At 44.0% G+C, this 288,358-nt stretch overlaps 3 protein-coding genes and 1 non-coding gene across 18 annotated transcripts; 2 read left to right on the top strand and 2 right to left on the bottom strand.

The window, feature by feature from the left end:
• The first annotated feature begins 8,047 nt into the window (after positions 1-8,047).
• On the top strand, positions 8,048-27,062 carry ADSL (adenylosuccinate lyase). Of its 2 annotated transcripts, XM_020876937.2 has the most exons (13): positions 8,048-8,261; positions 11,231-11,434; positions 13,217-13,261; positions 13,773-13,852; positions 16,759-16,930; positions 17,144-17,190; positions 18,015-18,105; positions 18,459-18,528; positions 18,684-18,831; positions 20,162-20,252; positions 20,873-20,962; positions 21,368-21,544; positions 23,439-27,062. In XM_020876937.2, exons 1-13 carry the CDS (start codon positions 8,094-8,096, stop codon positions 23,523-23,525), a joined length of 1,470 nt encoding a protein of 489 aa, XP_020732596.1. In that variant the 5' UTR covers positions 8,048-8,093; the 3' UTR covers positions 23,526-27,062. The 2 variants fall into 2 exon arrangements, with proteins under 2 accessions (XP_020732596.1, XP_020732597.1); XM_020876938.2 differs by lacking the exons at positions 16,759-16,930; positions 17,144-17,190.
• Positions 27,063-31,004: 3,942 nt separating this feature from the next.
• Positions 31,005-66,000, top strand: SGSM3 (small G protein signaling modulator 3). 8 transcript variants are annotated; one of them, XM_020876981.2, is made up of 22 exons: positions 31,021-31,109; positions 57,664-57,776; positions 58,261-58,346; positions 58,732-58,798; positions 60,052-60,248; positions 60,321-60,428; positions 60,955-61,098; positions 61,292-61,487; positions 61,749-61,894; positions 62,110-62,334; positions 62,802-62,856; positions 63,009-63,136; positions 63,232-63,387; positions 63,482-63,536; positions 63,713-63,762; positions 63,922-64,074; positions 64,186-64,256; positions 64,373-64,421; positions 64,497-64,582; positions 65,068-65,190; positions 65,285-65,345; positions 65,538-65,719. In XM_020876981.2, exons 2-22 carry the CDS (start codon positions 57,770-57,772, stop codon positions 65,616-65,618), a joined length of 2,244 nt encoding a protein of 747 aa, XP_020732640.2. In that variant the 5' UTR covers positions 31,021-31,109; positions 57,664-57,769; the 3' UTR covers positions 65,619-65,719. The 8 variants fall into 8 exon arrangements, with proteins under 8 accessions (XP_070309487.1, XP_070309488.1, XP_020732640.2 ...); XM_070453385.1 differs by having other exon boundaries at positions 65,075-65,190; positions 65,538-65,644; XM_070453380.1 differs by lacking the exon at positions 64,497-64,582 and having other exon boundaries at positions 65,538-66,000.
• A 105-nt stretch (positions 66,001-66,105) lies between these two features.
• MRTFA (myocardin related transcription factor A) lies at positions 66,106-197,524 on the bottom strand. 7 transcript variants are annotated; one of them, XM_070453373.1, is made up of 15 exons: positions 197,458-197,524; positions 188,006-188,267; positions 103,544-103,609; positions 84,296-84,351; positions 81,748-81,823; positions 80,915-81,076; positions 77,342-77,517; positions 76,725-76,856; positions 74,454-74,716; positions 73,989-74,160; positions 71,734-72,966; positions 71,255-71,350; positions 70,741-70,893; positions 70,420-70,480; positions 66,106-67,526 (listed from the first exon to the last, which is right to left on the bottom strand). In XM_070453373.1, the coding sequence occupies exons 1-15, from the start codon at positions 197,512-197,514 to the stop codon at positions 67,024-67,026; spliced, it is 3,468 nt and encodes a 1,155-aa protein (XP_070309474.1). In that variant the 5' UTR covers positions 197,515-197,524; the 3' UTR covers positions 66,106-67,023. The 7 variants fall into 7 exon arrangements, with proteins under 7 accessions (XP_070309474.1, XP_070309477.1, XP_020732639.2 ...); XM_070453376.1 differs by lacking the exon at positions 76,725-76,856; XM_020876980.2 differs by lacking the exon at positions 71,255-71,350.
• On the bottom strand, positions 83,151-83,222 carry TRNAW-CCA (transfer RNA tryptophan (anticodon CCA)). The gene has a single exon. It is a non-coding gene; the product is annotated as a tRNA-Trp (tRNA).
• Positions 197,525-288,358: the final 90,834 nt, after the last annotated feature.

Below are 288,358 nucleotides of genomic sequence, written 5' to 3' on the forward strand. Positions count from 1 at the left end.
TAATAAATGCACGTATATTCACCACCCACCTTCTGATTTGGGCGCTGTCGACCTGCGGATTTTGTTTTCTCTGTGTGATGGCCCCTTTTCTATCCGTTCCTTCTTCTGGTCCCTCCTGAGGTTTTCCTGCCCTTATGTCCCTAGGGGGCGCTCCCAAAGGGCTCTGCTGATCTCTGCACTTCTATGCTGGGACACATCCCCCGCCACCCTTTGCACACACACCAGTGACCAAAGTGTGTCCAGTGATCTCACAGAAGACATCAAAAATGGTGCATGCACCGTGAATGTGCTCACAGAGACACGTGCACAAGATTCTGCACCCTTGGCCTTAACCTCAGTATGACTTTAGGTGCAGGAACATTTTTAACAGGTTTTAAAACAAAAAACAACAAAAAAACCTTTCTGGGAGGAATAAAAAAAAAAGATGCAACAGTTCAACTGTGCCCACTCCTAAGTCTCCATCATTTGCTTAGGACTTACTCTGTGCCCACCCCACCCCCTCCCTGTTTCAAGTAACTAAAACCAGACAAAGAAAAGCGACCTGAGGAGAGGTTTCTGGACTATTTTATCTTTCTCCATGTGGATGGAGAGATATATGCTGCTTTTGGGTTCCATAATCCTAGGGGGCTATGTTTACATAGTAAAATACATCCTACCAAATCAGGAAACTGAAGAATGGGAATCTCTGCAGTGAGAGTTAGGTCACTGATGGTGAACAAGAGCAGTGAGGGCCTGGGGGTGGGGCAGAGGAGAGATTGGGAAGCACCCCCTGGTGAGGGGCGGTGTTGCCCCTCAGTCCTTCCCCCGCCCCCGCTTCTCTCCTTGCCCCCTTTCACAGACGTGCAGAGAAGGGCATCAGAAAGAGGCTGGATCTTTAAAAGGCAGCTTTCCAACTTTGCACACAAACAGGTAACAGGAAGGTACAGCAAAAACCCTCTCATCTGAAACACTGTCCACAGAAACAAAACCTGTAAACGTGACTAAATGGCTGCACAATTTTTATGCTCTCTGCAAGTTACCTAGAAGTGTTTTGTTTTTTTTCTTATACTTGAAATAGCTTTTACAATATTATTTTGATGGCTTTCTTTTCTCTCTTCTGGTGGGCGATAGAGAAAGTGGATGATGGGGTTTGAGGGGAGAAAAGGGAGGATATGGCATTGTCTTTTTTTTTTTTTTTCCTGAAACATAGAGGTTTAATCAGACTCCCATCTGTTGAAATTGCTCCTCATATGACTGGTTTTACATGGACACAGAAACTAGGCACTTTAGAGGTGCACTTGCATGGCAGGCTGGGCCCCCCTTTTCTATATTTTATTTTACCTTTTTAGTATAGTGGTACTTAAAATCACTGGTTCACTTAAAAAACAAACAATAAAATGTTAAACTCTACTAATGTACAAATAAGCTGAAAAGTTGCATTTTATGTGTATTTTTTGCCATAGCAGGTACTGTATTTCTCATGCTGGATTTCAAAAAAAAAGTCAAAAACAAAAAAAACTAAAGGGTGGTCTTTTATTGGATTGTGACAGGTTGAGTAATAAGGAATTAAGTCGTCGTCATTTCATTAAAACTGAGAGATGATGTAATGCATATATAAGAGTTTTCTGAAGGGTTTTTTTTTTTGGGCTTTTAAACAGCTTATTTTTGTTTTTGTTTAGTTTTTTATTTTATTTTATTTTGGAAAGATATGATTGTATTATGTGCAACTCAGTTGCTTACATTATAACTTACAAAATATTTTTGGGTTCCTGGAAAAAAAAAAAGAAAAAAGACTAATAAATGTGTTTGGCTGCTAAGCATTTATTGTGGTTTCTTGTTTCCTTCTGCCCATTTCCTTTGCTCACTTGTTGTGCATTTTTTCCTGCTCTTCTCCGTCACCCTGGTCCACACATGAAAGCTGACTGACGTTCGGCCTCTGAACAGGGCCTCCCCTTGGTCCGTCTGGCCTTGCTGTGGTTTGTGCTGCTGGGGCCTCTGGTTGACCAGTCAGTGGTGGGCTCGTGCTCCTTGCCACCTACGGCGCTCCTGGGTTTAGACAGTCTGAGAAATTCAGGTTCTCCTGCTGCCTTTTTGTCGCCTTGTTTTCGCCCCATGTGCATTTGGGAGGGGAGCTGAAGGAAGGACAATGCATGCTTGGGGCTCTGCCACAGCCTGGCCAGGTAACCATGTGCCACCTCTGAACAGGATGCCACCTTGCCCGTGCCTTTGCCCTGCTTTCCACGCTCACCACTGAGGAATGGGAGAGCCTTACGCTAAAGGCCAGCTTGTTCCCATCAGAACAGTCTCATTTATTGTTCACTGGGGGAGACTTGTTAGATGTGTGATCACGCAACACCGCTTAGAATAGTGAAGGGGAAGAATGGAAGGAAATGAATACACTGTCTCATTCCCAGGTCGTGTTGTGTCTTGACTGACCTCAGAATGCTGAGTGAAACAGATAGTACTATAGCAAAGTCTGTTTCATGAGGAAACGGCAACTCAGCAGAATTCAATCAGCTTGAACTAGGTAGCACTGACTGACTGCTTCCTATTAGCTGGGCACTGCCCTGAGGAGACCATGAGACTTGATCATTTAATTGAAACCTGTCTCAGTCACCATACTGGGAACCAAGGTTGGATTCCAAAATTACCACGCAAAAATGCCTCGGCTTCCAGACATCTGGAATTCTGAAAGAGTGGTCTTAAGCAAGTCTGCTTTACAAAGGGGCTAGGTCATATATCACTTACTCATTACCATAAAATACGTCAACACTCAGATATGTGAGGGGAGGAGAGGTGAACTAGATGTCAGAAACACCTTGCGGGCCTGCCTATGCCAAGTAAGTATTGTTTTTGTGGAACTGAGGTGGTCATTGCAAAACCTCTGAAGACCTCTATCACTAACACTTTATTTTAAATGTTAGTTATTTTTTAAATGCATAAATTGCTGAGTGTGGGGGGCAGGTTGTAGAATTGAAGATGGCTGTCAAGACTTTAGCCTCTAACTCAGCCCTCCTCGCTGCTCTGGGTTCTGCTGCCACCTTAGGTGACTTTGGCTTGGGAAATCCATCCTAATGGCCAGGTTTCTGCACTTCCCCAGTCACTCTGGCCACACGCTCTCCTTGTCGTTGTTTAGTCCATGAGTTGTGTCCGACTCTTGATGAACCCATGGACTGTAGCCCTCCAGGCTTCTCTGTCCGTGGCACTTCCCAGGCAAGAACACTGGAGTGGGTTGCCATGCCTTTCAAGGGGTCTTCCTCACTCAGGGACTGAACCCAGGCCTCCTGCATTGGCAGGTAGATTTTTTACTGCTGAGCCACCTGGGAAGCCCCCTCCTCATCCCCTAATTGCTCCCCTCCTGAATCCCTAATTTCAGCATCTTTGACTTTGACCTCCTGTCTTCCCAACTGATACCTGCTCCTCTTTGGCTTTGTTTGGTTTCATCAGTCATTCCAGGATGCTGGCCTGTTTACTTCCTTCAAGTCCATCAGCCCTTTCCTTTTCCCACATCCTTCCTAAACCAGTTTAAATATAATAGCCTATAATTTTAATAAAAATGGTTGCTAAAATTCCTACTTTGGAAAAACCTTATTTTGTTTTCTACCAGCAACCAAAAGCAGCATCTCTTGGGGGGTGGGCGGGAATCACTGCAGAGCAGATAAGGACTCCTGTCAACCTACCGTAGCCAGCCAGCAATGAGACCCTGATACTGCCAGCAAGCATCCTGTGTCCACTTGATACGTGGAGAAGATCAGAGGTATCAGAAGAATTTCTCACAAATTCCTGCTTCTAAACTCTAATCAGAGAGGTGCTCCCGTCAAGTGTTTCTTCCTCCAGTGCTTGAGATCCTTTCCCTTCCTCATCCCTACCTTGGCTTTTTCTTTTTTTTTAACCATTTTTTTTAAAACTTTTTGTTTGATATTGGAGTATAGCTGATTAACAATGTTGTGACAGTTTCAGGTGAACGGCGAAGGGACTTAGCCATACATACACATATACCCATTCTCCCCTTCCCACCCAGGCTGCCTCCTTGGCTACTTTTAACTCTGTATTCTCCGTTCTCTATTCACATGATCAGCTGTCACCCCCATCCCTACCCTAAGCTCCTTGATGCTGTTTTCTTCACAAAATTTAAACACTTTCTAAATGATCTTGTTTAGACTTTATTACACATCTCCTTCACTGGAATGTAAGCACCAAACCCCCCCCCCCAAAAAAAAAAGGCAGAGTTCTTTGTTGTGTTGTTCTTCAGCTTAAGCATCTAAAATGGCTTTAGTTACCATCTGTGTGCTGAAGACTGCTAAATTTCTATTTCCAACCCTTACCACTGGGGTCCAGACTAGTGTATATATAATTGTTCATCATTTTGAGACACCTGGGTATCTTAATGGCTTTGCAAACTTGGTAAACCCAAAAGAGAAGTCCACCTGCCTGCTTGGCCCTTCTCCCACCCCAGGGTAAATGGCACTGCTATCCTTTCAGCAATAAAACCTAGAAACCTAGGAGCATCACTGAGTCCACTCCCTTCCTTACTCCCCATAACTAACCCATCTCTTCCTTCATTTCCTCTGCTGATTACTTCCTGTGCCCAAGCTAGATCACCTACACCCCTAGGCCTTACCTAGTCCGCTACAATAGCCCAGACTGTTTCTCACGTGGCATTCACTCCAGGTCCCTGCCCCCAATCCACTCTACACATAACAGCTGAGATGATATTTTTCAACACATAAATCTAATGAAGTCATTCTCCAGCCTAAAACCTCTTAGTGGTTTTCCATTGCTGAGAAAATCCCAGATATCCTTCTTTCCTACAAGGTTCTGTGTTTGCCTTCCATCTACTCCTCTAAAGGTATCTCCCTCTTCTCTTTCCACTTTTGTCCTCTCCACTCAAACCTCCTTAGCTGACCATTGCATCCCAGTGCCTAGTACAATGCTTGGCGCATGCTAGGCACCGCTGAAATGAACAATCCTCATGAGTAACAGAATTTGTTTAAGAAACTAGGTTGTTGTTTGTTTGTTTTTTTTAAAAAAGAAACTAGGTATTTTAAAAGCCTGAAATAAAAGGATAGATGTAAAATTCCCGATTTTAGAGATGCTGCTTTAGATATAGTGACAACCAGCTGCAAGTGTCTAGGTGGCCTTTGAAGATTAAGAATCAAAACTCTGAAGAAATCTGTGGACTCAGAAGGTAAGACTTGCAGATGTGTGAACAGTTTCCAAGGGGAGGAAACGTGGGTGAAATCTTGAGGAAATTCCCACCACTTCCTTTTTCAGAAGTGAGAGAAGGTTGGATCATCAGAGAAAGAGCAGTCAGAAAGAGAGGAGAATCAGTACGTTTAGTTTTCAAAACAGGAGGGAGGGGTTGTCAAAAAGATTAAATATTTCAATCAGCCACAGGGGATGACTTAATACAGGAAAATGGGAAATGGACTCAGAAATCAAAATTATTTAAATATGTACACTGGGAAGCTTGTTCCCAGTTCTTAGGTGGCCTACCCTGTTCCATGCATGTCCACCCCCACCCCCACATCGACTTTATTAGTGATTTTCATGCAAAGAGGCAAACATATTATGGCAAAAGGCCTTTTGATTTCTTTATTAGAGAATAGACTGATGATCAATGAAGGCAGTTGAGAGGATATGAAGACAGCAGAAGCTGCATCAGTGCTAAGAAGTCAAGCAGGGAGGACAGTGTGTTTACAGGAGCCCCAGACACGAGCCAGGTAGGAAGTTGGCATCTGTGTTACCTGGCTTTGCTCCTCACTGTACACCTGGGGACCATGAGCATATTTTACAGGTAAGAAGACCCATGTGCCAAAAGATTATCACCCAAATCACAGAGCTAGTACCTGGGCAGTTCTGGAACAGTGGGTGAAGAGGCAGCCAGTAAGAGAGATTTTCATAAGAGAACACGTGAAGATGATTCTGTAGTGGAAGAGATCTGTGCATTTCACACACACACCAAAGGGAGGCAGAACTGGAGAGATTCAAGATAAAATAATTGAAAGAGCAAGATCCTCTCCTGAATGAAGAGAGAGCCTGGAAACAGAAACTCTTACAGGAGGAGGCAACAGCAGAGAGAAGCAGAGCCAGTGAGGTTGGACAACCGAGGAGACTGTGAGGTTGGCAGGAAGTACCGTGGAATGCGAGGGTAGTACACTCAGCACAGCCCGGCAGCGACAGTCCTGGAGCAGTCTGCAAAGAGTGCAGAGTTGTAGGGAGTGGCCTTCATCTTTCCAGAACTGCCCTCACCCCAAAAAACCAATCCTCTGCAGCTCCAGAGGGGAGGTAGGTGAGGAAAATGTGGGTGATAAGCCCAGGTAACTGATGGGCTTCTCTAATGGCCAAGGCCTTCCAGGATTGGTGCTGCAGTCCACTCTGACAATTCTGAAGCCCCGGTGGAGACATGAAGGATCTATGGCCTGAAGACACTGAAGGAATGTGAGAGACTAGGGGAAAGGGAAGGGCGATGTCAGGGTCTAACTTATATCGTGGTAACTGTGGGCCTTGTTTCCCTTTGTGGGCTAGGTGCCTCTGAACAGCATTCATTCACTCAGCAAACACTGAGCACCTATGCTATGAAGTCCTGTGCTGGATCCACCTGCCAGAGACACTGGGGACCGAGGCAGGCATGATCCCCACGCACACCAAGTTTGCCATCGATGGAAAAGGCCAACAGCACTGAACTCTGGTGAGAGTTACGAGAGAGGCCCTATATGAAATCTGAGGTGGGAATGGAGAACACTACAGGGGAGGTCCGTCTATTTTTTAGTAAATCATGAAAAAACAGCAGAAATGGAAAGGTGACAAAAAGTTATTTTCAAAGAAGAGATCTTGCAAATCTTGAGATCTAATCAGAACTTTTAATATCCCTTAAGTCTTACGGTTACTGGGAAAGGGGCCAGGGCCATTCACCTCAACCAACAAGCTGAGAATTAAAAATGGACGTCCCCTTATAGTGAGACACTCAAAAACAAGTAATTTCAAAGCAATATAGTAGCTGCTACTGTAGCACAAAGGAAAGAATACATTTGAATCTGGTAAGAACCAGGGGCCTGGAGCCTGTCCGCCTACACTTAACTCCTAGCTCTTGCCCTGACTCCTAGCTCATGCCCTTCTAGCCACGTGTGAGCTATCTCAAGACGGTCAACCCCCCCATGCCTTCGTCACCTGAAAAATGGGGATCAGAATAATGGCCGGCATTTGTTGAGAATTTACTCTGCACTGGAGAGTAATGTATTGTATTATTTAATAATACCTGAACAATTCAGAACCCTCACATGGATTTAATGTGTAAAGCACTCAGGACAGTGCCTGATACCTAGTGAGTGTTAAGTGTTAGTCCCCAGTACCCTCGTTAAATTAAGAGTTAAGTTAAAGATAAGAGTCCAGTACCCTCGGACTCTTTGCGACCCCATGGACTGTAGCCCACCAGGCTCCCTCTGTCCATGGAATTCTCCAGGCAAGTATACTGGAGTGGGGTAGCCATTTCCTTCTTCAGGGGATCTTCCCCACCAAGGGATCGAACCCAGGTCTCCTGCATCGCAAGCAGATTTTTTACCGTCTGAGCCACCAGTGAGACCACCATAAACGCTAGTGGTTTTATTATTAGTGGCCAAGGCAAGAGTGGGTTCATCAGGTGACATTTTCTGACCTGGACCTTGAGTAAGCTGTAGGGAGAAAGTGTTCCAGGGCGGGGAACTCAATGCCGACTTCCCTTGTCTTGTACTTGTCTCAGAACCGGGCGGTAGGAGTAGGGGAGGGGGAGAAGACAAAAATAATAGCCAAAAAAAAAAAAGCTTTCCAAATGTCTTGGACATCGATTTGATGTCCTCAGAGCAATCCTAAAGGCGGGTCTTAATGTATCTTTTTTCGGATGAGAAAACTGAGACGCAGAGCTGCAGAGGTTAACTTGTGAAGCACTGATCACGTTTCTCGTAAAAGGAAGAGAAACTCTTGAACCCTCAGTAGCGAAGAGCCTAAACCCAGCAGCCTTGAGGTCTCGGGTCTCCTGGAAACCCCGGGGGTGGAACCAAGTGGAGGAAGTCCCGCCCTCGGACTTCCGCTTCCGCCCTCGCTGACCCTGTCGGCTCTGGCAAGGTCCGGAGTCCGGCATGGCCGCGGGGGGAGACCGTGGCGGGCGGGAGGCCTGCGGGCACGACAGCTACCGCTCGCCGCTTGCCTCCCGTTATGCCAGCCCGGAGATGTGCTTCCTGTTTAGCGACAAGTACAAATTCCGGACCTGGCGGCAGCTCTGGCTGTGGCTGGCGGAGGCCGAGCAGGTAACGCACCTGGAGGCGGGCCCGGCCCTGCACGTGCCAGGCTGGGACTTCCAGCGCGGGCTGAGCCTCCCCCAGCAGCTGCCCCGCTATTTTCGGCCGGGTGTTCCCCTTCCGGAGGAACGGCCCCAGGAAGGCCAGGGCAGGAGGCCCAGCCGTCGCCACCTGTTACCTCACATGTTTTAATGGTGGAGGGTCGGATGGACGGTGGGCGGCGAGAAGTGCAGTTACCGTTTCCGGGAGTAAGTCTTGGCGGTTCCTGTAGGAGTGCACCGCAGAGTGCTCCTTCCGTGCGGTTGTGCTCGCTTCTGTACACGTCTTTACCCGGTTAACCCAGAAAGACTTTGCAAACTAGGGGGCGGTTTCCCACGTTGTAGGAGAGAAGACCAAGCCCCCATGACGTGCCAGTGAGATATTTGCTCCTAACCATCATGACAACCCACTCCAGTATTCTTGCCTAGAGAATCCGATGGAGAGAGGAGCCTGGCGGGCTATACAGTCCATGGAGTCGCCAACAGTCGGAAACGACGGAAGCGAGTTAGCACTCACTTATTAATAAAGGAACCCGGGTGTGAACCCATGACCTTGCAAGCCTGACTGAGCGCCCAGCCACCTCGCCCTCCACATGCCTCTGTGTAGTCAGAGACCTGTCACTGCAAAATACACATTTGCTGGGCCATTGTTTCCTCTTCACTAGACCGCCTTTTTTTTTGTCTCTGGGGAGAGAGAATCAGGGTAGGGGGTTATTAGATGCGAGTTATGGGTTCTGAGAGCTTCATGTAGAGGTATTCTGCCCAGCGGTTTCAGAAATAGCCCCAGAAGTATCTTCACAGAAGCGCTGAAGGAAGCTGAGAGTGATCCAAAGAGCTATAAAGTTTCCAAGAAAAATGGCACAACAAGCAAGATGGCAGTCCTCTCCGAAATGACATATAGTAACCTCAGAAACAATCTGAGTACCTGCCTAGGACCAAGGTATAGGGTCCCCGAACAGGAAACTTTCTTCCTAGATTTTACCCCTTTCCTATCACCTTGCTCAAGAAGTAAAGTAGTACATGACACTAGCAGACAATACTCTGTAATGGCTTATAAAAGAAAAGAATCTAAAAAACAGTGGATGGATATATGCTAACTGATTGACTTTGTTTTTCATCTGAAACTAACACATTGTTTTAAATCAACTATACTCCAATAAAAAAAATTTTTAAATGCTAGCAGATGTTTCTAGAGTGCCTGCTATGTGTGCTCAGCAGTTTGAAGACCTTAAAAATTAATTTACTAATTCTCAAAACAATTCTTTATAAGTATGTGATTCCTGTTTTACAGAGGATAAAATGAAGGCACAGATTTCATAAACAGCTCAGATAACAATAGATCAGGACATGCAGTGTGTTGTGGTTTGTTACCTACTAGCATGTATTCTGTTTTCTGTTTTACTTGGTACTCCGTGTAGATGAGGTTGGCGCCAGTCACCATAGCTTGTAAGAACTTCAAGCTGGAATGGAAATGTGGAGTCAGTATGTATCCTTTCCTCTGCCCAGTCTACACATTGCCTGAAATGCATCCCATTTTGATATCTCCTGAGTCTGTATTATCTATTAGCGAGGGTGTCAAAATGAACAGCATGAAGTACATAATAATTTAGTAGTTAAAAAAAAAACAAACTTGAGGAATGAGAGTTTCGGGCAAGTGCAGAAAATTCGTCCACCTTGGATTTTGAGAGGATGAGTTGCTTGGGGAGGAAGCAGTTTGTCCACACTGCCCCCTGCTGTTCTGTTTTGGGAGGAGCCCTACGATGTCTCCGCTCAGAGATCCAAGGCAGCTTGGCCAGATGTAGTGTGACCGAGGAATTGAATTTTTACTAGTTTAAATGTAAATAGCCACATCTGACTAGATAGGTCTTAAGATGTGAGCTCCTTCTCAGGACCAGGCCTTGGGACTTTGAAGTGAGGTTTGGGTAAAATTCACCAATGTACAGATTCAGCACTTGGCTCGAGGTTTCTGAGCTGCCTGTGGGCTGCCAGCTGTTTTTTGTCAGCCTGATTTTATTCAGTGATGGAGGAATGTAAGATGTTGATGTGTTTGTTTTCTCATTAATATCTCCTGGAATTGCTTTCAGTTGCACTGAATTCACTGCACATAATTTGTTGGCAGAGCTACTAACAGCGTTGCTAATTTTGGTTTCTCTGACTAAATCCATCTAGATCAGATATAAAGCTGTGGCCAGGATCCCACACTCTGGGCACTTAAGAGCTGAGCACTAAAGAGTCTAAGCAATAAATACCACAAAGCTCTCCTTTCAGGGAGTCTGTACACCCTAGAGAGGAGAGATAGGCTCAAAGATGTGTAAAAATGTCATATGGCAGTAAGTGCTCTAAATAAAACCAGGATAAAGGGATAGCGAGTGACACTGAAGAAGGGTGTTTTATGTTGACGTCAGGAAAGCCTCTCTGAGGAGATGGCGTTTGAGCCCAGAGACCAGAACCTGTGAGGGAATGAGCAGAGATGTCGGGGCAGAAGGAACAGAAATCAGGACCGCGTTGTGTATATTGGAGTTTGCTTAGAATATAACTTGCCATGATTCATTTAGAAAGTTTCCTGGGGACTTCCCTGGTGGTCCAGTGGGTAAGAATCCACCTTCCAATGCAGGGGATGCAGGTTCGATCCCTGATGAGGGAGGTAAGATCCCACAGGCAGCAGGGCAACTAAGCTTGAGCACTGCAACTACTGAGCCCGTGCCCTCAAAAAGAGCCCACGTGTCACAGCAAAGGCCCAGCGCAGCCAGAATTTTTAAAAAAGAGAGTTGTTTCTCCCTCCCCATGTCCTTTTAGTTTAGTTCCCCCAAATTTTAGTTTAAGAATTGGAAGGTAGGGCATAAACACTAACATGAATCAGTTTTCTTTTTTACTGTCATTTCCATTCAAATAATGTGACATAAGAAGCTATTTCATTTTTTTTTTTTGCCTGTTCTGCAGGCACTGGGTTTGCCTATCACAGACGAACAAATCCAGGAGATGAAATCAAACCTGGACAACATCGACTTCAAAATGGCAGCTGAGGAGGAGAAGCAGTTACGACATGATGTGATGGCCCACGTGCACACGTTTGCCCACTGCTGCCCCAAAGCTGCTGGCATTATCCATCTTGGCGCCACTTCCTGCTATGTGGGAGACAATACAGTAGGAGCCCATGCTGTTCTGTCCATTAGGACTCAGGCTTTATAATGCGTTTATACATTTTAATTGATTTTGTCCATTTTAGGAAGTGACTCTGTAGGTCTTAGGATCTCAGTGCTCAGGAATTCCCTTCTTTTGGTATCCTTCCAGTCTAAACTGTAAGCCCCTAGTGGCCTCCATAAAATGATGTACAGATACTGCCTATACATCAGTATGCTGGACATAGCTGAGAGCTTAGCATTTTAGTGGCCAAAGTAGTTTTCCAAAGGGATTTTCTTTCCAAAGTCCTTTATAACTCTTCGCTGTGACTTCTGAAAAGAAAAGGTAATTGCATTATAATTCTTAAATCCTTTAATTAGCGAAAGTGTCTCATAGTCAAACATGAAAAAGTAACAAGCAGGCATTTTTCCTAAGAGTTTACTAGGTGAGCACTTCATATGTATTCATTTTTTCATCACAACAGGCATAATAGATGCTGTTGTCTCCATTTTTAAATAACTTTATTAAGGTATAATTTAATACCATAAATTCACCCATTTTAGATGGATAGTTCAGTGAGCTTTAGTAAATTTATGCAACATTCAACCTCGCCACACTCTATAGAACACACGCCTCATCCCAAGACAGTCTCTCTTGCTTGTTTGCCATTAGTCCCCACTCCTGCTTCCAGTCCCAAACAACCGCTGAGACCTGCTTTTTGTGTCTATAGTTGTGTCTTTTCTCGAAATTTCATGTAAATGGTCTCAGAATATATAGCCTTTGGCTCTGGCTTTATAATCCCCACCTCCACAAATGAGGAAACTTAAGGAGGCTGAAGAACTTGCCCAACCTGGAAAGGATACAGACCTGGGTAGAATGACTCCAAACCTCTGCCCTCGTCACAGTGCACCCGTGGGACTAGAAGTTAGAATCCAGATACACTTCCAGTTCAGAAAGAAGCCAGTAGTTTTTAAGTTGCCCCCAAATAACTTTTTTTTGTCTAAAGTGGTACATAATTAAAGGCATCTGTGTATAGTTAGTGAGTCAGATAATGGGAAAAGAGCAGTCCTCTAACTTGGAGTATCCTTTTTAAAAGTACCTAGTGTGTAGTTGGGCTCAAGTTAACGTCTCAAGCATGTGTTGGAGTTGCTTGCAATGCTTACATCGTCTCACTCCCCCAAGAATGGCTTTAAATTTCCTAAACCTCGATCCTTTAGTTCATGCCTATTTTTGTTGTTAGCAATGACAGACATGAAAAAAAAGGGGGGAGGGGAGCAGAGACTAATGGAATGTGCCCTGTGGATTCTTAGAAACTCAAATGCTACTGTCCGGGAAGATATAAACCCTGTTGACCTGGACATCTTTGTCATATTCATGACAGGGCTGCCCCTTATCATTTTCTAGTTAAGTTAGATACCCCTTAAATAGGGCTTTTGGAGGAGGAAATGGCAACACACTCCAGTGTTCTTGCCTGGAGAATCCCAGGGATGGGGGAGCCTCGTAGGCTGCCGTCTATGGGGTCGCACAGAGTCTGACACGACTGAAGCGACTTAGCAGCAGCAGATAGGGCTTTATAAGCATAAAAGCTTTGTGCTTATAGATCCTAGCAGCACTGCTCTCTCAGTTGGTGGACTTTTAAGATAGTAATCAGAAGAGTTGTGTTAGCAGCTTCTGACTTGTACACTGTATTGCTGAAAGTGAGATAGGCAGCTAGCTAAGAAACCCAGATGTGACAGCCATAAAGTGTTAGGTCATAATGTTTGGGCAAAGCTGATTAATGTAAGACCACTGCATTTTCCCTTGCAGGACCTGATTATTCTCAGAAATGCATTTGACCTGCTTTTGCCAAAGGTAAGAAGTTGACAAATTTCCTGCCAGTCCTAAGATCCCTGTGACAGGAGATGGGCACCACCTTGAATAAATCAGCACAGTATAGATCTAAATAAGTTACTGTGTACTCACATGAATGATCCTAGATCTGATCTCTAGAACTAATTGTCTCTTCTTGAGTTAAAACACTGTATGAGTTAGCGGTTTTAAAGCATAGCCTTTTAAGTGAGGGAAGTGTAACCAGCAGCAAGGTGCTGGATTGTGTGGGTCAGATTATGATTTTGTCTGTTTTTCTTCATGAGCATGCCAGTGGTATTAAAACTGTGCAGAAATAACTTGTGGCATTTTAGGTCATCAACTCAGTTTTTGAATGTTGTTTGGTACTTTAAGATACAAAGAAGAAAAAATGTGGCCTCTGCCTTCTGTGAGCTGGAAGTGTAATTATAGATGAATTTGTCTCCAAGTTTAGTTCCTGTTTATGCAGTGCTCAGCCTGAATTCACTCTCTTTCTCCCACACCGTCTTCTTTGCAGCTTGCCAGGGTGATCTCTCGGCTGGCCGACTTTGCCAAGGAACGAGCCAATCTCCCCACCTTAGGTTTCACACATTTCCAGTAAGTGAGAGGGTTACCTCTTGGGAATTGGGCTTATTTATGGGCATCCAGCTTCCATTTATTCCTGCAGTTCTCCCTTCTCCATGGTAACCTTGAGGTTAAAAAAACTCAAAACATAAGCACTTGGGATGCCTATGAGGAATGAACCTTATACCTACCTTAAAAGCTGTATTGCTGAGAGAGTAGACCTAATGGTTCGCTTCATTGGAAACTATGTATACAGATACGTATACAGAAAGTATTCTCGTTTTGTTGTTGCTGTTTATAGGCTAACACTTCTGGTATCCCCTTTGCCTACAGGGAGATCTTTTAATGGTAGGGAGGAGGTTGGAAAACAGATCCTATTTGGGTCACAGGGCCTGATCCTTCCTTTCCCATTCCAGGAATCAGTGCTGGTTGGTAGAATCAGCCCAGATGGTTCTTCAGGTCAGGATAACAGACAGCTAGTTGGGGTAACTGAAGGGCCAGAGTTTAGGTGGGTACCTTCCTGTGGTGTGAGTGGGAAGGAGAGGGGCTCTCCCAGCCTTGTGCCCCAGAAAGGGGGCACTCTGACTGCTCCCTTAGATCTGTTTCCACTCTGCCTCTCAAGAAAGTGTTCTTGATTCAGTGATTCCATTCTTGAGTATTTAATGCAAGTAATCCAAATTATGGAAAAAGCTATATGTACAAAGATCATTGTTATAATACTATTTATGATGGTAGTGTTGGAAACAATCTATAAATGTCCAAGAATAAGAGAATAATTAAATAAGACTGTAGTATATACATAGGTTAGAATAATCACAGCCAGGAAAATGACACTTGTTAGATTAATAAGACATGGGAATGCTGGAGAAGGAAATGGCAACCCACTCCAGTATTCTTGCCTGGAGAATCCCATGGATGGAGGAGCCTGGTGGGCTACAGTCCACAGGGTCGCAAAGAGTCGGACACAACTGAGTGATTTAACTAACTATGCACGTAGGTCATTGTAGGGAAAAGACAGCATATAAATTGTACAAAGATTGGAAGAAGGTACACCAAGATGTAAATACTGATTACTCTGGTTTTTTTTAATGTGCAAGCATTTTTATGATTACCAAGTAAAGCCCTTTTTTAAAGCCGATGATGTCATATTTAGATTGCTAGTGGCAGGTTTCAAGTGATGATACTTGAGTCGTGGTGTATTGGCATTTGCCTTATATTTTGATGGGATAGGTATTGCTATGGCAACAAGGATATCATCTCCTGTAACTTAGGAAATCCTATTGAGTTGAATGTAACCTTCCTTAAAATTAGTGCCTCCATTGTTGGTTGCAGAAACCAGGATTTGTTCATGTGAGGGGACTGTTGCTCCGTGTGTGTGGCGGAGCCGTGACAAAGGTTGCCCTCTGCGCCGGCTCCCGCCACACCTGGCATCACCTGTGTTGCAGCCCTTCTCCGGCCTCTGCTAGAGAGTGTTCAGGGAATACAGCCATTCCAGTATTCCTCTGGGGATGGTGGGATGAGAGGTGTCTGCTGCCACAGTTAGCAGGCGTTAGGAACTCAGAAAATGGTATTGATGCATAGATCTCACCTCAGAATGGATCAGTCCCTGCAATTAGAAACGGCTTTATTGAGATACAACTAATGTAACATAAAATTCACCCATTTTTTGTATATTTACAGAGTTTATGCACTCATTACCAGTGTGTAATTTCAGAATATTTCCATCACCACCCCCCGCCAAATGACCTGTACCCTTTAGTAGTCCCTCCCATCTCCCCATTCCCTGTCTTCTGGCAACCACATATCTGTTTTCTGTTTGTGGATTTGTCTCTTGAACACTTCAATCAAGTAGAATCATGTAGTAGTTATCTCCTTCTGACTGGCTTCTTTTCACTTCACATAGCATTTTCAGTGTTCATCCATGTTGTAGCATGTGTCATTACTTAATGTCTTTTACAACCAAATAACATACCATTGTATGGATATGCTGCCTTTTATCTGTTCACCAGTTGCTGGACATTTGGGTTGCTTCCACTCTGTTGCTGTTATGGGTAAGGCTGCTATGAATAGGTCTGTGCAAATTTATTTTCTTTATTATACCAATAATCTATTTAAGGAAAACTACCTTAAGATTAATTTGGGATTATGTGTCTGCTTTGGACGTTCTTAGTGGGGTGCCTTCATGTCGCCGGTTGTCAGTATCATTTGCCTAATAGGAGAGAAGGCTAGGTAATCTATTAGAACTCTGGCTTTATTATAGTTTATTCATAATCATGTTTTATATTATAAACAGACCTGCGGTTGGCTGGCATTGATTTAGACTGAAGACAAAGCCATTAACTGTTCAGAGTCCTCTGATTGTGCGTGTTTCCAGGTTGTTCTCTGTGGCTCAGCTCGGTCTTCATCAGGTCTCGACTCTTTCCAAAGTCCTTTCTTTCCTGCCGGTCTAGAGTCACAGTCTCCAGTGTCTTCATTTTACTTTTTGATAGCACTTTAAAAATGAGCAGATATCTTGCTTGTTTGCTTTTTTACACTGCAGTATGAGCTCCACGGGACAGGGACTTGGTCTCTTTTGTTCTTTGTTGTATTTCCAATACCAGGAACACATTAGATGTTTGGCAAGTGTTTGTTATGTGTGTATCTCTTGCCAAGATCTGGGGACAAACAAAGCAGACATTGTCTCTGCCCTTAGAGTGCCTCTTGATGATGAAGCAAGAACTATGCTAGTGGCCCTTTAGTTTTATAACCTTTGAATATTTATAAATGACATTGAATCTGCTTAACTAGTATTTGCTTAAGCTTTTTAGCTCTTGTTTTGTTTTCATTTTAATTCTTTCCCTTCCCAGGGGTAACAGTGATTATTAGAAGAAGCAACAAAGGTTTTATGAAACAAGTCATTAGTTTGAGACTTCTGTGTGTTCTCTTTGGGTTGTGTTCAGGCCTGCTCAGCTGACCACAGTTGGGAAACGTTGCTGTCTCTGGATTCAGGATCTGTGCATGGATCTCCAAAACCTGGAGCGTGTCCGGGATGAACTGCGCTTCCGAGGCGTGAAGGGTACCACCGGCACCCAGGCCAGCTTCCTGCAGCTCTTCGAGGGAGATGACCAAAAGGTGTGCGTAGGGAGCGACCTGGGCGAGGCAGGCCCAACCGTGGGAGCGCCGGAAACAAAGCTAACCCCAGGATGGTGGGAGCGATGGATCTTGGGGTGGGTGCAGTCTCGACTGGAAGGGTACTGAAGGCATAAACCTGGGCAGGATGATGTGTCAAGATGTTTTCATACTAAACATGCCTGGATTTCTATGGGGATGTCTTTTCTTCCCAAGGTAGAACAGCTTGACAAGATGGTGACAGAAAAGGCAGGATTCAAGAGGTAGGTGAGTGGGGAAAGTGTCAGCCTCCCTCTTAGGTAATAAAAGGCAGTATCCCTCCAGATTTGGCCTTAGCTGTTGTGTTGTTTTTTTGGGTTTTTTTTTTTTCTTTTCTGTGTCTTTCCACCCATTTCCTTCTATCTCTAGTGTGATTTTGTTTTGTGGATTCTATTATATTCCTTACGATTTTTAAGGAAAAAGGGAGCTGTTTAGTTCTGAGTTCAGGAGAATAGCCTTAGCTGTGTTGTTTTGGTTTTGTTTGTACTGAAGGCCTCTGACAGGTTGGTCTCAGTCTGTCTATTTGCTTCAAGGGACCCAGGCTCCCCTGTGGTTCCTTGTTTTTGTTGTTGTTTTTGTGTAAAATATTTCTTTCTTTCTTTATTTGGCTGCAGTGGGTCTTACTTGAGTCATGTGAACTCTTAACTGTGGTATGTGGGATCTGGTTCCCTGACCAGGGATTGAACCTGGGCCCCCTGGATTGGGAGCACAGAGTCTTAGCCAGTGGACCACGAGGGAAGTCATCCCCCACCCCTCACTTCACCCCCCACGTTGGCTCCTTGTTTCAGGCACTTCACTGGGCTGCAGCAGGACAGAGGCTTGCTGGACTGTTTCCTCCTCGGGTCAGGGCGGCCACCCGGGTTTAGTAAAAAGTGGGCTGGGAAAGTGCAGTTTCTTCCTGGAGCCACTAATCTGCAGTCCTGGACTCAGTGCAACTTAACACCTCAGTGAGACCAAGCCTTTGCTCAGGGTCTGCATTTGCTCACTTGTCTGACACAGTTACATTTTGAAATATTTTCACTTAAAGGTCTTTTCTATTTATTTCTAGGGTTTTCATCATCACAGGGCAGACCTATACACGAAAAGTAGATATTGAGGTGCTCTCTGTGCTGGCTAGCTTAGGGGCATCGGTGCACAAGGTAAGTGGAGGCAGCGGTGGGTAGTTGGCACCACAGACTCACCCCCCAGCCTTAGGCTCCGACTTCATCGTGCTCTCAAGAGATGTCAGATAGCGCTGTTAGTAATTTGGGTCTGTCAGGGGAGCCTCTTAAGTGAAGGTGTGAAAAAGGATTGGTTCCAGCATTCTCCTTAAGTTCATCTTGCCATGGTCTGCCCATGATATCTTAAGCAGTGTTTCACCAGAACATTCCCTTGCTGACGGTCGGCTCAGTGGCAGCACCCAAAGAGCTCGCCTCCTCCATCAGTCTAGTCCCTGCCTGGGCCCCCCGAGTACTGAGAATGTGGGTGACGCCTGTGCCCCTGCTTCCCTCAGATTTGTACCGACATACGACTCCTGGCAAACCTCAAGGAGATGGAGGAGCCCTTTGAAAAACAGCAGATTGGTGAGTGTCGTGTGGAGACCTGGAAACACCACGAGATGTGGGGGAGGTGGGGGGGGGTTATGGGCGCGTGTGAGCAGTTCAGCCAGCAGCCTGCTCGGCCTCCCACTGTCCCCTGAGGTCTTCCTGCCTTTGCTTCTTGTCCTTTGCATGGGCAGGCTCAAGTGCAATGCCGTACAAGCGGAACCCTATGCGCTCAGAGCGGTGCTGCAGCCTGGCCCGGCACCTGATGGCGCTTGTCACGGACCCCCTGCAGACGGCATCTGTGCAGTGGTTTGAGCGCACGCTCGATGACAGTGCCAACCGGTCAGTGGACGGGGCATCACACAGCAAGCTGGGGGGGCACAGAGGGGCCTGGGAGAGACAGACTGCAGAGCATCCCTGTATTCCCTCCTGTCCGTAGGAGCCGGGAGTCTTAACAGGGGGGGCGGGAACACAGTACAACGTGACATGTGTTAGAATATGTACAGGGTATCCTTGTGAGGGCAAAGGCTGGGGGGGTGGAGGAGTCAAGGGAAGCTTCACAAGGAGGCGATGCTGTAGACTGAAGAAATCTAGCCATTTTAACATGTCAGACAAAGTTGGAAGCACATATAAAGCACAAAGGCGGGAGAAGGAACAGTTTGGAGAGTTAATTACTGGTAGTCAGGTAGCCCTGGAGAATGAAGTCTGCAGCAAAAAATGAGGTGGGAATGCTCGTGGAGAGTAGCCAGTTTATGAAGAGCCTTCTGGGCCCTAAAAAGGAGGGTAGATATTGTTCTGAAGGCAGGTGGTGTCAGCTGTGGTATCTTGGCACAGTGACCTGATCAGGTCCGAGATGGGTCAGAATTAATTAGTAGTTACTAATAAGGTACCAGCATGCATGTGACTTTCTACTTTATGTATATACTTATTTGAAAGCAGATTCACTCTCATTTGCTTGTATTCTGCTGGAATTTCTTGAGAGGAAATGATCAGTAGTTAAAGTCAACTCTCTGGATTGTGTTCATAATCCAGGATTTATGGAAATAAAACTCAGAACATGTGAACTCATTTGGAAGTCAGCCATCGACTGTATTTTAGCAAACTGTGACCTAGTCAGCTGCGCCCACTAAAACACCCTGCAACAGTTTGGAGAAGCAGTTATAAGACAGGATGCTAGTCAGAACAAGTTAGGAGGCTGCTTTAAAACCCCACGTCCACGCTGGCATGGCGGCGGTGTGACTGGAGAGGATGTGGATATAAATTGATGTCACGGGGACTGGCCTGGGCAGTTGGCTAAAGTGGGGGTTTAGATGGAGATGGGGTGCTGGTGCCATTTCCTGAGGCAGGAGCTACAGGAGAGGAAGAGTAGGGTGAGGAGCTGAGCAGGAGGCAGTGGAGAAGAGTCTACATTCAGTTCTGGGCTTGAGGAACCTACCGATGAGCCGGGTGGAACTCTCCAAATAGGTATATGGCCTGGCGCCTGGGCAGGTGGTCTAGGAAAGAGGTGATAGATTCAAGGGTCATCAGGATATTGAGGCTGTTGAAGGGAATTGTCCAAGTGGCACATCTGGCATGAGACGTCAGTAGGGCAGCTTCTTGGGACACACCCTGCATTTCACGGAAATTGTTATTTGTTTTAAGCGATAACTGAATTGGCTGTTTGTTTTTCTAGGCGAATCTGTTTGGCAGAGGCGTTTCTCACTGCAGATACTGTACTGAATACGTTGCAGAACATTTCTGAAGGATTGGTGGTATACCCCAAAGTAAGAGGCCTCGATGAAAAACACAGTATTCAGGAGGGGTGGGAGTGTGGCAGGGAGTGGGACCTTGTGCTCTGGAGTGAGCGTGTTGGGGGAACACTTCCCAGCCAGAGCTCACTCTCCACATTGTGACACGAGCTCTCGGGATCAAGTCTGTGGAATTCGTAAACCAGTTTATAGACCAGGGAAGAAGCAGTACTTTGAATTGGCTGAAAATTGTCTGCCAGCCTGAGTCATCAGCTCTACTGTGGCTGGAGGGGTGGACTGTTCACTGGCCCGTTTGTAGGTACCTGAGGCGGATGGGTTTGTTTCCATCCTGCTCTCAGTTCCTGAAGTCAGGCCCTGAACGGGAGCAAACTTGAGGTTTGAGGAATTTTTCTGATGAAGCAACTTTTACAAGTTTACTAAAGTCAGTATCCCTTTTTAAAATCAAAATAATACTCTGGAGTATGAGAAGACTTAAAAAATACAGTATAGTATAGAATAGAATTCTTCTACCTTCTTTCTTTGTGGTCATGGGAGGTCACGTCCCCACTGTGCACGTTTTTGGTTGTAGTTTACATGTTAACTGTGCGTATGACTTTGTAACCTGAGGCATCCTTCCTGGCGCTTCACTCTTACAGGTAATTGAGCGGCGCATTCGGCAGGAGCTGCCTTTCATGGCCACAGAGAACATCATTATGGCCATGGTGAAAGCCGGGGGTAACCGCCAGGTGGGTAGCCCCTTGTGCTCCTGCATAAATTGAAAGTACTGCACCTTTGGTCCTGCTTGCCTCCCTGAAGAAGGGTGGACGAAGGTGTTTCTGTCCTTCCATTCAGTCATGGTACTGGTGCAGAACAGTGACAACAGACTGCCATAGAACAGGCTTATCTTTGGAGGGTGATGGTGGTGAAATCAGTTAATTAAAAAGTGACTCGCTTAATCACTTGTAGAAAAGGTCTGCTTTCAGTGAAGAAATTAGGTCTTAGTTTCCTTGGGAAATGACAGGAAGTGGGCAGGACATAAGAGCAGATGGTTCATGAAGCTTTAGAGGAGGCCTTTGTAGCACCAGCTATAGACAGCATGGACGTTCAAATGCCTGTTACTAGTGAGCCACCAGTGCCTCCTGTATTCCCAGGATTGCCATGAGAAAATCAGAGTGCTCTCGCAGCAGGCAGCTGCCGTGGTCAAGCAGGAAGGGGGTGACAACGACCTCATCGAGCGCATCCAGGCTGATGCCTACTTCAGTCCAATCCACTCCCAGTTGGACCATTTGCTGGATCCTTCTTCTTTCACCGGCCGTGCATCCCAGCAGGTAACCATCAGAATGTTTCCATGGGGCTGCAGTCCTTCCCAAATGCACTCTGTTTACAGCACTGGGCTGCAGAGCCTGGAGTACAATCTATGTTTCTGCTTCAGAGGAGGTACGATGAGAATGGGGCTAGTTAGAATTCAGGGCAGGTTGCTGCCTGAAACTTAAAGTGAAAGTCGCTCATTTATGTCCGATTCTTTGCAACTCCATGGACGAAACAGTCCATGGAGTTCTTCAGGCCAAAATACTGGAGGGAGTAGCCTTTCCCTTCTCCAGGGGATCTTCCCAACCCAGGGACTGAACCCAGGTCTTCCCGCATTGCAGGTGGATTCTTTACCAGCCACAGGGCAATCTAAAACTTAAAAATTTGGTTATTTTGAGAATGCCTTAAGTTCATTTCTCCCTGAGGATTTCTCTGGAGTTCTGCTTTGGTCTGGAGCCTGTGGTGTAATGGACAGATTGGGTTTTATTGTCAGGTAGCTCTGGGTTCGGGCTTCCTGGGTAACTCAATTGGTAAAGAATTCACCTGCAATGCAGGAGACCTCGGTTGGATTCCTGGGTCAGGAAGATCCCCTGGAGAAGGGATAGGCTACCCACTCCAGGATTCTTGAGTTTCCCTGGTGGCTCAGACGGTAAAAAATCCACTTGCAGTGCAGGAGACCTGGGTTCCATCCCTGGGTTGGGACGATCCCCTGGAAGAGGGCATGGCAACCCACTCCAGTACTCTTGCCTGGAGAATCCCCCTGGACAGAGGAGCCTGGCGGGCTGCAGTCCATGGGGTCACAAGGAGTCGGACATGACTGAGCGACTAAGCGCAGCGCAGCAGCAGCTCTGGGTTCAGTCCTGACTTCCTGCGTTTACCGGCCGATGGGATAGAGATCTGTATCTCAGAGTGTGGGCTGAAAGGCCTAGCTTGGTGCATAGTTAAGTATTCAGTAAACATTTGTCACTTTTCCTCATGGCCTTTTGAAGATTACAAGGGCTAATTCAAAAACACTTATTGAGTGCAGACTAGGTGCTCAGATTGTGTTTGGGTGCTGTGTTTAATTATGGTGCTTTAAAGATGAATAGATAATCCTTATCTTCAGGGAACTCAAAACTTAATGGTAAAGGCTTGTAAATAGGTCAGTGTGATACCAAATACAGGCAAGAATTGAGGGAAGCACACCTTTTTTAGGATCACAAAAGAGACAACCCTAGGGTAGTGGAAGTTGGAAAAGACTTCTCAGAAGACATGGTGTCAGAGCTGAATCTTAAGGACAATTAGGAGTTACTTGTGGAGAACACCAGGATGAGAAGAGATGACAGATGGATAGCTGTCCAGCATGGGAGAGAGTAGCCAGATTGTCAGGTGCCCCCAAAGTAGCTAGGATTAATGTAGCAGACAGATGGGAACCTATCATTTATATTTGAGACACTCTGATGTACTGGATTTGAAGGACTTAAACTGGAGTTGAGAAGATCAATAAGGAGGCTGCTGCAACGGGTGAACGGTTGGTGACGAGGGCTTTGAGCCAAGGCTGGGGTAGGTAGATGCGCACAGGGCACAGATCCGAGGGCTGTTAAGGAAGTTAGTCACTTGGAAGCTGGTTGAAGGGGGAGGAAGGAAGAAGCATTATGATTTTAGCTTTGGCAATGGGTGGAGAATGGTGAGACCAACTAAAAGGATACAGCAGGCTGGTTGGGGTGGGGGGTGGGGGGCGGTGGGCAGCAGCCTGGTGGGGCAAGCTGCCTATGTTTAGGGAGAGATTTCTGCAGAGAGTTGAGAAAAATAGAAGCTCAGTGTTGGCATAAAAGTTTGTCCAAGTAAGTCTCTGTGTTATGAAGTGACATTGAAAAAAGGATTCTCAAATTTTAATGTTTTCTTCTGTCTTGCATTTGCTTTCCTCTTTGACAGGTACAGAGATTCTTAGAAGAGGAGGTGTGTCCCCTGTTAAAACCATATGAAAGTGTGATGAAGGTGAAGGCCGAATTATGTCTGTAGAGTTGGAAGAGAATTAAACAAAAACCATTGTTGGCTCTGTTAACTTTTATTGCCGAGTCATAAAAACTATTACTCTAATGCCATATTTTATTTCAGGAACTGTTAACCATAAATTAATACAGCACTTTTTTTTCTTTCCGTGGTGCTTTCACATTTCTCACGTTTGCAATGCAAAAATAAATTGCATTGTAGTTGGACTGTTTTTCACAGCAACACAAGTTTGCATAATAAATGTAGCTCATAGTTTGCACTCTACTCTTTCAAGGCACATTTTCCAGCTAGTCTAATACTTTTTACATGTTCACTTGATTGCGAGATAGTGAACAAATTCTTGGCCCTCTCTTCTGAAAGTGAGTTTTATCTAGGCCTTGCAAAATAATCTGGATTCAGTGATTCATTATGGCCACATATCTACATTTCAGTTGTATTTGATGAGAATAAGTAATGAAATTTAGAGCTGCGATAAATTGTTAAAGAAACTGATGTGATCTTCATGCTGACTCAGCTGAAGTTGTACTCAGCTTCATTTGCTCTTTGGATAGGGCTTGTCTGTCAAGGAGATGCTCACTGGATGTATTGATCTCGTCAAGGCATTTGACAGTCTCTGATCCTGACAGCTGACTGAACCAGCTGCTGCCAGAGGTGAGAGAGAGTGGATGATCACCCCCCTGGCAGGAAAGCACTATTGTTGTGCCACAGGCTTCTGTCCTGGGCCCTGCCTCATTCTGCATATTTTTCCAGCAGAAATGAAAAGGAAGAAAGCTTATTTCTCAGGTTTGCAGATGACACAAAACTAGGACAGTTAACCAGATGTTTATTTGGTAAGATAATTAAGATGTCATCCAAAGAAAATAGATTAATATGCTGTGGCCAAAATGAAGAAGATAAGGTAAAGGTAAGTAAGTCAACCTTCAACTCGGTATGAACCAGAAGTGGTTGCCAGTGAGATCAGAGTTTTAGGGTATGTTGATGGTAGCGTGGTGTTGGGCAAAGCCATCAGTCTCCATCTTCCGGGCTCATGCTGTTGTGTTCAATTTCAGACACCCCATCTGAGGAACAGAAATAAACACAAGAGCCAGCCTCCAAGGAACATATGAGGAGTGGTGAAGCAGTGTTAGGGCTCAGACCTTGTAAGAGAAAACTTGCTATTGCTTCAAATATTGTCATGAGGAGGAAGAGAGACGCAGTTGAGACCTGTCCATACCTGTGGTTGAGAGTCTAAAGCAGGTTTGGGCCCAGACGTCGGAACTGCTCTGAGTTAGTGCTTCTCCCCACACTTCCCCCTCAAATCACCTAGTAATCAGGAGTGGGAGTGTTGTGAGGGTGCAACAGCCGAATCCTCCCCAGGTGTATCAAATCAAAGGCAGCCCGAGATGAAGAGCTCGACTTGTTGGGAAGAGCAGGACGTGATCCTTAAAGTCAAATCTAAAATACAGTTTAGGGTGACTGGCAGGCATGGACCACCTGGAGCCACATGGCATTTCAGTTCTTCTAGAAACAATTTGATTTCTGTTGTTAGTCCTCTCTTGTGAGAGTCTGGGAGGTATGTTGGAAACTACTAGGTCTGTGACCCAAGGGATTAATCACAGAGTGCTGTTCAGACACATCATCTACTTCCTTCTCTAGTACAGGCTTCCAGAGAGGAAGCAGGTACTATCAGAGCGTAATCTGAGAGCTAGTACATACCACACACGGCGGGGGGAGGGGGGGGTATTGGACACCATGGGTTTTAGTTAATAAATTTCCTCATAGCAAATAAGGAAATAGAATGCCAGTCTTGTTCTGACAATTCTGATTGTTAGTGATCTGTGGTTTGGCTGGTTTTCCTTTCTGGGCTATTGGAGTGGGCGGATTTCCTTTTTTCATCCTCTTTTGGTTTTATGTTTATATACTTCTGATATACTCAAGTGCAATTTGCTATTTTAACATTTTTATTAAAGACATTTGGGTGGGTGGCAGGTTGTCTGAGGAGAGAACATGGCATCTCGAAGATTAGATTAAATTCAGTTAACCAGTGATGCAAGAAACCCCAGGATCTGAACCACCAGAAATTAGAATCTGAACCATCCAGAAATCAGGATCTGGGCAGGCTGTGGGGCCAGCTGCAGTCAGACACCTGGGCAGTCACCACCCTCTTTCCCTGGCTGATGGTAAATCTCATGATAGCCAGGAGAGCCTGGTGTCCTGCAGTGGAAGCACAGAGGTTAGGTGCCTCCAGAATAGTGATGTAAACCCAGGGTCTGACATGAAGAAAGTACTCAGAGAATGTCATTTTCCTTTCCAAGCCCAGGAGAGCTCACCAACCTTCCTCTCTTGGTAGTTAGTTGGGGAACAGGCTGAGACTTGATGCTGCTGTTGGTTTGGTGTGCTTACCAGGGGTGAGTGCATCCTAAACTTGAACCAACCAGAGAATGGAGGGCGTGTCAGCATAAAAAATGAATAGTAAAAGGTTTTTAAAAAGAAAAGACTAGAAAGCTACATAATGAAATAGTAAGTGTGGTTTCTTTAAGGGGATTTTTTTTCTTCCAGTTTCATTGAGGTATAATTGACAGACAGCACTGTATAATTTTAAGGTGTACAGCATGATGATCTCACAATAAGCTTAGTAAACCAATTTTTAATTAAAAATATTTTTCTTACGAGAACTCTTGGGATTTACTCTCCCAACAACTTTCATATGTAACATACAGCAGTGTTAATTATGGCCTGCCAGGTGGTGCAATGGTAAAGAACTCACCTGTTAGTGCAGGAGACGAAGTAAACTCATTTTTTATTCCTGCGTCAGAAAGATCCCTTGTAGAAGAAAATGGCAACCCACTCCAGTATTCTTGCCTGGGAAATCCCATGGACAGAGAAGAGCCTGGTGGGCCACAGTCTGTGGGGTTACAAAGAGTCAGACATGACTAAGTGCGCACATACACAGTGTTAATTATATTTATCATGTGCAATATACCCCTAGTTCTTTGTAAGTGGAAGTTTGTACATTTTTCGGGGAGCAGGGGCAGGGCTGAACTGGTTGGCATGCAGAACTTCCCAGACCAGGGGTTGAACCTGTGCCCCATGTAATGGAAGCACAGTCTTAACCACTGGACCACCAGGGAAGTCCAAAGACATACCTTTTGACTGCTTTCAACCAGTTCTCCTTGCTCCCACTCCTTACTTCTGGTAACCAAAAGTCATGTTTTTCCTATGAGTTTTTTTTTGAAATATAATTGTCCTACAACACTATGTTAGTTCTTGTTAATCAACATTGATTTGATATTTTTATGCATTTCAAAGTGATCGCCACAATGTCTAATTATAATTTATCACCATACAAGATATTACACATTTATTAACTATATTCCTCACACTGTACATTTCATACCCATGACTCATCTATTTTGCAAATGGAAGTTTGTACCTCTTAACTTCTGTCACTGACTTCTCTCTCCTCACCCCCTCCCTCCTGGCAACCGCCTGATTGTTCTCTGTGACTCTGTTTCTGTTATTATGTTTTTTTGTTTTTAGATTCCAAATATAAGTGAAACCATACAATATTTGTCTGCTGACTTACTTCACTCAGTATCAGTTCAGTTCAGTCGCTCAGTTGTGTCCGACTCTGCGACCCCATGAATCGCAGCACACCAGGCCTCCCTGTCCATCACCAGCTCCTGGAGTTTACTCAAACTCATGCCCATCGAGTCGGTGATGCCATCCAGCCATCTCATCCTCTGTCGTCCCCTTCTCCTCCTGCCCCCAATCCCTCCCAGCAACAGTGTCTTTTCCAATGAGTCACCTTTTCGCATGAGGTGGTCAAAGTACTGGTGTTTCAGCTTCAGCCCTTCCAATGATGTCCTTCCAAGGACATCGGTCCTTCCAATGAACACCCAGGACTGGTCTCCTTTAGGATGGACTGGTTGGATCTCCTTGCAGTCCAAGGGACTCTCAAGAGTCTTCAACACCACAATTCAAAAGCACCAATTTTTCGTATAGTAACCTCCAAAACCATCAATGTTGTTGCAAATGGCAAGATTTCATTCTGAGTAATATCCCATTGTGTCTACCAAATCATCATTACCCACCTACTGATGGGCACTTGGGTTGCTTCCATATGCCAAAATATGGCCAAAATAGCCAAATGTTATAAATAAAAATGTAATCAGCATAGGGCTGCATATCTTTTCTAGTTAGAGGTGGAATTGCTGGATCATATGGTAGTTCTATTTTTAATGTTTTAAGAAAACTCCATATTGTTTTCTGTAGTGACTGCCTCGATTTACATTCCGCATACACAGTGCACAAGGGTTCCCTTTTTTCCACATCCTCACCAGTACTCATTATTAATGCTTTTGCATGTAGCTATCCAGTTTTCCCAACACTATTGAAGAGGCTGTCTTTTCCCTATTTATATTCTTGCCTCCTTTGTCGTAGATTAATTGTCCATATGAGTGGACAACTTCTGGGCTCTCTGTTCTGTCTATTGACCTACAGCTCTGGTTTTGTGTCAGTACTATACTGTCTTGATGACTAGCTGTGCAGTATAGTTTGAAATTAGGGAGTATAATACCTCCAGTTTAGTTCTGTCCCAGGATTGTTTTGGCTCTTTGGGATCTTTTGTGTTTCCATGCAAATTTTTCTAGTTCTGTAAAAAATGTCACTGATATTTTGATAAGGATTGCATTGGATCTGTAAATTCCCTTGGGTATGGTCATTTTAACAATATTCTTCCAATCCATGAACATGGTATATCTTTCCATCTGTTTGTGTCATCTTCAGTTTCTTTCGGCAGAGTCATAGTTTTGCAAGAACAGGTCTTTTACCTCCTTATTCGGACTTATTCCTAGGTGTTTTATATTTTCTTTTTGCTTCTGTGCATTCTTTCAAGTTTTGAATGGAATTTTTATTTAAATTTTAGAAAAGTTTTAGATTTACAGGAAAACTGCTTATAGAGTTTCCATATATACTGATTGGTTTCCCTTAAAATTGTATGTACCATTTCACAGTTATTAACCAATTTTGATATATTAAAAATCCTTAATTTTTAGCTAATAACATTTTTCTGTTCCAGGACTCTGTCTGGAGCAGAAATTATATTTAGTCATGATACATTTTAAAAATACTGAAATTCATAATTCCCTCGTGGTCCACAGGTTAGGGCTCTGCAGTCTCACTGCTAAGGGTCCAGGTTCAGTTCCTGGTTGGGGAACTAAGATCCCACAAGTCACGTGGTGCCACCAAAGAAAAAAAGATTAAAAATACTGGAATTCATATACATTACTTACAAGGTATGTTCTTTATTAGAGATGTGGTCTAACGGACACAAAATTTAGCTATTTCTGAACGTGTGTATGTGCTAAGTCACTTCAGTTGTGTCCGATTCTGTGACACTATGGACTGTAGCCCACCAGGCTCCTCTGTCCATAAAATTCTCCAGGCATGAATACTGGAGTGGGTTGCTATTTCCTACTCCAGGGGATCTTCCCAACCCAGAGATTGATCCCTAATCTCTTATATCTCCTGCACTGGCAGGCAGGTTCTTTACCATGAGCACCACCATAACTAGAAGTAAAAGCAAAATTTGAATTTTCAGTTCTGGATCTGGTGTGACCTTATGCTTACCTCATTTAGTGCTGTGTATTGTACCGAAAGATTCTTAGAGGCCAAATTTTTGAAGAGGATTGCATGGGGGATGGTTTAAGTGATGAGTATGGGTGATCATTTGCCCTGGTGAAAAGTATAATCATGAAATGTACAAACTCAAGAAGGAACTGAGTTGGATTTCTGGCCCAGATTTCAACATAAGCACTTCAAAGGATGAGCTGATCTGTTGGTGACTATTGGACAAAAGGTCAAATGAGAACTTTGGGTGTCACGAAACAGGAGGCCCTCTATATCTTCTTGTGTAACAAGGTCCTCTGGCCTTAGAAAAGCCAGTTAGAGCTGCCCTTTCAGATTCTAATGCCTTATTTTGTGCTGAAAGTTCTCTTATATTGTGGTGGTAGTGGGCCTTCCTCTATAGTGAGCCAGAAGTTGTGGCCAGGTGAGTCCCAGCCCAAGCTGGTGTGGAAGGAGGGGCTCAAAGGAGTACTTGGAAGCTACTGCAGACCCCTCTTGTAAGTACAGGACTTTCCCCATGGGAGTTTCCTAGGAAATAAGTTCTTATCAAAGGAGACACAGATGAGGTTGAGAGGGAGCCTGGAGCCATGAATGCTTCAAAAGTCATTTCCATCCACAAATGATGTAGCCTTTCATTGATACAGCTCTAGGGCGCTGAGAGGTTTAAAACTATGGGAAAGTTACCCCTCAGACAGGACTTCATAAAGCTATAATGAGAACAGCGCCAGGGCCAAGGACAGTTGGCCCTTGAAGCACATGCGGCACTGACCTCTGTGGTTGAAAGTCCATATATAACTTTGAAGTTGACCCTCTGTTTCTGCAGTTCCTCAGCCACTTACCAGTTCTTATGATTTTGGCCAAGTTCTCTAAAATTTTAAGCATAAAATTTGCCCCGCTTTTACCACAGGAGTGTTGTGAATAACATAAAAGTGGTTTGTAAAGTGAGCATAATACCATGAGGTCATGACTGAGAATGCCTTGTGTTGTGTATACTTCATCTGTGGTTCCCATTAATTCACTGCATCATTCCCACCTTGGAATACCCTTAGAAATTTGAACTTAGTTTAATAAACAGCTCTAAAGCTAAATTGTCTTCCTCTTCCGAGTAGGGTGAAGTTTCTAGAGAAATATTTCTGTAATTCTGTTGTAGTTTTTGGTGACCTTTCTAAAACATGAGAAGTGCTTTATTTTTTTAAAACTAGAGCCTGATGTCAACTGGGACCTGGGTATCAAATGGAGTTGGGCCCAGCTACTGTCATGGACTGTTCAGTCACACTGTACTTTAACATTTTCTCAAATAACAATCAGTTCTCACAGCAACCATAGGTTCACGTTCTCATTTTATGGGTGAGCCAAATATTAACGTGGTTGATAAGACTGAAATTCAGACCTCTGACTACACCCTCACTGTATTATGCCCGAAAGACCTCAATCAATTTGTTACAATTTGTGACTCCTTCCAAGGCTTGTGAATTGTGTAAAGTGGGTCAGACTGGTCTAGGACTGGTTTGTACACCCATAAAGAAGGCGCTTAAGTATTTAGAAAATGAACATCAAGTAAGCCGCTCCTTCCCACAGCCCTGCAGCTTCTATCCCTCAGCCTGACCACAGACCTACCCCAATATTCCCCTAACTCCTCAGGCTGCAATGCAGAGGAGAGGCCAAGTGGGCCTCGCCAGGCCAAAACTGGGCTTCGAAGGTCACACCTCCCACCCCTGCGTCCTCTGGAAGACGCACAGTCGGTTTCGAAAAGAGCTTGGTATGCCGGGTCCAGAGGCTCGCAGACCCCGCCGCCCCTCCCGCCCAGCGGACCCAAAAGACTACAGCCCCCAGAACGCCCCGCGACCGTCGGCTCGGCCCGGCGCGCGTGCGTGGTGGCGCAGCCGAGCGCTGACAGGGGCCGAGCCGCGCGAGTCAGAGCAGGGTTGGCACCGTGGAGGCGACGGCGCCCGGCGGTGGGGCAGCTGGACATCCCCCGCGGGGCAGGTGAGTGCCGAGCGAGAGGCTGGTGGCGACCCGCTGGGTCTGCAGGGCCCGGCGCCCACACGTGCACCCCTGGTGGAGACGCGGGGGCTATGGAGAGACCGACTGACGCACGGACTGGCAGATGGACGAGCAGAGAAGCCGGGAGGCGCTGCCGCGCGGGCCGGCCGGGCCCTCGCTCGTCAGGCGCACAGGGTGGGGGTCTAGGCCGGCGGTCTCCAGTGGCTGGCTTGATGAGGTCGGGTGCGGGGCCATTCGAGGCGAGGACGGTGCTCGGGGCGGGGGTGGCCTCCCGGCGTCAGGAAACCCCCTGGCCGGCCCAGCGAGAAGTGGGGGTCCCCGGCGCCCGAGCTGAAGTGCTCTGGGGGCTGGACCCCCAATACAGCCCCTCCCGCCGCTGGGAGCAATTTACAGGAACCGCACCTCACGCCGGGACCCTTTTCTTTGAAGGAACGGCAGCCTCGGATACATTTACCGTAGCAAAGTCTTCCTCAGGTGTGACTTGTAACTTGACGTTGAAGATTCAGGTCTGGGGTCAGAACAAGCTTAGATTCTGGTCAGACTCAGAACTCACCGTATTATGCGTTTTCTAACACTGGAGACACTGAGGCGCGTATTATCCGGGATCAGCCTGTGTGGTTAGGATCGGAATTTTGAAAATTATTCTCATGGAATAATGATTCAAGATGCTTTTTATACGGGGGGAAAGGATGATTTGAAGTTTCTTTTCAGTGACGAATGACTGTTACCATGTTTCCAGTCTTGTGCTGCCTATGCGATTTGTGGTGGGTTTCTGGCTTTTTTTATTTTTATTTTTTTTGCTTTCTGGTGAGATGTTTTGAGCTGTCTGGAATATTCTTTACCCTTCTTTCTTATTCTTCCGTGGTAAACTCAAGTTCCTAATCAGACCCTGTTTCACAAAAACTGAATTTTCAGCCTCGACTTGGTTACTTGTAGCTTTTGTAATTGTTTGTGATTAAGTTTGTAGATAACAAATGTTCTTCCTGCTCCTTTTCCTCCTCATCTCTTTTCCATCTTCCAGTTGTCTTTGAACGCTAAATGATAGTTATATTTTTTGTTTTACACATTTATTTCTGTGGTCCTTGATTAGCTGGTAATTGATTCTAATAAAAGACATCTTTCCTGTATTTTGATAATCCCAGGTGCCTGTAGCGTTTTCATCATTACTTATTACATTAACCTAGGCTTTCACCCACTTCCATATACCTTGTTAAGCATGGGAATGTGAGATCTGGGAGAGAGGACTGAGGTAGGGTGTTTCTCTTGACCAGATATAGGTAACAGGTGAACACAACCCATGAGCATTAACTTTCTTTTTCTTTTTTTTGAGCATTAATTTTAAATGGCTGTAGGGATTTCTCTGGCAGTCCAGTGGTTAGGACTCCACTCTCTCACTGCTGAGGGCTGGGGTTCAATCCCTGGTGAAGGAACTAAAATCCCACAAACTGCATGGCACGACAAAATAAATAAATGACTGTGAACAAAAATTATTTAAATACTAATACTGATTTGGGGAACTTAAAATGAATCTGACATCAGAGTAAAATACTGAGAAAGGACCTCAGGGACCATGTTTTATCATGTTGCCTTCTTTCTGTGCCCAGAGTGGATGCTGGGGACACCTTGATGGCTTTGAGACTTAAACAGTGTTCTGTGTGTTTGTGTTTTTGGTTTCTCTCTTCCCAGTTCTCAATGAATGTTTTGGCAGGAGCTCAAAATCTGGTACATTTGATAATTTAAAGCCAGTGTCATCTGCTTATTCTGCAGTTTGTCTCTCTTCCTTAGCTGGTGACATCACTGATTTTCCACAGGAGCCCTTTAGGAACTCATGCAGTCTGTCGCGAGGAAGAGGAATAGCATGGAAGGTGGCACACACAGGTGAAATAAGGACCCTGTTTCTTTGCCATCGCATATTACATGTAGAGTGAGACAGAAACTCTGGACTAAAGCACAAACTATGTGGGAGGTTTAGAACCCCAGAGTCCAGGCGTCCACGTAGGTAACAATGATCAGTACCACTTACTGAATGTCCTCTGTTTGCTCATGCTGTAACTGCCACAGTGAGGTGCAGGTGTCCTCACTGTCATTTTATGTGGGTGTGAACTGAAGTACAGAGGTTAAGTGGTCTGTAGATGTAGCGACAGGGCCAGAATGCAAATTCAGGTCGCTAATGCTGACACCTCTGGTCTTTGTACTGTGCTGTACTACCCTACCAACACATACATTCAAATCTTTCTCATTTTTCTTAACAAACAAACAAAATAAGCCGCCTTTACTGTGGCCATGTTACTTCTTCACAGTGCTCTCTTTCTCCATCTGTTTCCTTTCTAGATTTGTTCATAAAAAAAAACTATGTCCTTCTCTTCCCTTTAGTCCTTAGTTCCTTTCAGGCTGGCCTCCACCATTGACTTTATTGAAATTGTTCTCATGAACTCCACTTGGCCCTTGATTGAATACCTACTGCATGTACCATCTTCTAGACTTAAAAAGAGGCTGAGGTATGGTTCTTGTTCTGAGAGAGTTTAGGACCTAATGAGGGAGAAAAAGAATTTCATATGTGTCAGTATATGTTAACTCTTGACCATGCAGTCTTTGCTTTTGGGAGTAGGGGAGGAACAGTTCCCTAAGAAGGGGACACTGGACAGACAACAGAGAGAAAGCCTAAGTTGTTGCAGACAGTGGTATCAGGACTGCATGGTCAGGTGTGGATTTTTAGGAGAAGGTGTATCTCACCAGTGTGAGATGATACAGTTGAAACATGTGGTATAGGCTTTAGAGTCTGACAGGCCTAGCAACTGAGCCTTTATTTCTTCCTTATACCTGTGTACAGTGTCAGCTCTGTGAAAGCAGGCCTTTGTGTTTTTCACCACCTCACTCCTCTCTTCTGAAACAGTGGTCATTAGATGTTTGTGGTGTGAATATCTCATAGGATGTTGTTCAGCACGTGGGAGTTAGTCATACTCCCAGCAGCACAGTGAGACTGAAGTAGTGAGTGGCCATCCATCCGTGTGGTTTAAGAACTGATTTTTGAAGACACCATTGTTTGAAATAGTACATGTGTGATCACCGCCCCTTTTTGAACATTTAGGCTTGTAATTTATGCTCACAATTTAGAACAGAGACATTCACCTCTTTTCCATAGGTACAGTTAGCTGATAACTGTTTTCGCTTTTAATATTATTCCTCTTTTCTAGTTATAAACACATCTCTGCTTTTTCTAATTGTGATGTAGGTTTTTTTTTTTCCTGCTAATATTGTGAATTGTTTTGGGAAGTTAATTTCTTTGGAATCATTACATACCTTTACCAGTAAGGGTAACATGAGAAATGAGATTGAAAGCTCCAACCCAGTTATCAGCAGGCTTATTCTTGGGCAAGGCCAGATTTCCAATTAGGACTAATAGATTTTTTTTTTCCTTAACAAAATCATACAACTGTTCTGGCCTTCCTTGATATCTAGTTAGCCTTTCAGCTAATATTCTAAAGACATGAAGCAAAAGATGATTTCCCTCTTCTTGGGTTTGAGTTTCATTTGTAAATATCCTTAATTTGTGTGACTTGAGTTTATAGGGTTAAAGTCCAAATACCACCTTTTGTTCCACTTTTGAAGTCAGTAGGATGTAGTAATTAGCACCTACAATAAAGTTCAAATTCTGGCTCTACCACTTTAAATTTTGAAAACTTAATACAAGTAATATAACTTCCCAATGTTTCATTTTGCTCGTCTCTAAAATTGGGGTAATTACTCCTACTACCACCACTCAATAATAGCTAGTGTTTATTGAGTGTTTACTATAGACTTGGCATAGTTGTAAGAATTTTATATATGTTAACTCAATTTTCACAACCATCCTGTATATTAGTATTATGCCCACTTAAGATGAGGAAGCGGTGACAAGATGGCTACCTGAGAGTTGTAATAAAGGTGTTTAATAATCTAATGGGTAGTTGTACTGAATGATCTGTAAAGTCCTCCTCAACTCTGAGACAATGATTGTCTGTTTGAAATCTAAGTCTCCAGACTCTGGGCCCTAGAGATTGTTCTAGAACAGATTGTTCTTGCCTTCCCCACAGTGCCAGCCTGGTTTCCTATTGTCTCCGCCCCACACCCCTGCTTCACCCAGCGCCTTACCTTCTTCACATCCTCTTCTCATTGAGCCTTCCCTGAAAACCTGCTTTAAAATAGCAACTTCTTGAAATTGCCTGGTCCTTTTCCTTATTCATTTTACTCTGCAGTGCTACTCATCACCAGGCATTCAATGTGGTTTCTTTTTTTTATTATTATTTATTTTTGGTTGCATTGGGTCTTGATTGCTGTGCAGGCTTTCTCTAGTTTAAGCGAGTGGGAACTATCTTCGTTGTGGTATGCGGGCTTCTCATTGCTGTGGCTTCTCTTGTTGGGGAACACAGGCTCTAGGGTGCAGGGGCTTAGTTGCTCTGAAGCTTGTAGAGTCTTCTTGGGCCAGAGATTGAACCCATGTCCGTTGCAGTGGCAGGCGAATTCCCAACCACTGTACCACCAGGGAAGTCCAATGGTTTCTTATTTTTTTAATTACCTGTTTCCCCTCTAGAATGCCATACCCTGGAAAAAAGAGACTTTTATCTGTTTTGATCATTGCTCATCACTTAGAACACTGCCTGGCACATAGTCGGCACTCAGTAAATGTATGTTGAATGAATGAATAGTTCTTCAACACAAAACATAAATGTTGAGAGAAAGGACTAGGGGAAGTTTCACAGGAGTGTCATTTAAGCTGAGCACTGAAAGACTGGTAGACTCTGGACATTTGGAAATGGGGGTGGCTTTCTAAGCAAAGGGAGCAATATGGATACAGAAGCATGTTGAGACAGCAGGGAGAATATGTGAAGGGAAAACAAGAGCCGACCCAACAGGTAGATTGGGAAACACTGAAGAAGATGAGGGGAGAACCAGGTAATTGGGGCTGTGCTTCAGGAAATATTAGTCTAGTGTTTGTTTAACATGAATGGATGGATGGAGAGTCCGGAGGTGCAGAAACCTGTTAGGAGACTTTTACGGTGGCCCTGAAAAGTGACCAGGTCTGGGTCATGGCAGTGGAAAGAGATACCTAGAAATATTTTAAAGGTAAAATCAATAAACTTTGCAACTTAGTCAGTGTTGGGAACAAAAGAAACATAGGAGCCAGAAATTACCCTAAAGTTAGAATATGAGTGTCCTGAAAAAAAGAGAGAAAATCAAAAGAATCATTTGGGATGGAATAAAAATAGATTTATGTGAGAAATACAAATTTGATGTTTTATGGGGTAAGTCAACTGAAGTCATCCAACAGCAGGAAGTTGGAGATAGCAGGACTGTCGTCATGACTACAGATAGAGATTTATAGCTTATCTGTATGGCAGTGAGAGCTGAATCCCCAATAGGGACAGAAATGGATTCCACAGTAGTAATCCATTAGGAGTGGATTAAAAAAGAGAAGACCAACTTGGGGAATGTTTTGAAGGAGTCTGGAGGAAGAAGAGGAGCCTGCCTAGAGGCAAGCAGAGAAGAAGAAGCCGTGTAGTCAGAGTCCTAGGAGAACAGCTTCAAGGAACCCATGCAATATCAGACTCAAGTACTGCCGGGGTTTAGGAAGGTGAGGCCAAAGGAAGAGGGTTCCATATGGTGACAAGGAAACCACTGGGAACCTTTAAAAAGTCTAGGTGGTAAGAGAAGCAGCTTCAAGTATGAGCTGGCTGGTGAGGCATGGGAGCAGAATTCTATTCTGCTTTTGAAACTATGGCAGTGAGGCAGGGGAAAAGAGACAGAGAAGTAGGAGACTTGAGCGGGTCCAGGGAGAGCGGCTTTGTTGTGGTTTGTTTTACTTAAGGATACGGGAGATCTGAGTACTGTGTGCACCAGACATGAAGCCAGTGGAGAGGGGGAAGAGATTGAAGATGCTGTCAGGGAGGTGGACTGAAAGGTCTTGTGGGTGGAGGAGTCAGCCTGGGAAGGGAGGGAGGCTACTTCTCCCCCAAGAGGAGAGGACGAGTGAGAGAGGAAAAGGTGAAAAGACTGAGCAGTGTTGCTGGGTGAAGGAGGACGTGGAGGAAGCTAAGCCTAGTGACCACGGCTTTGTGAAGGCTGGAAACCAGGCCATCAGCTGGGAATGCTGGCAACAGGGGAGCGGCGCTGGGCCTGAAGAAACACGGGAAAGGCTTGAAAGCACTGCAGAAGCATCCGTCAGGTCGGCGAAACAGGAATGAAGTTGCTGAGCAACAGTGAAGATAAGTAACTCCTCTACCTTATTTCCTGGTCAGGACAAGAACAGCGTGGGCAGAGCCTGAGGAGGACTGGTGTGGAGCTGGACAAGGCCAGCTGGTCAGTGTTGGTTTCAGTTTCAGTGTTGGTTCAACGTGGTCGGGTCATTTCCTGTGATGCAGGAATTGGTGTATGGACCTGGTTGTTGAAATCGGCAGTTATTAAGTATGAGATATAAAGAACTGCCAAAAATATTGCAGATTATTTAATGGAAGGCAGGCCATTAAAGGCAGGAAAGGTACGGTCTGCCTAACTGATGTTTTACAACAGCAGGATGACAGCTTCCTCTGACATCTTTCCCAGAATTTCCAGTGATGCTTGCTGCTGATCTGAGTGCCTATTTGCCTGTTCCCAAGTTGTTCCCAAGTTTTTGATTCAGTTTGAGGTGGGGTAGTGGAAATAGAACACTTAGCTTCTGGTCCAGCTGTCTCACTACTGTATGGCTTTAAATTAGTCTTTTGACCTCTTTGGCCTCAGTTTCTTTCTTTTGAAAAAAGTAAGAGGGAGATGAGCACAAAGGATTCTTCTAACTCCATCGTACATGACTCTTGTTATAAAAGTGTTTGTCCCACACCCAGTACTAAAGAAGCTAATGATCTCTAAATGTAAGTGCAGACTGTAGTATGGGGAGTCTCTCCTAATTTGTATTTAATTTGGAATTTTCATAAAAATTCCTGTTTCTCAGGGCTCCCCTGTGGTTCACTGATTAAGACTCCATGCTTCCACTGTAGGGGGTATGAATTCAATTCCTGGTCAGGGAGCTAGATCCCACAGGCCACATGGTGCAAACCAAAAAAAAGAAAAAAACTTTGAAAAAAGATATTTATGTCTCTTAGTACTGTTGCTGTGTCACGTTTTGACCCTACCTGGCTCCCCCCGGGCTCTATGCCCAAGTATAGGTGCATGTTCTTACACACACCCAAGGGGCTTCAAGGTCTTCCAGAACACTGTGCTGCGGGATTGACACTCAACTGTGCTGGTCAGCGTGGTAGAGAGGGACCACTTAGGAGTCTCTTCTGACCCACTGATGCTTGATGCAAGATGCTTTACCTCTCTGAGCCCCGGGTTCAAGTTTAAAATGAAGAGTGCTTAGCAAGTATGGATAAATGCTTAATAAATGTTATTTTTCTTTCTTTCGTTCTGTCTCCATCTGCTGACTGCCACAAAGTACATAGGACTGGATTACCATACTTTAGAGTTAGTAGGGAGGTGTTTTCATCTCTGCAAATGAAAAATTCCCAGTAATGATATAGGTGGTGTGGCCAAATAAGTGACTTTGTTTTTTTTACTTCTGTGGTTTAATTACATGAGGAATAGAGACTTAGGTAACTGTATTTATGATCCGTTTCTTTTAAGTGCCCTAAGCTTCTATTGTTAATATAAAGCTTTAAATTTTTTAATGTCCCCCTCTTTTTTTTTTTTTTTTTTGCCAGTCAGCCCTCAATGAGCTTTATTTTCCTCAAAAACTCTTGTCTACATTTTTCTAGAGCTGCCTGAATGTTGAGATAAGGTTAGCTACCCATTAATTTGCTTCATTTTACTTTTAAGGCGGGTGGTGGCTGCTCCCCAGCCTTGGTGGTGGGACTGACAAGATCCATGCACTGCCTTGCTTCTGTTTTCCTTGCCACAGTCCAGGTGTTTCCAGGCCGTAAATCTTAGGGGAATGATCCTGGGAGGTACCCAGGGAAGTGCCCAGATGACCCTGGATGGTTAGTTTACAGGAGGACCTGGAGAGAAAGCCTGGTGTGGAATCAGCACAGGAGAGCCTCATTGACCTGGTACTGCCATGCAGGAAAGGGAAGGTGTACCTGGGCTTGTGGAGTTCTGGAGGGAGGATCCTGCTTCCCTCTTCTGTTTTCAGTCTGATCTCTGTCTTGCGCAGTCAGGCCTAAATCTTGCCTAAAGGAACACTATCTGTGATCACAAAGAAAATATTGACTCAGGGATGAGGCCGTGGGAGTGGAGCGCAGAATGGGGTTGGTTCCTAGGTCGTTTTGCTCTTTTGCTAATGCCAGTTTGGGAGGAGGCAGCTGAGACTTTTGGATGTCTTTATTCACTAGGCAGATGAAGAATCAGTTCAGTTCAGTCGCTCAGTCGTGTCTGACTCTTTGCGACCCCATGAATCGCAGCACGCCAGGCCTGCCTGTCCATTACCAGCTCCCGGAGTTTACCCAAACTCATGTCCATCGAGTCAGTGATGTCATCCAGCCATCTCATCCTCTGTCATCCCCTTCTCCTCCTGCCCCCAGTCCCTCCCAGCATCAGGGTCTTTTCCAATGAGTCAGCTCTTCGCAAGAGGTGGCCAAAGTATTGGAGTTTCAGCTTCAGCATCAGTCCTTCCAATGAACACCCAGGACTGATCTCCTTTAGGATGGACTGGTTGGATCTCCTTGCAGTCCAAGGGACTCTCAAGAGTCTTCTCCAACACCACAGTTCAAAAGCATCAGTTCTTCAGTGCTCAGCTTTCTTCACAGTCCAACTCTCACATCCATAGATGACCACTGGAAAAACCATAGCCTTGACTAGACAGACCTTTGTTGGCAAAGTAATGTCTCTACTTTTTTAATATGCTGATTAGGTTGGCCATAACTTTCCTTCCAAGGAGTAAGTGTCTTTTAATTTCATGGCTGCAATCACCATCTGCAGTGATTTTGGAGCCCCCCCCCCCCCCAAATAAAGTGTGACACTGTTTCCAATAGTGTGAATAATAAACGTGTTTTCAACAAGCATGATTGGGGTGACTAGAAGGGGGGAGCCAGTTCTAGATTAGTGCCACTAGCCACTTTATCATGATGTTCAACTGGGCTCAAGTCTTGAGGCTTTCTTTCCATATTTTGATACTTGCTTCACTTAGCAGCCTGCCCTAGGAGAAAGTGGTGGGTTCCGAGGTCTGAAAGAAGGGTGCTACAGCCAGAGCATTACAGGAGTGTTGAAGGCTGAGACATGAGGCTGGAATGGTCAGCAGGGACTACTTGGTCATGCAGTCTCATAAGCCAAGTTAACAAATGTGGGCTTTTCCCCAGAATTCGAGGGGAGAAGGAAAATTATTGCATTTAAAAGGATTTCTGTGTAAGGTAGAGAGTAGATGGGGTGTGGAGGGCAGGGGGCAAGACTAGAGAGAGAGATTCTGTGGGAGTCTTACAGTAACTGTGACGGGGAGGAATGACCACAGCCCCAACTGAAAAGAAGCAGCAGGTTGAAGAGAAAAAGGAAGTTTCAGAAAACATTAGGAAAGGCCTAAAAGTTGGAGGGTGGAGGTAGGGAGACTGGGACTGCATTAACTTCAATGCCCAGGTCTAGCTGGAGAACGGAGTGGTGGCTATGCAGTGATGCCAGCTTCCTAAGGCAGGGTTTCCAAGGGAGCTGACAGCTTAGTTCTGGAGTGTAGTAAATTTGAAGGATGTGGAGGAGGGCCCCAGTGGGCAGCTGTACATGCCAGCCTAAGGTTCAGAGAGGTGTCCTGGAGATAGAAATTGGCGTCATAAAGTAAACGAGGGTGCAGAGAACCAGGGAGGGTCTAGGACCGACCATTAAGGCACCTTAAGAAGCAGCAGAGGAGGTGAAACTGGGAAAGGAGACTTAAGAAGGCGAGCCAGAAGGACCAGAGGAAGCCCTGAGGTTATGACGCTGAACCTGAAAAGTGAGTGCTTCAGGAAGAAGGAAGAGGTTACTGCAGGGCATGCTAGTGCTACTGAGAGATCATGTGTGGTAAGAACTGAAATGTCTTTGTGGATCTAATGCCCATCAGCAGTGTTGGGGTGACCCTTTAGTACACCAGGCCTGTGCTGAGCACTGATAAAGCAGAGACAAAACAGAGAAAATGGAAAGAACATGACACTGGGCATTTCATTTAATATAGCAAAGTCATCTTGGGAAAAATTGTAAGTATTGTTAAACTTCCTCATACTCATTTTTTATGTTGAATTAAATAGGGAGCACCCTAATCTTTTTTATTCTATGGCTGTCTGAAGGTCTTTTTTTTTTTTTATGTTTAGCCTTATTTGTTTAAATAGGTTCATTTAAACATTAAATAGGTTCACATTAAAATGGTTCAGAATTCAAAAGTACAAAAGGTTACTAAGTAAAAACATCTGCTACTTCATTCCTCTCATGTACAGCCTTGTATTTATGTGAAAATTTCCTCCCTTTTCCTGCACAAATATTTACCATTCCTCTCACTGTTTTTCTGCTTGATTTACTCATTTTGCAGTATATCTCAGAGATCACTCCCTATCATTGCACAGATAGCCAACCTATCCTTTTTCATAGCTGCACACTATTTCATTATAGAGATGTATTAATTTATTTAACTGGTCCCCTGCTGATGGAAATTTAGGTTTTCTAATATTTTACTACCTAAAATTTTGTTGCCACAAACCGTGCTGTAGGGAGTTACCTTGTATGAGTCTTGTTTCTTAAGTATAGGATAAATTCCCAGAAGTGGAAATTGCTGGACTGAAGAGCCTCTAAAGGTTTTAATCCAACCTTGCTTATTGGATTAGAAAACCTGCAGTGAATGGTGGCTATTATTAAGATAAATATGATATAGGTAGGTTATATTAGAGAAAAATAGGGGCATCTGACACAGACCAGAAGCAAGGTGGGTGGTGGGAGCTTTCTGGAGGAGGAAATGCCTGAGCAGAGCCTTGAGGAATGAAAAGTCAGGTGAAGTGGAGGCATTACAAGCAGCAGGAGCAGAAGGGGCCAAGCCCAAGAACTTAAAAAGGAGCTTGTTGTTTGTGGGGAATCTTCCAGGAGTTTAGTGTTGCCTCCATTCATCAAACAGTCCACTCCCTGCCACAGGTCAGGCACTGGGCTCTATCCTACATCAGATAGGTAGTACATCCAGAAATCACAATATAACTGCAGTATGAATTAAGAAACAGTAGGCTGCGGGCTTCCCAGGTGGCTCAATGGTGAAGAATCCGCCTGCCAGTGCAGGAGATGCAGGTTCAATCCCTACATGGGGAAGATCTCCTGGAGAAGGAAATGGGAACCCACTCCAGTATTCTTGCCTGGAAAATCCCATGGACAGAGGAGCCTGCTGGGCTATACAGTCCATGGGATCACAAAAAGAGTCCAGTTGGACTTAGCGACTGAAACAACAGCAGGAATATATACAGTGATTAATTCTGTCAGAGAAAGAAGGAAGGGGGCATGGAAGGTGGAAGCAAAGGCATTAGAGGAGGCACATCTGAACTAAAATTCAAAAAAACTGTAACAGGTGGACTTCAGTGATTCTCAAAGTGTATTTCCTGGACCAGCAGCATCAGTATCACCCAGCAACTTCTCAGGCCCTACCCAGATCTGCAGAATCAAAATTCTGGGAGTTGGCCTCAGCAACTTGGGTCGTAAAAAGCCCTCTGAAGTGATAGTCAGTTGTGTCCAACTCTTTGTGACCCCATGGACTGTAGCCCACCAGACTCTTCTGTCCATGGAATTCTCCAGGCAAGAATACTGGAATGGGTTGCCATGCCCTCCTCCAGGGGATCTTCCTAACCCAGGGATTGAACCTGGGTCTCCCACACTGCAAGAAGCCCTCTAGGTGATCCCAGTATACTCTGCAGTCTGAGAAGCACTGATGGCGCTCATTGAAGGTGAGGGAACAGTACTGTAGAGTCAGAGAACTAAACTCTGTAGTATTGCTGAAGTGTCGCTTGTGTTTTTACAGAAATAAAAGTTATATAATGAAGTCGCTTAGTCATGTCCGACTCTTTGCAACCCCATGGACTGTAGCCTACCAGGCTCCTCAGTCCATGGAATTTTCCAGGCAAGAGTACTGGAGTGGGTTGCTATTTCCTTCTCCAGGGGATCTTCGCAACCCAGGGATCAAACCTGGGTCTCCTGCATTGCAGGCAGAAGCTTTACCATCTGAGCCACCAGGGAAGCCCCATTATATATATATAAAAGTTATATAAAAGTAGTTATTTTATATGCCAAAGAAATAAGATAAGCTAATAAAACTTGCATTACAGTATCAGTCTAAATCACTTATCTTGAAGTGTCAATAAAATGGACATAAGTCCTGTATCCCTTGTTATGTGAGAAAGCCAGCACCCTTCACCAGGTTTTCATTATTGTCCCTACTTCCAGACCTTTCTTTGATTTTTTCCTCACAGTTAAGGATCTTATGAGTAGAGCAGGCTTTACTGAAGGTATGGAAGACAAAGGGACAATACCTTACAATTAAGAACCATAACTTAAATTGGATTTTGTATTGCCCCCTTTTTTTAAAATTATTTATTTGGCTGCATGCAGGATCTAGTGAAGTTATTCAGTCGTGTCCGATTCTTTGAGACCCCGTGGACTGTAGCCTACCAGGCTCCTCTGTCCATGGGATTTTCCAAGCAAGAATACTGGAGTGGGTTGCCATTTCCTTCTCCAGGAGCCCTTTTCTTAAGAGGCATTTGGTCCACCCCCAGGGCCTCCCTGCTTCAGACATGCAGCGTGATACTGTCTTGTGGGTTGCTCTGTCCTGAATGATGCAGCTCCTACCCATTCCTGGACTCTGTCCCTTCCCCTCCGTAACCCCTATTTTCTCTTCTCCCCTGCCTCCAAATTTCCATTAATTTCCTTTGCTAGGCAATTGATAGATCTCTCCTTTTCTAATCTTCATCTTCAGGGTTTACCTTCCACCTTTAAGGAGCTTATCAGAATATTTTCCCAAACAGAGGTAAACCTAGTCTCTGGGAAGCATTCTGGAGCCAACTTTAAAATAGTAATTTTCCACTGTGCTATTATTATTATATTATAAAATTTTAGGTTCACTTTAGGGGTCATTAGGTCAATTACCTTGCTTCAAGTGGCATTATATTAAACTCTAGCCAATAATTCTTAATCTAGTCCTTATTTCTGTTTTACAAAACTGACACTATAAAGTAGAAAAGACACATTTTTTAGGGCATGGCAACCCACTCCAGTATTCTTGCCTTGAGAATCCCCATGGACAGAGAAACCTGGAGTGCTACAGTCCATGGGATCACAGAGAGTTGGACAGGACTGAGTGACTAAGCACAACACATACATTTTATTTTTTTATTTTTATTTTTAATTGGAGGATAACATGCATTAACTCCATTTAAAAAAATCTTCAAAGGTCAAGTTCCTCACAAACTGTTCTTATTACAAAAATTGCTGTTGGGTGCCTAAATATTGTATCAAAAGATGACTATGTAGTTCTGTAGTAAATTACAGAACAAAGACTGCATAATTACTGGGGAAATGCCAATAATTTAATGTTCAGTAGAGAAAAATATTTCAAAATCTAAAATGTAAGAATTGTGTATGTGTGTAGAAAAAAAACAAAAGTGAGGAGAGCTAGGAAGAAAATGTGACTTATTGAATTGGCAGACTTGTGGCAGAATTTTTTTAAAATTTGATTTCTGTTAACGTCATTGTGTTAGTATAATTACGAAGCTCAGAGGAGAGTCCCAAACTTCCCTTCCCGCAATATAAACCAGTGACTGTGTTTATACTGCCGAGGTCGTCGTCTGACCTGCAGCTTACATTTGCCCCACTGCCAGTTAAGTCTGTCCTCTGTTCTCCGTGGAGAGGAGCCAGGTGCCGGAGTGCTGGGAAGAGGCACAGCTGAGCTGCTGGCTCTGACGGCCCGGGTCCTCCCTGGCCCCGCTCAGGTACAGCGGAGACTAAGTAAACGTCCGGGCTGGGGAGAAAACGCAGGGGACGGGGAGACGCTTCTGTACAAGTAGGTTCAGAAATAGCGTTTTTCCGCCTTAGAGCCTGTCTTGCAAATTGATATACTTTTCCGGTCTCCTGATTTATAAGCATCTCTTTTCCTTTAAATTGCTTTTAGTAGCTTTTCCTTTAGGGAAAGTATTTCACATCATTATACTGGAAAGCTACTACAGCCCCATGTGAAGACAGATACCTGGGGATTTTGTTTAGCCTTAAAAAAAAAGAAAAAAAGGGCTTGAAAATCTGATTTCTAAGTGTTGTCAGTTCTTTTTCCAATGATTACTTAGACCTTTGAGGGAAGTCTTTGTGACCTTTTAGCAGCTCAGGGAGTTCCTGACTTCACAGCTGCTGCTAAGAAGTCAGATTCATGCTGAGCAGTTTTAGTAAAATGTTAGTTATAAATGAGAAAGAGAGGGGTTCTTTTCACAGTTAGGATAAACTATCTCTAATAGTTCGCACCTTTTTTTCGTGTTTGCTTTCTTTGGTTTTGTTTGAACACTGAAGATGGATGCTTGAGGTGATAAGTAATATTGAGAGGGAAGGAGGAAGAGGAAGGCAAGATAGAAACTTCATAGCTGCTGTAAGTTCAGGCTTCATTTGTGGACCTCAGAAAACACAAGGAGAACACATTCTCCCCCCCCACCCCCACCCAATTATTTTTATTAGTTGGAGGTTGAGAACACGTTCTTATTCCTCAGTGTTCTGTACTTAAATTGTAGTCTTTTAAAATTGAGATATAATTCATGTACCATAAAAGTTACCCTTTTAAGGTATACAATTCAGAGGTTTTCAGAGTATTCACTTTTTTTTTTAATTTTTATTTTAACAATGTGTTTTTATTTAATGAACACAGTATTTGCCATTTGACAGCCATACACTCTGCAGGTTTACCATTCACTTTACAACAAAATTATCAATAGATAAAGGATATTTCTTCATGCACGTTGTAGGAGTATATACATTGAATAACAAACACTCCAGAAGTCAACATATATGTACATTATTTACATATTAACTATTTACTGTAAATAGAAATGTTTTCTAAGAAAAAATAAAACAAGAAATCACAATGTGTGGTTTCTGATCTACAACAGACCTAACTTGTCAGCAAAGCACATCTATGTAGATATATGCATTTTAGCTTGAAAAATATGCATTGCTTTATATGCAGCGTTAAATGCTGCTTCATCTATAAATAGCTCCTATTTGGACTTCGTTTGGTACCACATTAAACTGCTCAAGGATGTTCTGTGATCCTGAAGACACCTGCCTGTCTGGGCACAGGGTCATCCACTTAAACCCCACGTGTCAGTGGGGGCAAGTGGGGCTGTGGAAGCCATGCCTCCCACCCAGCGGACCTTCCCTGCCTCCTGCCCTCTTTCTCTGCAGGTTAAGCTCTTTGGCCAGAGTTGGGATAAGATGAGTAATTCAAGCACTGAGCGCAAACGGGAGGGTAGCAGGGGGGTGAACAGGATCACACTGAGGTCCAGGCCCGCCAGCCACAGACCTGTCCCCACACAGCCCTGACCCAGCGGGGCTTCTGGACCAGGCCATCTGAGGGCTTAGTGCGGGGAGGACACCTTAAACCTGTCAGGTTAATACTGTCACACAAAACCTGGAATTCCATGACTTCATGTAACACTCCTAGAGCAAGGGACAGATCCTGAGCACCATGGCCTTCTGCATCATCCCGGGCAAACAGCCGTCTGGTAAGGCTCCTTCACAAGTGGTCAGAGAAAGATTTTACAGAGTATTCACTTTTGTGTAACCATCACTGTCTAATTCCAGAATACTTTCATCACCCCAAAAGAAACTTCGTATCCACTAGCAGTAATTCCCCATTTCCCCCTCCCTCCAGCCCCTGGCAGTCACTAATCTACCTTCTGTCTCTCTGGATTTGCCTATTGCGAGCATTTTATATAAATAGAATTACATGTTGTGTGGTCTTTTGTGACTGACTTCTTTCACTGAGCATGTTTTCAAGGTTCAACTGTGTGGCACATGTGTAGATACTTGATTCGTTTTTAGGAAGAATAATATATTCCAAGGTATGGATATACCAGGGCTTCCCAGGTGGCTCAGTGGTAAAGAATCCGCCTACCAATGCAGGAAGACACAGGAGGCGCAGATTCAATCCCTGAATCAGAAAGAGTGCCTGGAGGAGGAAATGGCAACCCACTCCCATCCTCTTATCTTGAAAATCCCATGGACAGAGGAGCCTGGCGAGCTCCTCCATGTTGGCACATGTCAGTACTTGATTCCTTTTTATGGATGAATAATATTCCAGTGTATTGGTATACCACATTTTGTTTATCCATTCATCACTTGATGGGCATTTGAATTGTTTCTACTTCTGGACTATTATAAATAATGTTGTGAACATTTGTGTGCAAGTTTTAATGTGTAATTTTTTTTTGATGTGTAATTATTTTTAAACACAATACCTCTGTACTTTTTCAAAAAAGAGAACATTGAAAATCAAAATGAGTAAGTCCCATACTCCTAACACTTAACCCAAGCATGTTCTTTTTATATTACCTTCAACGTGTGTGTATTATATACATTTTAAATGGCTGAAATCACATCTTATCTTCATGATCTACTCCATTTTTCTTCTGTTTCTGGTTTGACTCACTACAGTTAGACTTCCACCCTCACCATTAAAAATTAAAGCTCTCTAATAAATTGTACCAATGTTTTGCATATATGGTTATCGTTACCATCTTTCTAAATTCCATATATATGCGTTAGTATACTGTATTGGTCTTTATCTTTCTGGCTTACTTCACTCTGTATAATGGGCTCCTGTTTCACCCATCTCTTTAGAACTGATTCAAATGAATTCTTTTTAATGGCTGAGTAATATTCCATGGTGTATATGTACCACAGCTTCCTTATCCATTCGTCTGCTGATGGTCATCTAGGTTGCTTCCAGCTGATTCATGTCAATGTATGACAAAAACCACTACAATATTGTAAAGTAATTAGCTTCCAACTAATAAAAATAAATTTAAAAAAAAGAAAAAAGATTGTACCAATGTTTTATTAGCTCCCGAGGCAAGAGAAATAAAAGTAAAAATGAACAAATGGGACCTAATGAAACTTATAAGCTTTTGCACTGCAAATGACACCCTAAATAAAATGAAAAGACAACCTACAGAATGGGAGAAAATGTTTGCAAATGATGTGACTTTTCAGGGCTTAATTTTTTCCAAAATATGCAAACAGCTCATACAACTCCATAACAACAACAAAAAAACCCAATCAAAAATGTGCAAAATATCTAAATAGATATTTCGCCAAAGAAGACAGACAGATGGTCAATAGGCACCTGAAAAGATGCTCAACATCACTAATGATTAGAGAAATGCAAATCAAAACTACAGTGAGGTATCACTTCACACCAGCCAGAATTGTTCAGCTGCTAAGTTGTGTCTGACTCTTTGCATCCCCATAAACTGCAGCACACCAGGCTTGCCTGTCCTTCACTATCTCCCGGAGTTTGCTCAAGCTCATGTCCATTGAGTCAGTGATGCCGCTGAACTGGAGCGGGTCCTTTCCCAGCACCTGCCCCAGGCTTCTGCTTCCAATGAAGCTGTTCAGTTCAGTTCAGTTCAGTTGCTCAGTCATGTCCTACTCTTTGTGACCCCATGGACTGCAGCATGCCAGGCTTACCTGTCCATCACCAGCTCCCAGAGTTTGCTCAGACTCCTGTCCATTGAGTCAGTGGTGCCATCCAACCATCTCATCCTCTGTCGTCCCCTTCTCCTCCTGCCGTCAGTCTTTCCCAGCATCAGGGTCTTTTCCAAAGAGTCAGTTCTTTGCATCAGGTGGCCAAAGTATTAAAGCTTCAGTTTCAACATCAGTCTTTCCAACGAATATTCAGGGTTGATTTCCCTAAAGGAAATCCTAAAGATTTCCCTAAAGTCCATCCTAAAGATGGACTGGTTTGATCTCCTTGCAGTCCAAGGGACTCTCAAGAGTCTTCTCCAGCACCACAGTTCAAAAGCATCAATTCTTCAGTGCTCAGCCTTCTTTATAGTACAACTCTCACATCTGTACATGACTACTGAAAAACCCAGGCAGCATGTTGACTGACACCTCGTGAAGGTTTACATCCTCAACAAGGACCAGCAGTGGGACCACCGGGGCACCAGGCATTTCATCTGGCTCCATGGAGTGGCTGAAGGATATGTCCCTTCTAGTCAGAGCCTGACAAAGCATGGTCCACTGCAGAAGGGAATGGCACACCACTTCAGTATTCTCGCCTTGAGAATCCCATGAATAAAATGAAGAGGAAAAAAGATATGACCAGTCATAATGGCCATCTTTAAAAAGGCTACAAGTAATAAATGCTGGAGAGGGTGTTGTGAAAAGGGAAACCTCCTACACTGTTGGTGGGAATGTAAGTTGGTACAGCCCCTATGGAAAAACAGTATTCCTTAAAAACAGAGGTTCCTTAAAAAACTAGTTACTTCATGATCTAGCAGTCCCACTCCTGAGGCATATACCTGGAGAAAACCTTAATTTGAAAAGATATGAGCATCCCAGTGTTCATAGCAGCACTATTTACAGTAGCCAAGACATAGAAGCAACCTAAATGTCCATTGAAAGATGAATGGATAAAGCTATGGTTTATATGTACAATGGAATACTCCTCAGCCATAAAAAAGAATGAAATAATGCCATTTGCAGCAACCTGGGTAGACCTGGAGATTACAATACTAAGTGAAGTAGGTCAGATGGAGAAAGAAAAATACATGATACTGCTTATGTGTAGAACCTTAAAAAAAAAATACAAATGAACTTATTTACAAAACAAACAGACTTGCAGATTTAGAGAATGAGGTAGACTGGAGGATAGGGATAGATTGGGAGTTTGGGATTAGTGGGTACACACTGCTATATTTAAATGAGGTAACCAACAAGGGCCTACTATAAAAATTAAAAAAAAAAAAAAAGAAAATTCATCTGTGTTGAGAGTTCAGTAGTATTTTATTTACATAGATGTGCCACAGTTCTTTATCCATCCATTCACCAGTTAAAGGATATTTGCGTTTTCAGATTCTGGCAGTTGCAGCTACCACAAACCTTTTCACACAGGTTTTTGTGTAAACAAAAGGTTCATTTCCCTTAATAAACATACCTAGAAATGGGTTGGTTGGGTTATATGGTAAGTATATGTCTAACTTTATAAGAAGCTGCCAAACGCTCTTCCAAAATTGTGGTACCATTTTGCATTCCCACCAGCAATAAGTGAGAATTTTAGTTGCTCTGAATCTTCATCAGCACTTGATATTGTCAGGTGGTGGTGGTGGTTTGTTTTTTAATTTAACTACTTAATGTGTGTGTGTGGTAATAATCTCATTGTGGTTTTAATTTGCCTTCCTTAATGACTCATGGTGGTGTGTATCTTTTTGGATGTTTGTCATCTATGTATCTTTGGTAATGCTTCTATTCAAATCCTTTGCCCATTTTCTTTTTTAATTCTTTTTTAATTGGATTGTTTGTTTCCAGCTTACTGAGTTTTGAAAATTCCTTATACTCTGGTTACACATTCTTTATCAAATGTGTGATGCAGACATATTTTCTACCATCTGTGGCTTCTGATAATCTAATCAAATGTTTTCTTTAAATATCATGCTTTTAGTGTAATAGCTAAGAAATCTTTGCATAACCAAGGTCACAAATATTTTCTCTTGTTTTCTTCTAGAAATTTTTTTTTTTTTAATTTTTGGCTGCACTGGGTCTTCGTAGCTGTGTGTGGACTTTCTGTAGTTGAGGCAGACAGGCGTCTCTTGTTGCGGACTGTGGGCTCTGGGTGCACAGGCTTCAGTAGCTGTGGCACACAGGATTAATTGCTCCCTGATATGTGGGGTCTTCTCTGACCAGGGGTTGAACCTGTGTCCCCTGCACTGGTAGGCGAACTCTCAACCACTGGACTGCTTATGGAAGTCCATTCTTTTAGAAGTTTTGTAGTGGTTTTTCTAGGCCCATTTGTTGACAAGACTGTCCTTTTTCCATTGAATTGCATTTGTATTTTTGTTGAAAATTAATTAATTTCCTAGGGCTGCCATAATAAAGTATCACAAACTGAGTGACTTAGAACAACAGTAATATTGTCTCTCAGTTTTGGAGGCCAGGAATCTGAAATCAAGGTGTCAGCAAGGCCATGCTCTCTCTGAAACCTGTAAGGGAGGATCCTTCCTTGCTTCTTCCAGCTTCTAGTAACCTCAGGCATTCTTTGGTTTATTATACCATAATTCCAGTCTGTGCACCACATGGTGTTCTTCCATCTCTTCATATCATCTCTCTCTTATATCTGTGTTCAAATTCCCCCTTTTTAAAAGGCATCAGATATAATGGATTAGGGCTCACCTTAATGAGGTCGCCTTAAGTTGGTTAAATCCGCAAAGACCCAGTCTCCAGATAAGGTCACATTCTGCGGTACTGAGGGATGGAACTTCAGCATACCTTTTTATGGGGGACACAAATCAATTCATAACTTTAATTGACCACGTGTGTGGGTCTGTTTCTGGATCACCTCTTCTGTTCCATTGAACTGTGTGTCCTTCCTTTTGCCAGTGTCACCCAGTAACTACATGTGTTGGGTTGGCCAAAAAGTTCATTCAGGTTTTTCCATAACATATTATGGACAAATTTGAATGAAGTTTTCAGTCAGCCCAGTAGCTTTATAGTAAGTATTGAAATCAGGTAGTGTGAATTCTCCAACTTTCTGCTTTTCCAAATTATTGATAATTTGAGTATTTTTATTCTTTTGCCTATCCATTTAACTTTTAAATTAGTTTGTCAGTTGTAGCAAAATATCCTACTGGGATTTTGATTGGAATTATGTTTGATCTTTTCTTTGTTCGCAATCTTAGGGAGACAGCATTCAGGCATTTATCATTAAGTATGATATTAACAGTAGGATTTTTGTAGATGCCCTTTATTAGGATAAGGAAGTTTCCTCTATTTCTAGATCGCTGATAGTTTTTATCATGAATGGATGTTGACTTCTGTCAAATGTTTCTTCTACATCTATTGAGATAATCATATAGTTTTTCTTCTTCAGTCTGTTGGTATACTTCATTACATTGATTTTAAACAACTTATCTTGCATTCCCAAGATAAACTCTACTTGGTCATGATGGTATTAATTTTATGTATTATAGAACTTATTGGCAGAAGTTCTTCAGAATATTCTCTTATTACCCTCTTAATGCCTACAGGGCCTGTAGTAGTGTATCTTCTTCCATTCCTGATAATCCTGGTAGTCTGCGTCGTCTTGTTTTCCTCTTCAGTCTGATCAGTTTGATTTTATTGATTTCAGAGGAACAGATTTTGGTTTCATTGATTTTTCTCTCTCTTTGGTTTTCTATTGTATTGATTTTTGTCGTTATCTTTATTGTTTGTTTTTTTCTTCTGCATACTTTGGACTCAATTTACCAATAAATTCAACAACTTGGATAATTGTCAAATTCCTTAAAAGTACACAAACTATCAAAACTCAATCTAGAAATAGATAATCAGAATAGCCTTATCTCTATTAAAAAATTGTAGTTGAAAATCTTTCCATGAAGGAAACTCTAGGCACCGGAGACTTGATTGGTGATTTTATTTCAACATTTGAGGAAGAAATAATGCCAGTTTCTACACAATCTTTTTCTTAAAATGGGGGAGGAGGGACTCCTTCCCAAATCATTCTGTAAAGCAGATACATCCTTATAGCAAACCCAAGAAAAGTGTTACTAGGAAAGAAAACTACAATCAAGCCTTCTTTATGAACATAGATGAAAAGTTCTTAAAATTTAAGTGAATTTCCTTCCACAATCTCTGAAAAGGAAAGTATAATCACGATGACTCAGTAGGGTGAGCTTCAGATATTATTCCTCACATTCCTTGCAGGTGGCTCTCTTCCCAGTCTTGGATAGCTTACACACACACACAGTATTCACATGAAGATTTGACAGTGCTGCCCACAGATTTCTGGAGTTCTCTCTGCAGGTCTCTGCTCTACATATTCAGGCTGCCGTGGTGGCTTTTAGCTCTCAGCCCTCCTGGGTGCCCAGTCCTGACTGCAGACTCTGTCCAGGTGGTAACAGGCAGTCACAGGGCTCAGCTCCATTGTTCTGTCTCTCCCCGGCTTCACTGTCCTGTGCGGCCTGTCATCCAGTGTTTGGAAGCCATAGTTTCATGTATCTTTCTGGCTTTTTAGTTGTTCGGGTTGGGAAAGTAAATCCAATTCCTTATAACTCCATCTTGGCCAGAAGCAGAAGTCTGTAACTGGAATATGAAATGATTATATCACATTTTACAGTGTCAGTATACCCAGATCTTATTAATTCCCATAATGTTTGACATATAAATTGTTCTCATGTTTTTGTTGTATGGATGATGGTGAAGTAGACCTTTTCATGCACATACTTTTTTGCTTCTATTGAGTTATTTCCTTAAGATAAGTTTCCAGGAGAATATTACTGGATCAAAAGGTAATTTTAAGAATTGCATTTACGTCTTTTAATCTGCTTCCAGTATATTCTTTGTTACTCAAAGGTTTCTGCCTCTTAGTACCCATGTGACAACAGCAGGGCCACCAGTGACCTGTCTGCTTCAGCCAGCTCCCAGATGGCTGCTTTCAGGAAGGTTTCCATAGCAACCGGAAGCTGGAAAAACCTGCCTGCCCAGATTAGTGATATCACTTCCAGCTCCTTTTGGAAACTCAAGGACTCGGGGGCAGTTGGTGAGAGAAATGGCCTATATATATATAATTTGCAGAGTCTTTAGAATATACCCAGAGTCTGACCTGTTCTCACTGTTCCCACAGTAGCAAAGCCAACATCATTCCTACCACGTCACCACCTCCTGCCCTGCAGTCTTCTCTGCACAGCAGCCAGAGAGAGCTTTTAAATCCTGAGTCAGATTGGGGTTCACTGCTGCTCAGAACCCTTAGGAGAATAAGATCCGGTTCTCTGTTGCACTGTAAGGCCCTCCTGAGCCGGCTGTCCCCTGCAGCTGCTTCCACCTGCCACATCCCTCCCTGCTGCTCCTGCTGCCTGGATCCTCCTTCCTTCAGGAGCCACAGGACTTGGTCTCCCACTTCCTTTTGTTTGGGTCTTTGCTTGGATATCACCTAATCCTCAGAGAACTTTTCCTGATCACGTTAGCTACATGGCCCGTTTCTCCTGACACTTCTGTACCTTTACCCTCAGAGGACTGCAGGTAGCACCGTCTAACAGCTGTTTCTGTGTTTGTTGTCTGATTCTCTGTTGTGATGTAATTGTGGGGACTTGTGTTTTTCAGTGTTTCATCTCAGCCCTGATAGCCGTGCTTGGCTCATGGCGACGCTCAGTAACTACTGAGTGACTGATCAAACAAGGGGCAAGCCAAGGTTGGGAAAGGGAGCTACATGCTAAGAACTGTCTTCCCAGCCTGCTCCATCCTCCACAGACAGGACCCTCTTCCTCCACATGTCCTCCACCCTTCTGGAGGAAACAGCCAGGTCACTACCTCTGAGGCGTTGGTGAGAAGTGTTTCTGATGATCTCAACTGGCATGTGTTACATTGAACCATAGGAAGTTGTTGTTTTCAGAGGCTGTAATGTACGGTTATCAGCAGATGCTGTATGGCCTTTAGTAACCTCAGTGTAGAGGGTCCAGTTAGTAACCTTCTGGAAGTTAGGAGGAGGACTGCTTATCGCCTGATGCTTCCTGAGCATTCACTGTGTGTCAAGGCAGTAGGGTTCTTTGTGTTCTCACGTCATCCTCATAACCACTTCGGGACATTGGTACTGTTATTCTATCCAGTCTGTGGAGGAGAAAACTGAGATTCAAATAAGTGATGTAAATGTGCCCAAGGTTATGATAAGCGGGGAGCCACAGAGCTGGGGTGTGAATCCACATCTGTCTGACCAGAGAGGTCTTCACTTGAACCGCAGCACTGTCTGGCCCTGCACGAAGGTGGCAGAGGATGAGCTGGAAAGCCACGCCGTCCTAAGGCTGATGCCACAGCAGCGTGCTCGCCCAGGGCTCCGGGCCAGCAGCGGTATGGCCGAGCTTGGGGATTCTTCCCCAGCACTGCTGAGCTGGTGGCCGACCGACATCCTCTCACCGGGTGCCGGCCGGGGACACGGTTATCAGGGTCCATTTGGGAGACTGTTCGTGGGTCTCCTCTTAGCTTGTTTCTCATGTGTGAGGAATGCGTGAAAATATGCTGTGAGGATTGAATGCTGACATGATTTTAAGAACTTCTAGCTTTAATGTAAAAATACTTGCTGTATCCATCACAGAATTCTGATTCAAAACAGGCCCCACATACCTGTTACTTTGAAGGAAGACATTACATCTTCCTCTCGCAAAGCAGACAGACAGGTCTAGGACGGCTGGCCCATGAAGGAAGTGGGTTCTGCCATCTGTTTCTCAGCAGGACTTGTCTGGAAGCAGGAGGGCTGTCTCCCAAGTGGGCCTTCATGATGGGCATTTAGCTCATACATGGCCCAGTTAGGGGCCCAGTTAGGTTGTGTCTGGGCAGGAGGAGGGGCTGGTGACCCAGCTGAACTGCCCTTGGGACAAGCTGACTAGTTTTGGCCCTAGATTGGCAAGTGTGTCTTGAGAGAGAACTAAGTTTTTTTCATGGGCCTAATTTTCAACATGTGCTAGAGTAAAGGGTCCACAGGCCGATGTTTTCTCACAGTGCCCTCGAAGTGGTTCTTTGACTTTCCTTTTTGTTTCTTTCTCATTCACCTGACCCTTCGAGTTTACTCAAAACTGTGCAGACAGCAGGGAGGAGATGAAGCCAACAGCTGTCACCTCCAAGCTCCTGTCACCTGAAAAATGACAGAAGGATGTTTAGGGCTAGGTGGATATGGTTCCAAAACCTAGAGGGCAACTTGTCCTAAAAGATTTCAACCACATCTCCATGGTTATCTTCTGTTTTTGTTAGCTTACTTTCATTTCATGGTTAGAAGTAAAAGGCTTCATTCAGAAAAAGACTGAGAAACTGCATTTCTGTTGAGGCTCGAGTAGGTGATGATAGGTTCTTTCTAGTTCTAAAAGGAACAGGGTAGAAAGTGAGAGGAAGCCCTGAGGGCTGATGCCTCGGTTGATTATTTATTGTTTTAAAATTGAGATACAAATCACATGCTACAAAGTTCACTACTTTTAAAGTGGATGATTCAGTGGTTTGAATATTTCATACTGTTGTGTGACTAATCACCACTCTCCAATTCCAGACCAGTTTTCACCTCCACAAATAGATACCCCACTGATGCACCCATCAGCAGTCACTCTGCCTTCCCCTCTTCTCCAGCCCCTGACAGTCACTAATCTACTTTCTATAACTGGGGATTTGCCTCTGCTGGGCATTTCTTTTAACTAGAATCATATCAATATTCATCCTCTTGTGACTGGCTTCTTTAACTGTTTTTAAGATTCACCTATGCTATGGTATAGCATTATTAGCACTTCATTCCTTTTTTCACCTGAATAATAATCCATTGTATGGATATTCTATGTATTTCATATATCCCTTCACCAGTTCTTAGACATATGGATTGTTTCTGCATTTTGGCTAGAATGAGTGATTTTCCTGTAAACACACCATGTACAGTTTTCTGTGTGGATACCTGTTTTAATCTCTTGTGGGTAAATAACTAGGAGTGGAATTCTGGGGTCATGTGGCAGCCCTACATTTCACCTTTTGAGGAGCGTCAGAGTGCTTTCCACAGCAGCTGCGCCATCTTACATTCCCACCAGCAGCATATGAGGCTTCCAGTTTTGCCACATCCTCACCAACACTAATCATTGCCTTTTTGATTATAGCCGTCCTCGTGGATGTGACATGGACTCTCTCTCTGGTTTTGATGTGCATTTTCCTGGTGACTAATGATGTTGAACATCTTTGTACATGCTTATTGGCTACTTAACATCTGTTCTTTGGAGAAATATCTGTTCAAATCTTAAGCCCGTTTTTAAAAATTGGGCTATTTTTCTCTTTAATGTTGAGTCATTTTTTAAAGAGGACAAAAAGAGGCAAGGGTTTAAACAATAACAGGAGATTTAGTTAGATTGCAACTTCATAGTTTTCCAGCTGTGAGGTGCTGAAAAGTATGGTGGATGAAGTGGAAACGCCGGAGTCAGGTGAGTGGAGGTATTGAGTCAGACGTGTTCTAAGTGATTCCTCAAAAATTCTGGCTTGGAGGAACCTATTCACGGAAGTTTCCACGGTGTCTGGTTTTTGTTTTCTGTTTTAAGGAACATTTGCATGAGCATAGAGCGTCAGGAAGTCTGTCTGTGTGATCCTCTCCATCCTTAGGAGTGAGGGGCCTGTCCTCTTGGCTCACAGAGCTGTTGAGAACCACAGTTTTATAGCTTCTTCACAGTATTTTCCTCTTGGATGAAATGTTGAGAACACTAGGCTTTTTCTTTCAAGTGAGACTTTTCCTTCCCTGTCAAACATTTACCTTGCCACCGCCCTGGACCAGCATATCTGAGTCTACATGTAGAAAGGACCCCCTGCAGAGGGGCTGCGGTAGATGACTTTCCCCTTTGCACTCCTGCCCAAGCAGATGTTTCTGGACCAGATGACGCTTGAGGAGCTTCCCAGCTCTGAGACACTAGGCTAGGAAACCCCAGTCTGGATCTGCAGAAGATTTCTCCTGTCCTCTTCGCACAATGTCAGGTGGGAGGCAGGGGCCTGGCTTGGAAATGGGGTGACAGGCCTTCCAGGGGGAAGGGAGTCAAAAGGACCCAAGAGGACCTCCCTGGTGGGAGGGAAGCAGGCTTGTTTCCCACGGACCTTCGAGGGTCATGTGGACCGTCCAGGTCAGAGGAAGTCTTCTGACAGGCCTCTGGGAGAGTTACTGCCACTGTCTCCTCAGTTTTCTCGAGTTCCTGCCCTCCGCCACCCTGAAGTCCTTATAACGCAGGTGGAAGAAGAGCCAGGGGAGGAGGTCTGGTTCCGTCTGGTAGCACACCACTGGTCTCCTGTAACTTCTCCCAAAAGTTGCAGGTTGCTAGCTTTCTGCCCTCCCCCGTCCATCCCACTGTGGATGGTCCAGTCCTTTAATGATGGGGGTGGGGGAGGGGGGTGTCTCAACTTGAATTTACCCCCTGAATACTCTGCATTATGTTTATCTCCCATTCCTGGTCTTCCCTGCTTTTAGGGAGTCACGTACCTTCTGCCAATGGCCCCTTCTCAGCCCTGACTCCGAGCATGTGGCCCCAGGAGATCCTGGCCCAGTACGCGCAGGTATAGCAGGCTCAGTGGCTCTGCTCCACGCTGGGGTGCCCGGGGGGCCACCAACTGCTGCAGGTATCCTGGGAGGGGAGCCGCTCCCCTGTATTCACATGGGCTCCCAAGTCAGAGACAGCTTCTTAGCTCTACATCCTCTGTGAATCAAGCATTAGGTTGGAGAAAAAGTATGACCTCCGATCTTGATATTATGGGGACACGAAAATGTATAAAATGTGTTTCTTGCCTTGACCTTATTATCTTTGACCTCTGAGGAAAACAAGGAAAATTCGGGGAGAATTCAAGAGGGTCGGGGGCCCAGTAGCTGAGAGATGACCACAGGAGGCTTCAGGGAAGGCTGGGAGAAGTGCAGTAGTGCTGACCTTCCCACCCCCGGCTCTAGAAGGAGGAGGCCGTGGAGCAGCCGGAGTTCTGCTATGATGAGTTCGGGTTCCGCATGGACAAGGAAGGTGAGACTGAGCCCCTCGGGGGTAACCTTGCCCCCATCCTTGTTGGGGAGCACCAGCTCTGTGACTGATGACATTGTGGTGGCCTTGGGTTCTGGATGTTTCACCCCAATGTTCTAGAATCATGGACAAAGCCATATCTGATGCTGATGCTATAGTGTACAGAGTCCTCCAGGGTATTTTTGGTTTTGGAGGGGGCAAGGTTCCCTTTTTCCTTTTCTTGTCACTCTGCACAGCTTGTGGAATCTTAGTTCCCCAACCAGGGATTGAACCTGGGCCCTCAGCAATGAAAGTGCTAAGTCCTAGCCACTGGACCTCTAGGAATTCCCTGTTTGTGTTTTTAAGATTAATTTTATTGATAGTAATGATAATAAAAGCAATAATGTTCATTATAAAGAATTTTAAAAATACATCAAAATATAAAGATTAAAACAAATTAACCCATAATCCTACAACCTGCAGATAACTGCTGACATTTCAGTGTATTTTTCTCCTGGCTTTGTGAGTATCTTTCATAACCAAGTATCTTTCATAACTATGTACCTTTCATAACTAAGATGGTATCAAATACATGTTTTTATATTGTTCTTATATCTCTTCACTTTATTCCATGAGCATTTTGTCTGTCAGTTAAGATATCCTTTAAAGACTACTTTCTGTGACTGTGTACTATCCCATTGTAATGGACTGGTCATCATGTATTTGTGACCAGTCTTCTGTAAGCGAACCCCAGGCCATGCCCACTGCTTGCTGCTGTCGGTCGCCACATGGGCGCTTGGGAGGCTGTCTGCCAGAACCCAGGGTGGCCTGTCACCAAGCAGATAACTGACTGATACCATCCATCTGCAGGCCACGCACATTTCCAGTTCTGACGCGTCTTCCTTGTTGTCTGGTTCGTAGGCAGGTGTTTGTGAGTCAAAAGCTGGGACTGAGAGGAACACAGGGAACTTTCTAGCATGACGGGAGTATTCTGTATCCTGACGGGGATGGTGTTCAGATGTTTGTTTATTGATCCTCCACAAAGACAAGGCCAACAGGATTTTCAGGGCAGGAGGGTGAACACCCAGGGAGCGGGGATGGCAGGCTCATGGGTCTGGTTTGGGGGAGACAGTGAAGAGCGCAGATTTGCTGTTCAGGGTGCCAGGGCTGGAAAGGGGGCCCTGGGTTTCGGTGGTGAGATCTGGGCAGTGGACCCCGAGCCCGGTCCTCTGCTCTCGGAGCACAGGCAGCGGGGTTGCTGTTCCCCCTCCCCACAGACACAGATGGCACCCCCTATTCCGGCCAGCTGCTGGAGGACCCCCCCCAGAGGCTGCGCTGGCAGGCCCACCTGGAGTTCACCCACAACCATGATGTGGGGGACCTCACCTGGGACAAGATTGCCGTCTCCCTGCCCCGCTCGGAGAAGCTCCGCTCCCTGGTGCTGGCCGGGGTCCCCCACAGCATGAGGCCACAGGTGAGGCGGGGGCCCGAGGAGGCCACGGGGATCGAGGCCCCACGGGGACTGAGTGCCGTGCCCCCTCCTCAGCTGTGGATGCGGCTGTCCGGGGCCCTGCAGAAGAAGAGGAACTCCGAGCTGTCCTACCGAGAGATCGTGAAGAACAGCTCCAATGATGAGACTATTGCCGCCAAGCAGGTGAGGCCCTGTGGGGGGCAGGGAGTAGGGGGAGGCCCCTCGGGGGTGGCCCAGGAGAGCTTGGCGGCCAGGAGGCAGCCCTGGGTAGTCCTTTCACCCCTACGCCTGTGCCTGGAGCCAGCTTCTCCCTTGGTTCCTCTAGGAGTTGGGATAGTCAGAAAGGTCACCATACCCAGTGCATATTAGGGTCCCCTGGAGACTTTAAATGCAGGTTTCCAGGCTTCTTTCCAGAGATTCTCATTCCTTAGCTCTGGCTCAAGCCCCAGGCTTCTGTAGTTTTGTTGAGAAGGTCCCAGTTAACCACGTGGCCTCAGCTGCACACCAGCTGGGCTCTGATCCCCAGGGGAGGAGGGTTAGCTTTGACCCAGAGCCTGAGGACCCCCCTTCCTGGAGAGAAGCCAACCTGAGGTTTGCCCCATGCAGGGGTCCCTGGCCGCCTCCCCGGGGGTCTCAGTGTCGGGGGTGCGGAGGCTGTGCCGCTGCAGCTGCGCCTCACGGGCTCTTGTTGTGGGCGGGCTGCCGGCAGATTGAGAAGGACCTGCTCCGTACCATGCCCAGCAACGCCTGCTTTGCCCACGTGAGCGGCGTCGGGGTGCCCCGCCTGCGCAGGGTGCTCCGGGCGCTGGCCTGGCTCTACCCGGAGATCGGCTACTGCCAGGGCACGGGCATGGTGAGCACAGCCCAGAGTGACCCATCTCATGGTCGGAGCGGGTGGCGGGGGCACCCGGGGGAGTGAGAGGGCCGCCAGGTGCCGGAGGCGGGCCCGTGGTCTGTGTGTGACCCCCACAGGGGCCGCCTCACTCTCATGGGCCCCGAGGGCATGGAGACCTGGGTAGATGCCCCTCGTGCCCCTGCCCTGCCAGGTGGCTGCCTGCCTCCTGCTCTTCCTGGAGGAGGACGACGCCTTCTGGATGATGTGCGCCATCGTCGAGGACCTGCTCCCCGCCTCCTACTTCAGCACCACCCTGCTGGGCGTGCAGACGGACCAGCGCGTCCTGCGGCACCTCATCGTCCAGTACCTGCCTCGCCTGGACAGGCTGCTCCAGGAGCACGACATTGGTGAGGGCCCGACCTGCCTCTGCTCTGGGTCCTGGGGTCCCAGCTCGGGCTTAGGTGCTGCGGGTCTGAGGCCTGGGACGTGGCCGTGGACGGGCCTGGCAGCTCAGGAGGGAGGAGGGGGCATGCCCACCGGCGCTGCTCTCTTGCTCTCTGACGCCCCCGCCTCCTCCATGGCTCACGGGCCTGGGGAATGCCCTCCTCTCTGGCGGTCCCGCGCCCACTGCCCCGGCCCCGCCTCAGGGCCCCTGCGTGTGTCTGCAGAGCTGTCGCTCATCACGCTGCACTGGTTCCTCACGGCCTTCGCCAGTGTGGTGCACATCCGCCTGCTGCTGCGCCTCTGGGACCTGTTTTTCTACGAGGGCTCTCTGGTGCTGTTCCAGGCCACGCTGGGCATGCTGCGCCTCAAGGTAACGGCCCAGCCCCGGCGTCAGAGGCGGCTCCCCAGCAGCCCTGCGGGGCCCGCCCTCCGCGGCCTCCTGCAGCCTGAGCACTGGCCCATCCTGGGGGGAGGCGGGTGTCTCTCAGGGGCAGGGCCTCCTTGTGCTCAGCTTGACCGTCCAGGGAAGTCACCCCAGTGGCTGGGGTCTGCCAGGCGGTGACGCCCACCCTTCACCCGGCCCAGGAGGAAGAGCTGATCCAGTCGGAGAACTCGGCCTCCATCTTCAACACGCTGTCGGACATCCCGTCACAGCTGGAGGACGCAGACCTGCTGTTGGCGGAGGCCATGCGGCTGGCAGGCTCGCTCACCGCCGTGGCCGTGGAGACCCAGCGCCGCAAGCACCTGGCCTACCTCCTGGCCGACCAGGGCCAGCTCCTGGGTGCCAATGCCACCGCCAGCCTCTCTCAGGTGGGCACAGGAGGAAGGAGGCCACGCTCACCTCCGCCCCTCGGCTCAGCTCCCAGGGCCCAGCCTGGCGGGACCACTGCTTTGGCCTTGGCACGTCCCTGCCAAGCGCTACCCTGTTTGGGCATAGGATAGACCCAGGCTTGAAACGACCCTCAGAGCTGGCCTCAGAGGCCACGTCAGAGAAGGCAGCACGAGTGAGATGCCGGCCGGGCCTCATGTGGGACGGCTCTGCTCGCTGCCCCCCTGTGGTGGGGCGCCCCCTGCTTGGCTGGGTGCCTGGCCCCGCTGACCTGACTTCATGCCCACAGGTGGTCTGGGTGCCAGATGCCCGGGCCCCACTGCCCTGACTTCATGCCCACAGGTGGTCTGGGTGCCAGATGCCCGGGCCCCGCTGACCTGACTTCATGCCCACAGGTGGTCTGGGTGCCAGCTGCCCGGGCCCCGCTGACCTGACTTCATGCCCACAGGTGGTCCGCCGCAGGACCCAGCGGAGGAAGTCCGGCATCACATCGCTGCTCTTTGGTGAGAGCTCTGTGCAGGCGGCCAGGCGCTAGGCTGGGCTCTGAAAGTGGGGCGATGGGGGCGATCAGACTCGCACCCCACGTGGACTCTGTGCTTCCTTGGAGTTGGGGTGGGGCGTGGCCACGGCTGCCATTGGTCTCTGGACCTTGCAGGGGAGGATGACCTCGAGGCAATGAAGGCCAAGAACATCAAGCAGACGGAGCTGGTGGCCGACCTTCGGGAAGCCATCCTGCGTGTGGCCCGCCACTTCCAGTGCACAGACCCCAAGAACTGCAACGTGGTGAGTCTCGGGGCCCCGCCCTGGGCACGGGGCGTGTCCGGGGCCCCACTCCCCTAGCCCTGTCCCGAGCAGTGGCCCTCCCACCGCCCCGGCAGGAGCTGACCCCGGACTACAGCATGGAGAGCCACCAGAGGGACCACGAGAACTACGTGGCCTGCTCACGCGGCCACCCGCGCCGGGCCAAGGCCCTGCTGGACTTCGAGCGCCATGACGACGACGAGCTGGGCTTCCGCAAGAACGACATCATCACGGTGCGTGGGGAGCGGTGCCTTCCCTTGGCAGCGGGTGGGGTGGCCACGCCCTCGCCGGCCGCTGGAGCGAGCTTCCCACGCTTTTCTTTGGCAGATCGTCTCCCAGAAGGACGAGCACTGCTGGGTGGGGGAGCTGAACGGCCTGAGAGGTGAGGCCTCCGTCTGGTCTGTGTCTCGCCGGGCCGGGGGAGGGCGGGCCAGGCCGTGAAGCTGCAGCGGCGCAGGGTTTGCTCGGCGTGTCTGTCGCCCTGTTTCCTTAGCCCTGTGGCGGGTGGCGCCTCAGGACGCAGAGCTGAATGCCTCACGGGCTCTGCTTCTCCCACAGGCTGGTTTCCAGCCAAGTTTGTGGAAGTCCTGGATGAGCGGAGCAAGGAGGTGAGTGCACACGCGAGGTGGGCCGGTCCGTGGGGGCCGCGCCCCTTCTGCCCCGAGGCTGGCGCCCTCCTGGCCCTGGGCTGTGTCCCCCGGGGTGTGGAGCGCTCGTGAGGATGGGGAGGGGCTGGCTGGGGCTTCAGACCCCATCCTCCCCCTCAGTACTCCATCGCGGGGGACGACGCTGTGACGGAGGGAGTCACAGACCTCGTGAGAGGGACCCTCTGCCCGGCCCTCAAGGCCCTGTTTGAACACGGACTGAAGAAGCCTTCGCTGCTCGGGGGCGCCTGCCACCCCTGGCTGTTTATCGAGGAGGTGAGTGTCCGGACCCTGTGGAGCTGGTGGGGAGGTGACCCGCTCAGCCGGACTCTGTGGCTCTGACCTGATATCCGCCCTCTGGTCCCTGACACTCACCTCACCCCCCAGGCAGCGGGCCGGGAGGTCGAGAGAGACTTCGACTCCGTGTACTCCCGCCTGGTGCTGTGCAAGACGTACAGGTAACCCAGCGCCTGCATCCTCCTGCAGGGTCGCCTGGCAGCCTGGGGCTGGGGGTGGAGGCGGGGCGTGGCCCGAGCCCTCCAGGGCGGTGCAGGCAGCTCTGGTCCCCCCTCAGGTTGGACGAAGATGGCAAAGTCCTGACCCCAGAGGAGCTGCTCTACCGGGTAAGCGGGGGCTGCGGGCGACCGGCCTCTAGGGTGGGCAGCTGGGGACACCTGGGTGACCACTGTGCCCCCCAGGCTGTGCAGTCTGTTAACGTGACCCACGATGCCGCACATGCACAAATGGACGTGAAGCTCCGCTCCCTTATCTGCGTGGGGCTCAAGTGAGTGTGTGCGCCCCTGTGAGCAGGGTGTGTGTGCGCGTGCCCTCACGGGGGATGGGGCTGAGCTGGGTGGACGGAGGTGGGTGGCGGCCAGGGTGGCTCCCAAAGGTCATCCTCCAGTGTGAGACGCCACCGCTTGGCAGGGAGGGGTGCTGGGCCTCGGGCAACACTGGTTACAGTGAGGTGTGCGGTCAGGGCTCACCGGGGACCTGGCTGCAGGCTGAGGGATGCCGGCCTTGAGGAGCCAGGCTGAGCATGGGGTTTCCTGACTTGCCACCAGGCAGAGGGGCGGCGTCCAGGCTGCGCTGACCTGGGGGCAGGGGTCCCCGAGATGAGCTCAGAGCACACTGTGGGCCTGCTGGCCAGTGAGCAGGGGGGTCACTAGCTGAGTGCCCGGCGGGAAGTGGTGATGGACCCTCAGCCGGAGGGGAGGGGAGGGGGCCGGGGGGCGCAGGCCTCTGAGCAGCCCCCCTCCCTGCCCCCAGCGAGCAGGTGCTGCACCTGTGGCTGGAGGTGCTCTGCTCCAGCCTGCCGACCGTGGAGAAGTGGTACCAGCCCTGGTCCTTCCTGCGCAGCCCTGGCTGGGTCCAGATCAAGTGCGAGCTGCGGTGAGGAGGCCCTGGGCTCCTGCAGCCCCAGCTGGGGGGCGGGCCGAGCCCCCTGCCAGCATCTGACAGCCCCCCCCACCCCTTCACCCTCCAGGGTCCTCTGCTGCTTCGCGTTCAGCCTCTCCCAGGACTGGGAGCTTCCTGCAAAGAGAGAGGTGGGTGGTGGGCCTGCCTCCCCAGGGACTGGCAGGTGGGGCAGGCTGGCATCAGTGCCAGGGGCTGCCTCCCCCAAGCATTTCCGGGTGGCCCTGAGTGCTGGCACCGCCTGTGAGGACCGCCCTGGCCTCTGCCACCTGGCTTCCTCGCCGTGTGCCCAGCAGCCGTGACAGGAGGGCTGTCTCGTGCAGGAGGAGAAGAAGCCCCTGAAGGAGGGCGTCCAGGACATGCTGGTGAAGCACCACCTCTTCAGCTGGGACATCGATGGGTGACGTGCTTCTCCAGGGGCCCTGTCTCACCCAGGTGCCCCCCTGCCCAGCAAGGAGAGAATGGCCCGGCCCAGGCCAGCCCGAAGCTGCAGGCTCAAGGGGAGGACACACTCCAGAGCTCTGGGCACCGTGGTGGGGGTGCAGAGGGTGGCAGGAACAGGAGGAGGTGCCCAGCTTTGCCGAGCCCCCCAGGACTGGGGGAGGGCCTTGTCCTGCAAGTGTCTTCACAGAGGCTCTGGCCCAGCTCCACGTGCCAACCAAGGACCTCGGGAGGAGGTGGGCACCAGCTCCGTGCGGTCACATTTTGCTCAGGAAGAGGGTGGGGGTGGCTGAAGGCTCCTGGGCCTCCTTGATTTATCAATAAACTCTTGTCTTTGAGAAAGCACCTCCCCGCCTCCCATCCAGCTAGGGCTGGGAAATGGTCACGGTGTGGACACCCAGGACTCAGCCCTACCACCCACGTCTCATCTAAGGTGGATTGAACAAGATGGACCAGCAAGAGGTGTTTGTTTTTATTTTAAAAAGTTCACACAGCTGTCCCACCTCTGGTTTTGGTGACTCCACCCCTCGTCCCCTGTGATGACCGTGACGGGCAGGAGTTGGCAGCCAGAGCCTGAGGGCTCCCCCGCCGTCCCCGGGCCGTGGCGGCTGCAGTGAGGCAGCAGACGGAATGTGGGCAGGAAGCACCCCGCCCTCGTGGCACTGATAAGGAGCAGGAAGCAGGAGGGTGGGGCACAGGCTGTGGAGGGGTGGCTACACGTCAAACACAAGTGATGGGCGGGACCGCGGTAAGCCGTGTCCAGCCCTGGGAGCGGTGGTCTTCAGGCCCTTCTGTGTGCAGAAGGCGGGGGTGGCCACATCCACTCCACCCACCCCCCCGGAGATATATGTGTATATATGTATGGCGATATAGAATAGAGGTATGTACACCTGTACAGAAAATGTTTGCCACCAACCACTACATGGCTGCACTGCACCAAGACACTAAGATGCAGGGAGCCCCCCCGGGGAAGCCTGGGACCCTGGTGTTGGCGTCGCGAGGATGGTGAGGTAGAGGCCCAGCCCGTCCCTCCCTCGGGGAAGGGGAGAGAGGAGGACACGCTGGCCCTGGCTCTGCCTCAGCCCCGGGCCTCGCCTCCTGAGCAGACTGCAGCCGGCAAGTGCACCCCGACCTCACAGAAGGAGGTCAAATAGAAGCCTGGCCCGTGCAGGTCTCCCCAAGCCCAGGGTGGGACCCGGCACCGCCTCCTGGGTGAGCCCGAGGCAGGCGTGGGAATGCCTGCTCTGGCCTCCACTGGGCAGAGCCTGTGATTGTCAGGACTTCCGGCCTCACAAAGGGGCGGGATGGGGCTGGAAAGTGCCGGCACCCTGGAGTTCTTGGGGCCTCTAGCCCTCCCACCCCCCGGAGCTACAAGCAGGAGTCCCAGTGCAGCTGCAAGTCATGGCCGTCGAGGAAGTCCGTGGAGAAGAGGCTGGGGGCCGTGGTGCTGAGCGGGGCCAGGCCGAGCACTGGCCCGCCTGATGACAGCTCCAGCCAGTCCATGCTGTCCAGGTGCCCGTCGGCCAAGTCCAGGCCCACGCCGCTGGGCTCAGGCGCAAAGTGCAATTCCGAGGTGTCCATGGGGGATGGGGGGTGGTCCAGGATGGCGGAGCTGCTCAGCATCTGGCTGTGGAGGTCGTCAATGAGGGAGAGGGGCTCCGGCCCCTCGTGCCCGCCAGTCAGCAGGGGCAGCCCTGTGCTGCTCTCCAGGAAGTCCTCCAGGCGCCCGGGCAGGGCCGGCGAGCCCGACGGCGGTGGGGCAGCCTGAGGGAGCTCGGCTGCAGGTGAGGGCTGGGCGGCCAGGGGCGAGCCACAGGCTGCTGTCGGGGGCGCCTTCTCTTTCCCTGGCTCCTTGAAATCCGCTGAGATCTCTGCCAATCAAGAAAGCAAAGGGGCGTCAGAAGCCAGCCTGAGTGTGACCTGCAACTAGAGCTTCCCCTTACAGCACGTACAAATATTAACTCAAAATGGGTCAAAGATCTAGATTTAGGAGCCAACACTATGAAAGAAAAGAAAAGGAAAGGGAACGTCTTCATGACACTGAAGTCAGTAGTGATTTCTTGGTCCTAACACCAAAGGCATAGGCAAAGAAAAACTGGCCTATATAAAAATTTAAAACTTCATATGTCAAAGATCACTATCAAGAGTGAAAAGACCATACAGCAACTATACTTGAAAAAAGTTAAAAGACAAGCCATGGAATGGGAGAAAATATTTGCAAACCATGTATCTGGGTAAGTGATTGATATCAAGAATAACTCCTAGAACTCAACAAAACCCAACTGGAAAATGAACAAAGAACTCAAGATATTTCTCCAGAAGAATATACACAGGCAGCCTGTAAGCACATGAAAAGATGCTCAACACTACTAGTCATCAGGGAAAGACAAAAATTTGAAAATAAGTGTTGGTAAGGATGTGGACCACCTGGAACCCTCGTGCATGGCTGATATGAATGAAAACAGTGCAGCTGTGTGGAAAACAGTCCTGCAGTTCCTCAAAACGTGAAACACAATGATTATGATCCGGCAGTTCCACTTCTAGGTACATACCCCAAAGAACGAAAACACAGACTCAGATACCAGTGCTCATGACAGCGTTGTTCACAACAGCCAAAAGGTAGGAACAGCCAAAAGTGGATGAAGGGATAAGAAAATGACCCACATGTCCCGTGGATGAAGGGATAAACACACTGGTACTGACACAATGGAACACTATTCAGCCCAAAAGAAATGCTGGTAAAAGCTACACCGTGGAAGAACCTTGAGGATATTATGCTAAGTGAAGCCAACCAGAAACAAAAGGAGAAAGAGTGTATGGCTGCACTCACACACGTTTACAAAAGTCAGTTCATAAAGACAGGAAGAAGAGGTGGGGTGGGGACCGGGAGTTAGTGTGTGAAGGTGACGGTGTCAGCATGGGACGATGCAAGCGTTCTAGAAACAGGTAGCAGTGATGGCTGCACAACAATCTAAATGAACTTAATGCTGCTGAGTTTGCACTTTTCAAAGATGATTATGATGGGAAACCATGTTACATCTATTTTACCACAATAAAAAAAAAAAATCATGCAGAAACCAGGCTTGCTCCCTGGCCCTCTCTAGGTCCTGTCCCAGCCGAGTGCCAGACGCCCAGCCCTGCTCCCCGCCTCCCTCAGCTCGCCTGCGCGCACTGCAGCCCCCCCACCTGCTGACGCCCTCCACCTCGCTCTGAGCCCCTGGGGGCAAACAGCCCCAGCTTCCTCCCCTGCCATCTCTTCCTCTAGGCTTCCCACAGCCCCTCTTCTGGCAGCCCTGCCCTCCCAGCCTCAGCACTACCCGCCTTTATTACAAACGCACCCCAGGGCCCCAGTGCAGATCCTGCAAGCTGGGGAGTCTCCCCGAGGTCAAAACCAGTGACCTCGATTTTTTCGTAATTGAGGTAAAATCCACCACTTTACACTTTAAAGTGTCCAAGCTCGTGAGCTCTTGCTCTCCCTACTAACGTAATTAAATCCCTCAGGAGAGAAGCTGCCTGTTCTCTGCCCACGCAGACACACCCTTGGGGTCGTCTTCACCGCTGGACCACCAGCTCATCCCACCAGCAAGCAAAGGTGCCACCTTTCCACACCCACCCCTTTGCGGGGGACCCCCTGCAGAGAGCGGTCTAGACTCGCTGCCTCCCACAACCCCAGCCTCTCCAACCGGCTTCAAGCAGGCTCTGGCCACCGTCCCGCTGTCTGGGCTGAGGTCACCACGACACAGCTGGGGCCAGGTCTCGGTCCTCACCTTTCCTAAGCGGCCCTCAGCAGCCCTGGGCCTTGATCCTCTCAAGGGTGCCGCTCCCCCTCCACCCCCTGGTCAGCCTCAGCAGCCCGAGCCCGCCCGCCCCACCACCACTTCCTCCTCTGCACACCCAGCCTCACCGCTCCAAGTGCCGTTGGGACACCAGCAACCCGACTCCTGCCTTCAGCCCAGGCCTCCCCCGGCCTGGCCTTGTGACCCCTCCCTTCAGTCTAGTGACTGAGGCACCCATGCACCCGGGCGCTCACGCTGCTGCTAACACCACGCCCCCGGCCGCCATGTCCCCTGGCCACACACCTAACTAAGCCACAGGAAACAACTGGCGCTCGGCAGACACTCCTGGACTCAGCCCTCTTGTGGCCCCCCTCACACCCCGCTCTCCTGGATCACCCTACCTCCCCATCTGCCCTTCCAGAGAAGCCGCCCTTCACGCGAAGCTGTGCTATGGCTCCCAGCGTCGCCCAGGGTCCGCGTGTCTCAGTCCGGCGACCCCCAGGCCTCCGGCCACCCACACCCGCACCCGCACCCGCACCCACTCCACTCCGCCCTGCAGCAGCTGCCCAGCAACCCTGACCCTGACCCCGACCCCCCCTCGCACCTGGGACCCTTGCCTCCCCTGCTTTTTTTGATGCTCCGATGTAAGACAGTTTATTTTACTCCTCCATCACCTCCCCACGATAGGCTGCAAGGCCCGCAGAGGTGGGCGTCTCTCTCGCTCACTGCCTCACCCTGGGCTGTGGGCACAGTGCAGGGCACGCAGCGCAGCGGCTCAGGATGAAACAAACGTGAGCTGAAGACGCACCCCCACAGGGGCCCCGCCAGCTTCTGGGATGCGTCTTACCCGCTGCCGCCTCCTAAGTACTCACCAGGCCCGCCAGGCATTGTGTCAAGAACCAAACCAAACCCAATCAACCAAGCCCAGGCTAGAGACACAGGGGCAGACAGGAGGGCGGGGGGAGGCAGCGTGGGGCCTGGACTTTACCTCCACTCTGAATCAGAATGTCAAACAGATCATCCATCTGCTGGCTTGAGGAACCATTTTCCTGTGGGGCAAGATCAGAAAAAGATGACCTGCAACAGGAGGCCCCAGCCTGGCTCAGGGCACAGACCCTCCCGGCTCTGAGCCAGCATTCAGGCCCCAGTGGGCTGCACCCAGGCTCCCACAGCACACCCTCTCTCCCGCCCTGACACCCCCTCTCCAAGGCCTCTCTGACCCAGAAGGCTGGCTCTGGCCAGCCCCTCCCGCCACGAGACCTGGGGACTGTGGCCACCCACCCCGTGAGCCCCTGGTCACCCTCTTTACCTGTGGCCTGGGCTGCTGGCTCAGGGCTTCCTCATAGCCAGGCGGCTCCTTCTTCGGCTGAGAAGCGGGGGTCCCAAAAAGGGGCTGGGGTGGGGGCTCCAGGTCCATGTGGGCTGGGGGGCCGGGAGCCGGAGACTCAGGCTGGGACAGGGGCTGAAGGAGAACAGAGAACCACGGCCGGCTGAGGGCTGCAGCCCGGGGCCTGCGCCAGGCAGGCGAGGCGGGAGCGTCCACCTCCGCCCAGGCCAGCGGTGCAGCTGCACGCGCTCTCGGGGAGCTTCGTGGACACCCCCGGGGAAGAAACCATACAGCACGGGGGCGGCCCTGACCTCTGACCCTGCCGAGGACAAGTGGGTCCCGGGGCACAGGCGGGGGGCTCTGAGCTGACCGGCCCTCCCCTCCCCGGAGCTCCTGCTCAGGGCCCAGGTCCCTTCCCGAGTCCCCGGGTCCTGTCACCGCCCCCACCCCCAAGCCCTACAGGGCTGAGGCCACACAAAGCCTAAAGCAGGCTCACCTTTGGACCAGGCTGAGTGGGGGGTCTGGGCTGTGAGGGCGGCAGCAGCAGGGAGCCAGCTGCCAGCGTCACCTTGGTGGGGGACGGCTGACCTCTCTGAGGGGGGGAGGGGCGGGGCTCCCGTCAGGCCCCGGCCCGGCCCCCCCATTCCCGGGCGCACCCCACCCTAGCAGCAGGGGCAGGAGTGGCCCGCCTGATGGGGCTGCTCCAGAGTGCCCCGCCAGACAGAGACAAGCTCTGATACTCAGGGCAGAGAGGGGGGCGGGCCCTCACAGCTCCACCTGCAAGGCTGGGGGTCTCACACAGGGACGCCAACCTCCCCAAGTCTCGGCCCTGCACGGGTGACCTCGGGTAGGGAGCCCTCCTTTGGGAGGGCCAAAGGGGGCGATCCAAGGACGAGAGCGCAACCTGCCACCCCCGGGGCGCCCGTGGACGGGGTGCTGTCACTGAACGCCCTCTTGCCCCCCTGCCCCAGGTACCTGCTGGGGGCTCCCGCCGGCCCGGCCAGGGCTGTCTGTGCTCTTCTTGGTCACGGTGAGGACAAGATGGGTCCCTGCGGAGTCAGTGAGGAGGGGGGGCGGTGTGACCCCCTTGACGAGGCTGGGGCCCGGTGGGCCCAGCAGCAGCTGGGGTGCCGGGGCCGGCTCGGGCTCAGGCGGCACGGCTTCCTGCTTCACCACCACGACCGGGGGCGCCAGGGCACACGCGTCTGTGTGGGGGGCGGCCGGGGCTGCAAGGCCGGGACTGAAGGGGAGCTCGGGGCCTGGGGGCGGCCGGCTCAGCTGACAGCTGGTAAAGCTGTTTTCCTGCTTCACTGAGGGGCCCAGAGTGACCAGGGCCGGGGCCGGCTCAGGCTCGGGCCCCACGGCCTCCTGCTTCACCACCACGGCTGGGGCCACCAGGGCGTGGGCATCTGCGTGGGGGGTGGCGGGGGCTGCGAGGCTGGGGCCGAAGGGGGGTTCGGGGCCCGGGGGCCGCCGGCTGAGCTGGCAGCGAGCCAGGCTGCTCTCCTGCTTCACCGCGGGGCCCAGGGCGAGCGGGGTGGGGGCGGGGGCCGGGGCCGGGGCGGGGGCCGGCTGCTGGGCCCGCTTCTCCTGCTCCAGCTGCAGCCTGAGCCACTCCACCAGCTGCTGCTTCTGCCGGAGCATGCGCGTCAGCTCCTCGATCTGCTTGTCCTTCTCCTGCAGCATCTGGTCCTTGTCCCGGCCCTCCAGCTCGGTCCGCCCCCCTGGGCTCCGGCAGCAGGTCCCGGGGCGGGGGCCCTCCTCCTTCACGAGAACCTGCAGCGGCGAGGCCTGCAGGGTGAGCTGGGTCACCGGGGACGTCACCATCTCGCCAAAGCTGTCCCCCGGTGTGGAGTTCTCGTCGCCTGTGCTGAGCAGCGACCGCTCTGAGGGGGTGGGAGACACAGGGGGCGTGGAGCCCGTGCTGCCGAACTTCACCACACCGTTGCTGGTCACCGTGGCCACCACCACCTCGGCCGGGGCCAGGCCCGCTGCCACCAGGGCGGGCCCCGTGCTGAGCCGGGCAGTGGGGAAGGCGACCACCACCTCACCCGCCTTGGGCAGGAGAGAGGCAGCGGGGGCCTTGGGCGCTCCAGGGCTGGCAGGGGTGACCTGCTCCTGGTAGGCACGCAGGCGTTCAATCAGGTCTGTCTTGGTGCCTGAGACGGGCAGTGACCGCAACTTCAGCTCCTGCTTCAGCTCTGCCACCTGCGAGGGCACAGGAGTCAGGGCCACCGGGGGGCGGAGAGCAAGACCAGCTTCCGTCCATTGGGCCTCATCTGTCTGGCCTACCGGCCACTGCAGACGCATCAAGCCCCGGCCCTCCCGCACCCTGGAGGGAAAGGCCTGCTTCGGCCGCCCCTCCTCCCAGTCCTCACCCCTTGGCTGGGCAGGACATGTCCGCAGTTGTCTCCAGCCCCAGCCTGTGCTCAACCAACACTTGAGTGAACTCACTGCATCTTACAGTTGAGAAAATTGAGCTCAGGACAGTGAAATGACTCCTTGGGGGTCACACTGGTGACGTGGTGGTGGGCAGAGCTAGGAGTGAGGGCCAGGTCTCGAGGACACCAAGGCCCGTGTTCAGCTCCCCACCCAAGAGTTGCATCTTGCTGGAACCCGGGTCATGACTAGGAGGGAGCAGACTGGTCCAGGGCACAAACTCTCGAGGGAGAATGTGATCCAGCCCCCTTCTGACCAGGGCAGAAAGCACAGGCCAGGCCCGGGCATTTCCCACCCCCAAGGCCCAGGACACAGCGGGGTCTGCACCCCAAGTGCGGCTGCTCTCTCCTAGGTGGACGCAGCACTCACAAAGCACGTTCAGCGAGGGGGCCGTGAGGAAAGGGCAGTACTGCAGAGGAGCCTGTGACCTTGGCAACATGTCCACCCCCTCCCCCACGCCTCGGCCTGCTCACCCTGAAGGCAGGGCGACACCCCCCCGTTCCTCACACTGCACTGGAGGCCGGGAAATCTGAGGCACGCAAGCGCTCGACGAGCCCACGGCCCAGGACGGACACCAGCTGGTGTCTTTAAAGTCGGCGACCAGGATGAGCAGAGCCAGGCGAGCTTCTAGGAAGGCTCCAGGTTCCTCCACTGCAGGAAACCAGAGTCCGGAGCCCCGCTCTGCCTTCCGTGGCCGTAGTCCCCAGCCGGCCACCTTTCCTGCCTGAAACCTGACGGCCAGAGAGGTCAGGCTGACAGCAGCGTGAGGCCATCGGGGTGCAACCACCTACCTTCATGTCGTCCAGGTTGGCGGGCAGGGCCCCCGGCTTGCCAGTCAGCGAGGTGCTGTTTTGTCGGACCAGCCCACTGGGCCCAGGGGCACCCGAGCCGGAGCTGCTGTTGGTAGTGGAAAGGCTGCGCGTCGGGGGGCCCCCAGCGCTGCCCAGAGCCTCCCCTGCCGGCCTGAGAAGAGAAAAGCGCAGGAATGAGCCCGCGCCAGGCATCACCCTTGGACTCTACTGGGCTGGCTGGAGAGGGGCACAGGGAAGGGCCCTGCCCCTGGACCGCTCTGATGGGACTGGGACCCAAGGGTCCCTGCCAGTCCAGGGTCACCCGCACATCACCTGTAACAGGGCCTGTGGGCACCTACTTGGGCGGGGCCGGTGGGTGGGCGGGGCCTGCCGGCAGCACCTACTTGGGCGGGGCCATGGGCGGGCGGGGCCGGTGAGTGGGCGGGGCCTGCCGGCAGCACCTACTTGGGCGGTGCGGGCAGGATGGTCTGGTAGTTGTAGTGCTGCTGCTGCTGCTGCTGCTGCTGGTTGAGGATCTGCAGCTGCAGGAAGAGCTGCTGCTGCTGCAGGATCTTGGCATAGGAGGAGTCCATAGGGGGCGCCCCCTTGTCCTGCTTTTGGTCCGGGGGGATGTACTGGTGGTACTTGAGCTTCTTCACCTTTGGCTTCAGCTCCTTGGCCTTCTTGCTGCGCTGCGACTTCTCACCGGCAGACTTGGGTTGGCTTTGCTGGGGGCGTGAAACAGAGGGCGCCGTTAGGGGCCTGAGCGGCTCCTGAGAGGGCTGTGCATCCACCCTGCCTTGCCAGATAGCACCCCTCCCAAAGCAGAGGCCTCCTTGGCACCCAGGAGTGTGCCCAGGAGGGGGTGAGGGCTGACGGGGGGCTGTGACCCGCCCTGCTCTTCCCAGAGCTTCCAGCCCAGATGCACAGGCAACTTCCTTGTGACCCCGAGCACATGTCAACGGGACAAGGGGTGAAAGAGCGGCTCTGGGAGCTCGTGTGTCCACTCCACATGGAGTACAGACCCCCGAGAACCCTGCCTCGCCAGGAGCCAGCGTGTCTACTAGAAGGTGAAGCAGTGGCTCAGGGCAGTCAGCTGCTCAAGGGCACACAGTGGCTGTGATCTAGCCCATGAAGGAGCCGAGATCCAAGCCCAGGACTCCAAAGCTCCTGTTCGTGCACCCACGGCCGGCACACAAGGCGGCCTCCCGCTGGGCCTCGAGGGTCCTCTGGGGTGAGCGCGGGTGGAGCTGAGTGGGGCACTGAGCAGGGAACGGGCCGGGCAGGACCAAGGGGGTCTCGCACAATCTGTGCAGAGACCGGCAGAGGGAAGGGTGGAGACTCCGTGCGGGGTCAGCGGGGGTCCGGTTAGGGGGCCGCGGGGACTGAGGATGAGGCAGGAGGTGACCAGCTAGGGGAAGTGGGGACAGCAGAGCTGCGCAGCGAGCGGTCACACAGTTCAGGGCTCTGAGCTCTGATGGCGGCCCCTCCATGGCGGCGGGGAAGAGGGTCGGGTGGCTGGGATGTGGAGAGAGGGGGAGAAACCGAGGGGCCGCTGGGGCCAGAGCGCACCGGAGAGGATGGACAGGGTCCCGCGGAGAGGCCTCAGGAAAGAGGCTGAGAATGGCCCAGGAGCACCCCACTAAAAGGGAGGAAGACAGGGAGCCCGGGGAAGCCACACGGGGAGGAGCGCGACCCAAGGGGTCAGAGGCAGCTGGGGCTCCTCCGGAGGAGGGTTCATAGCGGGGCTGTGGAGCCAGAGGCCGAGGCGCTTCCAGAAAAGAGGAAGTTAGAGAAAGACACACACACGGTTCTCACAGAGGGGAGGTGGGCAGAGGCAGGCACCAGACCTGTGACGAGGGGTAGGTTTAGGGGAGGAAATTTGGGGGAAAACCTCAGATGTCTGTGGCCAGTCAGGAACAGACCGCAGAGACAAGGAAGGTGCGGCTGGCTACCCAGGGAGCAGCCGGAAGCCACAGGGCACGCAAGCTCCGCGAGCAGGCAGGAGCAGGCCCGGGACAGGGCGCCACCCCAAAGGGACTGGGAGCACCTGGAGGCAGAGAGAGGGCTCAGCTAAGGCTGTGGGCAGCAGGAGGAACGTGGGCGGCCTGAGACGCTGGGCCAGGGCCCACGCGGAGGGACTGGAGCAGTCAGTCAAGCGCAGAAGCAAGTGGGGCTGGAAGGAATGGCCCCTGCCCAGCAGGCGCGAAGCCCAGGCTGGATGGGGCAGGCAGGGTCAAGGTCCCAGAGGCCAAGGCAGGAGGCTCGGCTGCGTGGGGAGGCCCAGATGCTGGCTCAGGGTGCTGCTGAACTCAACCTCAGGGCCCAGCACCAAGTCCCTACGCAAAGGCGCCCGTGGGTGTCTCATGGGCTGATGCTGACTGGGGGCCCTTCGGGCGTTTCAGGTCAGGACTTGGAGAGAGAAGGAAGACGAACTCCCAGCACGGCTGGTCGGTGACCGTGGGCCCACCGCCTCATGGCTCGACCCCCTTACGGTCTCACGAGGCCGTGGGTGGGGTGGGCGGGAGCGACAGCCCGCCCTGTGCTCAGTACACCGCGGCCGTGACGCGGCCAGCGTCCGCAGAGCGAGCGGGGAGGCCGCCTGTAGCCCTGTGGTGACCTCTGCTGGTCCCTGACGGGGAGGGGAGGGTGAGCACCCCCACTGCCAACACTGTGCCCACATGGGAGTTGGCGAGGCACGGGGGCGGGGGGCAGCAGTGGGCTGGGCATCTGCACCTTGATGAGGGTGGGGAGGGGCTTGGCAGCGGGGACCGCGGTTCCGTTGGTGAGGCTGGGAGGCAGAGGAGGCTGCTCTGCCAGGAAGAGTGTTTCTCCGGACTCCGGGCCCACGGGGAGCTGAGACACAACCTGGGAGAGAGGAGGGGACGTGAGGACACCCCAGAAGCTGCGCCACATCCAGGCTCCAGCTGGTGCTGCAGCCCTGCCCAGCCCACCAGGAGCTGGGGGGCCGTCACCCCCTCTGGTGGTCATCTCCCACTCTGATGGTCGTCACCCCCTCTGACAGTCGCTGTTGAGGGCCGACGAAGGAAGGCTGAGAAGAGCAGCCTCCAGGGTGGTGGTGGGGGAGGGGGGGACTAGGAAACGGGGAGCAGAGGGTGGAGAAAGCATCACGGACCTGCACACACTCAGGAAAGGCAGCTGTTCTGCACGAGGGGGCACAGGGCAGTGGGGAGGCCTCTGAATGTAACTCCGAGGGGCCCACTGCCGACAGCCCCACCCGAGCTACCGGGACAGCACCTCCCGGCTTCCCCGCCCCACTGGCCCCAGGGAGGGGCCTTGCTGGGGCTGCTCCAGCAGGTCTGGGCCCCTGGGGGGCAGAGGAGGAAGCGCACCTGAGCGGGGGGCACAGAGGTGGCGCCGGGCGGCGGCTCGCTGACTCGGGCTTCCAGGGGCGACGGTGCTGAGCCCTGGGACTCATGGCTGGCAGGCTGCTCGGGGGACAAGGCGTCGCTGCTGTCCTCGTCGAAGGAAGAGCTGTCTGCTACCTTCGGGTAGTTCACCTGGCCCACTGAAAGCCAAGGCGTGGGTGAGACCCCTTCGGCCGAGGGCCCTGCTCCCCAGCCAGAAGCTGTCCCCTCAGCCCGGGGGCAGTGGAAGGAGGCAACCGGCAGCCACCCTGCCTCTCGCATCCAAACGAGCTGGAGGAAAGCTCGTCTTCACGGCCCCAAAGCAAAGGCCGGGAGAGTCAGTCCTCCCAGCAGGAAAGGCCTGACTGCTGACCTGCTGGGCCCCCCTCCCTCGGCCCCTGGAGGCTGCTCTTCTCAGCCCTCGTGTCTTCGCCGATCCTCTGCCCTCTAAGACAAGACGCACCCGTGCTGTCTTCACGGTGAATGGCTGCCCTCCCTCCCAAGCCTGCCGCCGCCTCCACCTCCTATTTCCTGGCTGTTGCAGGCACTGTATTTCCACCCCGGGGACCCTGCGATGAGGGCTGTCTGGGCAACAGCTATGGGGGTGCAGCTCCTCCTCTGGGCTGCCTGACTCCCCGAAGACTAGGAGCAGACCACTCTTTAGCCTCCAGTGGTCGTGCAGGTGGAGGGGTGGGCAGGGCTGAGGAGGGGAGGAGAGCCGCCTGCTCACCCAGATGAAGCAGGGCCAGTGGCTCTCAAAGCCCCAGGGCCTGGGGGCAGCGAGGCCACTGCCCACCCTCCCGTGTGAGGGCCCAGCGGCCTGTGCTCCCGGGTTGGGGGGCCGAGCGTGGGAATCCCAGACGCAGAGGGAAGGGAAGAAGGGGATGGGGCAAGCAGGGTGTTTCAGGATTCCTGTCACGACCCCACGGCCAGCACGGTCAGGAGAGAAGCACAGCACTAGCCGCTGTCCACAGAGAGGAACGAGGCGCAGAGGTGAGCGGGGGCCACACCACAGACGAGGAAGAGGAACAATCTGGAGTGCTCCCCCTCCAGGGCCGTGATCTGAGGCCACGGGAACCTGGGCAGGACGCCCCTGAGCTTATGCCCCCCGCCCGCAACCCGCCAGGCTGCCCCTCCTGCCCCCCTCACCCGCTCTCAAGTGGAGCTCGGAGTGGGCACAGCCTCCTGACCACCACGTGCCTCCTGCCAGTCGCTCGAGGCCCAGATTCCTCCCCCGGCCTCTCACTCCCAGAAAGGGGACCAGCAGGACCAGGGAGTGGATGCAGGAGCCTCGGGTCCACCCCAGCTCAGTCCAGGGGTCACTGCAGGGTCCTGCCAGGCTGTGGGCTGCAGCCACTGCTCTGCTAGACGGAGGCCTGGATGCCGAGGGGGCCAGGCTTGGGGAAGATTTCTGGGGCTTTGACACAACTCTTCCAGGTCAACTGGAGGTGGGTGTGTGCGCGTTAAATGGCTGAGTATGTGGGGGAGTCTGTGGTGAGGCTCCTCCCGGGCCCCCACCCTCAGCAGGCTTTCCCCCGTCTGCCTCCTCCTCCCAGCCTCTCACCTCTGCAGCCTCCGCATGACGCATCCTCTCAGCCCTAAACCTGCCCACTTCTCAGCCTAAACATCCTTCCTGACCACCCCCCAACTCCTCCTGAACAACGGATGACATCTGCCCCCTGCCCACCCCTCCACCTCACGACCACTGCTGGAAAATACCCCTTTCTCTTCAGCCATCAGTGACAATCTCGCTGCCAAACGCAACCACTTCCCAGGCCCTCAGGCCACTGCCCACACTGCCCCTCTGCCTGGGATGGCCTTCGGTGCCTGCTCTACTTGGCACGGACTCAACCTCCAGGCTGACCCTAATCATGCCGCATCAGCCGTGCAGCCTCCCCGCCCCGCTGCCCTCCCCGTCCAGCTCAGACGAGCCCCCGCTGTCCCGGCCACCTGCCCGCTGTCCTGCGTCGTCCACGACAGCAGGGCCAGCTGCTCTGTCATGAACATCATTGCCAATGGCACAGCCCTTTCCCGAGCCTCCCCAGGCACGCAGGACTGAGCCGGGCGGAGCCTGCGAGCTCCGGGAAGGCAGGTGACTCGGCTCCCGCATCACAGGGCCTGGGCCTTTCTCACCAGGTGGCTCCACCTGTGCCCGGGAAGTCGCGGGAGTCACTGGTGCACACCGCAGCCTTCTCCCGGCAGGCCGAGCCAGCAGAGGGCGGCAGCGGTGTGTTCTGTGTCTGTGATGGCCAGGCTCACGCAGGCCTGGCGCCCAGCCGACTCTTGGCAAACATTTATCAGATCTGGGCTGGAGGGAGAGTCCAGACTGACCTTGGCCCAAACACTGGCCCATAACTAGGGGTTGTTGTAGAATGTGGTGGAGATTTGGGTGGGAGCACACTGACATGAGATGGTTGGATGGCATCACTGACTCAACGAACATGAGTTTGGGTAAACTTCAGGAGTTGATGATGGACAGGGAGGCCTGGCATGCTACAGTCCATGGGGTTGCAAAGAACTGGACTGAGCGACTGAACTGAATGCTGACACAAGGCAAGACGAACGCCTGGGCGAAGTGGGGAGTTCTAGGGAAGAGGGTATCTAGAGCCCCAGCTCAACCCACCTCTGCACTGGTACAGATGAGGCCCAGACCTGCCTCCACTGACCCAGGCCCCGGGCCCCACCCAGCCTGCCTTGAGCCAACCTGTGCCCCCTCTGCCCAGAGACCCAGCTCACACTTACGGTGAGAGCACTCCAGCTGCCTCCCAGGGCAGGTCTCAGGCCCACAGCAGCTACAGAAGCACGTCTGTCCCAACCTCACGGCAGTGAGGGGATCAGGGGTGCGTGCCTGGCCGTGGCCACGAGGCCCTGCAGAGCCCCCCGCCCCTCCTGTCCTGACACCCCCCTTCCAGGTCTACGTGCAGGTGTCCCTCCTCCCTCACAGATGCTTCAATTCCTGCTCGGCCTGCACCCCGACCTTGGCCTCACCTCCTCTGATGTCAACCCCACTGTCAGGGCCGGGCGGTGGCCCTCGGTCCACTGGGGCCTACTTCCCTACTTGGGTCTGCACTAGGGCTTGAGCTCCATGAGGACCAGGGGCGTGGTCCGCCTCGCAGGGCCGTGGCCTGAGCACCTAGCACACCGCTCGGGTCCGTCGGCCTTTGTAAGTGAACTATCTGAGCAAAGGGTCAGGCTCCAAGAGGGGACTTCACAAATGAAAAGGAACAGCAGGTATGGTTTCTAGCTTGCGGCATCTCCATGTGCTCACGCACACCAACCCTGACACCTACCCACCTTTTCTGCGAAAGAGGGGCGACCCCTGAGTTCAGAGATGGGGAGTGGACGGAGGCCTTGGTTATTGGCTGAGCTGTTCTGGCACGGCGCTGATCTGTGGGACCACGGGCACTGACCCAGGCTCGCACGACCCATTTGTCAGGCTCTGGTTCTCCACGCCTCAGCTCCTCCACCAGGCTAAGCAGGAAGTCAGGGAGCAAGCAGCCTGGCAGCCCTCCCCCTGCGCCGACTTGCGGGTCCACACAGGGCGGCCTAGCCCCTCACCAATGATGGCCTCCTTCAGGCTGGACTCCACGGGCAGGATATTCTTCTCCACCAGCTCCATGGGGCCAGGCCTCTGCGCAATCTTCTCGTTGAGGTCATCTGCCAGCCTGGCTCTCTTCAGCTTCAGTTGCTTGGCCTGGAGGGATGGCTCGGCCGAGGTCTCTGCGTGTGGGAAAGGGTGGAGAGAAGGAGGATTCAGGGGTGAGCAGGCTCTGCCCTGGAACCCCAGGGCACCTCCCCTTCCTGCCAGGGAAGGCGCAGAGACCAGCAGAACCAGGCAGAGCGGGGGGCCCGATGTGAAGTTTCACGAGGACCAAGGGAGGGGGCCCCACTGAGGACAGTGTGTGGTCACACCCAACCGCGGTCGCTAGGCACAGCAGACCCAAACGACGGGGCCTGCTATGGGGACAATCTGCCTCCCTGCTCTGGGCCTCGGTGTCTCCCCCTCAGTGGCCTCCTGCCACGTGTGGGGTTCAGACTAGGAAAGTCTTTTTCCAACTCCAAAGTGGGTTCTAAACCAAACAAAAAATGGACAGACTCAAGCCCAAACCTTTCCTTCCCTAGAATGAAGAAAGAAGTGTGTGGGTGGGGACAGGCAGAGTTTGTCTGGGATGACCACGCTTGTACTTCACAGGTGCTGGAGTAAATACTGAGTAAGTGAATGAGTGAATGGAAGTAAATGCATGCTAGAGACAGATCTGGGGGAGAGGACTGCATACCCCGTCTTTGTGAGGAATGGGGGCAACGAGAAAGCGTGAAGAAACGTGGGTGGTGCAGGGTGAAAACAGTGAGCAAGAGGGTCTGCATGAAGAAGCATTTCCGGTCTAACACACCTTCCAAAATGTGCATTCTGACCAGCTCCGATCTCTCCGGCCGGGAACGGATCTTCCGTTTCAGGTAGTCCTCTGTCTGCAGAAAAAACACATCACGCAGCTCTCAGATCCAGGTCACAAGCTTAAGGCCTAGACAAGACCAAAAGGCAGCCATGGCTTGAGTGGGTGACCTCGGCCGCCCCAGGAGCTCAGCATGGACACTGCTGGGTCCCGAGGCCTGGGGAGGGCGCATCCACATTCAATGCACCTGTTGAGGGATTCATCCACCTGTGAGGACCATCTGTCTCTCTGAGGCTGAACTACTAATATATGTTTTAATCTATCCCATTTATTATCATAAAAGTAATGTAAGTTCACTGAAGTAAATTTAGAAAATTAGAAAGTAGGACAACAATTTTAAAAAAACATCATGTAATTATCCGCCGTTAGTACTTAGGAATATTTGTTTCTAGTCATCCTTCCAAGCAGAAGATAGGTTTAATTTTGCAGACCTCTAATCATACTGAATATAACTTTGTATCTTATTTCAAAATCTTTGGCACTGCCTGACACCACAAGCATTTTCTGTTCACTCTGAACTAATTTTGATATGTGGTGTCATAGTTTTAGTTCCTTAAAGTCTAATGTCCTCATTTCTGCATTTATGAGGCTCCAGGCAAATTAAACCATTTCCCCGACAGTCCCAGAGCCAGCCCACTGCCCAGCGCTCCTGGTATAATGTGTATGTGACCCTGGATCGGTCTCACTCTAGAGCCTGTGTTCTTAAGCTTTGCACCAGAATTTTTCACACCATCAGTCAAGACCATCGGCTCTCCTACCCAGCACAGGAGAGGACAGGGCAGGATGAGACACAGCCGAGGCGGGCAGAGTAGCACAGGATGGAGAATGAAGTGTCAGAGCAGACGTCACGCCTGCAGCAAGGTCGAGACTTGCTCCTTGGCCTGGCCGTGGCCCTGGCCTTGGAGCTCTGACTGGACAGCTCTGTGCCAGCCCCGGGGTGGTGCTGAGCTCCCAGGAGACGGCTCATGGCGGCCGTGGACTCAGGGCCTGTCGCCGGTCTGTGGTGGGCAGGTGTGCTGCCCTGGCTGCTGGAGAAGGCAGAGCAGGTTCTGGCCAGAGCCGGTCTTCATGGACAGCAGGGGGAGGAGGCCCAGGTACTGAGGAAGAAACACCTGGAGTCCACAGACCGAGGTTTGACCCTGGCTCACCACTGATTAGCTGGACAAGTTAACTAACCTCTCTTAGCTGCATCTATTAAGGTGAAGATAAAGTGAAAGTGAAGTCGCTCAGTCGTGTCCGACTCCTTGCGACCCCGTGGACTGTAGCCTACCAGGCTCCTCTGTCCATAGGATTCTCCAGGCAAGAATACTGCAGTGGGTTACCATTTCCTTCTCCAGGGGATCTTCCCAACCCAGGGATTGAACCTGGGTCCCCCGCATTGGAGGCAGACGCTTTAACCTCTGAGCCACCAAGGAAGCCCAAGGTGAAGATAAAGACACCTAATTCATAAGAGCTGCAGTGAACCTAAACACGAAAAGGATAGAACTGCACTTGTAAACTAGCACCTGTTCTAATCAGGTCACATCTACTCCTTGCCTTGGAGAAGCAGGCCAGGAAGTGGCGCCAAGTCTTCAGGCTGGATGGAAGGCGTGGGCAAGGCCCTTGCTCATACTCCCTCATCCTCCAGCCGCTGCAACAGTGCAGCCAACCACTCCTTTCCTTCCCAGCACCCAGGACCTCACTCTTCTGCTCACTCTAAGAATTCATCATCATTTTCCTTAGAAATTGGTTAAAAACAAGATAAAAACAGAAGACCGTAAGCTGAGCCCTGGAGGTAAACCATTCAGAGTCTCTGACAGAGCTGTGGGTCCCGGGCAGCCTGCTAGCCTCCATCTGGGGAGGTTCTCCTCCCTTGTCTTTTACATAAAAGAAAAAGTGCCGGGCTGAGAGGGGGAAGCACACTCTGGCCACTTCCCTATCTCCACCCACGCCAGGCAGCAGACTACCCCCGAGGCCCCTGGGGGAACTGAAACCGCGGGGGACGGAGCAGCAAGCCAGGTGCGGCAGCGTGCCCCAGCACCCAGGGGCCCCGCTTCCACTTCCACGACCTCCAGTGGACCCTGGCTGCTCAGGGAACAGGGAGGTCTTCAGGCCCACCAGGAGACAAGTGAGCAGTGCGGCCACAGACACGGAGGGACCGCCACTCAGCAAGCCTTCCCGTGGCCGGTGTTCATGTCCTAACAGCTCCCAAAGGCCAAGTGGAATTCAAGATGGGAAAATACCAGCGGTCTCCAAACCCAGAGGAGGCTGGCACCCATGACACACCCTTGAATGTACTAGAGGAGGACCCTCATTCTTATCACGGTCCAAACCTTCACAGCAGCAGACGCTGTGGTGGGATAAGGCGGAAAGGCAGAGCTGTTTGTTTAGAACTGTGAGGCCGGGGCTGACCCTGGGGACCATGCCAGACCGGAGGGAAGATGGCAGCAGCACAATGGGCTCTGACAGGGCTCGTGGTGGGAGGCCCCTGGGAAGAAAGACGCCTTACCCTGGCCCGCTCCAAGCTCCTCCTCTGCTCATGAAATGCAGCTGGACTTTTCAAAGCTGTTGGGAGAAGAACCGTAAAATAATTACATCAGAGTGAAGCATCACGTCTATGTAAGCTACAGTTTACAGTGGAGAAGACATCTTGAATTCAATTTCACTTCAGCAGCACTATTAATATTGGCTGAGGGGAAGGAGAAAGTGGCACCTGAGTAAGCACGTATCTTTATGGTTCAGCTACCGCAACACTACAATCCTGGTGATTTTATCCTCATGGGGAATGGTCACTGCTAAGGTGGACCCACAGAACGTGACCCTAACATAACCCTTACGGAGTCGCCAACCCTGGAAGACACCTGCAAGTCAGGTGCCCCACTGTCCTCCTTCAACCTCATCAGGAATCACCACGCACCAGACGGTGTGACTGGGGCAGCTCAACCAAAGGGACACACGTCTACTGAGGTGCTGTTTCTTTCTTCAGTTCAGCTCGTGTTAACAGTGCTGCTAAAATTAACTCGCATTTCATCTTGAAGGACTAAAACCTTCACTGGGCTTGTATGACTGACTGTGGTACACACAGCCAGTGGCTGACCAGAAGGCCCCCCTGGAGTCCCATCAGAGACCCGGCTCTATTCTGGGGCAACCGCCCCACGGGTCACAGCTCGCCACTCGGCAGAGCATGCCTGGGGCGGGAGACCAGAGCCGGACCCTCTACAAATGCAGCACTGTGAGGCCAGTTCGGCAAATGATGAGTGGGGATACCCTGAGCTTGAAGAGGGAACGGCCTGGCCTGGCTCACTTCAAGAGATTCGCCAGACAGGGGGGTCAGTTTCAGTTCTGCCGCCCCACGGTTTCAGAGCAGCTGTGAGACGGTGTGTGAGGGGCTGCCGGCTGTGGTGGGAGAGCAGCACGAGGCGACGCTAAAAAGAGCCAGAGCACAGACTTGACCCCATCCTGCCGGGGCCCCTGCCCCTCACCCTACCCCACCCCCGGCTGGGCCGCAACAGCAGCCGAACCAGAAGGAAGCTCCAAACGTCCCGCAATAATTTTTTTTTTAAGTCTTTAAATCTTAGGATAAAAAAGAAACCATCATTTTTGAAAGGTCAGCTGAGAGCACCCCACCTCCTAAACAGCAGGGGGAGCTCTAGATTTAACAAATGATCTCTAAGGAAAACCAGAATACAGGCTCCCTCGACAAGCTCCCAGAGCCCACTCAGCTCTGGTCTGAAGGTCTGGGTATCTCTGTGGGCCAGCAGGCCAGCCTGCATCTGCTTCTGCTGAGTACAGCTGGCGCAAGTCCAGCATCAGCCTCCGAAAGCCCTGCTGGGCGCAGGGTGATGGACAGCAGGACACACACACACAGCCGTGCTCTCGCGGAGGACGGTAAGGACTCAGAAGCAGAGAGACTCAGTGTCCGCCGCCCTGCCCCCGGCTGCCCTTCTGCCTTTTCCTCCACAGCTCATCGCCGTCTGACACTCCAGAGAGACGCACCACGTATCTTTCAACTACCGCCAGCCAGCTCCCTCGGGCATGGCAGGGGGCTGTGTCCTCCTTTCCCCTCTGACAGTGACTGCAGCGCCGCCGAGGGCACCCAGCCCGTGACTCATTCAATGATCTACTGGCTGTTCCACGGGGAATGGATACACAGCTGTACCCTGGTGACAGAAAACCGGACTCTGCGAGCTTTGAACTTTCCCTTGAGCAGCCAGGATTAGGCTCTCATCTGGGCTCGGAACCTCACAGAGGTCCCCGACAGAAAACGACGTCTGTGTTCCTGTCGCTGATGGCTGACGGGGGAAGGCTGCTCTCTGCGGCTCGTCTTCCTCTGCAGAGTAGACTCCGCCCGCTTCTGAATTCCCGTGTGGAGACTGACAGCGCCCTGGGCCGGGGGCACCCTCACCGCCGCGTGCGGGGTGCTGCTGGCATCCTGCACGGTGACCTGGCTGAGCCTGGGCGAGGGTCGCTCAGGGGCCTGCGAGTTTCCGCACCAGCCCTGGGGCCGGCTGCGCCAGAGCCCACGCTGCTGTCCACGGGGGCGTGCGCACAGCCGGTGTGTGGAGCGCCGGCTCACACTGCAACGACTTTCTCGATGGAAAAGGGCTGTGCCACCCTCAGGTACACCAGCGTGTGACACCGGGTGCGGGGACACGTGTCAGGCGCACCTGACTGCCTGCTGCTGCAGCGGGCACCACTCTGGACACTTTGAAGTGCGGTCCAGTCGGATGTTCCTAGTGACTCCGTGGGGTGTGCAGTGTTCAGTTTTACAGCCGCGGGCAGGCTCGGAGACAAAAGGAAAGGCAACGAGTGGCAGAGGAAGGGTCTCAACCTCAACGTCTCTCACGCTCAGGTCGGCGTTCTTGCTCTCCTCTGGGCTAGTTTCTTAATTTCTTCAGAAGGTGGAGAAGAATGACCCCACTGGATGCGGAGGCAGGGAGGCCGAGAAGCAGGGCAGAGGGCAGGCGCTGTGGCGAGGCCGGCTCGACCACTGCGCTGAGCACAAGCCGGTGGGAGGGAGGCTCAGAGGAGGCATGCAGTGGCTGCAGGCCGCAGAGCCACGGTCAGAAAGGTGAGCTCACGTGAGGCCGAAGGCGCAGCCTCCAGCACTGATACCAGGAGATGAGCCAGGAGGGGAACGAGAAGACCAGAGCAGCTCATTATTTGCTCAGAGCTTGAGCAAAAGAACCAGAAATGAAGACCAAAAAAAAAAAAAATTCAACACAGTGATCACTGACCCCCAAAGACGGCTTCATTTTATAACATAATCTCACTGGATCTTCTTAATAACCATGGGGCAGGTACCACTCTTCCAATTCTACACGTGAGGAAACTAACACTGCAGTAACCCGTGAGGCCATTCACCGGGTAGTGGACCCCAGCCCAGGTGATGGGCGAGGCGGATTCTGTTGGCCCTTGAAGAGCCCACTCTGCGCTCCCCATGTCTAATTCTGCTCTGTGACAGCAAATTCAGCGAATCCGAGAGCCCCTTCCAAGAAGGGAGAGGAGGAGGGGGCGATGGCCCCCTCGTGTCCTAGAAGGCGCTTCTGAGGCCCGTTTGGGGACGCCTGGAGCTGGGCAGCCAGTGTTCTCGGGAGACTGGGGTGCGTGGTGGACAGGGCACCCCTGAACGTGTCTGGCCAGCTTTGCTAGAAGCCGTGCCTATGGAGGGTAGCCTAGCGAGGGGTAGGGGTGATAACGCTAAGCCCTGGGCTTTCTTGATATGGAAGCAGGTGGCAGTGTCAAGATCACCACATGCTTGTCCACAAAGGGAACGAGATACAAGGAAGCATAGCGACACAGAAAGTATATTATAAAGTTCAGGCCTCCACTAGTTGTGGAAAATCCCCAAAGACTCAAAGTTAATCCGTAAACGCGTGTCTGAGTCCGAGGGCAGTGTTAACCTTAGACTCATGTCTTCCTTAATGGCTTTGCCCGAGGAGCCCAGGCACTGCTTACTTGGAACTTTTATTTTCCCAGAAACTCCGAGAAGGCAGTGCCTGAAAGAGAAGTAGAGAAGTCCCTGCCCGCCCCCCCACCAACCAATGCAAACCCAAGAACTGTGCACGGCTGTCCACAAGAATATACATCTTTGGTGTCAGAGGACACTGAACCCTGATTATTTATTCCCACCTTCTCGAAACTGGTTTCCTGGAACACTTGCATGGCTTTGCGTGAACACAGGAAGGAGTGCAAACACTCACTGACAGGAAAAAGCAGCAAGGAAGTCAAACGGGCGCAAGTGGCTCAGAGGTGCGGTGCTCCTGATCCCAGTTTTGGTCCTAGCTGGGTACCCCGCCCCGGCTGGCTCTAACCACCAATCATATACTCTGTTCCTTCTCTTCAGCGCCCATCTTCTTTCTCCCTGAACAGATCTGCTGCCTTAACTGAGGTCATTTGTGACCTAAAAAGAGAAGAAACTGTTTCAATTTCCTTTCTCAAAGGAAAGGAAATTTCTGCTTCCCAGGGAGAGCTGGGTCCTGTGCTGGGCGCAGTTCTCAGGAACACGGACCGAGTGCACGGAAGCGTGAGCGAGAGGAGCCTTCAGAACCTACCCAGCAGGGAACACAGCGCTCTCCCACCACCAGCCCCAGATGCAGACAACGTAACACCTCCTGAGATCCACAGGGCACTTCTGGAAATGCTTTTCAGCAAGAACGACAGCAACGAACAACCAAGACTCATTTCCTCATCACTGTCATTAAGGAATATTTATTAGGTGCCTGGGTCTGAATGTCGCTTTATTAGGTGCTGACATAGTAAATACAAAAATGATCGCTCCCGTTCTCAGTAAGATACCATGCTAGAACTAAAGCTCACCACCGATTCTGTGTTCAGAGGAACTCAAAGGCTGTGAACACAGGACAGACAGATCAGTGAGGTCAACAGAGTGCGATGGGCCAGGCAAGACTGCGGGGTTCTCAGTCCACGGCAGAAGCCGCAGGCCTGAGCACAGTGTCAGTGGAGGCTGGTGTGTATGGTGGTGCGGTGAGGGGATGGGGAACAAACGTACTTAACAACTCGGGTGGGAAATGAGAACCATATCCATCCATCCATCCAACAAAGAATTCTTAAGCAGCTACTGCACTAGTTACTGAGGACAAGAATGGACAGGGTGGCATCCCAGCCCTCTAAGGCAGCTCACGATCTGGTCAGAAAAAGACAAATAATGACAACATAAGACAGAAGTATAGGTGCAGAGGTAACTGAAACGACTACATAAGACAGAAGAGGCAAAATTCTGCCTGAGGAAAGAAGTGTTTGAACGGTCCGGGTAGATTTACAGAGAAGACCCAAATGAAGGGAACAGAAATACCACAGGCAGACAAGGGAGGGAGCGGGAAGGCCAGCTGAGAGCACAGCAGCTTCCCGGGACGACACGTGGTCTGATGTGGCGGGTCGGGGGCGTTCATGTGGCGATCACAAGGCTTGGGGGGCAGGGGGCCGGGGGGGCCCAGCCCTGAAGAGCTCACAGGGCCTGCGTCAGGGGAGCCGAGAAGACACACTTTCCTGTATTCCTCCCACTGAGTACAAATGAACACTCCAGACCTTATTTGATAGGCTCTGAAGGGTGGAGAGAAGGGGACAGACTGGCCAGGGACTGTGGAACCCGAAGAATGACACAGTGGTGGGTCCCTCAAGTTTCCTTTTTGCCTCATACATCTTAGACTTGGAGCTGATGAAGCCGGCAACCTGGAAATGCTGATGGAAGTGGACAAAAAAGCCCCAACGAAACCTACCCCCGCTAGCCACAGGACCAGGAAAAGGGCATCTCAGCAAGAGAGAGCTTAGACAACAATCATCCTACTCGGGCCAGACACCACTGGGAAAGCCCCACCCTCGCCAGGAAAGCCCAAGCAGGAGTCTAGACCTCCAGCCCTCCACGGCTGATGAAGCACCCCAGGCCTCCTGCCAGGCGGTGTCGGAGAGGGGCAAGTAGGAAGCTGCCCCCAACCCAAGGAAAAAGTGCAGGCCACGTGGGGAGCCGGGACTTATATCTCCTCTAGCAGTAAGGAGACCCCCTCCCCGCTGAGGGGATTGTCAGGGGAGGACTGGTGAGGAGTCAGGACTTCCACCATTACAAGCTCACCTCCAACCCACAAAAATGTCTAACATCGTGTCATCCAAGCTTTGGAAGGAGAGGAAAAAGATGGATAGGAAAGGTACTTAAAGAAATGGCTGAAAACTTCCCAAATTTGGCAAGAGACACAAGCCTACAGATTCAAGAAGCTGAGTAAGCCCCCAAAAAGTTAAATCCAAAGAAATACATGCCAGGATACATCCTAACTAAACTTTCTAAAGCTAAAAACACAGGAGAAAACATGAAAACAGCCAAAGGAGAGAGAATCTGAATGAGAGCAGTTTTCTCCCTCATCAGAGACCATGGAGGCCAGAGGGCAGAGCGTGTGGCTATTCCATCAAACAGGTGAGTGGCATGACCACAAGTACACAGAGGGCTTGTGGAGTTGTTTCTAACTTGACATTTTGTGTCAAAAATTAAGTGAGGAGAAACATACCTGGTAACTGGTTATGTATTCAGTTCACTGAGCATGTCTGCACTCACAGGCTCCTTGCTCTTCCCTGCACTAGCCGATTTTAATTCTCAACTTTTTAAACCTACAGATCACTGAAAGGGCAACTGATAACCAACCCTACCACTCTGACCTAGACCCACCAGGTACCTTTCAGCCATATCTGTGTTCTCTCTCCTGTGCACACACGCGCGCACACACACAGTTTTGTTGGTTTGTTGATGCAATCACTTGAAAGCGAGCTGCAGATCAGTCGTTCCTTGACATCTGCAGGTGACTGGCTCCGGGATCCCCCATGGATGCTCAAGCTCCTTACACAAAATGCACATAACCTATGCACATTCCCCCATGTACTTTAAATCATCTCTACTTATGACCCCTAATACAAAGCAACTGCTATGTAAATAGTTTACAGTGTATGGCCAATTTAAGTTTTGGTTTTTGGAACTTTCTGGCATTCTTCCCCCCAAATATTTACAATCTGTGGTTGGCTGAATCCACCACCTATAGATAGAGTGATGACTGCCAATCATAATATTTTATCCCTAAATTCTACATATGCATTTCTTAAGAATAAAGACATTCTCCTTTGTAACTAAAATATTTTTAGCACACCTCAGAAAATTAACATTATTCAATCATATAGTCTAAAGTACAGTCTGTGTTTGAATTTCAACTGCCCCTCAAATGTCTTCTACAGCTGTTTGGATTTTCCCCCTTAATCTAAGATGCAATCAAGAATCATCCACTACATTTAACTGTTTTCTCCTCAGTCTCAATCTGAAATGGTACTCTTGCCTTTTTCACTTTCCCTGAGGCTGACTTAAGTGTGTCTAAACCAGCTGGCCCTGTGGAAAGAATGTCATATAATCTGAATTTGGCTGTTTCCCTGTGATTAGATTTAGGTTAAATATTTTTGGCAAGAAGAGCACAGAGCTGAGTGTACTTTTCAGCATCAGCAACACACGCAGCACTGTGCTGCCCAACTGACGGCAGTGCTGAGTGTGAAAGGTGACGCCAGATCTCTTCATTCTGAAGGCAGCATTTCCCCCTCTGTAATTAATACACAATCTGTGGGGTAATGCTTGGAGGCCTTGTGAAAATCCTGTTCCCTAAGCACTTCATGGTTTTAGCATCTATTGACAATACCTACCTAGAATCAGTTATTACACTGAGAACTGCAAAACAGTGAGAACTGCATTTTTACATTATCACTCTAGTAGAGATTAAGAAGCCATTTTTCAGAAGAAAACTACGGGGTGACCAAGTACATGGTCATGCCATCAATACTCCCAGAGAAAGGATACAGGAGGAATAAGCCTGGGGCATTACATAAGAGACTGTGCTTACTGGGGGACATGCTGGATGTGAGCTGATTGTGAGACATCCTCTCAAGAGATGTATAAGTGGTGTGTGTGTGCATGCACACATGTGTTTACATATGTGTGTGTGCATATGCATACAGCATCATCTAGGGATGATATGATATATGTCATGGAGAGATGGGAGAAAATACTTTCCAGGATGAATCTTAAGAGAATCTTGGAATTTAAGCAGAGGTGATAAAGAGACCCCAGCAAAAGAACCTGAGAAGACTCCCAGGTGTAGGAGAAAGCAATGCAAAGTGGATACAGAAACTAAGTTTCAAGAAAAAGATGTGGACAGCAGGCAGGTCAGACAAAACAAGTTTCCAGAGGATCATGATACTTAGGACATGGCCAGTGGTCTCAGAGCGATCCCAGTGAGGTGTGGGGGCAGAAACTCATTTCAACCGATGGAGGAGGAGGAGGAGGTGAGGACGTGGAGTTCAGAGGTGTTGTCCCCTGAGACGTCACGATGAGCTAACACTCCCAACGCATATTAACTGAGAGCCCGTGTGTTCAGCTGGTGCTGGGATGTCCATGTTCTCGTGGAGCTTACACTCCAGTGAAGAATGATGTGTCAGACATATAAGCACCTACCACAGGACGAAGCAATACAGGCTCTGAGGAATACAGAGCTGGGTATGGGTGACAGAGAGTGATGGGGCAGGATTTTATACACTGTGGTCAGGGAATGACTTCCTGGTGTGATGCTGCTGTGATGTCAGGGCTGAGACCCAGAGGAGGGGAATGAGCCCTGCAGGCAGAAGAGCAGCAAGCAGAGTGGCCCGGGGCATAACCCGCCAGAGTGGCCGGGCTGGCAGAGCAGAGTGGCCTGGGAAGAGTGGGAGGAGACACAGGAAGAGGGGAGCTGCACGGGGCCTTGGAGGACTCAGGGCTTTGCTCTCTTCTCCAGGGGTACTAGAGAAAACGAAACTGAGAGAAGAAATAAAGCAGGATTGTGCCCGTCAACCCTGCCATGGATAAAATGGCTCCCGGGAGTAAGGTAAATACAAAGATCTGCTGCAAACGGTTTCCGTGTGTTTTCCCTGAGGTTTTCAAGACAGAATGACCTGATGTGAGCTCCTGAGTAAGTGCTGTTTCCACACTTTATAAAGGACCACTGACTTGCGTGGGGTCACATCCTAATCGGCTACAGAACGAAGACCAGACTCTGGTTCTCCTGATGTCCAAATCCAGATCTTTTCATGTGTGTCTATTTCCACATAAGTGAGGTAGGAGGAGGGTGGGAGTGGGTCAGAGGAAAGATACTTCTCTGATTATTTTTTTTAAGTTACCAAAAAGTAACCACCAACAGAGATTTTAATCTGATCTTCTACATTTTGCCTTCCTGTCCTGGCTCTTCCTCTGGAGACAAAACACCACCTTGTCATTCGCTCGAATACTGGCAATGGGACAGAAAGGAGGACTTCAGACACGACCTCGGAAAATGTCAAGGGGCACACAGTTTCCCATCCCTTTTCCCATCAGCCCTGTCTCAGAGGGCCAACCGAGCAGAAGAAGGAGTCACTGTGTAATCAGATTCCCTCCAAAGTGAACTCTGCCATGTCCCATGGCCCCAGCACGGAAGTCTGTCACATGGATCTGGGCAGTGCAGGAACTGTGCCCATCTGACCACAGCTGCGGTGCAAGGCCACTCGGGCGGCAGCAAGGCGGGCTTTTCCCAGCACTGGAGACGAGGGGCTCCAGCTGCCTGCGCTCAGTCACACCGCAACCACCTCAACTGTCTTGGGATCCATCACTGACTCCTGACTCAGGTGGACGGGGCTACCCTCCACTCCAGGACTCCTGCAGAGAGGTGAACAACAGCATTCTATGCCCATCAAGGGGAGCGAGGCCAGCGACCCTTGTCCAGTGTTTCTCCAAGTGGGGTTCCAGAAGTCTTGAAGGGTACTTACTTAGGAAGTCTCAGGGGGTAAGAATCTAACACAGATTTCTGAGCGTCAAGAATTTCAATCTTTAGTAAAAGCTCTTCGAGGAGGCTGGTGCCAATAAAATGTGAAAACCCCTGTCTCCCTAGCCCAGAAGGCAGGGGAGAGGTGACACTACAGACAAGAAAAAAAGAATTTTACTGCTCATTCTCCACCCCCAGGATTACGTGACTAGACAGTATACCGGTAAGGTCTGCACAACTCTTCTGAACAGCTAAATCAGAACTGCGTCTCTGCTGGCCGTGCAGGCGCCCACAGGCGGGCGGAGGTGAATCTCCAGAGCCCCTTTCAGGGTCAGTATTTCAAGCTGCAAAGTACGGATTTCTGAGAGTCAATGGATCGGGGGCTGTTTGCCGTTTTCCTCACACCCTGACAAGGGCCTGCTTCGGCCAGGGTGGACTCTACATGCTGCCGCTGGGTCTGGCCTGGCCTGGCCATCCCACTCCATGGAAGGCAACTCTAGAAATGCAGCCCTTGCTCTAGGGTGAGTGGGTGGGGAGCTCGGAGGCTGCTGTGTCACTGGGGTGTGAGGGTTCACAACACCATTAGGGCAACATTAGTTTTCCCTGTGACTTCACACCCAGGCAGAGCAGGGGCTCTTAACCTGGGGCACGCTGTACTACCTTAGACCATCTATGAATCCCTGGAAATTGTGTGCTGAGTTCTGGGTTACTTACCTGGGAAACCGTCTAATGAGAAGACATGCAAGATTTCCCAAGGAGTATCAGTGGCACCATTAAAAAAAAAAAAAAAAATCCAGAACCTCTGATTTACTAAGAGTTGTTGAGACAGAGAAGAGATGCCCACGGCCTCCAAGCCAGCATTCAGGAGCAGCAACTTGGAAGCAATTTTAATAGATGGCTTAAAAATGATGGAGTTACTTTCACATACACCCTCCCCACTAACTTTCACTTTTCCTCACCAACCCTGGTTCCTGATCTGACACAGTTTTCAATTTTCAATATTTACGAAGCTGACATTTTGGTAAGCGTACATCAGGCCAGCATCATGAAATTCCACTGTCAGTAAGAATCATTAGACTGTGATCTTCATGAATCAGCCTGGAGTTTGTAGCCAAGATCCGGACTGGATCCACCTGTCTTCCACTGGTGCTGTGACCTTGGGTAAGGCGTCTGATCCCTCTGCACTTCAGTATCCTCATCCACAAAATGGCAACTATACAAATCCCTGCGGCAGTGATTCTCAGCATTACAGTGAAAGTGCTCCACCATCTGCTGGAAGCTCTGCTTAATAAGCTTCTGGCATTGTTACTGTTTTAAACTTATTTTTTTTTCTGTGGCCTTCTTCTTCTGAAGAGAACGTGTGGGTGTGGAGTCAAATGCTGAGAGCTAACTGGGGCTGACTTCCATTTTTTGTCTTTCTGTTTTTATCTGTCATGCCAAAATGCCTACAAAAATAACAAGCAATAATGATATTAACCAAAGAGCTGTGTCGACAGTCCAGGGACTGGCCATGACAATGAAAACTAGAACTAAGTCCAGGAGAGTCAAAGAAAAAGCTTGGTGATGGGGTATGGGGAAAGGTAACACACTCCAGGGCAAGCAAGGGTCCAAACTAACAGGCAGAAACGTGCTCCGCGCACATACTGTTGTGAGAGCAGGCTGGCCAACCACCCCTGTTTTGGCACTTGGGCTGTCACCCCCACCCAAATCAGCAGGGCAGCCAACTACCAAGAACGAAGGTTAAAAATGGAGGCTCAAGGATGTTCATCTTTTCCTTGTCAGAAGTGCAAGGTGCTCCCAGGTCTTCAACCTGGACCCCACTGACGGGGCAAAAGACTCGAGACTGGGAGGTAATAGTCAGCGCACAGTTCTGCCTGGCATGAATACCAACAGGTACCGTGAATTTCAAAAGCTTAAAATGTGAGGGGTCAAATACTTTGAACTTGGCCTTCCAAGTTTGTCTTTGGCCTACCTGCCAGCCCTGTTTATATCCAGCTTTCACACCACAGCCTAGCCTAGTGCTCCAAATCAGTCCGTTATTCCAGTACATAGTCCATGCTGCAGCATACACATACTTACCTTTTTGAAGCCCCATAACCAAAATGTCTAGGTCACCTGTTAGGTACAAGCTCCAAATCACCTCCACTCCTCTGCAAATAACCTCTCATTAGGCTGAAGGATTTTAAATCACCAGCATCATCAGATATCCATCAGGGCTCCCCTGAATGCATAATTCTTTAGGATTTTATTGTTTAAGCAAAGTTAGTATGTAGCTTCAACAAGTGACTTAATAAACTCCTTCACTATCTTGAAAAGATGTGGCAAAGTATCTCAGATACTTCCAGAACTATTAAATGAAAGTGAATACCTATTATACATTTTAGGTATGTATCAAGAACCTATATCAGGAAGATTACTTCTGATGGTCTGTCCAAGAGAGTTCCCTGTTGGATTCCTCCTCAGATTCAACAATGAAAATGCATAGAACATACAACTCATTCTAGAGTCTATTTTAGGATTTGATAGCAACTGGACAAGAAGGCAGTTTCGTGCTAGTCACTGACCCCTGACGTAGGAACACACACTGATGGTGACCTACAGCAGCAGGAAGAGAGATGAGAAGGCTGCTACCTCTCAGAAAGGCAACATCAAATGCCAGGGAGCAACATGCCCAGCTGGTCTTCTCCTGAGATGACAGAGAAGATTCCTGAGGCCATGTGCTAACACAGTCTTCTCTCAGCTTCAAATCCATGGATCAGATTAGCCCTGATCCTGGAACACACGCTTGACCATGGCGTTTCCCAAATGTCCTTTAAACCTGGGATTGAACTAGAGTTAAACGGTCTCACTCCTGAGTTGAGGACATAGCATCTCAGATAGGCAGAGTTCTCTGCTTTAAAAAAAAAAAAAGTTATGTTGTACATCTGAAAAAAATATCATGTATACCAGCCATATCTCAATTGAAAAGAAAAGGCAGAAATAAACCAGCTCTTTCACCCAAAGGTATCTATGCATCTGAAAGAGCCGAGGGGACCACACTAACAGCTGTGAGAGTGAGCCCCGAGAGAAGCACAGGCCTGGGGTCTCCGCCTGGGCTGGAGCCAGGGGCAAACTGCAGGTTTTGGAGGAAGTCTTTTTCTGAGCTCTTGCTGGAAAGGGGTGCAGCCAATCCTGTCCAGGCTTTTCTGGCTCACAGGGACGGCTATTCAGAGATGACCACACAGCTTCTGTGACTCGCAAGTGGGCTAGAGCACAGAGGAAGGGCCGAGGCCCAGGGAGAGCCTGCCTCACCCAAGCCCCGCCCAAACATGTCAGCATGCAAGGCCCTCCCAGGCAGAGTGCCTCGCACACGCTAATACTTCACTCCAAATCAAAACAGACAACGTTTCCTTTCAGCCTGCAAGTCTGTCATCTTCCATCTTTATAATAAGCTTTTTAAAAAGGGAGCAATTTGTCCTCAAACTAGACCCTCCTCTGCGCTGGAATCGCCACTGTGTCCCCTCTGGTGAACATTTCAGTCTCTTGGCAAGCTGCCCAGAAATTAAAAATATATACATTATTTCCAACCTATCCACTTACTTGTTTTAAGAGAGATTAAAAAAAAATTACCATGAAGAGGGCAAGCTAATATAAAGAGTAGTCCTGTTAATATACAACTAAAAGGGGAACAATCTTAACAGAGTACTATGTTTGGCAAGTGGTTCTTTGACTCTCAACAATTTCAGCAACTTGCTTTTATTTTATTGGCTATGCCTCAAGGCATGTGGGATCTTAGTTCCCCAAACAGGGATCAAACTCACGCCCCTACAGTGGAAGTGCAGAGTCTTCCTCCAGGGAAGTCGCTCAGCAACTGTTTTTTAATCCAAGAGTAGAGAGGCAAGTGAAATTAAGGAGGATTTTATTTACTGAAAGACAGTTCCTGTGTCCAAACACTGGTTTTCACAGAAGTTAGTGAGCTATATATATTAAAAGCTATTTCAGATGCCCAAGATGGCAGATCCAAGCAAATGCCCCACTCACTGCAAATAATACTGCCCGTATCTCAAAAGTAGGAACAACACATCATCTCATTTATCTCCAAAATTAACTGTGGGGTAGAGAAGAATTTTATTTTTTCCACTTATTTTATTGAAGTATAGTTGATTGACCATGTTGTGTTATTGTCTGGTGTGGAGCAAAGTGAATCAGTTATACATGTATATAATAGCTTGCATCTGCCAACCCCAAACTCCCAATCCATCTGTCCCTCACCTCCCTGTCCTTGCCAACCACAAAGCCATTCTCTACATCTGAGAGTCTTTGTTTCATTTGTGTCATACTTCAGATTCCACAGAAAGTGATATCATATGGTAAGGCCTTTCTCTTTCTGACTTATTTTACTTAGTATGATAATCTCTAGGTTCATTAATGTTGCTACAAATGGCATCACTTCATTCTTTATGGCTGAGGAGTATTCCAGTGTGTGTATGCACAGACATACACACACATATCTTATTTATCCATATATCTGTATATGGACATTTAAGGTTTTTTCCATGTTAGATAAGAATTTTATAAAAGCAGAATTTGAATTCAGAAAAGTGAAATGAGTTGTCCAAAGTCACCTTGCTTCTAAACGCCTGAATAAAGCCTAAAATCCTATTTGTCTAATATAACAGCCACCACCCACATGTGACTATTTAAATTGGTTAAAATTGAATTAAAAAATTCAGTTCTTCACTCAAGCTAGCCACATTTAAGTGCTCAGGAGTACCTGTGGCTAGCAGCTAGAGTCACAGAATATTTCTAGCAACACTGAAAGTGCTATTGAACAGGGCTGGTGTAGGGGCTAGTTCTTTAGAATTCATGGAAACTTGGGGAAAAGATGCCATGGATCTCAGTATTTAATAAAGATGGACTGAGAGTGACTAAGTTAAATCACACCTCCTTTCTTACTACAAGAAATTTTGAGGCCTGAGGAGGTTGGTTTATCTTCTCAGGGGTTATGAACACCAAGAGTTATTTTTAAAAGAGCTTCACCAAAACGGATTTTATCTGTATGTACTCAGGAAAGAGAATCTTGAAACAAAGTTTATATACCTCTGATGAAGAATAATATAAGGAATAATTTCCAAGTTACAAATAACAAAAATACTATTATTAAGAAGAATTTCAGCTACAGAGGAAAAGAGATCGTAATAATTAATCCTGACACTTTCGGCCATTAAATAATCTTTTGTCAGAGTTTAGAAGACATTTCTTCCTGATACAGAGACTGCTACAGTCAGATGAACAGAGGATTTCCAGCTAACATGGGACCCAGTAAAATGCCAGCTTAGAGGAGCTACGAGGGCAGTAGCTCTGTGGGTCTCTGTGCAGCACTTGGCCAAAGCCGACAGCTAAAGTTTGACAAAGGGGTCGAACTGCAGAACTGAAGGGTCAGGAGTCAAGATGTGGTAAAGCTTATTAAAAACAGAGCTGCAGGAACTCCATCACACAAGACCACTTTTTTCCAGTTTCAATGTGAGAACACGGGGCCCACTAGCAGATCCACAAACCAACCAAACTCGCTGACTACTGGTTCACATTTTCACCCAGCAGCAAGTCTGAGTGCCTCTCAGGGCCCAGGCCCATTGAGAGGCCTCTGGATCGACCCTGGCTGCCCTGAGTTGTGATGCCTTCACACTCTGGGTATATTCTCCCAACAATTCTGAAGAAAGTGTCACCAGTGGCAGTGGCTAGGTGCACAGAAACACCATTTAAAATGAAAAAAGTTTTTTTTAAAAGCTCACTCAAGATATACAGAGGGAAGTCCCTAACCTACTGGACAAACAGATGATTTCCTCACAGGTTTGCCAAGGTACTGACGTTTTCCTACTATATGCATACAGGGCAATAATGAACTGGCAAGTGGTAACTGAGGCATTAGAAAATGTGATCTCTGCTTTTCCTCAAGGGCTCATAGTAGAATAACAAGAGGCTGAGAGGGAGCAAACAAATGAGGCTCTTCTCTCATATCTAGGAAGATTACAGGAGACTTTTCTGTCATTTGTTTGGGTCAGGAGAACTTCCATGTTTTCCTTTAAAAGGTTATTTCTCTGCAGCAGCCCTGACTGCCAGAATATTTTTCTTAATTTTCACCTTAACTTTCTGGCTTGTACAACTTTAAATGTCAGAGAGAAAGGCTGTGGGGAAAGCTCTGTTTGAGAACAAAGTGAACCACACACGACCCACTTCTTCTATGACTCTTCATCTGAAATACAGAAGCATTCCTTAATTTCTGGACTTAAACACCAGCTTCCTATCTGTGCCATCTCTCCTCTTCCCTCAAGATATGCAGAGCTTCAGACATCAGGAAAGAAAGCATAGGGCCTGGAATATGTAATTCTTTGCTATATGGCACTCTGTATTTGGTACAGTTTAAGTAGTGTTAAATTTGAGACATAGGTTTACATGATGAGAATGAGGGAGTCTGGGAACTGATCCTATTTAAAAACACATTAGAAACCACCAACTTCAATACCCCATAGTTCAGATGCCATGAGCAGAGCATATCAAGCAGCAGAAAGAGGTGTATGGGAACTGAGAGGCTCTTAAATCCCCTGAATTCTATGGGAAGGCCACTGTCCAACTTCGAACAATACGCAAAACTGTGAACAACCCTGAAGGCAGGGCAGCCCCTGAAAACATCCTGCCATGCAGACATGATGTGGGGACTGGAAGCCAGAGGCCCCTGTGGGAGCTGTGGGAATGCCACGTGAAACAAGGTGGGTGAGTTCTTCCCAGAGCTACAGAAAGATCGGGACGAGATGAACTGGATAAAAGACATAAACAGAAATTGATGAGGCAGAATACGGCCATGACTACACTGCCTCTTTCCCCTGGTTTGAGGGTCTTAATGACTTTCCTAAGTTATAAAGCTAACTTAAACATTAAAGGCACTTTTCAGAAACTCCTCAGGCCAGCGAGATGGAAGTGAAACGGGCACTTCAAACCAGATGCTATCTTTCCAGATCTCCAGTCTTCAATAATCAACAAACTGCTGATCAGTTACGATTTGCCTCCAGCACTACTCATTTTCTTTTGAAAGACGTGAGCGAAGGATGAGCATGGGATTGGTGGGGTGTCAGGGAGGCAAAGAATGTCCCAGATTATAACAGGAGTTACGGTGGTGGCGAGGGGCTGTGGTGAGGAAGTGGGGTTACTCAGAGGGTGAAGGACTGGGAAAAAAGAGCCTCATCTTTGGGAACTCTGGGCCCCATCTGCACATCACCAGGTACGCTGAAGAGCAGGGCACTTCACACCGGGAGCTCTTCCCAGGCCTCAATACTCCCTCTCTCACAATCTGAGAATTTGCTACCTACTTTCTTCACTGGAAAAGCTGAAAAACAAACTGTGCCCATCATTGAAGGTGGCTTGTGTTATAAGGGAGAATGCAATATTCTCACAGAAGCAGGGCGTTTCTATTCCTACAGGAAGGGCAGTTACTCTCACTTCACAGATGCAGAGAACCACCCAAGGTACACAATTAGATACTCAGAATATTTTAGAATCTGCGCTCCTGGGAGAACAGGAGTGGTGTTTCAAATTCCATGCCCAGAAATCCAACAAGTTTGCAATTAAGTAGTATCTGTTTCTGTCTTTCATTCTCTCTCTCTCTCTCTCTCTCTCACACACACACACACACACACACACACACACACACACCATTTTACAACTGGCTGTCTTCACTCATTCATTCAGTGACAGGTATTGGGGGCAGAAATATAAATAAGATACCTCCTCAAGGAGCTCACAGTCTAACTGGAGAGACAAACATCTAAGCAGATAACTGCAATACTCAAGCATCATTTCTCTTAACAGCACAGAATACTGCAAGAAATGCGACACGATAAATCCTACTAAACAGTTATCTCCAGTAGCCCCTGGTATCAAATGAAAGGCTGCAAAAAGAACGTAAGGCCCTCATCCTCTGAGTGGTTTTTAGATCCTGAACATACTACAGATTCTGAGAGGCAGCACTTTGTTCTCAGAACTCGTGCTATAATCAGAGTCAGCACCCCACAGATCAGCACTGAACTGCTCTTTATGTTGTGTATGGGCAAATCCTACTACCTAGATAAACTGTTAACTGTCTTAAGGGCAGGTGCCATGCTGAATATTTCTTTAATCTCTCGAGCACCTAGGATTATCACAGGCAAAAAGCAGATCCTAAACACAGGATGTCCTTGGCGAAAGTGACAATGAGATTGATACGGGGTGACTTGTTCCTCTACAAGGTTTGTAGACTGGCAGATTTGGAGTGTTTTATAAAAGCACACCACCACTCTACCTGAGCATATTAATGGACCCACGCTTTAAGGAGAAGAGTACTTGACTGCAAGGTCAGAGAAGGAGACAGCATGTGGGCAAATGGTTTGGTAGTTAATTGCAATTTTTAAAAAGATAAACTTAAGACTTGAATCTCCTGGCTGATGCTTAGGACAGAAACAGACCTCAGGATCTTTATACTTGCTATGAAGTTCCAGCTCTTAGAAATGGATCTGGTATCACCACGAGGTAAATCAGATCCTGTCTTCACTTGCTTGAGACTTCAATGGCTCCCCACTGCAGTTAAAATAGAATCTACCTCCTCCGTGTGGTTGACAGGGCTCTAGTTCTGGCCCCACCCATCCTGCCAATCTTAACTGGCCCCTACTCTGCCCTCACTTACCAGGCCCAGCAACCCTGGCTTCCTTGATGTGTTCAACATGCCAGGCTCTTAACTGCACTGGGCCCTCATACTTGCTTTCCCTTCTTTCTGGGCCCTCTTCCTGCTTCTGAATGACTGATCCCGTCTAATCCTTCAGATCTCAGCTCAGATATTTCCTTCTAGAGGAGGCCTTTCTTGACCAACTTCTTCAAAGTGATCCCCTCTCATCCCTATTATCTGTTAATATGCCAACCAGTTACATTTACTTCAGAGCATTTACCATGTTCTGAAGCAATGGTGTTAGTTTATTTGTCTCCCTGTTTGCTATGTTACCAGCCTACTTAGTAAGTACAAAACTCCTGAAAGCAGGAGCTGGGTTTATCTTGCTGCATCAACAGGCACACACCAGTCACCTAAACACTGTGAATGAATGAGTGAGTGAGAATTAGCAAGATATAGCACAGCAGGTTAGCAGGCACTGAGTTAAGGTTTAAAAAATTAAAACATCAGTCCTTCCACTATGAAGCTGGAAGTGGTGAACGATATATAAATTTTTATTTCATTCGGCTGTGCCCAAGTAGCAGGAACACACAAAGATAAAAGAACGAAGAGGGAGAGCCTAAGCTCTCTGCAGATGACTCAAAAAGAAATGTCAAAAAGAGCAAAACCCTGCTGGTGTCAGCTTCCGCTTGTTTTATAAGGCTGCTGGTATTAAAGGCAAATTTTCTTACTTTGAATAGATTCCAAGATGGGTTTTATTTCTACTGAGTGATGCAGTTCTGAACCGAGCGCCCCCTGCGATACCCCATCAATGACTCCAGTCACACTAGGCTAGGGTATCTGAGGCTCTCACTCTGAATAAAACTGGAGCTGACTTGGAATACTAGGTGAGAAAGGGCCATCCCTTCCAAGCACCCCAACACTCAGGCAAAACACATGCGGGGAGAGCTCTTCCTCCCAGAACCCCAGCTCAAGATCTGTTCCTCCTACAAAGGGAAGTGGCACAGGGCGGAGAAACCCATTTAAAGGTGCAGTTCACAAGCTAAGGGTGATTCAATGGCACCCTTAAACCTAGTGTTGTTTCTCTGAACTTGATCAATGAGCACAGTTCTCTTAACTATGGCCAAGTGAGAGGCCCTGAACTTGGGAAAGCATGACAAAGAAAGGAGCAAAAAAAACCCGGTGACCCTGTTTTCTGTTAGGTGCTTCCCGTACTGGGTACACACACCGCGTTCCCAAAGCACCTCCATCAAGAGCTGAGAGGCAGGGGGGTACTTACGCGGCATGATCCCTTGGCTCACCAGCTCCTCCCTCGTCCGGCGCTGCTGGAGCTTCAACTGCAGCACTGCAGGACAGCAAAGAGAGAGGGGAGATGAAGGCTTAGTCGGCTGTTCCACCACAAAAGACACATTTTCAAATGCAAAGAAAGCCTCAACACACAAGGGTGTAGTGTGAAAGAAGGATCCCCAGTAACTGTGGCTGTAATTGCAGAAGTGGCCTGATACAGCAGGGCTTCCGTATTCTGCTGTGGGCGGCGAGAGGAAGTTGCGAAGGGTCTTGCAGGGCGATAACAATCCACAAAGTACCAGAGTCTTGACTATTGCTCAAAACCTCCTACAACACTGTGTCCTCCTCCAGGACTGAAAACACACAAATTCTTAACTCAAAGAAAACATAATGAGGACCACTGCCCAGCAGAAAAGGCTTTCTCTAGCTGTTCTACGCCTTCCTCCTGGTGGCAAATGTTTACCACGGTTAAGTGTAGTGAGTTACAGATCAGGGAGGATTGCTCATTTGTAAAATTTTCTCTTTTGGATCTAGAAATTATACCTGTTTTCACCAAGCAATGCATTTCCCTAAGCCAGAAACTATTTTACCATTAAGACAACTCTTCTCTGCCTCTTCCCCTTCACTTCGAGCTGTCTTCTGTTAACTGAAACACAAAGCTAGGTGATTCAAAGCACATCCGGGCTAGGGGAGGGCGATGCAAGGGTTTTCTCCTATTTCTACTCTGGCAACACCACTTGATGTAACAAGTTACTAGGAATTTTCTCTTTTTTTGGAATTTTTTAAAGTTAAAAGCCAGTTATCTTTATTTCAAATGTGAGTGAAACCTAAAGGGTATTATTACCACTGCACACTATGAGGAATGACAAAGGCCTCCATTCAGAAGCGAAGTGAGAACATGTTCGGAAAAGGAAGGTTGAGAGGATCTCACGGGCCAAGGGAAGTTCCCTTCTGTGATAAGTCTTCATTCTAAGGTCCTGCAAGTCCCATCTGAGGGTGACCTGTATCTATGAGGAATCACTTACCCTAACGTCCGTCTTTCCCATCCACAAAGCAGTTTTTAAGATGGCCTCCCAAAATGGCAGACCTGGAACCAGTCTCCTGACTGTCCCAGTCTCCTGACTGTCCCTCAGACTCAGCAAGTCCAGAACCTATCACTTGTGCCTAGGCACTCAGTCATGTCCGACTCTGTGACTCACTGGACTGTAGCCCGCCAGGCTTCTCTGTCCACGGGATTTTTCAGGCAAGAATACTGGAGTGGGTTGCCATTTCTTTCTCCAGGGGACTTTCCCAGACCCCGATATCAAACCTGTGTCTCCTGCGTATTCTGCATTGCAGGTAGATTCTTCACCTGCTGAGCCACCTCTTCCCCACCCACCTCCTCAAATCTAATCAGCTCTCCAACCTTCTCTTTAATGGTATCACCATCCTCCTTCCCAGGACTAACACTAAAATTTTTAAGCCAACTTCAACTCTGCTACCTCCTTACACTCCTATTTTATCAAGTTTACTACACCTTCTTATGTTGCAGGGATGGCACTGGATCTTCCCAACCCAGGGATCAAACCCTGATCTCCCGCACTGCAGGCAGATTCTTTACCGTCTGAGCCACCAGGGACGCCCTCACCCATTCTAAGTCACCACAGTCCGGATTGTCCAATTACTCACAATTCACTTCACCTGGAAATGCCTACCTCATCACTTTTTCACCTGACCTTCCCAATTAAGAATTACTCCAGGCCTCCGATGAACTACTTTATATCTGTTACAAAAAGTATAGAGACACTTTGCCCTGTGTAATACTTACCCCAAATAAATGTAAACTCCTGGAGGACAGGGAATGTATCTTATTAATCTATGATGCTCTCCCAACCAATAGCACTCAATACACAGTAGGTATTTAACAACTGTTTCTTAAATTGAACTGCATCTCTAAATGATGATACATACAGTTAGAGAAATCTAAATAGGAGGGTATTATCATCATTTACAAATTAACACTGTTAAAATTAAGAAAGCCTTGCAGAATAAAAGATAGAAGTGGCAACAGCCACACTAATAGCTAACATTGATAGAACCTATGCTCTGTGCTAGATACTGACCTACATTTTTTCAAGTTTTAACTCATTTAATCTTCATAACTCTCCACTGGACAGAATAGGTATTATTATCCTACTTTACAGGTAAGGAGAATGAGGCCCAGAGAGATTAAGTAATTTCCCTAAGGTTATCCATTAATAAGAGGTACAACAGGTTCTGAACTCAAGCATTCTGATTCCAGAACCTGGGGTCCCCACTTCTCTGTTTCTCCAGGGCCTCCTGAAAGCCTGTGCTGCTAAGATAACAGGCCCAGAGTGTGATTGCCTGGGTTCATTCTGTGCCAAGACAGACAAAGGGGCTGAGGGATATAGATGATTCAGGCCAGGGCCAAAGAAGTCTAGGAGATCAGCGTCAGTAAAATAAATTTAAATTAAGAACTTGATTTCAGAATAAATTATAGATCAGCAGCAACAGTAGTAATAAAATTATAAGAGGAGTCACTGAGTGTCGCTGTGTGTCAGCCCTGTATTAAATGACTGATAGACTTAAAAAAAAAAAAAAAAGCCCTGTGGGGATATTACAATTATTATCTCCATTTTACAGATGAAAAAACTAAGGATCAAACCTTTAAACTTTTGCCTTAGGTTAGATGGCACAAAAGTGTAGGAACTAGGATTCACATCAGGTCTCTGTGACTCTGAAGTGAAGGGAAATACTTAATACTGTGCCATATGTTTCCTTGGAAGAAAGAGGAGGGCCAGGCAGGATAAAGTAAGAGGGGAAAGGGGGATCTATTTGTTACCTTTTACAGTGTTTCTAAGGCCCAGTATAAGATGAGCTACTGGAAAATGATTAAATGTATCAAACTGATTTGATTTCAGATAACAGGGAAACCTAATACAGTAAGTCTGAACACTTCAAAAAAGAAATAATTGATGAAAAATACATCTATTGTCCAAGAATAATTCTGAAACAGCAATTCGCACCTTTCCAAAAACCCATATACAGATAGGGCCATAAGGAATCCACTATGCAAACTTCTTGACTGAAAAACTTCTTGCTTCATGAAACCAAAAGGTTAAGTCTATGATTCACGGAGTTTAGTTGCTTTTTTTTTAAATGGCTCTAGTTCAAAGAGGAAGATTCATCTAATAAAACTTTTCCATCTCAAACTAAATGAAAGTTCAGTTATCTGAAAATTCAATTTGTGCCTCTCAGCAGTTAACACCAAACTCTAGTCTAATCTGAAATCTGACCAAGTGTCCCATTCACGTAAAAGAATGAACCCTGTATCAGTATGCCCTTACAGTACAACCTTAGAGTCGGTGTGTATTATTTCGTACATTGCATAATCCCTGCTAACTCTAACAATGTTTATAAGGAAGAAAATAAGCAGCAAATTCAGAATTATGGTGTAAGGAATATGTCTGGCCATGTATATATACAACAATCCTTTTAAGATGTCTGACCACAAAGAAAGAGTATTTGCATGAATTTCCCCTTTCCTTAGTCTATCTTAATTCGTCTTAATTCTAAGCAGTCTAAATAAAATGCCTTTATGTTTCTAGGCCTTGGGATTATTCATTCTAGAAGAAATCATTCAATAATTTAAATACCATAAGAGTCATATATTATGTATTCACTGCAAAAGGTACTCAAATCAGGAGCATATTTAAGAGGACATAATTTAATACACAACCACCCTCACCAAGATATATCTAACACTAGTTCAAGGGATTATTTTCAAACACAGTGCTAGATCAAGGAAGTTTTAAAAAGTAGGAATGCAATAAATTCTGTTACTGTATATCACCATTTAGATTTCCTCTCCAGTCCCCAAGTCAATAAAAAACTAAACAAAAATACCTATTTATGTACAAGCAGGAGTCTTTATACCTTCACTGTTACTGAATTCCACAAATTTAATATATCATCTGTTTTTAAATCCATCTGTGCAAGCAGCTTATTATATATAGATGAAGAGATGTCTTTGAAGCTGATGCACAGTGAATCAACTGAGCTGCCTGCCAGTAAAGGATTGAAAGAAAAGAAACAAAGCATAAAGTGGGAAACCTGAGGCTCTCCATTCCCCACGAAAATAATCAAGTTTTCAGTCTATTTCAAATAAAGGTGATCAACTGCTATTTGAACAACTGGCTACTCAGGAAATTAGAGCAAGGGGAGGAACCTGACATTATTCTGCCCGCTAAGACCATAGAGGTAAGCCGATGATATTCAAGGGTTGATGCCCAAGGACTGAATGTATCAAACAATCAAATCAATCAGGTCTGGAAAGAAAAATCAAAAACAAGTGGTGTGTTCCCAAGTCTGGCTCTGTGGCTCCCACTGGTCAGAAGTTCTGTATTTTACTGGGAAGGGAGATGTACAGCTCAGCAGGTTGCTCCTACCTCATTCGTATTCACCCATTACTGATTTCCCCAAGAATTCTAGAATAGCGAGGGGAAGTGTGAAAGAGCAAAGAGTTAGTACAGGAATAACTGGGAAAGAGCAAAACCCCTCCCCCTGTACCATCCCTGCTGAGGACGAAGACCTCTTCAATGAAGATTCTGACTGCAGGAACATCCCATTAACTCAGCTCTGTCAGAAACACTGATAAATCTTCTTCTCCATTCTTTAAATCTGGATGTGAAACTTTAAACCTAGTCAAAAGACCATGAATTTGATCGCAGCTTTTCAGAACATTTATGTTACGAAAAGGCTCCAAAATAAACTTGCTGATTTGGGGAATAAGGAAAATGCTCCTTGACTAGATACTACAAGCTAGTCCAAAAAGTGGGGTTTATATGCTTGAGGAGAGCAAAAGGCAAACAAGCCTTCTCAAAAATCTTTTCTCCCCACCCCAACCCCCCACTGAGATATTTGACTTTAAGCTATGGAGGTTCTCATAGTTCCAAGGAGGATACTGAAACCCAGAAATGATCAACTGAAAGACTGGCCTGGCTGGAGTTGACTCTGAAAGGATGAGTTTTCATGAGAATTAAAAGTGATCGCCATAGTAGGATATGAGTACACTAGAAAATAAATTAGATGTCATTTCTGGTATTCCTAAAATACAACTAACACTAGAAGATTTCTCCATTTTAATTCAACTTCATGATACTTAAATGATTTAGAATAAAGAATGTTTTGATTTATCTACTCATGAATTACAATCAACCTCACTCTTGATAATGAACAAATATGCAGAAAATCAACAAGAACGTCAAGACCTGAACAATACACTCCACCCAGCAACCGCAGAATACATATTCTTTTCAAGCATACATGGAACTGGCTCTAGGACAGATCATATACTAGGCCATAAAACAACTTTCAATAAGGTTAAATGGATTTAAATGACACAAAGTACATTCTTTGACTACAATGAAATTAGAAACTAACAAAAGAAAATCTGAGAAATTCAAAAATATGGAGAAATTAAATAACACACTCTTAAATCAGATTGATTATATTCTTTGCAGCCAAAGATACAGAAGCTCTATACAATCGCAAAAACCAAGACTGGGAGCTGACTGTGGCTCAGATCATGAACTCCTTATTGCCAAATTCAGACTTAATATGAAAAAAGTAGGGAAAATCACTAGACCATTAAGGTATGACCTAAATCAAATCCCTTATGATTATACAGTGGAAGTGGGAAATGGATTGAAGGGACAAGATCTGATAGAGTGCTTGATAAACTATGGACGGAGGTTCGTGACACTATACAGGAGAAAGGGAGCAAGACCATCCCCAAGAAAAAGAAATGCAAAAAAGTAAAAAAAAAAAAAAAAAAAAAAAAGAAAGAAAACAAACAAACAAAAAAGAAACACAAAAAAGCAAAATGGCTGTCTGAGGAGGCCTTACAAATAGCTGTGAAAAGAAGAGAAGCGAAAAGCAAAGGAGAAAAGGAAAGATATCCATTTGAATGCAGAATTCCAAAGAATAGCAAGGAGAGATAAGGAAGCATTCCTCAGTGATCAGTGCAAAGAAACAGAGAAAACAACAGAATAGGAAAGACTAGAGATCTCTTCACGAAAATCAGAGATACCAAGGGAACATTTCATGCAAAGATGGGCACAATAAAGGACAGAAATGGTATGGACCTAACAGAAGCAGAAGATATTAAGAAGAGGTGACAAGAATACACAGAAGAACTGTACAAAAAAAGATCTTCACGACCCAGATAGTCACGATGGTGTGATCACTCAGCTAGAGCCAGACAACCTGAAATGTGAAGTCAAGTGGGCCTTAGGAAGCATCACTATGAACAAAGCTTGTGGAGGTGATGGAATTCCAGTTGAGCTATTTCAAATCCTAAAAGATGATGCTGTGACAGTGCTGCACTCAGTATGCCAGCAAATTTGGAAAACTCAGCAGGGGCCACAGGACTGGAAAAGGTCAGTTTTCCTTCTAATCCCAAAGAAAGGCAATGCCAAAGAATGTTCACACTACTGCACAACTGCACTCATCTCACACGCTACTAAAGTAATACTCAAAATTCTCCAAGCCAGGCTTCAACACTATGTGAACCGTGAGCTTCCAGATGTTCAAGCTAGTTTTAGAAAAGGCAGAAGAACCAGAGATCAAACTGCCAACACTCGCTGGATCATCAAAAAGCAAGAGAGTTCCAGAAAAACATCTATTTCTGCTTTATTGCCTACCCCAAAGCCTTTGACTGTGTGGATCACAACAAACTGTGGAAAATTCTGAAAGAGATGGGAATACCAGACCACCTGACCTGCCTCCTGAGAAATCTGTGTGCAGGTCAGGAAGCAACAGTTAGAACTGGACATGGAACAACAGACTGGAAAATAGGAAAAGGAGTATGTCAAGGCTGTATATTGTCACCCTGCTTATTTATATGTGGAGTACATCATGAGAAACACTAGGCTGGAGGAAGCACAAGCTGGAATCAAGATTGCCGGGAGAAATATCAATCACCTCAGATATGCAGATGACACCACCCTTATGGCAGAAAGTGAAGAACTAAAGAGCCTCTTGATGAAAGTGAAAGAGGAGAGTGAAAAAGTTGACTTAAAGCTCAACATTCAGAAAACTTATCATGGTATCTGGTCCCATCACTTCATGGCAATAGATGGGAAACAGTGGAAACGGTGACAGACTTTATTTTGGGGGGTTCCAAAATGGCTGCAGATGGTGATTGCAGCCATGGAATTAAAAGACGTTTACTCTTTGGAAGGAAAGTTATGACCAACCTAATCAGCATATTAAAAAGCAGAGACATTACTTTGCCAACAAAGGTCTGTCTAGTCAAGGCTATGTTTTTCCAGTAGTCAAGTATGGATGTGAGAGTTGGACTATAAAGAAAGCTGAGTGCCAAAGAATTTATGCTTTTGAACTGTGGTGTTGGAGAAGACTTTTGTGAGTCCCTTGGACTGCAAGGAGATCCAACCAGTCCATCCTAAAGGAGATCAGTCCTGGGTGTTCATTGGAAGGACTGATGCTGAAGCTGAAACTCCAATACTTTGGCTACCTGATGTGAAGAACTGATTTCTTGGAAAAGACCCTGATGCTGGGAAAGATTGAAGGCGAGAGGAGAAGGGGACAACAGATGATGAGATGGTTGGATGGCATCACCGACCCAGTGGAGATGAGTCTGGGTAAACTCTGGGAGTTGGTGATGGACAGGGAGGCCTGGCGTGCTGCAGTCCATGGGGTCACAAAGAGTCAGATATGACTGAGCAACTGAACTGAACTGAAATAGCCAATGGGTCAAAGGAAAAATAATAGAGACATTAGAAAGTATTTTGAACTGCATATATAAAAATTTATAGGCTATATCTAAACTAATACTTAGAGGGAAATTCATAGAGTTAAACACTTATATGAGAATAGAAGGAAGACTTCAAACACATGCTGTAAAAACTTCACCTTAAGAAGCTAGAAAAAGAAGTGCAACTAAACCCAAGTAAGTAGAGGAATGAAAGTTAAATTATTATAATTGTAAAGCAATTATGTAGAAAATAGAGAAAACCAATAGAACCAAAAATTTGTTGTTTACAAAGATTAACAAAATTGTCAAATGTTTAGTTAGGATGACCAAGAAAAGAGAGATATAAAAGATGCAAAAATCAGGAATGTAAGAAGAGACGACATCACCAACTATAGAAATTAACACAGTTAAAAGAGAATACCATGAAGCACCGCATGTCAACAAATTAGATAACTTAGATAAAGTGGATCAGTTCCTAAAAAGGCACAAACTATTGAAACTGATGCACACACACACAAAAAAACACCCCCAAAAAACAGAATATCCAGGCAGACCTATAAAAAGCAGAGATTGACTTGTTAATTTAAAATCTTCCTCAAAAGAAAACTCAGGTTCAGATGGCTTCACTGGTAAATTTTAGCAAACAGTTAAGAGAAGAATTAGTAATAATCCTTCACAAACTCTTTCAGAAAACAGAGAAAAGAACACTTCCCAACTAACTCTATTAGTTACTCTGATACCAAAGCCAGAGAAAGAGACCACAACAAAACTACAGACCAACACACCTTATAAATACAGACACAAAAATTCTCAACAAAATACTAGAAAGCAGAAGCCAGGACTAGAACCAAATCTGCTGAATTCTTATCCTCGTATTATTTCCCCATTCCAGGGATTCTCAACACTTACTTCACAAATAAAATCATCTGAGAATTTTTAAAATTTACTTATTTTTTACAGTAGGTCCTTGTGTTATCTATTTTAAATACAGCAGTGTGTATCTGTCAATCCCAAACTCCCAACCTATCCCTCCTCCCCACCCTTCCCCATCCGCCAAACCATAAGTTCATGGAGAATGTTTTTAATTGGTCTGGAGTAAGGCTTGGGAATCAGGGTTTTTCAAAAACTTGCCAGGTGATTCTAATGCAGTGTCAGGTTAAGAACTGCTACCCCTGAATATTACTCAGCCATTAAGAATATTACTCAGCCATTAAAAAGAATTCATTTGAAAAAAAAAAAAAAAGAACTGCTACCCCATTTAATCGGAGAAGGCAATGGCACCCCACTCCAGTACTTTTGCCTGGAAAATCCCACGGACGGAGGAGCCTGGTAGGCTGCTGTCTATGGTGTCGCACAGAGTCGGACACAACTGACGTGACTTAGCAGCAGCAGCAGCAGCCCCATTTAATGATAGTTTGGTCTAACTTAAATTCACTTTACTCTGGAAAATTAAACATGTTGCATCCATGTTCATGATGCCAATCATAAATCAGGTTGAGTAACTAGTACTTGAGCTGGGGGAGTTGACGTGTGAGTTCAGTCGTGTCTGACTCTTTGTGCCATGGACTGTAGCCCACCAGGATCCTCTGTCCATGGGATTTCACCAGCAAAAATACTGGAGTGGGTTGCCACTTCCTCCTCCAGGGGATCTTCCTGACCCAGGGATCTCTTATGTCTTTTATGTCTCCTGCACTGGCAGGTGGATTCTTTACCACTGCGACACCTGGGAAGCTCAAGGAACTAGTATTAAGCAGATTTAATTCACCTTTCTTTTGACACTCCCAATTAACTGCTTTTAAAGCACATCATGGGCTAGCTCAGTAGTAAAGAATATGCTTACCAATGCAGTTCATGGGGTTACAAAAGTCAGATACAATGACTTAGTGGCTAAACAACAACAAAGTACATCATCTTTTGTTGAGTACTGAACAATGTTGTGTTTTTAAGTTAAAAATTTTGTTTCAAATTTGTTTTAAAGTTTGTAACAGGAGAGGACTTCCATTTTCTAACACATTTCTTCTGGAAAAATTGTCATTTTTAAAAATTATATTTATTTAATTGATTACTGTTTATGATATTGGTTTGTTTTCTGACATATATCAACATGAATTAACTATAGGTGTACATATGCCCCCTCCTTCTTGAATCTCCCTTCCACCTTCCCGCCCTTTCCCACTCCTCTAGGTTATTACAGAGCCCCAGTTTAAGTTCCCTGAGTCATTCGGCAAATTTCCACTGGCTATCTATTTTACACATATAATGATTATGCTTTCGTGCTTCTCCATTCATTTCACCTTCTCTTTCCCCTTTCCTGCCCTTCTCCACAAGTGTGTTCTCTATGTCTGCATCACCACGGCTGCCCTGTTGAGTAAGTTTATCAGTACCATTTTTCTAGATTCCACATTTATGCTTTAATAGACAATATTTTTCTCTTTAATAGACAATATTTCACTCTGTATAACAGGCTCTAGGTTCATCCACCTCATCAGAACTGACTCAAATGCGTTCCTTTTATGGCTGAGTAGTATTCCATTGTATATATGTACTACAGCTTCTTTATCCATTCATCTGTCGATGGATATCTAGGTTGCTTCCATGTCCTAGCTATTGTAAATAGTGCTGCAACGAACACTGGGGTACTGTGTTGTCTACTATTGAAGGTTTGTCAAGGGGAAAAAGAACCGTGAAAGAACAACCTAATAAAGAGAAAATCTGGTATCTCCAGACTCGTTTCTGTGAGTTTTTGATCTAAATCTAATGCACTTGATATGATGTAATATCGCCTAAGTTCTATTCTAAACACAGCCTAGTGCACTTATTTATAAATATTGTTAAAACTAATTTTAGATAGTATATATTCTTACTCCAAATTCTGTTCCTTCTATAAATCCCCAAAGTCTGATTTCATAATAATTGGTACATTTTTTTCTCCTCATTAACTTTCAGATATTAATCCCAGAAGAAATAAACAAATACAATTCAATTCAGCAATAGATAACACCACCTCTAGCTTCAAACTGGAGAATGTGTTTTACTGGGAAGATGAGAGAAGGAACAATGTGGGTTTTTTAACCTTGTATGAAGCTTAGCATGCTCATAATATGAAATTTCATCTCTGTAGCAGTGAATTACACCGACGCTATTGGTATATTTTTTGTTTTTGTAAATTATTTATTTTAATTGGAGGCTAATTACTTTACACTACTGTAGTGGTTTTTACCATACATTCACACGAACCACGGAGAAAGCAATGGCACCCCACTCCAGTACTCTTGCCTGGAAAATCCCATCGACGGAGGAGCCTGGTAGGCTGCAGTCCATGGGGTCACTAAGAGTTGGACACGACTGAGCGACTTAACTTTCATTTTCATGCATTGGAGAAGGAAATAGCAACCCACTCCAGTGTTCTTGCCTGGACAATCCCAAGGACGGTGGAGTCTGGTGGGCTGCCGTCTATGGGGTCGCACAAAGTCAGACACGACTGAAGTGACTTAGCAGCAGCAGCACGTGAATCAGTCATGGGTGTACATGCGTACCCCACTGGTGTATTTTTATACTTCAGTTTCTTCTATAAATTGCAAAATCACCAAAATAGTAAAACCACATTACCCATCACTGAAAACCAAAGACTATTCTCTGTATGCTCACTCATTTCATTATTAGAATATATGAATAAAAGTAGGTGAAGGTGTTTATGTCAATTACATCTCAATTTTTAAATTAACTATTTTTAAAAGTAAGTGAAGGTACCCCCAGAGGAGGGTATTCATTCCTCATTTCTGCTGCCTGGGTTACTTTACAGCATCATCTCCAAAATAGTGACTGCGTGTCAGGATGAGCAAAGAGTTCTCCTCTATGCATTCTCTCATCCACTTATCTAACAAATATTTACTAAATAAATATGTTTGGGTCTGTGCTAGTAGGCTGGAGACAACTATGGTCTCTGCTCACATAAAGCTTTCAGTCCAGTGGGAAACAAGACATCAAACTGCACATAAATAAGTACAAGTTGTGATCAACGTTTTATAAGAAAGAATAAAGAATGAAGGATTCAGACTCTGGAATCCATAGTTACTTCTTCAATATTCTGTGATAACTAACGTTTCACATCTCCTCTTCACTGTGACAGTCAATTATCTAAGATACTAACACTCCGTGAGAAACAGACACCTCAGGGTAAGCTGTCTTTAAATAAGTTAAGACATAGTTTCATTTATTTACTTTACATATATTTGCTTAGCTGCTTAAGGGTTCACATACTAGTTGGTGAGCATGCCTATGTACTTCATATTCATGCCTTATTCAGTTATTCCTCAGCTCCCTGTCAAAACTTTCCTTGGCATTCACTCAAGAAATCTGAGGATCTACTGCCTGTGCCAGACATTGAGCTTGCCGAGGGGATAAAGTAGTCACTAGACAGAGGCTCTGCCTTCAGTGGCTGTTTGAGGGCAATAACCATCAAATAGGTGTGTATAAGAGTGAACAGTATTTTCAAAGAAAACTTTACTCAGACACCACATCCCAACCAAGTGGTTTGATGGGTCCCACAATTCAATTCATGCGTTCAAACATTTTTTTGTACTTTCAAAGCTAGGGCTGGGTGCTAGAAATACAAACATGGTTCTCATGCTCGAGGAATCTTAAGTCTAATGGGGAAAAAATGGACTCAAAAGTGAATAATTACGATGCAAAGAGAAAGATATTGATGTCTATAATACAGATTTTTAGTTAAGTCACAGGAAAAGGCAACTTTAGCTAGCACACATGGCCTACTACTGGGGTCCCTGACAAATTCTAAGTCTTTTGGTCTTATGTGTGATACACATGTGTGCATAAATAATAAAAAAAAAGAAGTGCTGGTTTCTTAAAAATTCAAATAGTTATGTATTTGTAGGTGCTGCTGCTACTGCTATTGCTAAGTCACTTCAGTCGTGTCCGACTCTGTGCGATCCCGTCCCTGGGATTCTCCAGGCAAGAACACTGGAGTGGGTTGCCATTTCCTTCTCCAATGCATGAAAGTGAACAGTGAAAGTGAAGCCGCTCAGTCGTGTCCAACTCTTAGCGACCCCATGAACTGCAGCCTACCAGGCTCCTCCGTCCATGGGATCTTCCAGGCAAGAAGACTGGAGTGGGGTGCCATGGCCTTCTCCCTGTAGGTGCTACCGGAGTACAAAGGTGATGCTACCCAACACTGGAAGTCATAGAGAAAGAGAAACAAGAGCCCTTCTGTGTGAGGTAGAACAAGTGAACCTATTTGGGCCTTAAGAATATTTCATCCTCACGATTAGCTTGGACTGATGTCTCAAGTAATTTTCTGATATCATTCCCAAAAAGTAACGTTCCTATAGGCCCCTATTTACTGTAGGCTCTTATAAGTCTTTCCTGCTAGACGCTGCAAAGCTGTAAGAGCAAGGGGGAGGTCTCTGTGCCCCTCACTCTTCTCCCCTGCCTCTCCTGCTTCCTGGTTCTCAGTTTCTGCCCTGTCCTACAGTATCCCTGGAATGTTTTCTTCCCCTGCTCCTTATACAGAATTTCTCAAGCTTTCTAGACCGTTTCATGATTTTCTTCCTTCAACTTGGAAAATCAGCCTGAACAGTTAGCATAGTGTGAGCGAAATCGCTCAGTCCTGTCCGACTCTTTGTGACCCCATGGACTGTAGCATACAAGGCTCCTCCATCCATGGGCTTTTCGAGGCAAGGGTACTGGAGTGGGTTGCCATTTCCTTCTCCAGAGGATCCTCCCGACCCAGGGATCGAACCCAGGTCTCCCACATTGCCAGCAGATGCTTTACCATCTGAGCCGCCAGGGACACCTAGCATAGTGTACATGGCCCTAAATGTATTTCTGGCCTATGCTTTTAATGTAAACAATAGTATTTTAAAGAGTACTAACCTTTAAGGGTAGACCCAAAACACGGAAGAATGGGAAGGCAGGGGTTCCAGTCCTGGTTCTGCTGCAACCTAATCAAGTCACTTGATTTCTTGTAGCCTCAATTTTTCTCTCTATAATACAATTTGGTAAAATAACTCCTGCCCTTTGAAGCTCCAAAAAACCTCATATATGTGAAAAGTGCTTTGTAAAACTGTATCACAGACTATAAATGTCTCACTAGAGGCCTTTACATCAGACAGCTTTTCTCTTGGAGAGGAGCAAGAACTGCTAGTAGTGTAACCTGGTACCAAACCCCCAAAGAGAAGCTCTGTTCTGCAGAGTAAAAGGCCTTATATAAAAACCTCCTTGTTTAAAATCACATCCCAAGTTGTGTGGGGAAGGGGGAGAGGGAAGAGGAGGGGAGAACTGCTTCCTTCTGGAAGGCTTCTGGAAGGCAGTTCTGGGACACGCAGTGAGTGAAGAAGCACGCTCTGTTCCCAGACTCCAGACAACCTGGTATGCTTAAAGAGTAAGAGACAGAGAAAGGCAGAAGAATCAGCACTCATTAATAAAATTAAATGTACAGTAAGTGTTCAAAGCACGCTCCTGAAATTCTGAGCTGTCAATACCAAAACAGTGGCTAACAGACCCAGAAGGGTCCCTTTATTTGTTGCCAAAGAAGGACCTGCTAAAAGTCAGATCCAGAGTAAAGACAAAAAGGAGAAAGCAGAGGTGAGAGAAGGAAAAGTTGATTCTGTCTGAGATCCTACTGATCCACCATCTAAAAATCATATGGGCAAATGCACTGCGGTATCCTAGACTGGATCTTGGAACAGAAAAAGATGATGAGTGGGAAAACAAATGAGATCTAAATAAAGCTTGGAGTTTACTTAGTAGTGTAACCAATGTTAATCTTAGTTTTGACAAATGTACCACATGTATGCAAGATGCTAACATTTGGGGCAGCCAGTGAATGGTATACGAGAGCTTCCTGTTCTATCTGTGCAACCTTTTTGTAAGTGTAAAATTATTCCAAAACAAAAAGTTTATTTTAAAAACCCGTGACTTTGACTCTCCTTTCAGAAAGATATATGAATCAATTATGAAAACATATAAAAAAAATAATTAAAAAGAAAACATATCAAGAGTCAGGTTTTTCAAACTGAAGTGCTACCGTGTGCTGGACAAAAAGAAATTATTAATTCCTATAAATGATTAGTTATAACAAATAATAGTCTAATAAATTCAAATTATAAAATGATTTGTGGCATAAACAAATACAATAAACAATAATGTAACATTGAAGACTTGAAGACAGGAATACCCAATTCTTTAAAAATTACACATACTAAAATCACTATTTTATTGATACACTCATTCAACCCTTTCAAAATCTCACAAATGTCTCTCTCATCTCTCTAAACAGTGTGTAAATATGAGTTAAATTATCTCTCAAATAATCTGCTTTAGAAATCAGAAATAATATTATCAAAAAAAGATAAGTATCTTCTATTTAATCTGAATACCAGCAGAGAGACAGGCAGTGATGAGGTATTTTCCTGGGTTGGTAAATCTGGTAATTTACAAAAGATAAGCTTATGAAAATTTAACTTCAACTACTGAAGTATGAAAAATAAAAGGGCTCTGTATTGTGTAATAATACTTATAATAATGGTGAAAGCACGCATGCATCATCTTATTTAATTCTTGAAACAAAGCTACGTGGAAGATGTTATAATTACACTATTTGTAGATGAGGAAATTGAACCTTAGGGGAATTAAGCAATTACCCAAGGTCACAGGGTAGGTAAAGGGTAGACAGCAGAAACTGGAACCCAGCTCTATCTCAAGCGACAACCTGAGCTCATATCCACTATTATATATTGTGCTTCTCTTCTTCCACAAAACACACCAGTTCCATGCTTTTAAAAATGACACTGTATTAATAGTGTTATCTGCATGATGTGACTGGAAAAAAATGATCTATATTCTTATGAACTAGGGAAAAGTCCAGGTGATTTCAGCTAATAGCATATGGCATTTCAGAACTCCAGAATTGAAAAGGCTCCCTCTATTCAAATTCCAACAGAAACAGAGACTATAGATAACAGTGATCGCTTGTAAAGGTCATTCAAAGGGGCTCTTCCCAGAGGTGGGAGGCAGTCTGGTAGGATCCCAGAGATCTCCACAGGCCCACTTTCCACTTGGAGCTCAAATGTGGGAACATCCTTGCTGAACAGGTGGAGAGCACCTGCTTCCTGGTATAATTACCTCTCTGCAACCTGCCGGGGTTCTTTCCTTGTACTAGGGAGATTCTGGGTTGATTCATTCATTCATTCATTAATCAAACTAATATTTATCATGCACCTACTATATGCTAGGCATTGTGTCAGGTGATATAGCAGTAATATGGACAGATGGCACCCCTGCCCTCACACAGTATATGTTCTACTGTGGAAAACATAGTAAATAAGTTATATAACTTACGGTGGTATGTTATATGAAGAAAAACACAGTAGAGTAAGAGGAAAGAGAGAGAGGTTGGGTGGTCATCTTATACTGAGTTCACAGGCAAGGCCCTTCTGAGGAGACAGATGCAGAAATCTAGATAATATGAGAAACCATGAAAAGATCTGGAGACAAGAGAATTCCAGGCAACAAAAATAGCAAATGCAAAGGCACCAAAGTTAGAAAAGACTTGTCTTGAGAAAGAAACTGAGACTTAAATGAATTGAACACGCTGAACTTTACTATGCAGTCACTGAGCTGGATACCCTACTACAGGGACTCATTCAACCTCAGCAGCTACTTAAGGTATGTACTGCCTCTATTTTATAGATGAAGAAGAAGAGGTTCAAAGAGGTTAATTACTGTTTGCACAGCTAGTAAGTGGTAGAGCCAGAGTTCAAGCACAGGTTGGTCTGATCCCAAAGTCTGTGCTTTTTCTATTACATCACATTTAATGCCAGAGTCATAGCAAAAATACTAATAATTATACATAAGTAAGCAAATAAATGAAACTCCCACGTCCTCAAAAACCTGAGGCTCACCATTTCATTTTGGGTGGTTGCTCATCATACCCCTGAAGTGATCTTTTCTAACCGCAGCAGACAGATTGCAAACTGCCAGCCACTTCAATGTCATTAGTCTCTTCCCGGAGGATCTACAAGGCAGTGCTCAAACAACCCATCACAGAAGACCTGAAAATAATGTGTACTTGCGCCACATGTCTGAAAGGATGGACATAAATTGGGAATGTGCGTCATTTAGACTGGCAGGGCCATCTGAATAAGCCCTTCCAGCATTAAAGGGGCCAGGAACAGCACTTTTCCTGGCACATTAGTTCTGCATGTTCACCCAGAAAACACGGGGCACTTCCAATCTCACTTGTTATTTCCCTGCCACATGACTGGTGGGGGCTTCCCAGGTGGCTCAGTGGTAAGGAACCTGCCTATAATAAAGAAGGAGATGCAGGAGACGTGGGTTGATCCCTGGGTCGGGAAGATTCCCCTGGAGGAGGCGGATATGGCAACCCACTCCAGTATTCTTGCCTGGAGAATCCCATGGACAGAGGAGCCTGGCGGGCTACAGTCCATGGGGTCACAAAAAGTCAGACATGAATGAAGCAACTGAGCATGCACGCACTGTGTAACTGGTGCTGCCATTTTGCACCCAACTTTGCTGTGGGCAGGTGGACAGGTGAACAGATTCAAAATTTGGAACATGGTAGTTATTCCACAGCAAGTCAGAAGTGACCCAAAAGAGTTTTCTCTTAAAACTATATTACAGCATTTATTCCTTCTGTATCTTTATAACATGGATTTGAAAACACACAACATGGTAGGACAATCATGACTGAGATAAAGGAGGCCATTAATCTTAAGGGAAATCAACCCTGGATACTCACTGGAAGGACTGATGCTGAAGCTGAAGCTCCAGTATTTTGGTCACCTGATGCGAATACCCAACTCACTGGAAAAGTCCCTGATGCAGGAAAGACTGAGAGCAGGAGAAGAGGGCGTCAGAGGATGAGGTGGCTGGATGGCGTCACGGATGCAATGGACATGAAGCTGGGCAAACTTTGGGAGGTGGTGAGGGGCACGCAGGCCCCTCGTGGCGTGCTGCGGTCCCTGGGGTCACAAAGAGTGGCACAAAACTGGGCAACTGAACATCAACAGCAAAATTCTCTTCTGCAGAAGAACGAGCTCCATAAAATTAAACTTCATGTAGTACATGAGGTGTGAAAGCTACAACTCTATCAGCAAAAACTGCTGGAAGAGTCAAAATTCTCAGAATTAAAAAAGCCAGTCTATTCAAATACAGTAGCCCATCTAACTACTGTAGGATTTTCCCACGCCCCATCCCCCCAGGTTTACTTAGTAAAGACATCACAAAAGTAAATGTGTAAAGTAACTTTAAGGGTGGTCAGGTTGTTAGGAGAACTGCAACTCTGTATTTCCTGAAGTTTCTGTGGTCAGGTTTGCAAGTGGAACATTTCATTACTGCAGGTTTTACACAGAATTTTACGAAACAAACCTGCATTAAGCTAAAGCAGAACTGAAATCAATGCCTTCTGGCCACTTCAGGAGTGATTTCTCTCTGTTTTCCCATCACAGAAACCTCCTTTTAATTTAGATGTTTGGCTCTTCAACATACACCATGGATCAGAGGGGACAGTGCAGATCCAAAGCTAAAATGGAAGTAGAATGCAAAGTGACCAACCGATTACCCAGTGACCACACACCGCACCTTCTAGCATGATTCTGAGTGACACAGAGGGTGCCACGCCTTTTAGCAAAATGCTTATTTTTAAATTATCCCTGATACCAGCTTATAGCTTCCTTCCTCCTGCACTTTCAAATCATCCCAGTATTAATGACACCCCTCCCTAAGAAGTCTCCTTGTGGTTGTTTCAGAAAAGTGCATTCGACATGTCTGACGCGCCGTGTGATACACAAGCAGGACCCCTGTGTCTCTGGCTCTTCTGCCCCTCTGGGCAGAGAGCAACCAGAACTACAGCAACAGCTGGGGATCATTAAACCGACAGAAATAGCCTCGGAGACTCCACTGGGGAGTGACTGGGGGGAGGAGAGGCTCAGTATCAGATTAAAGCAAACCAAAAGGGCAACAGGAAAAGGGCGGGGGGAGGGGGTAAGGTGAAGCCCAAGTTGTGTATCACACCCGAATTTCCTTTACACAGTCCATGGGATGCACCAAAGCAAAATAAAGGGACGAGTGACTGCAGCCTCACTTGAGACCCACCTCTTCTCGGATGGAAGGTTTAGTCAAACCTAAAAATGCAGGTCGATGAGGACAGGCTGGGGGAGGGCTGGGGAGCTGCGGCATCACAAAGGCTAACCTGGGTCACCCCCAGTCTGGAGGAATCACTGAAGCTGTGAGACAGTTCTGGGGCTCTGCAGGCAATGAAAATCAGTTCCACGATGGAGCAGGGGCAAGGGAAGGAGTGTATGTGCCACCCCCTAGGTGGACTCCGAGACCAAACCAAGTCCCAGGGCGTCCCCCCAACCGGGAAGGACCAGACACTGGATGAAATGCAGGCCCTCAGGCTGTCTACTTCCAGAGCAGAGCCACGCCTCCAACGCTAGCTTTGGAGCCTGGCAGGCCTCCGGAGGTCGGTGCAGGAATGTGCCATCTGCCTGGCCCCATGCCCGAGTGTGCTCAGCACATATCTGAATGCCCCAGAAGGGCTTTCATTAGGTGGCCCCACGGGAGTGGGCTTGCATATCCTGATCTATACTTCAAAGTCTGGTTAGTCCCAGGATCCTGGGGTAGCCTCTCCAGCCCCCCACTTGCTAGACTGTCACTTTATATCACCAAGGCCTCTCTCACCAAGGCATGCTCTTTATAACTAATCTTACAGGACTGCAGTTTCAGACAGTTTCCCCCACCTGCAAGCCTGAACAGGAAATGATTCGATTGCAGATATTAGGACTGCAACTCTCTTTGGCAAGAGTGTTTAGTAACTGTGAGATTGCGTGAACTTCAGCTGAACATTTTATTTGATGCAGCTAATGATTTACTAGAGAAGGCTCCAGGTTGATGGCTGTTCTCAGCAAAAAGCAACCACTACCCTACTTCAAGAATGGACTGCTCCTTTTCTAACCCATAAACCTTGTAAGAACATATCCTAATGCATATTTCCAAAACCTGGTTTTCTATAATGAGTTAAAAAAAAAAAAACACCTCAGAATAGTTGACTCATTCTGAATATTTTAAGTATTAAGAAGGGTAGAAGATACACAAAGATAAATCCATTACAGAGGAGACTGAGAAAGAATCTGAACTATATGTATACATAGTTTACACACACACATCTAATTTTAAGGCTTGTGGTTGCTATTGTTTAGTTGCTAAGTCCTGTCTGACTCTTGTGACCCCATGGATTGGAGCCTGCCAGGCTCCTCCCAGAGAAGAATACCAGAATGGGTTGCTATTTTTTTTTCTCCAGGGGATCTTCCCCAGCCAGGGATTGAACTCATGTCTCCTGCATTGGCAGGCGGATTCTTTACAGCTGAGCCACCCGGGAAGCCCAATTTTAAAGCTGCATAACATCAAAGGACAGGATATATTTTAACCAAACTATTGTGACAATAATCACTTCTCACTCAGTGTATGCATTCTAGGTGGGAGTAATTGCATCAATATCTCTCTCAGCCACCTTTAACAGAGTAAATGCTTTACATAAAATGTAAAAAATTAACGTCATAAATATAATCAATCACTTACTATGTACATATCTTGGTAAAAGGTAGGAATTAAGAAGGAAAATAACCCAATACATTTATATAATACTTACAAAGCTACTTTCACACATACAATCTTATGAGTTAGGACTGCAGATATTACACTCACTACACAATGAAAGAAACTGGTCTGCCAATCTTAGAGTCATTTAGCCAAGCTCCTCACTGGCAAGAGCAAACCAAGAACTTCAGGGTCTTGACTACTGGCTCAGTGTCGAGCTCTAGCTGTCTACCATAAAAAGGCTTCTGCCCTCAAGGAAGTAATCTCTGACACCCAATGCCATGGCCAGTGTTTCTTAGATATACTCAGTTGCTTTCCAGTAAGAATCTCACCAGTCTCCTGTTCCAACATCATTGTTGTTGTTGTTTAGTCACCAAGTCATATCCGACTCTTTGGTGACCCCATGGACTATAGCCCACCAGGCTCCTCAGTTCTCCCAGGCAAGAATACTGGAGTGGGTTGCCATTTCCTTCTCCAGGGGCTCTTCCTGACATCATATTTTGAATCTAATTCAAGACAATTATGTGAAAAGGTTATTAATATCACCGACAATTAAAGATGTGAGTTCCTTCTGAAGGTTATAATTATTAATATGAGATTGAATAAAAGTGAATTAGGACAGTGCTCAAAATCTATCACTTTGGGACAAACACTATATTTTGTTTATGGGCATGATACTGCCCTCTAGTGCACAATAACCTTAACAGACTCAGCTAAAGCATATCAACCACCTTCTATGAATAAATACTGGGCTTCCCAGGTGGCTCAGTGGCACAGAATCTGCCTGCCAATGCAGGAAACACAGGTCCGATGAAGATCCCCTGGAGTAGGAAATGGCAACCCACTCCAGTATTCTTGCCTGGAAAAGTCCATGGACAGAGAAGCCTGGTGTGCAACAGATCACGGGATCACAAAGAATTAGACATGACTGAACACAAATACATATGCATATAAATACACTTTGCTAAGCCTTTTGAAGGGGAAAAAAGAGAAAAGGCTAAAGCCTATCACATATGTACAATCACAGCACCATATAAGGCCCCCCAAGGAATATATAAATATAATGGAGAAGACAGGAAATGTAAAGCAAAATCTCTGTAATTAAACACAGTGTTATAAGTGCTTTAAGTGATTGCAGATAATAAATCACTTGAGTACAAAAAGAATTAGGTAAGCTTCACTGGGGCAGTAGCATGCACACTATCGTTGAAGGACCACAAAAAAACTAAAGATAAACAGCATGAACCAAGACCTGGCCTAGGAAATACTGTAAGGGTAAACACATAATCAATACACTGCAGTTTAGCTTGAACATTAAATCTGTTAAAAGGAGTGGTAGAAGGTAGCTAGAAAGCAGGCTAAGGTCAGAATGTGAAGGGTCTAGAACTGTTCTATCCAATATGGTAGCTACTTGCCACATATGCTATTTAAAAGTAAATAAAATTAAAAATTCATTTTCTGAGTCACTCCAACCACATTTCAAGTCTCCATAGCTATGGGTGCTTACCGCAGTGGACAGAACAGCTGTAGTACTGGGCAACACTGCAACAGAAGGTTGTATTAAACTACAAAATATCAATCTTTCAAGGCTGATCAATCCTTCAAGCTCACTCCTCCCCCAAAATGTAGATCTGATCCTTGCCAAAGTCTGTTAATAAAGAAAACCACAGGTCCTAATGACATAAAAGGTAAATAAAAAAGGTTGGTCTCTATCCTTCTAGGCATTTCCAACTGTCAGCTAAAGCAATGAGAAAAGTATTACACATGGCCTTCTATAAACAATTATCTCTAAAAACATGTGCCAGCTTTTAGAATCTACTTTTTTATTAGGAAAAAGAAAAGACAATTAAGAAACTATGAAAGAAGAAAAAATATTATTGAAGATTTATCTATAATAATAAAGCACAAGAGGAGGAAGCTATTTCCACTGAGTTTCTTTGAGTATTTAAAAGAAGATCTTTACTCTTCAGATACCTGCTTCACCTCGAAAGAAGTAACATCAAGCATCTTTTCTATCTAATGCACAGCCTATTTCTTTTCTGCAGTTTATAAAATAATATTTAAAAAAAAAACAATGTTTATATATATTTGTAGAAAGTAAAATGTGAGTCTACTGGAGATCAGGAAGACATACAGAATTCTAAATACAAGGTTCTAAATGTGGTTTATAGCCAGAAAAACATACAGTCAATTGCTTAGGACAGTTGTCTAAAACTACCATTCTGACCCTACTTATGAAAAGAACTCTGTATTTCTATTTCCTACATACTCTTGCATTTAAAGATATTCCTAATGACCAGACTGGGAACCTAAAACACCACAGTCGCCTGGAATATAAAAAGTCAACATAGCCACACAAAGCCTTGAGTCCTGAGTCACGCTGCCTCTGTCTCTGTCTTCCCACTAATGTTGCCACAGTGTTCCCTTGACATGAGTCCAGAACATGTCTAGATATTCAAAGAAAAATCAACTGCCTCTCAACCAATTTTTTAAAGTATTCTCTTTGCAAACCGGGCATCAATAAACACTCATGTCCTCTTCAATGAACTCATTCATTGTGATGCCACATGCTCTAGTCTTCCTGTCAAATGTTAGTAAAGTCCCAAAGAGATCTCAAAAGTTCAAAAGATATATCCAAGTTTTCAGAGAAGCAGAATTTATGCGACCAATACTAGAAATCGTATTTAAGTTCTGATAATGGATAACAGAAGGTTTCCAAGCTAGGACAGGGTGTATGTTAATAATTCTTTTCCATCCACATTTGACAGAATTCGGATCAAGTCTGTATCCTCCTTTTATTCATAACCCAGAAACTCCCTGAAAGATTTTTTTTTTTCAGCAGTTTCAGTATTTTTTTTTCCCCCAGAACTCTAAGAGATGGTCTCAAGGAAAATTCCTTATGGGTGTTACCTTATAAATAGTTTCCTGCTATCTTCCATAGACTTGGATATGATGCTAATTCTGCAATTACTAAAAAGACTGTAAGCCTAGTTCAAACTGTTCACCCTAAACAAAACTAACATGCAATATAAATAAAAACCTTTCAAGTGTTATTTTATTTTAAATTATGGTGTTTTAGTGTTACAAGCTCTTAGAGGTTATCTATCTGCTTTCAGCACTTAACAGAAGGAACTGAAGTCATCATCAACAGCTCCTATTGATTAGTATAGTACTCATGGCCAGTGTATGCTTTACTAATAAAAACACTGTGTTTGATCTACATACATGGGAAGAATCCCACCTTACTAAAGAAAAGACTTTTCTTCCTTCTTCCATAATCTCAATTTGATACATGAGCTCTGCACAGGTGGAAGGAAAGCAGTAATAAAGTAAAACATCCTAAACACTGTCTCATCAAGTCATGAAATACACTCTACAGGTCCCTGCTCAGTTATCTATCTGCTAAGTGCTCAATAGGCGTCAATAAAAACCATCCAAAGAATAAACCATCCAAAGGCAAAGCGTGGATGCCTATAGAGAAACAGGGACGGGATAAAAAAGACAGCAGTAAACAGAGGAGAAGACAAAAAAAACATGCAAATCCCCAAGGGACAAATATGCCAACCTTCCCGTAAACTGTGATAAGGGGCCAGGCACATGGCTGAGCGGCTGTCCTTCCCCGGCTTCAGGACAATCCATGGGAGCGGCAGGATCCTGCAGGTAGGCTGATAAATCCTGGCCCTCTCCTCCAGCACGCTAGGGGAGAGGTGAGACTCCAAAGGCCAGTGTTGCAACAAACTCATCCTCCTGCCCTCGCTCTTTAAAGAGGCCATTTATTATGTGCAGTAGATCTGATTAGCATGGCTCTTTTAGTTAAAGTGGGTACTTCATTTCTGCAGCCCTCGGGGCTGCAAGAACAGTCAGATCCCAAGTTTACTTAGGGAGTGTGGCATTAAAGGCAGTGACAGCAGAAGGTCAGAATCAGTAAGTCTCCTGGAAAACATTTCTTCCTGTCAGCACTGGGCCTTGACACAGACACCTCCCTCCTCTGCCCAAATGCCAAAAAGCAGCACTGGGATGATTTCGACGTGTAGAGCTGGAAGACAGGAGGGTTCCCTGAGAGAAAAAGCTCGTAGCAACCAACCAACCTCATTCACCCAAAATAGTAAACAGCTGGTTTCTCTGCTCAGAACCAAAAGGCTTCTGCCAGACAAGCAGCATCACATGACCGAGTTCTCTCTCCTCTCCTCCGCCTCCCTCCTTTCTTGTGCAAAGTCGGCACCAAAGTGGAACAAGGAGATATAATACTATTTTATTTCACTTGACATTTGCTTTTAAAATGTTTATAGATGAAAGATATCAAATTGGGAAGAGGGGAAGATAATAAGAGAAAAACTCCGAAAGAATTTACTTTGAAACAAGCCATATCACAACACTAAGAAGGGAACCACAAACAGTGGTAAAGGTGCCCAATGAATGAATGAACGAGTGGAGAGACACATTTCTTAGCAAAGTATTTTGCTGATAAGATCTCTACAAAAAGATATAGCTCAAGACATACTTGACTTGCTCATTTAGAAAGAAAATAAAGGCTCTTAAGAAGCTGACTGATGTCAGAGACTGCGCATTGCGACAACAGTGGCAGTCCCCAATCTGAGATCCACAGGTAAGATCCACTCTAACCTCGTTGGCCTCAACTTTTTTCACCATTTGATTTTACTCCTTAGATGTCACAGTCCCATCCTGCAAGTCACTGAGGAGGCAACTGGGACAACTACACTAACAGAGTGAGCTGAAAAACCTACCCAGCTCATTACAGCAGCAGCTGCCACCATGATACTCCCTGGCATTTCCACCTGAAGCAGGTGGTGGTGAAAGGCTAGCAGCACAGCTGGTGCCCGATGTGGCACCATATTCCTCTCCTCACAAGGCTCATAAGCACTTGAAAGCTGTGTAAGGCATACAGGATAGAGACACAGAAGCAAAAGCCTCCACACAGAGCAACATTTAATAATCAACTGCATCACCAACACGAGCAGAGCCCCCACTCCAGGGACCAACCAGAGGGCTCTGAGTAGACTCACTCATCCTTGTCCACCCCCTTGCATGGCAAGGATGATCAATAAACATTTGTAAAATGGAAAGAAAAGAAAATGGGAAATGAAAAAGAAAAATATCAGAAATCCTTAATTTAAGCAACACCTTTTTCCAACAGGACTACACGAAGAGAATTATTTGGCTAATGAAAAAGTGAAAGTGTTAAGTTGCTCAATCGTGTCCGACTCTTTGCGACCCCATGGACTGTAGCCTGCATCAGAACACAAATACTACTGATGAAATAACTTGCTGGCAAGGATGGGGAGCAACTGGGACTTTCAGACACTGGGTAGAATGCAAAATGATAATGCCACTTTGGAAAGTTAAACTTATACAACCCAGTAATCTCATTCCTGAGAATTTAAACAAAGGGAAATGAAAACACATGACCACATAAAGAGCTGTACGTGAATATTTACAGCAGTTTTATTTTATGGCCAAAAACTAGAGGGAAAAAAATCCAAATGTCCTTTAACTTGTGAAAAAAATAAAAACTGTGGTATATCCATACAATGAAATATTTTTCAGTGATTTAAAAAAAATCCCTGAACTACTAGTATAGACAACATTATATATGAACCTGAAAAGCACTATGCTAAGTGAAAGAAGACAAACACAAAGGGCTACATATTAAATGATCACAAATTTATATGAAATTCAAGAAAAGGCAAAACTATAAGGGCAGAAATAAGATCAGGGGTTGCCAGAAGTTGGGAGTACAAAGAGGCACAATGGAACTTTTTGATGGAAATAGTCTATCTCTTGGTTGTGGTTGTTGCTTGCCTTTTACCAAGATGTACTAAACTGTACTCCTAGAAAGGATGACCGTTACTGTATATACACTGATCTCAATTTTTTTTTAGAGCAGATTATGAAATAATATGCATATAGGCAGAATGGAATCATAGTTAAGAATATAAGAGTTAAGAATATAAGCTCTAGAGCTAGACTGCCTGGGTTTAAATCTTGTCTCTCTCTACCACTTACCAGCTGTATAACCTTGATATAACATCTCTATACCTTCATTTCCTCATCTGGAAAATGGGGATAACAGTATTTATCCCACAGGGGTGCTATCATAAATGATGTAATACCTACAAAGCCTTATGACAGTGCCTGTTCTAAACATGAGATTCAGTAAATGCAAGCTGCTGTCATCACACAGTCATAGAACACACAGATAAACATGCCTGGATGGTGGTGGGAATAGGATGTTTTTATTTTCTTCTTTTCCCTTTAGTTTATCTGTATCTTCTAAATATTCTACATTAAATAACTACTGCCTTTATAATAAGCAAAAAAAATCCTTTTTAAAAAAAAACAATGAAAGAAAGGACACTGGGCTAGAACTCGGGAGCTCTGTTTTTCAGCTGTGCAGCTAATTAGTAATTACTTAGTTGTAGGACTGCAGGGCATCAGCCTCATCTCTAAATGCGAGGGGCTAGAGCTGACAGGTTCCATCTCTAAATGGAATGGTTACACGCCAGTCAGGATGGCTGCTATCCAAAAGTCTACAAGCAATAAATTCTGGTGAGGGTGTGAAGAAAAGGGAACCCTCTTACACTGTTGGTGGGAATGCAAACTAGCACAGCCACTATGGAGAACAGTGTGGAGATTTCTTAAAAAACTGGAACTAGAACTGCCATATGACCCAGCAATCCCACTCCTGGGCATATACACTGAGGAAACCAGATCTGAAAGGAACATGTACACCCCAATGTTCATCACAGCACTGTTTATAATAGCCAGGACATGGAAGCAACCTAGATGCCCATCAGCAGATGAATGGATAAGGAAGCTGTGGTACATACACACCATGGAATATTACTCAGCCATTAAAAAGAATTCCTCTGAATCAGTTCTAATGAGATGGATGAAACTGGAGCCCATTATACAGAGCGAAGTAAGCCAGAAAGATAAGAACATTACAGCGTACTAACACATATATATGGGATTTAGAAAAGATGGTAATGATACCCTATATGCAAATCAGAAAAAGAGACACAGATGTACAGAACAGACTTTTGGACTCTGTGGGAGAAGGTGAGGGCGGGATGTTTCGAGAGAACAGCATCGAAACATGTATATTATCTAGGGTGAAACAGATCACCAGCCCAGGTTGGGTGCATGAGACAAGTGCTCGGGCCTGGTGCACTGGGAAGACCCAGAGGGAGCGGGTAGAGAGGGAGGTGGGAGGGGGGATCGGGATGGGAAATACATGTAAATCCATGGCTGATTCATGTCAGTGTATGACAAAACCCACTACAATATTGTAAAGTAATTAGCCTCCAACTAATAAAAATAAAGGGAAAAAAAATATGTATGGTGGAACTGTGCAAGCTACACATTTATTTTTCATTCCATATTTACTGTCTGCCTACCATGAACCAGGTACCATGACACAGACATAAAAACATTCTATTCACTCCCCTCATGGAGCTTACAATGCAGGCTGTTCAAAGAAACAGACAGACGTGTACCCAATTATACAATCATCAGCTTGACAAATGCTCTGACAGGAACATAAAGAGGGGAACTAATTAGGTTGGAAGGAGTCAGAGAAGACATGCAAGCCAAGACCTGAATTTTTTTATTTTAAAGTCAAACCAAAAAGATGGGGAAAGGAATTGCAATCAAAGAGAGAGGAATGTATAAAAGCAAAGGTGTGACAATAATTTATTGGGCAATGGAGGAGAGAGAGAAGGAAAGGGCAATCTAACAGCAGTGTGAAATAAAGAGAATCAAGACTAGCAGTGGGGAGGCTGGTTAGAAGGAGGGAAATGAGAAGTCAGGCTGTTGATAATCTCCAGAAATCATATAGAACTGTAAATGTTTTATTCTTATTCAAATATCTATATGTGCCATGAATAAACCTGATAAATATTAGTCTAAGATATACTTTACTATATTCACAAATACAGCATATAGTTGCAAAAGCTTTACAAAAATGTCCGTTCACTTCCATTTTCCATGGTTAATTGTACACACTTGTTCTTTCAGTAAATATTTACTGAGAGTCCGTCATGCACATACTAGGTGCTGCGGAAGAAGGGGAGACAGAGAAAGTAAGCAAGTGAACCACCAAAGCAGGCCAGAGAGCCAGACTGCTGCTTCTTCTGTCCCAGATCTACCGAGAGTCTCTACCCTCTGAAGCATGAGAGCGGCAATGGGATAGGAGGCTGAGAGCTCTGCTCTTGGAACCAGACAGATCTTTGTTCAAACTCTGGCTTTTACCGCCTACCACCAGTCTAGCTTTGAGTAAGTCACTTAACGTCTCTGAGCTTTCATCCCTCCTGAAAATGGGGGTAACATCACCAAATTCATATGGTTTTAGGGTGAATTTAGTGAGACAATCAACAATCAGTACGCCACAGGTAAATCACTGTCGTTTAACTTCAGTCTTCCACTTTTAGGGCAGTCCATGATCTCCCATTAAACAGAAAAAAATTACTCTGAGCAGAAAACAGGGAAAACAAGGTATAAAAAGGATCCGTTTAACTAAATTCACATTTTAGTGAATTCACAACTGCTTTCTTATAAAGATGTTGTGCTTGGAATTGACATTCCTTTAGGATTTCTCAAACTGTTAATATCTGCCTACATTACATGACCAAGTAAATTAAATAAAAGCTATCACCCAAAAAAGGGAGCCAGTCACAATCTCCCCTGGGATGCCTTCGTTCGGACTCTGACTAACACTGAGTCATGCAAAGACCGGAGACAGCCGAAGAACATGGATAAGCAGTCAGCACACCACTGGGGAGCAGGCTGACCGGGTCTGGCAAGCACCGCTTTCTGAAACACAAAGGCCAAGACCAAAGAGTTTTCTAACTCGATGTGCCTTTACGCCTTGAGGAGAAAGAGGCACACCGATTAATATGCTTCTCGGGGGAAAAAATACGAGGCTGCAACCTTCCTACAATCACATACTCAAAAATGTTTTAACCGTCTTTTTAAAATGTTTAGTTTTTACAAATGACTTTGTACAACACAAAAAGAAACTGTCTTCCCTGGGACCCCAGACTGGTAAAGGCCAAAAGGATTTTATTTAAACCTTCCTCCTTAAATCGCCCTCTGCAGTGATACTTCAGCCCAAACAGAAGAATTTCAAGTACAGTTTGCATTTTTTTTAAACTGAAGTAAAAGTCTACATTTATAAACAGAAAGAGTACCACACTTTTATGTCTCTTTCTCTCTTTAGTGGTTTAGAGTCTTCTTTATACACAGTCCTCTGGAGGTAACTGTCACCCTTCAGGGAACCCCGGGGTCTTCTGCCCAGCTCATGCTACAGAGGACACCCCTTCTGCAGCTCGTTTCCTCCAGTCTCCCTCCTGTCATCAATAGGGAAGCCAGCAGCTAGAGAAGCTTCTGGACTGCTGACATCCCCGCCGTGCTCCGTTCCGCTTCGAGGTCTCCAGCCTGCGCTGTGTATCAGCAAGACGAGCTTAAAGAAACCACAAAGGCAGGTTCTTCCCTTTAGGTAGTGGGGTGCTGAGCCAATGAGGCAAGGAATCCACGAGTCTGTGCTTACCCGTTACTGCCTGCGCTAGCCTATCACGTACCCACCATCTGCTCTTCCTCAGCAGCCCAGATGCCACCAGCCAAACAAGCTGCCCACATTCTAAACTGGCAACCAAGTTATCAGTGCACAGTTCCAGGGGAAAATCTATTAGCCGATTTCAAACCACATTTCTGCTGGCTCTTTCTCATTACTTCATTGTCTTTGATTCTGATCATATGTCTTTGATTCTTCATATTTTTCAAAGTCAAAAGCTGCTAGGACTCCTCCAGCGCAAAGTTATCTCCCTTCACTTTTCTCCACTGAAGCAAGAGTATACTGCACATTAATTCTCCCATAATCCAGACATCTTCCCTGGAACTCAGGGTGCTCAGTGGCCACGCACTCACCAGGGTTACATGTTGTGTGTCACAGACATCAATTCTCTAGTCCATTCAGACACACATGAGATCCAAGCTGAGGTCAGCACGCACAGGGCAGCCACTGAACCACATGGTGTCTGTAATTTGCTAGTTGGAAGAAGCTTTAGCTCTTTTTTTTGGCCATCCCCTGTAGCATGCAGGATCTTAGTCCCCTGACGAGGGGTCTAATTCATGCCCTCTGCATTGTGAGCTTGGAGTCTAAGCCAGTGGATCACCAGGAAGAACCCTAAAATAGTGAATTTACTGAACTCCTTATACTCAGACAGTCAATTCCAATTTGGAAAGCTTCATAATTTTAAAAAGACTAGAGTCCATCAAACATCTTAACCTGAGAATGATATTATCCAATAACCCCCCCCAAAAAAATTTTTATCAAGACTGTACTGCAAAGAAAGTATCAACACTGCCTAGAATATTTAAAAAGAAATAAACTAAGGTTGCAGAGACCCACTGAAAAGATTCAATTAAATTTAGATGAGAACAATTAATAAAGTGATGGAATTCTAGTTGAGCTATTTCAAGTCCTAAATGATGATGCTGTTAAAGTGCTGCACTCAATATACCAGCAAATTTGGAAAACTCATCCATGGCCACAGGACTGGAAAAGGTCAGCTGTCATTTCAATCCCAAAGAAGGACAATGCCAAAGAATGCTCAAACTACCGCACAACTGCACTCATCTCACACGCTAGCAAAGTAATGTTCAAAATTCTCCAAGCCAGGCTTCAACAGTAACCTAAACCAAGAATTTCCAGATGTTCAAGCTGCATTTAGAAAAGGCAGAGGAACCAGAGATCAAATTGCCAATATCTTGTTTGATCACAGAAAAAGCAAGCGAATTCCAGAAAAACATCTACTTCTGCTTTATTGATTACACCAAAGCCTTTGACTATGTGGATCACAACAAACTGTGGAAAATTCTTAAAGAGATGGGAATACCAGACCACTTTATCTGCCTCCTGAGAAATCTGTATGCAGGTCAAGAAGCAACAGTTAGAACCAGACGTGGAACAACAGACTGTTTCCAAATCAGGAAAGGAGTACATCAAGGTTGTATATTGCCACCCTGCTTATTTAACTTATATGCAGAGTACATCATGTGAAATGCCGGGCTAGATGAAGCACAAGCTGGAATCGAGATTGCCAGGAGAAATATCAATAACCTCAGATATGCAGAGGACACCATCCTTATGGCAGAAAGTGAAGAGGAACTAAAGAGCCTCTTGATGAAAGTGACAGGAGACTGAAAAGCTGGCTTAAAACTCAACATTCAAAAAATGAAGATCAATGGCAAATAGATGGGGAAACAATGAAAACAGTGACAGACTATTTTCTTGAGCTCCAAAATCACTGCAGATGGTGGCTGCAGCCATGAAATCAAGACGCTCGCTCCTTGGAAGAAAAGCTATGACCATCCAAGATAGCATATTAAAAAGCAGAGACATTACTTTGCCAACAAAGGTCCATCTAGTCAAGGCTATGGTTTTTCCAGTAGTCAGGTATGGATGTGAGAGTTGGACTACAAAGAAAACTGAGCACAGAGGAATTGATGCTTTTGAACTGTGGTGTTGGAGAGGACTCTTGAGAGTCCCTTGGACTACAAGGAGATCCAACCAGTCCATCCTAAACGAAATCAGTCCTGAATATTCATTGGAAGGACTGATGCTAAAGCTGAAACTCCAATACATTGGCCACATGATGGGAAGAATTGACTTCTTGGAAAAGACCCTGATGCTGGGAAAGATTGAAGGCAGGAGGAAAAAGGGATGACAGAGGATGAGATAACTGGATGGCATAACCAACTCAATGGACATGAGTTTGAGCAAGCTTTGGTAGTTGGTGATGGACAGGGAAGCCTGGCGTGCTGCAGTCCATGGGGTCACAAAGAGTTGGAATTAACTGAGCAACTGAACTAACTAACTAATAAAGAACCCGCCTGCCAATGCAGGAGACAAAAGAGAGGCAGGTTAAGTCCCTGGGTCTGGAAGATTCCCTAGAGAAGGAAACGGCAACCCACTCAAGTATTCTTGCCTAGAGAATCCCATGGACAGAGGAGTCTGGCGGGATACAGTTCACAGGGTTGCAGACTCAGACACGACTGAAGTGACTTAGTACTTAGTGACACATGCAATTAATTTCATAGATTTAAATGTTAATGGTTAAGAAAGTTCAGAGCTGGATTGGGCCTTCCCTGTACAACTTTGTTATTTTAAGAAAACAAATATTGTATTGTTCTATAATTGAATATTAATTTTAAAAATTGTCAACCACCTGCTTTGTAGTTTAAAAAAATTAACCTAGATTCCTCAAATGTCTTAGGTCTCAAATTCTCAGATAATTTCAGGATAAATGCTACATCTGGTCAGAAGTCAGGCCAATGTATCAATACATCAGCCTTTTAGAAAACAGTTAACTTTCTCCTGTTGTTTTTGTTAAAAGAATGTATTTGTTAAAGAGTGTCCTTAAATACTTTTAGGAGGGCTTCACTTTTTTGGTTTGTGTATATATGGACATGTACTTCCCAGGTGGCTCAGTGGTAAAGAATCCACCTGCCAATGAAGGAGACTCAGGTTTGACCCCTGGGTTGGAAAGACTCCCTGGAGAAGGAAATGGCAACCCGCTTCTGTATTCTTGCCTGGGAAATCTCATGGACAGAGGAGCCTGGTGGGCTACAGTCCACAGGGTCCCAAAGAGTCAGATGCAACTTAGCAACTAAACAACAACAACAAAGGAACATACGTTATAATATTACTCATACTAGTGACTAATTTAGAAATAAGTCTTTTAAAACAAGACTTATAAAAGGAAACAGTAACTTTTCTGATTAGTAAAACTAGGTGAATGGTAAAGAACAATTGAAGCTACCTCTAAACCTTATATTTTTATGAAAAGCAACAGAAAACTAAAAATTATTTTCTGAATTCAGGTCTTATAATAAACTTCATTCCCACAAATTCAAAGAAATCAAAATGACAAGGAGAGGCATAGCAAAACAGTCACTTAACTAAGTGAGAACCTAGCAAAGGGTTTGAACTGAATCCTCAATTTAGAATCTCAAGATATGTGATAAGCGACACTCTTTAAAATCATGAAATATTCCAAGTTGAAGTTGACTTGAGTATAAGATCTTCTAGGAAACTCAGATGTGCCAACTGTTCACGTGCGTTGTCTTAAAGCCCTGGCTCAAAACTTACCTATTGCAAGAAACCTTCCCTGATTATCCTCTGAAAGCTCTGGTTACTCAACCTGCTGTACCTTCTTATAAGGATAAGCATAACATTTTCTCTTATTTTGTAGTATAATGACCAAGTCTATCTTGAGCTGAATGTTAAACTCTTTGTAGAAAAGGACTAGCATCTTATTTTATTTTGCCATAAAATAAAACAGGGCTCTATCCAACAGATACTCAGGAAACATTATCAAATACCCACAGCATCTATCCCACTATCTTTCAACCAGATGCTCACTAATTACTGAACCCTTAGCAATATTGTCATTGCCGCCAGATTCCAGACAAAGGCAAGTGGTGAAAGGTCAAACTCAAATTAGCCCCTGGTATTGATAAGGTCTAGACTGTGGTGGTCTGTATTTTTATGTTAAAATAGAGTTTAAAAAATTATTCATGAGTCTTATCCAAGCTCTTTCACACTGTATCTAATTAAGAGACTGCATGGTTTTAATAGTCAGGAGCTCTTAAGTTGAAGGCACAACCCTGAGCTCTAGCACTTACCAGCTAGGTTCCAGTTTAACTCAAGGCAAAATTTTACTTAATTTGAAGGACTGCTGTTGGAGTTAAATGAGATGACTATTTAAAGTGCCTACTACAAGGGAGGCAGTCAATACATGGTACTTATCATTACTGTCAAAACGATTAATTATAAAGCTAGAAAATTATTCACAATATAAATTTTACTACACTATGACATTAATTCCCTGATAAAATATGGTACATAAAATACAGTCCCTTCTCAAAGGTGACCTGCTTACCACTATGCTAAACTTTCCTAGAAAAATGATCTCTGCTGCAAGGTAATTGGTCAGGGATCTGGGGAAGAAGGTTTTATACTCACATAAAGACATATGTCCCAGCACATTCCAGTGTTACGCAATGTTTTCACATTAACACGTCTTAGAATCCAAAAGCCCAACTTTCTACTGTTAACAAACTACTGTATCCATCCCCTGGTCCCTCACAATCCACATGTCACTGGCATCTCAAGATGTGGCTGCAGTGTCCAAAGAAGGTGGGCTTTCACATGGCTTACTCAGCAAACCTGTTAAGAATCCTAACCAAAGTCCTAAATGGAGAGAGATTAAATTAACACCAGTGGTTTCCCAGATGATGCAGTGGTAAAGAATCCACCTGCCAATACAAGAGACATAAGAGATGTGGGTTCGATTCCTGGATCAGAAAGATCCCCTGGATTTGGATACTAACCTCTTATCGGTCATATCATTTGCAAATATTCTCTCCCATTCAATCAGCTGTCTTTTCGTTTTGCCAATGGTTCCCTTTGCTGCGCAAAAGCTTTTAAGTTTAATTAGGTCCTACCTGTTTATTTTTGCTTTTATTTCCTTTGCTCTAGGAGACAGATCCAAAAAAAATATTGCTATGATTTATGTCAGAGTGGTCTACCTACATTTTCTTCTAGGAGTTCTATGGCTTTCAGTCTTACATTTAGGTCTTCAATCTATTCTGAGTTTACTTTTGTATATGATGTTAGAGAATGTTCTAATTTCACTCTTTTACATGAAGCTATCCAGTTCTCTCAGCACCACTGAACATGCTTGCCTCCTTTGTCACAGACTAATCGACCAGAAGCCCAAGTGTTATTTCTGGGCTTTACATTCTGTCCCACTGATCCATGTGTCTGTCTGGTGTACTGCAGCTTTGTCGTATAGTCTGAGGCCAGGGAATATGACTGTGGTTTCTCCAGCTCTGTTCTTTTTTCCCAAGACTGTTTTGCTATTTGGGGTCTTTTGTGTTTCCATACAGATTTTTTAATTATGTATTCTAGTTCAGTGAAAAATGCCACTGATAATTTGATAGGGATTGCCCTGAAACTATGCATTGATAGTATGGTCATTTTAACAATATTAATTCTTCCAATCCAAGAACATGGCATATGTTTCTATGTGTCTGTGTCATCTTCAATTTCTTCCAACAGTGACTTACAGTTTTCTGAACACGTCTTTTACCACCTTAGGTAGGTTGATTCCTTGGTATTTCATTCTTTCTGATGTGATGGTAAAAGTAATCATTTCCTTCACTTCTCTTTCTGATAGTTCACTGTTAGTGTATATCTTGTATACAAATACAAGATTTCTGTATATTAATTTTATATCCAAAACCTTTACCAAATTCATTGATGAGCTCCAATAGTTTTCTGATGGCATCTTTAGTATTTTCTATGTATAGTATCATGTCATTTGCAAACAATGACAGTTTTAGTTCTTCCTTTCCAATTCAGATTCCTTTTCTTTTTCTTGTCTGATTATTGTAGCTAAGATTGCCAATACTGTGTTGAGTAAAGTGCCAAGTGGGAGCATCCCTGTCTTGTTCCTGATTTTATGACTTTAAAAGATTTATTCAATTATCTCATTCTGACTGCCACATTCATCAGTTGATGTTTTTCTATAACATGTTTCTAAAACAATGACACCCTCCCCAATTTATCACTACTTTCACAGCTTAAGCAGAGTTAAGATATACAGAAGGTAAACACTATTTACAAAAAGCTAACCCAATGCACTAGCTACCAGCAAGCACAGATGATACACACAAAAAAACTGACTATAAAATACAACCACTACTGCAACAGGATAACTATAGTTAACACTGCTGTATGATACACAAGAGAGTTGTTAAAGAGAGGAAATCCTAAGAGTTCTCATCACAATGAGATTTTTTTTTTTCTTTTCATCTTACTTTTCATTGTATCTATATGAGAAGACGGATGTTTGCTGAACTACTTTGGTAATCATCTCAGACTATATGTAAACCAAACCATCATGCTATTTGCTTTAAATTTACACAATGATATATGTCAATTGTTTCTCAATGAAACTGGAAAAAAATTTAAAACCACAAAACATTCTTGAACACACTATTATTTCAATTCTTCAACAGCCAAATACAATAAATACTGATCATGCTTATTATGGTTGGTGGGTTGACTAGGATAGATGATGGTTTCCATTAACAGCTGTTGAAAACCACTGTGCACCCAAATAGAAGTGCATGTTAATCTTAGAAACCAAATTCTTACATTATAAAAAAGTGGCCCCAAATGACAGTTTCTGTGGCAAGAACCTATTGTTAACATTCCTCCACTTTGAAGAAACTTCCAATTGACATACATTTTTGTATCTAAAGGTAGGGCTAGAGGTTCCTGAATGAAGAGGAGGAGTTCAACCCACAGAAAGTGATAGTGTGTATAAATAAATTTAATTGGAGACAGACAAATCCATTTTTAAATACTCCATCAGCATCTGTGCTTTAAAGTTTCTGTAATTTACTTAATCAAATGGGAAACTAAGCTGTCTAGGAGAAACAGTTATTCTTCCCTAGAAACCACTATGCTAATTTTAGTAACAGCACACGTGCCAGGTACTGTTCTAGGTGCTTTACACACATCATCTCCTTTAATCCTCACAAAAACCCAGGGTTCTCAGGGTGACCTTGCCCAGAAGGAGACAGACGGAAATACCTGGAGAATGTTTGCTTGTTACAACTGGAGGGCGCCACTGGCATCTAGTAGGTGCGCAGCCAGGTAAATGGCTGAACACTCCAGAAAGCACAGGACACCCTCCACAATCCCCACCACAGAATGATCCAGCCCCACATGTCGATGGTGCTGAGGCTGGGAAACTGCAATGACACTGTGAGGAAGGTACTACTGTTGTTCACACTTTTTGGATGAAGAAACTGAGGCACTGAGAGGATAAGTAATTTGCCTAAGGTCATACATCTAGCAGATGGCAAAGCCAGGATCTGAGGTCTAGCTCCAGAGCCCTTTCTCTTAATCTGTCATAAGAAAAAAGCACTAGTTGGGAAGCTTACCTACAACTTTCTCCCCCTCTTCCTGGCTTCCAGGCTTTGGGAAAATGTATCATTTATTTGTTCATTCATTTGAAATCCCATCTATCCATCTGCCCATCCATTCATTCAACAAATATTTGCTGAGGGTACATGCCAGGTCTGCTCAAGGCAATTCTAGATGAACAGGATCTCTGTCCTTGTGGCACATGCATTCCTCACTAATATTCCCCTACAGTCCTTGCTAGCAAACATGCTAAGCATGATCACACTTGCGCCTGGCAAGTGTTTCCCCAGAAAAACCCTCACTTCATTCACATTTCTGCTTAAATGTCACTTTCTCAGAAAGGCCCTCCTTGACCACCATTTTTTTTTCTTTTCTTTTTTCCCTTAGGCCTCACCCCACAGTCTGTAGGATCTTAGTTCCTCAATTAGGGACTGAACCCACACCCTGGGGAGTGAAAGTGTGGAGTCTTAACCACTGGACTGCCAGGGAATTCCCATGACCACCATTTCTAAATTAGTTACAAGCTCTTATCATCCATCCCTTTTCTCAACTTTTCGAAACAGCACTTATCATTCCTAGTATTGTGTTATATATTTTCTCATTGTCACTACCTCCCTTTTAGGCCTCCCTCTTACCAACAGAACCTAAACTTCATGAGAGATCTACCTCCAGAACTGGGAAGTCTACCTGGCCTCTTCAACCAAACCATTTCCTCAAGACTACGGTCCCTCACCTGGATCCTGAGACTGCTCCTTACTTGGTCTCCCTGCCATCTTTCTTCTGTGTGTGCTCAGTTGCTTCCATCATGTCCAACTCCGTGCAACCCTAAGGACTGTAGCCTGCCAGGCTCCTCTGTCCATGGGATTCTGTAGGCAAGAATACTGGAATGGGTTGCCATTTCCTACTCCAGGGGATCTTCACCACCCAGGGATCAAACCTTTGTCTCCTGCATTGGCAGGCAGGTTCTTTCTTAGGCCCCTTCAATTCATCTTCTCCATTGAAACCAGAAGAATTTTTCTAAAATGCAAATCTGATGTCATGTCTCTACTGAAAGCCCTTCAGTGACTTCCCACTGCTCTTAGGATAGCGTTCAAACTCCTAACATGACTTTTAAGACCCTCATTTATCTGTGAGCTACTCTTACCATTTATTATTTTGTGTTCTATAGCTGTAGTCATAGTGACAGCAGTAATAGCTAACAGGCACTGAGCACTTGCTGGGTGCCAGGCACTAATCTAGGGGCATCACATGTCTGAGATCACTGAGCCCTAATCTATGGGGTAGGAATTACTGCTATGCTTGTTTTCAGATGGGGAAACTGAGGCACCGCTAAATAACTGTCCAAGGGCAATAAGTGAGCAGTAGGGCCAGGATGTAAATCTGAGCAGTCAGGTTCTAGAGCCCACCCTCAAATCTATGCTATTCCACCCATCTCTATACACAGCTGTAACAGAAGCCCATGAATTCCTTGAAAGTGCTGTTTTACTTCCCACTTTGAGATCTTCACATTGTTCTTTCTGCTGGAACATCCCTCAGTTCACCGCTTAAACACCCCTCTGAGAGGCCTTCCCACAACATACCCTAGAGTTGTTTGGATCCCTCTGTTCTGCTCTCCCATGGCACTCTGAATTTCCCATTGTAACTCCCATTCTGTTACTGTAACTACTTGTCTGCCCTCACCAATAAATTTCAGGCTGCATGAGGACAAGAGCCATGTCTGCACTGTTCACCACTGTTCCCCCGGCACGGCCCTGGGATACGCCAGGGGCTGAGAGAAGCATTTCACATGGCACTGGCCCCATGAAGCCTTCCCCAAAGCCCAGCGTAAAGCACTTCACTGCTTCTCTAAGAGCCCTGCACACAGGACACATGTTACATGCTTCATATTTTGTTATATAGCATCTATTAGAAACGATGCATATGTGTGTCCTTTTCCTGTATGCTGGTGAAAAGCAGATACATCTTCACACGTTTATGCTAGCTTTCAAGTGATGCTTACAAATCTAGCTCTTAAAAAAAAAGCAATTATTGTGTACAAAGGATCTCTCTGTATTATATCTTACAACTGCCTGTGAATCTATAATGATTTCAACAAAAACTTCAAAAGATAATTATTGAAAGAAGTAGACTGATAAATAATTACTCAAGAGTTTAAAATGACTCCTCACTATCTGTTGAAGGCCAAACTGTCCAATTTAACATTCAGGATCTTCAATTATCCAGCTCCTTATTACCTATTCAACCCAATCTTCTCTTCCAGCTCTCCTGTACCTCCTATTCTGATCAAGGTGAAAGCCTTATTCTTCCTTACATACCAGCCTCGTCTAGCTTCCAGAGCTTGCCTTAGGATACTCCCGCCTGAACACCATGGGATTCAAACCTTCCTGCCTCTGACTCCTGGTCTACCCTAGCAGCACTTTTCCTCTAAGGTCCAGCTCTAATCTTATCTCCACTGTGAAGCTTTCCTGACCTCATTTCCTTCTTTTTTCTTAGGATTTTATAATCCTCAATAACCACAGTTATCTCCAACAAGAATGCAAATTTCTTGAGTCTCAGAATCATTCCTTTATACTTCTCAGGAATCCTACCAGAGTGTTACGTGCACATATATATTATGTGTGTGTGTGTGTGTGTGTGTGTGTGTGTGTGTATAAAATCAGTAATAAATAAATACTTGCTGATTAAGAGATCTCATTAGCCCATGCACATTATCAACCCTCAATCACCCAGGATACACAGAAAAGCCAGTGCACAGACAGACAACCTGCTGGTCCGGGCATACCTATACTCATATTAAGTACCATGTAGTTGTTGCCAGTTTTACAGGTAGTCACAAGGTTGCCACAAATGGTCTAACTGCGCAAGTATTCCCTTGTCAGGGTCTAAGGCTTGCCCAGCTTATCATTCCATACTGACAAACAACTGTATAACTTTTCCTCATCAGTGACACAAAGATAAAAATAAGCAGAGGTAGTCATATTCTAAACCTTTGCTGGTTCACACCTTCTCCTAATAGGAAGATCATTGTTTGGGCACAAAAGATCATCTATTTAAACGCTCTCACTGGGCAAATACCTTGTTTGTATCAACAAAGTGCTTTTGTAAATAGAACAGAGTGACAGTAACAATAAGAATTTCAAAGAGAGGCTTGCCAAAGAAAATCCCTGGGATGATCGACCTTAGGCTAATCCAGAATTAATAAAGAGCCAAATTCTTCCTACAGTCCATAGAGATCTGCCTTGGCCTACCACTACTTTCCCTAGGTCAAAGTTTCTAAACTCCTCAGACTCTCTGGTTAGCTTCTCTTTCTCATCCAACTAGTCAAAGTTTTCTTATAACAACACACCACATACCTGTTTTTCAAGCTGAATTTTTATTTTTACCTGGTAGAAACTAGAGCTTGCTCCCAGAGGGATTTCAAAATGCTTAAGCATCTCTCCGAAAAACTCCTCAAATACTTTGCTATTAAAAAAAATTTCCCAACATCTTTCTGTCTTGGCAGGCCCTGCTGAAATCCCCCCCACCCCCCCCCAAGAAGGAATCTGAGTAAAAACACTACCAGTTCAAGTTCCCTTAGGCAGATTTCCAGCCCCAGCGCAGGGCCACGAGGTTAAACATTTCTCAATGACGCAGGCTCCCTCAGAGGGAGGAACAAGAAAAAATAAATAAATAAAAACTTATTCTTCCCAGTGCAATAAATCAAGAGACAACAGCCAAGCTCTAAAAACTAACGTGTGAGTGAAATTAAACTATAGACTGTTTGCCCTGCCAAGGCCACTAGTAGGAGCACAGAACTGGGACGAGAGCTGCGGGGTGGGAGAGAAGCAGCTGCAGGAGCAGCAGTCCAGCCAAACGGACAGACATTCTTGCGGTCCTTGAGAGAAGCTCTAGAATACTAATACTGTGCACATTTCCAGCCACTATATAACTTATGATAACTAGAGCAACTAAAGCTAAGTAGTCTAGCTGGTGGTGGTGGGGTAAAGAAATGGAGTCACACATGACGCAAAGCATCATTCAGGATTAAAGTATGTATCAAGGTGGAAGGCTAGGAAAACCAAAGCGAAGGATGATTAATCAACTTCTCAGGGAAAAAGGATCAGGCTGATCACAAAGAAGGCAAAGTCATCTCAGGGGCTTGGAGGGCTCCTGGACCTCTGGCCACTTGCAGACAGAGAGAATGAAACAAAACCAGAACTGTACCCTCAGACCTGATCTACAGATCACAGAAATTCAGAGTTAGAAAGACCTAATGCTTACAAGAAAATGCTGATAAAAATACTGTTACATTTGTACAGCACTTCACTTCTCAAAGTGCTTTCATTCATTTAGTCCTTAAATAAAAATGACTATGACAGGTGTGCTGTGTGACAGGAACTGAGGATAGAGAAATAAGACGCCACCCCTGCATTCAAGGAGCTTACTGCTGAGATCTGCTAGGAAAAATGACATTAGAAAATTAATGTGTTAATTTGTCTGGTATGTTAGTCACTCAGTCATGTCCGACTCTGCGACCCCATGGACTGCAGCCCACCAGGCTCCTCTGTCCATGGGGTTTTCCAAGCAAGAATACTGGGGTGGGTTGCCCGTCCCTTCTCCAAGGCATCTTCCCAACTCAGGGGTTGAAACCAGGTCTCCTGCATTTCAGGTGGTCTGTCCCAAGCAGAGGGAGAGCACAAGAGGAGGAGCACTAACCCCACCTGTAATCAAAGACAGCATGCATCTCGGAAGAGAGAGCCCTGGAGTTGGGACGTAAAAGCAGAAGTTAGTAGGCTGACAAATGGAGAGAGGAATGATCGAGGCAGAGGGAAGACTGTAAGCAAAGGAACAGAAAATTAGAAGAGCACAGAATGTTCTGGAAACTAAAAGCAGTTCATCATTGCTGGAGGCTGTGAAGTTAGAAGTGACAGGAGATGAACAAGTCAGAGGCCAAATAAACAATATAATAGCTTGAGTATAAAAGTCTGAATTTTACCCTGTAAGAAACTGAAGCATTCTGAGGAGAATAAAATGATTAGAATTGACCGTCAGAAAAAGTATATTGGCAGCTGTATGAAGGCCAAACTAGAGAAGAGCCAGATCACAGGCAGAGAGACCAAAAAGAAGGTTCCCTGAAACTATATTGAGAAACCATGACAGTCGGATCCAGGGCAGTGAGACAAGATATTAGAAGTCAAAGTAAAGGTAAAGCCTACAGAACTAAGAGTCCAAACAGATGTGAGGAATCTCGGCAAACAGGAACTGAGAATGACTCCCAATTTCCTGGTGAGACCAATGCTCCCAAGGTAGGGAATAAAGGGTCATCACAGGGGCTGGTAACAGCAACTTTAAATCTGTACAAGCCTGGAGTGCATGTGGCCACCTAGATGTCCAGTGGGAAGATACAGTAGATTAAATGAAGCTCAGGAAATGGGCTAGAGATACAGATGTGGACATCCTGAAGAAGCAGGAGCTGAAGCCATGAGTTGGGATGACGTTGCTAGAGAGAATGTGAAAACTGAGAAGAAAATGGGTCAAGGATTATCTCTGGGAAAATTTGACATTTAAGGGACAGGAAGAAGAAGACGGAAAAAGAGACTGAATAGTGGACAGAGAAGTAGAAGGCAAGTTAGAGAGAGAATGGTGTCTATAGTTTAGTTGCCCAGATCTGAATACCTTTCCTATTTGGGGTAAGTTCCTAGATAGGGGAAGGCAGGCCTCTCTTCCTACCACAGAAGCTGCAGAGGAACACAGAGTCCCTGTCTCAGCCCCCTGGCATCTGGCTCACAGACACAACCCACATCCAGCCAATCAGATCCTCCCATTTAGGGTACTGAAAAACTGGGGCAAATGACACAGAGATGGAAAATACAATCAGAAATTACCCATGGCACTGTGGCAAGTATCTACTGGTGACATTGCCAATGGCTGCAGGCACTCACTGCAGACCAAGCCAGCAGCAGTGCCAATCCGAGGTCTCAGCAGGGAAGTTCTGGGACTTGGTCTTCACTATGTCTCACCTCGTTCACTTTCTGACCTTTGATAACCAGCCTCCTTATTAAGTCCTTCCCTGGTGGCTCAGATGGTGAAGAATCTGCCTGCAATGTGGGAGACCCAGGTTTAATTCCTGGGTCAGGAAGATCCTTTGGAGAAGGGAATGACAACCCACTCCAGTATTCATGCCTGAGAAATCCCATGAACAGAGGATTTGGTGGGCAACAGTACAATCTTTGTGGTCACAGAGATTCACACATGACTGAGCGACTAACACTTTCACGTCTTATTAAGGCTGTGCACTATCCAATAATAATAACTAACCAGTTTGATTCAGTTCAGTCACTCAGTCGTGTCCGACTCTTTGCGACCCCATGGACTGCGGCATGCCAGGCTTCCGTATCCATCACTAACTCCCGGAGCTTGCTCAAACTCATGTCCATCCAGTTGGTGATGCCATCCAACCATCTCATCCTCTGTCGTCCCGTTCTCCTCCTGCCTTCAATCTTTCCCAGCATCAGGGTCTTTTCCAATGAGTCAGCTCTTTGCATCAGGTGGCCAAAGTATTGGAGTTTCAGCTTCAGCATCAGGTCTTCCAATGAATATTCCTTTAAGGATGGACTGGTTGGATCTCCTTGCTGTCCAAGGAACTCTCAAGAGTCTTTTCCAACACCACTGTTCAAAAGCCATCAATTCTTCAGCACTCAGCTTTCTTTACAGTCCAACTCTCACACCCATACATGACTGCTGGAAAAACCATAGCTTTGACAAGACAGACCTTCTCTGCTTTTTAATATGCTGTCTAGGTTTGTCATAGCTTTTCTTCCAAGGAGCAAGCGTCTTTTAATTTCATGGCTGCAGTCACCATCTGCAGTGATTTTGGCGCCACCCAACTGAAATCAGATTGATTATATTCTTTGCAGCCAAAGATGGAGAAGCTCTACACAGTCAGCAAAAACAAGACCGGGAGCTGACTGTGGCTCAGATCATGAACTCCTTATTGCCAAACTCAGACTTAAACTGAAGAGTAGGGATAACCACTAGACCATTCAGGTATGACCTAAATCAAATCCCTTATGACTATACAATGGAAGTGAGAAATAGATTTAAGGGACCAGATCTGATAGACAGAGAGCCTGATGAACTATGGACGGAGGTTCGTGACACTGTACAGGAGACAGGGATCAAGACCATCCCCATGGAAAAGAAATGCAAAAAGGCAAAATGGTTGTCTGACGAGGCCTTACAAATAGCTGTGAAAAGAAGAGAAGCGAAAAGCAAAGGAGAAAAGGAAAGATATACCCATTTGAATGCAGAATTCCAAAGAATAGCAAGGAGAGATAAGGAAGCATTCCTCAGTGATCAATGCAAAGAAACAGAGGAAAACAACAGAATGGGAAAGACTAGAGATCTCTTCAAGAAAATCAGAGATACCAAGGGAACATTTTATGCAAAGATGGGCTCAATAAAACACAGAAATGGTATGGACCTAACAGAAGCAGAAGATATTAAGAAGAGGTGGCAAGAATACATAGAAAACTGTACAAAAACGATCTTCACGATCCAGATAATCACAATGGTGTGATCACTCACCTAGAGCCAGACAACCTGAAATGTGAAGTCAAGTGGGCCTTAGAAAGCATCACTATGAACAAAGCTAGTGGATGTGATGGAATTCCATCCCGAAAGATGATGCTGTGGAAGTCCTGCACTCAATATGCCAGAAAATCTGGAAAACTTAGCAGTGGCCACAGGACTGGAAAACGTCAGTTTTCCTTCTAATCCCAAAGAAAGGCAATGCCAAAGAATGCTCAAACTACCGCACAATTGTACTCATCTCACATGCTAGTAAGGTAATGCTCAAAATTCTCCAAGCCAGGCTTCAGCAATACGTGAACTGTGAACTTCCAGATGTTCAAGCTGGTTTTAGAAAAGGCAGAGGAACCAGAGATCAAATTGCCAATATCCGCTGGATCATTGAAAAAGGAAGAGAATTCCAGAAAAACATCTATTTCTGCTTTATTGACCATGCCAAAGCCTTTGACTGTGGATCACAATAAACTGTGGAAAATTCTGAAGGAGATGGGAATACCAGACCTCCTGACCTGCCTCTTGAGAAACCTGTAAGCAGGTCAGGAAGCAACAGTTAGAACTGGACATGGAACAACCGACTGGTTCCAAACAGGAAAAGGAGTATGTCAAGGCTGTATATTGTCACCCTGCTTATTTAACTTCTATGCAGAGTACATCATGAGAAATGCTGGGCTGGAAGAAGCACAAGCTGGAATCAAGATTGCCAGGAGAAATATCAATAACCTCAGATATGCAGATGACACCACCCTCATGGCAGAAAGTGAAGAGCAACTAAAAAGCCTCTTGATGAAAGTGAAGGAGGAGAGTGAAAAAATTGGCTTAAAGCTCAACATTCAGAAAACTAAGATCATGGCATCTGGTCCCATCACCTCATGGGAAATAGATGGGGAGACAGTGGAAACAGTGTCAGACTTTATTTTTTTGGGGCTCCAAAATCACTGCAGATGGTGACTGCAGCCATGGAATTAAAAGACACTTACTCCTTCGAAGGATAGTTATGACCAACCTAATCAGCATATTACAAAGCAGAGACATCACTTTGCCAACAAAGGTCTGTCTGGTCAAGGCTATGGTTTTTCCAGTGGTCCTTGACCACTGGATGTGAGAGTTGGACTGTGAAGAAAGCTGAGTGCCGAAAAATTGATGCTTTTGAACTATGGTGTTCAAGAAGACTCTCAAGAGTCCCTTGGACTGCAAGGAGATCCAACCAGTTCATCCTAAACTTAGATCAGTCCTGGGTGTTCATTGGAAGGACTGATGCTGAAGCTGAAACTCCAATACTTTGGCCACCTCATGCGAAGAGTTGACTCGTTGGAAAAGACCCTGATGCTGGGAGGGATTAGGGGCAGGAGGAGAAGGGGACGACAGAGGATGAAATGGCTGGGTGGCATCACTGACTTGATGGGCATGAGTCTGAGTAAACTCCGGGAGCTTACTGGCGTGCTGCAGTTCATGGGGTCACAAAGAGTCAGACACGACTGAGCAACTGAACTGAACTGAACTAAAAATAAACTCTCTCATTGTTTCCCCACCTATTTGCCATGAAGTGATGGGACCAGATGCCATGATCTTAGTTTTCTGAATGTTGAGTTTTAAGCCAGCTTTTTCACTCTCCTCTTTCACTTTCATCAAGAGGCTCTTCAGTTCCTCTTCACTTCCTGCCATAAAGGTGATGTCACCTGACGTCTGAGGTTATTGATATTTCTCCTGGCAATCTTGATTCCAGCTTGTGCTTCATCCAGACCAGCATTTTTCACGATGTACTCTGCATACAAGTTAAATAAGCAGGGTGACAATATATAGCCTTGATGTACTCCTTTCCCAATTTGGAACCAGTCTTCTTTTCTATGTCTGGTTTTAACTGTTGATTCTTGATCTGCATACAGATTTCTCAAGAGGCAGGTAAGGTGGTCTGGTATTTCCACAGTCTGTTTTGATCCACACAGTCAAAGGCTTTGGCGTAGTCAATAAAGCAGGAGTAGATGTTTTTCTGGAACGCTCTTGCTTTTTTGATGATCCAACGGATGTAACTATCCAAGACTCCTCTGAAAACCCAGTTTTATGCTTGGGTTAACTGAGACTACACAAAAGAACTCTGAGCAGTAGAGAGTAAGGAGAGAGAACTGAATAGGATCAAACGGTGAAGAAAGGTCAGGTAAGGGGAAACCGAAAATGGGCCCCCTGCCCAGGGTGTTGAGTAGGTCAGCGGCGATCTTGGTGACATGGTTCACGTGTGCGATCTCATTCCACACTATGACACCTTCTGGAGAAAATGATGCAGGTACTGCATCTTTATATTATGGTGAAAATATTAAGACTAAAGGAGATTAAGAGTATTGCTTAAGATCATACAGTTCTTTCAACTATCCACAGCTGCTCTCAAGAAAGTTACTTTATAGATGTTCATTAAAGGAGGTGTTACACGTCTACACTAATTCTTACACAGAATGTCAACTGACACAGATTATAATCACATACGGTTCCCAGTCCAGGACTTCTAGCTTCTCTGATTTAGGTAATATAAAGAAGATCCCAACCAAAGCACTAGGATCCTTGTAGACAGCCACCCAGAAACATTTCTCAAGGGATGCAAGGCTCCTTGGCATCACCCTTCCATGGCTCATTCAGGGTGCCTTGGCCACTACATGAAGTCTATATCATCAGCTACGAGGCCTCCTCAAGTGCAAGAAGGGACCTTCTATCCCTGACCATGAGAACTACTGTGGGAATGAGAGGCTGAGAGCTTTCAGAAGAAGATGGTTATTTCTCAATTTCATTCCTTTGGGATATGTCACAGCCAGGAAGGGAGAAATTGGAAATAGCAGCTTTCACAAGCTGCCAAATCCATGTTCTAGTCCCAGGGGATAATTAGCCAATGAGGTTTTGCAGAGCTGATGTAATGTTGGCAGAAGCTAATGCTTTATGATTGAACATGTAGCCTCTTGATATGTAGCTACAGGGCTAAAAGGGATGACACTCTGGAAAGCAAAGAACGCATAACACCACCACTTAACAATCTGCATCTTAAAAGTAATTTGTAAACTTTAACTAATCTATCTTTATTAAAAATAGTTTACAAGAGCATTTGTTAAACTATAAATTTTCTAAATCTTATTTTATGTAACCCCTTTACTAGGAAAAGAAATTTCCAAACACCTCCAAAGAAAACAGAAGATTTAGAAAGCCTAAAGTAACAAAAGAAAGAAATAAGAAAGGAAAGTTTTTCAAGGAAAGAAGTCTTTTGTGGTACTTTAGTCCCACTACAAGCACACCAAGTTTAAAGCTGTCTAATGTCCTTATGAATTTTTGAAACTGAGTCCACTAAGACAAGAGCTTTCAGCAGCACCTTGTATCTCACAAAACTTGTCAACCTTCACCTTCAAAAGTACTCTGAGAAGCAGGAGGTAAGAATTCAATGGGCAAGAAGCAGAAGTATTCAAACACTAAACTCTTGGTTTGAGCTTGAGCTTTTAAATTTCAAAATGAATCCTTGCCACTTACTAAAAATTGTTAAGTCCTTTGACTTAAATATACCATAATGATCTCACAAGGCCTGAGATAAAACTGTTAAAAAGAAAAAAATTAAATCCTCTAATCAATTAGCCAAAACATAATGCTTCCAAATATGGACTAGCTTCCTCACTTGAAGCAAGAGATAACTTCTGGTCCAATCTGGGGCAGAAGTGTATCTAGTGATAGAGATACAAATACTCTGTAGTTTATATATCTTGACAATTTCACAGAAGTTGAGAATGACTCTTCTCAAAGTGAATGATGGAGAGGGAAAGATGGTACAAAAATCCTTGACCCTCTACATCTTATAAAGGAACTGGAGAGTCATCCTTAGTGGGTTACTAAGGATGTGCTTGCTCTTTGAGAAATACTTGGGTTGGAGAACCTAACACCAAATGTTCCAGTGGCTTTCATCTTCCCAACGTCTCTGATATTTCATGTTCACTTCATTCACTCATTAATGTACATTTATGCAGCAGCTACTGCCCAGCAAACTAGGCAGATGCTAGATATAAAACAAAACAAAATTAACAATAGCAGGTAAAACAAAATTAAAAGTAACAGGTAAGGCCTTCATAGAGTTGATGAAATACTGAGGGAACCACACATTAACCAAACAGTCACATAAGTAAACATACAGTCTCCAAGTATAAATCAAGAAGAGAGAAAGAGAAAGAATGAAAATAACCAGAGAGGAGGGGCACGGTAGAGGGGCATTCCCTGAAACACTAAGGAAGGAGAGGTGTGGATGGAACCTAGAGAGCAAAAAAGAAAAACAAGCAAGAAGTGCCACTGGAGAAGTAGACAGGGATAGATAAAATGAACCACACACATTGAGAAACTCGCCTACTATTTCATGAATACAAATAATGACTTCAGAACTAGGTATCTAAGCTCTTACTCTAAACTATCTAAGCTAGCATATGATCTCTATGCAGGGTACCACATGGTTTTCTAGATTCTCAGACATTTTTCACGCACTGCCTAGGAAATCCTAAGAGTACATCAAAAAATACACTTTTTCCTTCAAATTTATCAAGACTTTTCTAAAAACATTCCTACTAACCACCTTAGTTGAGATTTAATATAACAAATTTAGTAACACTGAGTCAGCTGACTAAAAGCCAAGCTGTAAGGGGATCGTTAGCATAAAACTAATGGAAGATTATTCACAAACACCTCATGGACTGACTTAGCAGATACAAAACTCAGCTGTCAGGACATTCTGAAAGCTCTATACAGAGTTCAGAAGAATAGGGGGAAAGAGGGAAGGGACCTTTTTTCTTACCAGAGTTAGCAAGGACCTTCACATGGAAAATGTTTCTACTCTAAAGATATACAGGTTTAAATTTATTTCCTACTCAGAGAAACCATTTGCTACATCGGAAAAAATTTCTAATGCACGTTTATGGCAAGACATTCAAGAGGTTTTGCTTAGTTTCAAACATATGACGCTGGTTTTGGCCATGGGTGCAGAGTTTGAAATCTTGCTACACTGCAATTCAAAATAGCATCCTTTCTAATCCTCGTGAACAGGTACAAGAATCACTGTTAAAAAGAGGGAAGTTTCAAGGCAAAGGCTAGGGCTTGTATGAAGGGTTAAATGTAGGGGGGAAAGGTGATCCTGATGTAGAGAGGAGATTTAGGACAAGAGCATTTAATTCAGATATTCAAAAAGAGGAAAAGGTCAGAAACGTGTTTAACAATTATGTCACACTGTTCTTCGGGTAGGAGAGTGGAGGATAAAGAGGGAGGGAAAAGGGTAAAAAAGACAGGTAGGCTGTGTAATGGAAGAACAGGACAAGGAACCAAGATAAGCCAGACAGCCTGTCAAGAGGTACTATAGAACACTGGGGCATAAAAGTTCACATGGAAACAATACAATGTAGTGGTGAACAGCATGGATTCTGAAGCCAGGCCAGCTGGGCACAGTAGTAGCTGTACCACTTACCAGGTGTATGGACAGATTCCTTATCTACTTTACCCCTCAATTTCATCATCTGTAAAGTGGGATAATAAGAGCTCCTATTTCATATTGCTGTTGCAAGAGTTATTTAATACATGTAAGGAGCTTGGAACACCGTCTGGCACATGGTAAATCCCATGTAAATGTTAGATACTATTATTTTAAATATAGTTCTATAGTTTTGATGGAATTTTTACAAATTCTACTTAGAATTTCATACTCTATAAATTGTGTTTCTTACATTCTGTGGTTTGTTTTATTTTCCTGTGTGGTCTCCAGTAGTTTTGTTTTGTTTTTTTTTTCCCTTTCTTCTATCAAGGCACATATTAAGGACGTTTGCAAAAATGTAAAACAATGAGACTATCTTACTAATTTTTATTTTAGAAAATATAGCTATTTTTCTTAAAACATGTTGTTTATGTTAACATATTAATGGGTTTCTTACTGAAGTATAGTTGATTTATAACATAGTGTTAGTTTCAGGTCTACAGCAAAGAGATTCAGTTTTACATGTACATTTTCCATACAGCTTGTTATAAGATACTGAATATAATTTCTGATCTCTACTTGTTTTTAATGATTTGTTTTTAAAATATAAGGCTGTCGTGCCTATGCTTAAGGGAAAAGGTAATTTAAAAATCCCTTCACCTGTGGAGAATTTTAAATGGGGAAATATTCTAGCACTGGGTTTAGGCACAGTCAGGCCCAAGAAAAGAGTGAGGGTGAGAGAAGAAAACCTCAGGGAGAAAGCTCGGGAACCACGTACAGAGATGGTTTTGCTAACTTAGAGACTGTCTTCCACAACTGTTCTCACACCTTGGAGGTTTCTGTTTAATAAGGCACACTTGCTGATAAGAGATCAGTGAGACGGAGGTGATGTGGGTGGGAAAAAAGTTCACACACTTGGGGTTTTGTTGTGTTTCATTTGTTTTAAGCACTACCTAGCAGTGCTACCTCCTTTTCTCCTTTTGGCTTACTTCCTTCAAGAGTAATTTTAACTCCAACCTCCTGGTGCCCAAATTAGCCCAGGATAGTCCAGAGTGTATGAAGGTGAAAGGCAATCAACCTGATTTGTTATATCCAATGGAACATTTTTCTGTTATACATAAAAGGAAAAAGGCAACAATAGCCAACACAATGTTCCATAAATTTAAAAAAAAAAAATTTTAGAATAATCACACCCACTCACAGGTTTTGAAAAGCAGAGCAACAGAATCATGCAAGTTCAAAAGCATAAGAGCACAGTCTGAATGAAAATGATCAATCTAATTTCACTGTGTAAACTGACTAAATGGAAAAGGGAGATAGATGTCAGCAACCGAAGTCAGAGTCCCCAAGTTAATTTTTTATTAACAGCTGTTAGCCTGTATTAAAAAAGAGTTTTAATGTAAATACGACTTTAACCTTAAAACAATGAGATAATTTTACAAGTTTCTGAAATCAATTTTATTGAACTTTAATCTAGATACGATAGGCTCCCGAATTTTAAGCACACAAGTTCAATGCCTTTCGACAAATGTATACACCTGCATAACCACTATGACAATCAAGAAATCTGACATCTCCCCTCACTGCCCCCCCCAAAGTGCTCCTATGTCCCTTCGTAGTTATCTTCTCTCTCTGGACCTAGGCAACAACTGATAGGCTGTCACTCTAGTTGCTGTTCAGTCACCAAGTCCTGTCCAACTCTTTTTTCCTTAGTTTCAAACACAGGACACTGGTTTCGGCCATGGGTGTGGAGTCAGAAATCTTGCTACACTGCAATTCATCCTTTCTAAACCCCGTGACAAGTATAAGAATCACTATTACAAAGAGGGAAGCATCTAGGCAAAAGTTAGGGTTTATATGAAGATTAAATGTAGGGGAAAGGTCATCCTAGTATCAGTTCAGCTCAGTCACTCAGTCGTGTCCGACTCTTTGTGACCCCGTGGACTGCTGCACGCCAAGCCTCCCTGTCCATCACTAACTCCCAGAGCTTGCTCAAACTCATGTCCATCCAGTCGATGATGCCACCCAACCATCTCATCCTCTGTGTCCCATTCTCCTCCTGCCTCCTATCTTTCTCAGCATCGGGGTCTTTTCCAATGAGTCAGTTCTTCACATCAGGTGGCCAAAGTATTGAAGTTTCAGCTTCAGCAACAGTCTTTCCAATGAATATTCAGGACTGATTTTCTTTAGGATTGACTGGTTTGATCTTCTTGCAGCCCAAGGGATTCTCAAGAATCTTCTACAGCACCACAGTTCAAAAGCATCAATTCTTCAATGTTCAGCTTTCTTTCTAGTCCAACTCTCATATCCACACATGACTACTGGAAAAACCATAGCTTTGACTATGACATCCCAAAATAGAAAGGAAATTTAGGACAAGAGCATTTAATTCAGATATTCTAAAATAGGAAAAGGTCAGAAATGTGTTTAACAATTACATCACTCTAGAGAAATCTACAATTTGTTCTCAGATTTATTTTTTAATTGTGATAGAATTCACATACCATTCAATTCACTTAGAGTAAAACTCAGTAGTTTTTCATATATTCCTATAATTGTACAACCATCACCACTATCTAGTTCCAGAATATTTTCATTACCCCCAAGAAATCCACATCTATTACCAGTCATTCCTCATCACTGTCCCATCCCCCACCACCAAGCCCTGGCAACGACTAATCTATGCCTATGGATTTGCCTATTCTGGACATTTCACACAAATGGAATTATATAATATGTGGCCTTCTGTGCCTGTCTTCTTTCACTTGGAATGTTTTCAAGGTTCATTTATTACTATTTCATTCCTTTTCATTGTAAGGAGGGAGAAGGCAATGGCAACCCACGCCAGTACTCTTGCCTGGAAAATTCCATGGATGGAGAAGCCTTGTAGGCTGCAGTCCCTGGGGTCACTAGGAGTCGGACATGACTGAGCGACTTTACTTTCACTTCTTCCTTTCATGCACTGGAGAAGGAAACGGCAACCCACTCCAGTATTCTTGCCTGGAGAATCCCAGGGACAGGGGAGCCTGGTGGGCTGCCATCTATGGGGTCACACAGAGTCGGACACAACTGAAGCGACTTAGCAGCAGCAGCATTGTAAGGATATACTACATTTTGTTCATCCATTCATTAAGTGACAGATGTTTGAGTTGTTTCCACTTGGGGCTTTTTTTTTTAATTTAAATGTTTTATTTTGTATTGGTAACAGCTGATTAACAATGTTGTGATAGTTTCAGGTGAACAGTTAAGGGACTCAATCATACATACATATGCATCCACTCTCCTCCAAGCTCACTTTGGGTTAAGGTTGCTATGAATGCTTATGGATGAGTTTTTGTGTGGAGCAGTGTCTTCAATTTTCTCAGGAATATTTCTAGGTTATATGGTAACTCTGTTTAACATTTTGAAAAGATGCCAAACTGAGTTCTCTTAATCTTTTTTTTTAAATGATTATACATTTTACCCATTTGTAAGAAATAATTTAGAGATCAGTTTATCCTTCACCCAGTTCCCCCCAGTGTTAACAGCTTGCAAAACTATACTGCAACATTACAACCAGGATACTGACACTGATACAGCCAAGATACAGAAAGTTCCATCGCTGGAAGGATCCTCCACGGTGACTTCTGACAGCCACAGTTACCTTTCCTCCCAGCGTCACCTGCTTCCCTGGTGGCTCAGTCTGTAAAGAATCTACCTGCGACGCAGGAGACAAAGGTTCAATCTCTGGGTGGGGAAGATTCCCCGGAGAAGGAAATGTCAACCTACTCCAATATCCATGCCTGGAAAATTCCAGGGACGGAGGAGTCTGGCAGGCTATACAGTCCATGGGGTCACAAGAAATGGACAAAACTTAGCGACTAAACCACACCAGCATCACCCCATCTTAGCCCCTGACAGCCATCAATTTGTTCTCTATAATTCTGCCATTTCAAGAATGTTATACAAATGGAATCATATATGTAACCTTTTGGGATTAGGTTTTTCACTTTCCATGATTCTCTGAAGAGTTGTTCAGGGTGTTTTATGTATCAACAGCTTACTTCTTTAAAACACACACACACACACACACACACACACACCAACAGATTGTTTTTCTCTTTCACCTGTTCACCTCCAAAACAAAGTCAATAAAAATAAAAGTATCTGTTGGAACAACACTCCTCAACTTTAATATGCACCTGAGGATCTTGTGAAAATAAAAACTCTGAATACCCATCTGAGGTGGAGCCTGAGACTGTATTCCTAACAAGTTCCCAGATGATACAGATGATGCTGGTCCTTGGAACACACTTTGAGTAGCAAGGTGTTAGAAGTGCTAGCAAGATTACAGCATCTGTTTGGATAGCCTAATTAATGTTAACACCATAAATTTTCAATATTCTACACAGCCAAATATTTTATCAATTAGTCTTATGGCACTGATTTGAGGAATATAATCTAAATGTTTCTCCTAAGAAAATTAAGGTCAGTTTAACACTCAACTCTTCAGCACAAGTACTTCAGTTCCTATCTACAAAGCAAAGATGAGGCGATATGAGTTTGGGCTTTCTGACAAGGAATAGAAGAATTGTTAAGAAGATTCTCACACCTACCCTAAAGTCAAAGAAAATATATTACAGAAATGTACTTTCAGATGGTTAAAACATTTTATATCAATGCCATTATTTTACGGCTAAGAGAACTCAGTTTTCTTACCCATCAAAAACTAACAGAAAAAATTTAGTGTTTTTTGTAGGTCATCAAAACTTCAGAAAGGTTCAGCGAATTGTGAGTAAGTTCATATACAGAGGATCTACAGCTCTGGCAAGAATATGACCTAATACAAACACCGAAGATAAATTTCAATAAATCTTACAAAGCAGAAACAAAGGCAAAAGATGTAATAAAAGAAATTTATACAAACTAGACTGGTCAGACGGAACAGCCTAGTGGGATGGAGTGCCTCTATCACTAATTCACTGTTTGGCAGGTGGAGTGCTTTGAAGGCAGAGGTCCGAAATCAACAGTTTAAGCTCCTGATCCAAGACATCATACTTCCAGGCATTTTCTGCCTCCCTCAACTACCTACGTGCACATGCTATTTAATATGAGTTTTATTTTAATACACAACAGAAATATATGCTTAAGATACAGGAAAACGAAGAAGAAAAAAATCCCTTATGAAATCCCACTTAACCAGGAACAGCTATTAATATTCTGAGGTATATCATCCCCATAGCCATTTCTTTAGGGTTATATGGATAAATGGCAAACATTTTCTCACATCTTTAAAAAACCTATGACTGCATTAGTACCAATTATGTGAATATATCGTAAGTTATTTAACCGATACTCTACTGCTAAAGTATAGGCTGTCTCTGTTTTTTCTATTATAAAGAATACTGCTATGAGCATCCTTATATATAAATCTTAAAAATCCTTTAAAATATGTTAAAACAAACTTCCTGAAGTACTTCAAGGTTAAAGAAGGTTGTTCTTTTTTTTTTTAATTAATTTATGAGTTGTCAAATATCAAATGAGTTGTGACAAGTTGTCAGAATATCCAGGAAGAAATAAAAAACTACCTGCATCTAATAGTATTCAAAATCCCAAGATCAAAAAAACAACCACAATAACATAAAAAAGATAGAGCATTTATTATATACCAAGAATTGTTAGAAGTATTTTACACATGTTAAATCATTTAATACTTACAACAACTTCCTAGGGTTGGTACTAATATTAAAAAACACACCAAACAGATGCAGCAACAGGCACAGAGAGGTTAAGCAATTTGCCCAAGGTCACACAGCTAGTAGCAGTGGCAGAGCTTAAAAAAAAAAGACAACTTGGATTTCAAAATCTATGTTCTTAAAAGCTATACTATTCTTCTCAACCTTTTTGACATCAGGACTCTTTTACACTGTACAGTTACTGATACTTTTGAAGAGCTTTTGGATATATGAGTTATATCTATTACTACTTATCATATAATAAGTTAAGACTGAAAACATTTAAAATATTTATTCTTTAAAAATTGCAATAAACCCACTACATGTTAACATATTTCTATGAAAAAAATATACTTTCCAAAATAAAAAATAATAGTAAAAAGTATCATTTTATCATTTATTTTTGCAAATCTCTTTAACATACAACTGAGACAGCTGAATTTTCATCCCTGATACTGCATTCAAGCTGTTGAGATATCATACCACCATGTACATCTGGAAAACTACACAGCACATTCACGAGACACCAAGAGTAAAAAAGGCAAATAACACATAAGTATAAATATATAAAGGCTTCCCCGGTGGCTCATGCAGGAAGTGCATGAGACTCAGGTTCGATCCCTGAGTCAGGAAGATTCCCTGGAGGAGGGCATGGCAACCCACTCCAGTATTCTTGCCTGGGAAATCTCCTGGACAGAGGAGCCTGGCAGACTACAGTCAGTGGGGTCACATAGAGCTGGACGTGACTGAAGCGATTCAGCACTCACACATCAGTATGTAAAGAGCTTCCAGCTCACACCTGAAGAGGTCTCAGGTGTGCCCAGAGGTCCCGAGACCACACTCTGAAAACCACCGCACTAGCTACTGCAGTGCATGCTACACAGGATACTTGAAAGACATGTTCTCAGGAACATACCTAAAACATATTCCAAATTTTTTGGTAAATCATTTATTCAAGAATTATTAAGTGCATACTCTGCAATGGGTGCCTTTACAGGTACTGGAAACACAGTAGAAAACAAGACAGAAAAATCCCCTACTTTGAGGTGTTTATTTTCTAGGCGGGAAAGACAGCAGTATCCAGTAAACAAGTAAACAAATCACATTAGTCAGTCCTCCATATTCGCAGGCTCCACATGCACAGATTCAACCGCACACAGATCAAAAATATTCGGGAAAAAACAATTCAGAAAGTCCCCAAAACCAAAACTTTAATTTGCGGCGCAAGCAACTCTTTATATAACATTAACCTTGTATTAGGTATTGTTAAGTAATCTAGACATGATTCAAAATGTGTATAGGTTACATGCAAATACCCTACCATTTTATATAGGGGACTTGCGCATCCATGAATTTTAGTACTGGGGGTGGGGGTGGGCTGGAACCAATCCCCACCAAGGGATGACTGTATTCTATCAGATGGCAAGCAGTATGAAGACAAATAAAAATAGGGGGGTCAGGGAAGGCCTAATTAAGAAAGTGACATGGAAAAAAGTTATGAGGCAGGTGAGGGAGCAGACCATGAGGCTACCCAGCAGAGAGTGTTCTGAGCAGAAAGAATAGCCAGTAGGCAAGCCCTGAAACAGGAGCACTGCCCAAGGTCTGCAGGGCCAAGTGAGGCTGGCACGGCTGGGCCAGCAGCGGCAAGGGACGAGGCGGCGGAGTGCAGTCTGAAAGGTACAGGGCTGGGGCTGCGTCCATGACTGAGAACCCGTGGCAGATCCTCAGTGAGCAGGGATACAATCTGACTTTCATTTTACATGGAACATAAAAGCGAGCAGTGTTTCAAGTAAAACACCTAAATTTAAACATATTCTCCATCTCTTCCTGTGTGCCTTAAAGCCTCTCTGAGCCTCAGTGTTCCACCCTACAAACGAGAAGATACAGATACCTCAAAGTTGTTGAGAAGATCAAATATTATATATAAAAACGCTTGAAAATTATGACACACTCTAAAAATCTCACTGCCGAGTTCATTTCACTATGTACCTGCCACAGACAGCTCTTTTCAAGGACCTCTGTCCTCACAGACTGCTGCCGCCGCCCCACTTGCGTGCCTGCCCCGAGATTAAGTGTGCCCCAGCCCCCGAACAACAGGAGCTCCGCCCGACACTGCCCTTTGGCTTGGTGAGAGCAAGGCAGAGAATGTTGTTTTTTGTTGTTGATGGCAGAGTGGGAGGTTTTTTAATTTTTTCCCCCTTGTTAGTATAAAGAAAATCCTTTCAAAAATAATGCATGTGGTAATCATATAAGTGAAGTTCCAAAAAAAACAAGACTGTATGAGACTCATCTTTATTTAATTTGGCACGGCTGTAATAAAGCTAAAACTGTGGTTCATGGTCTTGACAGCCTGCCTCATCCAAAAGGAAACAAAAGGGAAGAAGAAAAGAGACAGACAGACAGATGAATTCCAATTCCTTTGATCTAGGCCTTAACTCTAAGGGGACCTCAGATAAATTAACCAGCCAAAGAAAGGGCAGTAAGATGTAGTCCAGAATACTGATGACAGCATCAGTCTGTCTGCCTACCTGTCTTCTGATATCACCATCAAGGTATGAGATCACCAGCCAGGCTAGAGAAGGCAAGGCAAGAGGGAGGTCCACCAGGGAACCACAGGACCTGCAGCATCTGCCTCCGCTTCCCAGGGGCAAGAGGTGGACACCCAGGGGCTGAATCTTATCTCCACCTCTTAAGATGTGAGTTAATCTAAGTAGTTTTGGAAACCCACGATGGAAAAACCCAAAGAAAACCAAGATCTCTGGGGAAAATTATAAACAATCTCATACACTAAAGGTCTCTGATGGTTACTCTGTGAGTATGTTTTAGAAAGAACACTGACATGGGAGTAGGTAAATGAATTCTCCTCTGTGTCGGCCACTAGTTAATCATGTGACTACAGGAAATAAATTAACCTCAACAGGCCAATTTCCTCATCTTAGTTCAGTTCAGTCCAGTCACTCAGTTGTGTCCGACTCTGCGACCCCATGGACTACAGCACACCAGGCCTCCCTGTCCATCACAAACTCCCGGAGTTTACTCAAACTGATGTCCATTGAGTCACTGATGCCATCCAACCATCTCATCCTCTGTCTGCCCCTTCTCCTCCCACTTTCAATCTTTCCCGGCATCAGGGTCTTTTCAAATGAGTCAGCTCTTCACATCAGGTGGCCAAAGTATTGGAGTATTCCTCATCTTAAGGAGAGGACAAAAAAATCCCTAAGGTTTCCTTCAAGCTCTAAAATTTCTTGAATATAAACATACATATATATAGTTAAAAGCCTATACTAATATTTAGAGTATTTGTAGAGTCAAAAGGTAATTACTGCTGAAGGTTCTGGAGTTTTTTACTCCAGAGTGATGTGAACCCAAACAGGTGGTTCCTTTAAGCACTAACGTATCAACAAAAAGGGCACAAGTTGTCTGCCCACCATTTTCCTTTAACTTGAATTACTACTCCTCTCACTCTAACCCATACTGTTATAAAATATTACAGGTCAGAGACAAACTGTAATGATCAGGGAACCTGAAGTTAAATAAATACACAGGAATTAAGTGTACAGACGTCAAGGAAAGAGAGGTTAAATGGACGGAGGAAACATTTTTATATGGTAGCATGTAGGCTTCCCTGGTGGCTCAGATGGTAAAGAATTCGCCTGCACTGAGGGAAACCTGGGTTCGATCCCTGCATTAGGAAGATCCCCTGGAGGAGGGCATGGCAACCCACTCCAGGATTCTTGCCTGGAGAATTCCCATGGACAGAGGAGCCTGGCGGACTTCAGTCCATGGGGTTGAGAAGAATCAGAAACAACTAAGCAACTAAAGCACATATATATGGTACACACAAAAAATTTTAAAGGTACGTAAAGTTAAAACAAACTAACAAGTTTTATGAGGGACAAATCGAAGAGGGTACTTAGAGGACTTCAGTGTATATTGTGCTGCATTTCTCAGGTTGGATACTGTGTCCATGGGCCTATGTGTTCTATATACCCTTGTAATATTTATTCTGTGTATTCTTTCACAATTACGGGGTATCCCAAAAGGAGAAGGGGGGCGGCAGAGGATGAGATGGTGAGATAGCATCACTGACTCAATGGATATGAATCTGAGCAAACTCCAGGGATAGCAGACAGAGGAACCTGACGTGCTACAGTCCACGGCATTGCAAAGAGTCAGACACGACTTAGCAACTGAACAACATAATCATAATGAACTTAAATGAGGACTCCACTGTTTTGTGGAGCGAAAAGTCTCTGCTGTCCCAATCTCCCAGCTTCCATCCCTTTTCCCTGAGGCAGTCACTGTTACCAGCTCCTTACAGTCCTTCCAGAGACAGCTCACATGCAGACAGACAGATCCTTCCAAAGATATCGTGTATGGAGACAAGAGAGGGGAGGCGGGTGTAGGGTGTGGATGGAGTGTGGTGTTTGTGTGTGCCTGAGTGGGTGGGGATGTGCAGATATGCCCACAAGAGAGATGGAAAAAACAAACTGACTCCCTACCTGGGCCTCATCACGATCAGGTGTATGTCATGTGATCACACGTACCTAAGAACCCGCTTCAGTCCTCTTCCCCGCACGGAAACCCACCCCCTGTTGCAGAGTTACAAACTAATAAGGAGACCGCATCGGCTGTATGCAAGGACAGGGCCTGCCTGATCAAAGTCTTGCACGGTAGCTGTCAAGAGCCAAGCCCCAGCATTCCTTGGTTCTAAAACACACCAGAGTCAATGCTGTACCCCAATATCCACTTAGTCTTAGCTCCAGAAATCCCAAATGTCCATCTCAGTTCATTAGCTTTCTAATCACACTGATTTAGATAGGGGTCCACACTGGTGACAGGTGCTTTAATCCTCTGATTGTGTCTTGATGAGAACACCTGGGTTTAGCAGCACACATCACAGGCTGACAGACTGCACATCCTGAGATGTGAAAAGAACTTCAGTATTGAGAGCGGTGCTTTCACGTGCTGTGGGCAAGGCCTGGCTAAGATACCAGATGGCGGTTAGAGGCTTCATGTCTTAATATGACAACAGATCTTAAACTACTTCGATAAAATCTTGATTTAAAAGGCTTACACCTATTTATTAGGGAAGGTATGTCAAACCAGATTTCTTCATTTAAAATAAAAAAAAATACATGCCAGGAGCCAACACACAAATGAATATACTGTATTGCTTTTGAGAAGCTAATAATCTGATTAGGCAGACAGGAAAATGATAATTAGTCTGTAGATAATTAGAACTGTAAAGGCAGTGCTGCAGAAACAGAGAAGGGCTGATTCTATCGAGAGGCTTCACAGAAACAGAGGCTAACCTGGATCTCACAGGGTTGGGAGGCCACCAGCCGTGAGGAGGATGAAAGTTTTTGTAAGCATGCCTCACCGACATCTCCAAGCTCCAAACACCAAACGAAAGTTGACATAAATATACAGTGTACCCTGGAACTTGGCTATAACATTTGGTATCTTAAAGTTTAATTTAGGGTAAAAATCTTATATCTTGAATCTTGTCTAAATGGCTTTCATTACCTCAAGCATTTCATTAAACAGTAGTTTCACCTATAAAGCCCTATATTCATGGCAATCCAAATACTTTATGCCTGGGAAACTCAATCATGGCTCACATAGATAGTCTAAATTTTGTCTTGACTTCTTCAGAAAAAAAAAATGACAGGCCTTTTTTTTTTTTAATTAAAACCTTGTAAGAGATGCTTTTCATTTCCTATCATAGATATGCTTTTCATTTACTATTACAATCCAATATAATGGCTAGAGCATCAGAAGAAAACAGTTAACAATTCCACAAAACAACACAGTGCTAAGGCTTTTGAACATTTAGGAACCACAAGTACTAAAGATATCAGTTTGCTATTACTCCTTTCTATACATACACAAAAGAGGTTCACATACATGCTAGTCTCTGCAGACCTTTCATTCTACCTGCATCCAACACCCTTGTCAATTTCACCCACACTTGTCTAACATACTACTATCCTTTGAAAGTTTTATGAAGTAGCTGGTCCAACAGATGGGTGGCTAGCCCTACCCAACATATGTCATTGGAAAAATGGCTTCTGGGCAAGACAAGAAAATACTAAGTAAGCCCCTTTCCCTTATCCAGCAAGAACAGTGAGACCCCAGCTCAGAGGAAAGCAAACAATCTTTTATCCTTTATTAAGAAGTTACTGGACTGAGATGATCTGAAGGTAACAAGATGAATAAAGAAGGGAGAGAGAGTCCAAAGGCTAACATGTACTCCCTAAAATAAAATATGCCCTTGCCCACATACAGCAGAGAACGAGGATACAAAGCAGGGGTAAGAAAATCTGAGTCACTTTAACTGGGAACTATTTCATCAAAGACAGATGGGAAATGTTCAGATAAGCACACAATCTTGTTTAGAACACAAAGCTCAACAGATCTGTGGGAGGGAAAGGAAAGGGACATGGAATGCACAGCATATATGAACAGAAAGACTCAACTAATAAATGACTCAGTCAAGGTCATCCATAAAACCAGAAAGAACAGGACAGTAGCGGTGTCTTTCCTTTTTGTCCATACTCTGTCCATAAAGCGTAGCCTGACAGCATCTGATTTGGTCTTCAGATGGATATCTGTGTCTGGTAGCATGCTACCTAAGTGCTCCCCGAGGAGAGCAATGAGACCAGTTCTGCCAGAGACAGTATCTGACAGCACCAAGGAGTCTCATTTTCCTTTGAGTAAAGGCCAGGGGATGGGAAGAGGTCCCCAAATGCCACTTGTATGAATCTTTCAAGATAGTCTCTGAAACAGGAAAACACTACAGGCTACATTTTAGTAGAAGTCTAAAAATAACTAAAGAACATTCTCTATTTTTAGATATCTAACTTACAAGTTTAAGGACACTGAAAGTAAAAGAAATTATTAAAAACTGGAATTTTTTTTTAAATGTTTTAAAAGACACTTTTGAATTGGGAAAACTGTTTTCAAGAGAAAGAACCTCAAAAATCCTGCATTCCTTCTGTTGAATGCCTCCTTGCTCCAACTTCCTTCATCTTCAAAACTTAAAAGATTCCCAATCCTACATGTTAACAAGAGCATCCCCCAAAGAACCAAAAGATACAGATAGAAGGTTTACCGCAAAAAAGAAATTACAGCTAATGAAAAATGTTAAGACAAGCTTTCACAGAGTCATTTAAAAAAGAGTGTAGATTAGTGATTAAACACAGTACTGTACAAAACGGCAAAAGCAATTTAATTATCTTATATTAAAAGCAGCACCACTACAATAACAAAATACCTGATTAAAGAAGACAAGTAGCTTTCCCTTACATGTCTCCTCACTGAGCAGTCTTAAGATCGATAAGCATCTAACTCAAAGCTATGTCTGAATATCTAGACTTTGCAATCAAGAGAAAATTATTAATATGTTTTACAATAAAAATCTAAAAATGCAGTACATTTACTAGACAATTTATATTTACCCTCCCTCTGCCTTCCTCCTCATCTCCATCTAGTCCTAGTGCCAATGTGCCCAATGTTTTTTAAGAAACCTAAGGCAAAAAGGATTTGCAGGAAATATGGGAATTACCGGACTGTACAGCCATCATTAACATCTCAGGTTCCAGTAGCGTCATGATAGATTCTTCTCAGAAACAACAGCCCACAGATATCATGAAAAAAAAGAAAACAAAAAACTCAAAGTCACAGAAGAGGTTGTCTTCAGAGCTACCGGAGCTTTCATAAACTCAGCCTCACGCCTTATGTTCAAACCAGACTGTGAGAACTCACTCCTCTAACTGAGTGCAGCTACCAACGCATCCACCCTTCACGCAAGCCAAGATGGCACAGAGTTGGTTACTGCCGACAGGAAACCAAAAAGCACTCAAGTTAAGACATATGAAGTGTGGTTAGAGCAGTAAGCAAGCTCCTCCCCTTGCCATTCTGCTCTGGGGGGAGGGAAGAGAGGTACAGAAAGAGACCTTCAGAAAACAGATCAACTGCTTTTTTGTTTTCCTCTCTTTTCAAGAAGAGAAGATGAGGTTTTGTTGAAAACCTCAGTGTAAGGGACTCTGCTGCTAATGTAGTTTAGAACAGATTAAACGTAACCCAAACAACTCAGTCTTATGAAAGACTCAGCCCAGTTACTGACCCACGAATGGGAGAATGGATGAGGATGAGGCACTATAAACACATACACACAAATAAATATGTACTGTGAGTTATTTTCTGAAAAAGCGTTCCAACAGCTTTCTCATCTGTGATATTTATAGATAACAGGCTAAGGAAGTTGAATATTTAACTACAGAAGCACAAATATTTCTCCACCCCCTCTCCAATTAAAATATCTGTTTCAAAAAGTCATCTGAATACATTCCAGAGCTATAATCTGTCTTTTCGATCTGCCAACCCCTTAAAAGAGCTCCTTACTTGCGCCTGTGTAAGACATGGGCTGTGTGAACAGACAGCTTACTGGTGTTATTTGACTCTTCTAAAATGCTTTATGATCTGACTGGATGTTTGAAACACATATGAAGACAGTTACAGAAATAAGAGTTTCCCTTTCTTCATAAAGAAATGTCAAGTCGTTTTCCACTAGCACAGAGCAAGATCTGAATAAAAATGAATGTGGACATTTTAACCTTTCACAGTAAAAACGAAAAGAAACTAAAATCCTGTCAAATTATGCAATTTTCATTTATCCAAAATAAAAAACATTCATTCCCTTCACAGCACATTTTACTGATAGTCTTAATAAGGATAGTAAGATGTTTTTTAGCTTATCTGATTGACTTTTAAATAGCTGAAAACTAGAGATCCATTTTTGGTATGGTTAACTAGAAGGCCTCCGTTTTTCTGGTTAAGTGACAGCCTGTATCTTGAAAGCCTACTGGGGGAACCAAGCCCAGCAAATGCCTTAATGGTCACATAGTCACACAAATGATAAATGAAAGTGCTGAGAGGCCTTAAAAGAGAAAACAGTCTCAGAATGATTGAGGGCAATACTCTGTTACTAGAAGAGAGTGAGCAGTGCAGATTTGGGGTGGGGGAGTCTGTGGAAGAGAAAAAAAAACTTCCTTTCTTTCCCACTCCAAGAACATCATGTTTAAAAGAAAAGCCAGAAAAGCTCTATATAGAGCTGTGGGAATGACTCAACAGGCAGCGGAGCGGCAGCCACTGTGGGTTAAACGCTGCTCTGGGAAGAGAAGCATTCTCACTGGCCCCTTCTCTCCACCAAGCTCTCAAATTGTCTTATGAAAATGGGTAAATTCTCTGGTCAGAGGTTACCAACGAAAGGAAAAGAATCCCGAACAGCTTGAGTCATCCCTGTGTCCCTATGTGGGCTGGACAATTTGCTATGTGAGGGTTTTTCAACCGAGACAAGTTCTCACAGTTCTGTACTTACAGGAAAATAAATACAAACTTTAAGATTCCAGCAGAGAAGATGGTAGGAAGGGCACAGGGCTATTTCCCTTCTGCCAAAACTTTTCTCAGAATGCAACAACTGTCCATATTCCAGCCCCACAAAGATACAGTGCTGATGGTCATGTGCTGGTAGTAACATAAACAATCACAGTTCAACTGATCTGTTAACTTTTCACAGCAACTCCACAGTCACTTATTTCATCTGCACTTTGGGATAAAAGGAGCTAAACAAAAAGTTATTAAAACAGATATCCAAAAAGTTAACCTTAAAAAAAAAAAAAGAAAAGAAACCAGTAAGCAACATCATCTTTGCCTACCGCCAGGATTTTGCATTCACCCTGAAAAGTAACAGCACAGCATGAGATTCGCTGGGAAAACTGCATTTAAAACAGGTGTCACAATTCCTAAACTCTGAACCCAGCTTCTGATCCACTAAGTTTGGAGCAATTTAGCGAAATTTCAAAGAAAGGGAGCTAGAGTAAACTTGGAAAAGGTCTCTCTGCACAAGTGAACATGATTTTCAAGTTGTTGGCACCAAGGGAATGAAGGGTAATGATCTTAATTCCCAATACAATAAAAGCTCTTCCGCTTTTAATCATAACTCTCTAGCTAATTACCACAAATTTCATATGGTCTACAGTCTCTATTAATCCACTCTAAAGGGACTTAATAACTGCAGGATAGTAAATATAGTTTACTCATAAAGCTGTCCCACCCACCACCAGCTCCCCAAAGGCCTTTAATGTTCATTATCAAGAGGAACTAGACAAGCTCTTATCCTACTTGACTTTCCTCCTGGATCTGTCATGGTTTCCATACTCTTCCTAAAACTTCCTATTTCCTTGACTGTCTTTATTTGTTTATTTTAATAGTTTTATTTTTATTTATTTTTATTAGTTGGAAGATAATTACTTCACAATATTGTAGTGGCTTTTGTCATACATTGTTTTTAAAAATCCTCTCTCTCGGACTTTTCCTCTCAGATTTCTAACTGGCTCCTCTCTCTACCCCTCTCAGGGGCACCCCTTCCTTTCCTCTTGTACACATTCTCCCGGGGCAATCTCAGCCTCGCTTAAGGTTTACCACCACCTACACACTGATCTGTATCTCGCTTTGTCTTTACTTGTAAGCTACCAACCATGCATTGCTACCTGGCTTGGCTGTCCTAAACTCAGTATGTACAAAAGCAAACTTGCAATACCACTGCTCCACACCAACTCCTCAAGATATGTTGCTTCCATGTGCCATAACTTAGGGAACAGTGCTCAAGCTCTAAACCATCAACTTAGACCCTCTCCCTCTAGCCCCAAACATTCAAGTTTAACTAATTATCTTATAACTTATTCCTCGAATCCATCTTTTTATCTTATAACTTACTCCATCTTTTTGTTCTATCTCTACAACCAGTGCTTTATTTAGGCCCCTAATATTTCTTGCCTGAAGCACAGTAACAGCTTTTTAAAAACATTACAGAATAGTGCGAACAAACACAAAGCAAGAAAGAAAGGGATAATAAGCAGCTCATGTACCTCATCACTTAGCTTCAAAATGTGTCAATACTTGCCTTCTCCCCCTAGCACCCAGCCAATTCTGGATCACTCTGGAACACTCGGGCTTCCCAGGTGGCACTAGTGGTAAAAAAAAAACCGCCTGCCAATGAAGGAGACCCGGGTTTGATCCCTGGGTCAGGAAGATCCCCTGGAGAAGGAAGTGGCAACCCACTCCAGTGTTCTTGCCTGGAGACAGGAGCCCACAGACAGAGGAGCCTGACGGGCTATACAGTCCATGGGGATGCAAAGAGTCAGACACGACTGAAGCGACTTAGCACAGCACACACACTCTGGAGCAAATTCTAGGCATCATCTAATTTCAACTTTATTCTATACCTTGAGGAGAAGAACTATTTCCTTAAATAGTTACACTACCATTACCACACCTAAATTTTAAAAAACTGTTCAATATTATCCAACTAGCCAGTAGATGTTCAAATGTTCCTTCCTATCTCATAAATTCTTTAGAGATGATTTATTCAAATCAGAGTCCAACAGGACAACATACTGCATTTCATTAATGTCTCTTAAATCTCTTTTTTTTGCCACACCACCCAGCCTGTGGGATTTTAGTTCCTTGACACGAGATCAAACTTGGGCCCCAGGCATTCTGAGTCCTAACCACTAGACTGCCAGGGAATTCCCTCTTGAAGCTCTTTTAAACTACAGATTCCTACTTCCTCTTTTTCTGTACTTTATTTGTTGAAAATAACCAGATAGCTTCCCTAAGTTTGGGCTTTGCTAACTGTACCCCAAAGATGTCATTTAACATTCTGCTCCATCCCTTTATAGCCAGTAAGTTAGGAGTTAGATACAGAGTCATGATCCAATTCAGGTTCAAGCTTCTCACCAGACTATTTCACAGGTGGCAGTGTGTACTTCAGCAATAGCTTCTTAACTGTGCTCCTTCCCCCCAGCCTTGCCTCAATTAGAAACATCCTTGCTACCAACTGACTCTTATTCATCCTTCAAAACTCAAGTTTAACTGCTGCCTTCTCAAGAAAGCCTCTGGGATCACACCCTCCACAGATGTGCTAAATACCTCTCACTGATGCTCCCTAAGAACCTGTGCCCAACTCTATTACTGCTCCTTACCATGTAGCTTAATGTCTCTGTGTGAACAGAGCTCACGCAGCGCCTAACATGTGACAGCATTCATAAATGTATGCCAAATGCAATGACAAGCCCTATTTATCTCAGCAAATTCTAACAGCATGTGAGAAGTTCATAACAAAAGAATCTCTACCTACCCAGAGAAGGCAGGTGGTCTGCTCCAATTTTCATTAGAACACATACTGAAGTGCCATTAATTAGAAAGCTTACATGAGGAAGACTAAAATTATCCACAGTACTGAGGTATACGATTAACATAAATAAAGTGAAAGAAAGAAAGTGAAGTTGCTCAGTCGTGTCCGACTCTTTGCGACCCCATGGACTGTAGCCTACCAGGCTCCTCGGTCCATGAAATCTTCCAGGCAAGAGTACTGGAGTGGGCTGCCATTTCCTTCTCCAGGGGATCTCCTGGACCCAGGGATCAAACCCAGGTCTCCTGCATTGCAGGCAGACGCTTTACCATCTGAGCCACCAGGGAAGCCCTAACATAAATAAGGACATCCACAATAAAAACCTCAGGAATGTTAACTGCTAATAACAATGAAAATGCTCAAACTGTAGGCCATGAGTAGGAGAAACCAGAGAAAGAGAGAACCTGGCTCACCTAACAGACTAAACAATCCTTTAACCATTGAAAGCAATCAGATTCACTAACAGCTGACAGGGGTTTCTATGGTGGAATGGAGTATACACAGGTATACACAAAATTAAGAATGCCTCTCTGTGATCTCTGTGGGATTTCAGAACACAGAAATGTAATCTTGTTCCCATGTCCATTTCTCCCATCCAAGTACCAACCAGGCCCAACCCCGCTCAGCTTTGAAGATCAGACAAGATCCCATGTCCATTTCTGATTTGGGTTCTCACAAGTATTTGCAGGAGTTTACTGAGGTTCAGCTCTACAAAGATCGTCATCAGACTGAATTTTTACAGGCTCCAACCAGTTAGGTCTCTCCCCCATACACCTGGTGTTGGGCAAAGTGAAAACACCCAAAAGATAACAAAACCCAACACCTAGACAAGTTGTTACAGGTCCAGGGCAGCTTCCATTTCCTGTGAACACAAGGGACTACTGATGAAAAACCCAGCCGAGACCCGTTAACCTGGGAGGCTCACACACTACCATAGGTATGCTATTCCTCAGCCTCAGAACAGACAAAGGCTATTCCTCCAGCTAATTTTTCAAAGGACAGTCAACGTTAAGGAATATGACAGCCATAAATATAAACAGCCAGCTTATTCATAGGGCATGTCGGAAATATCGTCATTATGTACGGTGTCCACACCAGTGAAGGCACACAGACAAGGATGAACCGCGTGCCACTGTCTCTGCCTTTGAGGAACTCACAATGAAGGTAAAAATCTCGAATGAACAAACAGAAGAAGGAACCAAGAGCCGAATAATAAGAGTACAAACGAAAAGCTAAACAAACAAAAGCAGCAACAATTGGTTCTGGTTACCAGAGATCTGCATTGCTCCTTAAGGGAAAGATGATGTGAGCTGGCTCTTAAAAGTCACCAGACTTTATCAGTTTCTTTTCCAGTTCCCAACTCGACACACTTGTATACCCATGAATCATAAAATAATACAGCGATAAAAACCAGTTTTGACCAAATCCAGCCCCTTATCCAGAGAACTAAGAGTGAGAGACATTGTAAGAAACTCTTCTTTCAATTCCTGACAAGTGGTTCCCAGTCTGTCACTTGAGTACTCGTGGGAGAACCTTAAAAATGACATTTCAGTGAGAAAGGAATGGTCCATATAGTGACAGGTGGAATGGCCAAAAATGATGACAAACATTTGGGGAAAGATTACTCTCCAATAATTATCAAAGAAATACAAACCGAAATGAAAACATTTCAACAATCACATCAACAAAGTCCTTTACAAATGAAACTATCAATGCTATTAAGTGAGCCAGACACTTAACACATGGGTGGGTCGTTTTGGAATGGAACAAGATAACGTATTTCTCAAGAACTTCAACTGTTAACACGACCTAGAAAGGCCCCTTACTGCCTACTTATTTCACATCCCTTTCTCTCTCTCCACTGACAGAATGATATTCTTTCACTTCTTCTGTTCCAAGTTTTCCCCAGAACCCTTGTCCCAGACCCCTTTCCCCACCCCCCACCTCCCCCAGTCTCAACACAGGCTATGCCCTTTTTCCTTAGATGGGCCAATCATACACTGCTCACACTTTGGTTATCCGTCTACATGTCGCTTCCTCAAAGAGGCCTTTCCTGACCACTCCCTCCCACTCCCCAAATTAGAACCATCACAATTGATTTGCTATTCTCTATGACATTTTGTGCTTTTACCCCCAAGCACTTCCCAAAATTTGTAACTATGAATTGGCTTGTATAATTGTGTAATCTTTCTCTTTCACTAAACTCCATGACAATGAAAACCTCATCTGTCTTGTTCCTTACTTGCTGTCCAATACTGAACATACAAGTGATGCTCACTAGTCACTAAATAAATTTTTTCAGTGTTAAAAATGGTCAAATTCTTTAAGCCAGGATTTTCACTTCTAAGGAAATAACTCAAAATGCAGAAATACTTTAAAAATGTTCATCCAAATATCAGCGTAAGTGCAAAAAAAGAATGATTCAAATGTCCAATCAGTGGGGCAATTAACTAAATGATAGGACAGAATATAAGTTTTACACATAATGAATGGCTGTTTATAAAAAATATTTCAGTGACTGAAAAATCTTGAGTTACAATGCCAAATTAAAAAAAAAAAGACAGTTGAGTCTATAGTACTAGTATGTTTTATTTTTAAAACATACGTTTAGAAGAAGACTACAGGGAAATAAACCATGTGCTAAGAGGAATTTTCTCTGGGAGACGGGAGTTAATCTTGTGTGTGCTTGTTTGTTTTGAGGGAGATTCTACCTAGTATCTGTTTTCCAGGCGCCTAGCCTGGTGGGCTGCCGTCTGTGGGGTCACACAGAGTCGGACACGACTGTAAGTGACTTAGCAGTAGCAGCGTAACATGTGATGAATATTCAAGAACGGGAAATTATCTCTTAGTACTGAGATGAAATAGGTTATGAAATTCTCTAAGTCACATTACAAAGAGGACTGCTTAATGAACTAACATGCTTAAGATCTGGGCATTTGTCACATTGGCTAATCTAAAAAACCCTTAACAACCAGGCTTCCTGAGGAACGTAAGTAACAAAACTCCTTTCTCCAAGAAAATAATATAATTTGGATCAGAAACTGCCCACTCAAAACTTTTTACTTTCCCCAGCAGTTAATTAGTACCTCCTGTGCAACACTAAAGCATGAAAGGGCGCAGTGTACCCTTGACGGAAAAAAACATTATCCGCTCTTTCCTCCACAGGCTACACGTACGGAAAACAAAGGAGCATTTCCTAAGCTTTACACAAAGGAGAAAAATCTATGAAAGGGGAACAAACGTGTCCTTTACGAACGTGTCTTTTTCACTCCCATTCTACTCTGTTCATTTCTCTTTACATAATTCTTCTCATTCCACCCAGCAGAGCCTATAACAGACACATACAAACTTATATCTGTTATTTCTTCCAGAAAAATACTTGGGATCAGCAACAGCACTTAGAAAGTAAAAAAAAAAAAAAAAAAAATTCAATGATACCGCAACAGCATTAAAACATACCAAAGTTTTAAAAATAAATCTAACAAAAGATGTGTAAAATCACCACACAGAAAATTGTAAAAACCTCATTAGGAGATTCAGAAAATCTAAATAAATGGAGAGGGAATTCCCTGGTGGTACAGTGGTTAAGACTGTGTAGCCACAGGATTGGAAAAGATAAGCTTTCATTCCAATCTCAAAGAAGGGCAATGCCAAAGAATGTTCAAACTATCGCACAACTGCATTCATTTCATATGCTAGCAAGGTAATGCTTTCAAAACCCTTCAAGCTAGGTTTCATCAGTTCGTGATTCAAGAACTTCCAGATGCACAAGCTGGATTTGAAAAAAGCAGAGGAATCAGAGAAAAAATTGCCAACATCCACTGGATCATAGAAAAAGCAAGGGAATTCCAGAAAAACATCTATTTCTGCTTCACTGACTATGCTAAAACCTCTGACTGTATGGATCACAACAACCTGTAGAAAATTATTAAAGAGATGGGAATACCAGATCACTCTATCTGTCTCCTGAAAAACCTGTATGCAGGTCAAGAAGTAACAGTTATAACCGAACAACGGACTGGTTCCAAACTGGGAAAGGAGTACATGAAGGCTGCATATTGTCACCCTGCTTATTTATATGCAGAGTATATCATGCGAAATGCCAGACTGGATGAATCATAAGCTGGAATCAAGATTGCCAGGAGAAATATCAATAACCTCTGATATGCAGATGATACCACTCTGTTGGCAGAAAGTGAAGAGGAACTAAAGAGCCTCTTGATGAGGGTGAAAGATGAGAGTGAAAAAGCTGGCTAAAAATTCAACACTCAAGAATCTAAGATCATGGTATGCAGTCCCATCACTTAATGGCAAATAGGAGTGGAAAAGTGGAAACAGTGACAGATTTTATTTTCTTGGGCTCCAAAATTACTGCAGTGACTGCAGCCACAAAATTAAAAGATGCCTGCTCCTTGGAAGAAAAGCTATGACAAACCTAGACGGCATATGAAAAAGCAGAGACATCACTTGACCAACAAAGGTTCATATAGTCACGGCTATGGTTTTTCCAATAGTCATGTATGGATGTGAGAGCTGGAGCATAAAGAAAGCTGAGCGCCGAAGAACTGATGCTTTCAAACTTTGGTGCTGGAGAAGACTCTGGAGAGTGCCTTTGACAGCAAAGAGATCAAATCAGTCCATCCTAAAGGAAATCAACTCTGAATATTCATTGGAAGGACTGATGCTGAAGCTCCAATACTTTGGCCACCTGATGTGAAGAGCCAACTCACTGGAAAAGACCCTGAAAGACTGAGGGCAGGAGAAGAAGAGGGAGACAGAGGATGAGATGGTTGGATGGCATCACTGACTCAACAGACAAGAGTTTGAGCAAACTCCGGGAGACGGTGAAGGACAGGGAAGCCTGGTGCACTGCAGTCCCTGGTGCTGCAAAGAATTGGACCAACTTAGCAACTAAACACCAACACTGAATGAAAGAAGATATAATCATGCCATTCACACAAACTTCAACTAAATATACTGTTTAGAAATATATTTATAGTGGGTAAAACAAATTATTTTCAAGGAGTCAGAATGGTGGTTCCTCCTAGGAAGAAGAGATGGTGTTGTAATCAGAGAAGAGCATATGGGAGGCTTCTGTGGGACTCACAATGACCTACTATTGAACTGAGTAGTGGTTACACAGCTCTTTGTTTTATGGCTATTCTGTAAACTATCATGATTTATGTACTTTTCTGTGTATATGTTATGGCCTCCTCCAAAAAAAAAGGAAAAAGACTTGAATGGTAAAATACATGCATAGTCACTTCAGTTGTGTCTGACTGTGTGTGACCCTATGAACTGCAGCCAGCCAGGCTCCTCTATTTATGGGATTCTCCAGGCAAGAATACTAGAGTGGACTGTCATGCCCTCCTCCAGGGGATCTTTCTGACCCAGGGATCGAACCTGTCTCTCTGAGTCTCCTGCATTGACAGGCGGGTTTTTACCACTAGCGCCACCTGGTAAAATACATATCACCAATCTAATTATAAGGGGAGTGATCAGTATAAGGCTTTTTCAGCTCTGCAAATCTAACTTCAAATGTTCTGTCCTGTTGTTCTCTAAGTATATTCATAACTGTTGGATCACGAACAATCTGTGATTCAGAAATAAAGGTTCCTACAGGTATAGATAAAAATAATTTCTTGTGGGTGATATTTCGATTTTTTATTTACTCAATCCTTGGTGGGTTGGAGAAAGTATTTTCTCAATAATGAGAATGCAAAATATAAAAATTCAAGTCATATGACATTCTCAACAGCTTTAATAACCAAACATGGATCTGTTACCTAGCGCATAAGTTCAGGAGAACAACCGAGGGGAAGCTAGGGGGACCAAGCAGGAACAGGGAAAGGTTAATCTTACTATTGTCAAAATTGTGCCTGGTATTCAACCTCTGTCTGTGGCCCCCAAAATTATCCCCCATAAACAGACTAGCCTATTATTTAGTATGTGGTGGTGGCAGTTGGTGGTTTAGTCACTAAGTCGTTTCCAACTCTTGTGACCCCATGGACTGTAGCCCGCCAGGCTCCTCTGTCCATGGGATTTCCCAGGCAAGAATACTGGAGTGGGTTGCCATTTTCTTCTCCAGGGGATCTTCCAACCCAGAGATCGAACCCGGGCCTCCTGCATTGCAGGCAGATTCTTTACCAACTGAGCTATGAGGAAAGTCCAAAATATAGAGGATAGTGGTGGTGGTGATTTAGTCTGTAGCACCTAAAATGGGAAAGAAAAACCAAGAAATTTGGTATTGGTTAGCTCTGATAAAACAGCTAATGGTTTGTTCAGTAAAGTACAGGAGAGGGGACTTCCCTGGCAGTCCAGTGGTTAAGAATCTGCCTTGCAATGCAGGGGACAGGAGTTCAACCCTAGGTTGGAAAACTAAGATCCCAAGTGCTGCAGAGCAAGCAAGTCCAAGCCACAGCTGCAGATCCACGTGCTGCAACTACTAAGCCCGCGCGCTAAACCAACACCTGACGCAGCCAAACGAACGAGTTTACACTAAGCTTAAAATAAAGGAAAAACTAGTAGCTGTGCTCCAAGTTATTCTTCTGTATACTTTTCAACATCTTCCTGAGGCACTTTATAAACATCTGCTGAACAATCATTTCCATACTGGTCACAGTAGTGAAAAGGAGCAGGACTGTAGGAAGGTACAAATGACTGTCCTGAAATAAAATTTTAAAAGTCAAGGATAAAATAAAAGGTCAAGAACACAATCTCCAAAATACCAGCTTTCTCTCAGAAACACTTATGAACTTGTCATCCATTAAATTATCTAACTTTTGTCTGTAATGCCTTCCCAGTAAACCATTTCATGTTACTACTATTTATTGTGTCTTAAATCCATAACACACCCAAACATCAAGAGGCACACCTCTTAGGGTATAAGCAAGTCCCCAACATATAAATGGATTATATTCCAAAACCCCATTTGTAATTTGATCATTTGGAATATGGAATGTACTTTCCCACAAAGGCCATGAAATATGAAATATAGCAAATATGGCAAAATTCCCAGGGTTGCCCACAAAGCCTATAAGGTAACTAAAATGTAATACACTTGCAATGAGAAAAGGGGGAAAACTGTATTTCAGCTCCCATCCTAGAGGCTGTTGAAAACAGGCTTTATACAGGCCCAGCCAGTTCGGAAACTCATTCATACTTGAAAGACTGTTATCAGTATAAAGAAGGGGTGGATACGTAAGGAAGAGACAGCCAAAGAGTACTGCGCCATTAAAGGAAGAAGCAAAGTAAAACTTAAATTTTCCATCATGACACATTCATTCAATGTGTGCCAGAACTCCTGTAGCTGGAGCCAAACGGGACAATGTTAGATCATTAGAGAGTTTTTTCCAGGCTTCTCCAAGCCCAGGCTGGAGAGAATCTACAGGTACGTCAAACTTATCTTTTAGAAGACGACAGAGGACTAAAATACACCTTGAATCACTCTTCCGACTTTTTCCAATTAAGTCAGTAAAGGTCGGGTTAACCAAAGGCACCTCTGCTCAACAGAATTCCAATTTCCCCTGTTAAGGAAACTGAAGTATCAGGACTTTGACTGCCTACTCCATAAGAATCCTTGCTCAACCAGTGAGTTTCCATGTAAGATAGGCTTCTAAAAGAAAGATCTGAGAAGAAGCAAAACTTCACTCCACCTTTTCAACATAGAATACATCATCCATGAAAAAGTACCTCCTCTAAACCCCAGAAATTATTTTGCTCTAGAACATCACACTTCCCAATTTCATAATCCCCTCAGGGATTTTCCATTTCTGCTCTTACCTTTACCTCCCCACCAATAACCGTGCAAAACAGACCTGGTGAAAAATATAATAATTTTCCCCTTTTGACAGAAAGAAGCACCACTAAGATGAACAAATAGAAGACCCAATTATGGCCAGGAAAGCAATACAACTAGACGCTAACAACACCGCTCCGGTCCAGATATTCACCTGCTGGCTCCTAGATGGAATAAAAAAGAAACTAGTAAGATCTTTCACCACAGACACAGCTCTTCTGCAACTTTCTAGTTTTCTTAACTTGATTAATAACTCCTATTTTCCCCCTATAATAACAGAATCTGATTTTGATAGTCATTTTAACAATTTCTCCCAAGCACTTAGTATTCCTGGCCATTGCTATACATTCCATAAGGTATTTTTCTGTAGTCAAACTTCTTATAGATTATTTCTTTATTAAGCCTGTCCCTTCTTCTGTAGCATTATTCTAATACCAGTATTTCACCACTGTTTCCTTTCTAATGTTGAATACAATTTCAATCTGGGGGTTTATTTCCTCCTGTCAAAATTACAATTATGCTATACAAACCATTGTGTTTGTCTGTCAATTGTAAGTATCCATATTCTTCTATAAGCAAGATCATGATGAATGAATATGGCGCTCCTGGCAGTTGGGAGACCATTCTAGCAACTGAAGAGGCTGGCTCAGACACAGCTCAAACTAACAGAGACAGATGACCTAGATCAGAAGTTTTCAACTTGTGCCCTTTCAAGAGCACCCTGAGGGGCAGGGTGCCAAGCAAGCAGGGCTCTGGCTCCTTCATACAGGTTTCTGCCAACCCAAGCAGCTGTTGTACACACTGGACTTATATATGTAATTTCAAACTTACAGAGATCTTCAACTTAAAAAAAGTAGTTAAGACTTCTGGTCTAAATGTTTTATCACTAATTAAGACAATAAAAGAATGACTCCACAAAATACTTCACTGTAAAGAAATGGATTCAGTCTTTCTTTCAAATAGTCTAAACGATAAATTAAACAAGTTTTTTTTTGTCCAGCAAGAGTCAATAATCACTTTATTAACTAGCTCAGATCTAATAAATCAGTGTTTCAGTGAGTTAATAGTTTTAGTTTCACCACTCATTCATTTGCTCACACATTCCACAAACATTTATCAAACACTATACTCTAAGACATTAATACTTAGATCAACAGCACTAGCATCGCCAATGCATGCTGGTTAGAAATGCAGAATCTCTATGGATAACAACAGGGTCCTACTATAGGATAGGAAACTATATTCAATATGCTGTGATAAACCATGATGAAAAAGAATATGTTAAATAAATTTATACCTGAATTACTTTGCTATACAGTAGAAATTAACACAACATTGTATATTGACTATACTTCAATTAAAAAAAATTTTTTTAATGCAGAATCTCGGGCCTCACCTAGATCTACAGAATCAGAATCTTCATTTAACAAGCACCCTTCTTGATTCCCTAATAGCTCAGTTGGTAAAGAATCCACCTGCAATGCAGCAGACCCCAATTTGATTCCTGGGTTGGGAAGATCCGCTAGAGAAGGAACAGGCTGCCCACTTCAGTATTCGTGGGCTTCCCTGGTGGCTCAGCTGGCAATGCGGGAGACCTGGATTTGATCCCTGGGTTGGGAAGATCCCCTGGAGAAGAGAAAGGCCACCCACCCCAGTATTCTGGCCTGGAGAATTCCATGGACTGTATAGTTCATGGGGTCATAAAGAGTCGGACACAACTGAACGACTTTGACTTCTTGATTCACGAGTACATTACATTAGAGTTTTTGGCTAGGCACTAAAGATACCACTCATCTCACTTGCAACTGCACTCATCTCACACACTAGTCAAGTAATGCTCAAAATTCTCCAAGCCAGGCTTCAACAGTACGTGAACCATGAACTTCCAGATGTTCAAGCTGGTTTTAGAAAAGGCAAAGAAACCAGAGATGAAGCTGCCAACATCTGCTGGATCATCGAAAAAGCAAGAGAGTTCCAGAAAAACATCTACTTCTGCTTTATTGACTATGCCAAAGCCTTTGACTGTGTGGATCACAACGAACTGTGGAAAATTCTGAAAGAGATGGAAATACCAGACCACCTGACCTGCCTCCTGAGAAATCTGTATGCAGGTCAGGAAGCAACAGTTAGAACTGGACATGGAACAACAGACTGGTTCCAAATAGGGAAAGGAGTACGTCAAGGCTGTATATTGTCACCCTGATTATTTAACTTCTATGTGAAAGTTGTTGTTTCTAAGTGAAAAAGTTGGCTTAAAGTTCAACATTCAGAAAACTAAGATGATGGCATCCAGTCCCATCACTTCATGGCAAATAGATAGGGAAACAGTAGAAACAGTGACAGATTTTGGGCGGGGGGGGGGGCTCCAAAATCCCTGCAGATGGTGAATGCAGCCATGAAATTAAAAGACGCTTACTCCTTGGAAGGAAAGTTATGACCAATCTAGACAGTATATTAAAAAGCAGAGCCATTACTTTGCCAACAAAGGTCCATCTAGTCAAGGCTATGGTTTTGCCAGTAATCAGGTATGGGTGTGAGAGTTGGACTATAAAGAAAGCTGAGCACGAAAGAATTGATGCTTTTGAACTGTGGTGTTGGAGAAGACTCTTGAGAGTCCCGTGGATTGCAGAAAGATCCAACCAGTCCACCCTAAAGGAAATCAGTCCTGAATATTCATTGGAAGGACTGTTGCTAAAGCTGAAACTCCAAAATACTCTGGCCATCTGACGCAAAGAACTGACTCATTGAAAAGACCCTGATGCTGGGAAAGATTGAAGGCGAGAGGAGAAGGGGACACAGAGGATGAGATGGTTGGATGGCATCACCAATTCAATGGACATGAGTTTGGGTAAACTCCAGGAGCTGGTGATGGACAGGGAGGCCTGGCATGCTGCAGTCCGTGGGGTTGCAGAGTCGGACATGACTGAGCAACTGAACTGAACTGAAAGATACCACAATAAATAAAACATAATTCTTCCTTTCACAAAGTTTCTCATCTAGTCAAATATGATAACAAATAAGTAGGTAATTATGCACAGGGTTCTTCTGAAGAACACAAAGGGCAAGTCCCTAACCTGAGAGTCTGAGGAAGAAGTCCTGAAGGAAGCGGCACCTTCCCCTGGTTCCAGACTTGAAAGAAACAAGACTCAGAAGAAGAAGAAGAAGGTCCTTCCAGGAAAGAAAAAGAGGACATGAAGTAGAACTGAGCTGTGGAAGTATCTCTTATGGGAAAACCTAAATATTTTATAGTGAGCAGGAAGAGATGAGGGGCGGGGCAGAAGCTGACTGTGAAGGTCTTCCAGGATGAGAACAAGGGGAAGAATTGGGATCTGCGAAGGGATTTCATGAAGGAGAGCATCAACCTCATTTATGGCTTAGAAAGATCATCCCAGGGGCCACAGGGACAAGATCTAAAACAAGGAGACATGAGTTAGAAGGCCATTCTTGGAGTAATCCAAATGTGACATTATTAAGAGTTTGAACTAAGTGTCAGCCATAGAGACTGTAAGAAAAGAATGAATTCAGTAGAAATGACCATTGTGAAATTTACAAAAATCAGTGGCTGGGGGGAAAGAGAAGAAAGAAAGAAGATGGAATAAAAAATTACTTCTGGAGGACAATTTGGAAATAATGACTTTAAAATTAAAAACTTCATATCCAAACATGCTACTTTTGCAATCAGAAGGACAGAGTGTTCTTTATGTCCTTATCTTTTCATCCACTCCTGCAGTTTGTCCTACAGTTACTTGCACCAAGATTTATACACCAAGATGTTTACTGCAGTTTTATTTATAACATAAAAAAAGAAAACCAAGGCAAGAGTTTCAAAGGATACTGGCTAAATGCTGTATACACACAATTCAAATATCAAGCAGAGAAAAATGTTTTATAAGACAGCTGAATGATATAGCAAAATCTCATAAAATATTACATGAAACTAATTTATACAGAGTATATATGTATAAGAGTAAACAAACAAATGAACAAACAAAAAATGACAGAAAATAAACTAACTGCTCCCACTGGCTATCACTGAACTGCACATTTACAAGGGAATTTTTCTTTTCTTTTTTCCTATACTTTATCTAATTATGAAACAAATGAAACTCTTTAAATTTTCATTCAGAAAGAAAACAAAACAACTCCCTGTTCTGAACATCTGGGTAAACGGTGGTCCCAATTCCTACAGTGAAGAATTCAGGAGGAACAGCAGTAAGATGATGAGTTTTACTCTGAGCATATTGAGTCTGTAGCACATCCAGTGAAGACACAAGGCAACCAAGTCTAAGAGTCTGGACTCAGCACAGAGATGTGGCCTGGAGATAGAATATGGAGCCAATGGCATATAATGGTGGCTAAAGCCAGAGTTCTGGGGAAAACCATTCAAGGTAAAGATACCAAGGAAGAAGTAAGGAAACTCTAGAGCTGAACACCGGAGAGTAATAAAATTTAAGAGGTGAGTAGTCGTCAATGTTGTTCAGTCAGTAAGTTGAGTCTGACTCTTTGTGACCCCATGCACTACAGCACTCCAGGCTCTTCTGTCCTTCACTATCTCCCAGGGCTTGCTCAAATTCATGTCCATTGAATCGGTGATGCTATCTACCCACCTACCACATCCAATTCACCTCGATTCATGGACCTAACATTCCAGGTTCCTATGCAATATTGAACTTTACAGCATCGGACTTTTACTTTCACCACCAGACACATCCACAACTGAGCATCATTTCCACTTTGGCCCAGCCACATTATTCTTTCTGGAACTATTAGTAATTGCCCTCTGCTCTCCCCTATAGCATACTGGACACCTTAAAACCTGCGGGGCTCATCTTCCAGTGTTATAAACTTTGTGCCTTTTCATATTGTCCATGGGGTTCTTGCGGCAAGAACACTGAAGTGGTTCGCCATTCCCTCCTCCAGTGGACCGTGTTTTGTCGGAACTCTTCACTATGACCTGTACATTTTGTGTGGCCTTGCATGGCATGGCTCATGGCTTCACTGAGTTACACAAGCCACTTCACCTCGACAAGGCTGTGATCCATGAAAGGAAGAGGTAAGCAGAGAAAGACAGTAAAAAGATCTGTGCAGAGGAGTGACTAGCAAGATCAAGTTTTAAAAACTAGTAAAGAGCAGTGTCACAGACATCACTGGAGGAAAAGTTTCAGGGGTGAGGGGCGGTGGCCAACCAAATGCTGCACTGAATTCAAACAGAATAGAGTCCCTATCTGATCTACAACAAAAAGAACACTAATGATTTTGGCAATGGCAGCTTCTGAAGAGAGGCAGGGACAGAGGCCAGAAGGCGGGAAAGTGGAGACAGTAACTGTAAACTCCTCTTTTAGGAGCTTGACTATAAAGGGAAGGGAATTACTGTTATTCAAAATGGCCAGGGGTGGGGGTGAGGGCAGGAATCGGCTGATTTGTATGACAAAGAATTGAGAGAGAGAGGCTAAAGACACACCAACACCTCTGCCTCAACAGCAACCGCCACCTTCTACTCCACTGAGACCATCACAGCTGTCGGCACTAATCTCCCCACTTCCTGCCCAAGACGAGAGCTCTGTTGTCTGCTGTCTGTCATCACCTTTGCCGCCATTTCTCCTGTCCCAGAGGAACGCCGGTCCCCACTCACGTCAAGGCAGAGCCAATATCTTTTGGATCCCATCCTTTCACATCTCCCAAGAACTTTGTTCCATCGGTCATCCTTTCTCTTTTTCTGTCTCCAGCTTTTCCCTCTGGACCAACTCTTTCCCCTTAGCATATAAATAAGCTGAACTTTCTGCCATCTTGGGGGAATAAGTAGAAATTAGAAATGGGAAAAGAACACAAACAACTGCTTGAGTGTCCACTATTTCCCAAAATAAAAAATGCCTGAGTTTCCACTACATTTCCCACTATGGATGTAAAACAGAGTTGTTGCCACAAACAAGTAAACCATTCATCTATTTATTCAACAAATATTTATTGGGTGCCCACTGTGAACCAAGAGTAGAATATACACCATGAACAAAACAGTTTCTAGCCTCATGAAATGTAAATACTATCAAAGACAGGGAATACAGATAATAAAGATATACACACACACACACACAAATCCACACATACAAGTCATAGTAAGTGCTTAGAGAAAAGCAAAGCAGGACAGAGAGTCATAGGAGGTGCTATCTTAGATAAGATAGGTGGGAAAGGCCTCCCAAAGAAATGACATTTGTGCAGGAACTTCAGTAACGGGACAAATGTCAAGGCCCTGGGGTGGAAGCATACTTGACCCACTCAAGAAACAGCAGGAAAGTAAGCATGGCTGGAACAGAGTGAGCTGAGGAATGGAGGTGAGAAATCAGGTCAGAGGTGATACCAGGACCATGTCTTAAGAACTATGATTTTATCATAAGTCTCATGGCAAGACACTGAAGGGTTCTGAGAGGAGTGTAACAATGTCTGACTTCAGACTCAGTTGAAGGTCTACTGAGTGGAGAATGCCAATTACCAACAGGGAGATGAAGAAGTACGATGACAAAGGGCAACGGGGCAAACACAAAGAGGGACACCTACCACTGGATGTGAGTGAGAGCAGGCTTCTCAAACAGAGCCACGTCCGAACAGAATCCTGAAGGACAAGGAAGAGTTAGCAAGAAAGCAGCAGAGGGTAGAGGGGGTGGAAATGGAGGCCATGGATGTAGAAAAGTCAGAGGAGTTTCAAAAAGGTTTGGCATTTGGTACAACTATCAAACAGTCAAAACATATTTTATACAAATATACCACTTATAATGTCTGCCCAAGAAAAAGACATCAGGGAACAAACCTAATGAAATATTTGCACGATCTTTGTGGAAAAAAAAATTATAAAATCAGTGGGTTTCTATTAAAGAAGGCTTATTTAATCAGAGAAATAAAGCTAGCTAAACGGACAGGAAGACCCAACATTTACAATGTATATTTCCCCCCCTTAAAATCAAAATCCCAACAAGTGCACCCAAAGATATGTACAAGAACTCCACAGCAGCATGATTCGTAACAGCCTCAAACTAAAACAAACCAAATATCCATCAAAAGTAAAAATGGACAAATTACAATCATGAAATGGTTTATACAGCAATGAAAATAAACTATAGCCACATACGATTCAACAAAAATAAATTTCAAAAACATAAAAGAAGCCACCAAAGGAACACCGATTCACATCGTTTGCGTGTGTGCTGTTGCTCAGTTGTGTCCAGCTCTTTGTGACCCCACGGACGTAGCCGTCGGGCTTCTCTGCTCATGGGATTCTCCAGCCAAATACTGGAGTGGATATCCATTCCCTTCTCCAGGGGATCGCCCTGACCCAGGGGTCGAGCCTAGGTCTCCTACACTGCAGGTGGATTCTTCAGCGTCTGCGCCACCAGGGGAGCCCCAAGTTTAGAAGCAAACAATGCTGACCTGTCAGCTGACCTATTACGTTCAAAGTCAGGATGGTACTCCTCCTGGGCAGGAAGAGAGAACACTGACTGGGAAGAAGCACCAGGGTGGTTCTGGGGTGCTGGAAATGTTTTATTTCTTCCTTCAGTAGTAATTATGCACAAGTACATTCCCTTTACGATAATTCAACCACCACAATGCTTACAATTTGTGTGTTATTCTGTATCAATGTTACACTTTGATGAAACGGAAATGTCTGCAATTTACTTTGAAATGCATCCAAAAAATAAGGTGGACTGATGCACAGAGGGATAGATCTATTATAAAGAAAATATTATAAAATGTTAATGGCAGAATCTGAGTGATGGATATAAAGGTGTGCATTGTAAAGCTCTCTATTTCATCATATGTTTGAAATTTTTCATTTGGAGGAAAAAATCCCAATGAATTTTCTTATAGAACTTCACAAGCTGATTCTAAAATTATGGAAAATTAAAAGGACAAAATTAGCTAAAATAATTTGTCTCCCCAATTAATATAAGTATTACATAAATGTGTGTATGGGTTTAAAAAATGAGAAATATTACTACATAAGGAGAAGCAAAGAAGTAGGGAAAAAATAGAACATAATTATGGTAATCCAGGCAGGAAATGCTGGGTTTACAGTGATCATCTAAACTTCTTATTTCTCCATTTTATAAAAAATAGTAAGATTATAAGAAACTTCCAAGAGACATAAAATAAAGAATCTATGACATTATGAACATGAAGATCTTCATTCAAATTATGCAATTCAATAATTCCGTATCCACTCACCATTCTTCCGCTCGCTGAGTGGAGGCAAACTGGGATTTCTGGCGGGGTGGAGGCCCAGGGTCAGCTCGGGCTGCAAGGAGAGCTCCTGCAGCTCATTAGCAACAGCCTCGCTCTGGGGGCTGGGAGCCGCGGACAGGGACACCAGGACGGGCTCATCGTCGTTCTCGCCGGCCCCTCCTCCGTCCAGCCCATTCACAGCAATGACGGAAGGGGGCAGGCACACGACACTGGAGAAATCCACCTTGGCTTTCGTGATGTCAACCTGGAAATGGAAAAGGAAACGCAAAGTTCAGAAGTGGAAAAGAGACTAGTCCACTGAGTACAGAATGCTAAATACTAATTATCATATTACTGGTACACTACCACTATTCTTAAAAAGTTTTTTGTAAAGTAAGCTAGCATTATTATTAAATTAATATTTATTATGCTCACAGAGTGCATGAGATTTCAAGTCTGGCAATTGTCCTCAACTATATGACTCAGGAGGACAATGTACAATTGAAATAAAAGTAACGTACAAACATGTTGATATATGGCAAAAACCATTACAATATTCTAAAGTAATTATCCTCCAATTAAAATAAATTTTTAAATAAATAAAATACTATAGAAATTTAAAAAAAACCAACACACACACATGTCTCATAGGATAAAAGGAAACAGTAGCAAGGAGAAAGAGCTATGAGATCACGGTTACCTTCCAACTACTAAGGAAAAATATCTTGAGAAATAATACTTAATGATATTAAAGTATATGGTACCAACTTAATCTGGGGGAGAATATTTCTTTAAGAAAAGAATTCCTTAACCACTAGATTCCACACAGAAATATGGAGATATCTGTTTGATAATGGATAACTGCTCAATTTTTTTAAATTTTTATACAACTTTTAAAGGTTACTTTCCATCTAAATACTGGCTATATTCCCCATTTTGTATGCTACATCCTTGATCCTATCTGACACCCAACAGTCTGTCTCTCTCATTCCTCTTCCATCCATATTGCCTCTCCACCCCCACCAGCCCCCAACTGGAAACCACTAGCTTGTTCCCTGTATCTGTGCATCTGCTTCTTTTTTGTTATATTCACTAGTTGGTTGTTTATTTTTAGATTCCACATGTAAGTGATATCATACAGTATTTGTCTTTCTCTCTATGACTTATTTTACTTAACAAAATGCCCTCCAAGTCCATCCATGTTGCTGCAAATGGCAAAAATCTGTTCTTTTTCATGGCTGAATGGGGTTCCACCGTGTGTATGTGTGTGTGTACACATATATATATACATACATATGTACGTGTGTGTGTATATATATATATGTATGTATATCACGTCTGCTTTATCCACTCATCTGTTGACAGGCACGTAGGTTGTTTCCATATCTTGCCAAGTGTAAATAATGCTATTATGAACACTGAGGTGTATATTATCTTTTCAAAGTAGTGTTTTTGGTTTTTAGCTCAAATATTTTAACCTACCTGAATACTTAATCATAGTACCCAGGAATGGGATACTAAAAAGCAAAACACATGCCAACATAAGAAAAAGACTTTTAAAAATGAAAAAGAATACAAACAACATAAAAGTCTTTTCAAAAGCATGAGAATTAATGGTTAAGGGAATTAAGACTATATTCACCCGCCAAATCCTGTGGAATTATGAAGATTTTTTCAAAGCATTTAAAATGCAGAAAATGTTTATCTAAAGTTTTAAAAAGATATAAAAATACATACTCATATAAAAATATTACACAGGGGAAAAAAGACCATAAAGAGTTACTCAGTCATGTTCAACTCTTTGTGACTCCATGGACTGTAGCCCGCCAGGCTCCTCTGTCCATGGGATTTCCCAGGCAAGAATACTGGAGTGGGTTGCCATTTCCTTCTCCAGGGGATCTTCCCAACCCAGGGATCAAACCAGGGTCTCCTACATTGCAGGCAGATTCTTTACCAACTGAAGCCATAAGGAAGTTTACCAAAACACAAAATGGGTTTTGTTTGTCGGACTATGAAAATTTTTACTTTTAGTTTCCAAATTTTCTCTAAAACATATATTGTTTTTATAATGAAGAGGCTATAATTCTTAATCTAAAAAGGGGGCCTAGGGGCTCCCTGCAGACTTCAGTGAGGACTTGCATCTAATGTGCTTCAGATGAAGAAATCACCAAAATATTGGAAAGCCATGAAATGAAGAAAGACATTGAAAACTAAAAGGACCATCACATCCACCTTCATGTAAAGCTTTCACTGTGCCCAAAGCTAACTGTAGTTCTAGTTGATCCTCATAAAATACAAAGGAAAGGAAATGATCCAGGTAAGAACAATTAAGGGGGGGGGGGGGGGAGTTGACATTAAGAAGAACAAGGATATTAAGGACTCTCTACTCCAAAAAGGGTGAAAGAAAGTGAGTGAGGGATGTTCAAAAGAAAAAATATATTTTAGGAATGCAACAGTCTAAGAGATAATATGGGCAAACACTGGAAAAACAACTGTTAAAGGGTTTGAAAAATTGCAGGAATTATATAATAACAAATGCCTACCAAGGAAATCCAGAAATCTGACCTTCAAAGAATTTTGCCCATCCTGTCTATGATTTACCATCATTTAAGCCATGTCTCTACGTGTACCAGGAGAAAACAACTGTTATACATGATTAATCCATCTGGCTTATTTGCTAATAGTATGTTTGCTTTCCTTAATAGGAGCTTTTTCAGACTAAAAAATTCAATTTTATGATATTCAAAAATCCTTTGAGGGGAGAAGAGCTCTGTGCGGGGGGGTGTGAGCCGGCTCTCTGCGTACCGCGTGGAAGAGCTGCAGCCTGGCTCCAGGCAGCCTGAGGGCCCAGCCTCTCCCTGAGCCCGTCTGCCCCTGCCCTCCATCACCCCTGCATCTGCAGCCCTTCCCCAAACTCCAAGGGCCAGGCCCTGTGCTCTCCATCCCAGGACAGGCTTTGGGAAGTGGGGTGTGGGCTTAGGGTCTGCCCAAAGTCGCTAAGTTCATGACTGAGCCACATCTTTCCTTATCCCCTGCAGGAGAGAGAAACCTCAGGAGGCCCAGAGCCTAAGTCTAGGTGTTTCTCAGACATGCTCTGTGGCCTCAGGTCCCATCTTTGGGTTCCAGTCTATTTTGTCAAGTGAAGAGGCAGATTTCGATTTCTAGCAATGGGGCAGGGACCAGGTAGTCTGACTGTTTCCTAGCTATAAAACACCTAGAAATGCTGGATAAATCTGAACAAGTGTTTTAAATGCACGAGAGCTTCCCTGGTGGCTCAGATGGTAAAGCGTCTGCCTACAATGTGGGAGACCCGCGTTCAATCCCTGAGTCGGGGAGATCTCCTGGAGAAGGAAACGGCAACCCACTCCAGTATTCTTGCCTGGAAAATCCCATGAATGGAGGAACCTGGTAGGTTACAGTCCATGGGGTCACCAAGAGTCGGACACGACTGAGTGACATGACTTTCTTTCTTTCTTTCTTTCTTTAAATGCACAGCTGAACTAACAAGAAAGTAGAGAAACCTCTGGCTCCAGGAATGAGGCAGGAACTAGGAATCACAGCGGTGAGACGAAAGTAGTCAAGATGCAGTGCAGCACACGGTTGGCTCTGGGGGAGCTGCTGGTCTTGGTGGCCATACAGCTTAGGTTTTCATGTCCACAGAGGACAGAAAAGGAGGTTTTGAGTCTGACAGGCTAGGGAGCTGCACTGAAACTTCTCTGTAAAGTTGGATTCAATTTCACTGAAGTATAAATCAGTGAAATTTTAGATTAAAAAAAACTTGGCCGGGGTGTGGTAGTAATCCTTTGAGACTCAAACTCCTTAGGACAGAATCCTCAATCACCCTGAAACATATGAGCATGCTCACACAGACACACAAACGCACATAGATGATGGCACTGAGAAGTGAGTTTAAACACACATACACACTCTCTCTCTCTTCCCCGTCCCCGCCCCCCCCCCCAAATGAGTCCTAAGGAAAGCAGGAGAAGGACAGTACCAAAACTTCAACTTTAGGGTTGTGAATATTCACTGGAATATTACTCATCCACAAAAAGAAGGAAACACTGCTATTTGCAAAAATATGGAGAGACCTTGCACGCATCATGCTAAGTTAAATAAATCCGACAGAAAAAGACAAATATATGGAATTTAGAAAACAAAACAAAAATAAAAACTCACACACAAAAAGATCACACTTGTAGTTATCAGTAGTGGGGGTGGGAGGTGGAGGAATTGGATGAAGGTTGTCAAAAATACAAACTTCCAATTACAAGTAGAGCTAACACTGCTATATATTTGTAAGTTTTTAAAGGAGTATATCCTAACAGCTCTCATCACAGAGAAAAAAAATTTTTTCGTTTATATGAGATGATGAAAGTTAACAAAACTTATTGTGATAAACATTTCACAGTATATGTAAGTCAAGTCATTATTTACACTTTACACCTTAAACTTACACAGTGCTATATATCGATTATATCTCAATAAAACTGGGAAAAGACATTTGCTAAGACATTATAGACTATGTGAGTTCATACCTCTCATTAGAAAATAATGTTTAACTGAGATGGTAACAGCTGTGTGTGTAGAGAGTAGACAGACCCTACAAATAGTATTTGCACATTTAACATCCACTTGATAAACACTTGTCCATAAGACAAAAGCAAATGAAAGACACTTAAAAGATAATCTGGGGACCAAGACAGGCAGGTCTTGAGGAAAATCTGAATGATATAAGAAGACTGGACAGGAATCAGCAAACCTTATTCAAGTACTCCAGGTAAGCTGCTGGGCAGAATCATAGTTTCATACAAAAAGTTCTTAACAAAACAGCAAAATCTCCTTACTTCAGACTTCACTGATATCTGTGAGTCTACAACCAAGTATGAGATTAAGAAAAATTTTATGCTACTTGAGGGAGGGGTAGGATAAAAGAATGCCAGTAATTTTATAATGTTTACCAGATTAAGAGAAAAACTAAAATACTGCCTCATAATGTATAATTCTTAACACAATTACAAAAGAGACTAACATATAACACAGTCAATGTTAATATGTAAATGTGTATTTCTCATTTCAAATGAGCTATTTTTGCATTTAAAATGACCTGGCAATAGTGTTTCTCAATGTGGAGTTTCAGCTTTGTAAGATACAAAAATTCTAGAGATCTGTTGGACAATAATGTGAATATACTTAACACTACTGAGCTATCCACTTAAAAATGATTAAGATGGTAACTTCAGGATCGTGTTTTTTACCACAATAATTTTGAAATAGCTTGGCAAGATCTCTGCTTAAGAAATAATTTACTAAACTAACCCATATTAGTCACTGAGTTTGAAAGAATAAACTGTCTATTCTTTAAAGTGTCCTTAAATTTATTTTTCAGTAATTCAGAACGATCTTTCTCCTATTACTCTGAATTAGAAAATTATTATTGCCAAGATTTAGAGATCTGACATTCACATGTGTTACTGCTCCCAAAAGACAATAGAGATCCACCCATCACATGATATCCTGATTTTTTTAACAAAGCAAATGAAGTTAAACTGCATGAGTGTGTAATTCTGGTATGCACTTAATACACATAACCAGTACTTCTTTAAAAAAAAAAAAAAGATTTCTCTTTAAAAGAAACCAGAATATGGCCCCTCAAAAAAAGTCAAACCAAGTCAAATCCAGGCATGAAGAAAAATGAAGTTTAAAAAGTGATGTGTTTTAGACTCGTGCATTTTTAATAGATTAAAGAAGGGAATATCAAATCCTGTAATGACCTGGACCATGACTGCCTGCCACTACCTTGAATGAAAGAAAACGCAGTTTGAAGAACTTTTATTCAGTGTTCCATTCAGAATTTATTTTAATAGTTTAGCATCTGATTGTGAAAGTTGCTCAGTCATGTCCTGCTCTTTGCAACCCCATGAACTATACAGTCCATGGAATTCTCCAGGCCAGAATACTGGAGTGGGTAGCCTTTCCCTTCTCCAGGGGGTCTTCCCAACCCAGGGATTGAACCCAGTTCTCCCACATTGCATGCAGATTCTTTTCCAGCTGAGCTGGTAAAGGGATTAAGTTCCATATTTATAAGATTATTAAGGGCTTGAAGAAGTCACATGAAAATTTTACATACCTATATAGATAGTTTACCACACGTTTTTACCGGGCAAGCTACATGCTATAGTAGTATTTAACTGAACAATTTCAAGTTAACGAATTTCAATTTAATTCAAAGATTTCTTTCAAAATGCTAACATTAAATGGTATTACAATAAAATTCTTCCATAAAAAATCATTAGGGGCAGGCAGAACAGATGAAACAAGAGTGGCAGAACATTGCTAACTATTGAAGCTTTATACTGGGCATATGGAGATTCATTATATTGTTGTTCTCTCTATATTGATGTATGTTTGCTAACATTCTTATAATTAAAAAAAAATTTTTTTTAAATAATAGTCTTCCATAGAACAAAGTAAAGACTTGGTAAGACATAAAGCAAGGTTTCCTTAATCTTCACCTTAGAAAATAAGCCAAACAAAAGTCAAGTGTAAGCACTGACAAAAGAAGAGAGAATAACAGGAGAAAGTCCTAGTTAACTGGGAATCTAGAGACAAGAACCAAAAATGCTGAGGCATTGCCATCATAGATTAAGTCTAATCTACCAGTTCTTGAATACTCCTAAAATTGTATTTACTGTACAATTTGCATGAAAAAGAAAAGCTGAAAGAGTAATATTTATCTCAGATTATATGTATAATGCTATTAAAAAAAATTAAAGTTATGTCTCAAAATACCTTCTGAAATATCTCAAAGGAAATGTAATTAAAATAACCAAGAGAGAAAAAATCTGCATCACGTTTTAATGGTGTAAATTTATACTTCTACTGAATCCAAAGTCAAACTTTCTTTTTCATCATAGGATCACCAGCTTCAGTTTCTTGGCTGCTGATTCACATATGATCAGTAGCAGCCAGAACAAAAACAACGCGGGGGCAGGGTCATCTCCCACAGCCCATCTGCTTCCCTCCCTGCTGGCCTGATTCCGCCTCACCCTTCCTCCTCCCCACCCCCTGGCGGGCCGCATGCCTTCTGCTGGTGCGAGTGGCATATGTAACTAGAAGCAGCAGCACGAAGCGTGTCAGAGGAGCGGAGAGCTCACGAGACAGATGATAAATCTGAAGAAGTATACACTATCATGATTCTGTGTTATGACCCGTCATAAAAGAGTTTCACACAACCAAATGATACGGTTCTTCTTTCAAAAAACAGTTTCTCTGTATAAAAAGTGGTTTTTAAAATCAATTAATGAAACTTTTGTTTAGCTGTACAGATTTTTACTTTTATTCCCCTCAATTTACTTTAACAGATACACCAAATCTTTAAAACTCTTACTGTCTAAGCCCTGAACTCCTGTAGTAGAAGCTCAACTACTATGATGGACAGACCATAAAAAGAGGTCTCAGGACTACATTGGAAAAAAAAGGAACCTAGCTAAGACTAGCCTTCCAGATAGCCCCATCAAAGTGGCAGGCAGGTTCTCTCTTGTACCCACTAGGCAAGCCCAGTCACTTGCTGAATGCCACCATGTGGAACAGAAGAATCCCCCAAGCTAAGCCCTGCCCAAATGACTTACCTACAACATTGGGAGATACAATAAATGACATCAGATTTCTTAACATAAGCACTGGAAACTGAAATAGAATATACTTTCAAATTCTCAGAAAAAAAATTATTTTCAAACTGGAATTGCTTATATAGCCTATCACTCAAGTAGGAAGGCATTTCAAGTAACAAAAATTTTACCACCCAAGTAATTTTTTTTTTTTCCAGAAACTTCCATGGATCTTCAGCTTTTGCTCACTTCAGGTTTTCAGCTTCTCCCAAGGGGGAATCAGCTGTCCAAGTCTTTCCTCTTATTCCAACAAACCATATAAAAGCTAACAATACAGAACTGCCTCTTCAGTAACAGCAGTACAAGGCCCTTCAGAGCACTTGCTTCCCTTCTCACTACTCCCCTCCAAGCATCTGCTGCTGCTTTCTACTTGTGACTGCTAGAATCGCCTCTTCTGCACCCCACCTTCTTCTCCCTACTATCACTTTCCAACAGGCTACGCTTCCATAAGATCCCGGGCTTGCTTCTCACTTCTACTACTATTAAAACAGACTGATCCTCCACTAGGCAGTTAAGTGCACTGAGGAAAGAGATTCTGTCCTATTGTCTTTTTTACTCAAGTAGCTGGATATTATACTTGACACGGAATAGGAACTCAATGAACATTTGCTCATCTACTGACTATATTAACCTCATGGAAACCACATGACATATACACAGTCAGCACTGATACAGAAAAAAGAGAGAAAAAGGTTCTGTCACAGGTAGGTATTTATGTTTAAATAAAAATACATATAAGATCAGAAAAGGTTCCTAAGACACTAAAGTTTGAGAACACTCATAAAAAATGGACAGTATTATAGAACAGAATGGGGCTTCCCAGGTGGCACTAGTGGTAAAGAATCCATCTGCCAATGCAGGAGATGTAAGAGACATGAGTCCAATCCCTGGGTCGGGAAGATCCCCTGGAGGAGGACATGGCAACCCACTCCAGTGTTCTTATCTGGAGAATCCCATGGACAGAGGAACCTGGCAGGCTACAGCCCATAGGGTTGCCATGAGTCAGACATCACTGAAGCAACTTAGCATGCGTGCACACACAACACAGAAACAGGCTCACACACATAAAGAACAGACCTGTGGTTGTCCACAGGGAGGGAGGCATGGGGGAGGGAAGTATTGGGAGTGTGAGACTATACAGAGAATGGATAAACAACAAGGTCCTACTGCAAAGCACAGGGAACTATATTCAGTATCCTGTGATAAACCATAATGGAAGAAAATTTGGAGAAGAATATATGTATTAATTGAGTCACTTTGCTGTAAGCAGAAATTAACACAACATTGTAAATCGACTACATGTCAATAAACACTTTTAAATGGGTACTACTGACAAGATTCACTTATTTTTTATTCATTCTCTCAATAAATATCTACTGAGTACCTACTACACGCCAGGTATTCTTCTGGGTGCTGAGGGATGCTACAGTGAATAAAACAAATTCCTGACCTCGGGAGCTTATAGTCTTCCAGGAGACAAAACAGCCTAAACAAAAACAAGGGTGTGAAAAGGTGTAGAAGATGTTCAAAAAGGGCAATCGCATACAAGTCACATGAGATGTGCCTGAGCTGAGCTTCACTCTAGAGCTTCACTCTAGGAAACAGGAATAAATCAACTACAGCTCAATATAAAATAAAATAAAAATTTAAAGTAGGGAACAGCATAATCAAACCATGTTTTGGAGGATTAATCTGGCAGTGGAATAAATACTGGATTGGCAAAAAGGACAATGAGGTTGGGAAAAAAGTTACAAAGCTACTTTCATTAGGCAAAGTATAACTTACTGAAATCCTGAATTGCAGCAGTAAATGCAGAAAGACAGGAACTGTCACACACAACATGGAGCCATACCTAGCACAGAGCATAAAGTCAAATCTTTGCTGAGTTAATGTGGAATGATTAACAGAGAATTTATAAGTGATACAACTGGTTTGTATCTGGTTATGGGGGAAGAAAAGGAGGTATCAAAGATGATACCGAGGTTTTAAGCCAGAATGACCGCAGAACACGAATTCTACTAATAGAAACAGGGAAGAGAGAAGGAGGACATTTACCTGAGGGGATAATGAATGCGATTTTGGGTACTGGATGCAGGAGCCAAAGTCAGATAATAGAAACATCATTTCAGCTCCCTGGTGGTTAAGACAGTAAAGAATCTGCCTGCAATGAGGGAGACCCAGGTTCAATTCCTGTGTCAGGAAGATCCCCTGGAGAAGGGCATGGCAATCCACTCCAGTATTTTTTTTTTTTTTTTTTTACTTTTTAAAAATTTATTTCTTAATTCAAGGATAATTGCTTTACAGAATTTTGCTGTTTTCTGTCAAGCCCCAACACGAATCAGACATAGGTAACCATATATCCCCTCCCTTTTGAACCTCCCTCCCATCTCCCTTCCCCTCCCACCCCTCTAGGTTGATACAGAGGCCCTGTTTGAGTTTCCCGAGCCATACAGCAAATTCCTGCTGGCTATCTATTTTATACATGGCAATGTATGTTTCCATGTTACTCTTTCATACATCTCACCCTCTCCTCCCCTCTCCCCATGTCCATAAGTGTATTCTCCATGTCTGTTTCTCCACTGCTGCCCTGTAAATAAATTCTTCAGTACCATTTTTCTAGATTCCATATATATGCATTAGAATACAGTATTTATCTTTCTCTTTCTGACTTACTTCACTCTGCATAATAGGTTCTAGGTTCATCCACTTCATTAGAACTGACTCAAATGTGTTCCTTTTTATAGTTGAGTAATATTCCATTGTGTCTATGTACCACAACTTCCTTATCCATTCATCTGCTGATGGACATCTAGGTTGCTTCCATGTTCTAGCTACTGTAAATAGTGCTGCAATGAACAATGTGATGCATGTGTCTTTTTCAATTTTGGTTTCCTCAGGGTATATGCCTAGGAGTGGGATTGCTGGGTCATATGGTGGTTTTATTCCTAGTTTTTTAAGGAATCTCCATACCGTCTTCCATAGTAGCTGTATCAATTTACATTCCCATCAACAGTGCAAGAGCATTCCCTTTTCTCCACACCCTCTCCAGCATTAATCATTTCTAGACTTTTTGATGATGGCCATTCTGACTGGTGTCAGGCAACACCTCATTGTAGTTTTGATTTGTATTTCTCTAATAATGAGCAATGTTGAGCATCTTTTCATGTGTTTGTTAGCCATCTGTATGTCTTCTTTGGAGAAATGTCTGTTTAGGTCATTTTCCTACTTTTTGACTGGGTTGTTTGTTTTTCTGGTATTGAGTTGTATGAGCTGCTTGTATATTTTGGAAATTAATCCTTTGTCAGTTGTTTCATTTGCTATTACTCCAGTATTCTTGCCAAGAGAATTCCATGGACAGAAGAGCCTGGTGAGCTACACAGCCCATGGGGTCACAAAGAGTTGGACACAACTGAGTGACTAACATTTTCACTCATATACATATGGAAAACATGGACATGAGTAGAAGGACAGAAACAAAAAGGAATATAAGAAATAAAACAGAAAAAAAAAAAAGACAGTAAGAGGAAAAGGCAGAGGTACAGACACAAGGGAATGATAAATTGTTATCATACCTGACTCTGTTGGTAACTCAGGAATGCCTAGTCTCAGATTGCCTACTTTGAGTTTTAGACCATCCCTCTGATTCCTAAAATTATCATATACAGCTGAGTATCTAATTACATATCGGTACTTTCTACTCACACTATTTTAGACGAAGCTCAATAAAGCTGTAACTTTATAATGCTGAGGGGCAACCAGCTGTCCCCAAACTTAAAGACACAAGTAAGCTCAAGGGCTTATAAAAAAGGACATGAACTTACCAGCTGGAAGCAGGAGAAATAAATAAAAACATTGAGAATCAAGAAAAGTAAAATATGTATTTTATCTGCGGGTTCAACTCTTTTTCTTTGTATTACCTCTCTAAATGCCCCTGCCAGATATCCACAGCCTAGACCACAACCTAAAGGTGCTGGGTACACATGGGCACACCCTTCACTACGTGAGACTAACTGCCTTCAGTCTTAATGTCACTAAGAGGACCTTCTGGGATGATCTGACTTCCATTAATTCACCCAACAAATATATACTGAATATCAGGCATTATTCTAGGCACTGGGAGTGCAAGAGAAAATATTCCCTCTTTCATGGAGCTTACATTACAATGAAAGAGACACACACACAAAAATAAATACACAGTAAAATAATTTCAGGTAACTGTAACTTTTACGGGGGGGTGTGGGATGGCTCATTTAAATTATATGTTCAAGAAAGGTCTCACTGAGGAGATAATCTCTGAGCTGAGACTTGAATAATAGCCAACACTTAATGAGCACTTACCTGTGTGAGACACTTCATATGTGTGTATTCAACCTTCACAACATTAAGAGGTATTTACTTATATTACCCAATTTTTTTACAGCTCAGGAAATGAAGGCACTGAGAGGTCAGATAGTAACTTGAACGCAGGCAATCAGGTTTCAGAACCCATGCTTCTAACCACTACACAATCTGACGCTACCTGAATCCGACAAGCAGCAGTCATGCCAGGCAGAGGAAACAGCATGTACAAGTTCAAAGGCCATGTGGTGGGAATGAGCTTGACATCTTCAAGGAATTAAAGACCAGGCTGGGCAGGGAGCAGAGGAAGAGGGTAGCGAAGTACATTCTATGAAACACTGGATGCCCCATGAGGTTTTAAGCAATGGAGTGATATGATATGATGTAGGTTTTTCAAAGATCACTTTGACAGCTGCATAGAGAACAGATTGTAGGGGAAATTGTTTACCTTAGTCTGCTGCCTGACTTTCGAGTTTGGTATGTTCTGCCTGGCACCCTAGAGACAACTGCAATAACACTGTTTCAGGGAAAAGCTATAATATGTGACCTGTATCTTAATACCTTGTATCACTGAGTTTGGTGATATGACCTTGGGCAAGTCATTCTGAATAAAAATTATTACTCTGTCCTGTTCTCTTAAAGAATATTATGAGAAGTTATCTTTGAGGAGTACACAGAGTTTAACTATCAGGTGGCCTTTTTTTTTTTTTTGGCATGTGAAAATTTAATAGAAATTTGACAATTTGCCTTAACCCCATCTCCAATTCCATCCACCCACCCACCCCCCCCGCCCCGCCCCAACAAGAAAAGGCTGCCTAACATTTAAAGCACTATTCTGGCAAGATGACTTCATTACATTCCTTGAACTATACTCATGCCCACAAACACTACAGATATGCTTTCCTTATGATTCCTAATCCCTCTTCTGCGGTACTCAAATGTGTTCTGATTTTTAACCGTGGAAGTCTATTTGTCTTTTAGAAGTTTCTCCTCTAAGAATAAGAATGATGGATGTTTAGAAGTCCACACACTATGTATAAAATACCTGAATAAATTTAAATATGATCTGAACATACGTGTAATTTCACCTACGAAACTGCATAATCCATCATGAGACAGTTTTCAAGTTAGGAATTCTTCTGTCACCTCCTCTCTGACACTAAAGCCTTACACTCCAATAAGTTAAGACAACCTGAAATGTTGCCAGGCCACAGTATAGAAAATCCACCCTAGTGATGCTGTTCAGATATGAATAATATGAAAAAAAATAGTTATTTTTGAACATACTGACTTTGGAATGAAAAGCGTGCTGAGACAAACCTCATCGAGGATGAAGACAAGCAGCAGTCGGGGAAAGGGAGACGTGTACAGTACTACGCTTTGTTCCCACACCACAATGGGCTGTTTGAGGAGAAGCACCGTTTCCCAGGGCCAGAGGTTCACGCCCTTAGGTTCCCCAATGGGCTCTCTCCCCGTATCTTCAGAGTATGCTCCCTTCCTTATAAAATGAGCCATGAATATGGCCTAAATTCTTGATCAAACATTTCAAAACACTGAGAATGAAATATCTGGCCATAGAAAGAAGAAAAAAATCCAGAAACTGTCACAATTTTATAGGACTACAGCAAACTCAAATCCAAACACAGCAACACACTCTCAGAGAAGCACACTGAAGACCCGAGTGTCTGCGGGTCAAGGAGAAGCGGCCAGACTCGAGCTCCTAGGCACCCACTGGTGCTACAACGAGGGACCCTCAGGACGATGTACATCCATGACAGCACTTGCCGCATTTGCCATGAAACACCAAGGCATGTCACCAGCATGTGTGCAGGCGTGCAGGCTTAGTCGCCAAGTCACATCCAACTCTTTACGACCCTATGGACTGCAGCCCACCAGACTCCTCTGTCCATGGGAGTTCCCAGGCAAGAATATTGAAATGAGTTGCCATTTCCTTCTCCAGGGAATCTTTCGACCCAGGGGTCGAACCCACATCTCCTGCATTGCAGGCGGATTCTTTACCACTGTGCCACCTGAGAAGCCTATGTCACCATCACACTCATCCATGACTCTTCTGATTACACTTTAATTATAAAAGCTACCCTATTAATTAAATGAATCTATTCTGACAAGATCAGTTACCATCTTTGGTATGGTATGGTATACCATACCAGAGCACTGGCTCTTCACATTACCTTCACAGTACACAGTGCAGAATTTGTGTTTAAAAATATATTCTCAGTTGCTCATGGTCATCAATGGCTTCAATCAAGGCAGAATCTCTGGAAATATAATAAATCTCAAATAAAAACAGCTAAGTCATGGTCCATTATTCTTCCCTTCTGACAGCCTCTTGCTTCAAACATATCTCAGCCAATTAATATTTTGAAAAAGGTGCTGAGAAGTTCTGATGGAATAAAATGCAACAAACATCAATAAATGTTTTTAACTTCAGTACAATTATATTTAAAGCTCTGAAATAAAGAGGGAAAAAAGACTACAGGCAAAGAAATCCATTTCCCAAACAAAAAACACAATGAAAGTGTTCTCCAAAGCACTCTGGGACTCTCCACTTTACAACTACATCTAAGAGCAGATGCTGTAGAATCTGTAAAATGCTAAGACACGCAGCAGCAGCCAGCAGTTAACACAGTGCATTTTGAAGGTGTCTGTCCAGGCAACACGATGTGGATATCAAAAGAAAAGAAAAGGTAAGTGTACAGCAGCATGGAAATCTTCTATTGTCTTCCTAGTACCACACCACTCCTGGGTTACCCAGATCTGGACTTCTTTTACATAAGGTGACAATAAACTTATATCATATTTAAAATCACAATTATTTTACTTTTGAAAAAAAGTGAAAGTGTTAGTTGCTCAGTTGCGTCCAACTCTTTGCGACCCCATGGACTGTAACACACCAGCCTCCTCTGTCCATGTGATTCTCCAGGCAAGAATACTGGAGTGGGTAGCCATTCTTTTCTCCAGGGGATCAAACCCACATCTCCTGCACTGCAGGCAGATTCTTTACCATCTGAGCCAGGGGGTCGCAAATGGTTGAACATAATGCTAATACACAATCTGCTGTCAGGAAGAGAATACTTCACGCAAAAGAAGATTAACATTTGCAGTGAGCCTTCAGATACTGAAGACTGAAAAGCTAGTGATAACTGTTATGCAGTGAGAAAATACCTCATTCACACTACCTGAAAAAAAAAAAAAATAAAGCACTACCTGATTATACTGGAATGCTTTAAGAGAAACAGGAAAGATTCAGAATGTTGTATGTGTCGGCTGCTTCTTGCAACTTTCAACAATTTATACAAGAGAGGTAAAAGGTAACAAGGACCTACTGTATAGCACATGGAACTCTGCTGAATGTTATTAGTATATATGGCAGCCTGGATGGGAGGAGAGTTTGAGGGAGAATGGATATATGAGTATGTATGGCTGGATCCCTACTGCTGTTCACCTGAAACTATCACAACTCTCTTACTTGGCTCTACCCTGATACAAAAGAAGAAGTTTAAAAAAAAAGAAAAAAAAGAATGAGAGGTAAGAGACTAGAGCTCATCAGTTAGTAAGAAGAGATACAAAGGAACATATCACTAAGGAAGGTGTTCTCTTCCCTGCGGCCTGCAATCTAAACTGACTAAAAGCCTCTTACTTTGAAGCCTTATAAGGTAGAAAGAGCAAACCACTCCACACTCCAAAATGGTACAGTTAAAGGAGGTGACTGCCAAATGGAGATAAGACTGGACCTCTGCCATATAAAGGCTATGAACCCAATTGCCAAAACAAAACGGGGGTGTGGGGACCAATGGGGGGCCAATTGTTTCAGACCGCCTCACTGTGACTGCCATTAAGCTAAGATGGGGTGGAGACAGGGAAGACACAAAGGTGAGTAAGGAAAAGACCAGAGTTATCAAAGTTAGAAACCATGTTTCATCCAGAAATCTGTTCCTCTGTCAGGACAGAAAGTCTTCAAATATACTACTACACAGTAGCACTTAATAATCGCTATAAACCAGAGAATTTTATGTTACCAATCCTCCCCTTTTCTGAAACCATGTCTAAAAAACTAAAGGAAGTATGAGAACCATGTCTAACCAAATAAAGAATATCAATAAAAAGAGAAAATTTCTAAATGGTAGTTTTTTTACTGCTATCATATTTCTATTACACCTATTGTACATGAGTTATTTAGGGTACAGTTACCTTGTCTTTTAGTTTATAAGCCCTGAACCATACCCACCAGAGAAGACCATACACTACTCATGATATCCTGGGCTTTGAACTGAATGCCATAACTGAATAAAACATTGGGGTAGTTTCTCTTAGGATGTGGTAAATGTGTTGCACATACGAAAAGAAGGGTAGGCATATATATTAGAATAACCAAAGGGGCAGACTATGATTTAAAAAAAAAAATACTAATTACACCCCCAAATCAATTCTCCTCTTCTTAGTAATAAAAGACTCAGACAAATGGCAATGTAGATTAGTGACTACAATTCGGAGCCTCCCCTGAAATCAGGTGTAACATTCTTGCCAATGGTCTATAAGTGAAAGTACCTTGTAGAACTTCTAGGAAGTATAAAGGGAATAAGCATGTGTTTAGGGCTTCCCTGGTGGCTCAGTGGTAAAGAATCTGCTTGCAATGTGGCAGACCCAGGTTCAATGCCTGGGTTGGGAAGATACCCTGGAGAAGGGAAATGGCAAACCACTCCAGTATTCTTGCCTGGAGAATCACATGGACAGAGAAGCCTGGTGGTCTACAGTCCATGGGGTCACAAAGAGTTGGACATGACTGAATGACTAACATTTTCACTTTCACTTTTCAAGCAAGTCTTCAGACCTTCCTCCTTCCTGACAGCTGGAATACAGATTGTATGGCTGGAGCCTGAGCACTCACTTCAGATTACAAAGTAGAAAATGCATGCTGAAGATGCTGAGGATAGCAAAAGAAACTATCCCTGAGGAAGTGCAAAGCTTGAATTTATACCTATTACAGAGATTAAATTATCAGTATTCACTGGATCACAGAGAAAGCAAGGGAATTCCAGAAAAATATATACCTGTTTCATTGACTACACTAAAGCCTCTGACTGTGTGGACTGTAACAGACCGTGGAAAACTCTTAAAGAGATGGGAATACCAGACCATCTTACCTGTCTCCTGAGAAACCTATTTGTGGGTCAAGAAGCAATGGTCAGAACATTATATGGAACAACTAACTGGTTCAGGACTTAGAAAGGAGTATGACAAAGCTGTTTATTGTCACCCTGTTAGGCAGAGCACATCATGTGAAATGCCAGGCTGGATGAGTTACAAGCTGGAATCAAGATTGCCGGGAGAAATACCAACAGCCTCTGATACCACTCTAAAAGCAGAAAATGAAGAGGAACTAAAGAGCCTCTTAATGAGGGTGAAGGAGGAGAGTGGAAAAGACAGCTTAAAACTCAATATTAAAAAACTAAGATCAGGGCATCCGGTCCCATCACTTCACGGCAAACAGAAGGGGAGAAGGTGGAAGCAGTAACAGATTTCCTCTTCTTGGGCTCTAAAATCACTTTGGATGGTGACTGCAGCCATGAAATAAAAAGACAACTGCTTCTTGGCAAGAAAGCTATGACAAACCTAGACAGTGTGTTAAAAAGCAAAGACATCACTTTGCTGACAAAGGTCCATATAGTCAAGGCTATGGTCTTTCCAGTAGTCACGTATGGATGTGAGAGCTGGACAGTCAAGAAGGCAGAGTGCTGAAGAATTGGTGCTTTCGAACTGTGGTGCTGAAGATGATCTTGAAAGTCCCTTGGAAAGCATGGCGATCAAACCTATCAATCTTAAAAGAAATTACCTGAATATCTTTGGAAGGACTGATGTTGAAGCTTCAATACTTTGGCCAACTGATGCGAAGAGCCAACTCATCAGAAAAGAACCTGATGCTGGGAAAGATCGAAGGCAGGAGGAGAAGGGGATGACAGATGATGAGATGGTTGGATGGCATCACCGACTCAATGGACACGTTTGAGCAAGCTCAGGGAGATAGTGAAGGACAGGGAAGCCTGACGTGCTGCAGTCCATGGGGTTGGGAAGAGTCAGATACGACTTGGCGAATAAACAACAAAAAGATCTTAAACCAGCTGTCTCAGATATGTTCAAAGAGCTAAAGGAAACCATGCCTTAACAACAACAAAAAAACCTGAAGTAGGAGAATAATGTCTAACCATTAAAAAGTTAGAAATTATAAAAAAGAACCAAACTGAAATTTTGAAAAACTAGAATAACTGAGGTGAATATTTATTGGAGGAAATAGCTGAGCAAGGCAAAAGAAGAAAAAAATATATCAGTGAACTTGAAAAGCAATCAATTGAAGTAATACAATCTGAGGAAATGAATGAAGAAAAATGATAATGTCCCCTGAGACCTATGAAACACCAAGTCCAACATATGCATAATGGGAATCCCAGAAGAAGAGGGGAAAGGGGGCAGAAAGAATATGAAGAAATAATGGATCAAAATTTCTCACATATGATGAAAAATGTTAACCCACACATTCAAGAAGGTCCATGAACTCCAAGTAGGGCAAACTGAAAAAGATCCACATCCAGATAAATCATATTCAAATTATAAAAAGACAAAAAATCTTGAGAGCAGAAAGAAAAAGTGAGTCTTCATGTATAAGAGATATTCAATACAAATAACAGATGACTTCTCAACAAAAACCCAAGAAGCCAGAAGGCAGTGGGATGGCATATTCAAAGTTCTAAAAGAAAAAAGGCCTGTAAAGTAAGGTTTCTATATTAAGCAACACTATCCTTCAAAAATGAAGAAGAAAATTAAAGACATTCTGAGGGGGAAAAAATTTGAGGAAATTTGTTGCCAGCAGACCTGCATCACAGTAAATACTAAAAGGAGTCCTTCAGTGTGAAATGAGAAGACACTAGAGAATAATTCATATCCACAAAAAGAAATAAAGAATATCTATAAAGACAACTATACAGGTAAACATTAAAGAGAATATAAATGCATTTTGCTTCTCTTTTCTCTCCTGTCTCTGAAAAGATAACCGCATAAAGTAAGAATTATAAATCTGGGTTGTAATTTGTGACATTAACAGCAAAAGGGAAAGGGGAGCAGAGCTATACAGGAGCAAAACAATGCTACGGAAATTAAATTGGTATGAATCCCAACAAGAGTGTAAATTACAGATTTCAACTTCTGGGATCTTAAGTATGAGGGGCCCCAAGAGCAAACTCCCCTGGAAAATAAGCAAAGCTGGTGAGAATGACTAAAATGAAAACTTAAGTCTCTGGAAATGGTCCTAGAGGCAAACATCAAATAAAGAAGTAGTTAACTCAAGAGACTCGACTAAAGTTTGCTAAAAGGGTATATCTGTGGCATTTGAGCTTTTATCCACCATTCCAGAGTCAGTGTGATGGAGTTTCACTCCAGTTGGGTGTGACTAAGAAGAAGGTTCTCCTCTTCTCCTCAGCTCCTAGCCACTCACTAGAAGGAGCAGACCACAGGATTTCACATCTTCTACAACTCCAACCCGAAGAGGCTAAATGCCTGGTTAGTGGGACCAGGAGATAATAGGCTCTCTTCCTCCACCCAGCCTTATCCACAGGACAGAGGCTCTCTCCAAGATGTAGCAGTCCACGAATCCTGTGGCCTCAGCTGTATTCTCCCCAGCTCATGGGGCAACAGCTCCATGCAAGTACAGACAAGCCAATTAGGCAAAAAGTTTGCCAAGAAGTTCATTTGGGTTTTTATGAAAAAACCCTAACCCCAACCCAATACTATCCTGGCCAACATCCAGAGTAATGACTCAGAGATTCTGTCCAGGGGGAGAAGTAGTCCATAAGAAAGCTCCAAAGCTCTCCCCAAAGAAACTGGCTTTATTCGAAACAGACTGTAGGAAATTCAGGCCTAAGAAGTTCTTGAAAAATAGCTCCTCTTAATCAGGAGCAACAAACTAAACCATAGGTCAGGTAACTCACTAATAAGGAACCAGGGAAAGAGACAGCTAAGAAGAGCCTCTTCTGGACCAGGACAAACCACGAAGACTGGACCTAAAAAATTACCCCAGCCCCAAATTTACTGGATCACACCGATGAACAGTTAATGCCATGTGAGCTCAATGAGGGCAAGAATAATCCTTTCAACAAACGGTGCTGGGACAACTGGATATTCACATGAGAATGAAGCTGAACTGCTACTTCACACCATATATAAACATTGACTCAAAATGAATCAAAGATCTAAATGTAAAAGTTAAAAATATACATTTCTGACAAAAAACACAGGTGTAAATCTTCATACTTTCAATTAAATGATTTCTTAGCTATGATACCTAAAGCACAACCAAAGAAAAAAATTAACTGGATGATCAAAATGTTTAAATTCTGTGCATCAAGTGATACAATCAAGAAGTGATTTCTCCCACAAGAATGGGAGAAAATACAAATTATATATCTGATAAGGCATTAATACCCAGAATATATAAAGAACTCTTAATTTGATAATAAAAGGGCAAATAAATCAATCTTTAAATGGGCAAAGGTTTTGAATATACACTTCTCCAAAGAAAGCATAAAGACAGCTAATAAACACATAAGAAGATGCTGGGCATCATTAGTCATTAGGGAGTATGAAATAAAACCAAAACCACGATGAGATACCACCATCACACCCATTAGGATTGCTGGAACCAAAAAATCAGATTAAAACGAATATTGGTAAGGATGTGGAGAAACTGGAAAGATTATGAAATCATACTATATGATTCTGTTCATATGAAAAGTCTAGACTAGGGAAATCTATGGAGACAGAAAGTAAATTAGTGGTTCTTTATTTGGAAAGGAGGAGGGAGACTGCAAGACAGTGATAACCAAATGGTACAGGTTTCTTTTGAGGTGATAAAAAGATTCTAAAATCAACTGTGGTAATGGTTCCAGAGATCTGTGAATATACTGAAAAACTCTCAACTGTACCCCTTAAATGGGTGAATTGCGTAGTATTTGAATTATATCTCATTAAAGCTGTTTAGAAAAAGAATGAAGCAGTGGCTACTACATAGATGAACCTTGAAAACACTGCTCAGTGAAAGAAGCCAGACATAAAAGACAACATATATTCCATACAAATGGAATAATATAGCATAGGAAAATCCATACAAACAGAAAGTAGATTAGCAGTTCCTTGGTGCTGGTGGTCAGGGAAGAACGGTAACTGCCAATAGGTTTCTTTGGGGGTAATGAAGATGTTCTGGGATTGGACAGTGGTAATAACTATACAACCGTGTTAACATACTGAAAAATAAGGAACTGTACACTTTTAAAAGGTGAGTTTTAAAAATAAATACATAAATAAAAGGTGAATTTTACGTGTAATCTGTATATCAATTTTTTATAAAAAAGGTATATACACTACACTACTGGGTCCAAATAAGTAAAAACTTGCATTGCTCTATCAAGGACATTTGTAAGTGAAACTACTTTTTTCTTTCCCTGTAAGTGCACAATGGTTAAAAAAAAAAAAAAAACAACAACTCTGAGCACAGTTGGGGCCACTCCCTCGATTCATGCTCAGGTGCCAGCAGTCTTACCCACCATTGCTTTTGCATCACCAATGTTTAACTATCAACACATAGTTATCAAACTATGTGATAACATAGTTATCAGAGATAACTATGTTATGAGAGATAACATCTTAGTACTAGCACAAACAGTTCTGAAAGTAAATAAGGAACCCCAGCAGTCCATTTGCAGGCTCCACTTTGCAAACTCCTGGACTAGATTATAAGCAGCTCTTAGAAAAAGGGAACACATTCACATACAAGACAGCTCAGTGAGTCAGAAAAGGAGCATGGATTGTTCTGTCAGGCAGACTTAGATCCCAATTTCAGAGCTGCCATTTAGGTTAGAAAAGCTTAAATTCTCTATGCCTCAAGTCTCCTGTACTATAAAATGAGGATAAGACCTACATAACAGGGTTATTATAAGGATTAATGAGATGAAGACCTAAAGACCACCTGGAATACAAGTGTACAATAACTGTTAACTCCCTTCCCAGTTTGTTCCCAACCAGCTAGTACAGGGCCTTGTAGAGAAGATGCTCAACTGCTCAATAAATACTGGTGGAATGGTTTAATTAACTACCTCATACAGACCCATATAAGTCAAAGTTCTAGATTTAGATATAAAATAATGAGATGTGTTCAGATATTTTTCACAAAAATATACTCACTTTAGGGTAAATTTTAAACTGAAAAATAGTACTATTTAAAAAGTCCTTTTTTTTTTTTTTTTTTTTTAAAGAATTTGCTCTCCAGATAAGTAGTAGTAAGAAGTAAAATGATTTGTTAAATGCTGGACACAGTTTCACACCTCTGATTCAAAAACATGTTTGTGGCCTACATATGCAAGGAGATCAAACCAGTTAGTCCTAAAGGAAATCAACCCTGATATTAACTGGAAGGACTGATGCTAAAGCTGAAGCTCCAATACTTTGGCCACCTGATACGAAGAACCAACTCATTGGAAAAGACCCTGATGCTGGGAAAAAATAAAAGGCAAAAGGAAAAGAGGGCAACAGAAGATGAGACAGTTAGATAGCATCACAGACTCAATGGACATAAACTTGAGCAAACCTCAGGAGACAGTGAAGGACAGGGAAGCCTAGAGTGCTGCAGTCCACAGGGTTGCAAAGAGTCAGTCACAAATTTGCAACTGAACAACAACAGATCTCTATAGCTCACCTACTCGAAATTCAATTGATATAAAATCTACAGTGACTTTATCAAGCCAATACGGTGATGAAGAACATGAGTATTTTAGTCAAAGAGCCTGACTTCACATGCCTACACTACCACTTACTAGGCTGTGTGACATTAGGCTAAGTAGTAACCCTTATGGAGGTAATAAGGATGCTGAGTTACCCCGAGGACTAAATGAGATAATACAAGAGAAGCACCTAAAGCAATGCTGACAAAGAGCAAGAATTCAACAAATACTATTTTTAAGCATTTCTCTCATTTAAATATATTATATTCCATTCTTTGGTAGCATTCTTATGCAGCATTCTGACAACAAATATAGATGCAATTTTTCTTTTAAAAAAAAAGGTGCTCTTTAATAAGTTACTGATCTCAGTAACTTTTGAATGAATGCTGATAAACTTTTAACAGCATAAAAGTTTTCCACTTCTGCCATAAACCTTACTTTTCCCACCTTTTTATGGGACTATCCAAGAGATTCTAAATCATGATAGAAATCTGAAATCCCCTAGAGAAACTATGTTTCCAAGTCAGGTTTTGGCTTAAACTTCCACTTTTCCCACAAATGGAGTTTGAGGAGATTACATAAATTTTCTTTGCACATTGCCAGAGCCCTACCTTCAATGAGTTAAGTGAATCTTTAAAAAACACAAGAATGTCTACCAGGAAATAACTCCCAATATAACATTTAACTGAAGTAGTTTGTTTCCTGTCACCATTAAGATAATTAATGAAACAAGATTGCAGCTGAGAAGCCCAAACATTCCTGACATGAGTGTGCTTCTAACTTGAAGGACCTCATTTTGCAGTGGGGGAGAGGACATCCTTAAAGAATGCTGTATATATAGAAGACATTAACCATTTAAGTTGATAATGACCAAATGCAGCAAAATAAACAAAACACAACCATTGGCCCCAAACATGGCATATTTATGTAAACACTTCTAAATGTCTCTAGAGTACTGACATGCCTTCAAAAGATAGGCAGAAAAGGAAAGAGCAGAGACAGAGAAAACCATCCTTACTGAATCTAAATCTGATCTCTTTAAATTATTGTCCTAAAAATGCCTGAAGAGTTTATGATCTTTTCAACAGCACTGCTCTCCCCCAACCACATATCCCAGCTCAAAGCACACTGCCCTAAAGGAGCCAAGAATGTACAATGGGGAAAGGACAGTCTCTAAATAAATGCTGTTGGGAAAACTGAACAGCACATGCAAAAGAATAAAACTGGGCCACTACCTTACACCACACACAAAAACCAACTCAAAACAGATTAAAGACTTGAATGTAAGACCTGAAACCATAAAACTCCTAGAAGAAAACACAGGTGGTAAATTTCTTGACATTGGCTGTGGCAATTACTTTTTTCCACCAAAAGAAAAGAAAGCAAAAGCAAAAATTGATCCATGGGACTACACCATATCTAAAAAGCATCCAAAAAAGAAACCACCAGCAAATTAAAAAGACAACCTACTGAATGGGAGAAAATCACTGCAAATCAAATATCTGATAAGGAGTTAATATTCAAAATATATGAAGAACTCATTCAACTCAGCAGTTCAAAAAACCTTGATAAAAATACAAGGGGGGTCATTACTGGAACAGACATTATTCCAAGGACATACAGATGGAGAACAGGTACATGAAAAGATACTCAATATCACTAATTAGAACGGAAATGCAAATCAAAACCACAATGTGATATTACCTCACATCTATTAAAATAGCTATCATCAAAAAATTAAGAAATAACAAGTACTGGGGAAAATGTGGAGAAAAGGGAACCTTTGTGCTCTGCTGGTGACAATGTAAACTGGTGCAGCCACTGTGGAAAACAGTACGGAGGTTCTCCTAAAAATTAAAAACAGAACGAATAACATGATCAAGCAATTCTACTTCTGAGTATTTATCACAAGAAAACAAAAATGCTAACTTGAAAAGATATATGCACCTACATGTTCAATGCAGCATTATTTGCAACAGCCAAGATGCAGAAACACCTACGTGTCCATCGAGGAATGAATGGATAAAGAAAATGCAGTTTTAAAAATAAACAATGGAATATTACTCGGCCATGAAAAAGAATGAAACCTTATCATCTGTGACAAAATGGATGAACCCTGAGGGCATTACGCTAAGTGAAATAAGTCAGACAGAGACAGATAGATATCAGATGATCTCATTCATATGTGGAATTAAAGATTCCAACAAAGAAAGAAACAGCTCATAATAGATACAGAGAACATATTGATGAGTGCCAGAGCTGGGTGAAAGGGTGGGCAAAATGAGTAAAGTAAGTCGAAAAAATTACAAACTTCCCATTATAAGAGGAGTCAGTCATGGGATATAATGTACAGCATGGTGACTACAGTTAATAATACTGCACTGCCTATTTGAAAGGTACTAAGACTGTAAACCTGGAGAAGGAAATGGCAACCCACTCCAGTATTCTTGCCTGGAGAATCCCATGGACGGAGGAGCCTGGTGGGCTACAGTCCACGGGGTCGCAAAGAGTCGGACACAACTGAGCGACTTAACTAACTAAATAACTAACTAAGACTGTAAAAAAAGTTCACATCACAAGACAAAAAAACTGTAACTATGTATGGTGACAGATGTTAACTACACTTACTGAGGTATTCATTTCACAATATATACAGATATTGAATCATTATGTTGTATACCTGAAACTCATAATGTTACATGTCAATTATACTGCAATTTAAAAAAAAACAATGATACTGCTCTAAGGGAAAGTCTAACTTGAAAACTCAATCTAAAATATAAAAACTCAAATCGTTTCTTGGAAAAAAGTGAAACTAGGAAGAGAACATTCTCTACACTAAACAGAAGGGATCCTAGTCACATCCTTACCTCAAACAGTGACAGAAAGGAAACTGGGATTATTAGGGAGAATATCCAGAGCCAAGCCTGTTACTTAAAAGATAAATACCGGGACTTCCCTGTCAGTCCAGTGGTTAAGACTCTGTGCTTCCAATATAGGGGATACGGGTTCATTCCCCGGTCAGGGGAACTAAGATCCCACATGCCATGAAGCATGGCCAAATTAACACATAAATAAATTTTTTCCAAAGGATAAATACTGAGGAATTCCTGAGTCTTATATAGGCAAACATATCTCGTGCTATCGGAGAAGGCAATGGCATCCCACTCCAGTACTGTTGCCTGGAAAATCCCTTGGACAGAGGAGCCTGGAAGGCTGCAGTCCATGGGGTCGCTGAGGGTCGGACACAACTGAGCAACTTCACTTTCACTTTTCCCTTTCAAGCATTGGAGAAGGAAATGGCAACCCCCTCCAGTGTTCTTGCCTGGAGAATTCCAGGGACAGGGGAGCCTGGTGGGCTGCCGTCTACGGGGTCGCACAGAGTCAGACACGACTGAAGTGACTTAGTAGCAGCAGCATCTTGTGCTATTTCTCTAAGGTTTGTTTAAGCTGAGTAGCTAAAATAATTTATCATCATCTATTCCTCACTCCATTGTTCAGATGCAAGAAGTTCTATCCCTTGGAGCTCTTCAAAAGTACACTTCCATCTGGTGATTCACACTTTCTCATTATATACAGTAAGGGTTTATTAAAAAATAATATTAATAATAAATCAACTTTTCAGTCAAACAATGACACTGGTGCCTGCCAGTACCATAGGAGTTGACAGTCCTCCTCAGACTCAATTGTGTGAAGGAGCACGAGAAGGGAGCTCTGTGCCCCTTCCCAGGCAGCATTCCCACACGAAGACCAAAAACACAGGTGCTCTCACAGAGGAAAAGCCAAGTTCTAACTATAAAACGTAAAAACTCCTGCACCTTTCTTAAGGACTCAAACAGACTAGCAATTAAAGTGCTATCTATGTAACACTACTATGTTGATCAAGCATTTTTCCAACAGGAAAAAATATGCAAATATGGACATGAGTATTTTTAAGTGAAAACATGACATAACTCACAGCACACACACTTTTTGCACTTCTCTAAAATCTATGACCATTAGCAATGGACCATTTCTTTGACTGTAATTATGAACACATTGAGGGAAAATGTGTAGGCCAACTGATTTTTTAAACTGACACTATACGATTTTTTTCACTTTGATTTTTTAGTTATGAGAGAATTTAAAATACAGTAAAGTGTAATATAGCAAACTCAAATACAACAATTGTAACACATGGCCATATTTGCTTCTGACTTTTTTTTAATTGAAACAGAAAACTCAGGTAACTTGGTTTTCCTGCTCATTCTACCATACTCTCTGCCTTGCTGTTATTGTTGTTGAGTTGCTCAGTCAAGTCCGAGTCTTTACAACCCCATGGAATGCAGCACGCCAGGTTTCTCCATCCATCACCGTCTCCAGGAGCTTGCTCAAATCCCTGTCCATCGAGTCAATGCCATCCAACCATCTCATCCTCTGCCGCCCCTTCTCCTCCCGCCCTCAATCCCTCCCAGCATCAGGGTCTTTTCCAGTGAGTCAGCTCTTCGCATCAGGTGGCCAAAGTACTGGAGCTTTGGTTTCAGCATCAGTCTTTCCAATGAATATTCAAGACTGATTTCCTTTAGGATGGACTGGTTGGATCTCCTTGCTGTTCAAGGGATTCTCAAGAGTCTTCACCAGCACCAGAGTTCAAAAGCATCAATTCTTAGATGCTCAGCTTTTCTCTATGGTCCAACTCTCACATCCATACATGGCTACTGGAAAAACCATAGCTCTGACTACAGAGACCTTTGTTGGCAAAGTGATGTCTCTGCTTTTTAATATGCTGTCTAGGTTGGTCATAGCTTTTCTTCCAAGGAGCAAGCATCTTTTAATTTCATGGCTGCAGTCATCATCTGCAGAGATTCTGGAGCCCAGGAAAATAAAGTCTCTCATTGTTGCCACTGTTTCCCCATCTGTCTGCCATGAAGTGATGAGACCAGATGCCATGATCTAAGTGTTTGGAATGTTGAGTTTTAAGCCACCCTTTTCACTCTCTTCCTTCACCTTCATCAAGAGCCTCTCTAGTCCTTTTTCACCTTCTGCCATAAGGGTGCTGTCATCTGTATATCTGAGGTTACTGATATTTCTCCCAGCAATCTTGATTCCAGCTTGCGATTCATCCAGCCTGGCTTTTTGCATGATGTAGTCTGTATATAAGTTAAATAAGCAGGGTGACAATATATAGCCTTGACGTACTCCTTTCCCAATTTAGAACCAGTCTGTTGTTCCAAGTCTGGTTCTAACTGTTGCTTCTCTACCTGCATACAGATATCTCAGGAGGCAGGTCAGGTGGTCTGGTAGTCCCATCTCTTTCAGAATTTTCCACAGTTTGTTGTGATCCACACAGTCAAACGCTGTAGTCAATGAAGCAGAAGTAGATGTTTTTCTGGAATTCCCTTGCTTTTTCTATGATCCAATAAATGTTGGCAATTTGATCTCTGGTTCCTCTGCCTTTTCTAAATCCAGCTTGAACATCTGAAATTTCTTGGGTCATGTACTGTTGAAGCCTAGCTTGAAGGATCTGGAGTTCTACCTTGCCAATATGTGAAATGAGTGCAATTGTGTGGTAGTTTGAATATTCTTTGGCATTGCCCTTCTTTGGAATTGGAGTGAAAACTGACCTTTACCAGTCCTGTGGCCACTGTTGAGTTTTCCAAATTTGCTGGCATACTGAGTGCAGCACTTTCACAGCATCATCTTTCAGGATTTGAAATAGCTCAACTGGAATTCCATCACCTCCACTAGCTTTGTTCATATTAATGCTTCCTTAGGTCCACTTGACTTCACACCCCAGGATGTCTGGCTCTAAGTGAGTGATCACACCATCAGTTATCCAGGTCATTAAGACCTTTTTTGTACAGTTCTTCTGTGTATTCTTGCCACCTCTTCTTAATATCTTCTGTTTCTGTTAGGTCCATACCATTTCTGTCCTTTATTGTGCTCATCTTTGCATGAAGTGTTCCCTTGGTATCTCTGATTTTCTTGAAGTGATCTCCAGTCATTTCCATTCTATTGTTTTCCTCTATTTCTTTGAATTGTTCACTTAGGAAGGCTTTCTTATCTCTCCTTGCTATTCTTTAGAACTCTGCGTTCAGATGAGTATATCTTTCCTTTTCTCCTTTGCTTTTCACTTTTCTTCTGTCAGCTATCTGTAAGGCCTCCTCAGATAAGTATTTTGCCTTCTGACCATAGTTCTTCAGACACTCTGTCTATTCAGAAGGAAAAGTCCTGCTAAAATTCATGTATCTTCTTCTAAACCATGTTTTTAAAAACATAAATTTTCAGAATATATGTTGATCCACAAACACAGATTATTTTATTTTGTTTTTAACATCTGTAAGTAGTATCACATTTAACTTTTTGTAACTTGCTTTCTTTTTTCTTAACAAAATGTTTCCAGGAGTTACCTATGTAGACACAGGTAGACCTGGTTTGTCCATTTTGCCGGTATAACAGTAATAAATTGCACTGAAACATCATTGCAATATTTATTATCCATTCCTCTGTAGTCTGATAATCTGTTTCTAAATTTTTCCTATTACAAATTTAACTGAAATAAAAATGCTTGTACATGTGTCCTTTTGTGTAAGTGCAAGGTTCACTCTGCAGTTATATATCCCTTTAGTTGCTGTTCCTAGGATTTGTTCATTTCCAACTTCACAAAATCTTGCCAAAAACTACACATCCCTCTACAGTGTATTAGGGTTTCCTTCCCCACAGCCATGTTAATGATTGGTAATATCAAACTTTAGATATATCTGCATAATTCAAGTTTGTGAAATAGTATATCATTATTTGAGAATGAGCCAATCTTTACAGTTTTATTAAACAAACATGCTTTCTCTTCTGTAATGTTTCTATTTCTAGATCATCACATATATAAATTTACTCCTTTCCCATGTTCACCCATAGTCATACAGTATAGAATTTTAAATTTCACATTCTTTCAATAAAACAAAATTTCCTTTATAATTATGATTTTCAAGTTGGCATAAGCCTTTAGAAAAATGATGATATACAGTATCTTTAATAAAAGCATCCCATATGCTAAAATTTTATACAGTTTTACCCAGCAAAAAAGGTAGACATCTTACCCATAGACAGATAATTTGGTCCTTCTTTAAAAAAAAAAAAAATAACACTTTTACTAGGCTATAACTCACATACCATACCATAAAATTTGCCCTTTTAAAATGGACAATTAATTGGTCTTTCGTACATTCACAAAACTGTGTCCATCACCACTATCTAATTCCAGAACATTTTCATCACCTTAAAAAGGAACTCCATTCCCATTAATAGTCAGACACACACACACACCCTTCTCTGATGATGGAAGGCAGTCTAGTCTAACTTCCATGCCCTTGAAAAAGTCACGGTTTGTGCACATATCAGAGTAGTCCTACCTAACAACATATGAATACCATAAGTTTCTTTGAGATACAATTATATTTGCCAAAAACTCAGTTCACTGTGTTATTCAGACACACAGTATGCAGTTCCCTGTTCTTTCTCTTTGAAAAAAATGCTGATGGTAATCTGGCCATGAGTACTTAAGGGTGAGCTGGATAAAGCATCCTTCGTCAGGCACTGCAATGTAAGTGCCTCACTGGAATGAAACGGACGACAGATTTCAGGGCACATGTTCTATCTCTTTTACTACATGAGGTAAACAGCCTTTAACAAATAGGGCTGTGAAAGAGCCTAAAGAGTCTGAGTGCCACCAATCTACTGGCTAAAACACCAGAATTTTGTTTTGCAACTATTTTCACAGGACGTTAATGGATGTCCACCCATCTTTCAGATAACCTGAAAGCAAGCACAGTCACTGCACAGCTCACTAGTACCTCAAAGAAACCTCCAATGTTTAATGGAAAACATAAGGTGCAATAAGGAAACCTGAGCTCCGTATGTGACACCAGGGGCCCAGCTTACAAACAGGGCTGTCATAACTTTGGTATCCTTAGCTTTCCTGGTGCCAAATTCTCCTGCAAAACTGCCTCAGGATGTAAGTGGAGTGTTTCCAACTCAAAGCAATGAATTCTCCAGCTTTACCTCTGGCTGAATAGCATACGCTCCAGGCACAAACATAATACAAAGAGAATGGCGTAAGAAATTAGCCTTGCAACTCAAGTAAAACACAGTAAAGCAGAACCCAAAAGGCTCTTTAAAGTGGATCATACAATGATGACCACAGAGCATTTCACAGACAGTGCACAGGAAGCAACTGCTTATCTACATTTTTCACCCCACAGTGGTAAAAAATACAATATAATTATTTGTTATCTGCTGTATTTTATAAGTTCATACTATTTTATAACCACAATTCTGGAAATATTCCATCATAATAACAGAGTGTGATAGATTAAAATTTATTTTCCTTCTTCAAGGCATTCAGATTCAGGATGGCTGAGTAGATAAAGAGACTCTACCTCAAAACCTTGTCAAAAGGTGGTAGAATTGCTGAATTTTAGGGTTTGAAGAAAGCTTCAGGATTCAAGGATTTCAGATGATGAAGAAACTAAAGTTCAGAAGAGTTATTAGCAATTTGCTCAGAGTCACCAGATGAATTAATGGCAGAGCCAGAAGGAGAACCCAAACCTCCTGACTCCCAACTCTGCATTTCCATACATCCATGTTCCTTTCCTGCAAACAAATTATGAAATAGGTATGGAAGATTCTGGGCTATTTGATTCACCACACTATCTTGCCTTCTAAAATGCCAAATCTCTCACACTGGCTTACCACCCACCTCCAAAAAAAGTTATAGCAAAATGCAGAGCAGCTACCATTTCTGCCAATCTGAAAGAAAGAGTACATCAAAAAAAGGGGTCAAGTGGTACACTGGAATTAAGGTGAGCATAGCAGGGTTGTGAGAATAGCAAATGAACAAATAAGGATGGGAAGACTCTATTTAGGTTTCAACATTACTGAACAAGAGGGCTCCATGACATAACTTGTTCTAGATATCTGAAAATGGTGATTAAAGTTTTATTACAACATATAGACTAGAAGTATTTTTTAAAAAGCAATAGTCAGTGGGATAGTGTTACCAAAATAATATTTTTAAATAATCTTCAGGGAATTCCCTGGTGGTCCATGGGTTAGGACTCTACACTGGTCAGTGAACTAAAATCCCAGAGGCTGTGCTGCATGGCAAAAAAAAAAAAATTAAACCATCATTCATACAGTGGAAAGGAGAACAGAGTTGAACGGGGGTAGAACATGAGAGGAAACAGGGAGTGCAATTAGGAGGCTACTGGAGAAGTCTAAGAGAAATGAAGGTGGCTTAGCTAAAGTCAGTAGTGGAGTAAATAGATCTTTCTGGAATGCAAGGATAGCTTATTTAACTTATATGCAGAGTACATCATAAGAAATGCTGGGCTGGATGAAGCACAAGATGGAATCAAGATTGCTGGGAGAAATATCAATAACCTTAGATATGCAGATGACACCTCCCTTATGGCTGAAAGTGAAGAAGAACTAAAGAGCCTCTTGATGAAAGTGAAAGAGGAGAGTAAAAAAGTTGGCTTAAAGCTCAACATTCAGAAAACTAAGATCATGGCAACTGGTCCCATCACTTCATGGCAAATAGACTGGGGAACAGTGGAAACAGTGACAGACTTTATTTTTGGGGGGCTCCTGCAGATGGTAACTGCAGCCATGAAATTAAAAGACGCTTACTCCTTGGAAGGAAAGTTATGACCAACCTAATCAACATATTAATAAGCAGAGACATTACTTTGCCAACAAAGGCCCATCTGGTCAAGGCTACGGTTTTTCCAGTAGTTATGTATGGATGTGAGAGTTGGACTATAAAGAAAGCTAAGCACAGAGAATTGATGCTTTTGAACTGTGGTGTTGGAGAAGACTCTTGAGAGTTCCTTGGTCTGCAAGGAGACCCAACCAGTCCATCCTAAAGGAAATCAGTCCTGAATATTGATTGAAAGGACTGATGCTGAAGTTGAAACTCCAATAATTTGGCCACCTGATATGAAAAACTAACTCATAGACCCTGATGCTGGGAAAGATTGAGGGCAGGAGGAGAAGGGGATGACAGAGGATGAGATGGTTGGATGGCATCACCGACTCAATGGACACTGAGTTTGAGTAAACTCTGGGAGTTGGCAATGGACAGGGAGGCCTGGCATGCTGCAGTCCACAGGGTCGCAAAGAGTCGGACACGACTGAGCAACTGAACTGAACGATAGTTCCACATATATAAATCAACTAATATGATACACGGCATTTAAAAAAATAATAATAAAAACCACATGATCCTCTCAACAGATGCAGAAAAAGCATTTGATAAAATCCAACACTCTTTCACGATAAAAAAAAAATGTTCAACAAACTAGGAATAAATGGAAATTACTTTAACATAAGGAAAGCCATATAGAAAAAGCCCACAGCTAACATCATAAAAACTGAAACTGGATACTAAGATCAGGAACAAGGCAAGGATGCCCACTCTCACCATTTCTACTTGACAGAGTACCAGAAGTCCCAGGCAAAGCAACTGGGTAAGAAAAAAAAAAATAAAAGGCATCCAAGTCAGAAAGTAAGAAGTAAAACTGGACTTGTTTGCAGATAACATGTTTTTACAGACAACCCTACGGACTCCACCAAAACCCTAACTATTAGAACTAATAAATACAGTAAAGCTGCAGGGTACAAAATTAATGTACACTAATAAACAAATTACCTAAAAAGGAAACTAAGAGTCCCATTTACAACAGCATCAGAAAGAATAAAACACTAAGAAACAAAACTAAGGAAGTGACAGACTATAAAACATTGACAACAGAAATTAAAGACACAAACAAATGAAGACATCTCATGTTCATGGATTGGAAGACTCGATATTGTTTAAATGTCAATACTACCCAAAGAGATCACATATTCAATGCAATCCCTACCAAAGTCTCAATGGCATTTTTTATAGAAAGAGAAAAAACAATTCTAAAATTCATACTGAACCACAAAAAACAACAAATAGCCAGTTTTTAATATCAATTAAAAGGTGATATATATATACAATGGGATATGATTCAACCTTAAAAAAGAAACTCCCTGTAACACACAACAACACAGATGAACCCTGAAGACACTTTACTAAGTGTAATAAGCCAACCACAGAAGCACAAATAACACATGATTCCACTTATACGTGGTATGAAGACTGTCAACCTCATATAATAGAAAGGTGCTTACTAGAGACTAGGGAGAACGTTACAGTGGAAGGTGTTAATCAAAATTTAGTTCTGTGTGCAAGATGAATAAGTTCTAAAGATCTGCATACAATATTGTGCATGTAGCTAACACTGTCCTGTACACTTTAAAAATCTGTTACAGGGTATATCTCACTTTACGTGTTCTTACATAATAACTAAAAAAAAATTTGTAAGACATAGACATAATTGGGAAATATTTTAAACCTTGGATTACAATCTCATGACCATATATCCTACAGCAGTATTTTTCATACTGCAATTTGTAATACAAAGGCCACAAAATCAACTTAATAGACCAAGGTCAGAATTTTAAACTAAATAAGACAGATACTATCAGACTATACCACATGTAGTAAGAGTCTTATTCCATGAAAACTTTGGTTTCAGATATCCATATACTAATTGTATAATTGGATTCTAATATAAAATATGTCTCCAACTATGAGTCACAATCCAAAAAAATTTTGTGTAACATTCCTTAGGAAATTGAGACTACTTATCTTCCCTAAAATCTTTGTCAAAGTTCTACATTAGGCTCAAGTGAAACAAGCTACAACAAGTTCAAGTACATACCTAATATAAACATATTCATCTGCCAAAAAAATACATCATTTGGTCTTTTAAAAAAGAACAGCACAAGCAATATTCAAGCATCATTGGAATGTTAGGCACAAATTACATTGTTTCTACTAACCATGGAGATACACAGATTATTAAAGGAACATAATGCTAATTTTCTTTAGCCACTAAACCATTCTAACCATTCAACTGCTCCTAACTTTAGGGATTAAACACCACCAATGCACATTCACAGTGGCAATGCTTTCAGATTTTTTAGGAAAATATCTTACTCTCCCAAATAATATGCCTACTTCTCCTTGAAGAATTCAGAGATCATATACTACAGCTCTGAAAAGTTCTTTTCAGAAAACTGCCTGCCTTAAGCAATAACCGTCTGTAAATAACTGAGGTAAAAAGTAAAACACTGTCTACCAATTTGCCAAGTCTTTTAGGTTCAATCAGCTCACTTTCAGAACAGCACCACTACTACCACTTTGGGTGGGAATTGCTTGGACTGTTGTCTTGAACCCTGACCAAATCCAAGTGCTGCATGTCCTCCTTCCCCAACAGTCACCGTGACAACCGAACGTGCACCCATACTTTTCCAAATGCACTCTGCAGACATGATGCCTTTCCAACCGAGAACCACTGATAAATGTCAATGATTCTCCCTAATTAAGAGTGACGGGCACACAATGAACTGTGGCCTCCAACTCAAGGCAGAAACGTTGGGCAGCTATCACAGTGCCTTGAATTTAAACATTTCCATGGAAGGATTAAGATCATGTGGTCTGAAGTAGAAAGAATATCTACCACTTTTCTTCTAGTGCTAGGCATTTCCTGGCTGTTATTTTGGGTGGGATACAGCAAATGTAGACATTTAAGGGAGGGGCAGGAAGAAGGTTAACATATGGATTCTGCAAGTATTCTAACTTAAAAGTATCTAATCAATACATTTCCCCCAAGTTTCATGAAGAAAAGAATGAGACAGAATTACAAAAGAAACATCTAAGATTATTTGCTTGGACCAAGTCTACAGGTACATTTATATGTTTATATGTGTGTGTGTGTGTAGTGCACAGACTTAAGAGAAAAGTCACTGAGTAACATGTGACAAGACTTATCAGATTGAGAAGAATATATAACACTTACTAAACACCTATGTCCAGAAACCATGCCAAATGCTCATTTAACACCTGCAGCAAACTTATAGGAGGAGAAACTGAGGTACAGGAAGGTTCAATAACTTGTTCAAGACCATCTAGTGATTAAGTGGCTGAGACAGGATTCAGATCCAGATCAACTCCCAGGCCCTCACTGAGAGCTGTATCATTTCAAGGCACTAATAACACTGGAGGAGGGGATTTTAAAAGCAGGAAAGAATTTATCCGAAAACTATGAAAAATGTTGAATACACTAAAGTTAACTACGAAAAGGTTATCGGCAAAAATGCCTATGACCCAAGAAAAATTAGATTTTCATCCTAAGGCTCTTAAGCAATCATATTTAAACTCTGCACTTAAAAGTTCACATTACAAAGAAGCTCAAATTAAATGAACTCTGAACTCTATTTTGCACATGCTGCCTTGCACATAATACTGTTTTAAAACATTGTTAGCCTGTTTGGTGTGGCTTACAGACATTTTTGTTCTAAAAAAAAAAATCTTTACTTATTTGGCTGCACCAGGTCCCAGTTGCAGCTCACAGGATCTTTCAGTTGCAGCATGTGGGATCTAGTTCCCTGACCAGGGACCGAACCAGGGATGCCTGCATTGGGAGCTCAGAGTCTTAGCCACTGGACAACCAGGGAAATCCCAAGAGACGTTTCTGTTTTAACCATCATGTGACACTTTATTACTTGAAGATATATAAAAGGAAATTACTGTTATTACCCTAATAGATTATACATTGCAAAGGGGGAAAGGCAAATTTATAATGGACAAATCTGGCACACGAAAACTTAACATAACAGTGAGATTTAACATCACTGATAATGAAACTAACATCATGGGCCTCCTGATGTTAAGCACTGAGAAAGACAAAACATCTGGCCTACAATATCTACCCTGAAGTTATTCAAGAGGGAACAGATAAATTCAAATAAGGGATATTATGCAAAATAACTGGCTTCCCAAAATGCTGTTGTCATGGAAGACACCTCTCACTTCCTAAAAGAGAGCTAAGGGACTAGTATGGAGGAAGATATATAACACCAACTCTTTGGAAAAGACTCTGACGCTGGGAAAGATCGTAGGCAATGGGGAAAGAGAAGAGGGTAGCAGAGGATGCCATGGTTAGATAGCATCACCGACACAATGGACATGAATCTAAGCAAACTGGGAAACAGTGGAGGACAGAGGAGTCTAGTGTGCTGCAGTCCATGGGGTCACAAAGAGTCAGACACGACTTAGTGACTAAACAACAAATATGACACCTAAATGCAATATATTTCTTGACTGAACTCTAGATTTCAAAATTTTTAAAGTAATCTATAAAGAACAGTATTAGAACATCTGGGGAAATATAAAATGTGGACTATAAGTTAGATAATGATAATACGTCAATACTGTTTACTTAATGTGAACATTACCTAAAGGATTAAGATAGAATAACAGAACCATTCTTCACGGAAAAAGGAAGGAGCACTGAATCAAGAAGCAGAAGTCAGAGAGTAAGACAGGAATTCAGGCCACTGCAACTTAAACCCCTATCTTCCTTTCCGTATAACCTCAAGCACAAGCGTGCTGCTGGCAGAACTTCACCACCACCATCTCTAAAGTAAAAGCCCAGTGTGCAGGAAAGGTGAGTGTTCACTCACCCACCAGTATTTATTAAATATATGTGTGTGTCAGGCTCCATGGCCGCAATACACAATAAAAATAAGATTTTGGAATCAGTGCCCAGGTTTGAATCCTAGCTTTACCAAATCCCAACTCCACTACGTGCTATTCGTGTAACTTTCGGCAACTTACTAAATGTCTTAGTGCTTTGATATCCTCATTTTTAAAGGGAAGATAATAACAGTACTTACTTTAAAGAGCTGCTGTGAAGATTAAATGACACAAAACATGTAAAATGCTAGAACACTGCCTGACATACACTAAACAACCCAGTAGAGAATAGCTAGCTGCTTTTTTTTGTTATTATCAGGCACTGGAGATACAAAGAAGATATATATATAAAAGATTTATATATGTGTGTGTGTGTGTATACATATATATAAAAGAGTGTCAAATGCCTCAGAGGGGTCCTTCCCCAACACAGTGCCTGCCACAAAGAAGGTGCTCAACAAATACCTGATGAACCGATTAATATAAAGAATGAAATATTCACTGATTTGGGACTTCCCTGGTGGCCTAGTGGCTAAGACTCTGCACTTCCAAAGCAAAGGTTTGATCCCTGGTCAGGGAACTAGATCCCACAAGCCACAACTAAGAGTTTGTATGCTGCAATTAAAGATCCTGCCCGCCGCAACTAAGACTCATCACAGCCAAATATTTTTCAATTAAAAAAAAAGGATTCACTGATTTGGCAATACGGAAAAAATAGTGACTGGTGACTTCAGTGAGACCACAGGGTACCTAAATGCAAATTCAAAAAAGACTTATTCTTTGGGTGGGCACGTAGATTGACAAGCAGGGCTCAGGCTGGACTTCAGCACCCCTCCCCCACTAAAACACACATACACCCTCAGGGTTGGCACAGTGTGCGGTGAACGACTGCAGTTGTTTAAAAAGTGAACAGAGATGTGAAAGTGACAGCAGCAAGTATAGACTCTATTCCTTCATAACCTGTCCAAGGAGGGAAAAGCAGAAGCCTCTGGTATGGGGAAATTTCTCCAGTTTTAAAAGTGGTGAGAGAATGGACTTAAAATGACCAAAAGATGATTAAATTTGATGTACAATAAGAAACTAATATAAAAATAAAAGGGGGAAAGAACATATGCGATAGAATGCTGGGAAACTTTATAGGAAGATTAAATTTGGTGCAGAACTTAACAAAATTTATGGATGACTTTAAAGGACGTTAAAAAGTGGTGTTTACAAGAGATCTTTTTGGGGTGCTGGAAAAGTACCACTGTCATGCAATGATTACACAACCCTACAAATCTGCTGAAAATCACTGAATTGTACATTTCAAAAAGACAGATTTTGCAGTATATCAATTAGGCCTCAATAAGGCTGGTTTTTTTTAAAGTGGTATTTGTTTGCTGAAATATGGAGGGAAAATTATACTACTAAGAGTTTCTCTGACTAAAGAAAGGAAGCAGCCAAGAGGAAAAGTACAGTAATTCATTGGACAGGAAAATAAAAAGGAAATTTTTCATAGAATAAGAAATACTAATGTTTTTACCTCAGCCCAATAAAGAACAGTATTGTATCTCTGGGTAACTACAGACCTGGCAAAGACCACAAAATCTTACTATCTTAAGAGTATAAAGACAATAGATTTGGAAATCTTAAATGTGGAATTAAAGGGAAGGAACACTTCGAGTTACTTTCCTAACCTCCTTACTTTCCTATCCCCAGAAGAGAATAACAATTTATTCTAATCTCACATTACTGCATGTGTGAGATACAGAGATAGTAGCCCCTCTGAGAAAAAGTTTTAAAAATTTGAAAGCAGGAAATCAAATTGTTTTAAAAGCACCTATGGTAATTTCTTTACATGTCTGATGACAACAGTCAATTCCCTCAGTCAGTCAAAACATCCACATGGGGTATTTTTTGGTATTTTTGGAGAATATTAATTTGCATTGGTTCAGGGACTTTTGCAGAAGTTTCCCAAAACAGCAGTACTATATTTTAAAATATTTACCCTATTTGTAACTACAAAGATCAAGCAAAAATGCACCTACAAACAACCATAATTCATATTTGCTTTGAGCTATGAAAATATTAACCTACTCTGACCTCCCCTGGCACCAACTCCAGCAAATCCTGGGTCAAGTCTCAGCTTCCAAAACAGCACAGGTGTCTCTAATTTCAGACCTGTGTGTCTCCTCTCTGACTTTGGCTAAATCAGTAGCAAGCCCAGAAAATAAAAACAAAAAGCCATATCATGTAGGTACTTTCTCTCTTCCTCCATAAAAGAATGTTCCAGCAGATACAAATGAAATAACCTATTAATGTATAATTCTATCTCTTCTGTGTATAATAAGAGTCAAAATAGTTCAAGATAGTGATATTCATGGTGTTAATCTATCTAAACTTGAAAAATTATAATACTGATGAACTTTAAAGTTTACAGTACCATGCCTAAGCTTCAACAGGCATTCAATAAATGTTTCTTTCCTTTCCATTAATTCTTAAGAGTATTTCCATAAAATAGTTCCTGTTCATTATACCCCAATAAAAAGCAGGCAAATAAAAAAAGATAATTTCCTGACCGCACATCTAGATCACACTGTGAAAATTCAGGCCACCAGATGATGATGGAGGTTGTTCTGCAAAAGTTAAATTTTACTCTCTCTGCCTCCCTTCCTTCTGCTATAGGAAGTGGCTTGACTGTTTTTCCCAGTAGCAAGGTATCAGCCGTTTCTGCTCCTTGTGACTGGAAGCCAATCTCAAGAACCTGTTCTGTTCTAAGTGCAGGTGCAGCAAGAGCCCAAAGAACTGTCATCAGCCCACAGAATTCCATGGTCAAGTTCACAAGATTCCTGGTTGGAAGATCGTGGGGAGCACTGCCATTGGTTTTCTGGTGACCAATTTCACCCTCCAAATGATCCAAGTTTCCTGCCCCAATGAGGAAAGGGGTCTCCACACACCTAAGAATATGGAAAACTAAAATGACATGAAATGGCACTCATCTCTACTTTGACAGGAAATGTTCTGCCAGAAATAGTCTTGCAGAGCTGCATGAAGCTGCCGTCTGTAACTCTCTTTGTGGGCATCTGATACAAGACATAAATGAGTCAAAGTCATAACTGGTGTACTTTTGTTCAGGCTCCGGAGCTTAAGATAGGAACACAAGCATGCTGTGTCAAATCAAACTCCAGTGGTTACAGACAGACAGACGATTCTGTCATCAGTAACAAAATTTACAGATGTCAGCAATAACTGGCTGGTGTTACAGTTGTCAGCATGGCCTGGCCACTGTCACGATAAGCCCTTTGATTGCATCTAGTCACCATTCACATAGGCTACTGAATTTTAGTGACCAGAAGAATTAGCTAGCCTGTCATCTCCCACTACCCCAAGCTAGTTTATACAGTGGCTCCAATACAAGAACTTCTGGTTCCTCAGGAGTGGGTCATGGGGGGTGGGGGTGGGGGGGTGTGTGTGTTTTCATAGTTCAGTTCTATGACCACCAAAGTTTTAAATTGGTTGTGCTGCTTACTGGCACTCAATACCCTCTGACAAGAACCTAGATGTAGTCCACAACACTAGACAAACTATCATAGGGCCATTACAGGGCCACAATAAGTGTTTCCCTAAATAATAACCAAATTCAATCAATCCAAGTTCAGTAGAACTGAAAATACTAACAAACACCTTAGAAAAGAAGGCAGGAAAGTGTAAATAAACCTGGGACCTACCTTGTTTACAATTCCCACAGACAGATGAAATTCAATTCCATGACAATGATACCCCTTCGATCACTAAAACACAAACAGAAAAATAAAAGTTCATGCCATATAAGCAGTTCTTCCACTTCCTACAAGGTGTTTGGTTTCAGAGGTGACCAGCTATTTATCTGCTTCCTATTCTCTCCACACCCACAACAGTAGCTGAGTGTCACTGGCAAAAAGGCCCGGACACATGGAGTTAGATACAGGTAACACGGATTGAACACTAAGTTCATGCTAGGCACTATTCTAAGTGCTTACATTTACTAATTAATTTAATTCTCACAACCCTATGAGATATTGATTAACTCATTTTACATCCAAATGACAGCTGACCTGTACCTCTGAAAATTGCTCTTACTAGTGTTAAGAAATGCCTCTTAAAAATGCAGGCAATCTCAAAAAAATTTTAAAAATGTAGGCAATCTCAACCACTGTAGCTGGGCTGTCTCAATGGCTGATGTCTATAAAATGTTCCATATTCATCCATTCATTTTATATTTGTTAAGTCCTCATGGTGGGATGAGCACTATACTAGGTGTTAAACAGGATTCAATCTCTGTCCTATAGGAGTTGAGAAACTAGTTGGGGAGATCATACTAAGTCCAAGAAACGGTCCAAGAAATGCAATGTCCTATTATAATGTACACTCGCTTTGTGCAATCATTCAGTTAAAAAAAAAAAATCAATAACCTTTGGGAAAAGCAAAGGAAAGCTTCACAGAAGAAGTGCTCTAAAGTTGGACTTTAAAGAAAAAAAGGCAGACAAGAGAAACGCCCTATGGGCAGGGGAATGAGAACAAAAACATGACGGCAGAGACAGACAACCTGGGTCCTTCATCATCTGATCCCATCCAGTCTTACCAGCCTTTGCCCTTGTCCACTGGCCTCTCTCCCCCTCCTCATTAATCATGCCCAACTTCTTCCTTCTAGAACACACAATCTTTGATAGCTCTGTTGTTTCTCCTATTGCCTTGAAAGTTCCCCACTCCCCAACTCCTGACTTTTTCCCTGGTGGGTAACACTAATTAATCCTAGTACAGAGTAGGTACTTAATAAAATATAATTTCTGTTATAAATACTATTATTCAAGATTCCACTGAAACATTTTTCTATAACCTTTTCCAATTCTCCAGAGTTACTCTACTGACCTCTCTGCCACACCTGCATGGAATGACATTTGTCCATTTCTCCACTAGAATGATAAAACATTCTCCTGTCCTCAGGTTTCTTTTGAGCTCATCTCTTACTTGTCTGAACAGGTAACATCTTTGATATGACTCTATATCCCCCAAGACCTAGTGTCTGGCATGTAATAGGTGCCCATTATGCACTTGTTGACTGAAGGTCCGACAGACTCAAATTTACAAAATGAATAACGATAGGATTCTGCTAAAAAATCAGGACTTCGGTGGTGGTTCCAGTGGTTAAGACTCTGCACTTCCACTGCAGGGGGTGTAGGTTCAATTCCTGGTCAGGAAAATTAAGACTCCATATGCCCAATGGAGCAGCTAAAAACTTAAAAATATTAAAAAGATTAAAAAGTCAGTTCATTTAGTACATTTAAACAATTCAGTTTGTCAGAAATTTAATGCACTTTAACATCTTCATGAATATGTATGCTACATAATTATACCAACAATTCATACACAAAAAAGTCAAAGTGGATTCACCAAACACTACCAGCTGACTAGTTTTTACTTGATTAAAAAAATGAGGTCCTCATCCATGCCAATAGACAAAGGTAAAATTAACTGAATTGACTATTTAGATATTGTGGATGGTGATCTTTCTCACTGAAATGATCCAACTTCGTAAGCAGTTGTTTAGTCTCTAAGTCGTGTCCAACTCTTTGTGACCCCATGGACTGTAGTCTACCAGACTACTCTGTCCATGGGATTTTCCAGGCAGGAATACTGGAGCGAGTTGCCATTTCCTTCTCCAGGAGATCTTCCCGACCCAGGGATCGAACTCATGTCTCTTGCTCAGCAGGCAGATTCTTTACTGCTGAGCCACCTGGGAAGATGTATGTATGTTTAAATAGGTATTTATACTGGCTTTAGTCACAGATGGTAGAGGTTACAAATTTAGAAGACCAATCATAAATTCAAGGTTTATTTATAGAAACTTTCCATATGGTAAGAGTTTAAGAAGTAAAACAGCAGCCTTTTTCTCCGCCCAAAGCGGAGGGTAGCAGAGTGCCAAAGGACCAGACCCTGCCTTGACTCTGCTCCTGACACTGCTTCCAGCAGAGGAAGAAACGTGCAGGCCAAGCAGGAGCCTCACTGGCAGTCAGTCACCCACCGCAAGGGGCATTTTGAATGTCTGTTACTCAAGGTTTAAGTATTCATTTTATACAGGTCTGTGTTCATTGAAAGCACAATTTGTGGCTTGGAACTTAAAAAATGTTCTAATGTGCTAGTTTGTCCACACACTAATTGAGTCAGCCAGGTTTGAACATGCCAAGCTTAAAATACTCTCTAGATAGTTGTGCAAAGGTATGAGCTCAATCCTTTACTCTCAGGAAAAGGAACTCGGTCAGGGAGAATGACTATGACAATAGTATTTCAATGAAAGCCATAGCAGAAAAAGTCAACTAAATAGTTTCGAGTTGCTATTTTAAAATATCATAATAGAAATAAGATACGTGCTAATGACAGATTTCTTACAATGATTAATCTCACTTAAAATGAGATCCTGGTTTTTAAGTTCCAAGTTGTCAGAGAAAGTATTTTGCAACTGATTTCTACATGAGACCATCTCATAAAAAAGTTGTTTTAGTCATCCGCTGACTAAACCCCTTCAGAATCCAGTCTAACTTACTTTATATTGAAATAAATTAAGTGCTTTATACGAACAGTATTATAAGCAGAACTTTTTTACTCTTTTATCAGCTTTAGAAAAATGCCAATAAAATTGGAATGACTAAATTTTTATAAATAAACCTCAGAAGCTCACACATCCAATCCCTTCCATTTCAGTTGGGGAACCAGAGCAGAAAGGGTTCAATGACCTGATAACAGGATGACTGGGACCAGAATCTGATTACTAATCCAATTAGTTCATTCTACTGCATACTACCTAACACACTGTTTTATCAAGACAGAACATGTTTTGGAAATTAAAATGAAAGAAAAGTTTAAATACCTACACTTATTCACTAACTGAAAAGAAAATAAAATTAAGTTTGCGCCCTAAAGATGTGAAAATGCTGTCCCTTAAAAATGAGCAATAGAAAATTACAGCAGTTATTTTCAATGCTTTTGGCTCAATACCTACTTACATAGAATCTTTGTTAGGAGTTTAGCTTTAAAAAGTTTTTCTCACATTCCAAAGGGTATGGGAATGATTTTTACAATCTAAGATGACATTATCCTTATCTTTTAAAACATAAACTTCCTACCAAAAAAAAAAAAGTAATTTCACAGAATCCAGGGTCATCTTTCAAACAAATATTTCTTTTGAAAGAATGCTATTGTCTCATTTTAATTTGGGGGGAAAGAGATACAAAAAAACAGAAGAAAAGTAACAAAAATAAAATGGAAGAAAAAGGAAAAAGGGAAGAAAAATCAATATAAATGTTTGTCTGACATCAAAAAAGGAGGAGAAAAACAATTTTCAATTTAATGAATGAACTATAGTTTTTACACAAGCTCCTCTACAAGGTATGGTTACATAGCTCCTCAAACTGAACACCTAAAAGAAAAATCTAAACCTCGTTTTGCCTGATTCCGCTATCAGTTCTTTCTTCCACTTCCAAAGATAACAGCATTAAGTCGATTGGGCCTCCTGGAACAAGAAAGGAAGTGAGAAATGTCAGTCCATGCAGCCCCCTCAAAGTGCTGGTACTGGCTGGAACTATTAATACTAGAGTGCCCCAAAGTGAGAATCAAAAAAGACCACTGTTTCCAGACAAGTCTATAACTTCCTCTAGAACAGACTAGAAACATGAGGAGCCATATACTCTGCAGCCTTTCACATGCACCAAAAGCCCTTCCTTTCCTATTATCAATTTAACTTGGATAGAAAATTTAAATAACAGTTAACATAATATTTAATTAAGATGACAAGAGGAAAAAAGCAGCAAAACCATATGTACTATATATACATAGATATGATGGAGGAAGGGAATAAATAAGATCTGCATAGTCCGGTTATCAGCACAGTTGCAGCATTCAGCCTAACGCATGCCTGTGTGTGCATGCTCAGTCACTCAGTCCTGTCAACTCTGCAACCCTCTAGACTGTAGCCCACCAGGCTCCTCCGTCCATGGGATTCTCCAGGCAAGAATACCACAGTGGGCTGTCATATCCTACTCCAGGGGCTCTTCCCAAGCCAGGGATAAAACCCGCATCTCTTGAGTCCCCTGCATTGGCAGATGGATTCTTTACACTGCGCCACCTAGGAAACCCTTGGTAAGGCACTAGAACATAGACATAACTTACAAATAAAAAGCTAAAATCTCAAACCCTCCACAAAGATGGAGAGTTTCCAACTCCATTAAAGTTCCCAGTTTCACCTTCCCCTGTCAGCACCCCATAACAAGCCATGGAAGCATCTCCCATTTCACTGTGTATGAAGACTAAAGTCGTAGCTCCAGATGGGCAGATACAGTGACCACTTTTTGAAATTGCAAAGCAAAACTCACTTTATAGCTTTTCAGGTGTCTGGACATCTAGTCTTTTATGTGATTCTCCTGACACTGTAAGGTGGTACTGGCAAAGATGATGGGCGGAGAGTAAACCGCAACAAAGCCCTATCACAAGTGGATTCGCAGAGGAGGAGCTCATTTGCCTCTGAGCTCTAATCCGCTTTCAGACCTCAGACCTGACTCCAGTACCTCTGCAGCAGGTTCTAATAAATGCGTACATTCCTGTTTCCTTAAACAGAATAAAATGAATAATTTTTCATTATTCCTTGCTTTTTCCCCATAATAAATTATTTTAATTTTTCAAAATAGGTAATACACAACTATGGTTTTAAAAAACCTCGCAGTACAATGAATGCATCATTAAAGGAGGTCTCTTTCCCACCCAGTCCCCCAGTACTTCTTTCAAGAAAGGATATCAAGTTTCTTGTCAGTTAACATTTTCTTAACAACTGGATCACTCTCCTGTGCTTACAAATACGGCCACAGGAGAATGACTTAATGGTTATCACCCCACCAGAGACACAGAACATCTCCACAATCACTGAATGTGGAGACTGGGCCTCACTGTGGCACCACACATTTGTACCCTCCCCACACACACTTCCACTCAAGTGCACACACAAGAGGAGAGGTTTCTCATATATATGCACAGTAAAATATTGCTGCTGTTGTTTAGTCACTAAGTTGTGTCCAACAACTTTGTGACCCCCAAGGACTGTAGCCTTCCAGGCTCCTCTGTCCATGGGATTTCTCAGGCAAAAATACTAGAGTGCGTTGCCATATCCTCCTCCAGGGGATCTTCCCAAACTAGGAATCGAACCCACGTCTCCTGCATGGGCAGGTGAATTCTTTACCACTGAGTCACCTGCGCAGCCCATGGTAAAAAATACACAGGACATAAAATTTACCATTTTAACCATTTTTAAATGTAAAATTCAGGAGCATTAACTAGATTTACAATGTTGTGGGACCATCACCACTATTCACCTCCAAAACTTTTTCATCATCCCAAACAGTAACTCTGTACTCATTACACAGTAATTCCCCATGTCCCCTTCCTCGAGCCCCTGGTAACACTATTTTACTTTCTGTCTTTATGAATTTACCTATACCAGGTACTTCATGTGAGCGAAATCATACAATATTTGTCCTTTCGTGCCTGGCTTCACCATGTTACAATAGGGATACCTAGGTTCCAGTTTTTCCTCCTCACAGTTTTTTGGTAACAGTCATCCTAAAGGATGTGAAGTGGTATCTCACTGTGGTTTTCATTTGCATTCAAAGGAGAGGATTCTTATATCTATGGCTTCAAAACACTTTGCATCTGAAGGTGTTCCTATGGCACTGGTCCACCTCTGACCCACAAAGAAGTGTCTGATCTGGCTCTTCATCGAGGTTCTCAAGAGTCCACCACTCATTCAGTGTCCCAGTCACTTCAAACCTCACCCACTTTGACTACCACCATTCTCCACTCTGCCTTCTTTGCATGTCTTAATATCCTTTCACCTAGGTTTTTTGGTTTTCTTCTCAAAAAATGCTGACCTATTTATAACTAGACATTGCCAGTTTAATCAACAAGCTCCTTCAATTTCTGGAAGAAGTGACTACTCACAGCACTTTTGGCATTCAAGTCTTCGCAGGAATTGTCAACACGCTCAAAAGTTCTTTCTTTCTTGACTATCTAAGGCACTTGCTTTTCTTTTTCTTAATTTTGGGTTCAGAACTCTTCTGGATGCTTGAAAATGACAGCAAATTGATCTCTGGATAACCAAAGTTTTATCAGAGGCATTTTCGTGCCTATTTTTACCTGCATTTAAGCAGAGCTTGCAAATAAATAAAATAAACACATTAAACCCCGCATCGCTCATAAAGAATACAACAAAGAAGACAAAATTGAAAAGACTTTGGTTAGTATCCCACAATCAACTGCTATTTGACTGCCTCAGGTGCCTAGAACCTGGTAGGCACTATATAAGTACCGAATGAATGGTTTACGAAGATATACTATGGCAGCAGAGAACGTGGGCTTTGGAGTCAGATCTGGAATAAACTGCTCAGCTTCTCTGAGGCTTAGAGAAGCTAAAAAAAAAAAAAAGGATAATACCACCTATCTTCCAGAATGACCGTGAGGAGATGTTACTGGTGATATATTCAAATATATAAATCGCTTTGTTGGTATAGGCTCTAGGTACTTAACAAACATGGATTTAAGCAAAAGAAACAGTTCAGTAGCTCACAGCTCATGTATTTATTCAACAATTATTTAGTGAAGGCCTACTACAGGTAGGCACTGTAGCTGCAAAGATACATCAGTGATCAAGACAGATCCTTGCTCTCCTGGAGCTTATATGCTGACAAAGACATAAAAAATAATAATAAATATAATAAGTAAACTGCATAGATCTTAAAATGTAATGAATGCTTTAGGGAAGAAAAAGAAAAGGTAGATGAGGATAAAGGGAATCAGAAGTCGTGGAGGCAGATCAAGACTGAAATCTAGTCCACACCACAGTTACAAGTATGGGGTCAAATCACAGTAAATGAGGAAGAATGATAAATACGAGCTCCTGGCATCTGAATTCTTCATCCAACACTGAGTTTTCATCCAGATGGCAGCTGGAAGAGCCCAGTGACCCTAACATGATCAATCACCTTCAGTCTCACAGGCTTCCCTTGTTTCAAACACAAGATTTTCTCTCCTTCTGCTCCCTAGAAAGTCCCCAAAGAAGAGAACAGACCAGAGCCTGAGAACAAACACACCTAGCCTGAACAATGGAGAGAGGGGCCTACACAGGGCTAGCATGACTCCCACGTTCTGAGTCAAGGCCACGGGAGAAACTGAAAAATCACATCATCTCGGGGCTGGAAACGGACCATCATGTGTCAACAAATACTTTCCAAGTGACCATGTGCTAGATGCTAAGGATACACAGATCATCATGACAAAATCCCCATTCAAGGCATTGCGTGCTATGTACTTTTTATTACAGGCATTAACTAATGGTTATGGGCGTACAAAGGCAGGAATAAAAAAGCAGACTTTCAAAATAAATTGCCAAGAATTATCCTGGGATCACCACACTCACCACCTCCTACCAATGCTACATACAGAAGACTCATCTGGCACTTCAGGCCAAGAAAGAAGCAAGGCTGTGACCCTTGCAGGGCCCGGGCCTGCAGCCTCTTACAATCAGGGTCTTGTTCTCTCATGTGGTTCACTAAAGAAAGCAGTTGGGCTTCCCAGGGGTCTCGGTGGTGATGAATCCACCCGCAGGAGACCTTGGGTTTGATCCCGGGGTCGGGAAGATCCCCTGGAGAAGAAAATGGCAACCCACTCCAGTATTGTTGCCTGGGAAATCCCATGAACAGAGGAACCTGGTGGGTTACAGTGCATGGGGTCGCAAAAAGTTGGACTTGACTCAGCAACTAAAACACCACCTAAAACACCAAAGTTGTTAAAGGCTGTTGTGATCATTTCCATTCCCCCTTCCATTTCTTTTCCACAAAACACTGGAATCACAGGAAAACACTGTTCCTGTCCAACCATTCACTCAGTGCCAATCTCCAAATTTCTAAAACATAGTACTTAATCCTTTCAAATATTTGCTGAAAGAAAACAGTGCCTTCTCTTCCTGTCCTAAAGGAAATTTTATTTCACCTAGGTTATTTACAGAGATCTAAGAGATCTACAACTTTAACTTCTAGAATAAAACTAACCATAACCACTTCCAAGCCGTGTGTCTCTTCTGCTGGCCCAAGTTCTAACCCTTCCACCTCCCAAGGCTTAGGAGTCTTTCGAGGTCTCTGTCTTCCAGCACTCTTACTTTCCATTTTATGGCTGACTGTGACTCTCAGGAATCCAGCCACAAAGTACTGTGGGAAATTATTAATCCACACACCATATTTCATCTTCATCTTCCAGATAGAATCTTAAAGGCCTATAAAGCACCGTGTCAAAAGTATCTGTCTTTACACATCTCCAAAAGAAAAAACAGAAACATCACTTTGCCAACAAAGGTTCGTATAATCAAAGCTATGCGCTTCACTCACAGCTCAGTCGGAAAAGAATCTGCCTGCAAGGCAGGAGACCGGGGTTCAATTCCTGGGTCGGGAAGATCCCCTGGAGAAGGAAATGGCAACCGACTCCAGTATTCCTGCCTGGAGAATCCCATGGACAGAGGAGCCTGGCAGGCTACAGTTCATGGGGTTTCCAGAGTTGGACACGACTTAACCGACTAAACCACCATCACCATGGTTTTTCCAGTAGTCATGGATGGATGTGAGAGTTGGACCACAAAGAAAGCTGAGCGCCAAAGTATTGATGCTTTCTAACTCTGGAACTGGAAAATACTCTTGAGAGTCCCTTGGACTGCAAGGAGATCAAACCAGTCAATCCCAAAGGAAATCAACCCTGAATATTCATTGGAAAGATTGATGCTAAAGCTGAAGCTCCAATACTTTGACCACCTGATGTGAAGAGCTGACTCACTGGAAAAGACCCTGATGCTGGGAAAAATAGAAGGCAAAAGGAGAAGAGGGAAGCAGAGGGTTGGATGGTTAGACAGCCTCAACGACGAAATGGACATGAGTTTGAGCAAACTCCAGGAGACAGTGAAGGACAGGGGAGTCTGGCATACTACAGTTCATGGGGCAGCAACTGAACACAACAACAACAAAAGGAAAAAACTTATCACTGACTTACAAGTTTTCACTTGTTTGTAATCTCTCTATATCCAATAGAAACATACTTCACCAGGATAACATATCCCAGCAAACTGCTGCTATCACAGCAATTACAATGCAGTATATGCTTTCAATAATGAGTCAGGCCTTGGGAGTGGTTTAGCACATGGAAATTCACCAGCTGGCATCTACAATTAGATTCAAGGAGGCAAATGGAATTTTTCTGTCAGGTTTTTCCAAAAGTTAACTGGTTCTTAAATTGATTATACCCTTCTGAAGTATTTACAGATGAAATGATATAATGTCTGGGATTTGTTTTTAAATACTGAGGTGGAAGAGGGGAGTAAGGTTAAACAAGATCGGTCGTGTGTCGATAATTGTTGAAGCTGAGTGGTAGGTCCATGGTGGCAGTTGATTTTATTAGCCTCTTTACTTATACGTGTGTTTGAAATAGTCCATTATAAAGATATTTTTTTTTTTTTTTAAACTTATCTCATGATCTGGAGAGCCTGAGTAACAAAGAGCAAAGTGATTCTCGGAACCAATGAGCCCCATAATCTACCAGAGTAAAACCTGTTCGTTTCTTAATATATATATATCTCAATTCTAACACTTAGTTTTCACTGAACAAATACTGAGCACAGCTAGCAGGTGCCAGGCACTAACCTGAGTCCTGAGGACACAACGATAAAATCCAGTGGTAACCTGTTTTATGAAAGGGGTGAGCACACAGTGCCACAGACCAAACAAGAAGAAGAGCTAATCCAACTCTGGCCAGGAAAGAGTTCCCAAGAACCATCTAAATTAATTTACAAAAATGCAATCCAGGGAAACAAAGCACCTAAAAAAGGCCGCATGTTGACCTTTATCATCTTGTAGATTAAGATCAGTAAGAAGATGTCTGCTCAGGTACTTTATGAACTAAAGTACCTGTTTCCCTGTAAAGCAGAAATTATCAAACTGCCATTCATTCAACGAATATTTATCTAAAGCCTACCACAAGCCATCACGTGCTAGACAAAAATCATAGCCTCTGCCCTCATAGAGTTCATACTCTCAGCACAGAAAGGCAAAAACAAGCAAGTAAGCAAGTCATCAAGAAGAAAACTAAGTACAAATTGCTACCAGGTTATAAAAGAGAACAAAGAAGGAATTCTGTGGCAGAAAATGTCTACTTTTAAAATATGGTGATAAGGAAAGCTGAACAACTGAAGAGAGACCAAGGGATGACTGCGTGACTGACTGAAGGGAAAGGGCCCATGTTGTGAGGTGAGCACAGACAAGGCATGTGTGCGATGCAGGTCATGGGAAGAAATGCCCATTCTACTCTAAGTGTAATGGGGAGACGGTTGGAGGTGAGGGTTTCACAGAGAAGGGACATGATTCAATTTGTGTTTTTAAAATCATTCCTGCTACTCTGAAGAGAATACATTCAAAAAGAACAATAATGTTTACCAAGAAGAATTTCAGATGAGTAAAACCAAAACACCAGAATTGATTTGGCCAGTGAAAATCACCTGTGCATCCCCATTATCAACCTGAAATCTTTTAAATGACCCTACTAAGTCCAGGCTCCACTTTACAGTTTTTGTTTTGTTTTGAGCACTTACTACCCATAGGTCAAGACCTCTGAGGAGCTCCCTGGGAAGCTGAAACAAGCCTAGATGCCCGGGGTTAGCATTTTTCTCATTCTCCAATTGCCAAAGTCAGATTCATCTTCATTTACTCATCTCCTAATCCACAATCAGCTTCTTGATGGAAAAGAAAGGAGGAGGGAACTTCCTCCAGTTTTTCAGGCAACAATAAACTTACTGAACATCTGATAAGGAATGTGATTGCACAACCTTTTTTATTGCCAACTATGTTCCAGGTGGGAACTCCACTATGAACACAATTCTAATTCTGTCCAAGTTGGCTAGATCTCGGAAGGATGTCTAAAGCAAACTCACTTAATTCTGCTTTTAAGAAACTTACTTCATTCCAAAGTCTGAACAAGAATAAATTTCTAATCGCATTTATAATTGGTAAGGAAAGAAAAATAAACTTCATTGTCAATTCCTGCGACATGTGAATAAGCAACTTTGATAAAGGCACTAACAAACCAAGTTATGCTCAAAGAGATTTTACTGTTATTTCAAAAACAGAATGGAAAGAGGAGCAATGGACAGTACCAACATCTGTGGGGCTTTACCTACGCTACGTCACACATCTTGACATCATTCCTATAAGAGAATTATATCCCCCTCTAACTGATGAGGACACAGGCCCAGAGAAGGTGGTACTAGCTCAGGGTCACACAACTATTAACTAGCTTCCATGGCCCTCACATTAAACAAATGTTTAAACAGAGATCTAAATCACAGAAAGTCTTCCACATGACTAATTTACTAACAGATAAGAAAGTTTACACATATGTGTGTGTGTTTCATCTGGGGGTCTAACCACCAACTATAATATTTCTTCAGCGAGGAAAGTGTTTAGGATTCCTACTTGCAGACCACCGGAAAGCACCTCTGAAGAGACCAGGGAGTTTGATGGCAAAAGTTATCCAGGTTATTTGCCTTTAATGAAACCAAAAGAGCTTCTCCTGAAGACAGTGTATACTGATACTTTCTTGGGGTTAGCAGCAGTGACTCCCTAAGAAAAGCTTGCAGGGGCTCACATAAAAGGACCACTGCAGGACTGTCTGTAAGTGATTTAGGGTGGTGACACTGAGCAACGCTATTCCATCAACAAATAAAACCAAATGAGACGCATACACCAAAGCACCAAACAGTGGCTAGCATAAAATACTCAATAAAAAACAAGCTTTTCCATTCTCTGCTCTGAATTATTTGTACCAAAACAAAACAAAACAAAACTGCTGGACGCAGTCATACCATCTTACTTAGTTGAAAAACTAATGAAATTCTCTTCCTCTCAAATCCAGCCAGACTGAGTTTAATATCTGGGCCTATATTTGCTAAGAAAAACAGGGACACAGCCAGCAACATTTCAGAAGTCAAAAGTCTTCTTTTAAGAATGATTTTATTTATTCCATCATTCAGCAGCAGAATAAATGGACAAAAAGCTATCTTTAATTCAAGTCTAAGAGTTGAGTGCAACATAACCCAGCAAAACCACCGAACTGTTACTACAATCTACATTACAATCTACATTCCTCCATTTCTATGACTGAGTGGTCACACATAAACTGGCATATTAAATCATTACTAAATACCTCATACGGGGCAAATTAGTCTTAACTATTTTAATGGTTTAACTTTTGAAATGGGATGATCTTCTCTATAAAACATTCTTTGAAATTAATTCTATCATTTAGATGCTTCTGAGATTCAGACTGAGATTAACAACCTCCTACTGTAATTAAAGTTGAGACAGTGTGAAATGGTAATGACTGCTGGAATGAACATCGTGATAAATGTAAGGATCAAATGAAATCACAGAAGGGCTTTTTTAGAGGTCATCTAACTTAATGCTCTTACAGAGGGAAAAAATTCAAAAATGTTAGAAAACTTGGCCAATATTACACAGCTTATTAGTGACAAAATGAGTTTTTTTTCTTAAGTCCCAAGCCTACCGATGTCCCATTGGCCAGCTGACCTCTCTCTACTAATAAAAGCTGCCACTTATCAGATAATTACAATGTGCCAGGTGCAGCACTAAGGGTTTTACATACGTGATCTCATTTAATCTCTCCACAATCCTATGAGGAAGGCATTATCAAACCATTTCATAAATAAGGAAATCAGGATTCAAACCCAAGTCCGTCTGATGCCAAAGTCTTTGGTTTCAACCACTATACTATGCCTCTCTACTTTCCATCCATTCATTCATCAAATACTCGCTAAGCAACTATAAGGGATCAAGTTCTGTCTCAGCCCTAGAGATACTAGTGATGCAGACAGACAAGGTCCCTGCTCTTATGATAACAACTAAAAAACAAAAAAATAAAGCACTGCAGGTATGACTGATAAGTGCTGTAGAAGAACAGTAATGTGATAACAACTACAGAGGCAACATTATGCCACCAATCATATATGAAAACACTAAATATGTAAAAAAAACTACCAACTCAGAGATACCATTAGGATATCTACTAAGAAAAAAACAGAAAATAACAAGCATTGGTAAGGATGTAGAGAAACTGGAATGCTTGTGAACTGTCAGTGGGAATCTACAAAGAAAGTAAATTTAATCTTAGATAGTGAAGTAACTAAACAAGATTCTGAGTCCTTCAAATATAACAGGGATTAGAAAAATATACTCTAAAAAGCAGATAAACCACTGTTCTCTTTCTTTAGTATGATACTAATTCCAGCACAGGCATAAGCAGAAAACAAGTATAACAGATCTTTGAAAATTAAAATGGTGGAGAGGTCTGACAGAATGTGGTCCACTGGAGAAGGAAATGGCAAATCACTTCACTATTCTTGCCTTGATAACCCCATGAACAGTATGAAAAGGCAAAAAGATAGGACACTGAAAGATGAACTCCCCAGATCGGTAGGTGCCCAATATGCTACTGGAGATCAGTGGAGAAAGAAACGGGATGAAAGAATGAATGAATGAATGAATGAACGAAGGGATGGAGCCAAAGCAAAAACAACACCCCGTTGTGGTTGGGACTAGTGATAGAAGCAAGGTTTGATGCTGTAAAGAGCAATATTGCATAGGAACCTGGAATGTCAGGTCCATGAATCAGGGCAAACTAGAAGTGGTCAAACAGGAGATGACAAGAGTGAACACCGACATTCTAGGAATCAGCAAACTAAGATGGACTGGAATCAGTGAATTTAAGTCAGATGACCATTATATCTACTACTGTGGGCAGGAATCCCTTAGAAGAAATGGAGTAGCCATCATAGTCAACAAAAGAGTCCAAAATGCAGTACTTGGATGCAATTTCAAAAACGACAGAATGATCTCTGTTCGTTTCTGAGGCAAACCATTCAATATCACAGTAGTCCAAGTCTATGGCCGGACCAGTAATGCCAAAGAAGCTGAAGTTGAACAGTTCTATGAAGACCTACAAGACCTTCTAGAAATAACACCCAAAAAAGATGCCCTTTTCATTATAGGGGACTGGAATGCAAAAGTAGGAAGTCAGGAAACACCTGGAGTAACAGGCAAATTTGGCCTTGGAGTACAGAATGAAGCAGGGCAAATGCTAACAGAGTTCTGCCAAGAGAATGCACTGGTCATAGCAATCACCCTTTTGCAACAATACAAGAGAAGACGCTACACACAGACATCACCAGATGGTCGACACCGATATCAGATTGATCATATTCTTTGCAGCCAAAGATGGAGACGCTCTATACAGTCAGCAAAAACAAGACCAGGAGCTGACTGTGGCTCAGATCATGAACTCCTTATTGCCAAATTTAGACTGAAATTGATGAAACTGGAGAAAACCACTGGACCATTCAGGTATGACATGAATCAAACCCCTTATGACTATACAGTGGAAGTGAGAAACAGATTTAAGGGACTAGATCTGATAGAGTGCCTGATAACTATGGACAGAGGTGCGTGACACTGTACCGGACACAGGAATCAAGACCATCCCCAAGAAAAAGAAATGCAAAAAAGCAAAATGGCTGTCTGAGGAGGCCTTACAAATAGCTGTGAAAAGAAGGGAAGCAAAAAGCAAAGGAGAAAAGGAAAGATATACCCATTTGAATGCAGAGTTCCAAAGGATATCAAGGAGAGAGAAGAAAGCCTTCCTCAGCGATCAACACACACACACAAAAAGGAAAACAATAGGATGGGTAAGACTAGAGATCTCTTCAAGAAAATTAGAGATACCAAGGGAATGTTTCATGCAAGGATGGGCTCAATAAAGGACAGAAATGGTAGGGACCTAACAGAAGCAGAAGATATTAAGAAGAGGTGGCAAGAATACACAGAAGAACTATACAAAAAAGATCTTAACGACCCAGACAATCAAGATGGTGTGATAAGTGACCCAGAGCCAGACATCCTGGAATTCGAAGTCAAATGGGCCTTAGGAAGCATCACTATGAACAAAGCTACTGGAGGTGATGGAATTCCAGTTGAGCTATTTCAAATCCTGAAAGATGATGCTGTGGAAGTGCTGCACTCAATATGCCAGCAACTTTGGAAAACTCAACAGTGGCCACAGGACTGGAAAAGGTCAGTTTTCATTCCAATCCCAAAGAAAGGCAGTGCCAAACAATGCTCAAACAACCGCACAAGTGCACTCATCTCACACACTAGTAAAGTAATGCTCAAAATTCTCCAAGCCAGGCTTCAGCAATAGGTGAACTGTGAACTTCCAGAAGTTCAAGCTGGTTTTAGAAAAGGCAGAGGAACCAGAGATTAAATTGCCAACATCCAGTGGATCATCAAAAAAGCAAGAGAGTTCCAGAAAAACATCTATTTCTGCTTTATTGACCATGCAAGCCTTTGACTGTGTGGATCACAATAAACTGTGAAAAATTCTGAAAGAGATGGGACTACCAGACCACCTGATCTGCCTCCTGAGAAACCTGTAAGCAGGTCACAAAGCAAAAGTTTGAACTGGACATGGAACAACAGACTGGTTCCAAACAGGAAAAGGAGTATGTCACGGCTGTATATTGTCACCCTGCTTATTTAACGTCTATGCAGAGGACATCATGAGAAACGCTGGGCTGGAGGAAGCACAGGATGGAATCAAGATTGCCGGGAGAAATATCAATAACCTCAGATATGCAGATGACACCAACCTTATGGCAGAAAGTGAAGAGGAACTAAAGAGCCTCTTGATGAAAGTGAAAGAGGAGAGTGAAAAAACTGGCTTAAAGCTCAACAGAAAACTAAGATCATGGCATCTGGTCCCATCACTTCAGGTACATAGATGGGGAAACAATGGAAACAGTGGCTGACTTAATTTTTCTGGGCTCCAAAATCACTGCAGATGGTGATTGCAGCCATGAAATTAAAAGATGCTTACTCCTTGGAAGGAAAGTTATGACCAACCTAGATAGCATACTGAAAAGCAGAGACGTTACTTTGCCAACAAAGGTCCATCTAGTCAAGGTTATGGTTTTTCCAGTGGTCATGTATGGATGTGAGAGTTGGACTATAAAGAAAGCTGAGTGCCAAAGAATTGATGCTTTTGAACTGTGGTGTTGGAGAAGACTTTTGTGAGTCCCTTGGACTGCAAGAAGATACAACCAGTCCATCCTAAAGGAAATCAGTCCTGAATATTCATTGCAAGGACTGACGCTGAAGCTGAAACTCCAATACTTTGGCCACCTGATGTGAAGAGCTGACTCCTTGGAAAAGACCCTGATACTGGGAAAGATTGAGGGCAAGAGGAGAAGGGGACGACAGAGGATGAGATGGCTGGATGGCATCACTGACTCAATGGACATGGGTTTGGGTGAACTCTGAGAGTTGGTGATGGACAGGGAGGCCCAGCGTACTGCGGTTCATGGGGTCGCAAAGAGTCAGACATGACTGAGCGACTGAACTGGAACTGGAACTATCAAGATTACATACTATGCAATTCCAATCCCCACTTCTTTTTTCCTCATTCTCATATTCCTATTAACTTTCTTTTCATTAGTTCCTCTGATATTCAGCACAGAGACAAACTCTTATGATTGTAAAGGTACAGGCAGTTCATTAAGCTCTCTTACTGGACTCAGATTGCTGCTGTGGGAACTGCCTCCTCTTAAGTTTCTGAGCTATTATCAGATAGAGACAACTCTTAATCTCCCTGGCTTCCTTTCCAGGGGCTTATGCCAAGAAAAGGTGGAGAAAAGACCTAGGTCCAGTTATCTAAAGTACTGCACTTCTAACCATTATGGGCTCCGAGTTGCACGCTATTTACCTTCACAGTAGAATGTACCGTCAATATTCTTTGCTTTAGTTATTAAACCCACTTGGTACAGACCTTAGATACACACAGAAAATAGTACAGCTACCCCTCCCCAACCTCAGTGAACTACAATGTCAACAGGAAGAAAAGGTCTTGGTGAGAAAAAGAAATGTTAAGTTAAAAAAAGAGAGAGAGAAATGAGAAATTCCCTGAAGTCCAGAGGTAGGACTCAGCACAGGCAGCATGGGTTTGATCCCTGGTCAGGGAACTAATATCCTGCACACCTCATGACTTGGCCAAAAGAAAAAGAAAGAGAAGTAATAAGAGGTACCACAGGGAGAGGAGAGTCTGAAAACAAGTTTGAGGCTGTACTGACCACGGCAAGTTGTTCTGTAAAGTTAAGCCTCAGGCTAACTTTTAAAATGGACAAGGACATAGTTTAGGGAAGGGGAAGAAGGTTACTCGGAGAATTCAGAGCAGCACTATCAAAGAAAGGTACTAAGTATCAGAACAGAATGATAACTGGTGCTTTTTAAAGTTCTGGTTGAAAAAACATGTAACAATTCTGCTTTGTTGTTTAGTCACTAAGTGGTGTCCAACTTTTTTGCGACTCCGTGGACTGTAGCCTGCCACACTTCTCTGTCCGTGGGATTTCCCAGGCAAGAACACTGGAGTAGGTTGCCATTTCCTTCTCCAGGGGATCTTCCCGACCCAGGGATTGAACCCGCGTCTTCTGCACTGCAGGCAGTGTAAATGCTCAAGACAAAGAAACAGAAGCTGAAACAGATTCTAAGCAAGAAGAGCTTACCCAGTGTCTGCTTTTGTGCCAAATGTAGTTCATACACACACACACACACACATATACATATATAATCTGTCCTCAAGGTACTTTGGCCAGGAGAGTCCAACCAATTAACTTCATAATAATGACTGGAGTCAGAAAACTGCAGGAGGATGAAGGATGGGGTATTTTCTTACAATGGAGCTGCAACTCATTAAACAAATTTGAAGGCCTATTACAGGCCAGGCACTCCTGCAGTGTATGTGTGGGTGGGGGTACAGATCAGCTGTTAGAAACTGGCTGACCTCAACCAAATTTGGCAGGCAAATAACTTCTGTCTAGTCCAGAGTGTTGACCTGTACAGTATTTTTTAAATAAACCCTGAGGCATAATTTACTCACAATAAAATGCACACATTTGCAGTGTACATTTCCAAGAAGTTCAATGAGTTTTGACAAATGTACACTGTTGTGCTGTCACCACGCCTAAACAAGAAAAAACATTCCCATCGTCCCTCATGTCATTTTGCACTCAGTCTCCACACTCATCACCAGGCCAACTACTGACCTAATTTTCGTTACTATAAATTAGTTTCACCTCTTCTAAAACTTCAATAAATGAAACCATACAGTAAGTTCTCTTTCATTTCTTAGTTTCACTCAACATGTTTTTGAGATTGATTCACATTGTTGCATAAACCGATAATCCACTGTTTTATCTATTGGTTTATCTATTGACCTGATGATGATGGCATTTAGACTGTTTCCATTTTTTTGGCTATTAGGTACTATGAAAATTAATGTGTCTTTTTGTGAATATGGTTTCATTTCTCTTTAATAAACACCAACGTGCAGGATGGCTGGGTTGCATGGCAAGTATGTGTTTAACTTTAGGAGAAACTGACCAGCTGTTTTCCAAAGTGGTTGTACCATTTCATGCTCCCACCACCCACATATATTGATCCTAGCTGTTTCAAATCCTCAACAATACTTGGAAATTTTTTTTTTTTTAATTTTAGCTATCCTTGTGGGTATGAAGTAGTATCTCACTGTGTTTTTAATTTTTATTTCCCTGGTATTTAATGATGTTGGGCACCTATTCATATGCTTTCAGACATTCAAATATATTTTCTTCTGTGAAGGGTCTATTCAAACTTCTGCTCATTTTTAACTGGGTCATTTGTTACATTACTGAATTTTAAAACATTTTACATATTCTGGATTTAAGTCATACGTATGTGTGTGTGTATATATATGCAGCATATGTGTATTTGTAATATATCCTTCCAGTCTGTGATTTACCTTTTCATTTTCTTCCAATGTATTTTGTAGAACAGGAAGTTTTACTTTTGATAAAGGTCTGACTTAGCAATTTTTTTCTTCTATGGTTGGTTAGAGCTTTCTGTGTCCTAAAACAATCCTTGCCTATTTCAAGGCCACAAAGATTTTCTCTTATAATTTTGCCTATACATTTTATGGCTTCAGTTTGTATATTTAGGTCTATGAGTCACTTCGAATTAATTTTTCTGTATAGTGTCAGATAGGTATTAAGACATTTCTTTACATACAAATATCCATCCAACTGTTCTAGCAACATTTGTTGAAAAGACTATCCTTTCCCCACTGAATTATGTTTTGGCCTTTGCTGAAAAATCAACTGATCATATATGTCCCTTTCATGAGTCTATTGTGGTCAATGATCAACATTTTTTTTTTATACCAATACCACAGTGTCTCGATCACTCTAGTTATACAGTAAGTCCTAAAATCAGGTAATTTAAGTCCTCTAAGTTTACTCTCCCACTTCTAAATAGTTTGGCTGTTGTAAATTCTTCATAGTTTCACATACTTTAGATTCAGCATGTCAATTTCCACACACACACACACAAAAAAAAGCTTTCAGGAATTTACTTTGTAAACACACTGCATCTTAATAGATTATTTTGGGTCTACTGGATTGTTTAACAACACTGGGTCTTTTTTTTTTTTTTTACTGGGTCTTTCAAACCATTAACATGGTACATCTCCACTTTTTTGGGTCTTCTTTAATTTTTCTCAGCCATATTTTGTGATTTTCAATGTAAAAATTTTTTTTTAAATTTTCATTAAATGTATTACTAAGTATAGAAATTTTTTCAATTCAAACTGGTTGTCAACATTTTAATACAGAGAAAATTCACAATTAAAAAAAATCCAGACTTCTGGCTCCCCTGGGGAAAAAAATCAGAAGATCAGCAACTCTGGACCTATATTTCCCAAATGCCAACAATAAATCAACACCGAGTACTGGCTGCCCTCTCTAGACAGGGCATGTTCTTCTCTCCAATTGCCATAGTTCCTACCATTCCATATAAAATCTCTGACCCATCCAATTCCATTCATATAAGTTATTTGCTTGGAACCTATAGACAGAGAAAGGCTAGGGAACAAGGACTGGTGATATGATTAGATCTGCATTTGAAAGTTGGGCTTCGGTGTGGAGAAATGATTATGATCAGAGGGAAGGATGTAAGCAGGAAAATTAGTCAAGAATTTATTGAAGTGGTCCTGGAAAGGGCATGGCTTGGACTAGAGTGGCTTCAGTAGAAGAAATGAGAAGTTGACAAATGAGATAATATTTATATAGTGATTAATAGAAATTGATGATGGAATGATGAGAGGATACAAGGATATGTCAGAGACGACCCTTCTGATTTCTGGCTTATGTAACTTTTACAGACAGAAGCATCATTGGAAAAGACCGTGATGCTGAGAAAGATTGAGGGCAGGAGGAGAAGGGGACAACAGAGGATGAGATGGTTGGACAGCATCACCGACACAATGGACATGGGTTTGGGTGTACTCCGGGAGTTGGTGATGGACAGGGAGGCCTGGCGTACTGCGGTTCATGGGGTCGCGAAGAGTCGGACACAACTGAGCAACTGAACTGAAGTGAAGAGCAGGTTTCTCAGAAGGAGAAATTTCACCTGTGGATACCAACTTTGGTTTCTGCTGAGAGTTCCAATCTGTCCTTGACAGTCTAGCCTATGAATGTTGCAGTTGCCTAACCAGCCACCACAACAATGTAAGGAATAAATCCTTACAATAAACCCCTTAATCTCCTACTGGTTCTGTTTCTCTGGTTGAACGCTGACTGATACAGATTTTGGTATCTTGAAGTAGGTTTCTGATATAACAAATTCTTTAAAATATGGAATGGGTCTTTCAAACTGGATACTGCATGGAAGCTGGAAAGATTCTGAGACGCTAATTTAAAGAGCCTAGATTGCCTTAAACAGATTGTTCGTAGAAATATGGATGTTGAAAACACTCCTGGTAAGAGCTCAGAAGGAAGTGAGAAGCACAACAGATAGAGTGTATCTCATTTAAGAGAATACATACATCATCATAAACAGAAAGCTGGTAAAAAACAAACATTAAAGGTGATTCTGGTGAGAGCTCAGAAGAAAATGAGGAACATTATTAAGAACCAAGGGAAAAATAATCCTTTTTAGACAGTGGCAAAAAAAAAAACAAAACTTACATGAATTCTGTCCAGGAGTTGTGTGAAAAGAACTTGGATATTTAGCAAGGATAAGCAATGAACTTCAGTATTTAGCTAAGGAGATTTTTCAAGCATAAAGTTGAAGGTATAACCTGGTTTTTTCTTGTTGCTTATGGCAAAATGCAAGATAAACAGATGGGCAAAATGTTAAAAGAAACCAGGACATGATGATTTGGGAAATTCTCAGCTTATCTAGATCACAAAAACGCTAAAATTAGGAGATACCCTATTAAGAAAGCACTGCTGTGGAGAAAAAGCCAAGAGTGTGTCTGGACAACCTTTCATTAGTGCTCAAAGATTACACATGTGACTCGGGGATCCCTCACCCAACCACCTAAGCAGAAGCTAGGAAGCAATATGAGATTGGAAGAGCTTCTTGTCTAATGACAAGAATCCCTGAGACATACACAGGAGACTCAAAAGGTTTCTGAGAATGTTTTGTCAGCAGAAACACTGCCAGCTTGGCCTGAAAGGGGCAGAAAGAGAATAAAGTAAAGAAAGACTGTTGGACTACCAAAATTCTACAGGCAATTTAACTACTAATAAAACTACTCAGCTGAAAACATACACTACCTACCCTTCAAGAAAAAGTAAGGATAATTCTAAGAACTGAGCCTTGGGTCCAGAAGCCAGAGCCACAGGCCCAGAGGGCAGGGTCCCTAGCCACAAAAGATTACTTCCAGGCTTTGCAACCTGAGGAATTTTCCCTGCTGAATTCTGAAACTGCCTGGAATCAGTGACACACTTATTCCTTGTATCTCCTCCTTTTTGGATTTGGGAATGTCTGTGACAGTCATATTTTGCATGTCCCACCACTGTATTTTGGGAACACATAACTTGTTTTCTAGTTTCCCAGGCCCACAGACAGAAATTTTTCCCCAAGATGGATCACACCCAGAGTCTTACCTCTACCTGATTTAGATGATGAAATTTTGCACTTTTGAGCTGATGATATTTAGATGAGATTCTGGACTTGATGCTGCAATGGGCTGAGACTCTGGAATGTCAAAATGGGATGAATGTATTTTGCTTCTGGGACTAATATGAACCTTTGAGGTTCAAAGGGCAGAATGCGGTAGACTGAAAATGGTACCATAAGAGATATCCACATCCTTCATATCCTAACCCTGGAACTTGTATGTCAGAAAAGGAGGTGATCTTTGCAGCCATGATTAAGCCAAAGATCTTGAGATGGAGCAGTTATCCTGGATTATCTGGGTGAGTCTTAAATGCAATTTCTTTATAAAAGAGGCAGGCAGAGATGGGACAAACAGAGGAGAAGATGTGCAGAGAGACATTTGAAAATGCCGGCCCTGAAGACACACCACCTCAAGCCAAGGAATGCCAGCAGTCACCAGAAGCTGGAAGAGGTGGGGAACAGACTCCCCTAAGACGTCTAGAAGGACTGCAGCTCTGCAGCTGACACCTTGATTTCAGCCCAGTGAAACTGGTTTCAGACATCTTACCTTCAGAGCTGTGAGAGAATAAATATGCACTGTCTTTTTAAGACTCCAAGTTTCTGGTAATTTGTTATAGGAGCCACAGGAAACTAATATAGATGGCTTAGACAAGGGAGGTGGTAAGAAGTGATCAGATTGGAGAAGAAAATGGCAACCCACTCCAGTATTCTTGCCTGGAGAATCCCATGGACGGAGGAGCCTGGTGGGCTACAGTCCACGGGGTCACAAAGAGTCGGATATGACTGAGCGACTTCACTTTCACTTTCAACCCTCAGCTGAGAAGACTTTCAGCTCTTGTGTTTGCTATTGATTGTTTTCTTGAGTTCTCAAAGACCTGTGACCATATTTTTTTTAAGTTGCCTGTTTTCTAATTGCATCACTTTACACACTGTTGTCTAAAAATGTGTGGTATTTAGAATGCCTTCTTAATTATTTTGAGCAGTCACTGTCTGTATTTTCTTAGCACCTCCTTGGTTTTCTTACGTGAACTCATCTGACAGGGAAATGCAGCTTTCTGTTTGCCCTCTCTGCATACTGGACCGTCTGAGTCAGTGTTCTAACTAATCCCTGATGGTCTCTGAGCTACTGTTCTACCAGACTCAGTAGTTATGTGCTTCAGGAATTTTCCGGTAGAATTGGTCCTATTAGGAGACTCTTGGTGTCACCTTTGTTATCTTAAAAGCTGGTCCCTTCGCTGAGGCTCTTAATTTTTTGAAAACTTGATTCTATTTCAGCTGAAAATTGGCAAGGCTATTTAAAAAATTGAGTGAGGCCATTTAAGAAATTGAAAAGTAATCGCAAACAACATTGGGTAGTTGTGACCTTCAGTTCTGTATCAGCTGAATTTTTGTGCTCTTTTCCCTGTGTACGTGGTGGTTCTAGTTTTCTCCAATAAAACTTTTTATTTTTAAAAAAAAAGTGATCAGATCATGCATATGGAAGAAGCTAAGAGGATTTGCCAATGGAGTGAATGTGAAGTGGGAAAGAGAAGATGACGCCAAAGCTCTAACCTGATTAACCAGAAGAAACATCACCACTTTACTAAGCTAGAGACAACCCAACGGCTCAGCAACATGCAAGTCAGTAGTGGCCTCACTGGAAACTGTTCTGGTAGAATATGGGGTTGGACACCAGATTAGAGAGGGGCAGAAAATCCAGAGCACATAGGATTGACTGTGAATACTGCTCTACTCTCTTTCTGGTTATTCATCCATACATTGCCTTCCCCCTCCCCCAGCTCCTATCTTTAATAGGCAAAACTTCAAGTAACAAGTTAATTTTCAATTGGGCCAAAGACAGTAAGTTCAGGACATTGTAATTTAAGGCAAGGGAGGACAGGTTAAGAAGAGGTGAGTCACTTTCATTCATGCAACAAGTGTTTACTGAGCATTTACTACATGCCTGCCAAGCACTATGCTGCATGCCAGGAAAAGAGTCATGAAGAGACAGCCTCGTGAAGTTTACAAGAAGGAAAACATAAAATAACTACACAACTATTCAGCTGCAATTGGGACCTGCGTTACAAAATTCTGGGTGCTATGAAACTTAACATGAACTAGATGCCTATTATGTGCTAAATGCTTTACATGTAACTTTATTTACTCCTTACATCTATCCTAGGAGGAAACAGAGATTAAGGAAGATTAATTCCCTTGCTCAGGATCACAAAGCCAGCGAGCAGCACAGCCACAGGTGAAAACAGGCGCACCCAACCCCGACACTCAGCGCTGCTCTCTCCAACAGCAGGGACGGCCCACGCGGCTAAAAACAGAGTGGCCAGGAGGGCGACTGTCATGCAGATGAAGTTTTGAGAACTCCTGCTCTAGAAAGAGCTTTCTAAGCTCACTTGATGAAGGTGAATTTTGGAGGGTATTCAAAAATCCCTTAACACTCTCCAAATAGAACAAAAGGTTACACTATAATTATCTCAGTTTTATTTAGGCACCCAACAGGTTATTAAACACGTTGAAAATAAAATGTCATGAATAGCTTGTCCAAATCCTACAAGTCATACACAGTTTTCACACATAATGTTTCTGCTAGGTTCACCTTCAGAATCAGCTTTCAAGTGAAAGCCAAAAGAGGGGAGAGGGGGAGGTCAATTATGCTACAGAGTGACTGAATCATGAAAATGATTAAATAACTGATTCAATGTATACAAAGATTCATGACAGATATCACACATATGAACCATACCATTCTGCGAACTTCTACTAAGTAAAGGAAATAATTTTAAATGTATTTAATTTCAAATTACTAGCCTATGATCTCATTATATTCTTGGCTCCCTATTATTCCTATTCCAGGACCACACACCCCGCACACCCTCAGCCCAGGGGGAAAAAAAAAACATCTGAAGAGAAAGGAAATATCAACAAGATAATGTGAAATGATTCGCTGAATCCATAAAATATAATTTAAAATACCATGACATCTTTGCCTTCACTGTGTGACCTCAGGGCATTAAGCTGGTATGTAAGAATTAAAGAATGTAATGCTCCCTGAATGGAAGCTTCACTTCAAGTGATTGTTCACAGAAAGTGATTATAACATGTATCAAGAATAAGAAAGAAAACAGTCCTAACTCTTTATTTCTGAATTGTTTCCCCAGCTCTACCTTAAAAAAAAAAAATCCAAGAGAACATATATGTGGCAAATTTTAAAAGACTTTAAAGATATCCATCATTTAATGAAATATAAAATCAACAATAAAGCCAGTTTCAACCACGACAACACCATTCTAATACCAACATGCAATATGGCCTGTCCTAAAGTATGAGAGGGCAAATTTCCACATTCCTGTCAATTCTGTGGTAGTGAAAATATGTACAAATTAACCACGATTAAGAGACTCTGGCATAACTTACACCATTTACAGTTACAAAGATACTGAAACACTGACCAAAAAATTTTAATTTGGATATTTTGGTATGCCCTTATTTAGTAAGTACTTATTGTGCAACTTAAGTGAAGTCACTATTATAGCTTTCCACTTCAGGAACGGCAGTAAGATATTGAATGCATATAAGGAATATTCCAAAGAATATTTTGAGAGCGGTAACACTGTGATTACTACCATAAAAAATCCTCACTGTATAGACATTTTCACTAACCATGCAAAAGAAAGTGAAAAGGAACCAACATTTACTGGAGGCACAGGACCTGGCGACTGAACAGCAACATTTAATGGAGGGGAGTCACCATCTTTTAATCCACAGACAGATGGAGTTCAAATCTTGGCTGTGGTCTTCCTAACTCCGTTCATCTCTCCAAGCTTCTCTACCCTCATCTGCAAAATGGTGCTGATACTTATTTCACAGAGCTGGTGGGAGGATTAATGAGGTAACACAATGACTAATAGAGCACATGTCACTGTTACTCACCTTTACATTTCTCCATACTCATAACAACCTCATGTTCTAAGAATTATTAACTCCATTTTACAGATGAGGAAAGCGAGTCACAGAAGGTTAGGTGGTGAGTCTAGGGTTACACAACTGATAACCGTTAGTGTCTAGCTCTGCTCCTGCCCTTACACTTGACATGTTACCTCACTAATTATTTTACTCTCTCTGGATAGGAAGTTTAGAACTTTTTTTTTTTTCAAATTATACCCAGAATACTTTTAACTTTGATACCAAAACAAAGATTTTTTTCAGCAAACCAAACTGAAATTCTCACAATTTCAGAGGTCAAAAACTTGAAAATAGCCCACCTGTTTTCAAATTCAGTAACAAACAGAGTACACACCCCAGATTTTAAAATGAGCTACCCAAATTACTGATTACTTGTACTCATTTATACAGGGAATGATTTCTTAATGCTTATTAACAAGAATAAGTGAAGAAGCAAATGAATCAAATATACCACAAAAGGAAAAACACGGTATCCGAAGAAAAGAAAAAAAATTTTTTTCACAACTCTGTCTTCCACGGATTCTGTAGGCCTTTTGTTACTGCTGTGTGAGCCTTAAACAAAGGGTGAGGAACTGCTCCAGCTCAGCCACTAGACGGTTGTGGAACTTCAAATCATTTAATTCCTCAGAGCCTCCCTTCAACTAAACAATGAGAGTTGGACTTGAGTCACTGAACCGCAGAACTGAAGGCAACTTTAGCAAATAGCTCCACCCAAGGCACCCTTGGCGGCTCAGATGGTAAAGAATCTGCCTGCAATGCAGGAGACTCAGGTTCGATCCTTGAGTCAGGGAAGGTCCCTGGGGAGAGGGCATGGCAACCCACTCCAGTATTCTTGCCTGGAGAATTCCATGGACAGAGAAGCCTGGTGGGCTATAGTCCACGGACTTGCAAAGAGTCAGACATGACTGAGCAATGAACACCAGCAACTAAGGCACCCTGGCAGGTCAACCAATTTCTGCTTCAACACCTTTAGCGACATCGAGTTCACTTATCTCTCCTCTTCACAGAAGTCAGTAACTTTAAGAACTTTGCAGATTCTTTTGTGACTCAGTCACAAAAGTTCTCATTCTAGGTATTTTTACTTTGGGCCCTAGATCTACCTCGAAGCTCTCTTGAAGCCTGTGAAACTGTAAGAACTGCTTCTGACTAAACCCATTCTGCAGACAGAGGGCCCAGGATTGAGAGGGACAACAAGAGGGTATGAGATACCCTTAACACATTATTGACCAAAGACATATTAATGCCACGGGTGTTCGCTTCTGCAAAAATACCCCAGTCAACAATGTGTTAACAGGCAAATTGTGTACCTCCTGAGGTCTTGTTTAACTGTGGAGTTCAACTAATAAAACCACTGCTTTCACTCCAACTGGTAAAATAAAATCTATCAAGATGTAGGTATCTGAACTGGAAAAAGTGATGCTGAAGCAGCAATGATTGACATCTAAATGCCTCCTTCTGAATACATCATTTTATATTCATTCATCTCTGCCTCCAACCTCATTCACTCATGTCAGTTCTATGTTACTGCCAAAAAGTAATCATGATGATGATGATGCATGTAAAGGTGTTCTAAAGACTTGACATATTTAAGGTTTTCGATCCTCAGAGCAGAATATAAAGCAGGCATCATTATCATCACCATTTCACAGTTAGTGAGTCGCTGAGAAGATAAAGTCAGAAGTATCACAGTACGCCACACAGAGCTGGCAAGCGGTGGAGCCAGGATTCGAACCCCAACGGTCTGGCTCTAGTATTTATCCTCTTAACTACTTACACTCTGTAACTGCTTATCTATCTCTCTGATAAGTGACTGTTTTCTTCAACATCAGAAAAATGACTCCACCTTCACCTTATACATAAAGATCAAATATTTGTCCTTAGTGTCAATGCTGGTCTAGGCTACTTAAAAACATTCAGGTGGCCCTAATTCAGTATCCATCTCCACAAATGAGCCTACCATGTGGAAGGCACACAGTAAGCACACAATAAACATTTGCAACTATCTATTCAAAAAATGAAAACTTTCCCAATTCCCTCATCATCCCAAAGGTAATCTTTCCCTCTTCTGAGGGAAAGTCAGAAAGTCCTTCCCTCCCCTCTCCCTCTTTCCCTCCCCTACCCCAGCACCTAGTGCTTTCTTCCAACACTTAGCTTTTTCTATGCTTCCCACGATGGCAGCCAGCCTCCAAGCTGACCCTCAGTGACCCTTACCTCCTGGTATTTACATCCCTGTGTAGTCACTTCCTGCAACAAGTGGCCGACAGAATGCTGGAGAAAGGATGGTATGGGACTTCTGAAGCTAAGTCATAAAAGACGATGCGGCTTGGTCTACTGGATTACTCGCTCAGGGGGAAGCCAGTGGCCATAGCTGGCATCAACTTGCCAGCCATACTGATTAGCCTCCCTGACAGAGGATCTGCCAGCCTCAGTCAAGCTTTTGGAGGACTGCAACCCAGCTGACATATTACTGCAATCTCTTGAGATCCCCTGAGCCTGAAACCACTCAGCCCATCTGCTCCTGAACTTCTAACTCACAGAAGCTGTGAGAGGTAATAAATGTTTGTTGCCATCTTAAGTCCTATCTTTGGGGATAACTGTTACACGGCAATTGACAGCAGCAGATAGCTAATAGCAGACACTTATTCTCTAACACTGGAAGCTCCTTAAGAGATAGACTGTTTTCTCAATTCTCAAAGCTCCCTGAAGCCTGAGAAATAAACAGTGCCCATATTTGTTGAACTGTGCCAACAGACTATTCCCCTTTGTCCACTGTTCCTTTTCTTCCAAAACGTATCCATTTACAAACTATTCCCTGTGCCTAAAGTACTTCATCAGTACTCTATCAATGTCCTCCCTTTTCTGTCTCAGAGGCCTTCTGAAATAGACTTCTGAGTATATGCTATGTCCCAGAAGCGCGCTTGAGCTGACAACAAAACAAACATCCTTGCCCTGACGGAGCTTACAGTCCAGTATATGCCCTTGCCATGGTGGTCTCTCTAAATATAACACAACAATCTTTGTTAACAGGACTTCAAAATCCTAGTTTCCCCTTTGTAAAATTTAAGCATTCAAAAATTGTTTTACCCCTTTCATCATGTCTATTTAATTGGCTAGATGTCTGCATATGTTTTTCTTTTACATTTAAATAAATATTGAAGCTGCAGTCTCAAGAAAAGTCCACACCTGTTTACTTCCTAAAGTGCCCCCGCTTAAATCTGTCTCCGTATTCTCCGTTTTTACTGAATGTTTTCATGGGCCACAATTTTTAGCAAATGTCACATTTATAAGTGTAAAATAAATACCATTTGATTTTTTTAAAATAGCCTATATTTATTACACAAGTCCAAGCAACTCAAATATGAATTTGTTTCACGGAAAGCAATTTTTAACTGAAGTATGTTGTATTATTTAGTACTTCAACAACAAAACAGAATGTTAAAAGAAAAAAAAAGCTCACTACACTTTTAAGAGGAATTCCAGTCCTGGCTCTGTCACTCACTGCGTAACCTTAGACAAATTATTTAACACCCTGAGCCTCAGTTTCCATATCCTGAAGTGGAAGTAAAATCTACCTCACAGAATTACTGTGAGGATTAAAGCAATGCATTAAAAGCCTAGCTTGATGCCTGTTACGTAGTGAGCATTGCAGAATGTCAGTGTTCTTTCCCCTTACCTAGGGCTTGTACCTATGGTCCAAACAGTTGTCAGTTTTCAAGTTTAGTTATTCCTCTCTGGAATGATCTTCCTCTCTTTTACCTAATGAATAAAAGATTCAGCTCAAAGGCCATCCTCTCCTTGAAATCCAAAGGAAAAGTTCCCCCAACTCTCCCACACAGTTCTGGGTTTGTCCTTGGAGTTTCTGTCAGTGTGTTGTAGCTATCTGTCACTTTGTCTCTCCCACTAGACTGTGAGTTCCTCATGAGGAGGGAACATATACCTCACTCATTTCTTAACCTCAGCTTTTAGAAAAACACCCGGCACGTTACAGGCATGAAACAAAAACTGAATGAATGAATGAAGTCATTACTTAAGCAGTACCCATAATCACTCCTGGGTGACCAAACTTTGTGTTTTTGCCCTTTCTGGGCCAAGATGCTCCTCTGTACTTCTGAATCCCTTCCTCATGGCACTCGACATAGCACTAAGGATACAGAAAGTCTGCAATAAATACTTTTGGCTTATGCGATACAGAATACTCTCACATGATTTCATGCTAAATAAAAAATGGTATCCTAATGGATGTGGCTTTTGGAAGCCTTTTTAACAGGAGCTCTTCTTAAGAGTTACTGGCAAAGAACTGAAGCAAATGCTGGAACTATACTACAGCCGGTTTTCCTATGCATGTGTTTTTGAAAAAAGCAGTAATGGTTTGCTTCTTTCTAAAACATTTCATTAAGAAACTGAGGCTCATAAAGCCCTCTGATTCGCTGTGAAAAATGCGAACACCACCAGGCAAAATTTAGCTTAGTAACTTTCAGCCAAAGGTTCCCCACCCTACAGTCATAGGGCCGTGGGCCAGCTGGCTGTCACCTCATCTCTGGGAGGTGGCTGCTTTTCAACAGTAAAACTGCATAAGTGAAATGTGGAGTCTGGGGGATCTTCCAAAGTAAGACATGCAAATTTAACTTCTTATTTTAAATAGAGATTCTGCTTCAGACCTTGGCTTCAGGTGGAAAAGACCCTGAAAAGAGCTCAAAAACTGGCAACTGGGGGGGGGGGGGGGCGCATTTCAGACATCTTACGGATTTTAAAGTATGTAAACATATAGGACACTAGGTGTAATTTCACTGCTAGAGTTAAGTGACGTATTTCACATTCCTGTCTACACACACTTCATGCCAAGTATAGGGTGGTAAGCAGTTAACTGTCCACTAAACTGCCCTTTAGTTATGCTGCATAACAGAGAGAAAACAGAGAAACCCTGACAAAGCCAAGTTGCGCTGGTGCTTACACACACATGCTGGTCTATCATGGTTCTCAGTATCATAAAAACAAACACTGCTTGGGCCTTTACTAAGGTGGGCAAGTGCGGTGTCAAACATTTTAACTCCTACAACGACCCCATTATGCATACTATTATTACCCCTAATTTTCAGATGAGGAAACTGAGGCCCAAGATTACACAGCTGGGAAATGGCAGGTTTGAGAATCTGACTGGAAAACTCCAGCCCTAGCAACTACAGAGGATCAATGCTCCTGCATTCTCGCCAGGCTAGGGAATATACTAGAAGTGTCCTGACAAACATTTTGTTGGAGGGGAAAGTTTCAGATCTGCCACATCCCTTACACCTGGCAGCATTCAGGTAGCTACAGTACAGGCGTCAACAAGTCCAGGTGAGACGTCCTTGCTTGGGAATCCTGGCAACTGCACATGGATCCTAAGGGTCTGCACAAGATCCAGGAGAAAGCGCCCGACAGACACCTGGTCCCTGCAGTCACGAAACGCCCAGGACGCCGCGGGGGCGGGAAACTCCGTGCCTCCACACCCCCACGGCCCGGCCCAGCCGCGCACAGGTGCACCGACCGCCCGCGCCCCCGCACCGCCCTCCCCGGCTCTACGACCCCAGCCTGGGGAAGCGGGGCGACGGTGGGGAAGGGGCCGAGGGGCGAGGACGGCCCACAGTCCGACCCCCGGAGGGCGCGCGTGGCGGGGTCGCCCGGAGAAAGGATGCTCGGGGCGGGGCCGCGGTGGGGGAGGGGTCCCCTGCCCGGTTCACTCACCGCCTCGATCTCCTCCCGGCCCGGGCTCCGCGGCGGTACCCGCTCCGGCTCTCAACCGCGCGTGTCTCCTCCCGAGGCTCAGCGTCCAGCCGGGACGCGCGGGGCTGTGGAGAAGTCGGCGCGAGCGGAGGGCGTGCAGCGAGCGAAGCTGAGAGGGTGGAAAGGATGGGACGGTCGCACTCACCGCTGCCGCCGCGGGGACACCACAGACACGGCCTCGGCCGGCTCCTCTCAGCCACGGAAGCTGCAGGCCCTCCTACCACACCCGCCTCCCGCCCCCCGCACCACGCCACGCCCGCTGGAGGAGTGACAGCAGTGCTGACCAATCAGAGGCCTCATGGAGGCCAGGAGCCCGGACTAAAAGGAGGGCGGGGACGAGAGGGCTACTGGGGAGGCGAGCGTGGCGGCGGGACTTCCTGTGACTGACGGCCCAGCGCAGCCAATGGGCAACGGGGAGATGACCTCATTGTAGAGGGAAGTCTGGAACTGGCGGAGTGGCGGTGAGGAGGTGGGAGGAGGTCGGAGACGAGCCGGAGGCGGGGCGCTGGAGCCTTAAAGAGGCAGCAACTCACTGGTCATCCAGTCAAGGGAAGGGCGGCGGACCCGGCCAGACCTGGCCAAGTTGCCAAGGGGTCAATCCTCCCAGCGCTTAGTGCATTAATCCTCTAGACCCCATCACAATCCTTCTAGGGGGCTGAAGGATCCCCGCCTGGGGCTCATAAATCGATTACTTACTTTCACGCTTCCCAAAAAGAGACACAATAAATTCCGCACTGGCCTGGAGCCCTAAATTCCCGTTACTGCCCCCGCCCCACCGAAGCCCGTCGTCTCGTTTCTTTGAGTCAGTTTCCACTACAGTAAAAGGGAGGATACCGGCACCCACCTACCCCATCTTTACCGGCCCAGGATGTTGAGATCATTAACAGCAAAAGTGCTTTGGCCTTCAAGAAGAAAAGACTGAATTAACCCAAAAGCCTGTATCAGGAGACTTCAGGAAGAGCATCCGTAAAAGGGAGGACTGCACTAGACGACTCTTGTAATTCTATAATTGTAAGATGCTGATTGATGTCCTACTCTATCCAGCATCCACTCTCGTAGCAAATGGGTGTGGGGTTGGGGGGCTGCGGGGGGTGTGTGTGTGTCCTGCGTTAGGTGCAAAGGCCACACAGGGACTTGGTCCATGACTTCAACAAGGAGAAAGAAAGCGGGCTAAAAGGGAGAGAGAAACAAGGAAAGCCAGGTTCGCTGCGGTAAGTGCCTTGAGGGAAGCAAGCCATTTGCTTCCCCTCCCCCCAGCAATGGGCGGGAGCCCAGAAAAGGCGAAATAACTCCAACTTGGCCGGGTGGAAAGAGGGGGAAGTGCTTTCCCGAAAGCTTCCTGGGGATGGTGTCACCAGACAGAGCAAGGAGGGGGGAGTAACGTGCAGCTACAGGAAGAAGGGGCTAGAGCATTCTTGCAGGTTTAGGAAGGAGCAGCGTGATGGCACAGAGGCTGAAAAGAGGCAGATCGTTTTACATCCCAGAGAAATTCTTACTACACCCCCTGCTCTCCCCCAAAAGCCTCCGGAGGCTGCCCATTAGTGTCACTCTCAAAGGAAAGGCAGGAGAGGGTGCCTCTCCCCCTCCGACTACTGCAAAAGCTGAAGGGGCCCTGGGTCTTCCCAGTTATTCATCTATCTTGTCAGTTTCAAGTTCAGTATCACTGCAGTGATAGAATCTTGTAGTTCCAGGCAGGAGCCTTGTGGTCCTTTAGTCACATACCTTCCTCCAAGGCAAGAATTCCTCCATGAAAGTCCTGATAAAATTATTTATTCAGCAAATATTTCTTGAGGGGGTAAGACAGACGAGGTCATCACTGCCCTGCGGGTGCTCTCTCACCAAACTGGAGGATGTGAAGGCACATGCTGAGGTGACCAGGCAGATGATCCCCAGCAGCATGACTAACTAGAGGGCCCAGAGGTATGAGGCAAAAGCCCAGCCAGTGGAAATTACCAGGGTTGGGCAGGTTTCCCCAAGACAAGACCTGGCTGGCACATTCCCGATGGAGTCTACCTACACTCAGCCTTCAGGAAACAGCCAGGGGGAGAGGGAACCCCAGCTGTGTGTTTTGTTGGGTTGGTTTTTCACTTTTTGGCCACACACCATGGCATGTGGGGTCTTGGTTCCCCAACCAGGAGTCGAACCCACGCTACCAAAATTGGGGAGCAGAGTCTTAACCACTGGACAACTGGGGAAATCCCACAGCATATGTTATTAGCCATGAGCAGGGTAACATCCTGCTCAGCTTCCCAAACATGGCAAACTCACCACCTCTCAGGCCTCTTCTTCTCTTAAGACAACTTAAATTGTATACGTGTGTGTGTGTGTGAGTGTGTGTGTGTGAGAGTGTGTGTGTGAATATCATGTATATGGTGTGCATATATATTTCTTATGGATGATCTGCCTCCCTCTAGTTTCTGACCGTAAATCCTAATGTCATACCCTGAAGATAACACAGAGCACGTCTAATCCCACTTTGTCATGACAACATTCCAAATATTTGAAGATGACCAGCAAGCTGCCTTTCCCACACCCTCTTACCAGTCCCCAAAACAACAGGGATTAAGTCCTCCTTGTCACCATTCCTCAGACGATGGTTTCCACGCACCACACTATCCTAGTGACTCGGGGGGGACATCTTCAGTTTGCCAGGCTCTATTAGGGATACAGACATGAAGACAGAAATGGCTGGTGGTGGGTTTTATTTATTTATTTATTTATTTATTGGTAATGCAATGCAGGGAGGTTTTCACAAAAGTAAGTAAAATAATGAAACTTGTATCTAGAGCAATTAATGGTTTCTGCTTACAATTTGACTCTTGTTTTTTCTCTGGATTATACTGTGGGGCTTCCCAGGTGGCGCTAGTGATAAAGAACCCTGCCTACCAATGCAGGAAACTCAAGAGACATGGGTTCTATCCCTGGGTTTGAAAGATCCCTTGAAATAGGAAATAGCACCCCACTCCAGTATTCTTGCCTGGGAAATCCCATGCAGAGGAGCCTGGCAGGCTACAGTCCAGTTGGACACGACTGAGCAGAAGCACATCAGGGACATGTGTTATTTTTGTCCTTCCATCAGACATCTTCTCTTCTGGAAAGAGGACCCTAATTTTCCCCTGGGGAACCACTCCTCCCCACACTCGGCTAAGGAGCTGACTCTAACCCAGTCCTGATGAAAGCACTGCTCACCCCTCCCCACCTCCACCATCTGCAGAGACTGATTTAGAGAAAGGCAGGTAACCCAAGGCGGTACAATCAGAATTCCTGGGCCCTTTGTTGAAACTATCAGGAAGGAGAAGTTCTTGCAGTGAGGCTGCCGAAAGGTCCAGTTCTGCACCTGGGACTGACCCGGAGACCACAGGGAATAACGTGCTTAAGAATAAAGTCCAGGTGAGAACCTGTGAACTATCAGAGCTGAGACACCATAAAGGCCACAGCAGGTGATGACTGTTGGAGAGCCTGGGTCCAGCCATTTTCTGGCTGACTTCACAGATGTCTGAGGTCAGGGTCCATTGAGCCTGCCTGTAAGAGAGATTTGGGATTATTGAGGGAGGAAAAACCTACAAGCGAGGAAGCTGAACAGGGAAAGGAAAAGAGCCAAGTAAGGCTCAAATCATCCTTTGGCCTGATCCACCCCAGAGAGCTCTGGATCATAAATCACGCCATGTGGTTATCCTCACCATGAGGCCGCTTTGTGTTCCCCAATATCACTCAGTCACTAGCCGTGGGCTCTGAAGGGGTTAAGTTCACCAACGCTAGTCCCTTCAGCTGAGGGCAATTCTCCAGAATTTGGGGCATCTGGAAACCCTTTGCTGCCAGTACAGCAGCTGGGGGATGGGTGAACTGGCCCGTTAAAGAAACTTGGATGGGGCATTTTTTGGGTCTAACCCTGGGGGCCAATTCATTCCCTTCCCACTTGGGGTTTCGTTCACTGAGGCCAAAATGTGACGACCTCAAACACCCAGGTGTGATGGGACCAGCACAGGGCACAGAGAAACCTTGGCCTTCCTTGGTCTGACCCCTCCATCCATGAGCACGCTTCAGGGTTACATTACCAGGTTTAATGGCTGCCCTGACCCTTTGGCTCAAACTAACTTTGGAACCAATCTTTTCCACCTTCTTTTCTTTAATCCTCCCCCCCCCCACCCCGCCCAGCCCCAGTCTCCTACTGAGCCAAATTCACTCTTTTTTTTGTACACCTTTAATTACTTAACACAAATATGGGATTTTTAGCTTAACCCTCCTAGTAATTAGCAGTAGTTGTCATTTCGTGCATTTCCATCCTTTGCTGCAAATTGCTGTAAACACAGGCCAATTCAGTTCTGTCACCCATCTAACCTGCCACTTCTAATTTTGCTGCTGTTGCTGAAATGGGCAAATCCAATGACAGAAACCTTCAACAAACTGCTGGAGACCCATTTTCCCCTCCTTCTCATCTGCTAATCCATCACCCTGAAAGATTTACTCCACCTGTCATTTTCCTTGCTGTCTCTCTTCCTGGGGAGTTTCTCCAAAGGCATTTCCCAGGTCTTTTTTGTTTGTGTTTTTTAGCCACGCCACATGGTTTGTGGGCTTACGTGGTAGCTCACTTGGTAAAGAATCTGCCTGCAATACAGGAGACCTGGGTTCAATCCCTGGGTCAGGAAGATGCCCTAGAGAAGGGAATGGCTACCCATTCCAGTATTCTTGCCCGGAGAATTCCATGGACAGAGCAGCCTGGCATGCCACAGTCATGAAGTTTCAGAGAGCAGGACATAATTGAGCAACTAACACTTTCATGGTTTGCCGGACAGGGATTGAACCTGGGCCACGGCACTGAGAGCATGAAGCCCTAACCACTGGACCACCAGGATACTTCCATTTCCCAGGTCTTGATCAGCCCTGTCCTCAGCTCTTCTTGCTTTTCCCTGTTTCTTCTTTGTTCAGGTTGGTCCCTCTTCCTAAATATCTTCTATCTTTATGTATTCGTATCCCAGCTCACATTCCACTTCCTCCAGGAAGCCCGCCACTCTTCCTCCAGTCTAAATGAATCCTTCCCTTCTCTGATAACCCGTGGTTCCAGAGTGTCAAGCACACGGCTAAGCATTCTGAGTGCACTGTCTTCTTTCATTCTTATGGTAACCTTAGGTAGGTGCTGTTAAGATCCTCATTGCTCCATGAGGAAACCGAGACTGAGAGGTTAATTAAGGAACTCAATTTGCTATCACACAGCCAAAAACTACCACGGTCAGGGTACAGACACTAAAATGAAAACTCTGGCTAAAATTCAATAAACATTTGTTGGCTACACAGAAGGAACTAGAGGAGATATTAAAAAGTGAAGTATACAATCCTGGCCTGCAATCAAGAACAGGGACTCTCAGTTCAGTTCAGTCACTCAGTCGTGTCCAACTCTTTGTGATCCATGGACTGCAGCATCACCAACTCCCAGGGCTTACTCAAACTCATGTCCATCGAGTCAATGATGCCATCCAACCATCTCATCCTCTGTCATCCCCTTCTCATCCTGCCTTCAATCTTTCCCAGCATCAGGGTCTTTTCCAAGGAGTCAGTTTTTCACATCAGGTGGCCAAAGTATTGGAGCTTCAGCTTCAGCATCAGTCCTTCCAATAAATATTCAGGACTGATTTCGCTTAGGATGGGCTGGTTGGATCTCCTTGCAGTCCAAAGGACTCTCAAGAGTCTTCTCCAACACCACGGTTCAAAAGCATTGTACTTCAGTGCTCAGCTTTCTTTATAGTCCAACTCTCACATCCATACATGACTACTGGAAAAACCATAGCTTTGAGAAGACGGACCTTTGTTGGCATAGTAACGTCTCTGCTTTTTAATATGCTGTCTAGGTTTGTCATAACTTTTCTTCCAAGGAGCAAGCGTCTTTTAATTTCATGGCTGCAGTCACCATCTGCAGTGATTTTGGAGCCCCCCGAAATAAAGTCTTTCACCATTTCCATTGTTTCCCCATCTATTTGACATGAAGTGACGGACCAGGTGCCATGATCTTAGTTTTCTGAATGTTGAGTTTTAAGCCAACTTTTTTACTCTCCTCTTTCACTTTCATCAAGAGGCTCTTTAGTTCTTCACTTTCTGCCATAAGGGTGGTGTCATCTGCATATCTGAGATTATTAATATTTCTGCTGGCACTATAAATGGCACCAATCTGAACAATGCTGTAAGGATGGTAGAAATGAAATAAGAGAAGGGAGAGCTCGTGTCTGGTAGAACCCAGTAAGATCACGTGAAGGAGTTTAGGTTTGAAAGCAGGGAGTGAGGTGCGGCCCTCCAGCTTACGGACCACTGTGAGCAACAGCATGGAGGAAGGACAACATGGGGCATTATCTGAGCAAGGGAGTTGTCTGGCTTGTTTGAGAGATAAGGCTTTCAAGCCTTGGCAGAGGCCCTGTTGTAAAAAGGAAAGAATGCCAAGACCAGATGGGCATGGACTTTTGAAAACAGGATCCAAACTGTGTGTTAAGAGCGACCTGATAGTTGACTGGATTGGAAGGAGACTGAAATGGGGTTGAGGTGATAAGTTAGGAGACCACAACTCTTGTTTTCCAATCAAGAGTTAAATTAGGATCCATGAGGGCACTGGCAATGGCCTTGGATTATTTTTTCCCCTCTATTTTTTAACCACTTTGTCTTTGCTTGTCCCCAGAGATCATAACATCCTTGAGAAGTGTCAAGCACTTGAAAAAAATATGCCCATAATTGCTAAACTGCTAACAATTTCTTGATAGTTAATAAGCACTCAGCAAATGCTGTTGTAATTGAATTGAATGCATGAGCAGGGTGATAAAAATTCTGGGGCTCTGTTTAAATGGTTTCATAGGAACGCAGGCCATGCCTGCAGCCCTCTGCAGTATTATCTATGTGCTTAGTTACTCAGCTGTGTCTGACTCTGCGGCCCTCATGGACTATAGCCCTCCCCACTCCTCAGTCTGTGAGATTCTCTAGGCAAGAATACTGGAGTGGGTTGCCATGCCTTCCTCCAGGGGATCTTCCTGACTCAGGAACTGAACCCAGGTCTCCTGTGTCCCCGGCATTGCAGGCAGCTTCTTTCATTCAGTACCTACTAGGTACATCATTCTCTCATTCAGCTCCCTCAGTGGTAGGTACTGACATCATGTTCATCTTGTTTTTTAGTCGCTAAGTCCAACTCTTTGTGACCCTATGGATTATAGGCTTCTCTGTCCATAGGATTGCCTAGGCAAGAATACTGGAGTAGGCTGCCATTCCCTACTACAGGGGATCTTCTGGACCCAGGGATCAAACCCAGGTCTCCTGTATTGGCAAGCGGGTTCTTTACCACTGTGCCACTAGGGAAGACCATGTCCTTCTTACGGATCAGAAAACTGAGGGTCAAGCGAGTCATTTGCAGGAACTGAGAGACTGAGCTGCAGGACTTTCAGGGCTAAAACCATTACGTGTGCACGTGCTTAGCTGCTTCAGTCGTGTCCGGCTCTTTGCAACCCCATGGACTGCAGCCCGCCAGGCTCCTATGTCCATGGGGATTCTCCAGGCAAGAATATTGGAGTGGGTTGCCATACCCTCCTCCAGGGGATCTTCCCGACCCAGGGACTGAACCCAGGTCTCCTGCATTGCAGGCGGATTCTTTACCCACTGAGCTACCTGGGTAGCCCAAAACCAGGACGACCCCAGGCAAATCCAGAGGGTTGGTCACCCTATCATGATACCTGGCCCCACATTACACAAGCCAGGATTTAAACTCAAGTCTTACCAGCTCAAACCCCTATGGGACTTTATCCTGGCTTTCTGATCATTGCAGCCAATATAAATATTCTTACTTGGATATTCTGGGGACAGAATCCAAGCATGCTCTTATATTGAATTTGGCTCATGTATTTGGAGCCTCCTGGAGACAGTCCCTTGTAGAGAGAAAGCGAATCACAAAATGGATGGGTTTTTGTCAGAGAAAAGGAATCCAGCCTGGGGAACATCTTCCCGGCTGACACCCTGAGAGTTCGGCTTAATCAACGGTTCTTTGGCGCCTCCTGGTGGTGAAAAGTTGTTAGTAGCCCCTTACTCCTTAGACGAAAGAACACGTAAAAGGGTGAGAGTGAAACCCAACTGAAACTTCTTACAGCCTGGGGAATATAAAGATTTTGCTTCAAAAATAAAAATTAGCAGAGACTTTTCTTCCTTTTTCTTAAATGAAAGCTGACCAACCAGGCTGTCATAGTCTAGGGCGAGGAGAATCAGACGCAAACTTCAAGTGGACGCCAAAAGAAAACCCTCAATAATCAAGACAATAATTTAAAAAAAGAAAACTAAATTAATGGCAAAAATGATGACCAAAATATCAAAATTTCAAGTACAAAACAGACAGGCTCTGACCATGCATTTGCCCTGCCACGTCTCACTGGCCTCGCCCCAGTCCTGTGAGCACTGGCCCAGGACCTTGGAACCCCAGCCCCTTCGAGAAGCTCTGGGTGGAGGGCTTCTGACGATGGCCCTCAAAAACCTCACCATGGGAAATGGAAGTGGTACCTTCAGATGTTCCCGCCAAAGAAATTTCATAGAAAGGATTACATGCCCTGCTAGGAGAAGCCAGAAGGCCTGCAGCAAGCATGAAGTTTCCTTAAGGCTCTTGTTTGGGAGTATTTTGAATTCGATGTCATAATATATCCATATTTGATTTTGTTCTGTTTCCTTTTATCGACATATAGACACTTCAGAAGTGTACAGAGAAGGGATATTATCATGATCTTATAGCGCAAAGGATTTTCACAAGCCAACACACACTTAACCGGCACCCAGATCAAGACAGAGAACAAGATCAGAGTCCCCGTCATGCCCCCTCTGTTCACTGCCACCCTGAGGTACCTCTGTCTTGATGTCCAACAGCATAGATTAGTTCTATTTTTGTTGTGTATATAAATGAAATGATACACTCCAAGGTATGTTAAGTCTGGTTTATTTTACTGTGAGCTATGTTTGTAAGATTAGGCCATAATCTTTGTGTGTGATTATAGTTTGTTCATTCTCATTACATGGCATGAATCTATTAAAATAAATTTATCCAGTCGGCTGACATGGGTTGTTTCAGTGGGTGGTTTCAGCACACTGTGCTGCTACAAATATTCATATCCATGTCTTTTGTTTAACATGGACATGTCTACACCAGCCAGGTTCAGCAGAACTTTCTACCTGACCTATAGACCTGTGAAGGCTTCCCTGGTAGCTCAGCTGGTAAAGAATCCGCCTGTAATGCGGGAGACCCTGGTTGGATTCCTGGGTCAGGAAGATCCCCTGGAGGAGGGATAGGCTACCCTCTCAAGTATTCTTGGGCTTCCCTGGTGGCTCAGAAGGTAAAGAATCCACCGGGAATGCAGGAGACCTGGGTTCCACCCCTGGGTTGGGAAGATTCCCTGGAGGAGGGCATGGCAACCCACTCCAGTATTCTTGCCTGGAGAATCCCCATGGACAGAGGAGCCTGGTGGGCTACAGTCCATGGGGTTGCAAAGAGTTGGACATGACTGAAGCAATAAGCAGCAGCATAGACCTGTGAGCCAGTGAATTGTAGAGCGGCTTGGTTTGTAGAATTATTGTAGCAGTAACTAACTCATAGTATACCCTTTTAAAGTCATAAAAATTAATTCTTAGCAAAACAGATATTAAAGCACAAAGATGATTCACCTTTATTGAACTAGAAAAAATGCACACACATGCCTATATTTCTGCTGAGAGTGCATTTTCTGGGCCATAGGGGAGGCATAGTTTCAGCTTTAGTATCTCCTACTAGTTAGCTTTCCAAAGTAATCGGAGCAACTGTCACTCAGTTATTGTTCCTTCATACCTTTGTCTAGACTTTATATTTTTTTATGCTTTTTACTTTCAAGTGGAGTGGTATTATACTGTAGTTTATTTGCATTTCCTTAGAGAGTAATGAAGTTAAGAACCTTTCTGTATTTGGCATTTGTATAACTTCTTTTCTGAAGTGTCTGTTCGAATCTTTGTCCATTTTTCTCTTGGGTTTTCTATCTTTTCCTTATTGATTTGTAGTTCTTTTAAAATTCTGACTTTGAGACTTTTATCAGATATATATAGAGAGAATATTTGTGAGTTGTCTTTTTGCTCCATTAATGGTGTCTTTTGATGAATACAGTTTCTTAGTTTTCATAGAATTCATTAAAGGTTTTTTTCATTCATGGTTGACATTTTTTGTTTCCTGTTTGCAAGTGAAGTTGTGAAGTTACTCAGTCGTGTCTGACTCTTCGCAACCCCATGGACTGTAGCCTGCCAGGTTCCTCCATCCATGGGATTTTCCAGGCAAGAGTACTGGAGTGGGTTACCATTTCCTTCTTCAGGGGATCTTCCCAATCCAGGGATCAAACCCTGGTCTCCTGCATTGCAGGCAGATGCTTTACCTTCTAAGCCACTAGGGAAGCCCCCTTGTTTGCAAAAGATCCACCTATTCCAAAGTCAGAGATATTCTTCTATGTTTTCTTCTAAAAACTTTACTTATTTATTTATTTTAGCTTCAGATCTGCAATCCTTCTAGAAATTCTTTTTGGCATGATGTGAGGTATGGGTATATATATATATATATTTCCATATACGAGATGACCATATATATGTGTTATCTGTTTTTGTTTTCATATAAAAGTAATTAAATTCCCTTTTAAATTTGATGACTTTCCCCTAATTGTTCAAGTAAAATTGATACAGAAACAGCTGTTTTGAGCACTAATTGAAGTACAATGTCTACATTCCCTCATTTAATTCTCTCTGTAATTGCATGAGGTAAGTATTCATATTTCAGTTTTATAGATGAAAAAAGTGAGGCTCAGGGAATTAAAGTATGTTGAGGGTACAAAGCAAGTAAGTCCAGAGTCCTTTAACCAGTGTTCTAAACTACCTTGCACAGAAAAATTCCATTTGGAGGATAATTGTCTGTTAAGGTACCAGTGTAACATGTTGATCTATTCACAAGCTGATGGACATTTGTAGTGCTGCTAGTTTGGGGCTGTTGAGAACGATGCTGCTGTGAACATCTTCATTTCTCTTGGATAGATACCTAGGAGTGGCATTGCTTGGGTCATATGGTAATAATAAACATATGGTATATGTTTATTTATTTAATTATCTATTTATTTGGGGGCTTCCCAGGTGGCACTAGTGGTAAAGAACCCGCTTGCCAACACAGGAGACTTAAGAGATGTGGGTTTGATCCCTGGGTTGGGAAGATCCCCTGGAGAAGGAAATGGCAACCCACTCCAGTATTCTTGCCTGGAGAACCCCATGGACAGAGGAGCCTGGCAGGCTGTGGTCCATAGGGTCACAGAGAGTTAGACACGACTGAAGCGACTTCGCAAGCATGCACATCTATTTATTTATATTTTTAAAAAATTTGGCCACACCCCATAGCATGGGGACCTTAGTTCCCTGACCAGGAATCGAGTCCATTACTTCTGCAGTGGAAGCACAAAGTCCTAACCACTGGACCACCAGGCAATTCCCCTTTTGGCTAAATTTTTGATTTGTAAATATTCAGTTCTGTGGCTTATCTTTCACTTTTTTAATGTGCCTTTTGAAAAACTAGTTTTCATGTTGATAAAGTACCAATTTATAAGTTTTTTCTTATGCTCTTTTGGATGGTGCTTCTTAAAAAATGTGTATTTATTTTTTGGCTGTGTCGGGTTTAGGTACATTGTGCAGGATCTTTCGTTGTGGTGTGCGGGCTTTGTTAGTTGCCCTGCAGCATGTGGGATCTTAGTTCCCCAACCAGAGATTGAACCTGCGTCCCCTGTATTCCAAGGTGGGTTCTTAACCACTAGACTACCACAGAAGTCCCTTAGGTTGTGCTTTTGATGTCACATCTAAGAGATCTTTGCCTAAAATCAAGGTCATGAAAGTTTTCTCATACATTTTCTTCTAGAAGCTTTGTAGTTTTCGTTTTTACATTCACGTCCATGATCCATTTTGTCTGCTTCTGCGCATGGCATGAGGTGACGATTTATATTCATCTGTGTGCATGTACATTCAGCTGTCCCAGCATCATTTGTTGAAATGACCCTCGTTTCCCCCTCAATCAGCTTTATTGAGCAGCTGATTTTATCACCCCTGGAGGCTGATCAGTTGCTGGACATTCAGCTGTGTGACCTAATAAACACACGTCTTCACTGTTTACACTCATTTGAGTTTTGCATTATCCTTTGAAGCCAGAAGCTGTCTGGCTGAAACAGATGTTGCCAGAAGGTGGCACCCGGAAGGTCAAGCAGATGCCAGCTCTGTAGACCTTCTGTGGAATGACCCACACCTAGTTCCTTGAGATCTTTCTCAGTCTGTACTCTTTACGTGGATTTGAGCATTGCTTCTTACCCCCAAAGAGCCCGTACAATCAAGTTCTGGCCAACCTACTGCATACCCCGGGAGAGGGAAGCAACCAAACCAGACCAGTCCAAATGCTCCCTGGCTGGGACTCTAGCCAGAGTCATTAAGAAGAGATGCTGTCTTCTCCTCTAACTTCATAAGCCATGAGGACAAGGTAGGCTTAGGGCTGCCAGTGGCCACTTTTTGGTCAGGTGGCAAGAGAAGACTTAGGAATAAAGGTATTCCCTGATGGTTCAGCAGGTAAAGAATCTGCCTGCAATGCAGGAGACACAGTAGACACTGGTTCGATCCCTGAGTCAGAAAGATCCCCTGGAGGAGAAAATGGCAATCACTCCAGTATTCTTGGCTGGAGAATCCCATGAAGACAGCAGCCTGACGCGGGATAGTCCAAAGGGTCACAAAGAGTCAGACACGACTGAGCAACTAAGCGACTTAGGGGTAAAGCCTAGCAATGACAAGCAGGACCAAAAGGTGAGGAGAGAGGCAAGGTTCTCAGGATATCATTCACACCTCTGGTGAGCCATGCCTGAAGCCCTCTGCTTCAGGGGGCAAATCGCAAACTGGGATTGGTGGGGAGGTAAGGACTCCAGCAACTAGTTAGGAGCTCTGTTTGTGGTCTGAGTCGGAGATCCAGCTGTACTGGTTTCTCTCCTAAGAAGTCCCACCTGACTAGGCCAGTGTTCTATGTTTTCCGTGCCTCTTCAGTTCAGTTCAGTCACTCGGTCGTGTCCAACTCTTTGTGACCCCATGGACTGCAGCACGCCAGTCTTCCCTGTCCATCACCAACTCCCGGAGCTCACTCAAGCTCATGTCCATCAAGTCAGTGATGCCATCTGACCATCTCATCCTCTGTCGCCCCCTTCTCCTGCCTTCAATCTTTTCCAGCATCAGGGTTTTTTCCAATGAGTCAGTTCTTCACATCAGGTTGCCAAAGTATTGGAGCCTCAGTTTCAGCATCAGTCTTTCCAATGAATATTTAGGACCAACCTCCATTAGAATTGACTGCTTTGATCTCCTTGCTGTCCAAGGGACTCTCAAGAGTCTTCTCTAACACCACAATTCAAAAATCATCCATTCTTCAGTGCTCAGCTTTCTTTATAGTCCAACTCTCACATACATATATGACTACTGGAAAAACCATAGCTTTGACTAGACAGACCTTTGTTGGCAAAGTAATGTATCTACTTTTTAATATGCTGTCTAGGTTGGTCATAGCTTTTCTTCCAAGGAGCAAGCATCTTTTTTTTTTTTTTTTTTTAATTTTTATTAGTTGGAGGCTAATTACTTTACATCATTACAGTAGTTTTTGTTATACATTGATATGAATTAGCCATGGATTTACATGTATTCCCCATCCCAGTCCCCCCTCCCACCTCCCTCTCCACCCGATCCCTCTGGGTCTTCCCAGTGCACCAGGCCCGAGCACTTGTCTCATGCACCCAACCTGAGCTGGTTATCCGTTTCACCCTAGATAATATACATGTTTCAATGCTGTTCTCCTGAAACATCCCACCCTCTCCTTCTCCCAGAGTCCACAAGTCTGTTCCATACATCTGAGTCTCTTTTTCTGTTTTGCATATAGGGTTATCATTACCATCTTTCTAAAGTCCATATATATGTGTTAGTATACTGTAATGGTCTTTATCTTTCTGGCTTACTTCGCTCTGTATAATGGGCTCCAGTTTCATCCATCTCATTAGAACTGATTCAAATGAATTCTTTTTAATGGCTGAGTAGTATTCCATGGTGTATATGTACCACAGCTTCCTCATCCATTCGTCTGCTGATGGGCATCTGGGTTGCTTCCATGTCCTGGCTATTATAAACAGTGCTGCGATGAACATTGGGGTGCATGTGGCTCTTTCAGATCTGGTTTCCTTGGTGTGTATGCCCAGAAGTGGGATTGCTGGGTCATATGGCAGTTCTATTTCCAGCTTTTTAAGAAATCTCCACACTGTTTTCCATAGTGGCTGTACTAATTTGCATTCCCACCAACAGTGTAAGAGGGTTCCCTTTTCTCCACACCCTCTCCAGCATTTATTGCTTGTAGACTTTTGGATAGCAGCCATCCTGACTGGCGTGTAATGGTACCTCATTGTGGTTTTGATTTGCATTTCTCTGATAATGAGTGATGTTGAGCATCTTTTCATGTGTTTGTTGGCCATCTGTATGTCTTCCTTGGAGAAATTTCTGTTGAGTTCTTTGGCCCATTTTTGGATTGGGTCATTTATTTTTCTGGAGTTGAGCTGGAGGAGTTGCTTGTATATTTTTGAGATTAATCCTTTGTCTGTTGCTTCATTTGCTATTATTTTCTCCCAATCTGAGGGCTGTCTTTTCACCTTGCTTATAGTTTCCTTTGTTGTGCAAAAGCTTTTAAGTTTCATTAGGTCCCATTTGTTTATTTTTGCTTTTATTTCTGAAATTCTGGGATGTGGGTCATAGAGGATCCTGCTGTGATTTATGTCGGAGAGTGTTTTGCCTATGTTCTCCTCTAGGAGTCTTATAGTTTCTGGTCTTACATTTAGATCTTTAATCCATTTTGAGTTTATTTTTGTGTATGGTGTTAGAAAGTGTTCTAGTTTCATTCTTTTACAGGTGGTTGACCAGTTTTCCCAGCACCACTTGTTAAAGAGGTTTTCTTTTTTCCATTGTATATCCTTGCCTCCTTTGTCGAAGATAAGGTGACCATAGGTTCGTGGACTTATCTCTGGGCTTTCTATTCTGTTCCATTGATCTATATTTCTGTCTTTGTGCCAGTACCATACTGTCTTGATGACTGTGGATTTGTAGTAGAGTCTGAAGTCAGGCAGATTGATTCCTCCAGTTCCATTCTTCTTTCTCAGGATTACTTTGGCTATTCGAGGTTTTTTGTATTTCCATACAAATTGTGAAATTATTTGTTCTAGTTCTGTGAAAAATACTGTTGGTAGTTTGATAGGGATTGCATTGAATCTATAGATTACTTTGGGTAGTATAGCCATTTTGACAATATTGATTCTTCCAATCCATGAACATGGTATATTTCTCCATCTGCTTGTGTCCTCTTTGATTTCTTTCATCAGTGTTTTATAGTTTTCTATGTATAGGTCTTTTGTTTCTTTAGGTAGATATACTCCTAAGTATTTTATTCTTTTTGTTGCAATGGTGAATGGTATTGTTTCCTTAATTTCTCTTTCTGTTTTCTCATTGTTAGTGTATAGGAATGCAAGAGATTTCTGTGTGTTAATTTTATATCCTGCAACTTGACTGTATTCGTTGATTAGCTCTAGTAATTTTCTGGTAGAGTCTTTAGGGTTTTCTATGTAGAGGATCATGTCATCTGCAAACAGCGAGAGTTTCACTTCTTCTTTTCCTATCTGGATTCCTTTTACTTCTTTTTCTGCCCTGATTGCTGTGGCCAAAACTTCCAAAACTATGTTGAATAGTAGTGGTGAGAGTGGGCACCCTTGTCTTGTTCCTGATTTCAGGGGAAATGCTTTCAATTTTTCACCATTGAGGGTGATGCTGGAGCAAGCATCTTTTAATGTCATGGCTGCAATCACCATCTGCAGTGATTTTGGAGCCCTCCAAAATAAAGTCTTTCACCATTTCCATTGTTTCCCCATCTATTTGCCATGAAGTGATGGACCAGATGCTATGATCTTAGTTTTTTGAATGTTGAGTTTTAAGCCAGCTTTTTCACTCTCCTCTTTCACTTTCATTAAGAGGCTCTTCAGTTACTCTTCACTTTCTGCCATAAGAGTGGTGTCATCTGTATATCTGAGGTTACTGATACTTCTCCCGACGATCTTGATTCCAGCTTGTGCTTTATCCAGCCTGGCATTTCGCATGATGTACTCTGCATATAAGTTAAGTAAGCAGGGTGACAATATACAACCTTGATGTACTCCATGCCTGTAGGGGCTGCTATTCTACAAATTCATGCTCAAGTGGTTAGCTTGTCTTAGTTGAATGGACAGGGGTGCTCAAGGTCTGGCTGCTCCCCAAGTCTCAGAAAACTGGAGTGCAGTAAAAACCACCAGCGACAAAAATGCTGATTAGAGTCATGCTAACCAATCATAGACACTCAAAGGTGAACCAAATGTGCCTGGTGAAAGCAATAGGAAACAGATGCTTGGCAAGAAACTCAAGAGCAGAGAGGCAGAGAGAGAGGCAGGTGTGGTTCCCAGCCTGGCTCCGCCTTGCTGGCCAGGCAACCTCAGGTCATTTACCGACTGTCCGTGGAGGTCAGTCTTGTCCCGTGTAAAATGAGGGCTAAACACGCCCTATGGTAACAGCCTTCAGCCTCTGCTTCCTCTGACTCACGGTGGCAGTGTGGACGTCCGCTCAGGTCTGCCCAGTCTTCACTGTCTGTGTGGGTCCCTCACCCGCAGCATGGCTGGGGGCCACCCTGCCCCTCCGTGTGGGTCAGAGTCTGGACTACCTGGGCCATGTCACCTTCTTCCCAAAGACCCCAGCCCAGAGCTTCTTGCTTCTGCTTCTCTCCTATGTCTGTCTCTCCACAACACAGTGTGTTCTGCCTTGTCTGAAGGGTTGGGATGATTAATGAGAATTAAAATAAAGAACTTAAAGCTGTGGCCTAGAAGCTTCTCTGGTGGTCCAGTGGTTAAGACTCTGCACTCCTAAAGCAGGGGGCATGTGTTCAATCCCTGGTCATGAAACTTGGATCCCACATGCTGTAGAGTGTACCCTAAATTTTTTTTTAAAATAAATATATGTGTTTTAAAGGCTGTGGCATAAACCAGATGGTGATGAGATGGAGAAAATCATACTCACTGGCATTCCTTTCAGGAGAAGCACTGTTTATTTGTTCAGGAAGAAAATTCATTGATAAATGGGGGAGAAGTAAGCACCAACCCCACCACCAGAAGACCTGAGGACAGCTAGGATTCTCCCAACTGCCTGGGTGAAAAGAATCTTCAAGTTACACTGCAACACGGTGGGGAGTAGGAAAGGTGAGGGTCCTGGGGTGTCACCCCTCCTGGAATCTCCCACATGCCGCAACTAAGACCCGACGCAGTCACATGAGTAAATAAACAAGTGAAATATTTTTTAAATGATGCCATCTTCCAAGGAGTTATATGGCTGGTGCCAGAAGAAGAAAAGTAGATCTTTATGGTTTAGCAGGTGTTTGCTGGGCCTTCCCAGTGGCTCAGCGGTGAAGAATCGCCTGCAATGCAGCAGACGTGGGTTCGATTCCTGGGTAGGGAAGATCCCCTGGAGGAGGGCATGGCAACCCACTCCAGTATTCTTGCCTGGAGAATCCCATGGACAGAGGGGCCTGGAGGGCTACAGTCCATGGGGTCACAAAGAGTAGGACTTGACTGAAGCGACTCCCCGCCGTGGGGGAGGTCTGATTAACACATAATGCAGATGCCTAGTGCACACTGGAGGGAAGGATGTCCAAATGAGCAGAGAAAATTTTTGCTTAAACTTTTCTTGTCTTACCTTAAAATATTAATTTTATTTCATCGCCCAGAGTCTGTCGCCTCTCAAAAGGACTGCTTTTCCCACCTGCCCTGCAGCAAGTGCCTACCCATCTTTTAGGGAGCTCCTGGGAGGCCCGTGCCCCTTCTCGCCAGCAATGCACTTCTCCAAGTCTGAGTTGGTCCATAGTAGGTGCTCAGTAAATACCTGTCCACTGGCTGAATAAACAATGACGAGAAGATTCCCATGGTGGTCCAATGGTTAGGAATCCATCTGCCAATACAAGGGACTTGGGTCCAACCCCTGGTCTGGGAAGATGTCGCCTGCCGCGGGGAAACTAAGCCTTTGCTCCGAAAGTACGGAAGCCCGAGCTCTAGAGCCCGTGCTTTGCAACAAGAGAAGCCACTGCCGTGAGGGGCCCATGCACCGCAACTAGAGAGCAGCCCCTGCTTGCTGCAACTAGGGAAGGCCCGTATACAGCAGAGAACACAGACACCCAGCACAGACAAAATAAAATAAGTTTTAAGAAATTTAAAATACCTATTATAAGCCAAGCGCTGGTCTAGGTACTTGGGTTTCATCAGTGAACAAGGGTAAAAGCCTCTGCCTCCTGGAGCTCACAATTTTATTTGGGGCAAAGTGGAGGATGGGGAAAGACAATAAATAATGAATGTTATCATTCTGGTCATGGTGGAAAATCACACCAACATGCCCACTAAAGATAACTTAAGACAAAATGTCTTCTTTAAATTTAGCATAAAAGAGCTAAGAAGGAAGTGAGGAATCACTGGGCCATGCTGAGTCTGGGAGATGAGGTTCGTACCTGATAGATATTGACTTGTCTAATCCTTATAACCGTCCCCTGAAATGTCCTAGGGAAACAGTAGTGCCCATACATGGTCAGGGTTGCCTCAGTGTTGTGAAATAAATTAGTGTGCATGCTAGGCTATGGGGCTGTGTATACATGATCCCATTTGAGCCTCACAGCATCTCTGTGAGATGGAAGCTATTGCTTACTGTTATTTTCCTAACTTTACAAATGAGAAAACAGAGCATTCAAGTGACCTGCCCAGGGTCACCCAGCTAGTCAGCGGCAGAACAGGCTTTGAGCTGAAGTCTGCATCCAGGGTCTGTAAACTGAACCACGGTCCATCGCTACCTCTTGGTAAATAGCATCTATTGTTTTTCTATTAGCTTTGGTAGAAAGATAACTCTAATAGGAATGTCACTATGACCTCGTTTATGAAGAAATGAGTATATTATCTTTATGGAAGTCTTGTTTTATGCAAAGATGTTAAAAGTGCTTAGAGGAGGAAAAACTACAATCCAAGCACAGCCTACTGGTGTTACTCAAAACTATAGACACAGAAATTCTTTGGGGAGCAGGTGAGACTTCTTAAGGCTGAGCTAGTGAACTCGAGCTGAGAACAAATCGTGCTGGAGGCCAGGACAGGGAAGCCACCTGATCCTACATCCTCTCAGCCAGCCTAGGCCAGGACACTCACATGACAGGTTAGGGAAGGCAGGAGTGTCCTCAGTTCTACACCCTCCTGGACTGCTGAGGACCCGGGCCCTCCCAGAGTGGGGTGTGTGTGTCCTGTAATGGTCAGGTTCATGATGTCAGATCTAGCCTGTGACACTGAGCAAGTGACTTGATTTACTTATTTTGCACTTTATTTTTAATTTTTTAAATTAACTTTTTACTGGAGTCTAGTTGATTTACAATGTTCTGTTAGTCTCTGCTGTACGGCGAAGTGAATCAGCCGTACATATACATGTATCCACCCTCTCCTAGACTCCATTTCCGTAGAGGTCACTACAGAGCAGTGAATACAGTTCCCTGTGCTATTCAGCAGGCTATTCGTTATCTTTTATATATAGTAGTGTGTACATGTCCATCGCCATCTCCCAGCTTATCCCCACCTCCTTCCCCCTTGGTAAGCCTCAATCTGTTCTCTACTTTTGTCAATAGGTTTACTTGTATCTTTTTTTTTTTTGTAGATTCCACATATAAGTGATAGCAGGCTTCTCTGATAGCTCAGTCGGTAAAGAATCCACCTGCAATGCAGGAGACCCTGGTTTGATTCCTGGGTCCGGAAGATGCACAGGAGAAGAAATGGGCTACCCACTCCAGTATTCTTGGCTTCCCTTGTGGCTCAGCTGGTAAAGAATCTGCCTGCAATGCAGGAGACCTGGGCTTAATCCCTGGGTGGGGAAGATCCCCTAGAGGAGGATATGGCAACCCACTCCAGTATTCTGGCCTGGAGAATTCCACAGACTGTATAGTCCATGGGGTCTCAAAGAGTTGGACATGACTGAGCAACTTTCACTTTCATAAGTGATAGCATATGGTATGTGTCTTTGTCTGACTTAATTCTTTCAGTATGACAATCTCTAGATCCATCCATTGAGCAAGTGACTTTAACAGCACTTCTGCAAAATGAGAGTGATAACACATTCCAATGGTTATAAGATGTACCACTAAGAAATAAGCAAAAAAACACCTACTGCATGGTGATAATATGTCTTAACGATAGTGCTGGACAAGTCATGAACCAGTCACGGCGATTCTCCTGGCTGTGAGATTTCTCTCATTTCTTCTGCGAGATTGGCAATTCCTCCTGATTAGGTTCCGATGCTTGGCGTGTGGGCTTCCCCGCTGGCTCAGAGGTAAAGAATCTGCCTGCAATGCAGGAGAAGCGAGTTCAATCCCTGGGTTGGAAAGATCCCCTGGAGAAGGAAAAATGGCAACCCAGTCCAGTACTCTTGCCTGGAGAATCCCATGGACAGAGATGCCTGGTGGGCTACAGTCCACAGGGTCGCAAAGCATCAGACCTGAATGAAGCGACTGAGCACCAGCTCCCGTGCAGATAGCCAACTTCTTGCCCACATCTTAGGAGTGAAATGTGACACGACTCCTGTCCCTAGTTTGTCTTTCTGCCTTTGTGGCTCAGTCACGCAGTCGTGTCCAACTCTGCAACCCCATGGACTGCGGCACACTAGGCTTCCCTGTCCTTCACCATCTCCTGCCTGTCCCTCATCTTCTTCCTGCCTTAGGGTCTGCCAAGCACTTGCTGTTGTTTCATAAGAGAAGAGTAGTCCTCCCTCTAAAGAGAAAACTGTTTCATTGGTATCAGTTTCCCTTCCTGTTGCTCCATATGCCTGCCTTTCTCTGTCATCACTTTTATCTGAATGCTGAATCACACTATGATATTTTCAAAGACATTTTAAATAGTACCAAATTCAGTATGTGCCGTACCGACAGTGCATCCAGCTCAGAGGATGGGAAGACAATATGGCCGCTGCGCTCAATTTCCCACATTTGCAAACAATGATGTCTCCATCAGGACTTTGACATTTGATTCTAAGGCACGCTCCTAATGTCAGAGATATTAAAATATAGGAAGTTATGCATGTCTTAGGCTTCCCTTGTGGCTCAGCTGGTAAAGAATCCGCCTGCAATGCAGGAGACCTGGGTTCGATCCCTGGGTTGGGAAGATCCCCTGGAGAAGGGAAAGGCTACCCACTCCAGTATTCTGGCCTGGAGAATTCCATGGACTGTATCGGCCATGTGGTCACAAAGAGTCGGACATGATTGAGCAACTTTCACACTCATGCATGTCTTAGAATTGGGAAAATAGCATGGCAAATGCCTGTAATGATTAGAATTCTTTCAACAAGAAAGTGACAGAAAACTCAGCCTAGGTTGACTTAAGTAAAAGGAGTATGCTGAGTGTGCTGCTGTGCTGTCTTGTCCGACTCTTCGAGACCCATGGACTGCAGCCCACCAAGCTCCTCGGTTGATGGAATTTTCCAGGCAAATACTGGAGTGGGTTGTCATTTCCTCCTCCAGGGGATCTCCCCAACCCAGGGATCCAGCCTGTGTTGCCTCTGTTTCCTGCATTGGCAGGCAGCTTCTTTTACCAAGTCCAAAAGTCCTTGTATTAATGCAGCTTCAGGTATGGCTACATTCAGGACTCCAGGATAAAATCAAGATTCAGTTTCTCATCATTTCTCTCTTCCGTAGGGGTGGCTTCTGTCTCAGATTTCACTTGGTAGCAAGCTGGAGTCAGCGGCTCTAATCCTACTATCCTCTCTGGTTTCAAGTCCAGCTAAAAGGAGCGAGCACCTTTGTCCCAGAATTTTGTATTGCTCGTTGGCTCTGACAGGTCACCTGTCTGGCCCTGGACCAATCATCATGGTTATGGGGGGTGCTGCTGAGTTACCTTCTGGAAGCCCAAGGGCTGCTGGGGCTGCAGAGGGAAATGATGAGGATGGACGTGGGGCCGCAATAACAGCGCACGATTGACTGTGGGGAATTAGGTGAGAGAAGACTTCCCAGGGCAAGCCTCTCCGGGGGAATTTGGTCCCCACTCCTCTGCTTTGTGCAAAGGAGGAGGCCTCCGCCGAGACCCACCCGCTCCATCTGAGTCAGCCTCTCTCGGCCTCCCTCCCCGGCCGCTGACACCGCACTGACTCAGCGGCTACGTGAGCTGGATGCTGCCAGGAAAGTTAATAAGCCTGGGAGCCAAGACATTCCTCCTGTGACGGGGTTGGTGCCGCAAGTGGGTGGAATGAATGAAAAAGAGTGGGAGCCACCACGGCTCCTAAAGCGTTTATGAAGTCAAGAAGCTCAGAAAGCAAGGGAGAGGAAATCCACTGCAGCAGTGGGAGCTGGTGACGCCCACCCTGCTGGCCCCTGGGCGGGGGGGGGGGGGGGGGGTGGGGGGGGGGGGGTGGGGGGGGGGGGGCAGGCACTGTCCCCACCCTGGCTCCTTCCACTCTCCAGCTCTGCCCATCTCTTCCCTTCAAATCTAAGGGTCAAAGAGCAGGACTGGGGGAATCTATCTATCACTTGGAGGGTAGGGGAGGAAGAGAAGAGGGAGGCTCAGTTAGGAGGGGGTCCTGAAGGACAGGAAATGGGGGAGACAGAGACTGGAATACAGGGAGTGCTTGCCACAACCGCTCAGAAATTGGATGGAGCACAAACGCAGAGCACCTGCTCTCTGCCAGGTCCCCAACTAAGGAGTGAGGCCCCCTCAATGAATAGGATTTTGTCTCTGCCTTCAGGGAGCACAGAGTCTGATCTGGACACAATAAGAAAATTGTTCATCATAACGGAAGGGTCCAGAGGGTGTGTGTCTGTGTCTGTGTGTGTGTGTGTGTGTGTGTGTGTGGTGTGTGTGTGTGTGTGTGTGTGTGTGTGTGTGTGTGTGGTGTGTGTGTGTGTGTGTGTGTGTGTGTGTGTGTGTGGTGTGTGTGTGTGTGTGTCTGTAGGGGTGGGCGGGCTCTGGACACAGCTGTGCAACGGTTCCCCTCGAGTCAAAGGGACAGGCCTTTCCAATGGCTCTTTCAGGCTTTGGCTACTGGCTTTTGGGAGTGGCAACCTGCCTGGCAAGGAGCCTCCTGCTGGCCAAGGACAAGCCTCCGCTGGGGTGGCTGCAAGGCCTGGGAGCCCTCACTCTCAGCAACCGGAGGATGGGAGCACCAGCCCGGTGGAGCCACCTGGATGGGGTGGAGGGGAGGTGATGCCAACGGCTTCCGCTCTGATGGTCCTCACACTGGGTGTCTGGTGGAGGATGGGGTAGGGAGCAGAAGGGAGCTGGGGAGCGGGGGGCTTCCTGGAGGAGAAGGTTCTTCTGGGGCATCTTGTAGAACAGCTCAGGAGCTCAGGAGATGGAGAAGCAAAGAACGATCTAAGGGGTCGATGTGTGCAAAAGTGATAGGAGCACGTGGCACTTGCTGGGAAGGCTAAGCTGTTTAGGTAGGACACTGGGCTGTTACAGGGGTGGCCGGGGCCAAGTCATGAAGGTCCTGTGTGCCATACGAAAAGACCGGGGATTCAAGTTCTTTTGGAAAGAACCAGAATCTCACGCAAATGTAGAGAATGGGCGTGTGGACATGGTGGGGCCTGGGGATGGAAGGGTGGGATGAATTGGGAGATAAGGCTAAATATAAATACACTGCCATGGGTAAAATGAAAGTGAGCATACCAGCTGCATGGCACAGGGGGCTCAGCTCGGTGCTCTGTGATGACCTAGGAGGGTGGAGTGAGAGGGTCAGGGTGAGAGGGAAGCCGAGAGGGAGAGGGTGTGCATGCACGTATATATATTGTTGCTATTGTTCAGTCGCTAAGTCGTGTCCAACTCCTTTGCGACCCCATGGACTGTAGCCAGCCAGGATCCTCTGTCTATGGGGTTCTCCAGGCAAGAATATTGGAGTGGGTAGCCATTTCCTTCTCCAGGGAATCTTCTCTACCCAGGGATCAAACCCATGTCTCCTGCATTGGCAGGTGGATTCTTTATCACTAGCCCACCAAGGAAGCCCAAGCATATGTGTGTATGTGTGTGTGTTAGTCACTCAGTCATGTCCAACTCTTTGCAATCCCATGGACTGTAGCCTGCTAAACTCCTCTCTCCATGGGATTCTCCAGACAAGAATACTAGAGTGAGTTGCCATTCCCATCTCCAGGGGATCTTCCTGACCCAAGGATTGAACCCAAGTCTCCTGCATTGCAGGCGGCTTCTTTACCATCTGAGCCACCAGGGAAGCCCTGTGTGCATGTGCATAGGCCTCCCAGGCTTCTCAGGTGGCGCTAGTGGTAAAGAACCCGCCAATGCAGGAGACCTGGGAGACGCGGGTTCAATCCCTGGGTGGGGAAGATCCCCTGGAGGATGAAATGGCAACCCACTCTAGTATTCTTGCCTGGAGAATCCCTTGGACAGATGAGCCTCCAGTCCATAGGGTTACAGAGAGTCAGACATGACTGAAGCGACTTAGCACACACATAGGCCGCCCAGTGGTGCTAGTGGTAAAGAACCTAGCTATCCATGCATGTAGAAGTAAGGTGTGGGTTTGATCCCTGGGTCAGGAAGATCCCCTAGAGGAAGAAATGGTCATCCACTCCAGTATTCTTGCCTGGAGAATCCCATGGACAGAGGGGCTTGGCAGGCTGCCGTCCGTAGGATCACAAGAGTTGGACATGACTGAAGTGACTTATCACATATGCTTGCATATATGTGTGTGTGTATATATATGTATGTATGTATGTGTGAAAGTCCCTCAGTCATGTCCAACTCTTTGCGTCCCCATGAACTATACAGTTCATGGAATTCTCCAGGCCAGAATACTGGAGTGGGTAGCCTATCCATTTTCCAGTGGATCTTCCCAACCCAGGAATCAAACTGGGCTCTCCTGTATTGCAGGTGGATTCTTTACCAAATGAGCTATCAGGAAAGCCTGGATATATGTATATATATAGCTGATTCACTTCATTGTACGGCAGAAGCTAACAACATTATAAAGCAATTATACTCCAAAAAAAAAAAAGATAAAAGGAACTAGATTCTCCTTCCACCCCACTTCAGCCCTTCCTGCAGACACTCCACACCGTCACGGGGTGAGGCAGCCTGGCCCTGTTCGGTGGGTGAAACCAAGGGCCCTGATGCTCTGCGGCGCTGAAGCGGGCAAGAGGCCACCAGCAGACAAACGGCCAGAGAGGGGCTGTCTCCAGGCGCTGAGGGAAATGCAGGAGTCGGGAGCAATGTGAAAGTTGTTTTCTTGTCGTAGGCATTTTAGAAATAGAAAGAAATGTCGTCACAAGGGAGTCCCATGGAGAGGAATGAACGCAGGATTTGGAGTCAGCAAAGCCAAAGGGCCGGGCCTGGGGCCCAGCACCACCGTGCCAGCTGGACGGCTCTGGGAAGGTCACTCGGCTCACCGAGGCCCCGTTTTCACATCTGCACTGGGATCATATCTATTCCACAGCGTCAGCTAAGATAATATCCGTGTGTAAAAAAGGCTGTACAAATATTAAGTTACTGTCGTTTTGCAAAAAAAAAAGCCCACAGCAAGAAGAATCCCTCAGGCTCATTTGACCCCGGTTCCCACTTGGCACTGATCGGGTCGGTCGGGGACTTACTGGATGACAGAGCAAGTCAGCAGCAGGGCTAAGGTGTCAACTCACCCGAGGACCGGCTCCAACAGCGTCAGCAGAATCAGCTGAGACCCAGCTTCACTCTGCAGTTTAGATGGCCAAGGCATTCCCAGGAAGTCCCTTTCAGCATAGTGTTCACAGTGGTTCCCATGGGCAGCCCCAATATCCTCCAAAAGGTTGGCGAGATGTAGCAATAACTCGATGAGGTTCCCAAGAGTCAGGACAGAAAGGGAGACAAAGAATAGACATTTGTCCTGAGAATGGAAGAGGAGACCGTGTGTTTCTCAACCCTTCCTGTGGCCACAGCCCTCTGACTCCCACCAACATTTTCAAAATACTGGAGTAGGTAGCCTTTCCTTTCTTCAGGGGATCTTCCAGATCCAGGGATTAAACCCAGGTTTTCTGCATTGCGGGCAGATTCCTTACCATCTGAGCCACTCGGGAAGCCCTCAAAACAGATTTACTGAGATATAGTTCACACACCATAAAAGGACCCTCTTGAAGTGTACAATTCAAAGGTTTTTATTATATTCACAGAGTGGCTCAAATATCACCAGAACAAATTGTGGAATATTTTCATCTCCCCATAGAAGAGCTCTTAGCCATCAGCAATCCTTCCCTTCCCCCATTCCCACTGTCCACCCAGTCCTAGGTAATCATTAATCTACTTTTGTTTGTTGTTGTTGAGTCACTAAGTTTTCAACCCCATGGACTGTATGTAGCCCACCCAGGCTCCTCTGTTCATGGAATTTCCCAGGCAAGAATACTGGAGTGGATTCCCATTTCCTTCTCCAGGGGATCTTCCGGACCCAGGGATTGAACCTGTGTATCTCCTGCATTGGCAGGTGGATTCTTTACCACTGAGCCATCAGGAAAGCCCAAATCAACTACATTCCAATAAAAATTAAAACAAAAACAATGTATGAGGATCCCAATTTTTTATATCCTTGCCAGCACTTGTTATGATCTGTCATATATATAACAGCTATTCTAGTAGGTATGAAGTAGTATCTCATTGTGTTTATGTTATTGTGATAAAATATATATGACATTTATCTTTTTAACTGTTTGTAAATGTATAATTCCATGGCATTAAATGTATTCCTCTTTGTGGTTTTGACTTGCATCTTCCTAATGTCTACTGATGTTGAGCATCTTTTCATGTGCTTATTAACTATTTGTATATCTTCTTTGGAAAAATATCTCCTTAGATACCTTACTCATTTTAAAATTGGATTGTCTGTTTTTGTAAGAGTTGTAAGAGTTTTTTGTATACTGACTTGTAAGAATTCTTTGTATATTCCGGCTACAAGTCGCTTATTACAGATATAATTCCGAAGATTTTCTCCCATTCTGTGGGTTGTCTTTTCAC

Source organism: Odocoileus virginianus, chromosome 23 (genome assembly GCF_023699985.2).
Source record: "Odocoileus virginianus isolate 20LAN1187 ecotype Illinois chromosome 23, Ovbor_1.2, whole genome shotgun sequence".
In the NCBI taxonomy this organism is placed as follows: Eukaryota; Metazoa; Chordata; class Mammalia; order Artiodactyla; family Cervidae; genus Odocoileus; species Odocoileus virginianus.

Excerpts from the sequence above, each read along its gene's own strand:
- ADSL (XM_020876937.2), top strand. The coding sequence starts at position 8,094 with ATGGCCGCGGGGGGAGACCGTGGCGGGCGGGAGGCCTGCGGGCACGAC. Across the intron at positions 8,262-11,230 it reads GGCTGGCGGAGGCCGAGCAG|GCACTGGGTTTGCCTATCAC; the intron begins GTAACGCACCTG and ends CCTGTTCTGCAG. Across the intron at positions 17,191-18,014 it reads GAAAAGGCAGGATTCAAGAG|GGTTTTCATCATCACAGGGC; the intron begins GTAGGTGAGTGG and ends ATTTATTTCTAG.
- MRTFA (XM_070453373.1), bottom strand. The coding sequence starts at position 197,514 with ATGTTGTGTGTGACAGTTCCTGTCTTTCTGCATTTACTGCTGCAATTC. Across the intron at positions 72,967-73,988 it reads CCAACCTGGACGACATGAAG|GTGGCAGAGCTGAAGCAGGA; the intron begins GTAGGTGGTTGC and ends GTGCCCTCGCAG. Across the intron at positions 67,527-70,419 it reads CATTCTGATTCAGAGTGGAG|AGATCTCAGCGGATTTCAAG; the intron begins GTAAAGTCCAGG and ends CTTGATTGGCAG.
- SGSM3 (XM_070453380.1), top strand. Across the intron at positions 63,763-63,921 it reads TGGATGAGCGGAGCAAGGAG|TACTCCATCGCGGGGGACGA; the intron begins GTGAGTGCACAC and ends CCTCCCCCTCAG. Across the intron at positions 64,422-65,067 it reads CAGAGGAGCTGCTCTACCGG|CGAGCAGGTGCTGCACCTGT; the intron begins GTAAGCGGGGGC and ends CCCTGCCCCCAG.